General features: G+C 37.8%; 1 protein-coding gene and 1 non-coding gene across 4 annotated transcripts; both read left to right on the forward strand.

The window, feature by feature from the left end:
* Positions 1 to 106,751: 106,751 nt before the first annotated feature.
* On the forward strand, positions 106,752 to 229,678 carry Elovl6 (ELOVL fatty acid elongase 6). Of its 3 annotated transcripts, none has more exons than XM_047566835.1 (5): positions 106,752 to 106,894; positions 107,614 to 107,734; positions 191,608 to 191,739; positions 222,270 to 222,421; positions 228,840 to 229,678. In XM_047566835.1, the coding sequence occupies exons 2-5, from the start codon at positions 107,646 to 107,648 to the stop codon at positions 229,262 to 229,264; spliced, it is 798 nt and encodes a 265-aa protein (XP_047422791.1). In that variant the 5' UTR covers positions 106,752 to 106,894; positions 107,614 to 107,645; the 3' UTR covers positions 229,265 to 229,678. The 3 variants fall into 3 exon arrangements, with proteins under 3 accessions (XP_047422791.1, XP_047422790.1, XP_047422789.1); XM_047566834.1 differs by lacking the exon at positions 106,752 to 106,894 and adding an exon at positions 107,188 to 107,483; XM_047566833.1 differs by lacking the exon at positions 106,752 to 106,894 and adding an exon at positions 107,190 to 107,458.
* Positions 113,915 to 114,016, forward strand: LOC124995211 (U6 spliceosomal RNA). The gene has a single exon (XR_007110679.1). It is a non-coding gene; the product is annotated as a U6 spliceosomal RNA (small nuclear RNA).
* Positions 229,679 to 277,160: the final 47,482 nt, after the last annotated feature.

Here is a 277,160-nt window from a genome sequence, read left to right on the forward strand (position 1 = left end):
GGGGTAGTACAGACATTTTACCAGTATTGATTGTGTCCCATGAACACAAGATGTCTTTACATTTTTTGGTGTACTCTTTATTTGACCAGTGTTTACATTTTGCATTATAGAGATCTGAACCTTTTTGGTTAGATTTATATTTTGGTAGCTACTAAATGAGATGCTTTCTTGAGTTCTTTTTCAGACAATTGACTCTTGGCATACAGATGTTACTGATTTGTATGTTAGTTTTGTATCTTGCAAATTTGCTGAATTCATTTAGTAGTTCTAATAGGTTTTTTTTTTTTTTGGTGGAATGTTTGGGGTTTTCTACATATAAGATCTTGTCTTCTGCAAAAAGTGACAGTTTGACATCCTCCTTTTCAATCAGGAAGCCCTTTAATTCTGTCTCATATCTGACTACTCTGACCAGGACTTCCAATACTATATTGAATGAAAGTGGTGGAAGTGAGAATCCTTAGGTTGTCCAGATTCTAGAGAGAAAGCATTAAGCTTTTCCATATTCACTAGGATGTTAGTTGTAGGCAAGTTATATATGTTCTTTTTTTTTTTTTTTTTACATTTTCATTTTGTTTAATGTAACTTTCAGTTTCAGTATTTGGTTTGGTTTTGTTGCTTGTTTTTCAATTTATTACATTTCCGTGTAAATTTCTCTGTATAAGAATTGTGTTTTCTTAAAACAGCTATTTTAAATTACCTGTTGAAGAGCATATACATATTGATTGCTTTATGGTCATTTTGTGAATTTTGTATATTAGGTAAGATCACGGTTCCCTAAAATTATTGATGCCTGTAGGTTTACAGTGAGTTATGTCTCTGTGATGAAATATTATGTATTTATTCTAGTCTTTATAATCTTGACTTTGTGCATCTTTCCAGAAATTCTGAGGCTGATTATTTTCTCAGTCTGTGATCACTGCCATGATTTCAACACTAGATGGAGCACTAAGTTCACATTTGCTGCAAGTCCACAATTGGTATATTGTCACTGTTTCAGCACCAAGTGACACCCCAAGTCAAGTTTGTCACAAATTCATATCTGGTGAATTGTTCAGGATGAACTGGAGGAGAACCTGAATAGAGTAGTCCACTTCTATAAACATCCATTTGGGGTTGGGGTAAATCCAGATGCCTCATCTTCTGTCATGGAACTGCAGTCAAGTGCCTTGGGATCCTGCACAACACTGGCCTTTACCATGGTACAGGACCTTACCCTGCCCCAGGGTGCTAACCAATGACTTGTGCTTACCTCCTTCTTTCTCAAGCAGACAGTGACTTCATGTTATGCTGTCTGAACTTTGAGGAAGATCATAGGGTGACCCACATTTTAATTCTGGGTTGCACCTGGAGCCCACAGTGCTCTGAGACCAGTACAAGACAAGGGCAAGACCACCATTGTGGCCTGACTGCTGAGGCGGCTGCAACAAGCTGGAGGTAATGTTGGCAAGAGCATAAGTTCATCCCACCCAAGGCTGTGGGTCTCCACCTAGCATCAGAACAGGTCCAGAGGCTCCATCCACTGGCACAGGCCTGGGGGCAGGGGTCACTGGGATTTGCCTGAGGTTGTGTTTTACTGGCTTTGCACTGAGTTCCAAGGCAAAGTACTGTGTTTGCTTCTCTGACCTATTCCTTAGCAGATGGAGACTGTCTCCGCACCATGATGCAACTGGAGATGGGGTTGTAGAAGCAATTTCAGTATCTCAGTCCTTGAATATTGGCCTGAGGAAAGGGAACATGGGATGCTTCCTTGTACTGAGTTTTACCATTGAAGACCTAAGACCAAGCTCCAAGTCTAAGACCTGCACTTAACTCCACCTTCCCTCCAAGCAAGAAGAATCTATACTGTGCTGCTTGGAGTTGAGGGGAAGATGACATAGGCAACTTTTTCCTTACCGCCTTCTTCAATGCAACTTTTTATATTATTAGGCTAATGCCTGGTACTGTGACCCTGGTTTCCTTAGCTCTTGTGAAGGTAGTTTCACACATGAATATCTGTTCAAAAATGCTGTTTCTTTGAGGAAACTATCACTGATGTATCCTACTCTACAGTCATCTTGCTCTAGCTGCTTATCTTAGGTTTTATTCCTCAGTCTATAGATCTTCTTGCTATAAATGACCTCATTAGCTGGTCTTATCCATATTCATACTTCTTATGGGGCAAATGACTTTTAATTGGTATTTATAGTCCTGACCTCACTTTTAAGTTTTAGATTAATAATTTCAGCTTCCAGTTAGATATTTCTACTGTGTCATGCAATATGTGAAATTTAACAAATCCCAAACTGAATTCATCACCTCTACCCTCTCCTGTCACTGCCCTCCTACCTCTTTATCCTGCTTTTAAAATAAGCTCTTATTCCTATCTTATCTCAGTAAATGGCAACTCCATCTGTCCCAAAAGATGGGATCATTTTAAACAGTTCTCTATTCTTTATTAATTGGTATTATAACTATACTATAATCAATTCTCTATGAAAAAAGTAAAATAAGTATAGTGTTCAGGACGTATATTTACATCCTTATTATTTTTACTGTTCTCCCCTTGTTTTGTATGCCTACTACTTTACCTCACTTTAGGGGAGTTTCTCATCTGAACTACCCACCAAACCCATCAGTGGAAGTTAATCCCCACCCCGCCCCCATTAGATTGGTAATATATTATGAGCATCCATCTAATACATTGGAATACTTAAAAGGGAGAAATTGTAAAAATCCATTAGGAACAACTGACTCTTAGTTCATAACGTTGGGTTTAAATCATATTCTCTGCCCATAAATTCCATGGAGGACACTGGTGGTTCCGTGATGGCACCTCTATGTTATTCACTTAGTGGCCTAAAACAACCAGAACTTGTTCTCACAAAAGTCTGAAGGCTAGGAATCTCATGTGAATGTGTAGACAGGGCCATGCTCCCCACACAGACTCTAAAGGGAGAATCCTTCCTGATCTTCATCTGGGTCCTAGTGACTCTTGACTGACACTTCTTGGTTTGTGGCACCACAGCTCCACTTTCTGCCTCTATCTTTACATGCATGGCCTTCTTTCCATCCGTCTCTGTGTCCTTTCCTCTTTTTTAGGAGTACCAGTTGTTGGACAGAGAGCCTACCCTAAATCTTGGCCAATTTCATCTTGAGATAATCTTTCATCTCAAGACATGTATGCAAATCTATTTATAAAAGCAGTTAGAAATTGACAAAGAGAAGATTACATGTATTGGGGGTTCAAAGAAAGGAAGAGTAATTTTCATCAGTATTTACAAAGGCCCTGTTTCCAAATAAAATTTCATGATGAGGTTCTAAGGTGGATATAAACCTAGGGGTGCACTATTCAACCCATTATAGATGAGGAGAAGTTGAAAGAGGTTCCAAGGATGAAGTCTAGAAGGACCAGGGAGAACATCACAGAGGAGCCTACAGAGAGGGAGAATGAGCACATGGGGTAGAATGTTAAGGCTGGTTTCAGGCAGTGGTGTTTTGGGAGCATGAGGGAGGAAGGGGTAAAAAGAAGGCTGAAGGATTGTGGAGCTAAAACCTTACCTTTGTGGAACTTGCACTGTGCATAGCTAGGAGTTTTCTATCATTTATATTCAAGTTCAAATGCTAACCTCTCCCCTGCAATAGCTAGCAAGGGTGTTGCTTAGATTGTCCTTATAATTTTTTTAATTGTAAAAACATTTTTTGTTCTTTTTAAAATTGACTTTGTTTTTAATGGACACACAATAACTGTACATATTTATGGGGAACAATGTGATATTTTGATATATGTATACATTGTGTAATAAAATCAAGGTGTTTAGTGTATAGATCACTGTGTACGAACCACCTTTTCCTTATCCACCAATCTGTCATTCTTTGGAGATATATACACATGAGCATATACCCTATTTTAAAATGAAATAGCTGAGGCTTAGACATTAGGTGACTTACTATAAATAAATGTTGGAGGCAAGATTTAAGCCGAACAACCACACTCTAAAGCCAGCCTTGCTAAACACTGGTATAACACATGCCCTACCCCCACCAGAAAAATCACTCCTCTTTTCTTTGAACCCCCATAGCATGTAGTCTTTTCTTTGTCAATTTCTATTTTATTTTTATAAATAGATTTGAATACATATTATTTTTTCATACTGCAGTATATTTTCTTTTTTTCTATTTGTTCTTTTTAGTTATATATGTCAGTAAAATGTACTTTAACATATCATACATACATGGAGCATAACTTCCCATTCTTGTGGTTGTACGTGATATGGAGTTACACTGGTTATGTATTCATATATGAACATAGGAAAGTTATGTCTGATTCATTCTACTGTCTTTCCCATTCCAATCCCTCTTTTCTTTCCCTCATCCCCCCTGTCAAATCCAGTGAACCTCCACTCCTCCCTCCCCCTGCCTATTGTGAGTCAGCATCCACATATCAGACAGAACATTCAGCTTTTGGTTTTTGGCTTATTTCACTTAGCATGATAGACCCCAGTTCCATCAATTTACTGGCAAATTTCATTCTTTTTTATGACTGAGCAATATTCCATTGTGTATATGTACCACATTTTCTTTATCCATTCGTCTATTGAAGGGCATCTAGGTTGGCTCTATAGCTTAGTTATTGTGAATTGAGCTGCTATGAACATTGATGTGGCCACAGCACTGTAGTATGCTAATTTTAAATCCTCTGGGTATATGTTGAGGAGTGGGATAACTGGATCAAATAGTGGTTCCATTCCAAGTTTTCTGAGCAATCTCCACACCGCTTTCCAGAGTGGTTGCACCAATTTCTAGTTCCAACAGCAATGTATGATTGTACCTTTTTCCCATATCCTTGCCTACATTTATTGTTCTTTGTATTCTATTCTTGATAATTGCCATTTTGACAAGAGTGAGATGAAATCTCAGGGCAGTTTTAATTTGCCTTTCTCTAATTGCTAATGATGTTGAACATAGCAATTCATATATTTGTTGACCATATTTCTCCTTCCGTGAAGTATCTGTTCAGTTCCTTTGTTCATTAATTCATTGGGTTATTTGTATTTATGGTGATAAATTTTTTGAGTTCTTTATATATCCTGGAGATTAATGCTCTAGCTAGAGTGCAGGCGGCAAAGATTTTCTCTCATTCTGTAGGCTTTCACTTCACATTCTTGATTGTTTCCTTTGAGATGAAGAACCTTTTTTGTTTGATATTATCCCATGTATTGATTCTTGATTTGACTTCTTGTGCTTTAGAAGTCTTGTTGAGGAATTTGGTTCCTAAGTCAACAAAATGGAGACTTGGGCCTACTTTTTCTTCCAGTAGGTGTGAGGTTTCTGGTGTAATGCCTAGGTCCTTGATCCACTTTGAGTTCAGTTTTGTGCAAGGTGAGAGATAGGGGTCTAATATCATTTTGCTATATCTGGATTTCCAGTTTTCCCACAACCATTTGTTGAAGAGTCTGTCTTTTCTCCAATGTATGTTTATGGCTCATTTATTTAGTATGATATAACTTTATTTATGTAGGTTGTCTCTGTATCTTCTATTCTGTACCGATGGTCTTCATGTCTGTTTTGCTGCCAAAACCATGCTATTTTTGTTACTATAGTTCTCTAGTATAATTTAAGGTCTGGTGTTGTGATGCCTCCTGCTTCTATTTTCTAAGGATTGCTTTGGCTATTCTGGCCCTCTTATTTTCCAAATGAATTTCATGACTGCCTTTTCTATTTCTAGGAAAAACATGTTCAGAAATTTAACAGAAATTGCTTTAAATCTGTATAATGCTTTGTATAGTATGGCCATTTTGATGTTATTAATTCTGCATATCCAAGAACATGGGAGATATTTCCATTGTCTAAGGCCTTCAAGTTCTTCCTTTAGTGTTCTCCAGTTTTCATTGTAGAAGTCTTTAACCTCTTTTGTTAGATTGATTCCCAAAGGTTTTCTTTTTTTTTTTTTTTTTTTTTTTTTTTTTTGAGGCTAATGAGAAAGGGGTAATTTTCCTAATTTATCTTTCAGTGAATTTATCACTGATATAGGAACACATTTGATTTATGGGTGTTGATTTTATATCCTGCTACTTTGCTAAATTCATTTATTAATTGTAGTTTTCTGCTGGAATTTTTTGGATCTTCTAAATATAGAATCATGTTGTCAGCAAATAGTGATAGTTTGAGTTCATCTTTTCCTATTTATATCCTTTTAATTTCTTTCATCTGTCTAATTGCTCTGGCTAGTTTCCAGGAAAATGTTCAATAGAAGTGGTGAAAGAGGACATCCTTGTCTCATTCCCATTTTTAGAAGGAATGTTTTCAATTTTTCTCCATTTAAAATGATGTTGACCTTGGGTTTAACATACATTGCTTTTACAATGTTGAGGTATGTTCCTACTATCCCAGGTTTCTCTAGTGTTTCAAACCTGAATGGATGCTATATTTTGTCAAATGCTTTTTCTGCATGTTTTGAGATGATCATATAATTCTTGTTTTTAGGTCTATTGGTGTGATGAATTACATTTATTGATTTCTGTATGTTGAACAAAACTTGCATCCCTGGGAGGAACCCCATTTGATCATGGTGTACTATCTATTTAATATATTTTTGTATGCCAGTTGCCAATATTTTATTAGGAAATTTTGCATCTATTTTCATCAGGGATATTGATCTGAAATTTTCTTTCCTTGATGTGTCTTTGTCAATTCACTGACATGTATGAGCCCAGACAAATAATCTCTTTGACTTTTTTCTTTTTGTAATATAAAGTTGAACTAAATGAGTTATAACCTCTCTTTTAACTTTGCCAAGGACTGGAAATGATAGAGAATTCTTCTGTTGCTCAGGTCCACATACTGTTACTATATTTCCCAGAGTGTTGATAAAGATCTCTTCTTGAAAATGATCAAATCAAGACTAGAAGACAATCTTCACTTCGATGCATTTGAGTTAAAAATACCTAAGTTAATGAGCTGGGGCTGGGGCTCAGTAGTAGAGCACTTGCCTTGCACATGTGAGGCACTGGGTTCGATCCTCAGCACCACATAAAAAAATAAAGATATTGTGTCCATCTACAACTAAAAAAAAATTTTTTTAAATACCTAAGTTAACAGATCTTTGGGGCAGGGGAGGGAGTGATTTAATAGACAAAAATATTTAAAAGTTAAAAGAGAGGATATAATTCATTTAGTTCAAATTTATATTACAAAAAGAAAAAAGTTAAAGAGAGATTATTTGGGCTCATACATTAAGGTAGTTATTATTAAATTCTCTGGCTCGATACAAAAATATTTCTCATAATATTTTCTAACATGAGTGGATTAACTCGCTTTTATCTTATCTTAGACTTCAAGCTACATTCACTCTAGGCAAGCACTCTGCCACTGAGCTGCACCTCCAGCTATTGCTTCATTTTTGTTACTCCTAATTTAGAAAAAATAGAAAGAAGGAAAGGGAAGGAAGGAAGGAAGGAAGGAAGGAAGGAAGGAAGGAAGGAAGGAAGGAAGGAAGGGAGTACCTGATCCTTTGAGATCTATTAATTTAGTTTCTGTGTGTTCTATTTGATTGCTCTCTTTTAGCTAAGCCTTATCTTACTTAGTTTTATCCAGAAGAAAGTCAACTGTGCCTGACCTTCTTACATATTCTGCACTTTCACATTGAGATAAAGTTGCAGCAGTTTATCACAACCAAAAAAAGAACACAAACCCATTCCAAAAAACATTGTCAATTAATAGATTTTTTTCTAAATATTTCTTTAATTTCTGCTCTCTGGCTTCCAGCTTTCCCCACAACGTTGTCTTCAGCTCCTTTTTCTCCTTCTTTTAATCCTTATGTAGCACCTCCATGTCAATAATTAAGCTATTATCTCAACTTCAACCCTTGCTTTGTAGTCCTGTGATGCCAGAACTGGGATTCTGCACTTTTCTCCTTTTCCTTCTGGTTTCCTGTTAGATTCTGCTGGTAGGAGAACCTAGAGGGAAACTGGAAGGAAAGGGACAGAATTAGAAATACAGGAAAAGCCACAGAATTCAGTATTTCCTGTTTGCCTTTTAGTATTTCCTGGGTCACTCTGGTAATACATATTGACCCAGGTAGTACAGCTGTTTCTACCTGTTAGAACCAGCCTCGTAACAATGCCCCCAGCCCCAGACACCAGCACCAAACAGCTCTGCGGGGCCCTCCCTAAAGCTCCTAGGCTACTGGGAACTACAATCTTCTCTCTTGGTTCTACAGTACTAGGGATAGAAGCTACTTCCTGCAGTTACTATCTCAGTGTTATCTGAATTCCCTATAGTGCTATTTAACCAATTCCACATATCAAATTTTCTTTGCTAAAATAATTGTTGTGGTATTTCTTTTCCTGATTTATACGAGCTTCATATCCATTTTATTGATTCAGGACTTTCCCTAACCTCTTGTGGCTTCCAAACCCCAATTAACAAGATGTTAAAGTAAGCACATCCACCCATAATTCTTCAAGCCTGTCCCTGTGAACTTGGGTTCACTGTGTTCCATTCCTTTTGTCTTTCAGCATTCACTGATAAATAGAAAAATCTTGCTCTCAGAGAATAGTACATGATAGTCTTGATTCCACAGGAGAAGTTGAAAACCTCCTGTCTTTTGACTGACTGTCAGAAACTCTTCATCAAAGCAGATGTCCTAGAACAATTTTCAATGAATCTCCATCTTAAATCCAAGACCTTAAAAGGCTGACAGACTTGTAAGAAAGTCTTTCATCTAGATAACTCTGAGGATCACAGACTGAACTTCCCCAATAGGGAAAAATGTAATATAAACCTCAAATGTGGCCCAGAATGTGACATAACTTGAGGTCAATTCTGTATGACTTAAAAACTGTGGCCTAGAAATTATATGACCATCTTGTATAGGCTAAATCTTTAGTCCTGAGTGGCCTGAGGAATGATTTGGAAAAGAAGCAGGTGACCTACACACTTAAGGTTCAGGAAATTGCCTAAGGATTTCAAACTCATCCCTTGCCCATCCCCCAAAGAAAGAGTTTTGAAGGGGAGATAAAACAAAGAATTTTTAAATAATTAGAAATCATTTACTCTCAATGTAGAAAATAATTATGATTGATTTAAATGCCCAACTTATCAATTACTATGTTGGCAGCTTTTCAATTATTTTTCTCAGACTCATTTTTTTTAATTGTATTTCTTTTATGTCTGATGACTGAAAATAAATCCTCTGTATGGTTTGAATTTTGGTTGTCCCCCAGAGGCCATGTGCCAAAGGGTTTGGTTACTAAGCTGTGGCACTGTTGGAGGTGATAGAATCGTAGGAGGTGGAACCTAGTGGAAGGAAGTGAGGTCATTGGGGGCATACCTTTGAATAGATATTGGACCATTCTGTCTCTGCTTCCTGGCCACTATGAGGAGAAAAGACCACCTTCGCCACTTATTTCCTACCATGATGTAATGCCTTGCCACAGATCCAAAGGCGAGATGGACTAAAGCCTATGAATCCATAAGCCAAAATATATTCTTCTTCCTTTTAAGTTACCTTGGGTGTTTGTCACAGTGACAGAATGCCAATTAACACAGTCTCTCAGGTGAAATTCAATGCTTTGTGACTCTTGATAAGCTGAACTACTGAATATTTTATCAACATCAACTTCATTTAGTAAAATTAATAATAGAAAAGAACCAATTAGTTAACTGCAGTGGATGCATTTCATTTATATAAGTCAAATAAAGTATTTCGTATGGTTTTTTGAAAAGATACCAAACATCTTGGGCACTTTTACATTTCATAACTGGCCTCTGAAGTGATTCTTTTGGTTTGTAGAAGAAAAGGGTAGAGCAAGTAGAAAAGATATAATTAAAATGTCTGTCCTCTTGAACAACTCTTAGGTTAAATGTGCATTTGTTAAGTTATACCTACACTTACACTGAAAAAAAATGTGAGGCCACTGAAAACAGCATGTGAAACTATACAGCATGAAGCAAATAAAAGGATCAATGTGAAGAGAAATTTGGGGAGAAGAGAAAAAGAGCCATGGTTAAGTTTAGTGTACACAAATGTTTACCAGAAAGTCCTTTATGCCTGCCAAGGGTAAGGAGCAAATTTGGCTCCAAGTTTCCTAGCAATCAAAGCAAAGAAGGGAACTGACAAAATTGATGAATGGAGAAGCTTTTCCTGGCATTTTGGCAATTTCTCCCATAGTACCTTATGAAGAGTTGCTACTGGAGTATTTGGTGGATGATGTTCTCTACATTATCCCTACAGTAAATACAATAGAGAATTTTCCTTGTCTATTATCAAGTCTTACTGAATAAAAGTGCAAGCTTTGCATTGAAGCTGTATTTCAGTAAAAAAAAAGCCAGGGATGCAGAGGATATTCAAAGCATAAAACTTTCTGGTGATCTGGCTTTATTCAGAAGTAAAATTAAGAATACATAGGAGGATGACAAAATAGCATATCTTTCTGACATGGTTATTGATTCTCATAAGGGATTTTGCTGGCAGTTAGCAACCTCTTAGAGTCAAAAGAACATCAGGAATGTGAACAACCACCTGATCAGAGAGTTTAATTAACATTCTCTTATTGAAAACAATTAGACTAACCAGAGGCCAACCTGGGACCTTGTAAAGATGAGCCAAGGGAGTATTTTCAGATGGGACTTGTATTTCCCTCAGAAATGGTTATAAGATTGATTGTACAACCAAGAACAGGTGGACTAATGAGGAATCCAAGTTCCTTGTGATTATGTGAGTCTAGAAAACTTCCATGCCATGTTTTTTCAGTAGCCCACAAGTCACAAAAAAAATAAGACCTAAATCCTCCATGAAAGAACCAGAGAAGGGTTTCCACACAGACTCCTTGACCTTCTTTAGTGGGAAGAAAGTTTGGTAGGATTTCAATCAAAAAAGTGTTTGATGATATCTGCCCAAAATGCAATCTGTGGAATTAAGTTAGTCATGTTAACAGTAATTAGTTAATATTCATTTATTCAACAACTATTATTGCTAATCTCCTAGATACCAACAACTGTTCTAGGCTTTGAGACAGAATGCCTCTGCCTTTATGGGACTTAAATTGTTACGATGGAATACCACAATAAGCCATAAATAAAAAAAGGAAATGTAAGTGCCATAAAAAAATATTACAAAGCCCAGCACAGTAGCACATACCTGTAATCCCAGTTACTCTGGAGTCTGAGGCAGGAGGATCAAAAGTTTTAGGCCAGCCTGAGAAACATAGTAAGGCCCTTTCTCAAATTTTTAAACAATAAAAAGAAATTTTTAAAAAATTTAAAAATAATATTGAAGCAGCAAAGAGGGATGGAAAGTACCAGGACTGAAAGTGGACTTATACTGTTAAAAAAGAATGTTCCAAGAACATTCCTGATACTGAATGCTAGCTCCCTAAAATATTACTAAGAAAACCCATTGATAAGACAAAACTGAGTTTACACTGATCTTGGTAAAAGAGAACTCCATCTCACTCCAGTCAGAATGGCAATTATCAAGAATGCCAGTAACAATAAATGTTGGTGAGGATGTGGGGGACAGGGTACACTCATACATTTTTGGTGGGACTGTAAATTAGTGCAACCACTCTGAAGAGCAGTATGGAGATTCCTCAAAAAACTAGAAACAGAACCACCATTTGACCCAGTTATCCCACTCCTCGATATATATTCAAAGGATTTAAAATCAGCATAGTACAGTGATGCAGCCACATCAATGTTTAGAGTAGCACAATTCACAATAGCTAAACTATGAAACCAAACTAGGTGTCCTTCAACAGATGAATGGATAAAGAAATTGTTGTATATATACACAATGGAGTATTACTCTGCCGTAAAGAAGAATGACTGTATGACATTCGCCACTAGATGGATGGAGACTATCATGCTAAGTGAAACAAGCCAATCCCCAAAATCCAAAGGCCAAATGTTCTCTCTGATATGTGGAAGCTTACCCACAACAAGGAGGGGAGGAAATAAAAGATCAGTGGATTAGACAAAAGGGAATGAAAGGAAGGGAGGATAGGAAAAGGAAAAACAGTGATATGAATCTGACATAACTTTCCTATGTACATATATGAATCTGGGGTCCTAATTAGAGTAAGATCTATTCCATTCTTGTATAACTAAATCAAAATGGATTATACTCTCATGAATAACTAAAAAGAACTAATTTTTTTTAAAAGAGAGAGAAAAACACTTCCATCTACACAGACCCCTAGTTGCATCTTAGAAAGAGGAGGGGAAAGTCAGGATATTTATTGGAACTCCAGGCTTATTTTTGGCAGGTCTTTACCAATGCTAGTGCTTGGTTAAGATTATGTAAAAATCATGATTTAGTTTTCCTTTTGTGGTCACAGCAAAGTGAAGTAGTGAAAGCAAGGTCTTCAAAGTGACTTGGGTTCAAGGAGTCTTGGAGCTTCAACTGTATTTTCATGTTTTCCAGGACATGTTTTCATGTTTCTGATAACGTTTTGAGAAATTCGTGGAATGAACAGGTATTTACAACTTTTATGTTCCTCAGCAAGAATTTCCTAGACTAGTGAAGCTATATTGATAAAATCTAGAAATAATAAAGACCTGTTAATACCCAGAGTAACTATGTGGGTGTATATAGTTTCAGTTCTCAGAGAAGGCAATTTGAGCCCATACCCACAGGAGTGAAGCCAACATTTGACAGTGGATGGTCCAAAACCAGGTCCAAGATCAACATATTCAGTGGCTTAGGGCAAGAATGTAAATGCAGGTCCACATATCATATTTCTAAATATTTATGAACTACAAATCAAGTTAATAAAATGTTTTAGTTTCCTACCTTGATAAATATAACTTCATAATGTCAAAGTTTAAGAATATGCAAAACTATGGCATGTACATGCGTGAAAAACATCTAAGATAACCAATATATTCATATTTGGGTATATCTGGGTATTCTGTTGATGTTTGGAAGAATGATTAAATAAGGACATATATACCTATAAATCATAAAGTTTCATCTCTTTCATTCATGAATCGGGTTGTTATAGTAAATATTTTCACATATTTTATTTTTCTATTGATCACAATCATCTAAAGATGGGCTGTCCTATACAGCTGCCAGTAGTGATTGTGGTCACTGAGCACTTGAAATGGGGCCTGTCCAAATTGAGATGTGGCTTCACCTAGTGCTCCTGAGGGACAAGCTGTAGTGAGCCTTCCTGGTGTCCGTGTGGTATTCATTCTGCAGGTCTGTTGACTGTGAGAGTCACGTGTACTCTGTTCCATCCCATGAGAACATCTACATGGGCTGTCATCAGCAAAACTGTGGGGACAGAGCTGCAAGAGACAGGGGGCACAACCAGTGTGATTCCAGCCAGACGTGTAGTCAGGGAACAGCATCCTAAAGCTTTGAGATTTAACATTGTCTTGATGGGATTTGGATTTACTTGGAGCCTGTTACTCCTTTCATTTTGCTTATGTCTCCCTTCTGGAATTCCATGTGTTTTCGAAATAAATGAATTTTATGATTCCACAGGCTCAAGGCTGGGATTAATTTGCCTCAGGTATGCTTTCAGTCTCATGCATATCTGATTCAGACGTGATTCTGGACTTGGAAATTTTGACCTGATGCTGGAATTAGGGCTTTGGTGCTATTGGGATGGAAAGAATGTATTGTTCATGTGAGAAGGACATGAATTTAGGAGGGCAGGAGTGAATACTATGGTTTGAATGCATCTTCCAAATATTATGTGTTGAAAACGTTATCCCCAAATTCATTTGTTAATGGGATGTGGAGGTAGAACCTCTGGGACATAACTGGGTCATGAGCTCTACTCATGAATGGGTTAGTCTGTCCATGGATTAATGGATTAATTGGTAATTGCTTTCTGTCTCACCACATGGTACTCCCTGCCATGTTATTACACATCAAAAAGACCCTTGTCAGGCACTGTGCCATTACTGGTACCATGCTCTTGGACCTCTCAACCACCATAACTGTAAGCCAAGTAAATTTAAATTTCTACTTATAGTCAACATGACATACATCTAATTTCCTGAACTTATTACTATTGTAACTGAAAGTTTGTACCTTTTGATGAGCTTCTCCCCATTTCCATCCCTCTGCCCAGCTGCTGGCAATAACTGTCCTATTCTCTGCTTCCATGAGATCGACTTTTTATAGATTCCATCTATAAATGATGTAATACGGTTTTTGCCTTCATTTGGCTTATTTCATTTACCATAACATCCTCCAGGCTCATTCACATTTTTGAAAATGACAGAATTTCCTTCTTTTTTAAGTTTGATTAACATGCCATTTTTTGTATGTATGTGTATTTGTGCATGTGTGTGCTTGTGTACATACATTTTTTATGTCCATGTCAATGGACACTTAAGTTGTTTCCATATCTTGGCTACTGTGAATTATGCTGAAATAAAAAAGGGAGTACAGATACAGCTGTGTCTATCTATCATCTGTCTATATCCAGGAATTTTGAAGTTCATAAGGCAGGCATTTGGGAATGGAAGATGAAACTAGATGGGGAAGATTAAGGAAAAGAACAAGGTGCCACCAACAAGTATGGACTAGAACCCATGAAAGCAGAACAAAACCATGTTAAATCTGAGCAGAAATTAGGGCCCCTTGTCGTGGAGCAAAACACACACCCAGACCCAGAAGTCATGCTATCTTAAGAGGAACCAGCAGAGGAAAGCAACCATTGAGATTTTTTTGCCTTCTTTTTTCATATTATCTTTGAAATCAATGCTTATTTTATATTCATAGCATAATAAATTTGGCCTATTCATATTTTAATTGCTCAATGACTGTATATGCCAAGTAGCTACTATTTTCAGCAACATACGTGAAAAGTCACCTCAAATTTGTTAGCTTTAGGGAAGGTTAAGTAAACACTTACCACTCACTCCTGTATCCCCTTGTTAAAATTTTCCCTACAGGAATTAATTCCCTGTGTTCCAGGTTGCATATGTATGGTGGCCAGCAGGTTCCTAAGGGCATCTCTCATTGCAACATTAGAGCAGCTCCAGAGTAGGTAAGGCAAGTTGTTCCCACAAGGATGGGATACAGCAAAAGCAGTTCTAAGGGGGAAGTTTATAGCAAATTAAAAAAAAAAAAAAAAAAAAAAAAAGTCTACATTTTAAAAAATCTTCAACAACCCAACATTCTAATCTCAAGGAATTTTTTAAAAGGTCCAAAATCAATGTAAGTAAGGAAATAATAGATTATTAGTTTATATTTGGGTTGAACTGTGTCCCTTAAAACTTCACAAGTTGAAGACTTAACTCCTGATTTCTTAGCATGTGACCGTATTTGGAAATTGTATCATTACAGATATGATTACTTAATGTAAAATGAGATCATATTGGACTAGGATGAGTCCCTAACCTGAGTTGTCTTTATAAAACTGGAGAATTTGAACACAGACTGCACATAGGGAAAATGTCGTGTGAAGGTGAAGGCTGAAATCAGGGTAATGACACTGAGGGGAGACCAAAATAAACTCTCTGGCATCATTTACTTTTAGTTGACTTTAAAAAAAATCACTCATTTTGGAGGTTACATAGCTGAGCAATATATTATTAGCGTCCCACTAGCTTTGCTGTGATACCGCCGACCTGCAGGTTATGCTGATAACAGTTGCCTAGGTTACAGTTCACAGTCTTGCAGACTGCTTTTGTCAAAACCACTTGGGTCCACATGAGTATCAGAGTCAAGAAACCAAAAACTCCATCCACAGAGCACGCTAATGCCACCATCTTCCGAACATGAGCCCCATGCAGAGCCATGAAGTTTGATTATGCTTCTCAAACCACTGATCACTTCACCTTTACCCATTCCTTAAGTCATCCTTCCTCTTCATCCCATAAATAAATAGTCCCCAAATCTATCTTTGAATTTGAACCTTGGGTCTCCTCCTCTGTGCTTAGTTGCTTTATAAATGAAATTTATCTTTTGCAAAATTCAGTGTCTCAGTGATTGGCATGCTATGGAGCAGGTGAAACAGGTCTGGTTTATGTGACAGCGGTGAAGCAAAACCCAAACAACACCAAAGATTGACAATAAATGCTAGAAGCCAGAAAAGAGACATGGAACACATTCTTCCTTACTGCTCTCAGAAAGAAGCAACTCTACCAACACCTTAATCTCAGACTTCCAGCTTCCAAACTGCAAGACAATAATTTTCATTGTGTGAAACTTGGGCTTAGTTTTGGTAGCCCCAGCAAATCAACACAGTTTCCATTTGGAAGAAAAATCCAGAATTTTTACATTGTTGTGGAATAAGCAGAAGTGTAACATATTTCTCAATTGTATATTTTGTACTGTTGAGACAGGAAACAAGGGTTTGATGCTCCACCACAAAGTACTTTTTAATTTTTTTCTTTCTTCCGTCTTTGACAGTCTAGCTTCCTCAAACATTGTTTGACTGGCCACAGCTACATCAGATGCCCCACAACAGCTCAGAGACTTTTGCTTTTGCTGCAGGCAAGCTTAGGTTACAGGTCCATTCCAAAAGGTTCCACCCTGCAGTCTCCCTGGATTACTCCAGCCCTCTGTAACCAGATATCCCCAATCTGGTCCAAAAAGAGCCCCTAAGCACAAAGTTTGGTTAGCCATCAGGACACTGCCGTACATGAATGAACCCAGGATTTTTTTATGTAAGCAGTGTACTGCTTCCCCTTATGATTCAACATAAGTCCTCACAAAACTTCTTTTTGGACAGTTGTATCTTGCCTCTTCTTGATTTCTATCTTGAGTAGAGCAAACTGAGCTGGTTGCGCCAAAAGTTGGTAACACTAAAGGCTCCTGGCACTGAAAGTGGCCATCAGCCAAGGCTGATAACACTGAGAGCAGCTAGCAGCCAAAGAACAGCAGGGAGAAATGCAGAGCTTCTAGGAGTCATTAGCTCTGGCTGCTAGACGAGTTCCAGAGAGCTCCTAGTAACTGCTAGCTACACCAGGAGGGAAGTGAGGAGTGTCCCTAACACTAAGAGCTGAGAGTTACTGACATTCAAAGTTCAGATGTGCTAATAGTAAGGAAGCTGCACTTTGTCCATCCAGGATTTCTGTCCAAGTGAGCAAAAGAACCCTCAGTCAATTGATAACACTGTCAAGTTTTGTTTTCATAGTCTATCTTGTTTGGTATAATTACAAAACTTCCTTTCCAGGGCAGAGGGTATTAGGATGGAATTTTTCAAGACTTGGTGACTTCTATTTTCCCCTTCACCCCAGAGCCCTGCTTTTGACTTTTTCTGAACCTGAGCACCTCTTGTGACACAAGTATTCCTTAGGTACAGAGATGTAAGTCAACCGATCAGGTGAGGCTGGCACCACTGCTACTGTCCTCTAACAAAAATAGTGCAACATCACGTAGCACTCCTCTCTCCTCACATTGTACTACAGAGACAGCCCATCCTGAGAGACTCATCAATGTGATATTCAAAATGTTATATTCTGACTGCATTTATAGCCAGTCACACCATTTAGAATTTTTTCTCCTGGGTGATATGGCATCTGTCTCTCAGTGGAAGTTTCAAGGGCTTTTATGATCTCTGTGTTATGGTCAATTGTATATGTCAACTTATCTGGGCCATGGGGTGCCCAGACATTTGGTCAAATATTATTCTCACTGTGTCTGTGATCATGTTTCTGGATAAGGTTGATATTTGAGCCAGGAAGTTGAAAAAAGAAGATTGCCTTATATAATGTAAGTGGACCTCATTCAAACAACTGAAGACCTGAACACAACAAAAAGAGTATGTTAAGAGGGAACTCCTCTGCCTGATTGTATTCACCTGTTGTGTTGACCCTTTCCTGCCTCCATGTTGTCAGAGAGAGATGCCATTAACACCAGACCAACCATGTTTGTGTCTTTTCACAATGTCAGAATTTATTGAATAACAATAAATTCATAAGCTACGCCATGGTCAGTGATTGCAATGTACTGAATACTTATGGGTCACCAGATTGTCATAAGCCAGGCAATCACATTTTAATTATTAATTATTAACACAATACTCAAGGCACACATAATTCACACAATGATATCTATATTATATATAATGATATGTATGATCATATATATATATTTACAGAATATCACAGAAAGACTAGGACAGGATTAAGGTGGACACAGGGTTATAGTATACTGTGCCAAGAGAACAGGCAGAATGCTCTATGAAGACCATATAAAGGCAAAGAGTCACTGTAGGTGGTCAGATCCAGGTTTTAAGAACAAATGCCACAGAATTATTAAAGCAGAGGGTCCAGATAGAGAGATGGCAGTTTCAGAATGTTAGTTTGATACGTCAGCTCGAGATGTTAACTTAAAATATCAACTTGGAATAGGTCATGCATTGTCATCACATTATAATCAGAGGTGGCAATTTTCCTGGGCAAAGTTCATGATGAAAAGCCAGGTGATGGGGTCAGGGTACAGCCAGGTCCAATCTTTTGGGGCTCCTCCCTTTATGGGTTTTAGGTGAGGTGGTTATGTCTGGTGAGGTGTTGACAAACTCCTGTGTCTCATGTTTCTGATCTGATTTGGGATGCCAGTTTGTCCAAGTGTTTCTGATTTAGTTTGGTAAGTTGGTGTAATAGGTTATTTATTAATTTGTGCCTTATAGTTGTGCTGGGAAGATGTCTGGGGCATTTGTACAAACAAGATGTACAACCATTCTACCTTGGCACTTGGGCTTAAAATGAAGTAACTCACAGAAAAATACTGCTTTACAAAATAAATTAATTCTGGGTTAGGCAGGGTCTGAAAACTACTGTTATATGTATCACGGAGTAATTTGGAGCGGGGCACAGCTTCTCTTCATACTCCATGTCTAAACTAAAACATTGGTTCTTCTTCAGGGTTCAAGGCTACAGTCCTTTGAACAAGAATTACACCATTGGTTCTCCTGGGTCTCCAGTTTGCTTACTGCAATTCTGGAACTTGTTTCCATAATCATGTGAGCCATTTGATTATAATAAATCCATGTGTGTGTGTGTGTGTGTGTGTGTGTGTGTCTCCAAGTATCCCTCCTATTGTTGGATTTCTTAAGGAAACCCTGTCTAATACAACGTCTAACTTGTTAGGCAGGCTGAAATTATAGCACGATCATAATAGCATGGATATTTGGGATTGAGGAAGCCAGAGGTTGAAATGGGAAGATGTGAAGTGTACAAAGAAAACATAAAACAGTACATATTACACGATTATTATAAAATGTCTTGTGCTAAACAAATTAAATTAAAATTTTAAGTTAAAATTAAATAAGAGCTCAAAATTATTAGTATAAGAATCATAATAATACAGGTAGAATACGCCAGAGAGTTACACCACCCACTTCTGTAGTGACCACCAAAGCATTAAAGCCTTCCTTAGTGTACTTGCTACCTCAGCACGTGTATGCAAATATATACACATTTTTAATGACTTGAAGTCCAGAGTTCATGTTAGGGTTCACTCTTGGTGATGTGGATTCTATGGCTTTTAAGAAATGTACATTGACCTTTATGATATTATACAGAATAGTTCCATTTTCCTGAAAATATGTTGACCTCCATCTATTCAGCCCTCCTTTACCCCTCACTCCTAACCATTGATCTTTCTGTCTCCATAGTTTTGACTTTTCCAGAATGTCACATGGTTGGAATCATGCAACATGTAACCTTTTCAGATTGATTCCTTTCACTTAGTAATATGAGTAATGTATTTTTGCTCCCTGTGTTTTCATGGCTTCATAGTTCATTTCTGTGTAGTGTTGAATAAGAGTCCATTATCTGGACATATCAGAGTTTGTTTATCCTTTTACCACCTGAAGGACATTTTGGTTGCTACCAAAGTTCGCTAATTATAAATAAAACTGCTGGTGTTTGTGAAGACGTAGATTTTCAACTAACTCATTTGGATAAATATGTTAGGACTATATTCAGAGTTGTAAGAAGTTGGCAAATGTCTTTCCAGAGTGACTATATTACTTTGCATTCCCACTGACAATGAATGAAAGACCCCGTTTCTTCACATCCTTACTACTGATGTTGTCAGTTGTCTGGATTTATGCCATTCTAGTAGGTGTATGATGGTCCAGCATGTGTTCTAAATAACATTTCTTATTTCCTACCTCTTAAAAGAGCTTTTAAAATGTGGATTAGCCAAATTAGCAACAAAAAGAAAAAAAAATGAGCAATTATGCCCTATCATCTAATTATTTTTAATAATTGAGTATATATCCATCAAATCAGTTTTATGTGCATGTATAAATGTATTTTTCCTTTTCTAAAGATCTATGTGGATCAATTTATCTGGGGGAAAATTCAATATGTCCATTTTAAACATGGGTATGTACTCTATAATTGATAGGCAGGCCTGTGACCATAATGCCAAATATCACCAGATCTTTTTCAAAGAACAAATGTGCTGATGAAAACATCTTAGCAGCTATCAATTTTGATATCTGATGTGTCCTGGGGTTATCTTAACTAATTTTTTCAACTAATTTTCATTAATGGCATCTGTCTTTGATCTAAGGTGTCATTTAACATACTATGTTTAATTTCAATCCTATTTAAGAACTCCCAAAGACTGGTAAACTTGTTGACCTCAAGATTGGCCCTTGATCTGCAACTTGGAATTTGCCACACCTGGACACCTGTGTTAAGAATAACTTCTCTCACTAAGGTTGCTAAAAGGTAAGTAAATCTTATCCTTCTTCAGTAGGTCACAATGAAAGGTTCATTTCGTAAGTAAAGAGGTGAATGTGAGTGTGAATGTAGAAAGTGAGTCTGACTCAGGTCAGTGAAACCATACATTCCGGGTGTCTGAGTCTCAAAGCATCTCAAACTGGCAATTCTGTGTTCCCAGCAAGCTCTCACCCCACATTTCTTCATGACTATTCAAATCTATCCTCTACTTTCTTCTTCTCCTCCATTTTCATTCCCAGTCAATAATATCATTTCCTATTTCAAGAGGAAATATAACCTCAACTTTCTGCCACTAATCTGCACTCTGCTTGGATCACACCCAACTTCATTTATTCAGAAAATATTCTCTTAAGTGTCAACTAACTACATATCAGGCATTAGTTTTGTAGTAGAGGTCCAACAAAGAACATAGTAGGTCATTTTGTGGATATAGAAAATGCCAGGCATCTGTAAGGACTGGGCTAGACGAGAACAGAAAGAACTATCAGAACATTTGTGTTTAAGCTCAAACATTTATAAACAAAGATCTCAATAATGCATTGTGATTCATGTCCATTGCACTGTTAGTTTTATGTAGGTGATGTAGGAAACAATGGAACAAGAATGAACTGAAAAAGACTTTTGTCTATTGCAAACCACTCCCAAGAATATGGATTGCTAGAAGACCTTCCAGCTGTGCTTTTTGTGAATCTGAAGATTCCCAAACTGCAGCTGATGCTGTTGAAGAGCTACATGGAATGACAATAAATGGCTGTTATGCAAGAATAGTCAGATGGTAAAACAAAGTCCAAATTATGACCAACCTCCCTTTGGGGGTCTTTGTCCTTCAAATGATTATACAGAAAAGTCCTCCACTTCATGCAGATCTCCAAAAAGTAGCAACTTCTTTCACAATTGGAGCAGCACTTTTTTCAGAAGATGGAAGAAGAAAGAGATCACTGTTTGTAGAAAGAAATCATTGGCCCTCATGATCCTTCCTAAGGTTAAATGAAAGGAAAGAGATGACAGGAGACAAAGATGGCAAAGTAGAGGAACACTGAACTTTTCAGTTGTTTCACAGCTCAGAATTGAAGCAGCAAGAATACTGTTTCTCAGTAAGGTGGGTGACAGAGGGACTTCACTGAAATTCAGTATTGAGCAGTTAAGAGACTCAGACCCAGAAATTTTTGTATTTTAAACAGAGGGCAAGAAAGAGTACATTGGAGCCAACCTGCTGGCAGCAAGTGTTGCAGACCTGCTGGCAGACCTGGTACCAGGTCACAACAGAAGGAGAGGATTAGCACAAACCTAAAGCAATAGAAGCAGCTGACAGATTTGGCATGAGAACACCTATAGAACTAACAAGCAGTCTGAACTTAGCTGAATCAGATGCTGCACAGCAAACCGGTGTTTGAAAGTATTCCATGTTTCTCAACTCATAAGTGGAGAGCCAAGGCAGGGCTCCAACCTGAGCAGGTCACACTGGAGCTTTCTGCTGTAGGAACCTGGAACATCATGGAAGTTATTGCCAGACCATCCTGACCAGGACTTGCCATGTGGCTTAGCCTGTTCCTGGAAGAATACAATTGAAACAGACAGTGGAGATTGTATCTAGCAGGATTCAAGACAGAGATATGGAGGGGATTACAACTCATTTTCCCTTTGCATCGTGTGACTCCCATGAACCACTAAAGAGGACTGGGTAACTGAACAGGTACCCAGGTTTGCATTCAGCAAATGAGCTTTGGAAGACCATATTCATGGGCAGTGGAGTATGTGAGACCTGCCATGCCTCCTTCACCCAGGGTCACTGGTTGCTCTATGAGTAGAATAATCAGAAAATGCCAAAGATCCCAATGTCCAGCCAAGATCAATATCTCCCAACCCTAAATGTTGTGTTGATTTAATCTCTCCAGAATAGATACAACTGACAAAGTACCAAAATTCTATGGGAGCTACACCCCAGCCACTGGAGCATCCCATTAAGAACTCAGCATGATTCCCACCCTGAGAATACATCCATCTAATATATCCCACAAAACTCTAGTGGATGGCATTTCTCATTATCTACTCTACCTTGTACTGTTGAGCAGGGAATCTAAGAGTCATTTCAACCAGATTCAGTTCCAAGCCACTCCAGTGGGCAGCTTGGTGCTCAACACAAAAGGAGGAAAGGTTTAACATTGACCCTTGCTCTGTCTAGGGATGTATAACCCAAAAAGAAGCAGAAAGAAGGGCAGTCTGACAGTGTGGTTACATGCTTGCCTGCAGTTTCAAATACCCTAGCAGAAAGAAATACATATATACATACATATATATATATCATATATTTAATATATATACCATATATATTATATATATATATATATTAGATATACACCTTGTATTGTGAGAACACAGAAAAATAACTAAATGAACAAAAAAGTCAGTGAAGGACATGAATGAGAAATTCAATAAGGAGATAAAGATACCAAAAAAAATCAAACACATCTTGGAAATGAAAGGCATAATAAATAAAATTTAAAATTCCATTTTAAGTCTCTGCAATAGAGTAGACCATGTTGAAAATAGAATCTCAGAACTGGAAGACCTAGTGACTGACCTTGACTATTCAGACAGCATTAAAGTACAGAAAACAGGTAATCATGATCAGATTATACAAATATTCTAGGATAATATTAATAGGCCAAGTTTAAGAATCAATAGAATCAAAGAGATTTGAGATAGAGACCAATGGTATGGATAAATAATGAGAAATAATGACAAAAATGTTCCAAAACTTGGAAACAGATGGACATTTAAGTATGGGAAGCACTGAAAAGATAAAGAAAAAAGAAACTCTCCAAGATATATTATAATTAATATGCCTAACATAAAACAGGAATAGAATTGTTAAAGCCTTAGGAATTAAGCAAATCAGAATTACTTTAGACTTATAAAATCCAAACTCTCAAAAGAAATAAGTTGTTCAATATTGCAATACTCAATAAAAATATCCTTCAAATTTAAAGAAGAAATAAGAACATTCCAAGATAAGCAGAAACTCAAATATTTCAAGACTACTAAGATCACACTGCAGAAAACACTTGAAGAAATATTGCCCACAGAAGAAATTAAAAATAAACTTCAAAGTTTACAAATAAGTGAATCTCATTGAAAGTGTAGTTAAATTAATGAAAAATTAGATTGAATTAAAAATTAAAAATTATTCAAAATACCAGGAATTAATAAATAGCTCATAATAATAGTGACTTTAAATGATTTCAACTCTCTGATTAAGAGATGTAGACTGGCGGAATGGATTTTTTAAAAATATCCAACTATATCTTGTTCATAAGAGACTCATCTTACACGCAAAGACAGTCATAAGCTGAAATTGAAAGCCAGGAAAACTATGTATCTATATGTAGATGAATGAAATTTAGATCCCTATTTCTCTCCCTGCACAAAAGTCAATTCAAAATGGATCAAAGACCAAGGAATTAGATCAGAAACTTTGAAAGAGCTAGAAGAAAACAGGGTCAGCGATCCAACATTTAGGTACTGTCAACACCTTCCTTGACAGGGCTCCTTAAGCTCAGGAAATAATATCAGGAATTAATAAATGGGATTTCATCAAATTAAATCCTTCTCCATAGCAAAGGGAATGATTTAGAGTGTGAAGAGAGAGCCTACAGAATGGCAGAATATCTTTGTTAGCTACTCTTTTGACAGAGGATTAATATACCGAATATATAAAGAACTCAAAAAACTTAACACCTAAAAAACAAATAACCCAATCAATAAATGGGCAAATGAAATGAACAGGTACTTCTCCCGGCCCCTCAAAAAATATAATGGCCAAAAACTATATGGAAAAATGTTCAGCATCTTTAGTAATCAAGGAAATGCAAATCAAACTACACTGAGAGTTTTTTTCTCACTCCAGTTAGAATGGCAGTCATTAATAATAATAATAATAATAACAAAAATAATAATAATAAATGTCGGTGAGGATGAAGCACAAAAGGAAAACATACACTACTTATGGGACTGTAAATTAGTACAGCCACTACGGAATCTATGGAATCTATGGAATTCAATATGGAGTTTCCTCAAAAGACTAGTCTTGTAACCAACATATGATCCAGCTATTCCTCTCCTTGGTATTTGTCCAAAAGAACTGAAGTCATCATACTATAGTGATTATAGTTCCTGTAAGCAAAATTGAGTTTGCTTTGAACTTTAGTCTTTCATAGGCTCTAAGTCCTGCATAGTCAGTGTTATATGTTAATATTACAGAAATAAGGCTGGCAAAATTTGAATGAAGATTTTCTTTTTTCCTAACTGGGATTTAGTATACTGCAACAGTTGAAACAAGCTGCCTTAAAAACCTGCTATTAACACAAACCAGCAGGTAAAAATAAAAGTTGCACCATTAGACTGGATCAAAAGTTTTTGAAAATCCAATTAGTCTTCACCCCAGGCAGAGATTGCATAGTTGGTAAATAGAATCTGGTAAGTTTTGAGGAAGTTTATCTTTACTTTAGGTGATTCATTTCCCATGTGAATTCTATATGTGAATACACAGTTGATTGTAGCATACTTTTTTTAGAAATTTGAGATTTCAAGATGCCAATGCCAGCAGGTTGCAGTGGTGCGTGTCAGTAATCCCAGTGACTCGGGAGGCTGAGACAGGAGGATCACAAGTTCAAAGCTAGACTCAGATATTTAGTGAGACTCTGTATTAGTCAGGGTTCTCTAGAGGAACAGAATCAACAAGAAGTATGATTCTAAAAAGGGGATTTATTAGATTGGCTTACACGACCAGAAGCTGGATAGTCCGCGATGGCTGTCTGCAGCTAGAAAGCTGGAAGAACCAGCAGTTGCACAGTCCAAGATGCAGAAGCCCCAGAACAAGAAGTATCAATAGTGCTACCCTAGTCTAAGATCAAGGCTTCTGGAAACTACCTGGAGAATCACTGGCAGAGTTTGCTTTGGAAGAGTGAAGAAGCGAGGGTCCGATATCCTCAGACAATTCAAGCACCTGTTCAAGAAAAGTCAAGCTTGCATCTGCATCTGCTTCCTTGTTCTTCCAACTTTTATTCCATCCAAGCCACCATCCTATTAGGTAGTGCTGCCCATGCTTAGGGAGGGTCTCCGCTTCAGTTCACTATCCCACATTCCAGTCATTCCTAGACAGTCTTCACTGACACACCCAGAAGCCTCTTAAATCATAGGCATATCTTAATCCAATCAAGTTGACAATTCAAATTAACCTTTACAGGCTCTAAGCAACTTGGAGAGATCCCACCTCAAAATAAAAACTAAAAAGGGCTGGGGATGTGGCTCAGTAAGCACCCCTGCTTCAATCCCCAGTACCAAATAAATAAATAAACAAAAAGCATAAAAAAACAAAATATCAGTGCCCTGCCAATTTAAGAGTTTATTGTAAAACTCAACTCCAAGAACTACGCTCGATTTGTTTGTTTCATACTATTATTTTTAATATACCTTGTGCAAATCTTTAGGATGGATGTTTTGTTTACAAATTGTTGTTTAATTTGAAAGACTATTTTCCCTTGCAAACTGAAATCTGTGAGTGTGGTACCAAGCCCAGGTATGACATCCGGGTGGGCAACCACATTTTATTTTCTTAAAAAGTGTTGATGAATTAATAAGATATTAACATAACTGTGTAATAGTGAACATTATTATCCCATGAAAGTAGTTGTTACCCAATTCTTCCTTTATAAGCTGTACAACCAACAAGCACTATGGAGTAGTCTTGTGAAGTGAAGGAAATTTGGGGTTGTCACTTAAGTGTTAGTAGTTACCTTTTTTAGTAGAAACCAGTTCACGGTCCATGATACAGAGTCAACATTTTAAGGTATAGCAGCAACCTGGCACATTGTAACCCAATAAAAGGTGGGGTTTTTTTAGCATGAAAACTTTCCATGAAGTTTTTCAAATTGCTTCATTTTATAATTTGAAGTATTAACCCCACCATCATTCCCACCCACAAGAATGGGGTCTTAATTAGAATAAGATATATCCTATGCATGTATAATTTTATCAAAATGAATTCTACTTCATGTATAACTAAGAAAAACCAATAAAATAAAATTTAAAATATATATGTATACACGCACACACACACACACACATATGATTAGTTAGTATATCTGCACAGTTACTGTTGAACCATGATCCTAGTTGAGCCCTTTGCTAACCCAGAAATGGGTAGTCTTTCCCAGTTGGAAAGCTTTTTTTTTTTAAAAAAATGTCAAGAACTGTAATATATTATCATCATGCCATATGATGACATTTTGGTTAAAAGTAGACTTTATACATCATGGTGGTCATATTCAATTATAATGTAGCTGAAAAATCACTATTGCCTAGTGTTGTGCTTTGGATATGAGGTGTCCCCCCAAAACTCCTGTTATTGCAGGAATACTAAGAGGAGAAATGACTACATTATTAGCTAAATCTAATGAGTCCCTCCTAGTTTGAATGGACCGACTGGGTGGTAACTACAGGTACCACCACATAAAACCGTCTTTTATGGGCAACTAGAAACACAGCAGCTTTGTTTACACCAGCATCATTTGTGTATATATATTTTTTTAATTTTAAAATATTTTTAAATTTTATTTATTTTTTTGGTTCTTCTTAGATTTACATGACAGTAGAATCCATTTTGATAAAATTAAACATATATAATTTGAAGCATTTCATGAGAATTTTAAACAGATTCATCATTCATGATATAAAATTCACAATATGGTTCAAAGGTAACTACAGAACTAAACATGGAGTGATGCCTATCCTTCCTCTTAAAAAATCAGGAGTAATTTCAAATTATTCTACAATTGGATTAAACCCATGCAACATTTTAAAAATCATAATATGTAAATCTCACTTCTCATGTGGGACATCTCTTCTACTGATAAACTGTAACCATTTTCCGATTCATAGCACACTACCCAAGGTTATTTGACCTGTCCCCACTCTCCTCTAAAAACTGCTCTCATGACAGTAACTGATGATGTGTCTATTGTAAATCATACAGAAACTTTCAAGTTTTGGGCCTGGATTTGGAGCATCTGACAGGACCTTGGACCCTTCAGATGATGTCCATCTTCTGGTTATAAACCTTTGACAGTTGTATATCCCTTTTTGGATAAAGTTTTTAAATCCCTGCCATCTGGTAAGTCGCTTACTAATGGATCTCCTGCTTTCCTCACCATCTTCAACTCTCACTTTCTTAGCCTTAGTCTTGATTCCAACTGTCCTGATCTCTCTGTAATCCCCTGAAAGTACCAGGTACCACTTCCTTCTTCTTCCCCTGGCTCTTCCCTTATCACCCTGTAGACCACAGCCTTGGCATCCCTTACTCTGGGGGCCTTGGGCTTCTAACTTTGAGTTTGGAGCCCTTACCGTATGTTTCCATGGAGCTTCTAATTACTCCTTTATCACAGTGTGTTATCCCCATTGTTCAGACAGTGTGTTACCTGCCCTAATTCTCCAAGTATGTAAAACACATTAGAGTGAAGACTAATTCTAGTCAAGAGACATTGCTAGCAGAGTGCCTGGCACAGAGTAATTCCTTAATAGCTACTACATGAATTAAGATTATGCTCACTGAAGACCTACTTTAGTCCAGGTGCTATGATACATGCTTTAAAAATAGTCATCTCAACCATCATAAAAATATTTCAAGAGAGTAATTTCTATGGTCAGGAAATTGAACCAACAAAAAGCAAAGTAATCTGCTCCTAGCTGATTAGATCTGGGGTTGCCCAGCAGCCAGTGATGCCAAGAGTAAACACCAGCTGAAATTTAGGACATTATACCTGGTCAGCAGAGGTCCAAGATAAGCTTCTTGGAAACTGTTCAATGGGAACTGATTCAGTCCCAAACCAGTAATGTATTGTATGTACAGTTATGCATCCCTTAACAATGAGAAAATGTTCTGAGAAATGTGTTGTTCAGTGATTTCATCGTTGTGCAGACATCACAGAGTATTTACCTAGATGGCACAGGTCAGTGACAACATGGCCTTTTGATGCAATCAAGAGAAGTGCTCAACAGGAGACCTCTGAGGCTATTGCTGGCATAACCAGGCGTACTGCTTTGCTCTAAACTTTTTTTTTCTAAGTAAGTAGAAAGAGTACACTCTAAAATAATGATAAAAATAGAGTATAGTAAATATATAAACGGTAACAGTTTATTATCATTATCAAATGTGCTCTCTTTTATACTGGCAACACAACAGCTTTGTTTATTCCAGCATCACCACAAATGTGAGTAACATGTTACTCTGTGACATTAGGGTAAATATGAAATAACTAGGTATTTAAGTTATCTTTTTCATCACTATGACCAAAATACCTGACAAGAACAACTTAGAGGAGGAAAAGTTTGTGGATCACCATTTCAGAGGTCTCAGTCTATAAATGGCCAACTCCACTGCTCTGGGCTGAGGTGAGGCACAACATCATGGTGGAAGGAGCCAGTGAAGGAAAGCTGCCCCCCCCCCCAACAACAGCAAGGAAGTGGCGGGGTTGGGTGGCAGTATAGAAAAGCACCCCTCCAAGACATGCCCCCAATGACCCACCTCCTCCAATCACAACCCACCTATCCACAGTTACCGCCCAGTCAGTCCATTCAAACTAGGAGGGACTCATTAGGTTATAGCTTTCATAATCTAGTCATTTCTCCTCTTAATATTCCTGCATTAACAGGAGTTTTTGGGAACACCTCATATCCAAAGCATAACATGAGACAATAGAAATTTTTTAGCTCCATTATAATCATATGGGACCACCATCATATATCAAGTCTGTTTTTAACCAAAATGTCATTATATGAAATGATGGTAATATATTTTTTTGACATTTAAAAAAAAGCTTCCCACCTGGGAAAGACAACTCATTTCTGGGCTCAATCAGGATCATGGTTCAAAGGTAACTGAGCAGATATACTTACTAATCAAGAGCAATATCTCCTCCATGTGGTTCTTACATCCCAGGAATTAGTTTTTCTGTACCTTAATTATCTCAGGGCCAGATACTAGTCAAACTAAGGACCCCCCCAGAACTTAAAACACACAGAAATCATTTAAACCAGCCAATCCTACACTATTTTCCAGGACCTTCCTTGACTTTTCAACAGAAATCCTAGTTTAGACTCTGACCTAAACCTTCTGCTAGCTCCTATCTTCTGCTTCCTGACAACCTAATGTCTTTCTCATGTGGCCCTCAGTGGCATGACTGTCTCTAGGACCTGCGAATATAAAAAACTTTTAAGCACTTTGTTTTTGAGTCCCTCCTGTGTCTCCTTTCATGACCACACTTGACTGACCATCTCATAAAAGATAGAAACCGGGGCGAGGTTGGACATGGACTGAGGTCAAAGGGAAGATTCCAATTATTGGTAAAAAAAGCAAGAGAAGAGCGACCACTGGTTTAAAGGAAAACAATCTGAAACCATGCAGTCAAATCTCATGTTGAAAATTTGACTCTTAAAATTTTTCTCAACCGTTTCACAGTTTTCTCCCCAAAAAGGGTCACAAAGCTAGGAACTGGTAAGAAAGAATATGGTGGGCTTGGTTTTATAGCTAAAAGGATGTTCCCTATTTCTCTAATCTTTAGAATGCTCTAATAAGAATCATATTGGTGGAAAACAGAGTTGCTAGAAAACCCTTCATCAGGAGGCCAGGACAAGGTGAATTCATATCTGTTTCAAAATCCCTTTCTTTCCATAAGAACTTTTCAAACTCTGCTGGCAAGAGTGTTTGACACATCTACATTCCCTACCATAACCTTTCCTGACTAATTTTATGAGGCTATTGAAGTTGGGATGTTAAGACACTGTTGAAATGGGGATAAACTAAAGGACAGTGGTCCTAACACCAGACTCAGAACCTTTTAGTTCCTACCCACAAGCACACATCTTTTTCAGAAGTTCTTTGAATGAAACGTAGGCAGTTCATCTTTTCAGGGGAAGAAGACATTTTGACCTTTAATACCCAAACATCATAGATAGTATTTCTCTCAATATGACATTTTTTTAACCAATAATTATGTAAGAAAAATGTTCCCCTCTACATCTGTCCTCAAAACTCAGTACTACATATTAAACAAAAACAATGCACATTTTAAAATCTTCCACAAGATTGATAGGATATAAAAATCATAAGAAAAGAGCTCCAGTCCAAGCAAGTGGCTGTGCAATTTGTGTGCAGCTGACACTAAAAGATCATATTAACTGCCTACAAAAAGACATTAATATCCAGATCAAATTTTTGGTGATCAAGAAATGAGGTGTTAAACATTTTTACATCCTCACATGACAGTTTATTTATTATATATAGTATGTTTCTGTGTTCTACCACATTTTAGGAAATTGACTCAGAGTTCAGGGTTAATTTGTGGTATGATACCATTTTTATATTCTAAAATAATGTAAAATCTTTTTCCTACTAATAGTCTTTTACCATAAAAATCTGGTTTTCATAAATGAATTACTGGAATTAAGCAGGAAGTGAGTATCTGTGCAGAGAATATCAAATCAGGAATTAGACTAAATTAGCACCATTATTCAGACAAAGGGATTCTCCCTCTTGTGGCCTCCCTGGATTTACCTTTGCACGTGAGGGGGCCCCTTCTGGATCACACTCTGGGTTCCTGGAAACTTGGAACTCCTTTTAAACAGTAAGAAGAACATAAGGCAACAGGGTTTTGTCCCCAAAATTATTCCGTTTCTAATGAATCTTTCCAAGAACAATTCCCATCCAAGTCCTTCTGCTGACAATCCTAGAACTCTACCAGATGTCATCCTAAGTATAAGGGAGGCTGGAAATATACCTGAGAGCATTGCCACAAGCAAACAAATACATAAATAGACGGAGGGGGCTATATTTAAGAAAGAAAAGGAAATTGGGTCTACTTAGGTAAATGGAAGTTTCTGTTAACAGATACAGTTTTTTGGTGAGTAAATTTAATCTTCGCCCAAGCCAGAAGTTGCCGTTTTCGCCTCCTAACCAAATAAGTTCAATACCATGTCCAGTGGTCAATTAGTAGGGGTGGAGAGCAGAAAACTAGTACATTATCTTGACAATAGATTTTTGGGAAATTGCTAGTGCTCCCAGTTATGAACATCTACCTCAGATCAGGATTTTCTGTCTCTCAACACCATGTGAATGTTTCTTCATTCTGAGTCTAAAAGCACCTGACGTAACCAGAAAGGAGCTACTAATTCAATTTTAAAAATCAAACTAGATTAAAAACTCGTCTATATATTCCACTGCCATCCCAAATTATCCTTCATAGCTTTTGACCCAGAGTGGCAGACAATAAAATAGAATGAGTGGGGAGGAGTTGTCAGCAGGTGGGAGTACTTAACACATTTCCAGAAACTGGAAAGAAGACAGACACAGCAGGGATTGCAATGAGGAAGCATGCGGTTTCAGCAACGCAGAATCCCTGAGAGTTTTCAGGCTCTTCATGAACATATTCACAGAGGCCCAGAGCCAAACATAAAAATAAAAAAGGCAAAAGCAAAAGGTGTAAGTATAATTTTGATCATAGAAGAGCTGCCCTAGTCAGTGTTCATTACCTGACCCTTCCATTTTCTCATATCCCTATCTCTATTCATATGACCACCATCATTTTTACCTACGGAGGGTTTTAAAAGCATTCAAACCCTTAGGGATGTTTTTAAAAATAATCATATGAATTTCCTAGAGGGAAAAGGACTTCTAGGAAGAGAGCTGCAAAATAAAGTTCATTCTGGTATTTGAAACTTTCTTGCACCCAGACTAAAGGTTGCTCTGCAAAACAAAGTCTTTCTATGTCTGTGGACAGAGTCCACAGGGAAATCAACCTATATTCAACACAGCAGAGGAAATCCCGGCTTGCCAATTAGAAAAATCAAATGAAGTCAGGTGTGGTGGCACAGGCCTATAATCCCAGCAACTTGGGAGGCTGAGGCAAAAGGATCGTGAGTTCAAGGCCAGCCTCAGCAAAAAGCAAGGCTCTAAGCAACACAGTGAGACCCTGTCTCTAAATAAAAAATAAAAAGGTAAAAAGGGTTGGGGTTGTTGCCCCTGGGTTCATCCCCAGTACAAAAAGAAGAAGGAGGAGGAGGAAGAAGAGAAGGAGGAGAAAGACAAGGAGGAGGAGGAAGAGGAGGAGGAGGAAAGAAAAAAGAAAATAAAAATCAAATGAAGCTGTGCTAAACTGTCCAACAAAACATAACAGAAATCAAAAAACTTAACACCAAAAAAACAAATAACCCAATCAATAGTGGGTTAAGGAACTGAGCAGACACTTCACAGAAGATATACAATCAATCAACAAATATATGAAAAAATGTTCAACATCTCTAACAATTAGAGAAATACAAATCAAAACTACTCTAAGATTTCATCTCACTCCAATCAGAATGGCAATTATCAAGAATACAAGCAACAGTTGAGTTTTGTTCAGGGTGAGAGATAGAGGTTTAATTTCATTTTACTGCATATGGTTTTCCAGTTTTGCCAGCACCATTTGTTGAACAGGCTATCTTTTCTCCATTGTATGTTTTTGGATCCTTTGTCTGGTATGAGGTTGACTGTATTTATGTGGTTTTGTCTCTGTGTCTTCTATACTGTACCATTGGTCTGCCTGTCTATTTTGGTGCCAATACCATGCTGTTTTTGTTACTATTGCTCTGTAGTATAGTTTAATGTCTGGTATTGTGATACCTCCTGTTTCACTTTTTCTACCCAGGATTGTTTTGGCTATTCTTGGTATCTTGTTCTTCCAGATGAAGTTCATGATTGTTTTCTCTATTTCTATGAGGAAGGTCATTGGGATTTTAATTGGAATTGCATTGAATCTGTATAGTGCCTTTGGTAGAATGGCCATTTTGACAATGTTAATTCTGCCTATCCAGGAACATGGGAGATCTTTCCATCTTCAAAGGTTTTCTTCAATTTCTTTGTTTAATGTTCTGTAGTTTTCATTATAAAGGACTTTCACCTCTTTTGTTAGATTAATTCCCCAATTTTTTTTTTCAGGCTACTGTGAAAGGAGTGGTTTTCCTAATTTCTCTTTTAGAGGATTTAACACTTACAAATAGAAATGCATTAGATTTACACATATTGATTTTATATCCTGCTACTTTGCTGAATTCATTTATTAGTTCTAGAAGTTTTCTAGTGGAGTTTTTTGGATCTTCTAAATATAGGATCATGTCATCAGCAAACAATGACAGCTCTAGTTCTTCCTTTCCTATTTGTATACCTTTAATTTCTTTGGTCTAATTGCTCTGGCAAGTATTTCAAGGACAATGTTGAATAGAAGTGGTGAAAGAGGGCATCCCTGCCTTGTTCCAGTTTTTAAGGGGAATGCTTTCAGTTTTTCTCCATTAAGAGTGATGTGGGCCATGGGTTTAGCATAGATAGCCTTTACAAGGTTGAGGTATGTTCCTACTATTCCTATTTTTTCTAGTGTTTTAAGCATGAAGAGATGCTGTATTTTATCAAATGCTTTCTTAGCATCTTTTGAAATAACCATGTGATTCTTTAAGTCTATTGATATTGTGAATTACATTTATTGATTTCTGGATGTTGAACCAACCTTGCATGCCTGGGATAAACCCCACTTGATCATGGTGCACTATCTTTTTAACATATTTTTTATGTGATTTGCCAGTATTTTGTTAAGGATTTTTGCATCCATGTTCATCAGAGATATTGGTCTAAAGTTTTCTTTCCTTGATGTGTCTTTGTCTGGTTTTGGTATCAGAGTGATACTAGCCTCATAGAATGAATTTGGAAGGGTTCCCTCCTTTTCTATTTCCTGAAATACTTTGAGGAGTACTGGTATCAGTTGTTCTTTAAAGGTCTTTGTAGAATTAGACTGAGAATCCATCAGAGACCCTGCACCTAATAGAAAACAAAGTAGGCCCGAATCTTCATCACATTGGCTTAGGATCAGACTTCCTCAACAAGACTCCCAAAGCACAAGAAATCAAAGCAAGAATCAATAAATGGAATGGATTCAAATTAAAAAGCTTTTGCTCAGCAAAGGATACAATCAAGAATGTGAAGAGAGAGCCTACGTAGTGGGAGAAAATCTTTTCTACACGCACTTCTGATAGAGCACTTATCTCCAAAATTTATAAAGAACTTACAAAACTTTAAAACAAAAATACAAAGAACCCAGTCAATAAATGGGCCAAGGAACTACACAGACACTTTACAGAAGAGGACCCACAGGCAATCAATAAATATATGAAAAAGTGTTCAACATCTCTAGTAATTAGAGAAATGCAAATTAAAACAAAGATTCCATCTTATTCCAATTAGAATGACTATTATCAAGAACACAAACAATAACAGATGTTGGCGTGGATGTGGGGAAAAAGGCACACTTTTACATTCTCATGGAGTTACAAATTGGTACAGCCACTCTGGAAAGCAGTGTGGAGAATCCTCAGAAAACTTGGAATGGACCTACCTTTTGACCCAGTTATCCCACTCCTCGGTTTATACCCAAAGGACCTAAAATCAGCAAACTACAGTAACACAGCCACATCAATGTTTATAGCAGCTCAGTTCACAATAGCTAGATTGTGGAACCAACCTAGATGCCCTTCAACAGATGAATGGATAAAGATACTGTGGTATATATACACAATGGAATACTATTCAGCTATGAAGAAGAAGAATATTATGGCATTTGCAAATAAGTGGATGGAATTGGAGAATATCATGCTATGTGAAATATGCCAAGCCCAAAAAACCAAAGGCTGAATGTTTTCCCTGATAAGTGGAGAATGATATATAATGGGGGTGGGAGGGTGGAGAATGAGAGACTAATGGGGGAACTTTAGAATATATAGAAGGAAATGAGAGGGAGGGGGTATGAAAAATGGTGGAATGAGACAGACATCATTACCCTATGTACATGCATGATTATATGAATGGTATGAATCTACATTGTGTACAACCGTAGAAACGAAATTATGTACCCCATTTTTGTACAGTGAATCAAAATGCAGTCTGTAAAAAATTAAAAGCTAAATAAAAAATAAGTTAAAAAAATACAAGCAACAATCAATGTTGGCAAGGATATGGGGAAAAAGGTACACTCAAACATTGCTGGTGCAACTGCAAATTGGTACAACCATTTTGGAAAGCAGTATGGAGATTCCTCAGAAAACTTGCAATGGAACCACCATTTGACCCATTTATCCCACTCCTCCATTTATACTCAAAGGACTTAAAATCAGCATCCTACAGTGATGCAGCCACATCAATGTTTATAGCAGCTCAACTCACAAGAGCTGAACTATGGAACTAACCTAGGTGTCCTTCAACAGATACATAGATAAAGAAAATGTGATATATATATATATATATATATATATACACACACACACACACACACACAATGGAATATTACTCAACTTTAAAGAATGAAATTATGGCATTTACTGGTAAATGGATGGAGTTGGAGAATATCATGCTGAGTGAAATAAGCCAAATCCCAAAACCCAAAGGCTGAATGTTTTCTCTGATATGAGCATGCTAATGCTCAATAAGGCAGGCAGAGGGGCGCACTAGGGAAGAATAGAGTTACTCTAGATTAGGTAGAGGGGAGTGAAGGGAGGGGAAAGGGTATGGGGGTAGGAAGGATAGAGTGAAAAAGACATTATTACCTCATGTACATATATGACTGCATGACTGATGTGGTCCTACAATATATACAATCAGAAAACTAAGACATCATACTATATTTATGTATGATTTATCAAAATGCATAAATGCATTCTATTGTCATATACAACTAATTAGAACAAATTTTTAAAATTTTTTAAAAAACCATACCAGAAATGTTTAAAAACATGGATTATATGAGAACATATCCCAAAAATGCCAATACAGAAAACAGTGAGAAATTTCTGGACTTGGCTTCCACCTTGTAAATTTAAGAAGATGGATCTTTCTGTTCTAGAAACAATTTAAGGGTTGCCTCAATATATTTTTCCTTCCATTTTACCCAAGGAACTTGAGATCCCAAAATAGATTTTTTAAAATGTTTCATTTTTAAACTTTTTATTTTTCTCTGCCCAACCACAGAGGGTTATACTCAGTGCTTGAGTCTTGTTCTTTTTAAAAGCATGTATCACCTTCTCAAGATGTTGCTACAACTTCAACATCTGCTGAGCTAGATTGCTTCAACCAGTGTCTCATGTGTCCCACTTTTACAAATGACCAGAAGACACTGTAAAAGGATGAATCCATCACTCGCTGACTTAGTCTGTTTTCTGTTGCTGTAACTGAATACCTGAGATTGGATAATGTATAAAGAACAGAGGCTTATTTGGCTCACAGTTATGGAAGATGAGAAATCTAAGAGCATGGTTCCAGCATCTACTCAAGACCTGGTGAGGGCTTTCTTACTGGGACATAACATTGTAGAAGCATTCATCCCAGGGCCAAACAGAGCAAACCAGCCAGCCAAAGAGCTGTCAATCAAAGTAGATCACAAAGCCACTCCTATAACAGCCCATGAACGTTCAAAGCCTTCACAATCTGATCACCTCCCAAAGGTCCCACTTTGCAACACTGCTCTTTTGGGGGCCAAGATTTCAACACATGAATTTTGGTGAATATATTGAGATCACACCACCCACCCTGAATTTCAAAAACTGAGTAAATCTGCAGAACAAAATGCTAACACTGCAGTCTTTGAATCTCAGCACCTACACATCCACGACAGCATTCCTCAAGCTAAAGCATGTATTACAACTGTTTTAGTCAGTTTTTTTCACTGCTGCGACTGAAAACCCAGCCAGAACAACTATAGCGGAGGAAAGTTTTATTTAGGGGCTCATAGTTTCAGAGGTTTCTGTCCATAAGAGGCTGTCTCCATTCCTCGGGGCTCTAGGTGAGGCAAGACATTGTGGCAGAAGAGTGTGGCAGAGGGAAGTAGTTCAAGTGGTGATCAGAAAGCGAAGAAAGACAAACTCCATTCATCAGATTCAAATATGTACCCCATAACCACGCCCCCAATGAACCACTTCCTCCCCACCACACCCCACCTGCATCCAGTTACCACTCAGTTAATCCCACCAGGGATTAATTCACTGATTAGGTTAAGGCTGTAACCCAGTCATTTCTCCTCCAAACCATCCTTCATTGTCTCATAGGTGAACTTTTGGGGGATACCACATCTAAACCATAACAACCTAGAGCCAAATCACTTTTGCCAGCCATAGGTTATAGCAGAGACATTGAATAGAAGAATGTAGACTGTGGAAAGCAGAAAATAAAATCCTTGTTATTGATAAATCAGCATGGGCTATTTGGAGAAATCATTTGCCACAGCCTTGGAACAAAAACAGCCCAAATGATCTACTTTTTCCCTAAGTATTTGAATCTCAGACTGTTCTAATCTAGGGGAAAATTGCCCTACATAAATCAACCAGCAATAATAAGTTCATCCAATAGAAAGTTCTGTTCTGACTCTCAGAACAGGAGAACTGGAATTTTCTTCACAACACCCAGACTTGCTCCTTCCTCCTCAGGCCAAGGGAATGTTTTGGGGGGGCAGGGACTGGGGGGGTGTACAACTCCCAAGATCAATTGTCCAAAGAGAAGGAGTCTACAAAATGTCACAGAGATGCTGAGTGTCAAAGTGTTGTTTACCTGAAGGATTTGGCATTGACTAGGAAGAGGTACCAGGAAACATTCCAGAATTTTGGAAATTTCTATTTTGATCTGAGTGATTATATGGGGGTAGACATAGGGAAAAAAATCCACCATACTGTTCTCTTAAGATGCATACATGTATGATTTACACTGCATCAGACCTCAAGAAAGGCAAGAAAGAATGGGGCTGGGTTGCGGCACAGTGGTAGAGTGCTTCCCTAGCATGCATGAGTCACTGGGTTTGATTCTCAGCACCTCATTAAATAAATGAAAAAAATAAAGGTCTTTCAGCATCTTTAAAAATATTTTAAAAAAGAAAGAAAGGCAGGAAAGGAGACTTCATGTGCACACACAAAAAATGTTTCCTCAAAATAAAAACAACTCCAGCCCTTCCTTGATTCTCCAGATTTCTGAAAATTATATATTCTAGAGAATAAAGTGTCAGGCAAAAAGAGGAAGATATGCTGTCAAGTTTGTCTTGCCTCAACCTCCCTGAAACCTCGTGGAAGGAGAAGTAACAAGAATAGAGAGGCAGAGAAATAATCAAGATGCTTCTGAGAGGAAACAGTCCCTACACCCTCACCCCCATGCATCACGACATGGGTCTCCTGTGAGAGCACACATCTAAAAAGTCAATACCCTGTGTACACTGTGATTTTAAGTTCTTTGGTTGGAAAGAGAGAGCATCTGTCTCAGGAGACCCTAGTCTAAAAGGTGTTCCAGTCTTTGAGTAATTTTTCCTGAAAGCAGTTTCACAACCTCAGTTCAATGACCTGTTCCCTAGATGTATTCTCAGGTATGTGCCACATTATTTTCTTTTTAGTAGGGTCCCTGCATTACTCAAATTGGGAAAGTAATGCCTTTGAGGGTGTCATTTAAGACGAATAAAAAAAAAAAAACAATGAAAACTTATTAGATATTTCCAAATACTGAAGCACTGCCATACTGCCAATCCCCCATGTATCTTTCTTCAGCTGTCCCTTTTTCTCCCCACATTTGACCACTACCACCATTCAGACCACTCGTTTGTTCTTTGCTCCTTTACTGAGAAAAAGGGTGTGTCAGCAAAAAATGAAATTTAGAGGAGTTCATTCCTGGATTTGGGATTTTAAAATTTACACCACTCGGAGGTCAAAAGAAGTCATGATACTACAATATAATGAGGAAAACACACAGATGAGAGAGAGATCGCAGCCTCAGCCCTTCCCCTGCCTGTCTTGAGACTCTAGACCAAGAAAGGAGCACTCCCGCTGGGGAAAGACGCCATCTAACGGCAGTGGAACCTAGAAAGGATAACAGAGAGGCTAACAGTTTCCAGAAGGAGAAACCTTATCTCTAGTTCTTGGGCTGAGTTTGAGAAGAAGTCAAAATCCCCTACACAGGGTGGTGGTCTCTGAGAGAGAAGGAACTCTAGCCTCATTGCTCAGGCAGAACCCAGGTAAATGGTAAGTCTTCCAAGGAGAAATGGCTGCCCGGTGTTCCTGCACGAATGGCATAGCTTTCCTGTGCCGTTCCCAGAACAGCATAAAAGTGGAATGATTTCCATGCCTCCTCCAGAGAAGCACAATGCAGCACAGCAAGGAAACTGAAGAGTCTATGCAGAGAACAAGGCACATATAGGCAGCTGCATGGATGGTCAGCTGTGGACCAGGTAGGATAGTGGGTAATCCAATGTCAACAGATGACATGAAGGACAACATTGACCTTCAGTCTGCCCTTCAACAACCTGACCATGGTCACTGGTCCATAATACACTGGTCACCCAGTCCATAATACACTTTCATGCAAATTAGAAAAAGGTATCTGTAAAGCATGTACTGGTTAGAAAGTGGGAGTTCAGATTGGATTTCAGACTCCATGGCTTTCTGCCCCACCTACTCCCAAAGTCATGGCATCTAAAAACAAGACCTCAGATGTTGTGACATTTAAGACTGCTCCATGCTACCTCCAAACCTGGTCAAACAGTTAAGACTAGCTCATTTGGGGGATTTACCTGAAAACCTCAAGTAAAATAAAGCTATACCAAAATGGAATAATGATGTTCAAAAAAACAAAGTTACAATTAAGAAAATACCACAATGTCCATAAGATACACAAAATTTTGTTATATTTAAACATTGGGATGTTCAGTTACAAAATTCTGTCTCACACCATAATTCTTGACAGTTCATCCTAGTTAAGCATACAGAAGAAAGGGGACTTGAGAGGAAATACAATGTAACCAGTAGTGACAGGTGCAGATCCAGGGTCAGAACAACCAGGGAGAAGTCTCATCTAAGTTTTGAGCTTCATAATAAAGAAAACTGACATCAAGAGAAAGTTATGTTTGCATAAGGTTTCAGAGCCTTTAAATCAGTTTCACGTGTCTTTGTTGATTCCTGGAATGTTCCTGTTTCATGGAAATGGAATTATTACCCTCTGCCTATAAGACTGAGAGAAAGAGATGAGGAAAGGGGAAGCATGAAATATGAAAGTATTCTTTTCAAACACAGACACCCATTGATATGGGAACCATGACATGATGGGATTTTGAGTGATCTTTATTCTCTCTTTATATTTGTCTACAGGTATTTAATATGTGGAGATTCCTTTTATGGTAAGGGTAGGGAAGAGACTTAAAATGAGCAAAAATTTAATGACCAATTATGATTAAAATCTAATTACTAATTATCACAACATAAACCACAGCAAAGCAAAAAGCCTTAAAGAAATTGCACTAAAGTAACTTCAAAGGATAAATGTAGTCTTTTTCTTTCTTCTGCTTGTCTGTAGTTTCCAAGATTTCTATAATAAATTATTAATATTTTAATGAGAGAAGAGTTTTATTTTAAAAAGAGAAATGCTGAGGTGAAGATTCCCCAAGTAGGACAATGTACCTTAGCAAAATTGTCAAACCATGCTGGGTGGGGTTTCATGGTTTTACTTTTTGTTTGTTTCTTACAGATACACCAAATACACACACACACACACACAAACACATACACACACACACACACACTTTTTTTTTTTTTAAGAAAATCAAAAGCAAATGACCTAAACCATGCTCTTTTGACTCTAATTGTCAGCATCAAGTGAGAATCTGAGAGTTTGGAGGTAACTTGATTCTAACCAGCCTCTCACTCCATGAAGTCACTTTCCTCTCAGAACCTTAGTTTCTTTATCTATAAAATCTTTCTTGATGAGAAAACTGAAGTTTGGGGAAAATAGGTGACCTCCCCAAGATCACTACAGTAAGTGAACCTCCACAGGAGTAAAGAACTCAGATTGAATCTCATACCCAATCTCACTTGCTAATGTGCCACAGAGCCCCCAGACCTGGAAGAACGGATAGGAAGAACAATCTATGTCTTGTCATCCTCTTAAGCAGCAGATAGTACCTAAAATCAAAATGATAATATCTCTTAGAAATATGGATCTGTGGAGACTATAGGAAAACAATTTTCTTAGGACAAAAAGAAGCATACCCCTGCAAATATAGAACACAGGTATGGAATGCATGGATGCTTTAATAGCAAATGATTGAAAAATAATTATTGAGGGTTTTTCAAGATGGCGGACTAGAGGGTGACTGCATTTCATGTCTCTGCAGGACTCAGGATTCAAGAAGAAGGTATTGAGAGACTCTGGACCAGCTAAGAACCCCAGGTGAGTGTCTCCCATTGGGCAAGGCTCCCTGGATGGGGCAGTAGTCCTGGAATGCAGGGAACTTTGTGGAGTAGAGTTGCCCAGTGAGACCCCCCACTGGAGCTGTGAACTCAGACAACCAGGAGCATTGTAGAGCAGGGGCCGCCAGTGAGATGCTTTGGCTCAGAGCAAAGATCCCCAGCCCAGGAGGTAGTTCCAGACCCCTGCCAGGCAAGGTTTTCCCACCAGGGCAGTAGAACCACAGACACAGGCCCAGACCAGCCATGCCCCAGCCTACAGTCTAGTCCCCCTTTTGGTCAACAAGTGGAGGCACCTCTGCCCACTAGCAGGGAATATACCCAACCTGAAGGCCACCACCCCTAGAGGGGCAGCTTCCTTGTGGAGCACTGCATTATCAAGTTCCTCCAAGACTTCAGGCTACTGAAGGCTAGGTGAGTTATTAGAAATCTACAGGGACACTATAAGTCAATAGGGGAAATCTGCAATATCTCAGAGTTTCACTACTAGAGGGGTAGATACCTGAGGAATATGAGAAAACAAGGGAAGAAAATGTTCCAAACAAACCTAGAAGCTACATCAATAAAATCCAATGACAGCATGGCAGAAGAAATATCAGAAAGGGAGTTCAGAATGTACATAACTAAAATGATCAGAGAAGCAAACGATGAGATGAAAGAGCAAACACAGGCTTCGAATGATCACACCAATCAACAGTTAAAATAGCAAATGTGGAAAGCAAAAGATCATTTCAATAAAGAGTTAGAGATACTGAAAAAAAAACAAACAAACAGAAATCTTTGAAAGAAAGGAAACAATAAACCAAATTAGAAACTCCATAGAAAGCATAACCAATAGGATAGAACACCTGGAAGACAGAACCTCAGACAGTGAAGAAAAAATATTTAATCTTGAAAACAAAGTTGACCAAACAGAGAAGATTGTAAGAAATCATGACCAGAATCTACAAGAATTATGGGATATCATGAAAAGTCCAAATTTAATAATTATTGGGATTGAAGAAGGCACACAGAAACAAACCAAAGGAATGAAAAATCTATTCAATGAAATAATATCAGAAAATTTCCCAAATCTGAAGAATGAAATGGAAAATCAAGTTCAAGAGGCTTATAGGACTCCAAATATACAAAATTACAAAAGACCTACATCAAGGCACATTATAATGAAAATACCTAACATACAAAATCAAGACAGAATTTTAAAGGCTGTGAGAGAAAAGAATCAAATTACTTTCAGGGGGAAACCAATATGGATATCAGCAGATTGTTCACCCAGACCCTAAAAGCTAGAAGGGGCTGGAACAACATTTTTCAAGTCCTGAAAGAAAACGGATGCCAACCAAGAATCTTATACCCAGCAAAACTTATCTTCAGATTTGATGATGAACAAAATCCTTCCATGATGAACAAAAGCTAAAAGAATTTACAAAAAGAAAGCTGGCACTACAGAACATTCTCAGCAAAATATTCCATGAGGAAGAGATGAAAATCAATGATGTAAATCAGCAAAGGGAGGAACTACCCTAAAGGAACAGCCAAATAAAGGAGAAACCAAGTCATGTCAAAAAACAAAAATGAGCCAAATGACTGGGAATACAAATCATACCTCAATAATAACCCTGAATGTTAATTAATGGCCTGAACTCATCGATCTAAAGACATGGACTGGCAGATTGACTTAAAAAGATAGATCCAACAATATGCTGCCTGCAAAATCTCATTAGAAAGAGATACTTTCAACAGCACACAGATCCTTCTCTAAAATAGACCATATATTATGCAACAAAGCTACTATTAGCAAATACAAGAAGATAGAGATACTACCTTGTATTCTATCAGATCATAATGGATTGAAATTAGAAATAAATGACAGAATTAAAAACAGAAACTACTCCAACACCTGGAGATTAAATAATATGCTACTGAATGATGAATGGATAACAGAAGACATCAAGGGGGAAATAAAGAAATTCTTAGAGGTAAATGAGAACAAAAATACATCATGTCAAAATTTCTGGGACACAATGAAAGCAGTTATTAGAGGAAATTTTATTTCATGGCGTGCATTCAATAAAAGAAGAAAAATCAACAAATAAATGACCTAACACTACAGCTCAAACCCCTAGAAAAAGAAGAACAGAGCAACACCAAAAGAAGTAGAAGACAGGAAATAGTTAAAATCAGAGCTGAAATCGATGAAATTGAAACAAAAGAAACAATCGAAAAATTGACAAAATAAAAAGTTGGTTCTTTGAAAAAATAAACAAAACTGATAAACCCTTAGCCACACTAACAAACAGAAGGAGAGAGAAAATCAAATTACTAAGATTCAGAATGAACCAGAAAATATCACAACAGACACGAGTGAAATGCAAAACATAATTAGAAGCTATTTTGAAAATCTATACTCCAAAAATATAAAAAATCTTGAAGACATCAACAGGTTTCTAGAGACACATGAATTATCTAAACTGAACCAGGAGGACATACACAATTTAAATAGATCAATTTCAAGTAATGACATAGAAGAAGTCATCAAAAGCCTACCAACAAAGAAAAGTCCAGGACCAGATGGGTTCTAAGTTAAGTTCTACAAGACCTTTAAAGAAGAGCTCATTCCAATACTCCTCAAAGTATTTCAGGAAATAGAAAAGGAGGGAACCCTTCCAAATTCATTCTATGAGGCTAGTATCACTCTGATACCAAAACCAAGCAAAGACACATCAAGGAAAGAAAACTTTAGACCAATATCCCTGATGAACATAAATGCAAAAATTCTTAACAAAATACTGACAAATTACATAAAAATATATGTTAAAAAGATAGTGCACCATGATCAAGTGGGTTTTATCCCAGGGATGCAAGGTTGGTTCAACATCCAGAAATCAATAAATGTAATTCACCATAACAACGGACTTAAAGTCAAGAATCACATGATTATTTCAATACATGCAGAAAAAGCATTTGATAAAATACAGCACCCCTTCATGCTCAAAACACTAGAAAAAAATAGGGATAGTGAGAACATTTCTTAACATTGTAAAGGCCATCTATGCTAAGCCCATGGTCAACATCATTCTAAATGGAGAAAAACTGAAAGCATTCCCCTTAAAAACTGGAACAAGGCAGGGATGCCTTCTTTCACCACTTCTATTCAACATCATCCTGATGATACTTGCCAAAGCAATTAGACCAAAGTCATTCAAGGGATACAAATAGGAAAGGAACTCAAACTATCTCTATTTGCTGATGACATGATTATATATTTAGAGGAAACAGGAAATTCCACCAGAAAACCTTTAGAACTCATAAGTGAATTCAGTAAAGTAGCAGGAAATAAGATCCATGCTCATAAATCTAAGCATTTTATACATAAGTGATGAATCTTCAGAAAGAGAAGTTAGGAAACTACCCCATTCACAATAGCCTTGAAAAAAAATAAAATACTTGGGAATCAATCTAACTAAAGAGGTGAAAGATCTCTACAATGAGAACTACAGAACACTAAAGAAAGAAATTAAAGAAAACCGTAGAAGATGGAAAGATCTTCCATGTTCTTGGATAGGTAGAACTAATATTGTGAAAATGGCCATACTACCAAAAGTGCTATACAGATTCAATGCAATTCCAATTAAAATTCTAATGACATACCTCACAGAAATTCAGTAAGCAATCATGAAATTCATCTGGAAAAATAAGAAAACCGAGAATAGCCAAAGCAATCCTTAGCAGGAAGAGTGAAGCAGGGGGCATCACAATACCAGAACTTCAACTCTACTACAAAGCAAGAGTAACAAAAACAGCATGGTACTGGCACCAAAATAGACAGGCAGATCAATGGTACAGAATAGAGGACACAGACAAACCCAAATAAATACAATTTTCTCATACTAGACAAAGGTGCCAAAAATATGCAGTGGAGAAAAGATAGCCTGTTCAACAAGTGGTGTTGGGAAAACTGGAAATCCATATGCAGCAGAATGAAACTAAACCCCTATCTCTCACTCTGCACAAAACTCAACTCAAAATGGATCAAGGACCTTGGAATCTGACCAGAGACCCTCCATCTTATAGACGAAAAAGTAGGTCCAAATCTTCAACATGTCTGCTTAGGATCAGACTTCCTTAACAGGACTCCCATAGCACAGGAAATAAAAGCAAGAATCAACAACTGGGATAGATTCAAACTAAAAGCTTTCTCTCAGCAAAGGGAACTATCAGCAATGTGAAGAGAGAGCCTACAGAGTGTGAGAAAATCTTTGCCACTCATACTTCAGATAGAGCACTAATTTCCAGAATATATAAAGAACTCAAAAACTCTACACCAAGAACACAAATAACCCAATCAACAAATGGGCTGAGGAAATGAACAGACACTTCACAGAAGAAGATCTACAAGCAATCAACAGATATATGAAAAATGTTCACATCTCTAGTAATTAAAAAAATGAAAATCAAAACTACCCTAAGATTTCATCTCATCCCAATTAGAATGGCAATTATCAAGAATCAAGCAATAATAGGTGTTGGTGAGGATGTGGGGGAAAAGGTACACTCATACATTGCTGGTGGGGTTGCAAATTAGTGTAGCCACTCTGGAAAGCAGCATGGAGATTCCTCAGAAAGCTTGGAATGGAACCACCATTTGACCCAGCTATCCCACTCCTTGGCCTATACCCAAAGGACTTAAAATTAGCATACTACAGTGATGCAGCCACATCAATATTCATAGCCGCTCAATTCACAGTAGCCAGATTGTGGAACCAATCTAGATGCCTTCAATTGATGAATGGATAAAGAAACTGTGGTATATAGATACAATGGAATATTACTCAGCCATAAAGAATAATAAAATTATGGCATTTGCAGGCAAATGGATGAAATTGGAGAATATCATGCTAAGTGAGATAAGCCAATCTCAAAAAACCAAAGGAAAAATGATCTCACTGATAAGCGGTTGATGATACATAATGGGGGTAGGAGTGAGGCAAGAATGGAGGAAAGAGGGACTGTATAGAGGGAAAAGAGGGGTGGGAGAGGTGGGGGGAAGGAAAAATTAACAGAATGAATCAAACACCATTACCCTATGTAAATGTATGATTACACAAATGGTATGCTTCTACTTCATGTACAAACAGAGAAACAAGATGTCCCCCATTTTTTACAATAAAAATAAATTCAAAAAATGAAAAAAAAATAATCATTATTGGGGATAACATCCCCTTCTTTCTTCATATCAACAATTGATGTCTGCCTTTTATATATGTCTATGAGATCCAACGTGACAGCAACCTTGTACTTAGTCCTCACCCCATAAGAAATTTCCAGAAGTTGCAAGTTTAAAGTGAGCCTCAGCAACTTAGTAACGTCCTAAACAACTTAGCAAGACCCTGCCTCAAAATTAAAAAATAAATTTAAAAAAGGGCTGGAGATGTAACTCAGTGGTTACGCACCCCTGGGTGGAATCCCTAGTACCAGGAAAAAAAAAAAAAAAAAAACAAGAAAGAAAGAGAAAAAAAAAAAAAAGAAACATCCAGAAGTAAACCTTCAAACACAGAAGTTAAGTCACCATACTGATTTACTTGTGTAAAACCAGAAATCCTGGATGTCATTTGTCAAATGTTTATGAAACAGTGGCCCTTTTAATCTTCTCAAGCTAACCTCCAGCTTTTCCTGTGCCAAAGGCTATTTCTTTCAACTGAAATAGCTGAAACTCATTCACTTCCATTGTGAAACTCATTCAACCACATTAGAAAAATGAATTGGTGTTAGCAAAGAACTTTCAAACCTAATGTTAAAAGAAATAAAAAAGGACAGTAAACATGTAAACATTCTGGCATTTATGTTGCTATTCCTCCCCAATCCCCTATTCCATCTTTTAGTTTAAACATAATTATTTAAATTATAAAATAATACCACATTCTAGAGTATTGGGATTCTGGAAAAAAAAGGGGAGAAGTCATGTGACATCAACACCATAATCAAACAATCAAAATGTCTGTGTAATACCAGGCTGTGAAATTTGCAGATTATTAAAATTTTGAGAATGAGCTCTTTAGATGAAAGAACATTCATAGAAATGATGCATTGTGATAAAACTCACCACCTCCTTAAACGAATTAACTTAATTCTAATATGGATAAAAAGATAAAACAGAGGAAAATCTTTTTTTAAAAAATTGGTCTCACTACAAAGAAAGTTCTAGTAGTGAGGTTCTGGGGTAACTAAAGTGGAGGCCCAACATCAAGCTGCCCAGTCTCAGTGGGCTAGATCAGTCCTATTGTAGCTAAGATATTTTATTTTCATCAGAAAATGGGAAAATAGCCTAGTCCAAATAACCTACTCCAAATTTATAAGTCTAAAGATTAATAAACATTACTATTCCAGGTCTCAGAGTATCAACATCTGGAATCCACAGGAGAAAGAAAAGGAGAAATGAATATGCGTGAACAGTTCATGAAATTCATTGTCCAGGCATGTCTTCCATAAAAACAAATAAATACATATTTTTTAAAACCACCAACAGTAGACACAACACAATCTCTAATTTACAGATAAAAAGGAGCACAGTGGAAATGAAATGGGCAAGCTTGGGATTGAACCCAAGTACTCTGTTCTATTTTCTTCTCTTTCTTGAATTTTTCTTCTCACCTTTCACTTCCTCAGCTTTGAACCACTCTGTACCTAAGTTAATGCTGATTGCAACTGGCTAAAAACTTTATTTGTGTTTCACTTGAATTGGGGGATAAAAGGTAACTTTGAACACTTAAATATATAACCTTCTAAATTGTTCATTTTATAAGTCATACCTCCAAATACCTCCATATCTGAAATCTCCAAGATTACCTTAGTCATATACATGGATATATTTGGATAATACTACTTTGTTTCAAGTACCATTGTTTTAGTCAACTTTTTCACTACTGTGACCAATAGACCTGACAAGAACAATTAGAGGAGGAAAAGTTCATTTGGTGCTCACAGTTTCAGAGGTCTCAGTCCATAAATGGCCTGCTCCATTGCTCTGGGCCCAACTGAGACAGAACATCCACGTGGAAGGCTGTGGTAGAGGAAAGCTGCTCAGGACCTGGCAATAAGTAAAGAGAGAGAGCTCTGCTCACCAGGAATGAAATATATCCCCAAAGACACGCCCCCAGTAACCACCTCCTCCAGTCACACTCTGCTGCCTATAGTGACCATCCAGTTTCAAGTGGATTAATGGTTAAGGCTCTTATAACCCAATCAAAACTTACTTGCTTTGTCTAATACATTAACCTTTGGAAGATATCTCATATCTAAACCATACCATAACAAACATAAATGTTTTCATCTGTTGAACAGAGGTTATATTTAATAAAAATCTAAGCATAAATGCCAATTTTGATCATAGAAAAAGTTAAGACATCCAGTGCAGTCAAACAAAACTCAAAATTAACAGCCATGGTAATGCACAATTCTAGAACCTGGGAATTTCCAAAGGGGCTTACTGGCATAAATCTGAGCTCTACACTGCCATAACATTTTCCACCTAAAAGCAGTGTTAGCCTATCTTTGGAGGCTATGCATGCCCACCCACTGCTCCCATTTCAGAAATAAATGTTCAAGACAGTATTTGTTTCACCAAGCTTTAAAAACTCATTTTGTAATATTATGATCTTCCATGACCCACTGGAAAGGACCGCTGTGGTCACCCTATCACTGGCAAGAGCATCAGTACCAATCTTCAAACTTTGCACTTTTGTGACTCTTCATCCTCTCAAACCATTCCCAACTTAGTTTACAACTTTCTTGTTCCACCTCCCTTGTGGTAATGGCATTAATGACCTCAGTTTTTCATCTCCTCCTGTGACCAAACTTTGTGCCACGTGACTTCACAGTTCCTCCTGCTGCTGAGACAAAGTCTATTTCTCCACTCAGCTTTGAAGTCAGCATGTGACTTGCTTCTGCCAATGGAATATTAGTGAATAGATGTGTCCATTCAGATGAAAGTCATATGACTTGCCCTCTTACACCTTGGGAAAGGGCATGCTTGGAATAGCTTGCTGATGCAGGAAGACAATGAAGAAGATACAAGGAAAAATTCCAGTTACTCCAAATACAAAAGCAAGGACCACTTACCTGAACTCAGCCCAGATGAGCTGAATCCCAGCTGACCATAATAAATGCTTATTGCATATCACTGAGATTTTGTAATTGTGCATTACACAGCATTATTGTGACCCTAGTTCACTGACATGTCACCTCACAGCATTGTATAAGTTATTATGGCTATGTAACAAATGATCCACAAAGTTAGTGGTTTAAAATGGCAAACTTTATTATCTTGTCATTTCTGTGGGTCAGGGAATTTTGTAAAGGCTGGGTTTCTGGCTCTGAATCTTTCATGTGGTTGCACCAGGATGTTGGCTGAGGCTAGTCAACACAAGGCTCAACTGGGGTTGGAAGACCTGCATTCAAGATCACTCACTCACAAGGCTATTAGCAGGGGGCCTCAGTTTCTCATACCCAATTGACAGGACACCTCATTCCCTTACCATCTTGACCTTTCCATACCTGCCTGCGTGTCCTTAGAGCATGGTAGTTAACTTTCCTGTGTGAGAAGGAGGACACAGGAAGTCAAAATGCCTTTGTGACCTCATCTCCAGAACTGCATACCATCCATCATTTCTGCTCTATCATATTCATTATAAAAGAGCCCATAAGTCAAGCCCATATTCAAGGAGAGGGAAGTTAGGTATCACTTCTTGAAGGGACAAGCAGTTAAGATTTTATGGACGTATTTTTAAACCACCACAGAATGCCATCTAGCCATATGTTACATACATTCTCCTATAGAAACCATATACTCATTTGTTCCAGGGCTTCCAAAAGTCTCCCCTCTTCATATTATCACCTCAGATTCCTGCAGCTCATCATCTTAATCAGGTCCAGATGCAGAAGAGGCACTTTGGTTTTAGTGTTTGTTTGTTTGTTTGTTTTTTTGGGGGAGGGTACCATACTGGGTATTGAACTAGGAGCACTTAACCACTGAGCCACATACCAAGCCCTTTTTATTTTTTATTTTGAGACAAGGTCTCACTAAGTTGCTTAGGCTGACTTTGAACTTGCAATATTCCTACTTCAGCCTTCTCAACCACTAGGATTACAAGCATGTGCCACTGTGTCTGACTGGCTTTAACATCAAGTACAACTCTTGAGTCCAGTTCTTCTCCTGAAAACCTGTATATTAAAAGGACCTGTTCCCAACCCCCCCCACACACATACAATGGTAAGACAGGACTAGGAGATGCTATAATATTTTTAGGAATTTTTTTATAATGTTCAGTAACAACTTTTATAGTATTTTTCCTCAAAACATCTAGGAGAGATATACTTTTATTGTACAATAGTTTTACAACCTCATATTTAGTAATCAAAATCTCAGTCCTGGTTGAAAGGACAAAATGACCATAAATAAAATGAATAATGGTTGTCACTATAAAAATCTGGATAACGTTATTAATCAATAGTCTTGATGTGAAACCCAGAATGCTTAGCTTATACAAGATTTAATTATCTTATTTTATCACCCACTATTAAAGAGATTTTCTACATGAGCAGTTGTGACCTCTAATATTACCTGCTAGAACAAAGTTTTTATTGTGTAGAATTTCTGCTTGAAATTCTGCTGAATTAAGACTGCTAACAGACCAGTGTGAAAGTATCATGTTTGTAAATTGTTTATCATTGTACATACATTTATAGTACAAAAATGACATTCAGGTAGAAAGAAATTAAAGAAGTATCTTTGAACATGAGATTTTGTTAAATAGTGCTTTATTTACACTGGGAGATAAAAAGCAGAATAGTAAACTTTTGAATGATATCAGTTTCACATGACAAAAATATTTCCAAATTATGCATATAGTTTATGTATTCCGACATGATAAAAGTCTTACCAAACCAAATATGTTTATAGGAATAGAACTTTAATGTGCGCCCCAAACATAAAACAGTCTGATTTCCTTTACTTTCAAGTTTCCTTTCTCCTTATATGGATAGCAAGTTTATTAATTTAATTAAATAACCCAGTGAAAACTAAAATCAGCTTGATGAAACTTAAGATATATAAGTAGGAAAGATTTTTATAGTGTATTGTCAAAAAGAGCGGTTAATACCGAAGATATAAGGATCCCTTTGTAAATAAGAAAAATCATCAGAAGCCTACAGTACAGTTTTCAGTTCAATTTGGTTTCAACTTTACATCTTAACACATATTTATTATAAATATATTTATATTTATAATATAAATATAATAACATGAGCATTCCTTTCCATCCAGCCTTCCAGCCATCCATCCAACAAAGTACCTGTAGAATCCTCATCTGGTCTTCCATATAGTTGAGTATTGTTTTTTCAATCCATTCTGATAATCTCTGCTTTTTCATTGTGGTGTTTAGGCTATTAACATCTAATGTCATCAACATGGTCAAGTGTAGGTAAACCATTTTATTGCTTTCTATTTGTCCTGTTTTTTGTTTTCTGTTTCATGTTTCTTGCCTTCTTCTAGACTGTTTGAATGTTTTTTTGAAATTTCACTTTAGTCTATCTGTGGACTTACAAACTATATCTTTTTTGCATTCATTTTTGGCAATTATAACATATAGTCTTTACTTTTGCATTTCTGCTAGAGTTAATATTTTACCACTTATTGTAAAATGTAAAAACCTCACAACCATATAGAAACATTTACTTCTCCCTTTCTTCAACCTGCATACATATTATATCTGCATGCTTTTAAACCTCATAAGAGGGGCTGGGGAGATAGCTCAGTCGGTAGAGTGCTTGCTTTGTAAGCACAAGGCCCTGGGTTCGATCCCCAGCACCCAAAAAAAAAATAAATAAATAAACCTCACAAGATAATGTTATGTATTTATTACTGCTTTAAAAATATGAATTTGTAATAAATATATGTTTAATATTTGTTAAGATATTTATAATATATTGATCTTCTTAACAAAAGTAATAGAAAGAAAGAGTAGGGGAAAACAGTCCCCGGGTTGGTGCAGTGGCTCAACAAGGACATCAAAGACCAGAGTCCTTTTCTCTTCCTATTCTGCCATCTACATGGCTGGTTCCTTCTCAGGCACATCATGGCTCTCACATGTCAGGAAGCACCACCTGTTGATATGCCAACGTCCAGGTGTTTCATTCAGTATTTTCTAAAAAGTATCCAGAAGGAACCCATGACCATGCCTTTGACTAAGAAGCCAGAAAATCTCTGGCACTGAGTCTTTTCATCCTCTATCCTAGGAGGTAGGTTCTTGAAGTGAGGAGGAAAGAAAGAATGGTTGTTGCGTAGGGATTCAATAGCCCCTGCTGTACCCTCTTACTTCTATCTTTCTATAGAAGCTACCAAGAATCCATATGTAGAATGAAGGGCTCGTTTAGAAGAATTAGAGACTGGAAAAAATGTAATGTCTGCCATGCATTTGAGAAAGAAAGGTTGGATGTTTTTCATCCATTGGCATAAAATGTCTCACATAATTCTGGAATTTATTGCCTTCAACACTGCAGGAAATCCACTGTCTGAATTTAAACCTGAGTTTTAATACATACTATGATGTAAGATGTCACCTAGCTCTAGAACTCTTGTTCTGCATTGATAGCTTTTTACATTCAAGTCTAGATTCAAGCAGATACCGGTTCTGTATCAGTTATTAATTTTGAGCCCTGTCTCACCTACACTGCACTATTACTAGCATCAGAACGTAAGTCTGCATAAAAATTGCCCATCACCACCCCACCCTGCCTCACATTCCAGCATAACACCTAAAGTGCATAGTTTAGCAAGAATTACTTAATTATTTTTTTAAATTCATTTTTATTGTAAACAAATGGGATACATCTTGTTTCTCTGTACATGAAGTAGAGGCAAACTATTTGTGTAATCATACATTTACCTAGGGTAATAGTTGTACTTAATTATTAATGGTGATGCTTTGGTCAATTTTAATGAAGATCATTTGAGGTAGAGGATTCTTCCTAGAGTCTCTCAAAGTATTTGCTTATTCCAAGGCCAGTGCAGACTAAGGCAAGATTTGAAAATCTGCTATAGAATTTTTAAATATATAGCCTACTGCTCTGCTGTATTCCAGAACAAACAGAATATTGCAACATCTTTATGATTAAATTAATATAATTAAAGGCAACAATTGCTATTTCAAGTAATGCTGGACACAACTTTAAAACAATTAATAAACAAACCATCTAAACTTTGATAGACTTAACATTGGCCTAACTTTAACTAATACATAATACCACAGATAATATATAACATTTAGTAAATATTACACGCATTTTTCTCCTTTATAATTTGTATTCTTTAACTATATGACATGGAAAATCAAAGATTTAGATAGAAATTAGAAATCATACATGTTAAGGTAAATTAAAGTTAGAGAGCAAGCCTGAAGAATCCACAAGACAAAATCAGTTGGGCCTCTTGACTGATGCAAACTTGCTTGACAACAAATGTACATAATTAGGGAATTGCAATAGCACAGCCCAACTAAAGCAGCTGAATGATCATAGCCAATCAAATGCTTTCCTTGCTTCTTTGTTCTGCAGAAGCCTCCCACTGACATTCCCTAGGTGGAGCTTCTGAGTCGCTTCTTGTTTAGAGCTGCCTGATTCCTGAATTATTACTTTCTCAAAAAAAAAACTCTTTAAAATTGTATTGTGTCCCAGCTTACCTACATCATATCCTCACATCTTATATTTTAATTGAAGCTTTGTGAGTGACCAGAAAATGGAGGAGATATTATGAAAGAGAATGAAGTGAGTTTCCAGAATGCTGAAAGAGAATTGATTTTTGACCATCTTCATGTCTCTTGACACTGAATCAGTGAGTATTCAGTGTAACACTCACTCAAACTACTGAGACTACTTTGTTTGTTTGCTCTTTTGTCTGTTTTGCAATGCTGGGAATGGAACCCAGGGTATTGCACATGCTAAGCAAGTTCTCTACCATTGAGCTACATCCCCAGTCCCCGCTGTAAGCATTTTAAGCAGAAAGAAATTGAATACAGGAAATTGAGCACTGACAAAAATTTTTGAATAGTTCATACAGAGGGCTCCAAGTTGAGTCTTCAAGAATGATTCCTTGGTTCCTAGAACATTACAGAATGAATCTGCTGGAGGAGTTATTTCTGAGGCTATCACTGAAGTTCAGCACTACATACAGGATGCTGGTGTCAAATCACTGCTACTGGTGGGAATGCTGGTATCAAAACACTACTACTATTTTTGCTGCCTCTAATGCAACTGTATTTTAACATCCAGGAAACAGAAGGATGACAAAAAAATCTAATGCAGAAAAACCTGCTGCTATAAGGGCCAAAAGTGCAGGATGAACTCCTGCGACCTTCTTCCTGCAAAATGCTTCATGACTGTATCTAGTAGACAGAACCTAATTTGCATCCAGGTTCTAGATGCAAAGAAGGGTGGTCAGCACATTTTTCAGCTTTCCAGTCTCACATTTACATCAAGGCAATCTAGAAAGAGACTAGAATGAACTGGACAAGGCTTTTCTCAGTATCTGTCAGACACTGTCAAGATCTTAGTAGATCATATTCCTACATTCCCAAATTACACAGTGCCAGAAAAATGTAATGGAAGTTACCTTCCTTTGGGAAATAAACTATTTAAAGCAAATCTATTCTATTGAAAGCAGAAGAAATGCAAGCAGTGTTACCTGGCAACTTTGAATATCAATGAAATGATTAAGCACACAGTTTCCATTTATTCATGAGATATGGCTATGCAATGCCAAATTTTCAACTGTTTGCTATTATGAGGAAGGAAGAAAAGGAATCTGATATGGGTGGGGGAGGTTCATTTGATCTTAAAGGATGTTATTTCAATACCTGTGTTTCCTGTAAGCTTATTCATTCTCTCTCATGCAAGAAAGACAGAAGAAGAAGAAAAAGTACAAACCAGGAAGAGGTACCCTTTGTTTTGGATCATGTCAAATATGAAAAATCTACAAATATTAAAGTACTGCAGCAGGCTGAATATGGCTGTCCAGAGATCCAGAGATATCAGGTCCTAATTGTTGGTAAATATTACCTTATGTGGCAAAAAAAAAGGTCTTCACAGATATAATTAAGAATCTGGAGATAAAGAAAATATTGTAGTTTATCTGAGTGGGTCATAAATGCAATCACGTGTATCTTTGTAACAGAAGGCAGAGGGAGACTTAGCACAGAAACACTGGGGAGAAGACAGAGCAGAGAGAATTGAAGGTATCAGTGGAAACTGAAGTGATGGGGCCACAAGCCAAGGAGTGCTAGTAGGCACCAGAACCTGGAGAAATCAAGGAACAGATTTTCCCCTACAGCCTCCAAAGAAAGTGTAGCCTGGTGTTAGAGTCAGCTTTTTTGTTGCTGTGACCAAAAGACTTGACAAGAACAACACAAGGGAGGAAACGTTTTTTGGGGTCTCACAGTTTCAGAGATCTCAGTCCATAGATGGTCAACTGCATTGCTCTGAGCCCAAGATGAAGCAGCACATCATGGTAGAAGGACATGGTAGAGGAAAGCAGCTCAGGACATGGCAACAGGAAACAGAGAGGGAACTCCACTGACCAGGGACAAAATGTAAACCCCAACGTCATACCCCCTGCCCATGGTTACCACCTGGTTAATTCATATCAGTGGATTAATGCACTGATTGCCACATCTCTCACAATCTAATCATTTCACCTCTCAAAATAATTGTATTGTCTCACATATGAATTTTGGGGTGACATCTCATATATGAACCGTAACACCTGGCAACATGTCAATTTGGGCCTACTGAAACAAATTTTGGACTTCCAGCACCTTTATCTAGGAGTCCATACATTTCTATTGTTTAAATCACTGAGTTTGTGGTTATTTGATACAGCAGTCATAGGAAATTAATACAAATACTGACATATCAGAGCCTGCTAGTTCAGTGATTTAAGGCAGTTTTATGTAGCCACAGAACACCAGGCGGAATCATTCCCCCATGGTCAGCCCCGCATTTTCACAAGTCAACTAGTAAAATGCAGAATTTTTAGTCAGTTTAAAACCTAGTAAGGGTGATGACCAATTTGAGGATTTGATAACACTGATCCATGTGATCAATAGCCAAATGATCCTATATCTTAAAATAAATTAAACAAACTGTAGTAATTAAGATTAAGGACAGAGAAAGGGTGGTCCTTGAAGCTCAAAAGGAGATTTCCCAGACACCTATTTAATGGGAGGGAGATAAGTAGTTAACAACAGCTCTGGAAACCTCTGAAATTTCTCATACTAGATATTATAGATGGAGGAAAGCCAACAGTAGGGAAAGTGAAATTTCCTTTAAAGATGAGTTAAAACCAGGCATGGTGACACCGCTTATAATTCCAGCTACTCTTGACGCTGGGCAAGGATCACAAATTCAAGGCCATCCTGGGAGATTCAGACAGACCCTGTCTCAAAATAAAAAATAAAAAGTTCTTGGAAAGTAGCTCAGTGATAGAGTATCCCTGGGTTCAGTCCCCAGTACAAAAATGAAAACGATAAAATAAAAACCAAAGTCCCCTCCTGCTCTTTGTCTATAGAAATCAGGTAACCATTTCTTCCCCATACCCACAAAAGACCCATGATGTCCTCTTTGAAAAGTCACTAATTTGTTTTCAACAGTGTACATTATGTTACTAAATCCATCTACTAAGTCTTTTTATTTCATCTTTTGAGTTTTCCACGCCCGGTGTTTCCTATCTTCCTTTGTAACTGATGTTTACTGTTCCTTGTTTCTAATGTTCTCCTTTATCTCTTTGATATTATTATGCTCATTTTAATTTCTCATTCTATTTGGCAAATTAATGCTGTTTTCTAGCATATAAATTATTCAGTTCTCTCTCTCTCTCTCTCTCTCTCTCTCTCTCTCTCTCTCTCTCTCTCTCTCTCTCTGTATTTGAAATCTTCAAGCTTCTCGGTTTTCTTCTATTTCCTCGGGGCTCATTATGGACCTCAATCATAGCCTGTGTCTTTCCAATTAAGTCTTCAATGTACTTAGGGGAGTGACTCAAAGGGAACAGAGAGCTTCTGATGTTATAATCTGGTTCCTTCCAGCCCCTGTGTATAATCTCCACCCAACCAGTACCTCTGCAAACCCTTAGTGTCTCTCTTTCCCAGGTTCTAACTTTTAGTGATTATCTACCATCACTGAAATGGCTTCACCCGTTGGGTTGGGAGACAAGAGCAAGAGATCATCAGGGGACTATACTTTCCCTCCAGCCCTTGTTATATTTTCCCATCTCCTCTGTTTAGCGTATCTATGGCTTCCTCCAATTAGACGGCTGAGGTTTTAAGTTCAAATAAATATGGAACACTATCATGATCACTTATTTCAGGATAATTTCCTCTAAAGTGTCATGACTCTCTTAGTCACTCTAGCATCCCAGGTATGTAGCATCTGATGCAAGTGGAGATGACTGGATCATACAATAAACAATCTCATTTAATCTTTTCAACCCTACCAACTCTGTATGTTAGCCTGGTTGCTCGCAGATGAGAAAAGTATTTGCCAGAGAGAAGGCACATGCTTACAGCAGACAGTGCTACAGCAAGGACAGCAAGGACTCAAACCCGGTCGCTCTGGTTCCCGAGTCGTGCTTCTTCCAGGCTACCACATTGCTCCTCTAAACCCGGTTCTCCCACAGAATCCCTGTCTCAGCCACCAGGGCGTGCTCTGCACTGCACTCCTAAGGTAAAGTCCTGCGTCTTCCTCAATTTCTCCCTCTTCCTCCCTCCACACCTATGCACTCTTTATACCTGAACTATCAGCTACAGATCTTGAATTCATTTCCTCCTCCCATCCCTTGCCTCTGCATGAGTCCACGCCTTTATATCTGTCCCACCCAGTTCATGACGATAGCTTCCTCAACTCTATCCACTTAATTTCAATGGGTTCCCTGTTCTGTATGGTATGAAGTCCAAGATCATGGTGCGGCACGTCTAGCTTAGACAACCTCACCAACTGTATTTCCATACACACCCAGTGCTCTGGTTATGCATTAAATATTTGCTCCTTCTCCCACACACAAGGCCTTCAAAATGCCATGACTTTTGGTCTGCTATTCTTTCTGCATGAAATGAGCTTCCTCTTTTTCAACTTGATAATTACTCTTACTCATTCTTCTTTGTTCATTCTTCTTTGTTCATTAAAGCCTTCCGTGATTCCCCTGGGGTAACCCTATTTGTTTCCAATTATTATGTGCCATCCACAGAATGTATGCCAACTGGAGTGTTATTCCTCAAGAATAGTGAAGAAATAACATGGGCCTTGGGTTAGGATTGTAGCTCAGTGACCACATAAAAAAATGAAATAAAGGTATTGTGTCCACCTACAACTAAATGAAAATATTTTTTAAAAAAAGAAAAGAATATGGGCCTCACATGCCGACTCAAATAATCCCCAGTGTGGGATATGTAATACCTGTTTCCTGTATGTGAAGCAAACATTAAAATTCCAACTTAAAAACTATGCTTTATTTTCATCTTCATTGTTTTTAATTTTTATTTTTATATATTTATAAAGTAAACATATACGCGAGTGGCACAGATACATAATTTTCAAAAAACGAGGTACATATTATTAGCATCAGATCTGCTATTTTGCTGCTGCCATTATTCTGCCTCCCCCACACCACTTTACAACCCAGATTATTAGCCCGTGAACTTCCTAGCCAGTAATTGGTCCAGACTGTTAGCCCGTGAACCTCCTCACCAACCATTGGTCCGTTGTTATTAGCTCATGAATTCCACTACCTAAGAAAAGTTCCTCCACCATTCTCTCTCTCTGTCCTCCTGGCTTTCACTCTCTCTCTTGCTCTCTCTCTCTCTCACCCTGCAGGGAGACACTCTGCCTGTCTGCTTAATAAAATCTCTTGTGTGAGTTCCAGCATCCAGAGTGGTTTCTGGGTGCTTTTACCATATGGTGGGGAGTGCTAACAAAATTTTTATTGATAGCAATGCATGATAAAATGTTAGGCAACCATGGTCTTGATTTATTTAATTATCAACCATCCAGATACAGCAGAAGCTGATTATCTCTGAATAACCATCATCTTGAATAGTTTTCCACACTTAGAAGACAGTCAGTATTGAATGAACGTATAAGTAAAGGAGGAACACAGATTTATGTGCATGTTGTCATGGAAGAAACCCATTTTGATTGTAATAGGTTCATGTTAGAATACTGAATTTCATACTTTATGAAGCTGTGTCTCTGGGTAAATCAATCACTTCTTTTAACATCAATCTCCTCATCTATAAAATAAAGGTAATACAATGAAGTGGTGTGAAAATTAAAAGACGTAGCAAACATAAGCAGCTTAGCATAACGCCCTCTCCCATTAAGCATTCAGCAAATTGCAGCTGTGTGTTGCAGTTCTGCGTGGCAGTTAGCCTATCCTTACTTTTGCCAAAACAATTTTGCAGTACCAGCGTCCAAAGAAGGGACCTATATCCTTAGACACAGATTAATTACATGGATGAAATACAAGGGAAACCTGGCATGGTGGTGCCAACCTGTACCCAGCTACTAGGGAAGCTGAGGCAGGAGGATCGCAAGGTCCAGGGTCAGACTGACAATTCAGCAAGACCCTGTCTCAAATTTAAAAAGAAATAAATATGAGTGATTTTAAGACCAGAGAAATTTAGAAGGCTACAGTCATTCTTGTGCTTCCTCATTCTACCACACTGAGATCGCTAGTGATGGGCAGAATCATTTCTAAACGCCACAGAATAGCGACAAAATGAAGGGACCTTTCTTGTGTCTAGACTTTTGTGCCTCTTTTACTGAGATGGGCTGAGCTCATCTAGCTGAAGGGCACCATTGTTCGTGGGTGACCAAGGAGGAGGGGGCCGCCCTTCTTATCCAGTCATCAGGGGAGGGGAAGGCTCCAGAAAGTGTGAACATAGGTCTTGATGTTCTTCCACCTGTGAGAGTAAGAATAGGTTGAAAGGAACATCGCAGTATCAGAGAGAATAGACCTGGCTAGAAAATGCTTCTAGACTAGTAAGTCCTGAAGGAAGAACAGAGTAACGGGGGATTGTTTAAGTATTACCCTATGAGGTTTCTGTTATGGGTTGATCAGTATGCCCCTAAAATTCCTAAGCCCCATTATATCAGAATGTGATTATATTGGAAAATAGGGCCTATAAAGAGGTATTTAGGGTAAAAAAATGAGATTACATGTTGGACCATACCCCAATCTGAGTGGTGTCCTATAAGAACAGGAGATTGGGATACAAACTTCTTTGGGCCAAGAATGTCATTGTAGTACAGTGGGAGGAGATGGCCACCTGTAAGCCAGTAAGAGAGGCCTCAGAAAATATCAGCTTGATAACATGTTTATCTTAGACTTCTAGTCTCAGAACTGTGAGAAAATTAATTTCTGTTGTTTCTAAGTCACCAGTCTCTGGTACTTTATTACAGCACCTAACAAACTAACACAGTTTCCATAGGATTAAATATTCTCAGGGCCTTGCCAGATTTAACAGAAAGTTGTTCATTATAGTTTGAACCTGCAAAAGTTGAATGCAACTTTCTTAAGATCAGGGTCAGCCTAGAGTCCCAATAGAACAAGAGAGAAAAGGCAGGCAAGACTGAAAAGCAAGAGAATCCAGGACCAAGAGAGGAGGGAATAGAACATGTACTGGGTGAATTCTGGGCCTCCAACTAAATAGTCAACTCTGAGTTTAGGCAGCTCTTCTGCTGTGAAGTCCTTCTAGATTCCCCCAATGCAGAGAACCTTCAGTTCTGAACATTGAGCATCTCCACAGAGGCAGCATCTGGTGTCTGTTCCCCCAAATTGCCTTTTCCAAGGACTGTTTTGGACCCCATACTGGCAATGGTAAAGGCTTTTCAGACTATTTATAAGTGTAACTGTCAAGGCTGGGGATGTGGCTCAGTGGTAGAGCACCTGCCTAGCATGTGCAAGGTCTTGGGTTCTATTCCCAGCACCATAAAAAATAGCAAATAAATGAATAACATGCCTGTCTTGTGTTCTTGATTTAATTAATAGAACAGAAACCTGGGAGTCACCCTCGATTCTTCATTATTGTTTTTTCAAAGATTTACAAGTCGTAAACATTTCACCTCAGATATTTTCTCAAGTTCACCCTCTCTTCTCCATGTTGCCATGATCTTATTCAGTCTTCAACATATTTCTCCTCACTAGAAAAATCCTCTTTCCAAAGGAAACATATAAATGACTCACAGATATATGAAAAAGTGCTCAACATCACTAATCATCAGGGAAATGAAAACCAAAACCACAATGAGATATTACCTCACACCTGTTGCAATGGCTAGTACCAAAGAAACAAGATGTAACAAGAGCTGCTGAGAATGTGGAGAAAAGAGAACCCTTGCCTACCTACCATCAGTGGGACAAAAAGTTTACACAGCCATTATGGAAAACAATATGGAGGTTTCTCAAGAAATTAAGAACAGAATTGTTATATGATTGAGCAATCTCTCTTCTGGATATACATCCATAGGATGTGAAATCATTACCTTGAAAAGGTATCTACACTTCTGTGTTCTTTACAGCATTATTCACAATGACCAAGAAATAAAAACAACCTGAGTATACATTGACAGATTAATAGGTAAAGAAGTTTGTGATGAGTGTGTGTGTGTGTGTGTGTGTGTGTGTGTGTGTGTGTGTGTGTGTTTGTATGAGAGAGCTTGGCTCGCCTTTTTTGGAAAAAGGATTACAGGGAATAGAATACTATTGAGTCTTAAAAAAAGAAAGGAAATCCTGTCATTTGTGACATCTACGAACATGGCGGACATTTTGCTATGAGAACTAAACCAGCACAGATGGAAAAATACCATATAATCTCACTTATGTGTGGAACCTAAAAAAATCAAATTTAAAGATACAGAAAGTGGATTACTAGGGATCAGTGGATAGGGATAGAAAAGCATGTGTGGTGGGGAGATGTTGGCTAAAGATCACAATGTTTCCGTCATACAGGATGAATATGTTCTAGAGTTCTAAAGGGCAACAAGGTGCCTATATAATAATACTATCTTGTATATTTGAAGTTTGCTAAGAGAGTAGATTTTAGGTGTTCTTCCAAAAGAGAAAAAAGAAAGGTAATGATGTAAGAAGATGGATATATTAATTAGTTTGATTGTAATAATAATTTCACCATGTACATGAAAACATCACATTATACATCTTTAATATATACAATTTTGTTAAAAATGAAATATATTAAATTTTGACAATTTTGAACTTGAATAATTGAAGTAAATATTCAGTGGCTACCAGAAGAAAAATTCCCAAATCCAGTCATTTTAACTATAAGTGACTTTCATAAATGCATATCTGATCCTGTGATCCCCCCTCAAGCAGCTGTAGTGACATCCTGTCCCTGCACAAAATGACAAACTGGTGGTCCGTGGGTCAAATCTAGACCACACACAGATTTTGTTTTGTCTTAACAATGATTTATTTAAAAAGAAGTTTAATTCCTGACCAATGTTTAAGATTTCTAGAATATTATATACAATTTCATATTTAAGTTTTTCTTAGGAAGTTAATGATCTAACAACACTAAGTCTGCATTTTTCCAAGGTCACAGCTGACCAGAGCTGTCCTTTTCACATGGGACCTACCTCTTCTGGTCCATAAAATCCCCACTAAGTCCTATTTTCTCTCCACATCCAAGACTGGGTGTCCATTGACATTTATCATTACTTTTGTGGAGTTGTTTTCTTAGAGTCAAAAAGAAATGGTAATATTCTTATACCTATATTTCTATTAAAATTGAGAAAAACTTGAAGTGACAATGTATTTCAGGGAAAAAAATGGAGAAAGTTAATTTAAGAAGTGAAAATCACTTCAACTTGGCCTTTTTCTCCTTATTTTCTATTGGTGCACTATAATTATACATAATGATGGGATTCTTGGTTACATATTCATGCATGTATACAATATAACAATGTAACTTGGCCAATTCCTTCCCCTTCTTCCTCCACCTGATTCCTTTCCTCTGGTCTCCCTTTGATTTTCCTAAGATCACTACACATCTTTCTTTTCCTTTTTCCACTCTAGTTTCCCTATACAAGAGAAAACATGCCTTCTGACCTTCTGAATTTGGCTTATCTCACTTAACATACTGTTCTTAAATTCCATCCATTTTCCTGAAAATGATATAATTTCATTATTCTTTATGACTGAAAAAACTTGTTTCCTTTCTTAAACACTTAGTTACACTATTGTGACTTGTGCTGCTATCCCAGTTATACTATTGTGACTTGTGCCATTATAACATGGGTATGCTTTTATCACTATAGTATGGTGACTTAATTCTTCAGGATAAATACTAAGTGGTATAGCTGGGTCATGTGGTAATCTTTCCAAATTATTTAATATACATACAAGATGTGTCCAGATCAACCTAATCCTAATACCATTGCTTGCTTTGCTCATTTCTTATTTAATCCTGCTGCTAAGGCATTAATATTTGATCCTGACCATAATCCCTTAACATGATTCAAAGGACCCTTCACCTAACCAGTTAATGCTTAGTTTTGCCTTATCTCTACATCATCACCAATTTCCTTCATCCATTCTTACCACACAATTACTGTGTATTACAGTAATAATGGCTACCACTATCTAAAATGGCTCTCTATCTAAAAACTGGTATTGTTTCCCAGGCTGTGTATTTACAGCCTACCAGTGTCTCACCAGCCAGAGGTGAGCCAGAGGTCTAGAGATCTCATCTGAAGCTTAGGGAAAAAAGCTTAATGTACATTTAGAACTTTGTGCCTGACAGGAAACTATCAGCAATGCGAAGAAAGAGCCTACAGAGTGGGAGAAAATCTTTGCCAATCATACTTCAGATAGAGCACTAATCTCCAGCATCTATAAAGAACTCAAAAAACTCTACACCAAGAATGCAAATAATCCAATCAACAAATGGGCTAAGGAAATGAATAGACACTTCACAGAAGAAGATCTACAAGCAATCAACAAACATATGGAAAAATGTTCAATATCTCTAGTAATAAGAGAAATGCAAATCAAAACCACCCTAAGATTCCATCTCACCCCAATTAGAATGGCGATTATCAAGAATACAAGCAACAACAGGTGTTGGCGAGGATGTGGGGAGAAAGGTACACTCATACATTGCTGGTGTGCTGCAAATTAGTGCAGCCACTCTGGAAAGCAGTGTGGAGACTCCTTAGAAACTTGAATGGAACCACCATTTGAACCCAGCTATCCCACTCCTTGGCCTATACCCAAGGACTTAAATCAGCATACTACAGAGATACAGCCACATCAATGTTCATAGCTGCTCAGTTCACAATAGCCAGATTGTGGAACCAACCTAGATGTCCTTCAATTGATGAATGGATAAAGAAAATGTGGTATATATATACAATGGAATATTACTCAGCCATAAAGAATGATAAATTTATGGCATTTGCAGGCAAATGGATGAAATTGGAGAATATCATGCTAAGTGAGATAAGCCAATCTCAAAAAACCAAAGGAAGAATGATCTCGCTAATAAGTGGATGATGACACATAATGGGGGGTGGGAGGGGTTAGTGTTAGGGTTAGAGTTAGGGTTAGGGAGGGGGGCAAGAATGGAGGAAGGAAGGATGCAGAGAGGGAAAAGAGGGGTGGGAGGGGTGGGGGGGAAGGGGAAAAATAACAGAATGAATCAAACAACATTACCCTATGTAAATTATGATTACACAAATGGTATGCCTTTACGCCATGTACAAACAGAGAAACAACATGTATCCCATTTGTTTACAATTAAAAAAAAAAAGGTGATGTCCATCTCATTATACATTTAAAGACACTGAGACCCAGAGGAGTTAAGAATTCCAGAAACCACATCGTTAGGAAGGGTCTCAGCCAGAAGCTGAATGCAGATTTATCTTATGACTTGCCTTTTGTTCCTCTCCCAAATAGCTCCTCAGTCTACAGTGCTCCTCTGCCATTATCTACATGAAACTTACCAATTCTCAGTGACTTAGCTCAAACATACGCTCCTGTATAGTCTTTCCTGATTACCCCTAAAAAAGAAAGAACCCTCCACTTCTTTCTTTTCTCTTTCTCTCTCTCTCTCTCTCTTATTATTATTATTATTATTATTATTATTATTATTATTGGTACTAGGGATTGAACTCAAGTGTCAAGTGATCACTGAACCACACCCCAAGTCCTACTTTTTATTTTATTTAGAGATAGGGTCTCACTGAGTTGCTTAGCACCTCGCTTTGCTGAAGGTGGGTTTGATCTCATGATTCTCCTGCCTGAACCTCCCAAGCCAAATATAACCTTAATTCCACAAATATTTGTTAAGTTTTTGTGTGAGATAAGACATGTAAAGAGCTTAGAGTACAGGAAGTGAAGAGACACTCTGTTACAATCCAGTGGCTTCTATATAATATGTTATAATTATTTGTAATTATTTCAGTTCTGATAGCATTCATGGTCTGGAAGAAATTATGATCAGAGAATGCTGGACCTATTCATAATGTACGACAACAGAAAGTTGTTATTTCATGAACTCTAAGAAAATGAACAAAATCCTTTTTACCAGAGTATTAGAAGACTTCATCTAGAAACACTAAGGTCTGAACAAATATTGAAAATCTATGAATGGAGTGAGTGACACCCTGGAAAAGAAACTGGAGTGAGTATAGAAAGCACCCATTAGAATAGGGACAGAAAAGAACAGTAAATAACCCAAGGGAGAACAAAACAAATAAGTTGTCTTAGGAGGGAGTCAAATGGAAGCACTGTGTTCTGGAAATGTCAAGGGTGAAGTCACAAGAAGCCCCATTTTGTCCGTTTACGAATTAAGCATTGTTAAAAAATCTTATAACATGGGAGACAGTGTTATAGGATTTAATCAAAATGAAATAATCTATATGAAAATACATAACCCCTGCCTCTCACGTGATAGGCCCATTCAAGATGTTAGCTCCCCATTCTTCAACACTTCTCTATGGGATGCTGATATCCAGCCTATCTCTTCCCTTTCATATTAGTTTTGTTAAAATATAATTCACATTGTGTCACAAAATTAAGATTGGGTCTGATGGTGGCACACTATCTTTTTTTGATTTTGCTTTAATAATCCCCCAACCTACCTTTAAGATCATCCTCTCAGCAAGGAGAGAGTATGACCGAATGGCATAGGGATACTCTGTTACCTCTACGTCCTTAGGCATTGCAACAAAAAGTCTGGTAGATGTTATTACCATCAATAGGTGTGCTGGGACTCAGGTAATGCAACTGTCATGAGCAATTACATAGTGTGGCTTTCCTTGAATTGTCTAACCCTGGTAACAATCATTTGACAGGTAAGTGCTGCTGGAAGGCCTTTAAAACCCTTGAGAGAACATAACACCCAGGAGGATAAATGTAATACTCGTAAGGAAAATAATAGTCAGGGTTGAGAAATTCCTCTGGGCAAAGATTTTCTGCAGCAAAGATTCAAGCAACTGAATATATCAGTGGAGGAGATAGTGCTAATATCATGAAAAACCCATATTCTTTAAGGCCTTTTAAATTAAGGTAAAAATTTCTTGTTGGTTAACATAATGATTTTGTTTTACTGTTTTTTTTTTAATATCAAGAACATAAGCTCCTCTTTGTGAAGCTGTTAATAGGTGTCAAGAACTTCTGTGTTAGGGAGCCACTGTGTTGCTTGAAAAAAATTCAGGGTATCCCTCTATGAAAACAAAAGAAAAATGGGTTGATATTTTGTAACAAATTATGATTTTAATATTTCAGTGAAGAAGGCAACTTGTCAAGAAGATTTCTAGATGTAGGTTGGAATCATCTTTAGATGGTACAATGAAGATAGCAGTTGTGATCTGATTGATTTTTCTGGTTTGCAGTTTTGACTGGTTTTGTCATTGGATGTTCTGAAAGTTGTCTGAATGGTTCACCTAGGGCCAAACATGAAGATTGTGCATACATAATCTGTTACAGTGATTTTTCTACTTCAAAGTCATCCAGCTTTAGCTTGCAGATTTGGGATAAAGAAAACTTTTAGGACTAGGGAAGTAGCTCAGTGGTAGAATATTTGCCTAGCATGCTCAAGGCCCTGGGTTCAATCCACAGTGAGACACACACACATACACACACACACACACACAGAGAAAAGAGTTTTAGTATGGGGGGGCAGATATTAGACAAAAATCTGGATTCAATCCAGTTTACAGAGAAATAACAAACTTCAAAAAAAATGAACTGTGCTAGAATTTTGTAATGAGTGTGCTACTGTTTTCTACTGAGATACAATATTTTTATGGTCACTCCCATTTTTACCCAAAACAATCACACTTACCTGTTTTATACAAAATGGGTGTGGCTTCATTAAACTTGACCTGAGTGCAATAAGAAGAGTAAAGATATGGCACTAGCCACTGTACAGACTGGATTCCACTGGCTCACTCATCTCACTCGGCTTCTGCAAAGGTACAAAGAGACTGGATCAAGTTTAAATGACTGCTCTGCTGCGTTCACATCAAAGAATTGAGAGCAACTGAAACGGAGGCCACTTCTGCCTCTCTGATCTGTGTGGATGGCTGGAAAGGAAAAGAATTTACATGTTGGTGAAGGAAGAGCTGGATAGAAGGAGGATAAAACATAGAATAAAATCTAAGTTGGTTCAATGTGTCCTGCAGGATGTAAATTGCTACATAACCAGAGTACCAAATTTTTTGTTGTTCATGATTTTAATTATTGGAATTCAGAATTTTTACTATGCAAACAAAAAAGTTTAAAAACTTGATAAAAAGAGTAGCAATTCTATAAATATTTTAAAATATGATACTTCAGACAGAGCTTTGGTAATATCCAAAGGGCTTTATTGACTTTCTATCAGCCAACTTTAGCATTCAAAAATTAGCTGTTAGTGAGAAATCATAGATTAGACCTTGAAAAACCTCTCTAGGCTAAGAAATCAAGCCAAAGACTTGTCCAATTATGTCTTGTTACAGACAGAATTTATTCTTAGTGAACATACATACTACTCACTTTGAAAATAATAATATTTAGTAAGAGTTTCCAAATTCTAGAATCATTAGGTAGGAAGAAACAGAAATATAGTCCATTTTTGTTTACAAAAGAAAATTACAGACAAATATCCCTGATGAAAATAGATGTAAAATTTCTCAATGAAATATTAGCAAATGAAATCTAAAGTATATGAAAATATTATACACAATAATCAAGTGGTATCTTTGTTGGTCTCCAGGTTTCCTTCCAGTAGTTTCCTGGTCTCAGGTCTTACATTTAAGTTTTTATTTATTCTGAGTTAACTTTATATATTGTGAGAGAGTAGGGTCTAGCTCCTCCCTTTTGCATATTGACATGTCCAGTTTTCTCAGCATTTACTGAAGAAAATTTCCTTTCTTCAGAGTATTTTTTTGCTACTTTTATTGAAGATCAGTTAGGGTTCAACACTGGGGATATATTTCTGGATTCTCTAATTCAGTTTCATTAGTCTGTGTCTGTATTTATGTCACTACCATGCTGTTTTGGTTATGATAGTTTTGTAATATGTTTTGAAATCAGGTATTTTACTGCCTCCAGTTTTATTTCTTTTGCTTAGGATTGTTTTGGCTTTTAAGGTTCAGTTCCAATTCATTCCATTCCATGCAAATTTGAGGATTTTTTTTTTTTTGGTCTATTTTGCAAAGAGTGTGATTGGTATTTTGATAGGAATCCTATTAAATATGTAGATCACTTTGGGTAGTGTGGACATTTTAATAATACTAATTCTTTCAATCCATGACATGAGATGTCTTTTCTTTTGTTTTTGTTTTTTTCTTTTGTTTGTATGAGTGTGTCCTGTTCAATTCCTTCTGCAGTGTTGTGCAATTTTCATTTTAGAGATCATCTACTTCCTTGTTTAAATTTATTCCTAGAGTTTGTTTTTGGTTTTGTATTTTGTAGCCATTGTGAATGGGACTGCTTTCTAGATTTCTTTCTTAGCAATTTTATTACGGGCATATTTAGCTACTGATTTTTGTGTATTGATTTTATATTTCTCAAGCTTACTGGATTTGTATATCAGTTCTGTTTTTGTGAAGTCTTTAGTTTTTACTATATATAAAATTATGTCATCTGCAAACAGAGACAATTTGACCTTCTAGTTCCTATTTGGATGTCCTTTATTTATCTCTCTTTCCTTAATACTGTGGCTAAGACTGCCCCTAGTATATTGAATAACAGTGGTGATGATGTATATCTTTTTTTGTTCCTGATTTTAGGGGAAATTATTGCAGCAATTCCCTATTCAATGTAATGTAAGCTCTGGGTTTGTCACATATAGTCTTTATTGTGTTGAGATATGTTCCTTCTATACCTAATTTTTTAAGGGTATTATTTTTTATTTTTCAGATGGGTTTTCACTGTTACCCAGGTTGGTTTCCAACTTCTGGGCTCAAGGAATTTTTCTGTTTCAGTTTCCTTAATAGCTGAAATAATAGGCATGGTGTATTTTGTTATTGCTGTTGTTTAGGACTTTTATCATGAAACTATACAGAACTTTACCAAATTCATTTTCTGCAGCTTCTGAAATGGCTATAATGTTTTTGCCCTTCATTCTGTTGATGTGGTGCTTGTTATATTTATGAATTTACTTATGTTCAACTATCCTTGCATCTTTGGGATAAATCCCAATTGGTTATATATTAATCTTTTGATATGCTTTGATTTTAATTTGTAAAGATTTTGCTAAGAATTTTTGTATTTATGTTCATTGGAGATATTGGTCTGTAGTTTCTTTCTTTTTCTTTTCTTTTCTTTTTTTTGGGGGGGGGGTCATATCCTTGTCTTGTTTTGTATCAGGGTAATGCTGTTTTCATAGAGTTCAGAAGGGTTCTCTCCCTTTTAATACTTTCAAATAGGTTGAGAAGAAATGGCAGTTTGAAGGTTGCAGTTTGACTATAATATGTATCAGAGAAGATATTTTTGATCTAATTTATTAGGGATCCTTGAGTCTTCTAGACCTGGATGTCTATATCTTTTCCAATATTTGGAAAGACTTTAGTACTCCTTTCATTAAATATATTTTCAATAGCTTTTCCCTTCTTTTCTCCTTGTAAGGAGTTTTGGTAAAATTCAACTTATAAAGCAGTCTGATTCTGGGTTTTCTTTGCTGGAAAACTTTACTACTGATTCTATCTCATTATTTTTACTGTTCTGTTTCAGTTTTCTGTGTTCTCATGGTTGAATTATAATAGGACATATGTGTCCAAAATTTTTTCCTATTTTTCTAGGTTTTCCAATATGTTGGAATATAGTTGTTCACAATTGTCCCCAACAATCCTGTGGCATCAGTTGTAATGTCTCCTTTTTTGTTGCTGATTTTAGTTATTTTGGTCTTCTCTTCTATTTCTTGGTTAGTCTAAAGGTTGGTCAATTTCACTTTTCTTTTCAAAAAAACTATTCTTCATTTCTTTGATGCTTGGTACTTTTTTTTTTTTTAGCATCTATTTTATTTATTGCTTGTCTGATCTTCGTTATTTCTTCCCTTCTACTAATAAGTTTGGTTTGTTATTACTTTCCTACATTCTTGAGTTACATGTTTAGGTTGCTTATTTGAATTTTTTTAAGTAAGCACTTATTGCTATAAATTTTCCTCTTAGGGATTGACTTTGATGTACCTCATAGGTTTCAGCATATTTTGTTTTTACTCTCATTTGTTTCAATTTTTCTTTTAATTTCCATTTTGATTTCTTCACTGACCCAAGCATTGTTCAAGGGAATGTTATTTGATATTCATCTATTTGTACAATTTTTAAGGTTCCTTTTATTATTGATTTCTAGTTTACTCCATTTTAATCAGAGAAGATAGATAATAGGAATTCAATTTTTTTATTATCAGAACCATTATTGTGTTTCTTTAGTTACATTTCTTCACCTACAACATTATAAAAGTCATCATTGAAACAAAATGAAAACCACTAAGTTCCTAAGGAAAACTCTTCTTTCTCATTCAGTTTGAATAATACAAATAGTCAATGCTACATTTTTTAGTTAAACTGGTATTACAGTACCTCTCTTGAAGTCTTTCTTTTGACTACCATCTTTTTTTATTTTATTTTTTATTTAGCTTTTAATTTTTTACAGACTGCATTTTTATTCATTGTACACAAATGGGATACCTCATTTCGTTTCTATGGTTGTACACAATTAGATTCATACCATTCATGTAATCATACATGTACATAGGGTAATGATGGCTGCCTCATTCCACCATTTTTCATACCCCCTCCCTCTCATTTCCTTCTACATATTCTAAAGTTCCCCCATTCTTCTCTCATTCTCTACCCTCCAACCCCCATTATATATCTTTCTCCACTTATCAGGGAAAACATTCAGCCTTTGGTTTTTGGGGCTTGGCTTATTTCACATAGCATGATATTCTCCAGTTCCATCCATTTATTTGCAAATGCCATAATATTCTTCTTCTTCATGGCTGAATAGTATTCCATTGTGTATATATACCACAGTATCTTTATCCATTCATCTGTTGAAGGGCATCTAGGTTGGCTCCACAATCTAGCTATTGTGAACGGAGTTGCTATAAACATTGATGTGGCTGTGTTACTGTAGTTTGCTGATTTTAGGTCCTTTGGGTATAAACTGAGGAGTGGGATAACTGGGTCAAAAGGTAGGTCCATTCCAAATTTTCTGAGGATTCTCCACAATGCTTTCCAGAGTAGCTGCACCAATTTGCAACTCCACCAGCAATGTAAAAGTGTGCTTTTCCCCCACATCCACGCCAACATCTATTATTGTTTGTGCTCTTGATAATAGTCATTCTAATTGGAGTAAGATGGAATCTTTGAGTTGTTTTAATTTCTCTAATTGCTACAGATGTTGAACACTTTATCATATATTTATTGATTGCCTGTGGGTCCTCTTCTGTAAAGTGTCTGTGCAGTTCCTTGGCCCATTTATTGATTGGGTTCTTTGTATTTTTGTTGTTAACGTTTTGTAAGTTCTTTATAAATTTTGGAGATAAGTGCTCTATCAGAACTGCGTGTGGAAAAGATTTTCTCCCACTCTGTAGGCTTTCTCTTCATGTTCTTGATTGTACCCTTTGCTGAGCAAAAGCTTTTTAGTTTGAATCCATCCCATTTATTGATTCTTGCTTTGATTTCTTGTGCTTTGGGAGTCTTGTTGAGGAAGTCTGATCCTAAGCCAACATGATGAAGATTCGGGCCTACTTTGTCTTCTATTAGGTGCAGGGTCTCTGGTCTAATTGCTATGTCTTTGATCCATTTTGAGTTGAGTTTTGTGCAGGATGAGAGATAGAGGTTTAATTTCATTTTACTGCATATGGATTTCCAGTTTTGCCAGCACCATTTGTTGAACAGGCTATGTTTTCTCCATTGTATGTTTTTGGCTCCTTTGTCTAGTATGAGGTGACTGTATTTATGTGGTTTTGTCTCTGTGTCTTCTATTCTGTACCATTGGTCTGCCTGTCTATTTTGGTGCCAATACAATGCTGTTTTTGTTACTATTACTCTGTAGAATAGTTTAATATCTGGTATTGTGATACCTCCTGTTTCACTTTTTCTACCCAGGATTGTTTTGGCTATTCAAGGACTCTTATTCTTCCAGATGAAGTTCATGATTGTTTTCTCTATTTCTATGAGGAATGTCATTGGGATTTTAATTGGAATTGCATTGAATCTGTATAATGTCTTTGGTAAAATGGCCATTTTGACAATGTTAATTCTGCCTATCCAAGAACATGGGAGAGCTTTCCATCTTCAAAGATTTTCTTCAATTTCTTTGTTTAATGTTCTGTAGTGTTCATTATAGAGGACTTTCACCTCTTTTGTTAGATTGTTTCCCAAGTATTTTATATTTTTTGAGGCTATTGTGAATGGGATAGTTTTCCTAATTTCTCTTACAGAGGATTCATCACTGATGTATAGAAATGCATTAGATTTCTGCATGTTGATTTTATATCCTGCTACTTTGCTGAATTCATTTATTAGTTCTAGAAGTTTTCTAGTGGAGTATTTTGGATCTTCTAAATATAGGATCATGTCATCAGCAAATAGCGACAGCCTTAGTTCTTCTTTTCCTATTTGTATCCCTTTAATTTCTTTGGTCTGTCTAATTGCTCTGGCAAGTGTTTCAAGGACAATGTTGAATAGAAGTGGTGAAAAAGGGCATCCCTGTCTTATTCCAGTTTTTAGAGGGAATGCTTTCAGTTTTTCTCCATTAAGAGTGATGTGGGGAGAGCAGCCGTGAGCCTGCCAACACCATGCCTTCCCGCGGCTTCTGTAGCTGAGGTCCTGCTTTCCCAAAACACTGCAAGATTCTGTAGGTCAGGAATTCAGACAATATACAGAGAAGAAGGCATGTCTGCAAAGCTCAGCATCATCTAAGGCAGTTCGAAGGTTGGGAACTGGAATCATTTACGACTTGCTCACTCATACTTCTGATTGATGCTGAATACCTTGATGAAAAAAAGCAAGAGATAAGAAAGAAGTTTGCGGGCGGGACGCCCCTCCCCCCGCTGGAGCGGTAAACACGAACAACTGGGATCATCGTAGAGGAGGCGGCTCAGCACAGCGCTTGGACTCGGAGCAACCACTGGGGCTCCGGGCAGCTGCCTGAGGAGGAACTGCGTGGCGAGCTGTTTGGACTCAGAACCCCCCCCCTTCTGAACACCGGGGGGTTGCCCGGAGGAAGAGGAGAAGCGCGGCGGGTCGCTTGGTCTAGGAGTGACTGCATCAGAGCCACAGGTGGTTGAGAGGAGGAGGTGAGTGGTGAGTTCTTTGGAATCAAAGCAACCGCTCCTGAACACCAGTGGCCTGCCTGGAGGAGAAGCGCGGTGGGTCGCTTGGTCTCCCAGCGACCGCTCCTGAACACCCGGGGGGCTAAACCGAGGAGGAGGAGGAACAGGGCAGGTCATTTAGACTCGGAGTGACTGCCTAGGGTTACAGGTGGTTGGCGGGAGGAGGAGACGCGAAGTGAGTTGCTTGGACTCCTAGGGACAGCTCAATTGGGCTCCTAGTGACTGCGTCGGAAACCGGGCGGCTGTCCGGAGGAAGAGGTTTGAGGCGGGTCTCTGGGTCTCGGAGCTATTGTACGGGGCTCCAGGTGGCGGCTCAGAGGAGGGGCCGCATAGCCAGGCAACTAGGTGCAGAGCAGGGTCCCAAGACTGGCTTTTTGGTGGAAGAGCCGCACAGAGACACGCCTAGGGGCAGAGCGAAGTTTCCAGGACTGCGGGCACATTCTCTGAGGAGAGGCAGCCTAAGGAGACTCGCCTGCGAAGGGTGAGGCTCCCATGCCCAGGAGGTAGGTTCGGGCCCCTGGGAACGTTGCAGAGGAAGGCAGCCCAGCCCAGGTGGTAGATGGAGATTGAGGGGAACCTCTAGGAGGGGAACTGACCAGCGAGACCTCCCCACCGAGTGAGTCTTCCCTGCTGGGTGAGGTTTTCCCACAAGGACGGTAAAACCAGAGACACAGGCTCAAACAGGCCTTGCCTCAGCCTGCAACCTAGTTCCCTTTGGATGACCATTGGTCAACAAGTGGAGGCACCTCTGCCCACTAGAAGGGAATATACGCCACCTGAGGGTCACCACCCCTAGAGAGGCAGCTTCCTTGTGGAGCACCGCATTATCAACTTCCTCCAAGATTGCAGGCTACTGAAGGATAAGAGGGGATATACTAGCAATCTTCAGGGACATTATAAGTCAATAGAGGAAATCTGCAATATCTTAATGACCCACTGATTCCTGAACAATATGAGAAAACAAGGGAAGAAAATGCCTCAAACAAATCTAGATGTTACATCAATAAAATCCAACGACAGCATGGCAGAAGAAATGACAGAAAGGGAGTTCAGAATGTACATAATTAAGTGATCAGGGAAGCAAACGATGAGATGAAATAGCAAATGCAGGCATTGAATGATGAGATGAAAGAGCAAATACAGGCATTGAATGATAGCACCAATCGACAGTTAAAAGAGCAAATTCAGGAAGCAAAAGATCATTTCAATAAAGAGTTAGAGATACTGAAAAAAAAACAAACAGAAATCCTTGAAATGAAGGAAACAATAAACCAAATTAAGAACTCCATAGAAAGCATAATCAATAGGATAGAACACCTGGAAGACAGAACCTCAGATATTGAAGACAAAATATTTAACCTTGAAAACAAAGTTGAACAAACAGAGAAGATGGTAAGAAATCATGAACAGAATCTCCAAGAACTATGGGATATCATGAAAAGGCCAAATTTGAGAATTATTGGGATTGAGGAAGGCTTCGAGAAACAAACCAAAGGAATGAACAATCTATTCAATGAAATAATATCAGAAAATTTCCCAAATCTGAAGAATGAAATGGAAAATCAAGTTCAAGAGGCTTACAGGACTCCAAATACACAAAATTACAACAGACCCACACCAAGGCATATTATAATGAAAATACCTAACATACAAAATAAAGACAGAATCTTAAAGGCTGTGAGAGAAAAGAACCAAATTACATTCAGGAGGAAACCAATACGGATATCAGCAGATTTTTCAATCCAGACCCTAAAAGCTAGAAGGGCCTGGAACAACATTTTTCAAGCTCTGAAAGAAAATAGATGCCAACCAAGAATCTTATACCCAGCAAAACTTACCTTCAAATTTGACGATGAAATAAAATCATTCCATGATAAACAAAAGCTTAAAGAATTTACAAAAAGAATGCCAGCATTACAGAACATTCTCAGCAAAATATTCCATGAGGAAGAGATAAAAAACAAAGAAGCAAATCAGCAAAGGGAGGAATTATCCTAAAGGAAATGTCAAATAAAGGAGGAAACAAGTTGTGTCAAAAAAATAAATAAATAAATAAAATTTTAAAAATGAACCAAATGACTGGGAATACAAATCATATCTCAATAATAACCCTGAATGTTAATGGCCTGAATTCATCAATCAAAAGACATAGACTGGCAGATTCGATTAAAAAGAAAGATCCAACAATATGTTGCCTGCAAGAGACTCACCTCATAGAAAGAGATACCCATAGACTAAAGGTGAAAGGATGGGAAAAAACATACCATGCACATGGACTCAGCAAAAAAGCTGGAGTATCCATCCTCATTTCAGATAATGTGGACTTCAAGCCAAAGTTAGTCAGAAGGGATAAAGAAGGACATTTCATACTGCTTAAGGGAACCATAAATCAGCAAGATATAACAATCATAAACATCTATGCCCCAAACAGTGGCTCATCCATGTATGTCAAACAAATCCTTCTCAATTTTAGAAACTAAATAGACCATAACACAATAATACTAGGTGATTTAACACGCCTCTCTCACCACTGGACAGATCTTCCAAACAAAAATTGAACAAAGAAACCATAGATCTCAATAACACAATCAATAATTTAGACTTAACAGACATTTATAGAATATACCAGCCAACCAAGAGCGAATACACTTTCTTCTCAGCAGCACATGGATCCTTCTCTAAAATAGACCATATATTATGCCACAAAGCTAATGTTAGCAAATACAAGAAGATAGAGACACTACCTTGTATTCTATCAGATCATAATGGATTGAAATTAGAAATAAATGAAAGAGTAAAAAACAGAAACTACTCCAACACCTGGAGATTAAACAATACGCTATTATAGGATGAATGGATAACAAAAGATATTAGGAAGGAAATTAAAAAATTCTTAGAGGTATATGAGAACAAAGAAACATCATATCAAAATCTCTGGGACACTATGAAAGCAGTACTTAGAGGAAAATTTATTTCATGGAGCGCATTTAATAAAAGAAGTAAAACTCAACAAATAAACGACCTAACACTACAGCTCAAAGCCCTAGAAAAAGAAGAACAGACCAACACCAAAAGTAGTAGAAGACAGGAAATAGTTAAACTCAGAGCTGAATTCAATGAAATTGAAACAAAAGAAACAATACAAAAAATTGACAAAATAAATAGTTGGTTCTTTGAAAAAATAAACAAAACTGATAAACCTTTAGCCACACTAACAAAGAGAAGACGAGAGAAAACCCAAATCACTAAAATTAGGAATGAACAAGGAAATATCACAACAGACATGACTGAAATACAAAACATAATTAGAAGCTATTTTGAAAATCTATACTCCAACAAAATAGAAAATTTCGAAGACATCAACAGGTTTCTAGAGACATATGAATTGCCTAAACTGAATGAGGAGGACATACACAATTTAAATAGACCAATTTCAAGTAATGAAAGAGAAGAAGTCATCAAAAGCCTACCAACAAAGAAAAGTCCAGGACCAGATGGGTTCTCAGCCGAGTTCTACAAAACCTTTAAAGAAGACCTCATTCCAATACTTCTCAAAGTATTCCATAAAATAGAAGAGGAGGGAACCCTCCCAAACTCATCCTATGAAGCCAATATTACCCTGATACCTAAACCAGACAGAGACACATTGATGAAAGAAAATTTCAGACCAATATCCTTAATGAACATCGAAGCAAAAATTCTCAACAAAATTTTAGCAAATCGCATACAAAAACATATTAAAAAGATAGTGCACCATGATCAAGTGGGTTTCATCCCAGGGATGCAAGGTTGGTTCAACATCAGGAAATCAATAAATGTAATTCACCATATCAATAGACTTAAAGTCAAGAATCACATGATTATTTCGATAGATGCAGAAAAAGCATTTGATAAAATACAGCACCCCTTCATGCTCAAAACACTAGAAAAAATAGGGATAGTGGGAACATTCCTTAACATTGTAAAGGCCATCTACGCTAAGCCCATGGCTAATATCATTCTAAATGGTGAAAAACTGAAAGCATTCCCTCTAAAAACTGGAACAAGGCAGGGATGCCCTCTTTCACCACTTCTATTCAATATCGTCCTTGAAACTCTAGCCAGAGCAATTAGACAGACCAAAGAAATTAAGGGATACGAATAGGAAAAGAAGAACTCAAACTATCCCTATTTGCTGATGATATGATTTATACTTAGAGGAACCAGGAAATTCCACCAGAAAACTTTTAGAATCTCATAAGTGAATTCAGTAAAGTAGCGGGATATAAGATCAATGCACATAAATCTAAGGCATTTTTATACTAAGTGATGAATCTTCAGAAAGAGAATAGGAAAACTACCCATTCACAATAGCATTCGAAAAAAATAAAATACTTGGGAATCAATCTCACAAAAGAGGTGAAAGACCTCTACAATGAGAACTACAGAACACTAAAGAAAGAAATTAAAGAAAACCTTAGAAGATGAAAGATCTCCCTGTTCTTGGATAGGAAGAATTAATATTGTCAAAATGGCCATACTACCAAAAGTGCTATACAGATTCAATGCAATTCCAATTAAAATCCCAATGATGTACCTTACAGAAATAGAGCAAGCAATTATGAAATTCATCTGGAAGAATAAAAACCCAGAATAGCTAAAGCAATCCTTGGCAGAAAGAGTGAAGCAGGGGTATTCGCAATACCAGATCTTCAACTCTACTACAAAGCAATAGTAACAAAAACAGGCATGGTATTGGTACCAAAATAGAAAGGTGATCAATGGTACAGAATAGAGGACACGGACACAAACCCAAACTAAATACAATTTTCTCATACTAGACAAAGGGGCCAAAACTATGCAATGGAGGAAAAGATAGCCTCTTCAACAAATGGTGCTGGGAGAATTGGAAATCCATATGCACAGAATGAAACTAAACCCATATCTCTCACCATGCACGAAACTAAACTCAAAATGGATTAAGGACCTCGGAATCAGACCAGAGACATTGCATCTTATAGAAGAAAAGTAGGTCCAGAGCTTCAACATGTCGGCTTAGGACCAGACTTCCTCAACAGGACTCCCATAGCACAAGAAATAAAAGCAAGAATTAATAACTGGGATAGATTCAAACTAAAAGCTTTCTCTCAGCAAAGGAAACTATCAGCAATGCTGAAGAAAGAGCCTACAGGAGTGGGAGAAAATCTTTGCCAATCATACTTCAGATAGAGCACTAATCTCCAGAATCTATAAAGAACTCAAAAAACTCTACACCAAGAATGCAAATAATCCAATCAAAAAATGGGCTAAGGAAATGAATAGACACTTCACAGAAGAAGATCTACAAGCAATCAACAAACATATGGAAAAATGTTCAACATCTCTAGTAATAAGAGAAATGCAAATCAAAACCACCCTAAGATTCCATCTCACCCCAATTAGAATGGCGATTATCAAGAATACAAGCAACAACAGGTGTTGGCGAGGATGTGGGGAGAAAGATACACTCATACATTGCTGGTGGGGCTGCAAACTAGTGCAGCCACTCTGGAAAGCAGTGTGGAGACTCCTTAGAAAACTTGGAATGGAACCACCATTTGACCCAGCTATCCCACTCTTTGGTCTATACCCAAAGGACTTAAAATCAGCATATTACAGAGATACAGTCACATCAATGTTCATAGCTGCTCAGTTCACAATAACCAGATTGTGGAACCAACCTAGATGTCCTTCAATTGATGAATGGATAAAGAAACTGTGATATATATATATATATATATATATATATATATATATATATACATACAATGGAATATTACTCAGCCATAAAGAATGATAAAATTATGGCATTTGCAGGCAAATGGACAAAATTGGAGAATATCATGCTAAGTGAGATAAGCCAATCTCAAAAAACCAAAGGACAAATGATATCGCTAATAAGTGGATGATGACACATAATGGGGGGTGGGAGGGGTTAGTGTTAGGAATAGAGTTAGGGTTAGGGAGGGGGGCAAGAATGGAGGAAGGAAGGACTGTATAGAGGGAAAAGAGGGATGGGAGGGATGGGGGGAAGGGAAAAAATAACAGAATGAATCAAACAACATTACCCTAGTAAATTTATGATTACACAAATGGTATGCCTTACGCCATGTACAAACAGAGAAACAACATGTATCCCATTGTTTACAATAATAAAAAAAGAGTGATGTGGGCCATGGGCTTAGCATAGATAGCCTTTACATGTTGAGGTACATTCCTACTATTCCTATTTTTTCTAGTGTTTTAAGCATGAAGGGATTCTGTATTTTATCAAATGCTTTCTCAGGATCTATTGAAATAACCATGTGATTCTTAACTTTAAGTCTATTGATATGGTGAATTACATTTATTGATTTCCAGATGTTGAATCAACCTTGCATCCCTGGGATATACCCTGCTTGATCATGGTGCACTATCTTTTTAACATATTTTTTATGTGATTTGCAGTATTTTGTTAAGGATTTTTGCATTGATGTTCATCAGGGATATTGGTCTAAAATTTTCTTTCCTTCATGTGTCTTTGCCTGGTTTTGGTATCAGAGTGATACTAGCCTCATAGAAAGAATTTGAAAGGGTTCCCTCCTTTTCTATTTCCTGAAATACTTTGAGGAGTTTTGGTACCAGTTCTTCTTTAAAGGTCTTATAGAATTCGGCTGAGAATCTATCTGGTCCTTGGTTGGTAGGCTTTTGATGGCTTCTTCTATTTTGGTGCTTGAAATTGATCTGTTTAAATTGTATACATCTTCCTGATTCAGTTTGGGTGGATCACAAGTCTCTAAAAATTTGTCAATGTCTTCGATATTTTCTATTTTGTTGGAGTATAGATTTTCAAAGTAGCTTCTAATTATGTTATGTATTTCAATGGTGTTTGTCGTGATCTTTCCTTTTTCATCATGAATTCTAGTAATTTGAGTTTTTTCTCTCCTTCTCTAGTGTGGCTAGGGGTTTATCAATTTTGTTTACTTTTTCAAAGAACCAACTTTTTGTTTTGTCAATTTTTTGAATTGTTTCTCTTGTTTCAATTTCATTGATTTCAGCTCTGATTTTAATTACTTCCTGTCTTCTACTATTTTTGGTGTTGATCTGGTCTTCTTTTTCTAGGGCTTTGAGATGTAATGTTAGGTCATTTAGTTGTTGACTTTTTATTTTTTTTAATGTATGAGCTCAATGCAATGAACTTTCCTCTTAGTACTGCTTTCATAGTGTCCCAGAGATTTTTTTCTATGTTGTGTCATTGTTCTCATTTACCTCTACGAATTTTCTTATTTCTTTCTTGATGTCTTCTGTTATCATTTCATCCTTCAATAACATATTATTTAGTTTCTAGGTGTATGAGTAGTTTTTGTTTGTTATTTCATTGTTCATTTCTAATAGCATTCCATTATGGTCTGATAGGATACAGGGTAGGATTTCTTTTTTTTTTTTTATTTACTAATGGCTTTTTGTGGCATAGCATATTGTCTATTTTGGAGAAGGATCCATGAGCTGCTGAGAAGAAAGTATGTTCGCTTGATGATGGATGAAATACTCTGTAAATATCCATTAAGTCTATTCATTGATTGTATTATTTAGTTCTATAGTTTCTTTGTTCAGTTTTTGTTTGGAGGATCTATCCAGTGGTGAGAGTGGGGTGTTAAATTCCCCCACTACTAATGTGTTTTGGTCTATTTGATTCTTAAAATTGAGAAGAGTTTGTTTGATATACATAGATGCTCCATTATTTGGAGCATAAATATTTAAAATTGTCATATCTTGCTATTTTATGCTTCCCTTAAGCATTATGAAATGTCCTTCTTTATCCCTTCTGACTAATTGAGGTTTGAAGTTCACTTTATCTGATGTGAGGATAGAGACCCCTGCTATTTTACTGGGTCCATGTTCATGATATGTTTTTCCCCATCCTTTCACCTTTAGTCTGTGGATGTCTTTTTCTATGAGATGTGTCTCTTGAAGGCAGCATATTGTTGAGTCTTTTTTTTTAATCTGATCTGTTAGTCTATATCTTTTGATTATTGAATTTAGGTCATTGACATTCAGGGTTATTATTGAGATATGATTTGTATTCCTGGTCATTATGGCTTATTTTTGGTTTTTTTACTTGTCCTTAATTGGCTTTTCCTTTAGGGTAGTTCCTCCCTTTGCTGACTTGTGTTGTTGCTTTTCACTTCCTCCTCATGAAATATTTTGCTGAGAATGTTGTGTAGGGCAAGCTTTCTATTTCTAAACTCTTTTAACTTTTGTTTATCATAGAAATGTTTTATTTCATTGTCAAATCTGAAGATTAGTTTTGCTGGGTATAGGATTCTTGATTGGCATCCGTGTTCTTTCAGAGCTTGAAATATATTGTTCCAGGCCCTTCTTGCTTTTAGAGTCTGGCCTGAGAAATCTACTGATATCTGTATTGGTTTCCCCTTATATGTAATCTGATGCTTTTCTCTCACAACCTTTAAAATCCTCTCTTTAGTTAGTCTGTGAGGTATTTTCATTATAATGTGTCTTTGTGTGGCTCTGTTGTAGTTATGTGCACCTGGTGTTCTGTAAGCCTGTTGTATTTGATTTTCCATTTCATTTTTCAAGTTTGGGAAATTTTCATTGAACAGGTTGTTCATGCCTTTGGTTTGTATCTCTGTGCCTTCCCTAATCCCAATAATTCTTAAATTCAGTCTTTTCATGATATCCCATAATTTTTGGAGATTTTGGTCATGACTTCTTAACATCTTCTCAGTTTGTTCAACTTTATTTTCAAGATTAAATATTTTGTCTTCATTGTCTGAGATTCTGCCTTCCACAGGGTCTATTCTGTTGGTGATGCTTTCTATTGAGTTTTTAATTTGGTTTATCATTTCTTTCATTTCAAGTATTTCTGTTTGGTTTTTTTTGTTGTTGTTGTTTTGTTTTCAGAATCTCTATCTCTTTATTGATGTACTTTTTTGCTTCTTGCATTTGCTCTTTTAACTGTCTATTGGAATGATCATGCATTACCTGCATTTGCTCTCTTATCTCATCTTTTACTTCACAGATCATTTTAATCATGCAGATTCTAAACTCTTTTTTCTGTCATTTCTACTGCCATGCCATCATTGGATTCTATCACAATAGCATCTTGGTTTGTTAGGGACAATTTCTTCCCCTGTTTTTTTCATATTGTTTCTGTATATTCCCCTCTAACAGTGAAGATCAGAGATACCGAAGTTCCCCCCTGCAGGCTTATTATGACCCTGCAGTTTTCCACTACCTCTCCTTTGAAGGGGAGATCAATACCAATAGTACCCAATACAGAGAAAATGCAGCCCTGAACCAGATAGCCCTTATAAAGACTTTAACATTATTATAATGAACAGGATCGGTTTGATTACTATTTACAGTATTTCTAGTTGTGAACAAAAGGATGGGGAAGGATGTAGGATGTGAGTAAATAGAGGTACCTGTCAAAGGGCCTCCAGTTTCCTGTAGGCGTCTCAGGAAGGGAGCCACCCTTCCAATGATGATTACCATGCCCTCAGGAGTAACTCAGAATGCCTGCACCAGACTCCAAAGAAGCTGGGGAGCCCCAGCGAGGGTGTGCTGAGTCAGCACCGAGGCAGGTGCAGTGTCCCTCAGCAGTAGGGGGGCAGGCAGGCAGGGTCAGCTACCAACCTCCGACCTCGGTGTGGCGGGGCAGGCTCAGCAATGGCATAGGACTTCGGTCTGAATTCAATTTTTTAAATTTGTTGAGACTTGTTTAGTGGCCTAACATATGTTCTATCCTTGAGAAAGTTTCATGTGTTGATGAAACAATGGGTATTTGCAACTTGGATAAAATGTTCAGTTAAATTTCTGTTGGGTGCATTTTGTCTATATACTTTAACTCCAATGTTTCTTTGTTTCTTTTTGCCTGTTTTATCTATTGGTGACAGTGAAGTGTTAAGTTCCCAAACATTATTGTAATACAAAACTTTGTTTCTCCTTTCAGATCTAATAATGCTTATTTTAAATAACTGTGTGCTCCATCATAGGACGCGTATATATTGACAGTTTTTTCTTTGTTGGATTATTTTATCATTATATATTGACTCCTTGTCTCTTTTTACAGCTTGTGACTTCAAGTCTATTTTATCTGATACAAATATAGCTACTCCTGCTCCCTTTTGGTTTCTGTTGCATGGTATATCTTTTCTGTCCCTTCACTTTCAGTTTCTATGTGTCTTTTCTGGTAAAGTTACTTTCTTGTAGACAGTATATCATTGGATCTTCTTTTATCCACCAAACTAGTCTGTATCTTTTAACTGGATAATTTAATCCCTTTATATTCAATGTGACTATTGATAAGTAAAGACATACTCTTGTCATTTTTTTTCTGTTTTATATAAATTTATTCCTTCCTTTCTCTCTTGCTCATCTTTGTGGGTTTGGTGGCTTTCAGTATTGATAGGGTTTAACTGTCTTCTCTTTCTTTTTGTACCCATAGTTTGTTTTGCACTTTCACATGTTCTTACTATGACAGTTATTATTATTGTGCTTCTAGTGCAGGACTTCTTTGAACCTCTCTTGCAAGGCCAGTCTGGTATTGATGAATTATCTCAGTTTTTCTTATCTTGGAAGATTTTATTTCATCTTCATTTCTGAAGAATTACTTTGCTGCATATAATTTTTTAAATTATGAGCACTGTTTTACCCTTTATTTTATTTTATTTTTTTTTATGTGGCACTGAGGATCAAACCTAGCACCTCACACTTACTAGACAAGCACTCTACCACTGAGCTACAACCCCAGCCTGTACTGGGTATAATTTTTTGGGAGGGTACTGGGGATTGAACCCAGGGCCTTGTGCTTGCAAGGCAAGCACTCTACCAACTGAGCTATCTCCCCAGCCCCTGGATATAATTCTTAATTGGCATTTTTTTATTCCAGACTTCAAATACTTCATCAAATTTTATACTGGCCTGTAAGGTTTCTGCTCCGAAATCTTCTGTTAGTCTAATGGGCATTCCTTTATAATATGTGACTTTACACATATATCTTGCTGTTTTTAAAATTCTCTCTGTCTTGTACTTTTGCTAGTTTGGCTATCTGCATCAGAGAAGATATCTTTTGATCAAATCTATTGAGAATTCTTTGATTTTCCTACATCTTTATTGTCATATCTTTCCCAATATTTGAAAAGTTTTTAACAATTATTTCACTGAATATGTTTTCTGTGCATTTCCCCTCATCTTTTGCTTCCAAAGCAATATAATGCAAACACTTGTTTTCTTATTGATGACCCATAACTATCAAAGCCTTTCTTTGTTTGTTTGTTTGCATTTATTTATTTAGTTAGTTAGTTAGTTAGTTAGTTATGGCAAGACTAGATTATTTCAAAAGGCCTATGTTCAAGAACAGAAATTCTGGCAGAGGATCAAAGATGGAAAAGCAGAGAAAGATTTCAATTTCCAGTTGCTCCATGGATCAGAAAGGAAACAGCAAGAACGTAACTTCTCAGTGAGGTGGGTGATTGAGGGAATTCACTGAAATTCAAGGTTGGGCAGTAAGAAACTCAGAGAAGCCCCTTAATTCAGGTGTTTTGAACAGAAGATAAGGACGTGTTTATTGGAGCTAGACCAGTGGTAGCAGAGGCACCATGTCACAGCAGAGGGGAGAGATAACACAAACAGAAAGAGAGACAAATACAGTGGACAAATCTGGCACAGGAATACCAGTGTAACAGAAAAAAAGAGTCTGAACTTTGATAGGTAAAGGGCTACACAGCAATTTGGTTTGAAAAGTGTTTCATGTTTCTAAATTTTAAGTGGAGACCTAAAGCAGAGAGTCATTTTGAGGAAGTCATGATGGAACTTACTGCTATGGGAACCTGTAAGATAACAAAAAATATTGCAACTCCCCCGAAGCCTGCACCTGTTGTGCAGTCTAAGGTACACCTGACAGAACATGGCTCAAAAAGGCACAGAAAAGATTATACTCAAGGGGGTTCAGGGCAAAAATAGAGGGCAGTACTACTTACTTTCCCTTCCAGTCTGATGAATCCTGTGAATAGTTGAAGAGGGTCAGGAAACCAAGCAGTAAGTTATGATTACATTCAAGGACTGAACATGAGAAAGCCATATTTGTGAGAAGTGGAGGACAAGAGACCTGCCATGCCACCTTTACTCAGGCAGCTAGTTATCCCACCATAGGAATAAAATTCTTGGGATGTCCCAGAAATCCAGCTGTCTAGCAGACATAAGGATCTGCCAAGCCCCAAGGGTGTGTTGATCTAATTTCTAAAGTAGATATTACTTAATGAAGTTTCAAAGTTTTGATCAGAGCTAGACCTCAGCTGCCAGAACTTCTAATTCAGAACTTGGCATCAGCCCTGCCCTAAGAATGCACAGATCTAGTATCTGAGCAAAACACAAATAGATGGTATATCACATTCCATTCTGCTTTCTAATGGTGATCAGAGAAGCTGAAAGTCATTTCAATCAACTTTGGTTCTAGGTGATTCCAACCAGCAGCTTGGTGAGCAACACAAAAGGGGGAAGAGTTTAATAGCTACCTATTCTTGTGCACTCTCTCTCTCTCTCTCTCTCTCTCTCTCTCTCTCTCTCTCTCTCTCTCTCTCAGGAGTGCACAGTTTAAGAAAATATGGAAAGAAGGGCAATATGGCATAGACAGTGAATATACATCCTTGTCCACAGTTTCAACCATCTGGGTAGAGACAATTCTTTCATTTAGAAATTTTTTGTTTGGTTTTCTTATTGTATTTGGTGACTGGTTCATTTATATACATACATAAACATATTTGTTTTTTCTTTATCCTTTTGTTATTATGCTTTGTTTTGTTTTTTGAGGATTAGTGGATTTTTGTCCTGTTCTTCTTTCTGTTTCTCTTGTTATTCTTTATCTCCTTTCTTTCTCTTTTAACCTTTAATATTCTAAACATTCTTTTGTTTTCCTACTCCACTTTCTTTGTTTCTATTTAATGAACTGTATTTCTACCATCTTTTAGAAGTATAGTTTATATAATTTCTTCCCCACCTTTCATGTTATTGAGATTATTTGTACTGAAGATGATGTATATGTCACCTTGTGTTTAATGCTATATCGAGTTCATGGTTGTTTGTTGTTGCTGTTGTTAATTGATGACCACACTTTTCCTGGTTACTTGTTATAAGTGTTGTAGATGTCACAATAGACACCTGGCATTTACTTTAATGCTGCATATCACTTGCTTCTATTGTTGCTGTTGTTTATCTCCCTCTTTACTGTGAGGTTCTGGGATCCCAGTGTAACACTATAAGTTCACAGGGTAGATAACCTTCTATTGAGTTATACACCCAACCCCACTAAGACACAGTGCACTTGGCTCCACACACCAATGAGCCCCATTTGATCTTCAGCAACATATTAACATCAAGAATAATGGAAGCAAAACCTCAAACCAACAATGAGGTCCCAAATAGAAAAGACAAGTGGGGACCTAGGATTCTGCTCAGGGCTGTCTCTTATAGCAACAACAAATAACACAAAGACTGTAGACACCACACCTATAAAGGTTCTCAAATTAGATAGTTTCTATACCTTTACAGAACATACAGAGTTTCAAGTCTAGAAGATGAATCACAGAGTGTATTCCATATACCTTGTTAAATACAACACAAATGTCTGACCTGTTAGAATGAACTCACTCTTGTGAGATCTACGGAGGAAGTGGGATCCTCAGTCTTCAACAAAATACACAGTTGAGCAGTATACCCTAAACATTACCAAAGAATTACCAGGAAAACTATTCTCCAAAACCCAAATGGAAATATATTCAACAATTCAGAACAACCTGATATCCTGGAAATCTTTACCAAGAGAATGCTGCATCCTAAAAGAACCCTCACATAAAAGTGGAAGAGAAATTTATCCCCAAAGATACACAAATCTCAACAAAAGAATATAAGAAATATGATCAAAACAAGGTAACATTATACAACCAATGTACACAATTCATGAACTGATTCCAAAGAAATCAAAATGGATGAACTACCAGATAAAGGCTTCAAAAGAATGATTCACAGAAAAGATTTATGAATTCCAACAGAACATAGAAAAATAATAGAATGAATTAAGGAAGCTGGTAAAGGCTATGAATGATAAATTCAATGAAGTGATAGAGATATTGAAAAAGAACCAAACAGATTTTCTTTTTTTTTTTTTTTTTTTTTTTGATAGTGCTAGGAATCAACCCCAGCATCTCATGCTCTACCACTGACCTACATTCCCAGCCACAAACAAATTTTGGGAATGAAAGACACAATAAATCAAATGAAAAATTTAGTTGAAATTCTCTCCAACAAAGTAGATCAAGCAAAGACCAAAACCCAGCTTTGGAAGACCAAGATTCTGGCCTTGAATATTCAGATAATATTAAAGAAAAAAAAAAAAAAAAAAAAAAAAAACAAGTAACCATGAATTATCTGAATATACAAGAATTTGGGGTTATTAAGAGAACAAAATTAAGATTCCTTGGAATTGAAGAGGGATCTGAGATGGAAGCTAATGGTATGGATAAACTTCTCAGGGAAATAATTACAGAAATATTTTCAAACCTTGGGAAAGAGATAGACATCTAGATATAAAAAGTATTCAGAAGCCCAAATAAAAGAGATTTTATAAGAGGCTCCCCATGAGGGCTCGAGATGTGACTCAGTGTTGGAGTTCTTGCCTGGCATGTTTGAGGCCCTGGGTTCAGTCCCCATCACTGCAAAAAAGAAAATAAAGAAGGATGCTCCATAATACATTTTAGTTAAAATGCCTAACATACTGAACAATGATAGAATTTTAAAATTCTTAAGAGAAAAATAGCACATTACATTTAGAGGTAATCTCATCAGAATTACTTAAGATTTCATAGCACAAATTCTAACACAGAGCTTAATAACTGTTGACCAAGATGGCTATATTCAGCAGTTATCCTTTAGAGTTTAAGAGAAAACAAAAACCTTACAAGATAAGCAGAAAATTCCTGCCTACTAAGCTGGCACTACAGAAAATACTTGAAATAACATATAGAGGAACTTATAAACAAACTCCATGCCTCCTGAATGGAAAGTAGCTAAGCAAATCAGAAATAGGACCATATAGAACATTAGAAATAAAGAAAAATAATGGGAATTAATAAACATCTTTCTACAATAACACTGTATGTAAATGGTCTTTCTTCTCCAATTAAAACATTATTAGCAGTAGAGATTTTGAAAAGAAGATCCACCTATATGTTGTTTTGAAAGACTCGTTATACTGGCAAAGACAGCCAAAGGCCTAAAGCAAGATGAAAACTTATATTCCATGGTGTATTAGTTAGGATTCACCACTATGTTCAAAATGCCTGAAGAGAATAACTTAGAGATAGGAAAAATTTATTCGAGCTCCTGGTTCAGAGGTTTAGCCCCTGGTCAGCCAAACACCATCACTTTGGGCCAAGGTGAGGCAAAAACATCATAGCAGAAGGGCATAGTGAAGGAAAGTTGCTCACTTGATGGTAGTCAGGAAGCCAAAAGAGAGAAACACAGAGAGAGAGAGAGGAGCCAGGGGTAAAGATATAATCTCCAAAGGCATATCCCAAGTAACCTGCCCTCTCCCGGCACACCCTACCTTTCTACAGATATCACCTAGTAACAGTAGTCCTTCAAATTACTAATCTATCAAATAGACTAATCAACCAATTAGGTGATGACTCTCTTAAGTCTATAATTTCTCATCCGGCATTAACACAGGATATTTTGTGGGATGTCTTATATCCAAATCATATCACATGTAACTGGAGCCCCAAAACTAACAGGAGTAGCTATTCTCATATTCACCAAAGCAATGGGAAGTTAAAATATATTCAGAAGAGTAAATGCCATGCATTTCATATTTATAAAGGGAGCAATTCAACAAGAACACCTAACAATAGTAAATATTTATGCCCCAAACACTGGTGCACCTCATCACATAAACAAACACTACACAACTAAAAACTCAGATAGACCCCAGTACAAGAAACTAGGTGATTTCAATACACCTCTCTTACCAATAGATCCAAACACCTCCAACACAAGGAAGACTCTTGCGACCTAAACATATATAAATCAAATGGATAGCAGATGTCTATGGACTATTTTATCCAACAACAACAGGATATACTTTCTTCACAGCTGCTCCTGAAATCTTCTTCAAAATAGAAGACATCTTGGTCACAAAACAAGTCTAAACAAATTTTAAAAATTGATGTAACTCCTAACACTTTATCAGATCATAATAGAGTGAAATTAAATATAAATAACTAGAAAAACAGAAACAATATAAACACATGGAGCTAGAACAATACACTTGCAAACAATAAATGAGTCATAGAAAAAAATCAGAGAAGAAATATAAAAATTCTTAGAGTCAAATGAGAATAGAGATACAGCATCTCAATCTCTGTGACACCATTAAGATGATTGTAAGAGAAAACTTTACAGCTATCAGTGCTTACATTAAAAAACCAGAAAAATCCCAAATAAATAATCTACTGATGTATCTCAAAGCTCTAGAGAAACAAAAATAAACCAATTCCAAAATCAGTAGAAGGAAAGAAATAATATCGGAGCCCAAATTAATGATAGGAATAAAATACAAAGTATCAATGCAAATCGAAGAGTAAAATTTTTGAAAAGGTATTAAGGTTGATGAATCCTTTAGCCAAACTACCAAGAGAAAGAAGAAAACTCAAATTAAGAAAAATTAGACATGACAAGGAGATATCACACAAAACATTACAGAAAATTCCAAAAGCTTCTTTAGCAAATATTTTGAAATTTATTCTCCAGTACATTGGAAATCTGGAAGAAATGGATACCTTCCTAGACACACAGACACACCCAAAACTGAACCAACATGATAAAGGAACATGAACAGGTCAATAACAAACAAGATCCTGTTTCAAAATAAAAAATAAACGGACCAGCTATGTTCTAACAATAGAAGGGAAGCCAGCAAGTAGAGCAAGTGAATCGTGGGAGAAAGGTGAAAGGAAAAGTGACAAGCACTGGGGAATGAGATTGACAATTATATTATGTTCATGTAAAATATGACATGATGAATCCTACTATGTATAATTATAATGCATCAATTTAAAACTACAAAAAGAAAACTGGCTGGGATGAAGCTTAGTGGTAAAATGCTCCTGGAATCAATCCCTTTTATCATCAAAACAAAACAAAAAGAAATCCTTGAGAAAATATTACCAAATCATAATTCAAAAACACATTCAAATTTCATGCATCATAACCAAGTTGGGTTCATTCCAGAGATGCAAGAGTGGTTCCACATAATCAAATCAATAAATGTAATCCGCCCCATAAACAGAATAAGGACAAGAATTAATAAGCATCTCAATAGACACAGAGAAAGACTTAGACAAAATTCAGCACCCATTCATATAAAACACTGAAACTTATCTCAACAATTTAAAGGTTCTGTATGACAAACTCACAGTTAGCATCATAGTGAATGGGGAAACAATGAAAGCATTTCCTAAAAGAATGTCTGCTCTCACCAATCCTATTACTTGAAATTTATTGGGAGCAATTAAGCAAGGCAAGGAAATAAAAGGGATACAAATAGAAAATGAACAAATTCAATTATCACTATTTGCTGATGATAGATCCTATGCTTAGAAGATACCAAAACTCCACAAGACTTTGAGAACTAATGAATTAATTCAGTTAAAGTAACAGGATAACAAAATCAACATAAAAATCAATAGCTTACCTATACACCAATAATTACTCTGCTAAAAAAGAAAAGAAATCAGTGAAAAATTCCATACACACACACACACATATACAAACACACACACACACACGCACACACACACACACACACACAGAGCCTAGGAATAAATCTAACTAAGGAGGTAAAAGAACTCTACAATGAAAATTAGAGAACACTGTCAAAAGAAACTGAAGAAGACACTAGTAGGTGTCTCTTGTTCATGAATAGGCAGAATTAATATTGTTAAAATGGTCATACTACCAAAAGTGATCTACAGATTCAGTGCAATCCCCTCAAAACACCAATGATATCATTCACACAATTAGAAAAAACCAGCCCTAAAATTCCATGGATGAGTAAAAGATCCAGAATAACCAAAGCAATTCAGGACAGTAAGAGCAATGCTGCAGGTGTCATAGCACCCAATTTTAAATTATAATATAGAGCTACAGTAACGAATACAGCATGGTACTTGCAAAAAAAAAAAAAAAAAAAAACAGACACAAAGATCAATGGAATAGAATAGAAGAGACAAACCCACAACCCTCTACTTCTTAACAAAGTATCAAAAACACGTTAGAGAAAAAATAGACTTTTTAACAATGGTGCTAGGAAAACTGGGTATCCATATGTAGAAGAATGAGACTGGATTTCTATCACCTTGCATATAAGTCAACTCAAAGTGGATCAAATATCAAATACATAGGAATTAGATCAGAAACTTTGCAAGTGCTAGACTTCAGGTCAGCAATCCAACACACAGGTGCAGGCAATGGCTTCCTCAAAAGGACCCCTAAAGTTCAGGAAATAATACCAAGAATTAACAAATGAGATGGCATCAAATTAAAAATCCTCTCTACAGCCAAGGAAATGACTTAGAGCATGAAGTAAGAGCCTACAGATTGGGGGGAAAAATCTGTCAGCTACTCTTTTGACAGATGATTAATATCCAGAATATATAAAGACCTCAAATAACTTACCACCAAAAACCAATAGCCCCATCAATAAATGGACAAATGAACTAAAGGACTTTTCAAAAAAGAAATACAAATGGTCAAAAATATTCAACAGCTTTTAGAAACCAGAGAAATGCAAATCAAAACCACACTGAGATTTTATCTCATTTTGGTTAGAATGGCAGTCATCAAGAATATTTATACACTGCTAGTAGGATTGTAAATTAGTACGACCATGATGGAAATCAATATGGAAGTTGCTCAAAAAAAAAAAAAACAGAAATGGAAGCACCATGTGACCCAGGTATACCATTCCTTGCTGTTTATCCAAAAGAATTAAAATCAGCACAATAGAGCAATATACACATACCCATTTTTAAAGCAGTACAATTCACAAAAACCAAATTGTGGAACCAGCCTACGTGCCCAGGAACAGATGAATGGATAAAGAAGTTGTGGGTATATATACACAATGGATTTTTATTTGGCCATAAAGAAGAATGAAATTATGTCATATGCAGGAAATGGATGGAATTGGAGAGAATTATGTCAAGCAAAATAAGCCAGTCTCAGAAAAATCAAGGGTCATATTTTCTCTCACATGTGGAAGCTATGGGAAGAAAAGGTGAGGGTATCTCATAAAATTAGAATGGATATCAATAAAAGAGAGGTAGTGGACCACCAGGAATGAGAAGAGTAAAAAAGGAGGTACAGGGGAATGAAATTGACCAAATGGTGTTATATGCATGTATGAATATGTCACAATGAATCCCACTAATGTGTATAATTATAATGCACAATAAAAATTAATTTAAAAAACAACGACATGGGCCCTAGTGGGTCATCCTTTCCCACCATGATCCGACCTTCACTTCTCAGAGGCATCACAGCAGATCAGTAAATATACCAGGGCCTTCAGATGAGCAGTAAGGTAACTATCACATAAGGTTTAGGAAGGCTTTTTAACACCTGGTGGTGAGGTCTTACAACAGTGACTACTAATTAACTCCTAAAGACTATTTTTTTCAGACCATTCTAGACCAGATAACCCAAAAAGAAAAAAAGTCCTCAAATATCTTTATTATGTGAAACCTCTGAAGAATACTTCATTCTGGTTTATGTTTTGTTTTGCAATTGTAAGTAATTGATCTATTGTAAAGAACATTGTGTATCACTTCTTTACTGTTAGAACACTCGGAGACCAATTTTTGATCTGTCCTTATATCTAGGGTTTAGCTTTATACAAATACACATTTAACCTCGTCATTCTTATAATCTTATTTTTGATTTTTCTTCTTCTGTTTTCCATATCTATTTTGTTCCTTCCTTTGTTGAATTTAATGCTTTATATATAACAATAAAGGAAAAGAATGGAAGGAAGGAGGAAGGAAATTAGGGAGAGATACAAAGAGGAAAGGAACAAAGGAAGGATAGAAAAAGGAAAGGAAAGAGGGAGGAAAATAAGGAAAGGGGAAACAGAAGAGGTGGATAGAGGGAGGGAGGGGTTGGGGGAAGGAAGTAGGAAGACCTGGTAAGTTCAAACACATACATTTCAAGATGGCAAAAGAAGTCATTTCAGCTGCTATCAGATGAAAGATTCCTTGAAAGAGAAAAGTTGTGACATAATAGAAAAAGTCCTATACATTGTGTCAGAAGACCTAAGTTCTTCCCTAGTCTTGCCATCAGCTCATCGGATAATCCTGTTATATTAGTTGGAGTTCTCCAGAGAAAGAGAATCCATGCGATATACGAAGAGATCCATTTTAAGGTATTGGCTCCTGTGATTAATGAAGTGGAGTCCCACAGTCTGCAAGCTTCCTGGAAAAGGTAAGTAGTGTAATTTGAAGGATGAGAGCTGAAGGTGAAGATTCCAGTCTGTGTCTGAAGTCTTGAGAAACAAGAGTACCAAGAGTAGGAGAAAATCACTTTCTCAACATTTTTGTTCTATTCAGCACCTCAGTGGATTGGACCCTCCCACAAAAGGGAGGACCACCTGCTTTAAGCAGTTCACCAACTCAAATACTAATCTCTTCCAGAAATACTCTCACAGATTCACCTTAAATACATTTAACAATTTACTGGACATTTCGTAACCCAGCTGATACATAAACTTAACCATCACACTTGAACTAATTCCTTCATCTTTCTGGGTTTCGATTTCCTCATAGGGAAATAAGGATATTGGACAAGGTGGTCAGTAAGGTCTCCTCCAGTTGAATGTTACATGGTTCTTAGCAGATAAAGGAGGAAGGGGGAAGAGGAACTTGGCAAACCAGCCACCCTCAGATGCTGTGGCACCCTTGACCTCATTATTCTACTTCATGTGCTCTGAACATGGTGTCCCACAGGAGCAAGATTCCTCCCTGCCAACTCAACTTCCTCAGTTAGACTATGTGGAGAACTTTTGTACTTATCTTCAGAGCTTTGGAGGAGGGAACTTCTGTTAAGTCTAACAATGTATGTGGTATCATGCACTTGAGGGTACTTACCAACTGAGTTTTCAAATTAGAGTTTGAATCAGGATATGGAGGAAGAAAATCTGGATTACTGAAGATAAAACAGTAGGCTAGAGATTAGACGAATATGACAGATGCCATGCAATTTAAAGAGAGACTTAAAGTGACACTGAAAGAAAAGGTTTCCAAAGCATTTGAGGAGATAAGTAAATCAATGACATAAAGGATTTAGTTTGCAGTATTACTTGGAAAAAAATGGAAAAACATGACCTTTATTTATTTTTCACTTATCAAAATGGACATTTAGTAGATTTGCTTCCCCTTTCCTAGTAACTGTTTCCCACTGATCCCTTTCGAGAAATTTGGGGAATTCCTTTATTGTCTGTGGACCCTGTCAATCACAGAGCAGCCTTCTCTCTCTCTCCCAGGCTCCCCAACCATCAGGATGAAGTGGGTGTTTGACCCAAACTGGGGCAATTTTAGTACCCCAATCCCTGGGTGAGTTATTGTTTTGTGGATGGACATATGACACAAGAGAGATAATTTTCCATTTTTTTAAACCAGATTCATTGGATTTTCCATTTTCAAGACTTTTCTTTAGAGAGAAGCACAAGATGACCTGACCTTTCTGATCTGTACATGATGGACAGTTCCTTTTAGTTCAGACAGACAGCCATTTACTTGGTATTGATATCCAAATCACCTGTATAGATCTCTGAAGTATTACAATCTAAGTTAATGATTCCTCCATTTTCAAGTCAGGATAAAGGCATTCCAACATGTCTCTCAGGAATCACTCAGCGTTTCCTAGACTTGGTAAAATTTTGGCAACAGGAGAGAGGTAAGGTGTAATTCTTTTCTAGAGAAAAAAAAATGAAGGTCAAAGAATTTTCTGTGAGACACAGGAGAAGAGTAGTGTTGTAAAAGCAGATGAACTTCTTTATAATACTGATCAAACTAGGCATAGACCCAGTTGCTCAAAAGGCTGAGGAAGGAGGATCCCTTGAGCCCAAGAGTTTGAGGCCAGCCTGGACAACATAGCAAGTATGAAATGACAAATGTAATTATATTACATAAATTTCTCTAGAATTATTATTTTCTTTTTAAAATGTTTAGTCTGAGGAGAAAATGTGACCTCATTTCTTAAATGAAGCTTCACCATCTGTATTTATAGTTATCCATAGCTGCTAAGTTTAGGAGCTCCATGGTTCTCCTTTGGATAATTGCCCCTTCACAAACTGCAAAGGTTCAGAAGGCAGAATGCATGAAGATTAAAAGTCTTTTTATGCTATTAGAAAACTGGTCTTAAACTGGATGAATAGATGATTCTTCATTATTTTTCCCATTAATGCTACCACTTCATTCCTTTATTCATATCCAATTCATGCATACATTTATATCAGACTCAAGTAAAGTGCTAAAGACAATCTTGAAGACCTATAATCCAGTGGGACAAATGAACACTGTCTTGGTTTTATGCTGCTGTAACCGAATACCACAGACTGGGTAATTTATAAAGAACAAATTTACTTCTTACATTTCTGGAGGCTGGCAAGTTCAACTTAAGTGGGGAGAAGAGAAAGAAGCCAAACTCATCCTCTTACAGGAACGTCCCACCATAATCAACCCACCCCTCCATAATGGCGTTACTCCATGCATGCAGGCAGAGCCCTCATGACCTAATGACCTCTTAAAGTTTCTGCTTCTCAATATTGTTACATGAGGGATAAAGTTTTCAACACATAAAATTGAGGGACACATTCAAAACATAGCAATCCAGTTATTAAAATAGTGAGGCAAGGGCTTTGAGAGGTGGAATCTGGAGGTAACTGGAGGGTTGAGAAGGGGTGCACAACAAACTTGAGTTTTTGGTAAGGCAAGTTGCATGAGTTGAAATTTGATGGACCTTTGGGGCCTCTAATGCTGATATCCCTTGTCAGGAGGTACATGGAAAAAAATGAGATTTTTGGCTTCAGACTTTATTCTGGTAGCTCCCCTTTCCGATAGCATTTTTTAAGACACTCACGAAAACACTAGCTTACTATTTTTCAGAGTTATATTTAGTGCTTTATACACACTGTCTTTTTAAATCTTCAAAATAGCTCTGTGGTCTAGGTTCTGTTAGCATTACTTATAAGGAGCAGGAAGAGGATTTGATACTTCCCCATGCTTACAGATTTAGTAAAGGGAGGATTTGAGTCAGGGAACACAGTCTGCTTCAAGAAATGATGCTCTTAAGCAATGTGCAGTTCTATCTCTTTCCTTCTCTGAAAATGAGATTAAGTGGAATCCAGGTTAAATGATTAGCATAGGGCCTGGGCACATGGTTAATATGACCTTTCTCTCAGTTCTCTAGAATGGAAAAAGGCTACAGCGTAATCCAGGCCAGCCACCTCCATCTAGAAATGAGGAATTACTGAGGCCCGAAGAGGTTAAGTGGCTTTTGTGAGGGGATTTGTTCCAGGAGTTTGATCATTTAGAAAGATGCAAAGTCTTACACTGGAGATTGCTGATGCTGGTGACTCAGAGACATTTCAACCTAAAATTTTCAGTGAGAGAACAACAAGGCAAGCTTTGGCTATTGTTCTGGAGAGCAACTGCTACCATGTCAACCTCCATGACCTTGTAGGCTATTTGGGGTAATCAGACCCATTAGCTCCACAAACATGATGTTCCTGAAAAATCAAATAAAGCATAAATCCCACTGTTTTGTTGTCAAGCGATATAACATTATTAAAGAAAATATTTTCAAGAAAAAGAAAACAAAAAGAGGTGGGAAAGGATACTTCTCATAAAGTCATTGGGCATCTTCCACTGACCAGCTGGTAATTCAGATGAAACTCTTCTTTCTCTGGGCCTCAATGTTCTGATCTATAAAAATAATAACAGCACTTACCTCATAGTTTGGTAATAACAATTAAATAAGCTATTATTTATGAATTGCTTAGATTATCACCAGAAACACACTAAGCATAAGTTGGGTATTTTTTTTTTCCTAATACCAATTCTGATGTAGAGTAGGTAACAGTTGAACTGAGATATAAAGGAATTCTATCTGAAAGACAGGTGGGAAAGTGAACTTCTAATTAGCAAAAAAACGGCACCTGTGAAGACAAGAAAGCATACTAACAGCAATAACAGCCATCTATTGAATAAAGACAATGTGCCAGACCCCTTACCATGTGCTCCATAATGATGTTTCCATCAACAATGGACCGTGTAAACAATGGTGGTCCCATAAGGTTAAAATGGAGCTTATGTTTGTCAGTTTTTCATCACTATAACAAATAACTGAGATAATCAATTTATGCTGAGAGATGGTTTATTTTGGCTGATGGGTTTCTTTTGAAGGTTATAGCTCATGATTGATCGGCCCCATTGCTTTGGGCCTGTAGTAAGGCAACTGGAGCACCAGGTAGAGCAAAAGTTGTTCACCTCATCACAGGAAAGTAAGACAGAGTCAGGAAGGGGACAGCATTCCACACTCCCCTATAAGGGCAGTGCCCCGATAACTTGAAGACCTTCCACTAGGTGCTACCTCTTAAGGGTTCCACCACCTCCCAATATTACCTCTCTTGGAACCAAACTTTCTTTGGGTATAATCAATATGTAAACTATAGCATAACTGCAAAATTTATATCACTTAGTGACATTCTAATCATTCTAACATTATAACAATGCATTACTCATGTGTTTGTGTTAATACTGGTATAAACAAACCAACTACACTGCCCGTCATTTAAAAGTAGAGCACACACAATTAAGTACAGTACATGATACTTGATAATGAGAGTAGACAATGATGTTACTGGTTTATGTATTTACTATATTTTTATTGCTACTTCTATTTATAATGAAAGTGTACTGTCTGTCAGTATGCAATGTTAGGCCTACAGCAGCCTCAAACACCTTCCCTTCATTATGTATCTCAATTGCATAATTTTCTTTTGGGCTTGATTTAGTCTCATGTTGTTTTGTTCATCATGGCCTTAGGAGCAATAACCTGTATCTGTTACAGTTTGGGTATGAGGTGCTCTAATCAGTAACTTGTTTTTGGCTTTTACATTAGCTTATGGATAAGAGTCTGCCTTGAGTCTCAGAAGAGGCGTTGGACTTGAGCAATGCTAGAACTGTTAAGAATATGGGATTCTTACAGATGAACTAAATATATTTTGCACTGTGAGATGGACATGAGCTTTTGGAGGCCAGGGGTAGAACATTATGATTGGATATGAGGGTCCCCCCAAATCTGTTAATGCAAGAATGTTCAGAGGTGAAATGATTAGATTGTGAGAGCTATAATCTAATCAATCCACCCTAGTTTGAATGGACTGATTGGATGGTAATTGTGGGCAGACAGGGCATTGCTGTCACTGGGGAGCATGCGCTGGAAGAGTTCTTCCCTTCAGCCTCTCCCCCACCCTCTGCTTCTTGACCCCACCATGAGCTGAGCAGTTTTCCTTTGCTGGGTCCTTCCTCTATGATGTGCTGCCTCATCTTGGGCCCAAAACAATGGAGTTAGCACTATATGAACTGAGACCTCTGAAACTATGATCCCCAAATAAACTTTTCCTCTAAGTTGTTCTTGACAGGTGTTTGGTCCCAGCAATGAAAGAGCTAAACATAAAACATATAAAACATACATAGTCTAGGTGCATAGTAGACTATACTATGAAGGTTTATATAAGTACTACTTTATGAGAGTAGCATTTCCTTTTCACTTGCCTAGATCTAATATCAGCATGGTTGCACCAAAAAGATACATGAAGAAAGTATGACTTAGATCACTGCATTTTTCACAGAGAAAATACAGGTCTTCTGAATTATTATGCAAGGAAAAGTGGATTCACTGACTTAAATACTGTTTTTTTGGTTTAGAAATCTCAAAAACTTTGGAAATAAAAGTTATGCAACCCTTTGGGGATTGTGGCAGTTCAGGTCAGAGCTTCCAGGTGGAAACTAAGTAGGTGTCTGAATTCTAGTCTCATAAAAATGAGGGATGAATTGTTCTTTGTGTACCTGGATCAGTAGTGCTGTACATACTCTTGGTACTTAAGGCTGAGTCTGTATTAGTTATATTGACCAAGGATTGTTGAATTGAGATCAGGATTTTCCAAACTGATTCATGGACCTAAGGATTCTGAGCTTGTTGCAGAAGGTCCCTAAATCTATGTGCTTGTCAAATACTGAAAGAGTAACATGCATCAGAAATATATGCAATGGTATTTTCTACATGTAAGAAAATGGTGCTATAATAATGAAACTATGGAAGTGCCACCTATTACTAAATTCACAGTGGCTGTTTAACCATATGGTGTTATGAGGTGGAAATCAGCCTTTGGAGTCAACAGACTAGGATTAAAAATATACACTGTTGAGTTAGTAAACTGGAAAACATCCCTAAAATTTTCAACCTCCTTTCCTCTAAAATAGAAATAATAGGGCTTATCTTATGGAGGTGTTATAAGAACAAAATGAAACAATGCATGTAAAGTCTTAACATAATACTTGACCTATAGCAGATTCTCAATAAATGGTACCTATTATTATTTCTGTAAACATGTGTTTTCTTTACCAACAGCTAGTATCATGTCAGAATCTATCTGGAGCATTTTCTCATTCATCTTTGGGATGAAGTTCTTATTAGCAGATGCTTTCCATTTACTTAAGATATCAGTACTCTGTCGTGTATGTTGTAAATATCTTATTCTATAGAAAATTTTTGTAGCCTCTAATAAGCCCACTTCATAACTGTTTCAGAGTTAGAATCAGATGAAGAAATTAGGGTAAAAGAGACACACTCTCTATCCCCATGTAAGTTAATAAAGAAAAGCTCATTAAAAAGTTCCCTGTAGTCAATGTTCCCTGGGAGGAAAAGGAGAGGAAGAAGAAAAAAGGTGGACAATGTTAATTGGATTAATCCTGTTCAATGGTCTGAAGTTAAGAAAATGGTCTCTTTTGATCATTATGTTAAGCAAAATAAGTTAAACTCAGGTTAAAGGGTCCTATATTCTCTCTTATGAGGAAGCTGTTGAGGAAAGGGAAAAAGAAAGATTGGAGCAGATCTCATGAAAAGCAAAGGGAGATCAGTAGAAGAGAGAGTTCAAAGGGTAAGAGATGGGGAGGGAGGGGGCAAGTGCTGGGGAACAGTATTAGCCAAATTATGTTGTTATATTGTATGCATGTATGAATATATAACAACTCCCATTAATGTGTACAACTATAATGCACCAGTAAAAACTGTGGAAATAAGAAAAGAAAGAAAAGGGTCTCTTTGGGGCTTAAAATGGACACTTACTTTCTTGATTGGAGAGAGGAGGAGGAAAGTCAACTATGGTAGTTAAGAAAAAAAGTCCAAAGTATCTGGGTTAAAATTCTAACTTTCCAATTAGAGAGTTGAGAGTTTTGGGGGCAGACTGCTTAATATTGGTGGGCTTCAGCTTTTTGCCTACAATTTGAAATGATAACAGACTATAATGTGAGCAGGTGTCATACATGAGGAAGGCTGCTGGGGAACCATGATTAGTGAAGTGGGGTGACTAGTGGTCCCAGCCCCCAAGGAAAATCATATCCACCTGGAACTTCAGAATGTGACCTTATTTGTAATAAGGGTCTTTGCAAATATAACTAAAGTAAGTATTGAGGTGAGACAATTAGGGCAGGCCTATATCCAGTGAGAATGAAATTATATGAGATAGGGAAAGTAGAACAAAGGGACACAAATAAGGTAGTATGAAGATAGAGACAGTCTGAAATGACATGTCTATGAGCCAAAGAATGTCAAGAGTTGACAGAAATCAAAGAAGCCAGGAGAAAGGAATGGCAAGATTTTTTATTTTTCTTTCTCAGAGCCTCCAGAAGGAACCAACCCTCCTGGCACCTTGATCTGAGAATTCTAGCTTCCAGAATGATAAGACAATAAAATTTTAATCATTTTTGACTGCCAAGTTTTTGTGTGAAAGTTGTTAGAATCAAAATGGAGTTACTTGTGTCAAATCCTAACAAGAATAAATAAGTAAAGCAGTGAAGTCACAAAGGAAGGGATCTCATGTCTGATCACAAGAAGTAGCACAGATTTGCTGGACCAATCTTGCCCCAAGAACATAGCAACCTTACACAAAAAATAAGTCTGTGAGAACATCTGCCCAGCAACAGCCTGCCCAACCTTGGACTAACGCCAGCCTAATTATTGATCCTTGTAACCAAAGGTAGTGGTTTCAAAACACTTTATGCAATCCTCCTCACTTTACTCCTAAAACCTTTGTCTTTGAAAACCTTTGCCTTCTGAATACACCCATAGTTTACTATGGCATGCATAGCATACCTGCCCTACTCATTCTGGATCAAACTATTATTTTTAGAGAAGCTCTCTCTGTTATTATTTAGGGTGATGGTGGTAATTTGTCATGGCAGTTCTAAGAAACAAATAAATCAGTGGCCATTATCTCTGTGCTTAAGGAAATTTATAATCTCCTATAGGGGAGAAGATGAGCTAGGCTGAGACCCTTAAGGACTGAGCTAAGGTCTATCAGAGTCATGAAAACAAAAACTTCAAGTGTGTAGGAGGTAACAGAAAAGTTAGAAAAGTATAGAAGTTCTCCAAAAGTGGACTGAATTTAACAGGCAGAAATGGAAGTTAGGTTGGGAGGGAAGAGTACTCCAAGCAAAGGGTACTACTGAAGGAAAGCACTCAATGGGGCAAAGCTGAACATGTTCAGAGATGTCAAGTGGTTCACCCTGGTTGGAGTTTGACTGTGAAAAGAGGTCTAGAAAAGCAAGTTCGAGTGGAAAGGTCCCAGAAACTATGTGTGTATATTTCAACATATTTACATGCTAGAGATATCCTGAGCTGGTATCAAGATCATCTGGTCAAATATTGCTATTTTATATGTAGAAAAGGAAATTAAATTTACTTTCCCTAAGGTCTCATAGCTCGGTCTGTAATAGGGTCAGGACTAAAATTTGGATCATTTGTTTAGCAGTCATCTCTGCAGTAAATCTTTCTGTTTTATAAAATGCTCCTTCTCCTCTGGCCTACGTTTAATTTTTTTTTAAAACTAAATATAAATTAACTGTTACTTTTCGGGCTCCAGTTATTTATATTCAATATTAGCTACCTATCTGGTTGTGGCTTACAAACACACACAATAAATCTTTTCATAAAAATTTTTAGTGGTGTTGCTGGGCTCTCTCCCAACATTCCCTTCTATCTCTCCTAATCTTAGAGTATGTCTTGTAATTTAAAATCAGCCTAGAAAAATTACCATTTTAAAGTACTTTATTTATAATATTACATTACATGTTATTCTTTTCAATATAAAAAAATTAAATAGAAAAGTAACCAACTATCTTATTGCTAAGGTAACTCCTGTTGACTTTTTAAAAATAAAATATAAGTTCATGGTAAGAAAATTCAAATATTGCAGAAATGCAAATGGTGTGAACGGTTAGTTAGAAATTCCCCTTAATTTGCTCTTTCCTCAAATATATATGTCACCAAAAGACCCTTTTGTCTTTTCAGGAAAAAAAATACGTATGATGTAGAGTTTTTCTTAATGTAGCACCACATGCAATGCCCTGCACCTTGCTTTTAATTTTCCTTAAACGTATTTCAGGAAGCCCTTTCAATGTTGCAACTTAAAGCATCATTTTTAAAAATGATTTCATAATATGCCACGATCAGGGTCTACCACCATTTCTTTAACCTGTTCTCTATTATTTCCAGTGTTTTGATATTACAAACATGCAATGTTTTGTGTCTATTACTGTATCTAGAATGTTCTGTGACTATATCTGTAAATTTTTAGCAGTGAAATTACTGAAAATTATCATACTGTTCCTCATTTTAACACCCTTTAATCTGACACCCCCCACCCCACCCTACACACCACCCATTGCAATTAGAATAAAATCCAAATACCTTATCTCGGTTTACTTGGGGCTAAGACCTGATCCCTGCCAACTTGCCAACCTAATTTTCCACCAATTACTCCTTGATAATCACCCTAACCTTTGTCCTCAATGCTGCAAACTCATTCTTTACCTCAGGCCTTTGTATTTGTTTTTTCTTCTTTGTAATGCACTTCATGAGGTAGCTGGCTCTGTGTCAATGAGGTCTCAACTCAAAGTCACTGTCTCATAAGGCCTGGTTGATATGAACATTCTTAGAGCTTCATGGTATACTAATTTAAATGTTAGCATTTTACTCTTTAAGAATTATTCTTTCTTCCCTTCTGGAATGTGAGCCTCAGGTCAGCAGGAGCCCTATCTGTCTTATTCTTCACTACGTTGCAAGAGTTCAGATAAGTATATGCTCGAGTAATATCTTATAAATTAATGGTGTGGATTAAAATTGTCATATAGCTGTCAAACTGCTTTGCAGATAAAGCACCAGTTTTCACCATCACTGACCATGCCTGTTGTGAAAAACTCTTAGTTCTATCAAGCATTTATCATTTTTTACAATTGTCCTTTGAAAGGTCAAGATAGGGACTTACCTCCCATTTTGGAGTAATTTTTCTTTTTTACATAGGTAAGACCAATGTAGATAATTTAAACATATTCCTAAGTCCATCTTTGGAAAATAAGTAGGCAATAAGAGACATTATTTGAATAAGGACCATAGTAAACAAATGTGAATTTCTCAAATTACATTGAAATTTGTATGACAACTAGTAAGAATAATGAATTTAAAAACTGAATCCTTCTTAGACAAAAGGATGACTCTCCCTGCAACATACAATAAGACCTTTTTTAGTCTTGATTCCTTTTTCATTTCCTTACTTTCTTTCATTTATTTAATTAATCATCCATTCACTTCACAAATATTTATTGACTGCTTGAAGGCCCAGGCACTATACTAAATATCTTTCATCTGAACACACCCACCTTTGAGCCCAATTTTGCCAAGCGTTTGGTCTGGTTCTTAACTTCGAAGTCACTCTGGCTTGTACTGCAGAGTCTCTAGAAGGACAACCCGAACCAGAGATAAAGTCTGTACATGGAATCTTTAGGTGTGTCAACATAAATATTAATTCGCTAATCATCAAGTCTAGCTCTTTTATTTATGTAACATTATATTGAATTTTTTTAAGCCTTTCTCTTTCTTTAATTTTTTCTACGTTCCTCTTATAGAGATATTTATCTCAGTTCCCACTTTTCAGAGATTAGGAGCACCTAAGTTTGAATGAAATACCCACTCTTCAGATTACTTGGTAGGTGGGGTAAATGGACACCAGAGAAAAGAAATTGTTTTCCTGGTCCTAATGTGTACCTAATGTTAAATGCATGGGTTGCTGATTATTACTAATTTTTGTTTACTATTACATACAAATATTAGATTATTAGACACTTTTGTGTCTCATATTTCATTTTCCCTAACTTTTGTAGGGAAATGAGTGAAGGGCCCAATGAAGCAGAAAATATTACTCCCTCTAGGAAAAGAAGAGGGTGTGTATGTGGAAGTTGAGGTTACAATGAGGTTGCTGTGATGCTGGGGGTTCAGCAGTGGTCAACATTACATTCGCCCCTCTCCTCAAGCATTATTCTTCTGTTTTACCTACATGTACAATAAATAAAGCAAAATTAGTCATGCATACAAATAAAGTTTTTGCATTGGACCAGTTGGTCCAGTTTTGTATGCTAAGTTCCTTTCCTTCTTTGCCTCCTTTCGTTAATTATCCCTCTCCGGGTACCCAAACCGTCCACCTATTCCCCTCTGCTCTTCCTTCTACTTCCGGCTCCTGGTCTCCCTTGACTTTCCACCGTCCTCATCCTCAGCATCCCCTGTCTGCACGCGACTGAAGAGCTCTGCGGGCCAGCCGGCCCCTGGAAAACGTGAGTCAAAGCCAGAGCTCCCGGGTGGGGTCGGGGTGGTTCTGGAGGATCCTGCGGGGTCGAGGAGGTGGACCTGTGTTCCCTTCACGTGCGATTTGAGAGCAGCCTGGAGTTCTCTTTCAGGAAAGAGCTGGCAGTTTTTACTATTTCCCAATTGTTTACTCTCCAAGCTCGTGGGTCCACGCGCCTCGGGGCTGAGCTCCGCACGCCGAAACTTCATTTAGAGGGAGGGCAAAAAGGCCCACGAGGTTGGGACGGGGTGTGTGGATAACCTCCAGGGCACTTCCTCCCTTTCCGCGCCCTTCCCCCACTCCTCCAACCACCTTCGCGTAAACAAAACTGTCCCCCTGGGCGGGGAGAGGTCTCGCTCTTTCGCGCCCTCCCTTGCAAGGGGTTAATTTTCCGATCGCATGAGGGGGAGGAGATTTCCCCGTAGACGAGTAAAAAGCGTGATGGACAAACGTGCGGGCACTAAGACCGCAAGGCATTCATTTCCTCCTACGGTGGATGCGGACGCCGGGAGGAGGAGAGCCCCAGAGCGAGGACCCGGGAGCCGTGGCACAGGCAATGCTCAACCCTGGATGTAGCTGTGAGAGGCTGGGAGAGAGATCGACTGCCGGAGACTGAGCTGCCGGGGAAGACCTAGGGGGGTGGGTGGGGGAAGCAGACCGGAGAGCACTCGAAATCAAGCGCTTTACAGATTATTTTATTTTGTGTAGAGAACACGTAGCGACTCCGAAGATCAGCCCCAATGAACATGTCAGTGTTGACTTTACAAGAATATGAATTCGAAAAGCAGTTCAACGAGAATGAAGCGATCCAATGGATGCAGGAAAACTGGTAGGTGATGCTTTCGCGTGATACTGTTCCCAGGAGCCCTGTGCGTCTCCCTGGAGTACATTAATGTCGGTATTTCCCTGTCTGGGCGTGAATGGAGCGGAGAATCGCGGTAGCAGCTAGCCGAACGCGGAGTTCCCAGGTCTAGAAGACACTGGGGCTGCATGAAGCGCCGGGTCGGTGGGTGCCCTCTGTGAGCCGCTACTAAACAGGCATCTTTATATAGATTATATAACATAGAACATATATGTGTGCCAGGAGTGATGTCTGCGCGACAAAGAAGGCGAGAGAGATGCCACAGTCCGGATTCCCCACCTGTGCTACCTCCTGGTTTTTATCGAGATTTGGAGATTTTTTTTTTTTTTTGGCTGGGCCTTTCGCAACCGAAGTGTGCAGGGCAATGGAGGGAGGACCCTGTAGCTGGCTCTCTTTAACCCTCTCCCGCCCGCCGCCCTCGGCTCTGGTCCTTGCTTTCTCCCCATCCCTCGTGTCCTTCCTTTCTCCTTGCAGCTTTCCTACTTCACTGCCCTCCTCTGTCTGCTGCTCCTCAGCCGGATGCCTCCTTTCTAGAACCCCTTTCCGCACGCGGATCTCTTTCCGGTTTCATAAAGAGACCGGGGGTGGAGGGGCGGAGAGGAGGGGACAATGAAAACTGTAATAAAAATGAATGAACCCGAACGAGTAGAGCCACGCCATTATTAAGTTTCTGTTTTACGGAAACGCCTTTTGGACACACTCACTTCTAATTCAGCGCGAAGCTGCTGGTTGGAGTTCTGGCACACAGATTAGAAACCACTCGGTCTGAAGAGTCCTTGGGAGCTCTTACCCACAAAAACTTCTAATCGGAGAAAACATCTTCCCTGTTTACTGTGTTCCCTCCCCGAGTCCTTTTGAAAATCCCCGTGTAGGAGGCGATCCTGTGTCACCTTGCAATATTTAACAGTGGAGGTTGTACTCAGCAGCTCGCTTCTCCTCTTATTCTGAGCTGTGGCAGACTTTCCCCTCCTTCCCCTAATCCCGGGTCTGGCTATCTGTAAAGCAAGCAAAATGTTTCCCGTAGCTGGGCAGTGGCCAGCCGCCTCCTGGAGCTTGATAACGGAGGGTCGTAGCCTAGGGGCTCCCGGGCGCAGGGAGATTCCGCCGCCGCGAGCGCGCGTGCTCAGCGCCCTCGCGACTTGCCTTCCTTCTCTCCGCTCATCAATGAGAAACTGGAGACGCTGGCGCGCTCCGGGCAGGGGCGGGCTGGTGCAGTAGGAGGGGGTGCCGCGGGCGGGTGCCTGGGGCAAGGGGTTTAACTTAATTCTTCCCCAGCTCCCTGGAGTCGCGAATATGCGTCAGGAGGCACGGCTGCTCTCTCGTCTCTCATCGCCGGGCAGGCTTGCACCCTTAGCTTCCAGCCGGTCGGCCCAGGGTCCCCAGGCCATTTGCGGCCGCATCCGGGCGGAGCCTTCCCCCTGCCGGCGCGCGCCTGCGGGGCCGGTCCTGCCCGGGGGCGGGCGCCGCGCGCTCACTTAGGCTGCAGCGGCTGCGGCGTGGCTGGTGGGTGCCCTGGGCCGAAGGCCGGAGGGCTGCGTCCGGCCAGACCCATATTTTACTAAGGGAGCGCGAGCTGCTGAGGAGGACGGGAAGTGCAGCAGGCACGGGGTGCTGGGATAGGTGCCTTCCCGGGTCGAGAAGGCAGAGATACCCAGGGCTGGGTCCCAAGGTGGTTGTATACCGCGAGTCCGGATGTCGTGGGGGATTAGACGTTAGGGGACCTAGGCATTTCGGGAAGACAAGCCCCCTCGGGCCCCACCACCTGGGTGCTTCCCTAGATGCACTTCCTCCTCCCGCGTAGAGGGTGGCGCTGAAGGCTGGGAGGGGGCGGTGACCCATGCCGGCGGACGCCTGGAGCGCGCTACTGGCCTGCTTAGGGCTCAGGTCTTCTCTGCAGCCGTTTGTCATATCTTCTCTTGCTGCACTACTTGTGCCTATCTTCCTCCTCCAGTAGCCCCGTGTGCTCTGCTTTTTCTTATGTTTGCTGTGTCCATCCATGACTTGCTGCCTGCGGGTTGGACCTTCCTTTCCGTAGTTTGCTTCCCCTTACTTTACCGGTTGATTCCATTCACTGACTGTTGGCCCTTCCTTACACCACCGCGGTCGATACTGCCTCTTATTTGTTTGTTGCTTTTCTCTAAGGCCACTTCTTATGCCTGTCCCAGGGCCATTTCCCGCCTCTTCTCTCCATTCGCTCAATAAGTACTCACAGGACTGAAAATGGCAAAAATGCGCCAATCTCTTCGCCTGTTAAGCTCTAACCACTGTTTCATCCTAGCTCTTTATCTGTCTTCTGGCAGTATTTTTTCCTGACACTTATTTATATACCTGGATATTTACGTACACGCCTGGGCCCTCCACCAGGCCATCAGCTCTTTAGGTCACAATCCTTGCTTATTCTGTTCTTCATTCTTCAAAGCACCTAACAGATGCTTGGGAAGACACTTATCCGGTGATTTAAATTAAAATATACCCAAGATTTAACATACTTGGCCTCCCCTTGCATTTTCAATTCATGTTATAGTAAGTTTGTGATTTTTTTCCCTTCCTGCAGCCTTGTTCTTTGTTAACTTTATGTTCTGGGATTGCCTATTACAGTTACACTTTCCTTTTAAGTCTTCTTGACACTAATTGTCTTGCTTTTTTCTTTTACCCCAGTGCATTTCTCCCAGTATCCTGGTGATCCAATTTTAGAACCATCCCTACCCTCCAAAACCTAAACAGCCAAAAAGTCTTCAAACAGGTGTATAAGAAAAATAAGATTTTTTAAAAAAAATTCCTTTGTTAATATAAGGGCTTAGATCCTCTTGGGTAGGGGGAAATTTTAGGAGACTACAGTCTTACCTTTCTCAGACCCATTTCCTTAAAATGGTTTAAAATAACTTCTGGAAGAAAGACACTATGAAGAGAAGCTTCTACCCTGTCTTTTGAGAATTTATTTGTAATTGTCTTTAAAAATCTCTTAGACATAGCCTCAAACAAAACTTGCTAATTTAAGAAATTATAATGTTTCTCTCATAAATGAGCGACGAAAGCTTTTGAAGAATTGTGAGAAGGGCCAGGAATGGTGCTTTGCCAGTAGGCTGGCTGGGTTAACTAGCATCATTTAAGAGGATCTAGAGTAAGAATTTGTTAAACACACCCTGTAATTCGTACCTGCTAACTTAGCAAACATTCAGGGAATGGGGCCCCTTTTTTGGAGTGATGTTTGTGTATACTCTTAAAGGGTTGGACTGAGGCAAGTTTATCAGGTTTATTACTGCTTTAATGTTTTAACTGATACTCATGACCTAGACAGGAAATAAATACTGTAGGTTTTTAAAAATTTTGTATCAGATAGTTTCATATATAATAGATATAGCAAATAATGGGAAGTAATAAGTATATTCCCTGGAGAATCATCCTGAGCCACATCCTAAAACTAAAATATTAAAAATATCTTGAGTAATATTATCTGGTGAGAGTTTCTTACATGAGGTAGAGGAAATTGCCTGCTTTTAGCTCCAACTAGTGTTTTTGAGTTCCAGTTTTACACTGAAAAGCCTTTGTGATTTTACAGCATTGAAAATAGAGACATGTTGTTCTTTTATGAGATGTCTGGCCTTTACCTGTTATTCTCACTAATAGCTGACTTAATTTGTAAGTGCTGCTAGCAAGGGAAAAGATTGGTAAGGGAACATAAAATTCATTGAATGAGAAGGAAAACCGGGCTCTGGTTTCTCCTCTTTCAGCAGCCTGCCAGGTTTGTGCTAACAGTGGATGCTAGTTGCTCCGGTTGTAATTGTCTAGCCAATGATGATTATCTTCTGATGTCGGCTGACACAGTGTTCACCAATAGGAAAGCAGGAGGCCTGTGCTGACTGCTGTAACATTATGTATGTGAGGTGACGTCATCAAAGGGCTTGCCTAGAACCTCATGAAACCCTCCCCCCTCTCCTGGCATCCTTCACACATCCAGCCTTTCAGTGCTTTGTACTTTTTTCTGACTTTCTCTCCTCTCTCTAACCGTGGTGGTGGTCATAAGGAATTTATTGTTTTTATATTCTGTTATAAAGTTATGAGACAGAAATTTCTAGAATTAAATTTTGTCCAGCAGAGGAAACCTTTTTATTCACAAATTTGATTTTACCCAAGGAAAAAAATGGAAAGAACTTAGAAGGAGTTGTTCATCTGTATATTCTTTCTTACATATGCGGTTTAGAAAGTAACAGAATGTACAATTTCAGGGTTCAAGAACTATAAACAGCATAATAAACCTATATTAGTATTTTACTCAGAAGATAGCAACATAAGGTTGTTGGAACTTTTCAAATGAAGTACTAGGTCATTATTTTTCCTGTAATGAGAATTGCTTTGAATTGCTCCATGAAATTTACTTGTGATGTGCTGCATGCATCTTCCAGAAAGATGGCTGGAAAATAGTGCAGTCTATCGCCACAGAACAGAGTAGATCAGAGTTTCATTTAGTCGTTATTAGCATTACAGCAAACTTGGCTTGGGTCAACTGTCTAGGAAAATACTGTGTGCATGTTATGCTTGTTATATTGTTGCCACTTATTTTGGAGACGCACAGCTCATAATGTTTAAAATTGAAAAGTCCTAAGTGTGAGGAACTCTGTGTCATCCAGTAAACTTTAGAAATCTCTAGGATATAGGTGTCATATGTGCTAGGTTAAGAGCAAGAAGCCAGAAAATATATAGAAAGGAAAACGTGATCTATGTTATGAGCCTCAAAAATAATAAAAAGTGTGGGAACTTTGATCTGAGCTTTCATGTATCTTTCAAGAAATGATGTAGCTGGCCTTGTGGCACATGCCTGTAATCCCAGCAGCTCAGGAGGCTGAGGTAGGAGGATTGAAAATTTGACCAACCTCAACAGCTTAGCAAGGCCTTGTCTCAAAATTAAAAAAATTAAAAAACGGGCTGGGGATGTGGCTCAGTGGTTTAGCACCCCTGGGTTCAAGCCTCAGTATAGAAAAAAAGAAAAGAAATGATCCATATTCATGCAATCCTTGGTTCTGATTTCCAAGGATAAAAGCCACCTTAACTTAGATTGTTTTGTAATTATATTATCCATTTATGTGTTTGCATTAGTTACTATATGGTGATAAAATTTTTTACTTAAGACCTCTTGTTAAATTGGCAATTTTATGTCTCTGGAAGATTGCTTCTTGCATTTATTTTGATGCTTCCAAAATAGTTAAACTACATTAGGATCTAATTCTAAAATTGGGCACTGTATATCCAAGAGTTGCTTTGCATACCTTCTTGAAAAGGAGAGTCTTTCAACTCAGACAGTGGAAAAGCTATGAACAAGATGGAGACTTAGCAATACTTAGGAAGGCATAGAATAGCCATCTAAGTTGCTAGCCAAGAAAGTAAAATTGAGTATAGCGCTATTATGGCAATTCAAGAATTCATCTTTGCATCAGTGATCTGGAATATTTTAGGTCCAGGTCTTTTCTGAAATTAATTATCCAAAAATTGCCTTGATGATTTGCTTAATTTTTCTCATATAAGTACAGGTGAGCTGTGCTGCCTTTAATTAACAGGAACCAAACATCAGTCCATAAAATTTGCCTCGGCTTTATCTTTATTAGTCCCTACTTCAAATTCACCTGCTCCCAGTTGCTTTTAATTTATCTTTGTTAGGTGAGCTCAGGCATTTACTTGTAAAAGTTACCTATACCACATACATCATTCCTGTTGATAACCCTGAGAAATCTGAATGAAAACATAGCTTGGCTTTATTGTAATGTTAAGGCTCACAATTTAATTTCTTTTCTATATTTTTGTATACAGGCAGGCACAAAAGTGTAATATTGAAGTAGGTATTCAGAGAACTTTTTGGGGGGGAAGAGGGTACTGGGGATTGAACCCAGGGGTGCTTAACCACTGAGCCACATCCCCAACCCACTGTCATGATTCATTTCTTATTGATCATTCATGATTTTTAGTTTTACATTTCTTTATTCCTGGTATATTGAAATAATAGGGACTTTTAGAAAAATTTTTTATTTAGTCATTTACTCATTTTTGTACTTTATGAAATTTAACTTTTAGCCTGTACTTTGTACAAAAAAGTGCACAAGTGGAAGAGGCTTCCACTTATCTCTGCTGAGATAAACTAGAAAAAATACTACCAATGTGCTCACTTTAACAGCACATAGACTGAAATTGGAACGCTACAGAGAAGATCAGCATGGTCCCAAGGATGACACACAGATTTGTGAAGTATTCCATATTTTTTAAAAAGATGCTAAGAAAAATTAGATATGTGGATTGGAGGCAGTTTTTACTGGATAATCATTCATGGTTTTCTAATAAAGTGTAAAAGAATAAAAATTCTGTTACCTTCAGGGTTTCATATTTTAGTTTTTTTCTTTCTAAAACTTTTCTTGAAGCATTTGTAATTGCAATATCATAGGGAGAATACTGATACAATGTATTTTGTATATGAGGTTTGTGATCACTTAAGTGAAACAAAATTCCATTTTCATAAAGATAAATTTCAGATATTTTAGCTAAATCTTTACTTTTATTAATACCTATCCTTGTAGCAATTTTTTCAGAAATAATCTTTTGAATTTTGAAACTGAATTTCTGAATTGGCTACTTGTTTATTCTTATGGGGCATATAGAGGATCATTCTTTGAAGATTGACAAGATTGGTAAAATGCGTGTTTATTATTGTTCTCTGTTAGGAGAGTCCAGACACACCTAGATGATGAACATATATACACAGATGTGCAGAAGCATATATTAATAGTGACTTGAAAATATTGAAAGAAGCGCCTATGCAAGATCATTTCTTCTCCACTTCTTGCTTCCATAAAAACATCTTGCTGAGCTGAACATGCTTTTCTAAAATTTGTTGCAAAATATGTTCTGTTGTGTCATTTAAAAAAAACTAGTTAAATAATTTATTTTAATTGGTTTTCAAGCTACAGATATTGAATGTTTAGCACTTTAGGTTCACATCAATTATTGCTGAATGAAAAGAACTTCAGTATGATTAATAATTGCTGAAAGCCTCAAGTTTTCCTGTCTTTGGACTCAGTTGCTTAGCTCCGTCCATACACACAGTCACGTTAAATAAAATATAAAAGGTTTCAGCCTGCTAAGCCTACCCTAACTGGGGTAATTCACTTTTTTACAGGTGAAGTGAGTTCAGTGAAATTGAACGCTCAAAGCTAAGAATTTCATGATTCTGTTTTTGGAGGCTTAATGCAATAAATAAATAAATAAATAAATAAGTCTGATGAAAAGATTTGCTTCTGAAACTTTAAGTATTTGAGACTTCTATCAAAGTCTGTGGGTGCCCTTAGCATTTAAGTACTGGACTAGCAATGTTCATCATTATAAGAGGGTAAAAGGTATTTTACAAGAAAAACATGCCCTAAATATCATCATCTGCAGTTTCCTTTCAACTTTATGACTTTTTAGTGTAGACTTTAAAGATCTTTGAACTTAAGGTAGATTTTCTTCATTCTGAAGCATTAGTACTAGTAGTTGATACATACTTAGTGATTGCAAGCATTCTCTTAAAAAGGTTTTCAGTATGTTAAGTCCCCACAGCCAGGCTTCTATGTATTATCTTTTAACATCGCAGACAATTGTCTGGGCTCTGTCTGGGATATGCCTGTAGGGAAAGAAAAGGAGAAATGGGTTCCAGGCCTAAGGCTTGGATGGGGGTGGGAATCACACAGGCCCAAATCATTCCCTCATTTGAATACTAATAAATATTCAATCAGTAAAACAATGCACTTGAAAACTTGGCAGCCTGGAAGCATTCCTGTGGTTTAAGTCCAGACAAGTATATCTTGTCTTATAATTTTCACTAAGTGGATCCTGAATACTTAAGGCCTGGAATAGCTAAAGAAAGCCTGTATTAGCTTTACTGGGTATCACAAGCAGTAAACTGTGTAAATACTTTAATCATTAAGAATTACTGCTTTCTGAATATCACTTGTTTAGTATCTGTCAACACTTTTATAATTACAGAAAGTCATGACACCTTTAATGATGTTCCTACCCCAAAACATTCCAGTCTGATTGAAAACAAACCAGGGCACACAGATTTGGAATATTTCTTACAAAGCTTTAGCCTGTGGAATGCTATCTGCCTGCTTCTCTGTGATATTCACCTCACATACTCAGCATGGTTCTAGACTCTGGGAGTCTGTGTATCCATCTGGCACTGCCAGTAGCCAGGCTTACCTTGGGGCAAGCTTTAGTAGTTTCTGTTAACAGCCACCCCCTGTTGACAGAAAAAATATGTGTAGGCTGGGAATCTCCTTCTTGCAGGTCAGCTCTTACAATGTGAAAACTGAAAGAATTTTTTTTTTTTTAAAGTGCTAGGGATGGAACTCAGCTACATGCCAGCCCTCTTTTCCTGATTCTAAAGTGAAGAATCATTACTACAGGAAAAAACAATAAGGATGTTCAAAAATATAAAGATGTAGGAAAGAAAATTCTTTGCAGTCTTAGAGGCAAGCACTTCTATTTTGCTGTGTCTCCTTCTTTTCAGGGTTTTTATATATTTAGATCATTTGCTACATAACAACATACATGCTGGAGATGACTGTGGGCGCTTGACATTACCTACTATCTCGTTATACTTTTCTATTTTGCTTTTTTCCTCTTTTCACAGTAAATATTTTTTGTATTGTTAAAACCATAAACCTCAGTGGCTACTTAATGTTTTATTATTTGGACTTCTCCAACCTCAATGCTGAACATGTTAAGTTTCTCCTATTTTTTTTTTTAATTAGATACAATTCCCTGAAGAACATCTTGTGTATTAGTATTTCCATCTTTTTGATAAATACGAATGATAACATCTGGGAGAATTCTCTTTTAAAACATGTCTATAGCTAGGTTGACATCTAATTGAAGCTATTCCTTGCTCTGGCAAGGAAGGACAGTATTCATACCCTTCTGCACGTTGAAGATGAACATATTTTTAAAATCTTTGATAAGTTGGTAAGAAAAATGTGAATTCCATTGTTTTAATTTTTTTTTTTTTATTTCTAGGAAGATTCAGAAATTCTCTTTGTTTTTCATGTGCTTTTATACCTTATTGTACTGGTCCTTTCCTACTTGGATATTTGCTTACACTTGTGATATACTAAGGATGCTAGCCTTTTGTCTAGCATGTCTGGTGGAAATCCCTTGTTCTCCAAGATGATTTCTGTGGTCTTTATTGTGCCCACTTTCCATAGTTGAGAGCAGATCTAGCAACTTTAGTGTATGGCATAGACATGTATTTTTCATCAAATTAATAGAAAGAGCTGTTCCCTGAGTGTGTGTGTGTGTGTGTCTATCGCTTTATAAATAACCTATAGGTCAGTAGCCTCAGGAGGAAGTGAGGGAGAAGGAACATCCTCTGTCCATTGGCTTCATCCTACACAGTGTGGCTACAGGGAGATTATCACTTTTCTAGTTTTGGACTAATTTTTTTTTATCAATTGGCTTTAGTTTTTCAGGTTTTTATGGGTGTGGCAATAGGTATTCCTTGTGGGATGGTAGTGAAGTGGTTAAGCCCATGGACTGTGGAGCCAGAGTGGCTGGATCACATCTTTGTTGTGCCATGTAGGAGCTGAGTGATCTTTGGCAGCTTAATTAGACTCTCTGCTTTAGGCCTCCTCTCTAAATTGGAACTGATTACAGTACTGCTATTAGGGATGATGAAGGTAATGATAATGAAGTCTGCCAGTCTGCCTTAGCAAGTTGTGAGGATTAAATAAAATACTGTACGTTAACCCTTTAGAACAGTGCCCTGCACATATTTTTATTTCACCATTATCATCTGCACCGGACACTATAGGATCAAGATAGAAGTGGGAGATTAGATGGAATCATAAGTAAATTCCTGAGGTGATCCAAAATGGCTGTGCATCAATCTGCAAATACGTGATAAAGAGCTCCTCATGGAGAGCCACTATCAAAGTGGGCCCCAAGAGGAATAAAGAAGAGTGACTTGAAGAAATCTACAAACTACTTTGAAAGTTCTCTGCAAGAGAAAACATTGTTAATATAAATGTGGCTTAATAAAAGTGTAGGACTGGTTTTATTAAATACATTTGAAACCTTCTCAGAAGCTATGCTTTCTCTCAAAGCCACATAACAAACAGTATGAAGTACAGGCAGTTCTAGTGACAGACATGGACTACTAATTTATTTTCTACATAACACACAAGATTGTCTCAACTAATAATTTATTAAATAAAAGTGTGCCATCTTTGTATGTGTTACATACCAAAGATAAAAATCACTGTCAATCAGTGAATGATAGTGGCTAAAATTTTGGGGACTATGAGTTTGCAAGTTTATGCTTCAAGTGAGTCCTTGGTCATTGTTTAATAATTCTTAGGTTTCAGTGACAAAGGTCTGGCTGTGTGTTTCTCAGTAAAGTAAAATAAGAGATCATCACACTTTAGTTTTCTCAGAGACAGAGACGGGGGAGGAGGAAGCTTTTTCCATCTGTGCATTCATTTCCCTGCTAACCATTGGTCCATGCCTGGAGTTGGCATTATAGTGGACAGCTTGCACTCTTTGTTTTGGGGACACTTACTATTAGAGTTTTTTAGATTTTTTTTTTTTTTTCTCTTTGGTACTGGGGATTGAATCCAGGGATGGTTAAGCAGTGAGCCACATTCCCAGCCCTTTTAATTTTTTATTTTGAGACAGGGCCTTGTTGAGTTGCTGAGGGACTTGATAAGTTGCTGAGGCTGGCTTTCAACTTTCGATCCTCCTTTTTCAGCCTGCTGAGCTGCTAGGATTACAGATGTGCACCACCATACCTGGCCACTTCTGGAGTTTTATAATCAGTCTCCGGGCTAGTAATTCTTAGGTCATAAGTGGGCTGACCCACTGGGCCCCTGTCAACTGCAGTGACTCCTGTTTCGGATGTCCTGTTGCACACACTTAGGATTTGTAATTTCAATACCCAGTGAAGCAATGCTCAAATTCTGATTTGGTCTTCCAGGTTCAAAGGACTTCTTTGAGAATCCCCTTGCAGCCCATTCCACTTGGGGTGCCTCTGATTGCTTGAAGGTTCTTTTCCCCACTGACCTGAAGGTCATGTCTCTCCATTAAGGATTCTTTTCCATATTGACTGGAAGGTTATCCGTCCTCCCTGAGCCCTAGTTCTGAATCTAACTGCATTTTCCCACTTTCCCACTTTCCCATTTATATACATGAAAATGTCCCTTATGGGCTCTCTAGGCCTTCTTTTTAAAGCCATTTCCCAAATGTCAGTTGTGGTCCACTGGTAATCCACATCGATACTTCTAGAAAATAAAAAAAAATTAGGCTTTTTTGGTTCAAATGATGAAGTGTTATGTAGTAGGAAACCATTAAGAGATTTATTAAAGCTTACTAAAATTTGTCATTTGTGCATTCAAAGGAACAGGTCTATTAGAGATTTGCTCAGGGATGGGGTGGGGTTCTAATTGAGTATACTCCCACACAGTGCTCTGGAACATTCCAAAACTCCTATTTATGACAATATGAAAATTTTAAGGATACTGTTACCAGTATTCCACCAGAGTTGTCTTGAGTTGTGCTTTGTTTTCAGTTTACTGTTCTTGCATTCATATTTTAAAAAAAAAGAAAGTCTTTGAACCTGTATTTTGGGACTGCTGATACTACGTCTGATTGTAGGACTTTGGTACCTGGTTCTTTCTAGTTTCCTGTAATTATTGAAATTCTTTTTCTACTGATAAGAGGGAAATGCAGGGTAAAAAAAGTTTGAGAAAAACGCTCTGTTTGTGGCATTTGGGCCAGATTCTCTGCAGTTTGTTTCCCCAGAATATGCATGTCCAGGCAGCATCCCAGAGATTCAGATTTAGCAGGTCTGTGGAGGGGCCGAGACAGGTGGAGAAGCACTGCTCTACTCTGGTTCTGTCCCACATTCTTTGGGGCTGTCTCTCAAAACCACTGGTCTCCTTTTCCTCAGCTGCCCTGCTCTGTTATGTCCTACACAGAGAGAGGACATAATTCATCTCCCAAGCTCCTTCCTCTCCCTTCTCAAATGCACCACCCAGTCCCCTGTGGTCTGTTACTCGGTTACATTTCCGTCTGTTCGTTCTGCCAGCTGTGGGCCACCTTCTGGCCCCCACAGCTCCCTTGTGCCTCCTCTCTCATTGCCCTGACTCCTCCCCTTCTTCTGTCTGCTGCATTATCTGTCAGTCACAGATCTCGTCCTGTCACTCCAGCGGTGGAAAACCTTCAGTGGTTTCCTATTATCTGTAGGACAAATCCAAGCTATTTCAAAGGTTTGAGAGGCCATTCAATATCTGGCTCCAGATTACCTTTCTAGTGTTACCTGTTGAAGCAGTCTCTATCCTACACCTATTTATTCAGATTTGAATTCCAAAGCCTGTTTCCTTCCCACCCATTTGAAATCCTTCCTTGTGGTTTGCTGCGCTTGGTTCATAAACAGATTACTGTTTTCTCTTCTAGTGTTGAAATCAGTACCTACCACAGAATTCAGCATACAATTGCAGTCAGTGTGTGTTGAGTAAGTGAATACACCTACTGGCTTTTCATTCACTTTCAAGTGTATCTGATTGTATGATCCTGTACATATTTATATTTTCTTAAGTGAATCATGTCCAGTGCTTTAAAAATACTTATTTTATTCTCTTCATTTAGACTTACCTTTTAGAGGAAAAGGTATCAGTTTAGTGTGACTGATTCTTAGTGAACTCTTGCTAATACTGGAATCGAGTAGTACTTTTTTACTTACTCAAGTCACCTACTCCAATCAGAAAGAAGTGACATTAAAAAATAGAGATTTCTTTGAAGTGGGGTAAGGGAGGATGGAATTGCATGCATAGGAAAAAAGAAACTGGAAGAAAATAATGCCAAAATGGCAAAAAATAGTTGTGCAAAGGTGGCAAAATGCTGGTTATTTTTTTCTCCTTCTGTTGCTCCTGTGTTCTGTGATCTATTTATGTTACATTCTGGGACTGTGCGAGTGGGGTGATGTGGGTGTTGTCCTATTTTCATTAGCTGTTTTGTGCTTATGCTTATTATAATCTAAGAGATTTCATTTTACAATTATCTAGTGTCAGGTAACAAAATGTATTGTAAAAACAAATGCATTTTTGAATTACCATTAAAATGAGCAGTACAGTTCAATGTAAAGGCAACCTTTGAGAACATTGAACTGTACATTCTTACTCCAATTGAATACACTTTCTCAGATTAACATAGAAATGAGCCATTCTGTTGATGTTACATTAAACGTCTTTCTCCAAATAATAAATTATACTGGGTGATTTTTTTTTTTTTTTTTAATTTTAAGTAGGAAAGGGCATATTCTTTAAGGGAGAGTGATAAAAGACATTAACATTGCTATTTTTATATATGGCTCAGGAATGTGTCTAATGGGGCAAAGGTTCTCTAGGGACAACAGTCATCTCATCTAATAGAGATAAAAGATTAAACATAAACCTGTCCCTAGAGAGATAAAATGAATCAGATAATTGGTTCAGGGACCTGATGGCACCTGGAAACAGACACTGAACACATACCTGGAATATATCATCAGCAGATCTATCTAGCACTGCAGAATGCAGTGTCAGATTTGGGGGACCTAGTAGGATCTCCTTACATTCTGAAATGAAGGATGTAAGGGGCCAGTGTACCCTCTCCAAAGGCCAGTCTCTGTGGATTGAGAGAGCCTGGTATGTCTGGTCTGGTCAGAAGTCCCAGGAGTCTAGATGGGTACAGTGGCAGGGCTTTTCACAGGATTGCTTTGAGGAGCAGATCTGGTCAGTCCTGGGACTGGACTCTTCCAGACTTTTCTCAGAGAAATGAGAGAGATGGAAGACTGTCAGTGAGTATACAGAAAATAGGGTTATGGTTTTGTTTTACATTTTATGACCCTGTAGTTGACCAAGGTAGCCAGACTCTCAGAAGTTAGACTACATCTCGAATTTGCCCTTCCATACTAGTCTCTTCCTGTCCACTGTCCATGTCAGAAAGCAGGGCACAGGTGAAGGGGAAGGGAGGTTAAAGGAGAAAGTTCAAAATCCTATGAGATACAATATTTTAAAAATCTCTAAATGATTCAATGATGACCTTTTTGTTCAGTTCTCTGTCTCAATTTAGACAAAATTCCATTGTTCAATTATAGACATCTTAATGATTTCTGGATGCAAAATACAGATTATATTAGAGAATAATAAAATGCTATTTTATTATAGATTTATTTTTTATTTAGAGAAAATTAATGCTACAGAAAATTAGTCAGTGTAAATAATATTCTAATAAGTTCCATGCTAGTTGAATTAGTATAATTAATGTTTTAGGTATATTAGACTTGATGTTTCTTGAAGAGCACTAAAATACTATTTCCTTATAAGATAATTTTTCTTAAAGTAAATTTAATCATTTAATGTACTAAATATTTATGACTTCCTTCTGTACTTAGAGAAAAAAATGCACATTTCTCTTTTCACAGGTGTTTTTTTTTTAAGGGAAACATTTTCTTATTATAGAAATTTATTTTAAAAAGTTTCTGAATTCAACTACCCCAAAATAAAGCATAATGTATTTATACATAGTTTCATAGTTTATGGCCACATGTCTATATCTGACATGGAAATTACAATTTACTAAACTTAAACTGTTGTGATTAGAGCAATTACTGTGAATATATAAATGCAGTCCCTTCTAATAGAAAGAAGAAGAAAGGTTATATGGACTTATTCTTTTAAAATATGGCAAATATTCATCCTAACCTTTAGTTTTGCTGTTACAGTAAGAGATCAATGCACTGGCCTTAGATTTGATGTAATTTCATACAGAGTATTCAGGCAAGCCCAAGAATTAATATTTTTTAAATTTGTATCACCTGGATGAAATAACACACAAACTGTGGAAAACTATACCAATCAAACTAAAAGAAAAGACTCTACCATGTTTTTGAGAATTATTCACTGTGTGTTATGGTTTGGATATGAGGTGTCTCCTGAAAAGCTCATGTATTAGTTAATACAAGTATGTCAGAGGTGAGATGATTAGATTATGAGAGCTGTAACCTCATCAGTGGATTAATCGATTTGATGGATGAATAATTTTGAAAGGACTGTTCAGTACTAACTGCAGTTAGGTGGGGAGTGGCTGGAGCAAGTAGGTCATTGGGGGCATGTCCTCAGGAGTTATGTTTGGTCTCTCGTTTGGTGCCCTTTCTGTCTCTGCCTCTTGGCTGTCAAAAGCCGGGCAGCTTTTCTCCACCACAAGCTTCAGCCATGATGTTCTTCCTCACCTCAGGAAGTAGAGTACACTGACCATTGACTGAACCTGTAAAATTGAGCCCCCAATAGACTTTTCCTCCTCCAAATTGTTCTTGTCAGGCATTTTGGTCACAGTAATGAAAAGCAGACACACCATGGATAAAGAATAAAAATTCAGCCTCAGAGGTCTATGAGTTCATCATCTGACTTAACATTTCGTGGGGAATATTTCTTTCCTAGAAGGCATTTGTTGTCTGGAGGCTTCCCTTAGCCCCACCCCACCCGCAGCAGTGCTAGAGTGACGAGGACAAAGATTCTGAAGCTGGGGAAGTTTGTCCTACCTACTAATAAAACATGGGTGCAACTTGATACCTCCTAAAGGATTAAATTTTACTCAGTGGAAAGAATATAGGCTTTTTTATGCTTATGGTTTATTATATCTGAGCTTGCTGTAATAGGTCTGAACTGTTTTCCTTAGGCAGTTACAACATAACAGCTCCATATGTCTTGTTGATATGCAATATCTAGGCATGTGGAATGTTAGTAGTTCTCTAAAGTATCCTATAAATTATGTTTTCATTGATTTTAGGTCAGACTGTCAATAGTTTGCCAGTTGTCTTCAATTGTTAGCTTAAATTGATGGTGTTTTGTTTTGTTATTCATTTGAAAATGAAAAGTATTACTCCTGTTTTCTTGTGAGTTCAGCTGAGTTTAGTGATTTAATATTTTTTACCTGACTTTCTGGAAAAATATTTACACATTGTTTTGGTTCATTAATTAGATTATGTGCATCTGGAGTACTGGAATTATGGAGATAAACAATCTTTTTAAAAAAAGATTTTACTTAGAGTAGCAGTATTCATTTTGATAAAGCAATATGTCTACTGTCTCAGAAATATTTTTTAAAAGGAATAAATTTCTATCAGTTGTAGTTTTCGCTTTCTATGAATAGGCATGGAACAAGAACTTTAATATACTGTAGAAAATTTAGGAGAAAAAAATTAAGCAAAAAGAAGAAAATAAATATTACTCCCAGAGATAACATGTTGGTACAAATCTTTTTGTTTTGTTTGTTTCAGTACTAGGTATTGAGCCCGGGGTACTTAACCACTGCTCCACATATGCAGCCCTTTTTATATTTTATTTTGAGACAGTGTCTTGATAAGTTGCAGACCTCGATAAATTGCTGAGGTTGGGCTCAAAGTTGCAATCCTCCTGCCTCAGCCTCCCAAGTAGCTGGGATTATAGGCATGTGTCATCGAGCCTGTATTTTTTTTTTTTTTTTTTTTCTTTTTTTGATACTGGGGATTGAACTCAGGGGCACTTGACCACTGAGCCACATCTCCAGCCCTATTTTGTATTTTATTTAGAGACAGGATCTCACTGAGTTGCTTAGTGCCTTGCTTTTGGTGCAAATCTTTTTTAAAACCTTTTTTTTAAGTGGATTTTTTATAATAACTTTATTTTATTAAGTTTTGTATGTGGTGCTGAAGGTCAAATCCAGTGCCTTATACCTGCTAGGCAAGTACTGCACCACGGAGCCACAACTCCAGCTCCTTAAAACCTTCTTTCTACTTACTTTTATGTTTCTATGTTTTTCACAGATACTATCAGTATTCACACTATGCTTTCTGTAGCCTTTTTTTTCTTAAAATAGAGAGTTTCTTTTTCCATGTTAAATATTTTGTGCACCAAATGGTGAATAGTGGAATTACATAAATTTAATGCTCTAGCTGACACATGAAAAACTTGAGGAATGTTTATTACTCTTGTATATCAGCATATTATTATCTAACATTCTTTGATAATATTATTATCTAACATTCTTAGAATAATTTTTCTTAAGACAAAAGAAAATTAGTAGCTTTAAAAAATACAAGAACATATTAAAGTGGTTTTAATTTTGACCAGTGGACTACAAAGATGAAATAAATTTCAGATTATTCCTTTTATGGATTATGTCCTATTTTGGTAATATTCATCAGTTTGCTGTGCAGAATTTACTTGCTAATCAAGGGACTCCTGTCGAGATACTTTGACTTGCAAGTAACGGAACTTACTTAACTGAGGCTTAAACATAAAGACATATAATTATTTTACATCAGTCTGGTTGGAAGCTCTGTGGTTATTCAGTGGTTTCACAATGTTGTCAAAGACCTCGGTTCTTTCTTTCGTTTCTGTTCTGCTGTCCTTAGTCCTTTTTCCTTCATGGTCACAAGATGGCTGTCATATCATCAACCCTCCTGCACCAGTTTCCCAAATAGTCAGAAGGAGCAGTGTCAAAGGAAACTTTTTTTAGTTCATTTGCTTATCAAGGAGGAGCCTCCAGCCCAACTTGTACTTATTGTTGGCATAACTTAATCTCTGGCCAGGCCTCACGTTAGCCCATTCAGTGGCAAAGATGATTGGGATTTCTTTTTGCACCCTTAGACTGTTCACTGACAGAGACACTGAGTGCCTTGAGATGATTACACCAGTCTTGCTTTGGCCTTCAGGGCAGACACATGGCCTTCCATGCAGTATTGGGTAAAGTCTTTCTGTTGGTGGAGGAAGGGAACCAGCTGACTGTGAAGTGCACTTCCACCATGCTAGCATAGAAACTTATAGACTTGAGAAGAAAGGTTTAAGACTGATGTAGTCAAATTCATCTTGGTCAGATAATAAAGTAGATTTATTAATGATGATTTATTCCTGGTTATGTTAAGTGTAAATTATTTTTAAAATTACTTTTTAATCTCTAAAGATAGAGCTCTGTGTGCTACCTTACTAATGAAAGTGGAAGAATAATGCCCAAGCAACATACAAATAAGTGATTAAGAATTGTCTTACACATGTCACAGCACGAGATCCTTAAAACTTGACCCAACACTGACAAAGCATCGGGACCGCTGATACCAGAATTTGTCTTTCCACCTTAGTTATATCAGAAAGTCTCTCTTCACCCTTAGTTATTCTGTTTCTTAGGACAGATCTTACATAGCCTTCCAAAGCAGGGTGCTGTTAGAGTATTTGCTCCTAATGTCTGTGCTGATTCATGTAATGCAGGACATTGACATCACACAGAGGGCCATGGGATTATAGACTGTGTGTGACCCCAGGACCAGGCTTCTTGGCTTGTAATCTTTGTTTATCCATTTACTAGGTCTGTGATGTCAGGGAGGTTACATGTCTTCTCTGAACCTTAGTTTCCTCATCTATAAAATGAGAATACAATTGACTCAATAGAGTCGTTGCATTGACTAAATGAATTAATATATGTACAGCATTCACTTACTGTAATAAGGTTTAGTTATGTCATCAACATTGACATTAAAGGGGTCAATATGTAAAGTTTTAAACAGTATATTCATGTTATCTCATGGTTTTTTACTGCAGTGCATTGAAGTAGAAATTTTAATCCTAAATTATGGGTGAACACATGACACTTTAATATACTTTTATATCCTGTGAATGAGCCTGAGGTTCAGTTTGTCTTTTTCTAAATTTAATTTTATTTATCTTTTTGGGGCTGAGGATGGAACCCAGGGCCTTGCACACTCCGGGCAAGCACTCTACTGCTGAGTTATATCCTCAGCCCCTCTGTTTGCCTTTTTAATTTCTAATTATGAATTTTATTTACAGTATAAATGACAATTTAATACTTGTGATATTTATACATTCTTAGATTATATGGTCCATTAAATCACACTGAAGAAGAAATGATTGGTTAATATATGACAAGCCTCCTAGGAGTTCATTGTACTTAAGGAGAATAATTGTTGATTCACTGCATTAAATTCTTGGGTTGGATTTAGATGCATAGATATTCCAGCTTGAGGTAAGAGTAAAACCATAGGTGAGGTTCATGGTATTATTTGTGACAGTTTCCTGGGCTTTAAATTTATCCCATACCTGTGCATTTTACATCTTTCCTCTTGCATTTAAGACCTGAAGGTCTGATGGGTGTAGTGTAGGAAAAGCAGACTCATTTTGGTGAATGTGTGTTGATGCTCTGGGAGTGTTAAACTCAGTGCATCAGGAAGAAACTAAGGCCAACAGAAAACTTCGTACGTATAATCTGATTTATTAGGGCCACAGGCAAAAAGAGATACCATCTACATTTTTTTTTTTTTTTCTTTTTGTTTTTTTGGGGTGTTGGGGATCGAACCCAGGGCCTTGTGCTTACAAGGCAAGCACTCTACAGACTGAGCTATATCCCCAGCCCCCATTGTTTTTTCTTTAATTCATGTTCAAAAGTAATACTTTTTTTAATGAAAATACATATATATGTACACACACACACACACACAGACTGAATGGCTTTACATCCTGATATTTTAAATCTTTGAAAATTTACATTGAAGGCAATGCTGTTTTACATGATTTTTTCCCAAAGTCTCTAGCAAAAGGATTAACCAGTGAATCAAAAAAAATGTTTTTTAATAGTTCAGGAAGTTCTTTTGGCAAAGTACAGATAGGATTGAGTGACATGGACTATTTAATAACAGGGCAAATTATATTACTGATGACCTCCTGTGTGGATCTAGAAATCAGATGAAGAATCCAATGTCATCAGATCTAATAAAGTTTTATATGAGTGTCTGGAGTCTTTTGAAATGCATTAGCTGTGGATTTTCTAGGATAAGAAAAACGGATGTTTGTGGGTGTCATTAGGGGCATTAAGAGGACTTGGAAGAGTTATTGCTCTCCTGGAACAATCTGACCTGCTGGGCCATGTTGGTCTGCTTCCTCTAACTGCCTATTCCTGTGCTTTGCCAGCGGAGTGCCCATGTCTGTGTTGATTCTCACGCTTCACTAAGTCACACCCAGCAACCTGCTCTACCTAGGTGGAGAAGCAGGTCAAAGGTGCTATTTGAATATAAAGATATGCAGATAAAGTCAGTGGGTGAAATAGCATACCATTATGGTGATAAGTAGTATGTAAAACCTTTCTTGCACAAACCTGTATCACTCAGCACTGGGTGTGTTGGAAAGTGTCACTCGACACACACATATGTGAGAAGTCACTGTGGCTTTAAATCTTACTTTTCCTTTTGTACTTAGAATTTGAAGAAAAAGCAGGTTTGAGAGACCTGGGGAATGTTGTTGGTTTTATTTTCCCCAAACTATACAGCATAAGACTCAGATGAAAGCTCCCTATATTCCAGGAGACTTAAGTCTCTTGCCTCCCTAGAACAAAACAAACAAAACCAGCATACATTTTAAGTACTTGAGGCTAATATAAGTATTTATTTTTGCCAGCATTTATTTTTAACTAAGCATGCTCTGATAACATTTCTCAAGAGGAAAGGTAGCCACTCCACTAGCAACCAGTATCCAGTATGGATTATGTTCCAGAATGCTCCTCCTTGCCAGGGTCCAATTCATATGTCTGGAATGGATTAGCACTTCTCACCCATGTACGTACCTTGCCAGATACAGGTGATTCCCATTACTGCAGTCGTGATGTTCTGTAAGTTGCTGGGAACACTAAATTAGCACATACTGAACCATTGCTCCCAAGGGATACTCAGGGTTGGTTTCCTGACGTTTCTGGTCTCATTATGGACAATGGGTCGTTATATAGTCTTATTGTATGTGTTCTGTGAAAGAGGTCTTATTTAACGTATATTATTGATTGATTAACATTGAACTCCTAGTCTACAGGGTTGTAACTCATGCTTAAGTGAAGCTGATTTAACACATGCATGTCTCTGTAAGGTGTATCACGGTCTTCTTGAGCTTAGCACACTGCACAACTTTTTTAGCACTAGAAACCATTTTAAATAGCAAAAATACCAACAGAAAATAGAGAAATGCAAAACTCTTAGGACTAAGGAGACGATAAAAAAGGACACTTGTTTATAGTGTGAGATCCAAAACAAGGCAAAGCATCGTCTTGTTTGACCCCAGCTGGGAATGTGCAGTCATGGATAACCCAAATTTGTAATGGCAGCGTTCCCCTGAAATCTTTCCCACAGGACACTGAGAAGGCAGCTTTCTTGTCATACTGAGAACTTGTCTTTTCAAATTTAAATCACAAAGCATGGCTTTAAAATTGGAGATTAAAAATTTTATTCAAGGAATTAGGTTAAAAAAGTGTTATTGTTTCTGCACACACACACACACACAGCACATCCTTTGCCATCGTTTTGTAAATGTGGAAGGAGATTGGAGTATGTTTGCTGGAAATTATGAGTAATGTTTACCTAGAGGCTTCTATTGGACATTGACTAAGGTTGTTAACTAATTATGAAGAATTTACCATGTGCCTACTAAGGGCCTTATGAACATTAATTCAATCCCCCATTTTAGGAAGTTGGCTTTGTGATTGGGCATGTCCTGCAGATTAGAAATCTCAGGCACAGAGAGGTAAAGTAACTTGTAAAATGTCACACAGCTGGTAATCAGCAGGCAGGCCAGGTCCACACATTTTGCTGTGCTCCCTTTCCTGCTTTGACCCGTGACCTTGTCATCTCTTGGGAAATTACAGGGAACCATTTTCCAAAACAATATTCTGAAAGAGTAGAGTGGGATGCTGGCACAGGGTTCAGTTTGTTAAAGAAGGCTCAGGTCAATGAGAATGTGACTAGTGGGTTTTTTTGTTTGTTTGTTTGTTTGTTTGTTTAGTTGTAAGTGGCCACAATACCTTCATTTTATTTATTTTTATGTGAAGCTCAGGATCGAACCCAGTGCCTCACGCATGCTAGGCAAGCGCTTTACCACACAGCCCCTGTCACAGCCCCTACCTGGAGGTTTTGGGGAAAATTCTGATTGTATCTATTGAATTAGAGTCTTATTCTATTAGTTTAGCAAGATAACACACATACAAACTAAAAAATACAATTAGGAAATGCTGATTCACTCTTGAAGAGTTTTAATTTTTTTTTGAATAGTCTCTTTTATATTCACTTAAATCCTGTTTCTATTCATAAAGTGATATGAAGGCAAAATTCTGCTTAAACTGTAATCTTAACTAATAAACACTCTCTAAGCAGACCTCCCAACTGCAATTAAGCACTAAATCTGAAATTTCATACTAATAATAAAAGAACGAACTTCTTTAAATGGCAGGAATACTTGTCTGCTCCTAAAGTCCTCAGGAAGTTTTATAGTCATTAGAACAGTCTTAAACACAGAGGTAGGAATTCAGTTCTTTTCTCTCTGAAAAAAATAAGAGAACTCTACATATTTTTAAAATGACATATGTGAGCTATTTGTCTGCTCTTGACAAAGATCAATTGTAGTCAGGAATATGCTGATGGAAATTTCCCCTTTCTGCTCCCCCCTGCCAAAAAACAAAAAAACCCTTTAGTAGACCCTTATGTAACCATTATGGTTTTATTATAGAAGAATTTTTTTGACAGAGAATGAACACCATATAATGCTAGGGGAAAAAATCTACTTACCAAATAGCAAGTATACTAACAAGATCAGTTTGTAAAACACACAAATACATGTGCATGTGAATGCAAACAAGTTTTTGTTTTAAGTATTTTTATAGTGTGTACTGAAATTCTAATTGTGTAACCTTTGAAGATAGAATTAATTTTTTACTCCAGGGAACTAAAGCACGTCTTGAAAGACCTAATACTCTTTCTCTTGGAGAGGATTCAGGTGCTTTGGACTTCAGCAGCAGTATGTGTTCAGGCCGTGCCATCTGTTCTTAGGTCAGGTCAGCAGGTGACCACTGAGTGATCAGGGTGAACCTGCCATCAGGTGGGAGACAAGCGAGAAGACAGAAGTGGAAGGCAATGTCCTTCCATGGGCAGTCAGACCCTCTATAAATATTTTAACTTATTTGAATTACAATCCATTCAGAAAGGCAAAAGTATAAAATAGAGTGCGTTAACTTTTTATCATGGTGACAAAATACCTGAGAAAAACAATGTAAAGGAAGAAAGATTTTGGCTCGTGGTTTTAGAGGTTTCAGTTCGTGGTTGGCTGGCTCCATTGCTCTGGGCCTGAGGTGAGGCAGAATAACAGGGCCAGAGGGCACGGTGGAGGACAGCTGCTCAGGTGGTGGACTAGGAAGCAGAAAGAGAGAGGAGAGACGAAAGGGAGAAGGGCCGAGGGCAAGATATACTCTTGGGGGAGGTTCTGAGGGGTTCCTAGACAGGGGACCTCAACTCAGGGCAAGTAGGATCCTTGGCAAATGTGGCAGGAAAGATTTTCAGCATGTGCCATATCCTTAACCTCAGTGGTCTGCATTGTATGATCAGTAGATAATACTGGAAAGTCCCCTAAGTTATAGGTTTCTTAAAATGTATCTCTCTTGCTTAATCTATTTATTAGCAGGCTAATTAACTGTGCATAGAACAATTATTGTAGTGAGTGACTTTTTGGTAACTCCAAGAATTAGAGATTTACCAGAAATTTGGAGGTGACCAGACCTGAGAGAGACGGGTTTGGGGAGTGACAGGCCTGGAAGGGTATGTGGAACCTTACATTATAAGCTTTTTTCCCTCGTCTTCCTTTTTGTTCCCTTTCTATTTTATTTCTCCTATTCTGCCTCATACCTCTCCAGGGCATGCCCCCAGTGACAGGTTTCCTTCAGCTAAGTTGGACAGGTAGTGACATTTTCTGCTATCTCCCAATAATGCCATCAAATTATGAATCCATCAGATTAATCCAATGATGAAATAATAGCTAACCACACTGAGATGAAGAGGCAGCATCGTTCAGTTGCTCTCTGGTAGCCAATGCAAAAGTAGAAACAAGAACTTCAGAGTTCTTATTATCTGAAAGGAAAAGCAATGCCTAATTATTGTTCAAGAGAGTCAGATGCTGCTTCTGGTAGTAAATTAAGGACAAACCAAGGTCCTACACCAAAAACTTCCAGCAGCCTTTGGGGAAAGTCAGACATATAATTAATGTCAAAAAACACTACAGCCAGGGGCTTAAATTGATATGACCTGAGCAAACTTCCAGTGATCTCACTTGATAGCAAGCTCGTACTTACAGTGCCTGGGAAGATAGATAATGCTGACAGTATGTTCCCTGAAGATGAGCTCTCAGCTGGGCTTTTACTAGTAAATGATTTATTCATAAATGATTTATTAGGAAGTGTTAACTGGTGGTCTTGCTTGAGAAGACTAACTATCCCTCCTTCCCAACTTCCCAGAACCTTCCCTAGTGGGCCAAAGGGTATAGGATTGTCCTTGGGACTTATTCTTCTGGATCCTCTTCAGGATATGGGCAAACATTTGGTCATTCAAAGCAGGTGTTAACCTGATGATTTCCACATAATGTTCTTTCATAAATCCTCCTGATAATCCCGACAGGAATGCGTTGTCATTGTTATCATTTTGCTGAGGAGACTAAGCTTCAAAGCAGTGATTAATTTACTCCTGCCTCCCAGGAAGCGTGTGATTGGTTTGACATTGGGCCGAGACCAGATGCCAGGCTTCGCACTGACCACGACAGCACCACGTGTGTTGTGGAGAACACAGCTAAGTGCAGCCTGTTCTCACCTCTGTGAACTGGGCAGGCCTTCTCATTCCTGCCCACTCTGTTTCTTACAGCACCAGCAAAATGCGGGATATTTGATGATAAACATTAGTAGCCGAGAGGAGAATCAGCCAGATCGACTTTTATATGGGGTGCTGGTGGGGAATCAAGTTGGGTGCGTGAGCTCAGGAGCCAGTCTGAGGAATTGGAGTGGGTCTGGTAAACAGGAAGGAACCTCGTGGACTTGGTGGTGGAAATGACTTCCTCTTCCATCAACCCAAATAATATTTAGGATGACCCATACAAAATTGTCATTGTATACTTAACAATCACAATAATTAATAATTAATGACTTAACATTGGCCTATGAAATGGCGTTATGGTATTGTTCCACTAGAATGGGCTCCCTGGTACTGTTTTCATCATACTCCACCCCTGCTGTTATGTGAAGGATAATGGAGAGGACTGCCTTCCTGAGTTGACTACTGCTTGTGGACGTCAAACAGTCTGTTTTGCTTGTCCAGCTAATCAGAAGCAATTCTCTTTTTGCAGAATAAAGGTCAAACAACCAGCCTTGCAAGCTTATGTATTTGCCACAATTTGGGTGACCATTATAAAAATTAAACACACAAAAAGGCCACAAAAGCATTGCATTTAAGAAACCCTTCCATCAGAAAGGAGCTGCTTACTGCCTGCCTGCCTGCCTGCTTGCCATTCATTCTGCTGGCTTTCCTTCTGCAAACCTTCATGGTTTCTGATGGCAGACTTGTGGAGTTTGAGTTATGTGATAGTGGTCACTTGGTGCCTTGTTCATAATTCTCGTGCTGTGCATGCTCTTTTCTGTTTCTGAAATGACCATGGCCCCCTCCTCCTTTACCCTGATCTTTTTTGGGGGGGTGGGTATTTGGGATTGAACCCAAGAGTGATTAACCACTGAGCCTCATCCCCAGTCCTTTTTATTTTTTGAGATAAAGTCTAAGTTGCTTATAGCTTCACTAAACTACTGAGGATGGCTTTGAATTTGTGATCCTCTTGCCTCAGCCTCCTGAGCTGCTGGGATTACAGGTGTATGCTTCCGGAAACTCCTGGCTTCCTTACCCTGATTTTGTCATCAGAGAAACAGAAGATTAAATTAGAGTCTGGGACCTTTGGCTTCAGACTCACAGTTCTACCTTTGCACCTAATAGCTTGGTGAACTTGAGCATGTTCATTAACCTCCCTGGCTCTCCGTTTCTAAGGGTGAAATTGGAATCATTGAGCTGTCATAAGGATTATACTAGTTAAGGTGTGTCATTGACTTACAAAGTGTCTAGCACTTTATAAGCCCTACATAAATGGTAGCTTTTCCTAGTATGAATGTTGGCAACCAATTTAGTATTGCCTTGCTTTCAGCATAGCAATAATTCTAACTCAACAATAATTCTTTTTAATCTTATTAAGAATTTGGAAGTACCACATCACAACCGTGCCTAAAAAGTTTTCATTGCTGCTGAATTGCCTATCATAGTGACTCATATTTCCCAGCTTGATGTGGAAGATTCTCAGTGGTATGACCTTAACTCTCCATTCTGATCTTAAATAATTAGTTCTTGCTTTTCTCTGTGGATAGCTTATGACTCTGGCAGGTTGAACTACTAGATTGTTACCTATCTTTGAAATTTACTCATGAGCCCAACTTAGTACTACCACCTTCATGAAACCTTTTGAGACTTTCTACGTGGCTTTGATCTTTTCCTTTGACCTCTTCAATTTATTCTTTATGTTTGACCCTGGTGAATTTTTTTTTTCATAATAAAGGCAATTGTGACTAGCATTTTAGCATTTTATAGATCATGACTTTTTGTATTGATAAGACTTGTCCATCTTCCAACCTGGCTGCAGTATGTAGTTAGTATTTGCAGAATTTACTTTACTCAATTTGACAAATGTTTACTGAGGTCCCAGTATTTACCAAACACTATGCTAGGCACAAGACCCTGTTCTCATAGACCAAATATACCACTGGGATAGAGACATTAAACAAGGAAACAAGTACATAAACAAAATAATGTTAACTATTGCTCTGCTATATAATGAAAATAAATTAGCAAGGGGGGTCAGAAAAGGTCTGTAAAGGATTGGACTCTGAGATGATAGTGGATAGGAAGACAAGACCAACCCATCCTAGGAATATCTGGGAGAAAAAGGATCCAGAGAAGACACATCAAATGCAAAACCCTCATTAAGTGAAATACAGCTCTGTACCAGAGTAGTAGGCTTCTGCTCTTTTTTTTGTTTCTGAACACCTTTCAGATATTGATTGAACGTTTGAGTCATATCTGATAGCCTGGCGTTCATATATTCTCATTGTGGTTCTATGCTATTTTCACCTGGATGATTTGTTTGTATTCATTGACAGGGAGCCAGTTTTTTCTTGTATGTCTTGAATACAGGACATTTAGTTTGAATCCCAGTTCCTTTGCTTATTGGTGATTGTAAGTAGGTTTCTCATCCTGAATGAGAATCCCAGTAACTGCTTTGTGATGTTATAAGAAACTAAGTATATCAAGTGCCCGCCGGGCATGTAGCAGAGGTTCAGTAAACTGTAGAATTTATTATACTGTGCACTGTATTTGGGTTCCTGTTGTAGTTTTGATCTTAAGTGTCCCTCAGAGGTCCACGTGGTAAAGGGTTGGTCCCCAGCTTTGTGCTATTAAGGAGCAGTGGAAACATGAAGAGAAGGTCTCCATGTCATTGGGAGAGTGCCCTTGGAGGGGATTGTAGGATGCTGCTCCCCTCTTCTTTTCCTTTGTTTTCCATCAAGGAAGTGAGCAGTTTTTTCCTACCACATGCTCCCACCTTGATGCGCTACCAAAACAATAGTGCCAATCAATCTTGGACTGAAATCTCTAAAACTGTGACCCCCAAAATGTTGTACTTTGGATATGAGGTGTCCTCTGAAAAGCTCGTGTGTTAGACAATGAAGAAACGTTCACAGGTGAAACGATTAGATTATGAGAGCTGTTAATGTTTTCACTGGATTAATTCATTTGACAGATGAATTTTTTTTTTTTTTTTTTTTTTTTGGGTGGTTGATACTGGAGATCGACATTCCCATCCCCAGGCTTTTTGATTTTTATTTTGGAATGGAATCTTGGCTAAATTGCTGAAGCTGGCCTTGAATTTGTGATCCTCCTGCCTCAGCCCTCCTCTTGCCCTGCTCAGGGGATGAGTAATTTGAATGGATTATTGGGTGGAGACTGTAGGCAGGTGGGGCTTGCCTGGAGGAAGTAGGTCACTGGGAGCCTGCCCTTAGGGAATTAGATCTTGTCTCTCTCACTCGCTCTCACTCTCTCCTTCTCTGCTGCCATGAGGTGATCAGCTCTCCACCAGCCCTTCCACCTATATGTTCTGCCTCAACTTGGGCCAGAGCAGTGGAGCCAGATGACCATAGACTGAACCTCTGAAGCCATGAGCCCAAAATAAACTTCTCCTTTAAGTTGTTCTTGGGAGGTGTTTTGATCACAGCGATGGGAAGCTGACTAATACACAAAAGTAACCATTTCTCTCTAGAAGTTGATTATCTTAATTACTTGTTATAGTGTCAGAAAGCTAATACCCTAAAATATGTTGGTAATGATGTATTACAAATCTAGCTTCTCAGATTGGACTTCTATTTGATTGCACTTTCTTCTCTTTGTTTGTTTGTTTAATCTTAACAAAGTTGGGGAGTTTTCACCTTAACAAAGCAAATTCTCCCCAGGTAGAAAGTGGCAAGTCTTCAGTGAAGGAGCTGGCCGCTCCGTCCTCTCTCCAGAATCCCAACCTCAGCCCTCTGCAGGGTGCTGCTTTGATGAGGCAAGTATAGTGATAGAAATTATAATGTGTTAAACGAACTGGAGAAACTGCCAGTAGATGTTTTCTTAACTAAACTATAACTCAGTTGGTCTTCAGTGCAGACAGAGGCCTTTCAGGATCTCCCGTTATATTTGCAACAGGAAAATGGCAACTTCAGTTTCTAGGAGAAAAAAATATCTACATTCATCCCAAATGTGTATATTTGGCAAAATGGCTCAGAGCACTTCCTTGAAATAGCCACATGAAAGTTTTTCTGAGTGTGATTAAAATTAAGAGAGAATTTTGGTATTTGGTTGTCTATTGCCTCTATGATTCTTTTGTGAACAGTCTTTCAAAACCATTTCTTTGGTATTCTATCATAAGCATCCTTTTAGTTCATTATTGATTGATTGATTATTTATTTATTTTTGTGGTACTGGGGATTGGACCCAGGGCCACTCCACCACTGAGCTCCATTGCAGCCCTTTTTATTTTTTGTTTTGAGAGAGGGTCTTGTTAAGTTGCCAGGGGTGGCTTTAAACTTGGTGATACTTCTGCCTCAGTTTCCCGAGTAACTGGGATTATAGGCATGCCACCATACCTGGCTCATTTTTTTTCATTTCTTAAAAATGAAAAATAAGCATGGTGTAAAATTTTTAAATGTATGCAAAAGCATGCATTGACAAGTATGTTGAATGGTCTCCCGAACCATACTGTTCCTTTTCTTGTGGATAACAGGTATACCTTTCCAGAGATAATACAATTGTAAACACTGTCAACTCCTTATTTTCTCTCTCTCTCTCTCTCTTTTTTTTATTGTAAGCAAATGGGATACATGTTGTTTCTCTGTTTGTACATGGTGTAAAGGCATACCATTTGTGTAATCATAAATTCACATAGGGTAATGTTGTTTGATTCATACTGTTATTTTTTCCCTTCCCCCCACCCCTCCCACCCCTCTTTTCCCTCTATACAGTCCTTCCTTCCTCCATTCTTGCTCCCCTCCCTAACCCTAACCCTAACCCTAACACTAACCCCTCCCACTCCCCATTATGTGTCATCATCCGCTTATCAGTGAGATCATTCGTCCTTTGGTTTTTTGAGATTGGCTTATCTCACTTAGCATGCTTTTCTCCAATTTCACCCATTTGCCTGCAAATGCCATAGTTTTATCATTCTTTATGGCTGCATAATACTCCATTGTGTGTGTATATAAATATATATATACCACAGTTTCTTTATCCATTCTTCAATTGAAGGGCATCTAGGTTGGTTCCACAATCTGGCTATTGTGAACTGAGCAGCTATGAACATTGATGTGGTATTCCTGATAGTTGTTTGACAAAGTCACCAACACTAAATTCTCAAATACAGAACCATTGCACTTAGGGGTCATTAAGAGGTTTCTGAGAACCTCTGTTCACACCATTTTTGACATTTGATGAATATATAATTTTTTTTTAATTTGTGTTTCTGTTTAAAGACACCTTACTTAATGTATATTATTGACTTATTAACATTGAACTCATAGCCAACAGCACCGTAACTCATGCCTGTGAGGCATGTCATAACTTTCTCGTGCTTAGGAATGCAGATGGCACTTCAGGGCTAAGCTTCAGGCTATTTCTTTGCCAACAAAAAGCACAAAAATGGGAAAGACCTGGCAGTAAGTAACCATGTGAAGGACACTGGTTTACAGTGAGAACAAGTGTTGTTTACAGTATTGCAACAAGAGGCAGAGTGTCTCCTTGTTCTGCCTCAGCTGGGAACATGTTGATCAGGTGACTCCAGTATTTTTGAGACTCTATACATGATTAAGAATGACCATGAGGGCACCATGAGTATTGAATTGAGGGTGACAGATTTTAGTGAGTAGGAGAATTTGCAAATAGAGACTCAGTAAATAATAATGAGGATCCGTTGTGTGTAGTATATTTTTCCTTGTTTAAGAACAAATGGATCTAGGTGCTGTAGCACACGCCTGTAATCCCTACAGCTCCGGAGGCTGAGGCAGGAGGATTGTGAGTTCAAAGCCAGCCTCAGAAACTTAGCAAGGTTCCAAGCAACTCGCCAAGACACTGTGTCTAAGTAAAATACAAAAAGGGTTAGGGCTGTGGCTCAGTGGTTAAGCGCACGTGGGTTTAGTTCCTGGTACCAAAAAAAAAAAAAAATATATATATATATATATAAATAAAATATATATCTGTACATATATGTATATAGTAGCAGGCGATGCATAATATTTTGTGTTTTGATATCTTTAATACATCTTAAGAGATATACAGACTCATAAACTTATTCATTTCAGTAAAGAGGAAGCTTCTGATTTACATTTTGTTCTTAAAAAACTGCATATTCCAGGCTGGGGTTGTAGCTCAGTGTTAGAGTGCTTGCCTAGCATGCGTGAGGCACTGGGTTCAATTCTCAGCACCACATACAATAAAATAAAGGTCCACCGACAACTAAAAAAATTTTAAAAACCCTGCATATTCCATTATATGGGCATTTACCTTGTTTCCAGTCTTGTGTTATTGCAGATAATATATATGTGTATATCTGTCTGCATGTAGATGACATTGCATTGGAAATGTTAATAGATGCTGCCCTCCATGATGGCTGTATATTATACGTTCTCTACCACCATTACAAGAAGGAATAACATTCTTTCCCATAACAACCATTTCTAGTTGTACTGGATAGGAACTTGAATTCTCTGTTCATTGGTATTGATCTACCCTGTTGAAAGAACCAATAAGCACAAGAATTCACTGAACAGAAAAGCAGCAGTTAAAATCTCAAAGGAGTTTGTGAGATATTGGGTGTTCTTCCCTCTCTTAACCTGTTTCCTAACCCTTATCTTCACAGTTGAACATGGTCAGTGCTTCACATGAAGGGTTTTGTCATTTCACTTTCTCATAAGCTTTCTAGAAAATGGGATGCTTCAAAAATCAGTGTACATTGTAACAACATATGGGCAACAGGCGTGTTTTTGGTATTTAAGTGTTAAACTAGCCTAGAGAGAATAACTTGAAAAATTTCAGGTATCTGGAGCATTATTTCTGTGAAGTTTATGTTAGTAGAAGCTTATGAAGTGGCACAGCTATACAAATTGTTTGATGTCATTTTTAATCCTGGACTTTATGAAACTTACATTTTAGTAGCAAGAGGTTGACCATCAACAAGCAAAACATATAGCCTATATATCTGTAGTTTACCGTTTGTCTAGTGGTGATTTATACTAAAGAGAAGAAAAACCCAGGAAGGTGGGGGAGGGCAATTGAAAGGTATGGTTTTGCAGGACTGTTAGGGAAGATAATATATTTGAATAAAAAGTAGAAGACAGTAATGGTTGGATATGTGGATTTTGAAATTGGAGTCTGAGGAAAGGGCCAGTGAGAACCCCCATCTGGAAGAAGCATATTTGATAAGAGAAGCAGGTATCAGGAGTGAGGGGACAAGTAGAAGAATGGCTAAGATAAAGAGTTGAGCTAGTTCATTTAGCACATGGAAATATTTTTAAATTTGGTCAATGTCAGTGTATTGAGAGGATGGGACAATGGGCACTCATGCATTTTTGGTGGGACAGTCAATGGCTGCAGTCTTCTTGGGAAACTTAACAGCAATATCTGTTAAACTGCTTCCCTCTTTACATATTTGTACAGAAAGATGTGGATGTAAGAATGTTTTTTGCAGCATAGTTTGCAATAGTAAATAATCAGAGCCATTTTAAATGCCTCCCTGGAGACAACTGGTATAATAAACTGTGTCACATTCAAACCACGGAATACTATGTAACTATTTTTAAAAAGGAGATCAAGTTCTAGGTGCTCTTATGGAAGGATCCCCAAGATACATTGTTAAAGTGAGATAAGTCAAGGTGCTTTGTGTGTGTATGTGTGAGTGATGCACCCTATATATTGACTTTTTTAGTGGTGCATTATAATTATACATAATAATGGGATGCATTATGTCATATTTGTACATACATACATAATTTGATCAGTCTCATTCCCCAGTACTTTCTCTTTCCCTCCCTGCTTCCTTCCTTGGATCTGCTTACTGCTCTACTGATCTCTCTTTTATTGTTATTGTAATTAGTTTGTTATAATAATATGTATGTACATGGATTGATGGTATATTCCTACATGGACATAGCATAATTTGGTAGACTCATTCCCCAGCATTTCCCCATTCCCTTCTTCCCAAACCAAAACTTGTTCCATTATTTGGCAATCATGAATTACATTGCTGTAAACATTGGTATCACTATGGTATGCTGATTTTAGAACCTTTGGATAAATACCAAGGAGTGGGATAACTGGATCATGTGGTAGTTCCCATACTAGTCTTTTGAGGAATCTCCATACTGCTTTCCAAAGTAGATTGTACTAATTTTCAGTCCATCAACAATGTATAAATATACCTTTTTCCACTGTATTCTTGTATTCTTGCCAGCAATTATTATTCGTATTCTTTTTTTTTTTTTTTTGGGGGGGGTGCTGGGGAATTGAACCCAGGGCCTTGTGCTTGCAAGGCAGGCACTCTACCAACCGAGCTATATCCCCAGCCCTATTATTTGTATTCTTGATGGTTGTTTTCAAAGACATTAAATTTTACTTAAGTGTTTTCCTTTAGGTGCCACAGCCCCTAATGTTAAAAGAGGTGTTAAAAATCCATGAAAAAGATAAATAATTATAAATAATTCAATGATACAGGCATGAATAAAAAATTAACAGCAAAGGGAATGTTTTTTAGCCATTTTTTCCATAGTCATATGTGAAAAGATGTTTAAATATACTCATAACTGAAGAAATAGAAGAAAATAGCAGTGAGATATTACTTTCATCTTTTAGATATTAAGACAGAATTTTTTGAGCAATCTCAGTTATTTGAAGGAAATATGCTATTGGTAGAAGTGTGAATTTCTGTACTTTTTGAAGTCTTTAAGGCAATTTTGCATTCTCTGTTTATGGAATGCCAAAATCTCATGTGTTAATGAAAGATTTCAAAAATTCATCGTTATAAGTAAAAGACATCAAAACTCACAGTTGTATTTAAAATAACATTTTTAAAAAGCATATGCACTTATCAATATACACAAATATATGTAAAAATATGAGACATAGAATTAGAAGTTAGGAAAGACTGAGCTTTTATTTTATACTCCCTTATATAACTTGGTTTTTAAAAAAATATATGCATGTTTTAAAATAAAAATGAAAAACTCACTGATTTAAATTGAAAAACAATTGTTTTTCTACTTCACTTAAGTAACCAAATTATTCTTATTGCTCTCACATATATTATTCATCGACAGTCCCCTGCTTTTAAAAGTTCCATGACAGATTTTATATTTTGTTCCCATGGATATGCCCTGGTAACTAGGCATGTGGCATGCATTCCATAAAAGTTTGTTGACTAAATGCATAAAGGAAAAAGTCTTTTTTAAAAAAAAAATGTCCAATATCCAATACTACTACCATGCTGTCAGGTACATAAGTAGTGTTTCAGTTTTCCAGGCGAAAGAGAGGAAATACTGTGCAAATCACAAAGTAAGCTTACAAGTGATTAAAGTAGTGATTAAAGTAAAACAGCTGTGCCGAGTGAGTTCGGTATTCAAATTGAATGAAGCTAGCATTTTATGAGTCATGACTATTTGTTTAGCTTAGTAGATTATCCAACTTCCTGGCTGCTTGTTGGAGAACGGTGGTTACATTTTTCCTGGTTCTTGACTGATTACTACACCCTGTGATACAGAAAAATGTTAATGAGTATGGAGTTTTTTCCCCGTGAGAGCTGCGTTCCTGGCTTTGTCAACCAAGCACGGTTGGAAGAAACGTGTAGGCTGATCCATAAATGACCCCCCCACCCCAAAAAAATCTTCTACATAGCCCTGTATACCTATTTCACAGGAGAGGGATGAATATGAAAGATGGACCACTTTCATAATATAAAGTGGAATAGAGATGGGTAGTATGATTGAATTTTTGTTAATAATATATATGTCCAATGCACTGAATTATAAATGAGGGCAAGATGATAACAATAGTTTTCTTAAACTGTATGTTAAAACATAACTAATTGGATAAGCAGTAGTTTTCAGTGCATTATACCCATGAACTTGTTTACCTTTGTGTTTAAAGAGTAACTGAATATCTAATTGGCATTTAAATGTATTTGGTTAATCTTTCCTAATCCTAGAAAAGGATTTGTGATGCCAAATATTAAGTGCTTATCTCTAGTCTGTTCTTACCTTCATGAATATGTACTTCCTATTTTCTTTCCTTTAAAAATGTACTTAGTATAATGAAACAAAGCATCATTCAGCCTATTTCAGCATATAATGCCCTTAGGGCAGGTGCTTCTATATCCTCCATTGCAAATAACTACCATTCCTTGAGGTGGTGGTGCTTAGTAAATGTATATTAAATTGCTGCCCGTTTTTTTCTTAAGGAAAGATAAATTTCTTTAAAAAAAAAATTCACGGAGTATCTGTCACTTCTTTCCCCACCCCTCCAAAAACTGTAATATTGTTTGGCATCTGGTCTGCTCAAAGTAGGATATATGTTTTTGCTTCATTTTGCGTACACTAAATTAATTTCCCTTTATGCTTCAGATTCTACTACTTTTAGCAATAAGTTGCAGAGGGAACAAGTGAACTCTGTGGCTACTTGAGCCTGTAGGGGTGATAGGATATTTGAGCTTCGTTCTCATCTCTTGTGTCTTCTAGGCCTTGACCTTGCTGAAGGACACCAAAGGTCAACAAGAAGCCTTGCCTAGGTGGCCTCTTGCTCTGGAACCATCCTCTGCTCCAGATCTGTCAAGCATGATGAATTTGAATGATGATACTCATATCAATGGTTACAAATCAATTTTGGGGCCAAGGGAGGAAAAAAAAAAAAAAAAAAAAACGTTATCAGTCTTGCTATGGCTTCTTTTAATCACAAATGCCCAGCCATGAGCTACCAGTTGAAAGATTCTTTCTTTATTTTTATTTTAGTAATAATTTTGTGCTTTCAGTGTGGGTGCTTTTTAGATTTCATGATACATTTTGTTGCAAGGCAGACCCTGATTGATCATGTTTATTTTGCTAACCGAGGAAGTAGAAAACAGACTGCTTAAAGAAACTAATTCAAACCTCCTGTCCCTTCTTTCCTGAAAGAAAGAAAAAAAAAAAAAAAAAAAAAGCATGCTGTTTTTTGCATATGGAACTTTTTATTTCTGTTAAAGTACATTGTTAAGATCTTAGATGGAGGCCAGTCAAGGGTGGAAATGTCTTGGGAAAGCCCTTACCTTTCACTGTCCACTGTAGCAATCCTTCAGGGAGAATCACATCCAAATTCTAGGTCACTTGTTACCTAGTCCTCTTCCCCACATCCCCCCATTCCAAAAAATATTTAACTTTCAGAATAGTTAGACTTTACCAACCCTGGTTCAGTAACAACTACCAGCTCCTTCCATGTTTAGGATGGCTGTGCTGGAATCTTTTCCAGTACCTTCTGACTGTCTTTGGTCTTCCTTTCTGTCTTTTCCCTTGTCTCTTGAATAGAAAGACAAACAGGCATATTTGGAGGTTTGTCGACCAAGGCACTATTCCTAGGAGAATGTTAGTACCATGTCTTCTTCTTCTTCTTCTTTTTTTTTTTTTTTTTGCAGTCATTATTTGGGATAGAGGTTCTTAGTAGGAGTTGAACTTCTCACCTTGTAAGTCCCTGGGAATTACAGTGTCTTAGAATCACCAGTGTCAGGCCCTTGGCATCTTTGGAAGTGGGGATCCCAGGAGATGTGATGAGAACTGGTGATTTAAGGAGATGTTAGAAATTCGAGTCTATTTGTCTGCCTAGCCTCTCAAGTGATTCTGATTATTTTAAATGTGCCTGGAATGTGTAGCTACTCTATTATATTTTATGGAACTACCTGTATATGTGAATCAGATAACTTGTGTCTTTCTTACTACCTGGAAAGAATAGAATCGTGTCAGAGTTAAAAGAAGTTTCCAATGAAGGTCAATAACATAGTTAAATCCTGATATTTGTGGTATAGATTTTAAACTTCGATTTTGTAAAATAAACAATTTGCAATAGAATCTATTTAAGAATTTTTATAAGATTTAAGAATTCTTTTTGTTATTTCTGCTGTGAACAATGCACACGAATAAACTGATCAAATGTAAGAGCACTTTAAAGCCACTGTCATTGTGATTTCATTCAAAACATCCATAGTTTATAATTTGAAAATTTGTAAGAAGCAAAAGTTTTTATTTGTGTAAACATGGTTAAATGTATTTCAAAATTATGTTTTTATAGAAGTTTAAATAGACATTACCAGTTATGCCCTAAATTTGCTAAAAACATTTGTTGGGGTTAAGTATGTATTAAAATCTTGAACATATACTTAAGATATGTCACTCCTTTAATTCTTATAATGCCCCAAGGAATGTATGATGTTGATTTTACGGATGAGGAAACAGAGGCTTAGTCATAGAATTAATAGTTGTCAAAAGGGTAAGATTTGGACTTGGATCTGTCTTTCTGGAAAGCCCTGGTCCTTTTCTACTTCTGCCACATTTTTGTTTGACTTTACAGCATCCAGCCCAGCATTTCTTCTCCAAGCTATTCACAAGCCAGAGGGAATCCTTGCTTAGGGTGACACAGTGGAGTCTTGTCTCTATCTTGGTCATGGCATCACTGCTTCCCTTTCATGTAGTACTGTCATCTTCTCACCCCAGTGGAGACAAATGGTATAAAAGAGAAGATGGCCGCTACTAAGAAATTCAGACAGTTTGAGTTTAGTGACAGAGATAACAAAAACTAACTCCTCTGGCACAGTGGTGCACGCGTGTAATCCCAGCTACTTGGTAGGCTGAGGTAGGAGGATCCAGGTTTGAGGCTAACCTGGGCAACTTAGTAAAACATTGTCTCAGAATAAAACAATTAATAAAAAGACTGAGAATGTAGCTCAGTGGTAGAGTGCCCTGGGTTCAATTCCCAAGGGGTCAGGGGGAGATCTTTTGAAGGGATTTAAGTCACATGTTAAACTTTATGTTAAGAAATAATATCAATGACAAAAAGCTTTTCAAATGTCTTAAATTTGCAAAGTAAAAGAAAAATTGCTGTTTAATAGGCAAAGCTGTGGCTTGGTATAAAATCCAGGCTAAAAGAACTACTTCTCTTTCCTTGCAAATGAGGTAAAGAATGCTGCTAGGTCAGTGGGGACAGCTAAGCCTTGTAAAGCTGCTTACGTTTGCATTAAGAAATTACAAAGTAAGAAACAGCCCATTATTCCATCTCTAGAGTTATTTCAGGAATGGCACTGGAAAGTTCAGTGGATCTAACTTTAAACAAAGATCAGTTAGCTTTGTTTAAATATGCAAAACCACTGCTAAAATTTTAAAATTATCCTGGTTCACTTCCTTATTTGTATTGGACCATAAAGTTTAAAATTTTTAATTTTTAGGATGCCAGGTAGCCCACTATTTTAAGAGTGGGATATACAGGGAGGATAAAATGTGTCAACAGTTAACGAATATTTTATTTTGGGGGGGGGTGATACTGGGGATTGAACCCACTGGTACTCTATATTCAACTATATCCCCAGCCATTTTTTATTTTGAGACATAGTGTTATGGTTTGGGTATGAAGCGTTCCCAAAGACTCATGTATTGAAGGTTTGGTCCTCAGTGCAGCAATGTGGAACTTTTAGGAAATGATAAGATCATGAGAACTCTGTCTTTATCGGTGAATTAATGTATTGGATGGGTTAATAGTTTGAATGGTTTATTGGGAGCTGATGGAAACTTAGGCAGTGGGGGTCTTTGGGGGCATGCTGTGGAAGTGTATTTCCTGTCCCTGGCTCCTTCCACAAGTGCTTTCCCTCTCTGCTTCTGGGCTGCCTTGAGTTGTGCAACTTTCCTTCACCACACCCTTCCTTCCACCTTGATGTTCTCTCTCACCTCAGGCCCCAAACAGTGGAATCAGCTGACCATGAACTGAGACCTCTGAAACTGTGCACCAAAATAAACCTTTCCTTCTTTAAGTTGTACATGTCATATATTTTGGTCACATCAATGAAAAGCTGATCAACACACAAAGTCTTTCCAAGTTGCTGAGTCTGACCTCAAACTTGGCTATCCTACTGCTTCAGCCTCCTAAGCAGCTGGGATTGCAGGTGTGTGCCACCGCATTCGGCTCAGTTAATACATCTTAAAGGAACATTATTTTCTTTACATGGCACTTTTTAAAAAGCTATTTTAAAAATATTTTTTAGTTGTCAGTGGATCTTTTTTAAAAATTTTATTTATTTATTTTTGTTTGGTGCTGAGGATCGAACCCAGGGCCTCACGCATGCCAGGCGTGTACTCCACCACTGAGCCACAACCCCAGTCCCGCATGGCACTTTTCACCTGACTACTCTTGTGGATTTTTTTTTATCAGTGAGTGAATTTCTCATGCTCTGTAGCTGACAATTTTTAAGCTGTTCCTTTCTCAATTAAATTTTACCCCACAATCTATAACTATCTATTAAATTATGTACCATTAAAGTTTAAAGCATTGAAAAGAGATAGGTAGGTGGTAAACACTGTCATTATATTAAGATAAATAGGTTTGCGTGCCACAGTAGTGTACACTTGTAATCCCAGTAGCTGGGGAGGCCGAGGCAGGAGGATTGCGAGTTCAAAACCAGCCTCAGCCATTTAGCGAGGCCTTAGGCAACTTAGTGACACCCTGTCTCTAAATAAAATATAAAGAGGGCTGCGGATGTGGTTCAGTGGTTTAGCACCCCGGGTTCAATCCCCAGTACCAAAATTAATAAAAATATAAATGGGTTTAGCAAGAGATTAAGTCATTTGTAAGGCCTCCAAAGCAACCCTAGCCACCTGCTTTCTACAGAGTGGAATACTTTCCACAGATTTGCTGTACATATTACATTATTGTTATTATTATCATTAAATTGAAAAACCTTTCCCAAGATACCAGGAAATTTCCCTTCCCTGCATCCTAACTGTAATTGCCTCTTCCTGTCAGTGTTCTGGCTGCCTCCCTACCAGCTTACACTGGCCCTGCTGCCTGCTCTTGACATTGAACTGTGGGTTTCTTCCTTTCATAACATACCCAAAGACACATCCAAGCAAAGTTGTCCCTCAACTACTGCGTCATTCCTGCTGTCTGGGAGACCAGCGTCTTTATTCATGGAGGCGTCTCAGAGGTTTGACCTCCTCATTTTGAAAGGAAAATAGATTGTCTTTGGTAATTTAAAGCAACAAATTTTGAAAGAATCAAATGGTTCATTTTGAAATAAGGTTTCTAGGACAAGTGCAGTAAGGTGCTTTACCTGCATTTTCACTAAATGTTCTGTTTTACTGCCTAAGAGAATTCTCTACTCTTCTTTCTTTTTTTGAAACCAGAGATCCTTAACCAGTGTCAGAGAGGTGATACGTGGACAGGTAAAGGTTTTTATCACCATAACAATGTGACAGTAGCAGCGGTCAATATATGGCCAGGAAGATACTTCTTGAAAATTCCTATGACAGATTTTTTTTCCCCCACCCTAAACAATTGTCTCCCTGATGGTGTGTGTATTCAGTTAATTCTCTGTGAGGTAAGGGCCCAAATAGGGACTTGGATGACATACACTGTGACCTCTTAATGGTTGCTAAGAAAACATTTCATATGGAGCAATCCAGCCAGTATTAAGCTTTAAAACTCTGGGGTGGGGGGGCATGTGGGATGCCAAGAGCCAAATCAATGGGAATCAGCTACTTACAACTGAATCATGAATATTCATCTTACTAACAACTCGTATTAGATAAAAACTCCCTTTTATGTCTAGGAGTTGCACCCAGTGTAGAACTTAAAAATGCTAATATTTTCAGGTAACAACTTCTTATTGTTGATTGGTAGGACTTGTAATAAGATTAGCATTCATCGATTGATTGCAAAATATATCCTGCATGATCTGTTATCTACACTAAATTTCACAATGGACTTAGGTAGAAAGGAGCTCTTATGATCTCCTTTTACAGATGAGGAAACTGGGAAAGCAAGAGAGTAAGTCATTTGCCAAAAAAATTGTACAGTTAGGAAGTAGCCAAGGTGGGTATTAAATGTAGGAACTCTCATTGCAAAGTTCATCCTCTTATTTGTGACACTAGATTGCCTTCTAGATGTCCTGTGCCCAACAGTGCAGTCTCTAATCATGTGAAATACTAATGTTGTTATTGCTCAAATTATGAGAAACATTTTGGTAAATAACTACATGTTTGACACACCTATGCACCTGTCCCCTTGCCCACACCCAAATACTGATCTTACTGGAGACTTATTAATGAAACAGTGGTATTAGAAGACCTCGAACTCTAGTTGTGTGACGTTTATGCAATTCAGAAGTATAGGGTCTTTGGTTAAGAATTTTAGTTAAAGTTTTATTTTAAAGCAATATTTTTATTTTTGAAATACTAATATCACCAAGTAATAAAATGGAAGCATGGAAATGAAAGTCATACAATGCAAGAGGATCTAAAATCATTTAAATAATGACAAGAATAACATTCTAAATAGTGTTCACTTTCAGTTTAAAAAATACAAAATTGAAAAATTTTCGAAAATATCTGACTTAACGTTCCTTAATTGTTAAAGACTATTGTTTTGAAAATTGGCTATTGGTAGACATAATGAATTTGGATTTCCCTTTTGCAATACAAAATCGTATTCACATACAATTCTATGTAAATTACCAGGATTTTTCAGTATTTAGTGTATTGGGAACCATCTCAAACAAATCTAGAAGCAAAGAATCAAAACTTAAGAGAGTTTAATTCTTGCTGCCTGTGGTCCAAGTTTGGCAGTTCAGGCAAGTACAATGTCGTATGAACTTGAATATAGCAGATTTATGGAGGGAGATTTATTTCTTGATTGTCAGGGTGGTTTTGAAATGTATGAAGTATAATGCAAAAATGAAGGAACACTTTCCATTTATATTTCTGTTTTTTGGCCACCCATAAGTGTGCACTCTGGCTTCATGATGTGCTCATTTTAAAGAAAAAAAAAAAAAAAAAAAAAACTTAAGAAATGTGATTAAAAAGGCATTTGTGCTCGCTAAAGTCTATAGGATTTGGTCTTTGAAAAAGAATAAATTCTTTCACTTATTTTTTGGGGGCTGCTTACAACATATATTTTCCTTTGTAGTCTTATTCTAAGTGGAAATTTTTCTCAGGCAGTAAATATCAGTATTAAGAAGAATCAACAAATAGCAGCTACTTCAAAATATTTTAAGAAATCAAGCAAACAGTTTTGATATACTTACTAAACGATTTGTTCTTCATTGTATCTTCAGAACTCAACATTTCTAGGAGCAAGTTATTATCTCCACAGAAGAAAATAAACTAATTCCTCCAAGGTCAAAGGGCCGGAAAGTAGTCAAGACAGATTTCAAGGGCATGTCTGTTTTCTTCCTAAAATTGCATTCTGTCTTTTTTTGTGTCTCATTCTGGTAGATTTTTTTCTTTCTTTCCTTTTTTTTTTTTTTTTTTTTGTGCTGTACATTGAACCTAGGGCCTGTGCATGCTGAACATGGGCTCGGGCTCTACCACTAAACTACATTTCCAGCCTTTGCACTGATTTATAATCACCTATACATGGATAGATAAACTGGTACACTTCTTTTCTGGAATCACATCTGACACTCTTAACTAGGGTAAACTGCTCATTTTGGGACTGGTTGGGGTGAAGTACCTCCTCATCAAGTTTCTGCAGTGGGCTCTGCTGTCCTGCATCCCTTCTGCCTCCATATCCTGTATGTTTGAGTTTCTCACCTCGAGGGTTGGTTGGGAAAGTGAGGCTGGGAAAACATTCTTGCCTTGGCCCCAGGAATCTGGCTGTGCTGGTTGTCCTTCTGAATTCCTGTGGTCCAGTTAGCTAGGGACTGGGGATCTTTCTCCATCCTTGCTGATTCAAATCCCCTTAAACAGGCTTCCTTTCTGGCTTTCCCCTGTGCTTCCTTCTGCCTTGTCTACTCCCCCACATCAGAACATTCCTGCCCGCCTGGAACACCTGTGTCCCTCCTCTAGCTGGCGTGGATGCACTTGCATTGCATCATGCTGAACTCTAGCCTTTTTGGGTTCTGACCACTTTTGAGGGCTTGTACTGAAGGTCAGAGTGCAGATCAGGCCAAAAGGAAAGAGGTGACTGCTTAATGACAAGAGGAAAGGTTTCAATAGGCCAAGGATTGTGGCATCTAAAATTAAATCTTTTGAAATGCTGGAATTTCCATCTTTAACAATGTATTTTTTGGCAGACATCCTCTTTGTAGTGATTACAGTTGTTCCAATTGGAATTAGTTCAGTTCTTCAAAGCAAGGAAAGTCTGTTTAAAGAGTTAGTTATAAGTTATATTTTTATTGGAGATGGTCACTCCTATGTAGCACCCAAGTAGGAGACAGTCACTGCAGCCATCCCGGTTTATTATGTATCAGATCCTATCTCCTGGTTAGATACCAGTGGTATAAAGTTGGAAAAAAGGAGTGTCACACTTGACCACTGATAAAGGACCTTGTGAGTCTTCTGTAGTGATGGGCTTTCAGCTCACTAATGGCTATTCATGTTTTGTTAGGGAAAATTATGTTTATATGAAATGTTTATATTCATCATCAAAAAATTGGGACTGGAGCTAAGCAAATAGGATTTTGATGCCAGTATAGTATTATATAAGCACTCTGTAAGCATCAGGCCAAGTTTATTGATTTATAGAGGAAAATCCTTTTCCGGTCTCTAAAATATTCATGACTACTCTCTGTGTCTCTCTATTTCTTATAAAAGTAGCTACATAAGGATTATTGACTGCAGTGGAGTAAAAAATGCAAGGAACTACCTAATTTTGTGGGCTGTTACACTAAATAATAGAAATAGAAACTGACAGGCACGACTATTGCTAGTGTCTAATGGGAAACGGAGAATGCTCCTGTGTGATAAATTCAGTATTTTGACATTGAAATTGTTATGTCAATCCCTTGGCTTTTATTTTTCTCAAGACCACCTCTCTTGTGTTATGAAAGTGACTTGTTTTATGTTCCTGTTGTTAGTGTTTTCTTGATGGAAAATTAATTCTCTGCTGTAATAATTGCTCAAATTTTGGTGTGCATCTAAATTTCAAGGCTATCCTGAGCACTTCAATGAGATCCTTTGTCAAAATAAAAATAAAGAGGACAGGGGATGTAGCTCAGTGGTAGAGTGCCCCCCAGTTCAATCCCCAGTGCCAGGGGGCAGAGAGAGTGAAAGAAATAACAGGGGAGCCTAATTTGTAGGAAAGTCTCACTTTTGTTTATTTGAGCTGACACTGATGAGATGGGCCATTGACATCTTGCAATGTCAAAGAGGTGTTTGTTTTTTTTTTTCCATGATAGGTTCTTGTCAGATCTTGGAATCAAGAGTTTGATATTTCTCACAAAGTTATAAGAAATTTAACATCAATAGATCCTATATTCTAGCCCACAGTTCCTACATGGTGGAGAGATAGTCTATTAGTTTTTAAATGTTAAATGTAAGGAATTAAGAAATGTGGCAAAGAGATGGGGTCCTGAATGGTAAGGGGAATTGGAAGGGAATGTGTGCAGGGGATATTCAATCAGTCCAAATAATGGTTTTAGAAGACTTAGAGTTGGTATAATTAATGGTGTTTTCAAAAGATAAAACCACAATTAAAAGATGAATTATATTAAAGGATTGGGTTATTGCAGAACTGATGATAACTGGGAAAAAATGGCAACATAGCCAGCAAAGCTGCCAGCCAAGGGATATGAGAAGGAATTAATTAGGAATCAGTAATTAAGTTATTTAGCTTCTCATTATGAGCAAAGAAGTGCCATGATGTACCTAAAGGAGGAAGAACCAATTTGATTTTCACAAGAGCAAGAGTTCATTCTTACTGTTGGAGGTTTGAACTTCCTAGTTGTTAAAAATTTATCTGTGTTGACAAAAATTCCTTAGGTAGACTGAATGAATAGACTGATTACATCAAATGGCAGTGACTGCAGATCAGACAGGCACACGTGGGAATGTAAGCAGGGTTTGTAAATTCTGTTTAGAATGGGAGCAGGAATAACCCTGTTAATTCTGTTGAATAGGCCCCACAAATTTCCTATAACCTTGAAGCATTAACTAAAAGTTACTGAAGGATAGGATGTCCAGGATTAAGTTCCTTGGACTGTGAATAGCACAGAAACAGAGGACATTTGGCAGAGCTGCAGGGGAAGGTGGGCTTGGCAGGCAGACATGAGACCTATGTCTCTCGGGGTAGTCAAGTTCCAGTTCTTGAGAGAAATGGGAGACCAAACACATACTGCCAAATTGGCAGGACAGTTATTTTCTCAGTTGAGAGTTACCAGCAGACTTTTACAAGTTATCTGCATAACAGATGACTTTATGAAAATAATTTTAAGGAAAAACATGTACTTTGTTTTTTACATCGAGTAAAAATTAGAAATGCAGTTAATACTCTTAAAACATAAAAATCAAAACTTTTTTTTTTTTTTTGAAGTTCAATACAGGCTACTAAGCATGGGCCTGGGAAATCGTAAGAAGTGGATAACATTCAGTGACTTGTGCTGTAAGTTCCAGCACCAACGCCCACCACATATAAGTCACATAAATTCCAAGCTCATCTTTTGATCTGGAAAATTAAAACATAGCATCTGTATTACTTACAAGATGATAAAGTGAAAGCACCTTGAGAAGTGATAAATTAAAAAAATACAATATACATGCAAAAAATTTGCTGATCTAAAATCTATAATTCAGACTGCTTGCATACAACTTCATTTTTTTCTCCCTGGGGATGACTCTGCAGTTGTGAGATCGAGTGCCTGGGAGTGAGCTGCTTACTGTAGGTGTGGGTCACCAGCTCTGTTGCACCATTTCCTGACTTGTTGAGAAGTGCTTTCCCTGCTTGCTGGAGCAGAAATACTAACTCTATGAGGATGTGATAACGTTTTTTGTGAAGAAAAAAAATAAATAAATAAAAAAACCTGTATTAAATTGGTAATATCCTTTGAGGGGAATTCAATCAGGAAATATCCCTCTGAATATCAAAAACTATTAGAATAGCTGCTTCTTCTAGAATCAGTAATTTTATTATATCTGAATGAAAAAGGAAACATCCTACCAATAAGGAAATTGGATAGGACGCTAAGCGCTTCTCTAATCTTATCAGTTTCCTTTTTGGTTGTCAGACTTCCAGCTCCACTGGGCTGTTCAGCACTAAGGGCATTGGCATTTGATAAGAGCTCCCAAGAGACCAGTAGTGCCACCAAGAGTAAGAGGATGCACAGGATGGGTGACAATTGTGGCTCATGAGGGCACTTTCCCAGACTACTACAGCTGCTGCTGCTGCTATTTGAGTCACACAAAAAACTGAGCACTTGAGGAGGGTAGGGCTTGTTGCTGCTTGAGCAATTAGCAAACAATCAGAAAAACAGGACTGGCTGGCTTATGGAAAGCTGAAAATGATGGTACTGAAGCAGGGCTAAGCTATCTCCGGGGAAGTCATTCTGTTTCAAGGGTATATTCCCACACTAGCTGAATTTCTCATATTTTAAAATTTTGTCCAAAATTCCTAAGCACCACAAGGTTCTTTTTGATTGATCCGGACTACTATTATGCAGTATCAAATACTTCTGCTTCGGGCACAGGGGTCCTCAAGGGGACCGCCCCACCCCAGGCAGCATTTATCAGTCATCTGTGTTGCTGCCTTGGGTTTTCTACTCCCAGGGCCCCTGGGGTCCTTGATCCAACCCTTTTCTGAGTGTGACCCAGTGAACTGCTATTTCTGTTGTTCCTTCAGGTCCCTGTGGGTGTCTTCAGATGTTTAGGGGCTGAATATTTGAGTTATCTGGGCTGCTTTTTAGACATACCAATGTCTCAAGCCTAATTCCAGATTCCTTAGATTTTATAGGAGGTAGTGGTCAAATATTGTATAGTCACATGTTGCATAAGGATAGGGACATGCTCTGAGAACTTCATAGTCAGGCAAAGTCATGCCGACGTTAGAAAATACTTAACACACACCTAGATGGCTCAGGTCAGTCACTTCGTGTGACCTCTTCAGGCAATCCAAAGATGTGGTAAAGGAGAAGTTTGAGCCTGCTGCTGTCATAACACACACACTGTTTATAGTAAACTGTTTTTTTCCTTCTAAGTAAAGGAGTACATTTTAAAATAATGATAAGCAGTATAGAATAGAGAATACATAAACCAATACTGTCATTAGGTAGGTACTGTTTGTAATTGTATGTGTTATACTTTTCTATGACTGGCAGCACAGTAGGTCCGTTTACACCAGCATCACCACGACATGTGAGTAATGTGTGGCTCTATGACATTACCACAGTGTCTATACTGGGTCACTGGGTGATAGTAGGTTAGCAGCTGAGATGTAGTTACATGGTGTACGACTGTGTTTTACAAACTCCAGGTGATTCTCATGCGCTCCCAGGGCTGCAGACCTTGAAGCTTTGAAGATTGAAAGTGAGACCCATTAGTCATTTATGCCTTTGGGGGTATCAATTCTTATGGACTATGCTTTCCAAAATGACGAGGAATTTTAGTAGTAGTGGTGGGCATGAGAAAATAAATATTTTAACAGTCTGTAAGTTGGAGATAAACAGATTTTGCTTCAGATAAATTATTTGCTCAGACTAAATTATAAGCTTTTCAACTAGGCCACAGAACTCTTGCAGAAAGAGAGCTTGAGGCTTTGCCTTCTTCCCAGAGCCAGGGGAGGAATATCATTGTATATTTTTAAGTTGTTAAATGCCCCTTTACATTTCGTCTATTTTGATCATAATACAAGAGGCTGTCTAAGAAGCATTAGAGTACTAGCTAGTTATTCGGAAGATTCTAGTATGGCCACTAGTATTTTATGGTGCTCAAGAGGTCACCTTTGTGACCTCTGTGCCTCAGAGTCAATGGGTAATAGAAGGATATGAAAAATATTACTCAAATTTTAAGTACTTCTTGAGGACTTCAGTACGTTGGTATATTTTGTTGTTGTTGTTTTTGTTCATTGGTACTAGAATTGAATCTTTGAATCCAGGGATACTTTACCCCTAAGACACATCCCCAGTCCTTTTTTATTTTCCTTAAGTTGCTGAGGCTGACCTTGAATTTGGAGCAATCCACCTATCTCAGTCCCCTTAGAGGCTAGGATTCTAAGCATGTACCACCATGCCGAGCAATATATTCATTTTTTAAAAAATTGCCCTTGGATGCAGTTAATAATTAGTGATTTAAGACACTTGGGCATAAGGATAAACTTAATGTCACTCAGACTACTAAAACTTTTGAGTATTGTTCATAACTTTAAGAATTCATTAAAAAAAATCTCTTTGGTGCAGTTAAGAAGTACTTAGCTTAGAATTGAAGGCAGAAAGCCATTCAAATAATTAAAAAGAACTAGAGCCTCAGCGTCAATGTTCTTTTTTATCATTTTCTTTCAAAGCAAGAGGTAGAGACTGGTACTTGAGTGCACAAAACTTATTAAGTGAGAAGCAGGAAGCAGCCCATCACTGCAGCTGCAGAAATAAAGACAGTGAGTGCAGGCTTCCCCTGGCTTTGTCTTCTTATGGAAAGAAAAGAAAAAAGCTTTCCTACCTTTCCTTGAAATAGAAGGTCTAGTTTGGGGCTTATTGAAAGGTACTAGCCTTGCCTGTCTCCCTAGTGATATGGGAAATAAAGGACTGAGGAGCCAGCAGCAGCCTAAGAAGCACATGAGTCAGCTGCTCATTCACCCAGTGAATGAAATGAGCAAGTGAGTCAGCCTCAGCTAACTGCAGCCAGGAGTGAGGGAAGTGGCAGATCACCGCCCGCTGACAGGAGTGGTCTGATATGCCAAGCCAAGGGCCTGCTTAATGAAAGAGCTTAGAGAGTAGTGCAGGGGCAGGTTGGGGAAGGTTTTCTGCCAGGGAAGGGAAGGCATGGGATAAGGCAAAGCCCCATCAGACACGCAGGGGTTACAGAACGATGGATAGCCAAGTGGGAAAATTGGAGATTCTTTGCTAGGAAGAGTCAGTTATGGTAATGATTATTACAGGAAGCTGCTGAGTGGAAGGGGAAACTGGACTTGGGAAAGGGGGTTGGGGTTAGGTTAAGGTCCTGGAAAAAATCTTAGACAAACAAAGCTCACTTCTGCTTAAAAACCTAAGTCTAAATATTTCTCTGGATTAGGAACAGTAGTGTCTCCTAAATAGCCATTCTCTTCCAAAAAAAGACAGAGTGGACAATTTAGACAGAGGAGGGAGAAAGTCCAAGTCCAACAGAGCAAGGGGAAAATTTTTGATGTTCATGGTTATTCTCTAAAAAGATATTTGTAAGTCTAAAAAAGGAATCACCTTTAATAGACATTAACTACTATGGAAATAAAATAGATTTAAGCAAGGAAGGGAGTATTGTCGTGGTCACCAGGAGTATGTATCTGTATGGGTCTACTTGTCTCCAAAATAAAATATTGACAAACCACAGCCCCAAGTGAATAGAATGCATCCAGTTCTCCCTCAAATAAAAATGTATTGGGCTCCATTCCAGAGAACATTATTGGATTTGATTTTCTTTCTTTTTCTTTTTGACTCCCTAAATTTAAAAAGCCTCAATAATTCTTAAGCCAGACTTATAGAAAATTTTAAAAAAGGGTTTCTTCATCTTCTTGGTTGTTTTCCTAATTTATGAAATACATGAAAATGTAAGTCACTCACAATCTCACCTTTTTTCTTCAAATTTAAAAGTGAAAGTTACCAACCCTGAGAGATAAACTTTTAATATCCTCTTAAAAGTATTTTTTTCCTATGACACTAGAGATATGTATCTCTCTATATCCATTAGTATATCTGTGTCAGTAGCTATAATTATATATAATAATTTAACTTAAGGCAGATCTTTATTTAAAAGACAGACAGGGCTGGGGTTGTGGCTCAGTGGTGAAGTGCTTGCCTGACATGTAGGAGGCACTGGATTTGATTCTTGGCACTGCATATAAATAAATTTTAAAAAGGTCCAATTTTAAAAAAAGATACTCACATTTTAGTTTTATATATATAAAGATAGATATACTCACATTTTAGTTTTATATATATAATCTGTAATAATCTTGGAATTACAACACAGTTATTCAGGTCATGGCTGGTGGGACACATAGGTAGAGAACAGGAGTCTGACGCTTGGGACTCCGTCCAACTGCCTGCCATCCCCCCTAACAGGTCTTCCCCACACAGTAACCATTTCTCATCTATTCCTGTATTCTAGACTCTAGTTTTCAGGTTTTCCAGGATTCCTTCTCCCTGGAATGTTCTTCCTCCCACCCTTCTCAGGATAGCTCTTTCTAATTTTTTTTATGATGTCAATTTATTTGCTATCTCTTTAGCAAGACAGTTCTTATCTTCCAATTAAAAGAGTAACACATCATCCTATCTTCCAATTAAAAGAGTAACACATCATCCCCTGCAAACTTTGTCTCTCCTAGCACTCTGTTTAATTTTCCTTCAAAACACATCTAAGTAGGTTACTTTAGTTTGCTGCATGGTCTCTCTCTCCCCCCTATTCAATAGATCAAGCTCTGTGAGGCTTCTGTTGGCACTCATCTTGTTCAGCACTGCGTATCCAACACCCAGCATAGGGCCTCACAGAGAAGAACTCAGTAGTGTTAGTGGAGTAATGAAGTATATAGAACTTCATTAGCACAGATCCACAAACATATCACTCGTTTGCTTTACAGTCATGAGAGCAGAAGAGGTTGCTGCTTGTGTAGTCTTTCATAGACATGTGTTACCAAATTAATTACACAAGACTCTTTAGTGAAGTAAAATCAGTGATAAATGATAGAACATCTTGTATTGCTGAAATGGGTCACTGCTCTTTAGAAACTTAAGCAATAAGGGGGAAGAATTGCTTGGTGCATTTCTTTAATGACTTCAGCAGAAACTGTGGGGTAGGAGAAAGAACTGAACTCTCTTTGAACTGAGACCTGCATTTATTAGCCATTTATTAGTATGTCTTTGTATGTCTTGGTTTTCGTATCTGTAAAAGGCAGTAAACTGTCTCATAAGAATGATGTAGGTGGTATAGGAGATACAGTTAAGCCTTGCTGTGATCATAGAAATGAACTTACTCAGTCTCAAGATTTTGAAATTCATGAAAATGGGAGCCCAGGAAATTAGGTGACTGGGAATTCAGGGCACCCACAAGGCCATGGACCATTGTATTATTTCCAAAAATTTGTTGCCTTAGAGTGGTTTGTCAGGGAATTTATGTAATGTTAGTAGAAGTGTTTCGTGACTTGCAAAGGGCCATACAGATCTGTGATTGTTATTATTATTATTATTATTATTATTGCTGCATTGAAAAAAATCCATAGATTCTATTTATAAATAAATCTATTAATACCAATTGTTGACTTTTTAAAAAACTTTTTAATTTGAATAGACTTAATGGAAGCATAAACTTAACTGACCTGGAGATAATAAGATCTCTAGGAAGAGTTCATAAAATCTGTTTGAGGCTAGCATGGGCAACTTAGTGAGACCCTGTCTTAAAATTAAAAATATCAAAAGGTTTGGGGAAGTAGCTCAGTGGTAAAGCATTCCTAGGTTCAATACCCAGCACCAAAACAAACAAAAAACCCTGGGGTGATGTTGATGCTTCAACAGGTAGAGGGTGAGTTTGTTCCATCTCTTTTTGATTTTTGACCTTTGGTTTTCAACTTTGCCCCAGAGAAAGTTAGTCAGAATAGTGAACTTCTTAAGAGGAAGCAGCCATAAAGGGAAAGATTACTAAACAAAACCAGAGAGCAATCAGGTTTCTGTTCAACCAAGGTATAGGTGTCCAGACTCAGTCAGAGTGTCACTGATTAAAATGGTAGGGCATGTTATATTGCTAGAATGATCAATGCTCTTCAGATACTTAAGCGATAATGGGGAAGAATTATTCCAGGCATTTCTGTAATGGCTTGAGCAGAAACTGTGGAATAGAAATAGAAAGGGACCAGTAGAAAGGCTGAAAGGAACTAAAGGAACTAAAATTTATACATTGGAACTCATAGTCTAGTTTAAAGTTCTTTCAGTTTCTAGTATTCTAAGGAAAGCAAAGGAATTAGTATTGTTATATTTCTGTTTTAAATTTTTTCTTTGTTCTAGTTATACATGACAGTAGAATGCATTTATGCATTTTGATCAATCATACATAAATGGAGTATAATTTCTCATTTTTCTGATTGTACATATTGTAGGATCACATAGGTCATGCAGTCACGTGTACATGAGGTAATAATGTCTATTTCACTTTACTATTTTTCCTACCCCCTTTCCCCTTCCCCTCCCTTTACTCCCCTCTACCTAATTTAAAGTAACTCTATTCTTCCCTAGCACCTCCCACTTTATTGTGAATTAGCATCCACATATCAGAGAAAACATTTGGTTTTTGGTTTTGGGGGTTTGGCTTATTTTGCTTAGCATGATATTCTTTAACTCCATCCATTTACCAACAACTGCCATAATTTCATTCTTCTTTAAAGCTGAGTAATATTCCATTTTGTGTATGTGTGTGTGTATCACATTTTCTCTATCCTTTCATCTGTTGAAGGACACCTAGGTTGTTTCCATAGTTTGGCTATTGTGAGTGGAGCTGCTGTAAACATTGATGTGGCTGTGTCACTGTAGTATGCTGACTTTAAGTCTTTTGGGTATAAACAGGAGTGGGAGAGCTGGGTCAAATGGTGGTTCCATTCCAGGTTTTCTGAGGAATCTCCATACTGCTTTCCAGAGGGGCTGCACCAATTTGCAGTCCCACCAGCAATGTATGAGTGTACCTTTTTCCCCACATCCTCACCAACATTTATTGTTGCTTGTACTCTTGATAATTGCCATTCTGATTGGAGTGAGATAAAATCTTAGAGTGGTTTTAATTTGCATTTCTCTAATTGATAGAGATATTGAACACTTTTTCATATATTTGTTGATTGATTGTATGTATTCTGTGAAGTGTCTGTCTGTTCAGTTCCTTTACCCATTTCTTGATTGGGTTATTTGTATTTTTGGTGTTGTTTTTCGAGTTCCTTATGTGTCCTGGAGATTAATGCTTTATCTGAGGTACATGTGATAAAGATTTTCTCCTAATCTGTAGGCTCTCTCTTCACATTATTGTTTTCTTTGCTGAGAAGGAGCTTTTTAGTTTTAATCCATCCCATTTATTGATTCTTGACTTAACTTCTTGCGCTTTAGGGTTCTTGTTAAGGAAGTTGGCAAAGACATCCACAGACTGAAGGTGAAAGGATGGGAAAAAACATATCACTGATGGATTACATAAACAAGCAGGAGTTTCCATCCTCATATCAGATAAAGTGGACTTTAAGCCAAAGTTAATCAGAAGGGACAAAAAGGACATTTCCTTCTACTGAAGGGAATTATACAGCAGCAAGACATAATCATTGTAAATATCTATGCCCCGAAACAGTGGAACATCTACGTACATCAAAGAAACCCTTTTCAATTTCAAGAATCAAATAGACCACAACACAATAATACTACGTGACTTTAACACAATTTCTCACCACTGGATAGATCTTTCAAACAAAAACTAAACAAAGAAACTATAGAACTCAATAATATAATCAATGTTTACAATAAAAATGAATTAAAAAATAATACAATCAATAATTTAGACTCAATAGACATATATAGAGTATTTCATCCATCAATGAGCGAATACACTTTTCTCTCAGCAGCACATGGACCATTCTCTAAAACAGACAATATCTTATGCCACAAAGCAACTCTTAGTAAATAAATAAAAATGGAGATGATACCCTGCATTCTATCAGATTATAATTGACTTAAATTAGAAATCAATGATAAAATAAAAAAATAGAAACTACTCTAACACATGGAGACTAAATAATACACTATTGAATGATGAATGGATAGTAGAAGAAATCAAGGATGAAATAAAAAAATACTTAGAGGTAAATGAGAACACCTATACAATATACCAAAATCTCTGGGACACTATGAAGGCAGTGCTAAGAGGAAAGTTTATTGCCTTGAGCTCATTTATTAAATGAATAAAAAGTCAACAAATAAATGACCTAACATTACATCTCAAAGCCCTAGAAACAGAAGAACAAATCAACACCAAAAACAGTAGAGGATAGGAAATAATTAAAATCAGAGCTGAAATCAATGACATTGAAACCAAAGAAACAATTGAAAAAATTGACAAAACAAAAAGTTGGTTCTTTGAAAAAAATCAATAAAATTGATAAACCCCTAGACACACTAACCAAGAAAAAAAGAGAGAAAACCCAAATTACTTAAATATGTGATGAAAAAGGACATATCAAACAGACACAACTGAAATACAGAAGATAATTGGAAACTATTTTGAATATTTATACTCCAATAAGATAGAAAATATTGAAGCCATCAACAGATTTCTAGAGACATGTGACCTACCTAAATTGTTATATTATGCTCCAGACCATAAAACTTCCACAAGTGCCGGTTGCCCTGCCAAGCTTTGATGCAAGGTGCTTAATACCATGATGCCCTTGGCCTAATCAAGAGGAGGAAAGGCAATAGTTCTGCATTCATGTAAGCTTCACAGCTCTTTAGTAGACAATCCCAGAAGACACCTGGTCACTTGTGATGAGGTTTTCTTTTTAGGACCCTATTTCTTCCATATCCACCTTTCTCGCCCTGCTCCACTTCTCTGTACTGTCTATTGGTTACAGATACACACGGTGTGGTTGTCAGCTGCTATTTTTTTTTTGTTAATTTAGTCTCATGCTGCAGTTTCACAAAGCAATTAACATTTGAGGATCTGAAACGTGAAGATGTTCTTGAAACTCAACCAAGGCATTGGCTGACCTTGAATGGGCTATTAAGAGGACATTGTCCAATGTGGTCTTTTGGTGCAGCTGGTATAATTAGCAGTAGCTGGTAGATCCCATAAAATGAGTTATTCTGGTCAAATAAAGACAACTGGTGGGAAGACTACATCTCCAGTCTTTAACTCAGTTTATAAGGAAGTGCTGATTTTTGCTAATTTAGGTGATTGTATCTGAAAGTCAGTTGAATATATAATCAGTTCTTGGTTTGGATAGAGGAAAAATTTTCTTTATTGCTATTTATGCATTTCTAAAGTTTTAAGTAAGGTATTCAATATAGAGTGAACATTTTGTTAAAAGTTCTACACTTGTGGGAATTCTGCACAGAACTCTCAGCATGGTCTTAAACATTTCATGATTTATTGAACTTAAAAATGAAACTCAAATATTTTATTTATGTGCCTATTCCAAATTTAGGGTGATTCCAAACTCCTGAAAAAAATCAGAGACATTCATGATAGGGCAAAAAGTGAAATAGGAATCTGAGAAAACAAAGAATCAAGAAAACAGACTAAAATAACACCTAAAATCAAATATCTAGTATTCTAAGAAATGCCATAACAGAGAAACAAGAATGCATAGAACTACATTTTCCAAAGAGGTATATCCCAGTGTGGCATATTTTGCATACCTATGATCTCAGTGGCTTGTAATCACAAGTTCATAGCTAACCTCAGCAACTTACCAAGGCCCTAAGCAACTTAGGGAGACCCTGCCTCATAATAAAACATAAAAAGGGCTGGGGATGTGGCTCAGTAGTTAAGTGCTGCTAGGTTCAATCTCTGGTAAAAAAAAAAAAAAAAAAAGTATTTCAGTTTATGTGTGGGCAATCTTCATGATTAATGTTTTAAGGATTCCACAGTAGAGGTCTTTCAAATTAACTCAGACTTAATAATTAAGGTCCCAACCACACATCCAAGTTTATTTACTTTTTAAAAAATTTCAGTACCAGAGACTGATCCCAGGGCCTCATGCATGCTAGGTAAGTACTCTACCACTGAGCTACATCCCCAGCCTATATATCCAAGTGGAAGAAAAATTCATTTTTCTACTGGACTCACACAGGTTTGACATCTAGTTGAAGTTTTTCTTGAGATGTTAAAGGTGGAGGTCAACTTTATAAAACTGACATTGAGTTAGGATTGATCTTTTCTCTTCCTGGTTTTTGTGTTTTGACCATTTGTTCATCTTTAGTGTTTTCTCTGTATACCAAGTTGTCAGACCAGTGTGGGGACTAAGAGGACAATTGTAATTGTTGCTCCAGGTAGCCTTGACTGAGGTTGATGGCAAGAAAAGGAGAAAGCAGGGAGAAGGGGAAGAAGCAGGGCCATTTTCATCTCTTCAGTTCCTTGGCGTCTTTCCTTGAGGCCTTCACCTACGCTTGATCTGATCCAATTTTTAATGTTTGGTGCCTGCTTCTCCCCTAGGCCACCCACCTGCTACCCCAGAACTGTCATTATTGAGCTTCATTTCATATATTTCTGACCCATCTCAGAACTGTCTGTTCAGTGATCATTTCTGTCCTCCAAATTGCTGCACATGGCTTTGAGATCATATAGAGGCTGGTTTGAATTCAGAACTCTACTACTTACTAGTTGAGCAAACTTGGGCAAGTTACTTAACCCTGGGTACACTTCACTTCCTCATCTGTAAGTGGGGATGGTGCGCACACCTAGTGGAGTTGGTGTGAAGAGTGAAGGAGAAATCGGCATGGAACTCTTGGCATAGTGCCTCAGAAGTCCCTGGATTCTGGCACTAGTTTAAGAAATCTCCATGGTTAGGCATCTCAGATTATTTTAATGATTTTATGTTAGCCTTAAGATGATTATCTCATCTTCAACTAGTTGTACATTGTTATGGTTTAGATGTGAGTTGACCCCCAAAAGCTCACATGTGAGACAATGCAAGAAGGTTCAGAGGAGAAATGATGGGGTTGTAAGAGTCTTAACCCAATCAGTAAATGAATCCCTGATGGGATTATTTGAAATGATAGGGTGTGGCTAGAGGAGAATGGAATTGGGGCATGGCTATGGGATATATATTTTGTATCTGGAGAGTGGAGTCTCTCTCTGCTTCCTGATGATGCAAGCTGCTTCCCTCTGCCACACTCCTCCGCCATGATGTTCTGCCTCACCTCAAGCCCCAAGGAGTGAACTAAGTCCTCTGAAACTATGAGCCCTCAAATAAACCTTTCCTCCTCTATAATTGTGCTGGTCAGATCCTTTTAGTCACTTTTTAGTAGTGAAAAAGTTGACTAAAACGTACAGGCACATAATAAAGGAATATCTTCGGTACTGTTTTCCAGGTCCATTAGTGATATAAATAAAAGAAAGACCTCATCTTCTTAGCCTGGAATGTAAACCCTTTACTATTCTATTCTAAACTCCTCTTCTGCCCTCCTCAACCCCCATCATCCCTTTCAAATACTGAACTGGTATAATCTTGATTCTCTGGCTAAACATTCTCTAGCCCAGGTTTTTTATTTTTTATTCTGGAAGTTTATATTTCCAAGCCTTTCCTTTTCCAACCCTGCCATGATTCTTGTCCTCGCAGAGGACTTGTTTTCTGACATCCTGGAAATAATCCCACCATCAGCTGATTTAGCATGATTTTTAAAAATGTTTTTATTATGACTGATCCTGTTCTTCCATGTGTCCTAGTTACTGCTGAGAGTGGAAAAGCGCTAAATGCTTTTTCCTCCCAACTGTGTTTTAAAGTGGTGCTTGGTAACCGATTGAACTCAGTGTTGGGATATTGGAGGAAAGATGATGTCTTGTGGATCAGAACCAGATATTGGTTATGATGTCAAATAGATTGTCTTAGCACGTCAAAGACTGGTGTTTAGTTACTTTACTCAGTATAGGAGAGGCCTTCTCTGACCACCACGCCTGATGAACTTACTGTTCCTGGTCTGCTTGCACTGCTTTATTTTTGTACACAAAATTTGACACTCTAACACTATCTTACATCCTCAGGGTTTTTGGTTTATTTCTGTCTCCCACTGGAATGCAGCCTTCATGAACTCAAAGACTTCATCCTTTGAACCCTTATAAGCCTTCACAAAACCTCCAAAAAATACTCATTGAATAAATAAATGAATAAAGGAAATAATCACAGAATGTACAATATTAAAGTGGTATGAATGTTATTCTGTTTTTCTAACAGTATCTAAATCAGCTGTCTAATCATTGTCATGTTGGTTGTTTTGAGGTTATATTTTGAATAATTTTAAGAAATAGACATTTAATCACTTCTTAGCTTGGTGAGTAGGAGATGAGCTGTTTTTATAAATTATATTCAGAGCCTGAAACATGTTGGTTTAATTTGGTGACTCTGATTTTTTCTTTACTATCTTAACTTTCTTCTTTTGACACTAAAGTAGAATGTATTGGGAAATAATTGAAACAGGGAGCTCCTGAACTTCCTCATGCTGAGAATAAAAACTACCCACTGGCCCAGCAGGACACCATGGACTTGTTCTGTGGTAGCACTGCCTAGCTAAATCTACATGTGTGCATCACCTGCCTTTCATCTCCCCAGTTTTTTCTAATTGCATAAAAGTCATTTTTACTTTTTACATCATTTGCTTATTTCTTGTGCAGGCAGTCTGCAGAATCTGGCCAGCTGGGATCTAGGCAGCTTCTCTGACTTCACCGTGGGGAACGTAATGTCTTCCCGTGCTTCCTAAGCAGACCCCGGAGTTAAGTCAAGGTTTAATCAAGATCAGAGAGCCCTGAGGCCAGGCCTTTGCTTTCTTTCCCCCTACCTTCTTAGTTTCCTAGGGTCCCCAAAGCCTCAGCCTCGTGAAGTTTGTCATCCCATCTCTTTCCCTGTTTGCCCAAGTGTGGCACCTCCAGTGCTTTATATGCAAATCCAATTCTCAGGGCTGGTCTGGTTGAAATACAAGGTTAAATAAGCCCCAGTTCACTTACTTGACACCATGCAACATAATGAAATGCAAAATGATTTTGCTATGCTTTCAAAGGAGAATGAGGCTGTCCTAGAGTTTTATCTGCACAGTACCTGGTACCCTTGGGGGCTTTTTAAATATTGTTTGAAGAAATGAGTGAACCATGCCCAGACTGATGAAGCCTATAGGTCACAATGGACCCCTTTTTTTACCAGTACTGACTCCTTTGCTCTGTGACACTTGACCCCTCTCATTTCCTTGACCTTTTCCCATGACATGCTTTGGTTTTCTTCTTACCTCTGGGCTGTATCTTCTTCCTCTTCTTCGCTTCTTTCTTTTCCACTTTCCCCATAAATGGTGTGCTCCTCCTTCCCTGCTGCCTCCCATCAGGCTGTACCTGGACTTCAGAGTACTCTCTGTGAATGCCCTCATTCATGTTCATGACTTCACCTCCACCCAGACATGGATGGCTTCCAAATAGATATCTTTAGCCCTGATATTTGTAAGCCCCACACCCTACAGATGTCTTTCCATTTCAATGAGTAAGTTCTGAGTCCTACAGTCTCTATTAGTAAATACCAAAATGGCCTTTCTTCTTTATTGCCCACCCACCAAACTAATTCCGTCTACCAAGTCACACAAACCAGAAGCCCAAGAATCATCACGTCCCTCTCTTTTGCATTTCTTCCTCACATTAAATCTTCTGCTGTGGTCTCTCTGTGCTACCTCCTCTTGATTTCATTTCAGTTAAGAGAGGAAATGGTGACTATGATGGATTTCCATCTTTGCAAGCCATTCATCTGTCTGCTTCCATCACTACAGTCATCCTGTCTCCATGAGAGCTGCAGTTACCTGGCCTCTGTCTACAATCAGGTGACATTCACATCTTCCATCTCTCCTCCTGGTTGTTGCTGCATAGCAGGATTTCTAAAAATTTTATTTAATGTTGCTCCTCCTCCCTGACTTAAAATGCTTAGTACCTTCAGGATGAAGTTCAAACTGGCCCCATTCAGGCATAAAGTGAGAAAACCTCATCTTAATCCTTTAACCTCATTTGCAACTCCTGTAGCCCATGTCCTGGTCATTCAAACTCTGCCACACCCCACTGAGCACCTGTACTCACTTTTCTTCCAGCCTGAAGCACCTCTTTTCCCCTTCTCTAGCTGTTCTACTCTTCTATTGTACATTTTTGAAGATTGAGATTGCATTATCCATTTTTGTTTACTTGCCTTTCTTAGTAGACTATAAGCACTTTGAAATTTGTGTTCCCAGCATTTAGAACAGTACAGATCAATGTTTCTTCAAGTGGGGCCTCCAGGTCCTCCTGTAGACATCAAAGTCATTTGGCTGTTCTAAATATTTATACTTTCCAAGGCCTCTCTACCCCAAAAGAACCTACAGAATCAGAAGGTCTGTGTTTAAAGAAAAATAAATTACCCAGGTATAATTCTTATGAGTAAACATAAACATTTAGATAGTAAGTATTTTAGAATAAATAAGTAAATCAACTGAAGGCCTGGGTCATATATTTTTTATTCACATACGCTGCATTCATTTAGATTTGTTGTTGATAATTCTAAAAATACTCACCATGGTTATAAAAGAGGCATTTTGGTTTTCTAGAGAAAAGATTGCCCATCTGTCCCAAAGTGAATTAGGTTTTTAGAAATCCCATGCTTAATTTTGATCAATAGTTTAGATTGGAGAAACATCCACACAACTCTAGATTTTAAGCAACTTCTAGTTCTGACAACTCCTCTGCCACTGAGCTTTTTGTCTCACCTCCTTGGAACTCAACTTCTCTCCATGCAAATTAGAATCACAGTGCAAAGCAAGGAGTAGCTTGCAGGGATTGGGACATTGTTGTGGCAGATACTTATAAATGCTTCATTATTTTCAATTCAAATAGTAGACCCTACTATTCAAAAGTGTAGACCCTACACATAAATAAGCATTAGTAAATTAGGAGTCTTTTTTTTTTTTTTCTTAATAAGTGATTCTGTTTTTTTGTTCATTTGGTTGGTGGTTTTGTTCTTTTTTATGGTGCTAGGAATCAAACCCAGAGAGTTGTACATGCTAGACAAGTCCTCCAGCACTGAACTACGTTCCCAACCCTCTGTTATGTGTAAACAACACACACACACAAATGAACTTCTGTGTAGGAGTGGAAGTTAGATCTCTACTGATTTTGATACCTTGTTGAATGTACATACTATCTCCTTGAACAGAAATATGTACTTACCTTTATTTATATGCATGTACTCATGCACAGATATAAATTTGCTGTCTTTGATATCCTGTAATGATTGAGAGTCATGTGCATTAAACTCTTATGAAAATCCTGGAGTCTGCCAGACAGGCTGTGCCTCTGAATAAGTGCTTATAGAGATTGCAGCCTTCAGCCACATGATCCGTTTTTGCTTAAAGTGAACTATCCAGTCCCTGGCTAGAAGAGTGATGCTTGGTTGAATTGTATACTGTTTATTACTGTTACTTTAATTTGCCTACAATTATTTGTAGAACATTGTGTCCCTCTATTTTTATGGGAAGTTACTTTTCCTTTGGCCATTGTGTTGATTCTGCTTTAGTAGAACCAACACAGTCATTTGTAATACTTGACCAATCATGCTTAACTGAGTGAGAACCATTATGGCCAAAATACTCAGGAACTGTGTGGCGGTTTTCGTTTTTCTGCTGTCTTCCAAAGATCAGGCAACTCAATGTCATTAAGAACGGAGGCTGAACAAATGTCACTGTACACAATATTTTGAAGTTAATGGCTTTCTGGTTCTCATCCATGCCATTAAATCACTGTGGAATTCTACATGCTGCCAGTAGTAGTAGAGTATGTCATATTCAAAGAAGTTTCAATAGAGTATCGATTGAGATAGTAAATTATGTAAAAAACAACAAGTAGAACCTTAATTACGTGGGAATTTTCTTATTCATACAACAGAAGCCCAAAGAACACAATCTAGGGCTGATGAAGGAGTTCAATGATGGCATCAGGAAAAAGGCTTATTTCTTCATTTACTTCTTTATTCTCATGAGCTGCCTCATGACTACAAGATGGCAACTGCTCGGCATCAGATCTGTGACTAGGAGGAAAAGAGAAGGCAAAGGACTAAGACTGCAAAGGAGCATATTAGCCAATTCCATAATGTTTTTAAAAGTTGTTTTAAAGGTTTTGGAGGCTTTGAAAGTGCCCACTTGAGAATTTCTAATCCCACCTGGTCACTTCTACTTATACAGTATTTGCTATAACTCCATCCTGTGACTCTTCCCAGACCAGTTTCTAGAAAGGAGCAAGGGAAAAGGTGTTGGATGAGGGTTCAGTCATACCACCATAAACAAGGGAACCAGCCTGGGGAGATGTGGGCTCAATCTGAGAACGTCTCGTGGGTCACGGCATCTGCCCTGGTGTTGTGACATCTCTTGAGAGATTCAGGGGCTTTTTAGGATATGACTCTAGGGAATACCCTGTCTTTTCAGATGACAAGGAGAGACAGCCATCCAGCATAGATGTGCTTCACTTGAGAAAATACATAATGCAATAATAATATTTGATCTTCTCAAGTAATCATTAACTCTTAAGTAGGAAAGTTCCCCCAATGTTTTCAAAAACACAATTTAATTAAAAACAAGCTTTACCTGGAGTAACTGTTGTATAAAGCAAGATAGCCTTGTATTGTTGAAAAGTTTCTTTTACCTTTTTTGTTTATTTATTTTTATGTGGTACTGAGATTTGAACCCAGAGCCTCACATATGCCAGGCAAGTACTCCTCCACTGAGCCACAACCCCAGTCCAGTTTCTTTTACCTTTGAGGCTTGAATATTTGACTGGGTAACCAGTCACACACTTAACTTATGAGTTGATCCTTTCCTGGCTCTTCCAAAACATGTTCCAGGTGAGCTGAGATCTTTCCTTTACAAGTTCTGTCTTATTGGTTGGAAAAATAGATAGCTGGGGTTTTTTGTTTTGTTTTTAAGTTTTGAAACTGATGTTATTGCACAGCGATAATTGACACACAATGGGCCGAGCATAAGTTAATATTCAAGAACATGATAAGCACCAAAATAAATGAAGAAATAGAGAACTTTGCCACATGTCCTAACCTTACAGATAGTGTGGAGTGAAATCATTTTCAGAAGGCAACTGACAAGCCTGGTAACACACACACGTAGAACATTTGACCAACTACTCTGAAGCAACTCCCCAGTCCGGGCGTGTGCAGACTCAGGAACTTTCTGTAATCACACTGTGCAGGACACCTGCCTTCCCCGCAGCTCCAGGCCCTGCTGTTATCTCACGCCTGTGCCTCTCCCATAACACTGACTCAAGCCCCTGCCCATGAGTGATATCACAGATCCAAGTGTGTATGTAGACTTTGTTTATTTAAAACCTTCCATGGTTTCTCATGGCTCTTCGACTTAAGACCTAATATGACCTGTCAGAGCCCTAGGAGCTTGCTTCCCCTCACCTCCGCCATCTCCATCTCATTACTCTCCCGCTCCCTCTTTTGAATGCAAGTCAAGCCCTCTACATTTCTTGTAGTCATTGGAATGGGTTTTCTCTCCCATGCCTCTGGGTCTTTGCCCATTCTGTTCCTTCTCACTTTCTTTGCCAGGCTCATCCTCATCCTATCTGAATATTTCTCTAGAAGGCTTCATCTGACCAAATAAGACTGGCTTGTAATGCCCTCATTAGCCACTCCCCCACTTCTCCATTTATTTATCTACCCCTCCTCTGCAAGACTTCGAAGTCTCCATGGGCAGGGAATGTGTCTATTTTGATAATTGTTCCCAATGCCCAGCACATAGTTAGCCCTCAAATATTTGTTGAATAAGCTGTATGGAAAAAAATGGATGAATCAGAAGTCTTATTACTCTCAGCCCGGGTCCACTACTCTAAGAAATAGTAATTCAGCAAAATTTTGTACCAAAGGCTTTGTAAAATTGTATTAGTTCAGAGTAAATAAACATCATTGATCTCTGTCGTGTAGACTAAACTATCATTCTCAAAGCACTCCCTAGAGAACTACATCTTTGCTTAATGAAGAAATGTAAATGTGTTATTTGTAGGTTTCTGTTTTCTGTTTAAAAAATTCTCTCATAAAGGAGAAGATTCAGGGACTGGGTAACGCCCAGGCTTTCCTTTGTGTGATATGGTTTTATGGCAATGGCTGTCCTGCTCTGACAAATGACAGGTGTCTGTCCTGCTCTGACAATAGAGTGCAAGGAGTAGGTACCACCTTGCCTTGCTTTTGGTGTTTTCTCCTTTAATGGTCTTTGTTCATTTTAATACTCTGATTTTTATTTTGTAAATATATTAGCTAGAAGTGTTTAATTGGATTGTAGTATATAACTGGTTTGGAATTGTGCTATAATTGAGTGATCTTTAAGCTAGGAGAGCAAAGATTTTAGTACTGGGGATTGTGATAGCTAAAGATCTGCAGCTAACTAATCATGATCTTGAAGTAATGGTTCAAGCTTACATCCCCAAATCTCCTAAAGCCTATATATCAGTGCAGATTTTTAAGTTACTCTTCATTCTTCACGAGCACCCCAGGAGGTCCTGAAGCACGCAGTGGTGACAGTGCTTAGTTAGAAGATATGAGCATGCATGTAGATGCTGGAGGACCAGCACTCAAACCCTCTTAACTCAGCAGCATCAGAGAGCAAGTTAGCAGTTAGCATCTGATTTCTCACAACCCTCCAGCAACAGAGGCCTTCTGCTCTTCACCTAAGGACCAAAAATTGAGTTACTTACTAGTTCTCCATTGCAGTAGTCCCCACTTTCCCTAGTTTCAGTGACCTGTGGTTTCAGCGATGATTTGAAAACTTGGTGGAAAATTCCAGAAACAAACAATTTAAAAGTTTTAAATCTCGTTCCCTTCTTCTGAGTAGTGTGATGAACCCCGCCCCCAACACCTGCCCAAAGGGACGAACACGTCCCTTTCTCCATCATGCACTCATGTGCCACCTGCTTGTCAGTCACTTCATGACTGGTTATCTGTCATGGTGTCTCAGTGCTTTTGTTTGATTAACCCTTATGTACATAATAGTGGTCCAAAGCTCCAGAGTGATGATGGCAATTTTATTTCAGTATATTGTTTGTAATTGTTCTATTTTATTATTAGTTATTGTTAATCTCATACTGTGTCTAATTTATAAATTATAAATTACACTTTTTCAAATGTATATATATATATAAGATTTGGTGCTACCTGCCATTTAAGGCACCAGTGGGGGTCTTGAATCTTACCTCTCATGAATAAGGGGGCTACTACTCTCTTTTATTGTCTCTCTACTCAGGCCAGGATCTGATGTTTTTTAAGATCACTGGGGACAAATTCATTTGACTGGGTCTCTAATTCTGACTTCCCATCTCCCCCCTCATTCTGTCACTAATTAAACATATCGTTAATTTTTATTATAATTTGTTTAAAAATTTAATCATAAAATCTTGGTCTTTCATTTGCCAGGAGGTCCCTTTGCATTCTGTAAAGATAGGAAGATATTCTTGTAACATGCAGGGAGGTATAAAAAGACCTTTTTTTTTTTTTAAGAAAAACTAAGTCATTGGGTTTTGAAAGAAACAACTATATCTTATTTTTGAAATGTTTGTCTTCTCGATGGCTTCCTAAAATTTTGATCAAGTTATAAAGTATGTAGTGTTATTACTCAGTTAAAAACTTTATTTCAATTCCCTTAATAGACTCATAGATTTAATTTTTAAAAATGGAAGTAGGTAGTTGCTGGAGTCTATAATTTTTTTTAAAGAATCCTTTCTTCTTTTAGATGAAAAGTCATGTTTTATTCATTTTCATTTGCCTTTTTTGTTTCCAAAATTCTGATTTCTGCAGTACTCTTAGGCTTTGCTTCTTAACATGTACATTCAGAAAAATGTACATTAAAAAGTCACTTGTGTCCTTTACTCCCCTGTTGACTCATGAAGGAAATTAAAAACCTATTTCTTTGCCCTTGTCAGGAATCATTATACTTTCTTGCAACTTGGATCTAAAAACAGATTGCCAGTGAAGCAGAATTAATGTGCTTATAGAAAATCGAACTCTGACTAATTGAGAACTATCCCTGGCAATTTTTTGTACCATCCTTTGCTTTTATATGGTCAGGTTTAGGTTTGCAAAAGAAAATTCTGAAGGAACAGTGTTCACACTCTTTATGAAGAATGATTAAATAGACTCATCTCTAGTGTTAAGCTACTTAAAATTTGTTTTAATTCAAGAGCATAGCATGGTACCTTCTGTAAGTCAACAGACTGACTAACTTAGTTCAAAAGAGGTAGTGTAAGAAGCTCAAGAGTTCTTAAATTTCTTGGCAACCCAGATTTATAATTATCACCTACAAAAGATTTTGGTGGCTTTCCCAAAGACAAAATTCATAGAATCCCCAGTAATTTTAACTTAGAAGAAAGCTCATGCCCAGATTATCTCTCTCTTCCTTACACCTCATCCCCATCCACCCCACTCCCCTGCCACAGTGACTCATTCCATCACTTCCTTCAAGTCTTGCTCAAACTCACCTTCTCAATGTTCACCCTATTTAAACTCATGATCCATTCCTCACTTTCTCTCTTTTCCATAGTATCTATTTATGATCTTCTAATATTTGATTATTTGTTTATTTTTATACTTGTCCATTTTCAGGCTCGTACCTCCATGATGACTTGCTTTTTGTTTTTTTTTTTTGCTCACTGATTACAGAACCTAAAGCAGTGCTTGGTATGCAGTAGGTGCTCAGTTAGTACCTGCTGAATGAATAATTCAAGTCATTTCAAGATTCAAACCCCTAGAGTAATAAAAACTATGAAGGAATCCTACCATTCATTTGTCTTTGAAAATAAAATTTGCATGTTGGGGAGTAGAGAAAGACTGGCATTCAAAAAAAATATAGAAAATTATTTTTCTGTGTGTTCATGTTGAATGTATAACTTTTCTTCCATGGGGCAGGTTTGGAAACTAGACAAAAAACATAGGTTTTCTGTGAATATGTTCTCATTAATTTTAGTGAAGACAGGACAGAAATGATTAGATTTAGTCAATTTGCCCAAGATAATTCATTGATTTATGGAAAAAAGAATCAAGATATTTTGGTGTCAATTATATTTAAACCTCTGCTTTCATTTCACTATTAGACAGTATGGATAAGAAATCTTGGCTATGAAGCTTATGAACAGTAAAGATGCCTTTGCCCATAGTCTTACCCATGACAAATGTTGACAGTGAGTTTTATGTATGAATACACTACAGAATGGACATAGCCCAAGAGTTTCTAACAAGGGAATAGTCTTACTGGCAGTGGTAGAAATTAACTTGTTGGTGTTCTCAGGCTGCTCTTAGAAATTAATTTAAAACTCTGTTGTAGCTCTTACACACACAGAACCACAAGAAGATCTCTGCTTCTTGTCTGTCGGGGTGGGTACAAGAGTTGGCTCTGCTGAATCACTTGATTTAGTTCATGCTCGATTCTCTAAACAACCAAAGTAAGTCAAATGAGGATATCACTGGAAACAGGGACCTTGGGAAACCCTCATACAGTTTCCGCCCCTTTGGACTTGTGGCCTAGACTCCCTTGGAAGCTCCTTTTTCCACGTAAAGGTCTATAGAAGGTCATGGGCGAAGGGTACAAGTTGAAAACTGATTACCTAAGATTATCAGTTCTTGTCAGCCAAAAGTTGGAAGTGTACTTCAGGTCACATAGCTGGTGGGTATTTGCTCAGGATCAGTCAGGTTTGCCCTATGGCCATGAGTGTGGAAATGAGGGCAGATTCTTGACCAGTAGCTCCTTTTAGAATATCTGATGATCATGTCTTGTCTGTATTTTTCAGTTTGATACCCTTTGGACATCACCTGATATCAAAGCAGTGATGCAGTTTTGCAAATCTGAGTTAATCTTAACCATAACCTTGTGACAAGGTTTGCTTTTCACCTATTGCTTCTAAGGTAGAGCAGTGACCTCTTCTCACAGTGCAAGTTACCATTATCGTCACCCGTGTGGCTACATCTCAGTTCATTCTTACTAACTCAGAAACTGATCTGCAATAAACATTTTTGATTGTAAAGCTATTGCACGTTGTGAAAAGAACAGGCAGAATACAACATCAGTGTCATGCTTGCAAATAGCATTCATAATTACTAGCAGGCCTTGGGTCTTTTAACCGTGACATCAGTCAGTCAAGTGGATAAATTTAATTCCTTTTTTTACTGCTACCTAGTAATTAAATGACTATAAAAGGGAACTTTTTCCTCCCACCAGAAATAGGTCAGGAAAAAAAAGAGCTGTCCACCCATAGCATTGTTTTTTCATTTTATTTTGGAAATATCTCACATAGAAAGTTTATGCATAGCAATTTTTTATTGTTACTGTTCCCCAACATACTGCTGTATAGTTCAGAAGTGACCTGTGCATATTATCTCGGAATCTGTGACCTATATCCTGAATTGAGAATTGTTTTAAGAGTAAGGTTTCCAGATTATTATTGCACATTATTACTTTTCTCCATTTTCAAGTGGAGATATCAAAATAGCTTGCTTTCAGGAAAACTCTCGCTTGTTTGGGTTGTGTTGTTTTGTATGTTAATTGCTGTTTAAACTAATGCACTCAAAAAAGGTCAACATCAAATTCATAAGTAGAATTGGTATCACGTACAGCTTTACAACTCCTGAGTTATCATCATGATGCATCTAGCTTCATTTTGCATATGATTCTAATTTTATAATTTTTAAATACTAAGCAGTGGCAGTCACTAACGTGAGGACTTATGATGTGTCATATGCTATCAGGTTCAGTATTTTGATGATTTGCTAAAAGCCTGGGAAGTAGGTGTCTTTTTAGTGAGGAAACTGAGACTGTCAAAATGTAATTTAACTAAGATTGCACAGCTAATATACAGCAGCCAGGATTAAAACCCAGGTCTTTGCGCCAATAGATCTGATTGATGGTGGGTGGCTGCCAGAGTAAAAGTACCTGAAATAAAATTTGCATAATTTTATATTATTGATGTAACCATAATCAAAATGTTTGATATATTGGTCAGCATTTTGTACTTCTAAAATAAAATATTAAAAAAATTTAAGATTATCATATGAAAATTCTTATTTTTGTTTGTTAAACTAGTACAATTTTTTAAAGTGCATAAAAGTAAATCAGAGAAAAGAAGCACATATAATCCTACCACCTAATAATAAATTTGGGGATGGGATGGGTGGGATTTTTTCCTCTAATTTGTAGTCATGTCGTGTCATCCTCTTGTCTCACACCACCCACCCAGTTATAAAAACCATATACATTTACAGTACTGGAATGCCACACTTTATCCCTGACTCTTAGACCAACTTTTCACTTTGTGCCTCAGTGATTATCTTGCTGATAAACTGAATGTAGGGTAGTTTGCTTTGGATGGGTTCCTTCAAGTGCAGTTGCAAGATTGAAAGATAGGGATGTTTTATGTTTCTTGATTAATACTGCCACATTATTTTTCAAAGAGACCCATCATTTTACACTTCCCTTGTGAAAATATAAGACTGCCTGCTTCCCTGTGTCTCACTCGAATGGGGCATTATTACTGCTTTCTCCTTTGCCTATTGCTACACACCAACTGTTATCTTTCTGTGCTCCCGTACTGATCCTGATCAAAGCAAATGTGCTTTATTTCAAACTGAAATATTATGAGACTTATGCATTATTTTGATTTCCAATTACGCTTGACCCTTTGCAGAATCTGTCTGGAATTTTCTCCGTGGATGGCAAAAATGGGGGATATAACTGTCAGGACTAAAGGGATGCTGTCACAGCACCAGGCTCACCTGATGCCTGTCTAGGCTGCCTTTGGCTTACTTTATGCAACCAGTTACTTTGAGGAAGTAATACTTGGTCTCTGGACAGCAAAAAGTGAAGACATTGTGTGGCACTTTTCCAGTGTTACTGAGCATCACCTGAGAGTGTGCCTCTCCAGGAGCAGCTGACTGGCTAAAATATACTCATTTTACCAAAGAGCCTTCAAAACAAATAACATTAGAGTTGAATTTAGATTCATTTGTAGGATTCTTTCAGCTCTTAAAGGGAAAAAAAAAGCTACAATAAATTTTTTTTTTTTTTTTTTTTTTTTTTACTGCATAGATTTAGAGTCAAGTAACCTTGAAGCATAGGTTCATAGATGACTTCAGCATCAGTTATTTTAGTCTCCCAGTAAATTTCTTTTCTTTTTCCATACTGTGTCCACAACAGAAAAGTTTCAAAATATCCAGTATGTCATCATTCATTCCTGTATTGGGGACAAGGAAGGCCAACACTGTGACATAAGGGCCTAAGCATACACAGTTGATTAAGACACAGATATAACCCTTCAGGACTTTGAGGGGGAGATAAATATGGATAAGTGCCATAAGAGGTGTATAAAATTAAATAGAAAGCACAGTGGCGATGAAGGGAGGGGTCATCAACTTGACCTAGAAGCAGTCAGGGAACTTCTTCACAGAGATCAACAAAAATGACAGGGTCAGGCAGGAAGGGCATTCAGAGTACGTAGGAATAGCACGTGCAAAGGAAAATGGGGCAGAGTGGCCCTGTGTCCTGGGAGAATGACAGTAGCATAGGGTGTCCCAGGGGAGGTCATGATGCAATTCCAGAAGAGTAGCCCTGGGAGAAATTACTTGAATCATGAAAAATATTTTGGACATCTTAGAGACAATGTCAAATCTATAAAAATCCTATCATCTTTAGAGCTATAGTTCACCTTAGAACATTGATATTTAAATAAGCAAGACAATTGGCTAACTATGAAGATTATGTATTATATACATAAATATAAGATCTCTTCATATGACTTTCATGTTTATATTTCCTCACATGTAGTCTTAAATGTTGTGTCCTCAAATTTTTTTCTGTATTAGATTTTAGGATCCTAAGACACAGGAATATTCTGTTGTCCTTTTAGACACCTAAAACTATAGAATAAGTCATCTTAAGTAGGAAGACACAGACAGAACAAATGTATAATCTACCAAACATCTTACACTATGTCCTACCGTACAAAAATATAGGCAAACATCAGAGGAGAGAGCAATCAGCTAGCAAGCATGCCATGACTTTGGGGGAAATATTCTCTGAAACCTTCAACCTCGTAAAGCAGGGGCAATCTTTCTTGGTTTTCCTTTTTTACAGTTTTTTCTTTCTATAGTGAAAAGTCAATATCCATACGAATGTGACTTAAAGGATGAAACACTCTTGGAGCAAAAGTGGTTTCCAAGTCTAAGTGGTTTACGTTTCCAAATGTCAGAAATTGTGATGAGGTATGATAGGGAACTAGAAAAAGTGATGAGAAAAACCACTATGACCGAAAGGACCAATAGAGAGCTGTATAATCCTAGGAAAGAATACACATACAATGTGGTGGTTGAGCATAGGTTCTGATATCCTGCTGCTCAGTTTTTTTTTTGTTGTTTTTTTTTTTGTAACTGGATTGAACCCAGGGGCGCTTAACCACTGAGCCACATCCCCAGCCAACCCCCATCGCTACCCCCACATTTTTTAATTTTAATTTTGAGACTGGGTCTCCCTAAGTTGTTTAGGGCCTCACTATATTGTCCAAGCTAGCTTTGAACTCATGATCCTTCTACCTCAGCCTCCTGAGCCACTGGGATTATAAACTTGTGCTAACTCCACCACTGCCTCTTAAAAACTCTAGGTTATCTACAGAGTTACCTAACCCTTTTTCTTAACTATTTGATTTTTGTTTGGTTGGTTTTTTGCAAAATGGGTACAATGATTTTATTTGATTTTATTTTTTGGTACCAGAGATTGAAATCAGGGGCACTTAACCACTGAGTCACATCCCCAGCCCTTTTTTGTGTTTTATTTAGAGACAGAGTCTCATTGAGTTGCTTAGGGCCTTGCTAAATTGCTGGGGCTGGCTTTGAACTCAGGATCCTCCTGCCTCAGCATCCTGAGCCCCTGGAATTACAGGGGTGCACTACCATACGAAGCCACAATGATTTTTTTTTTAAGTATAAATGAGATATCATATGTAGCAAGTGGTTGGAACACTTAGAATCATGCCTGGAATATAGCAATTGCTCAGTTTTAAAAGTTACGACTTTGACCAGATTGAAATATTCTATTTTAATGGCCTGGAGCAATGCCCAGTGAGCATTCTAAGTCAGACCTCCACTTTTTGTCCTAATGAAGCACAAAGTTCCCCTATGAGAACCTGTAAATGTTCGATAAATACTGACCCTATGAGAACCTGTGGATGTTCAATAAATACTTTTTAGCTGTTCTTAAAGAACTTAGGCATCTAGAATCCTCAAATTGTTTAAAAAATGCTTTAGACTTGAGGAAGTAGCTTAAGTCAACACTTGTCAAATCCTTTCTTTGTATCCCCTTTTTCCCCCTTGTGGTAAGAAACCTTTCTCTGTAAGCATAGCCAAGTAAAAAATATTGCTACTCTCAAATCTCAGTCCTTAGTGAATCTGTCTTGACACATAAGCAGGATAGAGAAGACACTAATGCAAACTAAGACTCTGGGTTTACTATAAGAGCGATTGCTATCTTGCCACAGCGCCTGCATACCAGCAAGAGTAATCTAAAGGACACACTCCCTCGTAGTGCACATTCCTAAGGGGAATGCATTGGGAATGTGAGAAGACACATTAACTTTCCAACTAAGGAATGATGAATCAAATATACACTCCTTGTCCTTAAGCATTATTCCTTGCTTCTGAAATTGATTGAAAATTCCAGACATTGTGATTTTGAGAATCTGACCTTGAACCCACACTTGATAAATCTCAGCGATACCTTAGTCACATCCCAGCAATCACCTGACATGCAAATGAAGTGCTTTTGCTTCACAACTTAGTAGTAAAAACAAACTTTTAAAGATAAAACAAAGCCCCCCACACACACACACACCCACCTTTCACTTTCTGGAGAAATGAGAACTGTGCTCTTCATTTCCTGATGTTCTGAGAGATCTTGAGATTTCCCATTCAGAATTTCCCCCCAAGAGGTATTTCTATCATTTTTCTTGACTTTGAACCTGTCAGTAAAGGGTGCGAAAGGGGAGAGTAAAGCAAAAGTCTTCATGTAAAATGATGTAAATAGATGGAAAGATAAAAGTCTTCTGAACCATAAAGATAAAAGGCTCCTAAACCGGCTGGGACACTGCCTGGCAGGTTTTGCTCTGATTCCTTCTGTAGAAGCTGATGACAGGCACAAACAGAGCAGCTTCCTGTTGGACTTGTTTAGCTCTATGTGTCACTGTCAAAGGAGAACTAGTGCCTCCCAACATGGCAGGAATGAGGGGAGCAAAGACCCACAAGGAGCTCATCAACGATGAGGAATTTGTTTCGAGATTTAGAAAAGAATGCAATCAAACTGCTGATTACCCATAGCATACTTGATCATGCGACAGCACCCATTTTCTTTATCATTCCAGTACTTACCAAAAATAGAGCCGTTCACACTCTTTCTTTTAAAAAGTTTGTCATAAAAAACCTTCTTTGTTATAAGATTATCATACTTTGAATCTGAGATCATTCCCCTGTTCACTGTAGTGGTATTCAGTTGCCAAGAAATAGGTTCAACTTAAAAGCCAATGAATGGATGGACAAAACTATGGTGTGCTTATATAGTGGAATATTATTTCAGACTTTAAAAGGATGGAGAATCCAACATTCACAACAGCACAATGAAGCTGGAAGACATTATGCTAAGTGAATAAACCAGGCACAGGAAAATGCTCATATGAGCAATCTAAAAATGTTGACTACTGAGAAACAGGGAGTAGAATGGTAATAACATTGCTCCATCCTGGGTTGAGATTGACTCATGGGGTTATCTTGTTTTATAGGACTGGTTAATAAAGAGGTGACTGAAATAACTGGAATTCTACTTCAAAAACAATTTGAACTCTGTGGGTGGGTTGAGGGGGAACGTGTCTTGGCAATGACTGTGGAGTCTGGTTCTGTTCTTTTCAGATTGTCCCATTCTCTCTTGTCCAGAATATGTTTCAAAATGCAGTTCCAGATGACCTTAATGGCAAGAGAGGCATTGCAGCCAACCGACATTTGTAAGAATTGAATCCACCAACCTTTATGGGGCAGCTAGTCTATGGTTCCGTGCTAGACAGAAGTAAAACTAAGTTTCCAATAGGGAAGGGAGTAATATCTGGACCCATTTTGGTTGTTTTCTCTTGTTTTCAGTTTTAAATTGAATTTCTGAGTGGAAAGGAGAAGCTTGCTTTGTTTACTCTGTGCTTAGAATTAGCTCAAAGCAAATCTGCCTGAGAGAATCTGAGACCTGGGTGATAACATCCCAATTGGTGAACATATTTTTTCAGTTGTTTCACATTTCAATGCACATGCTCTTGAATTTTCTTTTTTTCTTAATTATTTTCTCTGTTTTTCTTTAGCTCAGGGTTTCTCCACCTTGACACTATTGACAATTATGCTGAATAATTTTTTGTTGTGGAAGACTGTCATGTGCCACCCCCATGGCCTCTGCACACTAGGTGCCATCAGCCAACTCATTTGCAGCTGTGAAGACCAAAAATGTCTCCAGGCATTTTCAAATATCTTCGGAGGAGCAAAATAATCACCCCTGGTGAGGACTACTGGTGCAGGTGACAAGAGAAGAGGGCCATAGATTGAGCTCTGGAGTTCTGTCAAAATTTACTGAACAGAATTTTTTTTTTCTTAATTTAAAAGAGAAATTTTATTTGTTCTTTTTAGAAATAAATGACAGTAGAGTGTATTTTAGCATACATACATGGAGTATAACTTATTCTAATTAGGAGCTAATGCTTTTGGGTGTACATGATGTGGAGTTTCACTGGTCTAGTAGAAATTCTAAACTTTGGTGCCTAGTTCGTTGTAAGGTATATGATGTCATGTCACTGATGAGCACTTGGTTGCTGATACTTGAATTATATTTATGAGTCACTTTAAGGTAATCTCCATAATGGTATGACTATCAACTCCTTGCCATCTAAAATGCCTATTAGAATAAAAGGGAAGAGACTTGCTCTGGGTCTCTCAAACCAGGAACAGACATGAAAGGTTAGCATCTTAGGAAACTCCTCTGCATTGCAGAAGAAAAAATGACTTTAGATCTTAAATTCAGGTTAATCCAGGTGGTTAACTGAATAGTAGTTCCCCCCAAACGTTCACATCTTAATCCTAGGGACTTCTGAATATGTTACTTTACATAACAGAAGAGACTTCACAGATGTGATTAGATTAAGAGATTTGAGAATGGGGTATATTCTGGAATTGGTGGGCCAAGTCTAATCTCCTGGATTCTTAAAATTTGAGACTCATTCTAGGCAGTGGACCTGGATTATCTTGTGGAGCTCTTGTAATCACAGAGTCCTTAGAAGGGTGGGGTGACCACACAAAACAGATCGGAGCAGAGAATTTTGAAGATGGAGATGGGCTATGAGCCAGGGATTGCCAAGTGGCCTCCAACTGCTAGAAAAGGCCAGGAGTGAATTCTGCCCAAAGCCTGCAGAGGGAATGCAGCTCTGGTAACACTGATTTTAGCCTCACAGACTTCTTTGACTTCTGAACTCCAGAAATGTAGGGAAATAAATTTGCGTAATTCTAAGTCATTCATTTCGTGGAATTTGTTATAGCAGCCCTAGGAAACTAATACGGTTCAGTTATGTCACTGAAGGAGCATTCAGATTTTTAAGGAGCAACGTGAACACCCCAAAGTCAGAATTTTGCCATATTCTTACTTTCAAGAGCAAAACGAAGCAGTCCTTTTATGGGTAATTAGGTGATACTCTCATGGACGAAAATGAAGTCATTTTCTCTGTGTTACTAATGACGTGTTTCTTCTTGTCACTTTCAGTTTTAACTCAAGCTTAATTTCTTACGTAAAATTTGGTTTTGCTGACAAAAATACCAGTCTGAGCTACATACCATGAGATAATTGTCCTCTCCTCAGAGCAGTTTTCTCTCTGATCCAGAAATAACATTCAGGGTATATTTTTTTCATGATTTCCCCAGTTTTCATTCGAATTTTATATTGAGGGACAGGTTAGTGATGAGTTTATTTAGTCATCTAATAAAGAACATGAAAACATGTCATCTTTCCCCCTTGACTTTGTTTTTTAGCTTCTTTATTGTTGTCTGTGAGGCACAAAGTAAAGAGGAAAACTATATAAATATTAGGTCATAAGGGCTGGAGATATAGCTCAGTTGGTAGAGTACTTGCCTTGTAAGCACAAGGCCCTGGGTTCAATCCCAACACCACAAAAAAAAAAAAATTAGGTCATAGTAAACTGCAACAGAAATGGATCATTGTTCAAATTAAATGTTCAGTCCTTGAGTATAAAGAACTCAGAGACTTGGATATGTTTACGTTTGTTTATATAGGTGCCTGGCCTGCTTTTATTTTTCTTGATTTTGATTTAAATCTAGGAAATTTTTGTGTTGCAAAGGGACTTAATCTTATAAACTTGAAATCCAGGTTGTCTTCCATTGTGAATAATCATATCCTTTTTATAGTGTTCACTTCTGGTTCTGGTGCCCAGCTTGCAGATAAATCCATATCTATCTATAAAACATTCCAGGCTCCTTCGGCATGAAAACAAGCCGGTTTTTATATTTGGCTCTTAAAGTGGGACCTGTCTGTGTGAAGGACTGTTGTTAATCCACAGGGGAGGACAAGTGGCATCAGAATTTGGATCTTTTTTGAAGAAGCCTAGATTCACTGTGTGACCATGAACTAATGAATGCCAAATTTCATCTACGAATGAGATTTCTACATTCAACAGAAACTGATTGGTTATTAGCCAGACATTTTTATAACAAGGAATTCTTAAGTTGAGAAGTTTGGAATACAATATCTTTAAGGTTCATTCCCAGTCCTGTGGTTTTGTATTTCTGCGGTCAGTGGGCCACCAGAGTGAATGAGAAAAATTTTTTGAAAAAAACTTGCAACTTTGACTTTGACACAAGTCCATAATTATAATTTGTACAACTGCAGACCCAAGAAAATTTCAAATTCGGGAAAATAAAACACAGTTGCCTCATTTATATTATGTAACAGATTTTAAGACCCGAAGAGCTAAAGTTTAGCCTGGTGACAAGAGGGTTGCTCAATTGATCATATTTAAAAGGCATTTCAAAATTATAGTATACTTTCTGTATTATCATCATTATAATTCTGTTTTAAAATGATCATAACAGGTGAGCTTTGCCTCATTGGAAATACAGATGATAACTTTTCATTTCTTAGAACAGAGGCCATTTCTTTAAGGCAGTTAGTGAATGGAATTGAACTGCTGCTGGAACCACTTTCTGGATTTAATTTCTGCAGTGCTACTAGTCATATTCAGAACTTACTGTTTTAAATAGTCACTAGTGTTTAATGTTTTATTGTACCTTGTATCTACATTTGATGTATTATATCAGAGTTATTAGGAAATTCTAACCTGAAGTTACAAGCCACACCTGAGAATCAAGATGAGAATATTGAGAGCAATATTCTCCAAAAGACAGAAACCATGTTTTTCTCTGTACAGAGCTCATAGTTAGTTTACTTTCAGAATGGGCAATTTATCTTATTGAGACGACTTACATTTTTTGCCAAATTTTTGTTCTGGAGTGGTAGCAAACTTCATTCTTTCTAAGGCAATAAGAAACTGTCAGCTTCATGCAAGAAAAGAATGGACTGTAATTCTTTCTTTGATTTAGTAACCTCTGCAGTCTTTGGTTCTAACTGGAATTGATTCTTCCTGCTTGGTTTTATTACACCATATCTACTAAAACAGAGAAGAAATGTTCTTGCACCTCTCTAAGATGCAGCACGTTAGGGATGAATTTCTTTATGTGACAAGGCAATTTGGGACACGGACCCAGTCATCTTCTGGCAGAATGCCATGCCTAGCCTAGCAGTTTGCTGGACTAGTCTCAGAAAAGGAGAATGTTCATTGTTCCCATCTGATAATTTTTGTGAAGGGTAGCAGTTCATTGAAGAACTCCTTCAGCTCACACCCGCCTCCTCTGGTAGCTCCCAGAGCAGCAATTGCTGGTGACGTGAGCTCTGGGGAACAGGTCAGGCTGCATTTGATGACTCAGAGATCTGGAATGCAACTTCTGCCACATCTGCCCTCTAGAATAGCAATCATGCACACCAAGTTTCTCTGTGGACATGTGTTTTTTTATTCTCCTCCCCAGTTCACTCAAAGGCCTTCATTGCTTTCCATGACTTAAACCAGCAATTCTCCAGCTATTCTTCTGAGGACACTAGCAGTAATTCTTCCCCACTCTCATCCCAGGGACGTGATAGTGTACATATGAGTTAATCTGGTCTTATTTATTGAAGAGGAAGAAAGAGAAGGAGAACATTTGTTTCAGTACTATACTGTAATTATTACCTCTAATAAATTACTGTCTGTGTACCTAACAACTTACTGCAACATTGGGGTGGAGATACAGTCCTAACTCTGCTGCATTAGCGTGTATCTCCAAACAGATTTTCTACCACACCCAACTGAAAGCTTCTGGTGTGATACCTCCCAGTTTAGCTCATTCCTAATTCCACTACTTAATGCTATTTGCTTCTGTCTATCCATCCACAGTCCTGCTCCAAGCCCACCTTTCCACAGAGCATTTTTCTCATGACAACATTACCTTTTTCCTCAGAAATGTTATAAAATATTACTGTTCATAACACACAGGTGCCATTGACTCTACCTCTACAACATGTTATCATGTAAATGTTTCTGTCTTTCTAGCTATTTTAACAGAGGCAGAATTTTCAGGTCAGTTAACAGTGTAAATGCATATTATAAAAGTTCACTACATTTCGAATGGATGGATGCGTGGTTGGATGATTGGATGTCAGCCTTTTGAATCAGTAACTGAAAAACAGATATTTAAGGAAACAAAGGGATCCTGTCAATTTCAGTATTACAGATGGCATTTTTAATATGTGAGTTTTTTTTTTTTTTATATTTGGATAGCATTTTCTCCCTCAATATCCTATTTTTAGTTGTAACAAGCAAACAGAACTCACCAAGATTTTTTAAAAGGTAGCAGGGTAAAAAAAAAAAAAAAAAAAGATGTTTTCATTGACGTAGACAAGCCATTTTCTTCACCAGGTTTGTTTCTGAGAGGAATATACTTTAATGGAAAGGGATAGGTAGCCAGGTTTGTGAACCAGTGTTACTGAATGTTAACTCTGCTTTAATAGTGGCCTAACTGAAGGATAGAAAAATGGAATTATAAAAGAATGATAAAAAAGAGATAAGAAGAAACTGTGGTCTCTTAATTAGCATCTGAGAGAGAAGTGAGAAAGAGGTGTTTACAACTCAAAGAAGCTCGAAAATCACATTTTTAGGTTCCTGGTTCAAACATAAAAGATTCGAACAACATCCTTTTCTTTAGTTATGGCTTGTCTTGCAATTTTAAAGCCACTATTAATTTGTATTAATTTGGACATATTTCTATAATTATTCACAAAATTATTCTTTGTCAGAATTTCTGGGCATGTAGGTTAATTTCTAGGTATAATTAACTTGTGAATAAAACCTGCTGAAATATTCTCATTATCCTTATTATTTTAAAATACTTGTTTTGACATCTTGGGAAATTCTCAAGAATATGACAGAATCCAGCCTTGGCTGGAACTCCTAAGAGTATAACCTCAGGATCCCTTTCAACAAAACCTTCTTTTATATTTTTATCAAATTAAAACCATTATAAACATGTCATGTTGGCAAAACTCATGTATTTCCTTCAGTTTTGGGTCCCCAGCTTATTTGTGCCCTTAGAATCATTTTCAGAACCATGAATCACTTTCTGACTTGAATCAACAACTGAACTAGAGGAGAGTTGGCCCCAACCAGTTAGTACTCTATCTCAGCTTCAGACTCTTTGATTTAGAACATGAAATTTTCTGCACCCTAGTTAACTATTAGCCCAAGTAGGAGATACTTCCAGGTCTCCTTTGCTTTTCTTCCTGGTGGCTTGCTGCTCACTTTTACAACTCCTTGCACCTGGCACATGTATGGTAGCCTTATAAACAAGGCCCTTGAGACACAACATGAAAGAGTCAGGAAGGAACCCAAGGTGTTCATTAGCAATTACCCTATGTTGAAATACTACCCTACATAAAAGTTTCTTCATTGGCAAATGGACTTGCTGGATTCTTGAAGGAGTTCAAGATAGCTGTCAGAGATCTTGATGTTGAGTGTCAAGGACATTCAACTAAGTACTGGCTTCAGGGGAAATCACACAAGTTGGAAAAAGAAAGCATTTGAATTTATACATGATCTTTCAGAAGTGTCCCTGGTTGGCAGTAAATACAACCGTGAGCACACTTGGTAAGAATTAAAAAAAGCACCTCTAGGAATGTTTTGGAACATTTATCTCTAAGGATAAAGCCACTATTTGTTTTTAGTCATCGTGGACTAATTCCTAGTATTATTCAGGTTTATCATTATTGATGACAAAAATGGAGGGAGAAGAAGTTAACCCAACAATATCAAAATGCATCAGTATTTCATTTGCATTATCTTTATTTGGTTACCTAGTAACCAACTTCAGAATCACTAACCTGAAAGTACTCATTAAGTATCTTATAGTTATAGGTTGTGCCATATGATATACATTTAAAATATATTAAGCAAGACAAGTCCGTGCCATCTAAAAGTTACTGATTATTTGGTAATGAAGTATTTTATTATCACCATTGTTCCCAAATATGGATGCCTGCCAGAATAGCAAGTATTATTGGATTACCATGGAAGTGTTAGGGAAATAATCTGTCCACATTAAACCCTAAGTAGGCTAACAGCAAGTCATTATTCATCTTGACTATAATTGAACTTTACCAGAGAGATGCCAGAAAGAAAAAGCAATTTTAGTTTACTTAAATTGCCTAGTTTGCTGAAGAAAGTCTTATCTTCGAAACAAAATGGAAAAATAATACATTCTGCCATAAAGGATATTTTCATTACTCGCTTGAAGTAAGAGTTAATATTTCCTTAGATGATTTCCTCTTTTTGTAAAAGCCTAAGTTTAATTCTAAACTAACCCAAAGCATTACTTGGATTTCACCCCAGTGGAAGATTTACATAGTGTACAGTAGCAGCTTATTTTAATAATAACTCTTCGACAAATATATTTCCCATTATTGACTGCGTGGGACCCAGATATAGTCTATACAGTTAATTTCTGTTCACCTGCTTAATCACAATCATGACAATTTGGGACACTCTTGACCTTTGTACAGTATGCACCTATGTGACTATGAGCCCCAGATGTCATGGGGTACCCTTTCTCTCTTTTGTAGAATGAGGAGCTTGGACTCTGTTTCTAAAATCTCTTGTTATTCTCAAATTCTGTGTTGCTGTTTGGCCGCCCTAGATGTTGAGTTGATGACTTTTCAAGAGAGTTTTTAAAACATGTAGAAAAGGGAATGGGACTTTTGGAGAATTTAACAGTGCATTAGGACTAATTCTCTTTCTGAAGTGAGGAAATCAGAGAAAAATTAGAGTGTGGATTTTTGTTCTCGTCTTGGTTCTCAGGGCACATTTCCCCCTCATCAGCTAGGATGATAGAAGTATATAAAGGCATTCATTTAACTTTATTGGTATGTAATTGCTAGTATTACAATGAGTATGTACAACCATGACCCAAATCTGAATTATATTGAATGAGTCAGGGAAATAATGATAAGTAATTCTAAGGAAATGTTTTCAGTATACTCAAGGAGTTAAAGAGAGTTTGGATAAAAAGGTTCCAGGCCCAGAAAATATGACAGCTGGAACATGAAGATGAGGGATTCTTCATCTTTTCACTGTTGAACCATATTTACTCAGATGCACCGTTATCATGTAATTCAGCAGAAGTGCTGAAAGAATACTTATGTACTTACAAGATAACACACCAAGTATGCCCCATTTTCTCCTGCAAGTTTACCACAGGAGAGTAGGGAAATCTGGGGTTACTTGCCCTCTAAGCCTATTTCTTTATAAAATGAAGATAAGACCTTCCCTACATGGTGAAGTGATTACAAGGATTAAGTGACAAAGCTTTTTAGCACGTCTACCTGTACAAATTAATAAATCAGAACCTTGCTATTACAGTCATTTATTACCTTTATAATTTAGGGAAAAGAATTATACTCTTTTATTTTTAGTGAGTCTTTGTTTATGTGTGAGCTTTAAATGTGTATTATTTTTACATACATATTGCATTTTATGAATGTAATAGAAACAGTGATTCTAACTCTTAAGTAATTTAATGCCCTTCTCTTGCAAATTTCAGAAGAGAAATAGAGTGATATATATACATTTAATGCCAAAATTATTTTCTTCCTGAAATATTCAGTTGTTAAAGTTTCCATAAAATTGTCTTACCTTTCCATTTCTCATTGAAGTAAAGAAATAGTCTGTTTCTTTCTAGAGCAAGAAAATGTATCATAATGTTTTTCTGAATGTTTCATTGTTCACTTTTTGTTAATGTATTACTGGGCAAGTACAACTTTTAATGTCCACCAACTATTCATTCATTTGGTGTTTGCTGAGCTCCTACAGATGCAAAATTGCCCTCCCCATCAGAAAATTTGATAGCACAGGACCATATTCATTCATCAGGTATTTATTAAGCACCTACTGTGTGCCACATCTTGTGTGTCCAAGGGTTTGTCTGCCTCTGTGGACGTGATTTGTTCAGTGTTTATTTATGGGTTGATTCCTGGAATCATTGCTTTATTTCATGGTGTTTACCAAGTAGGTCACTTGCATATGTTTAAGTAGGAATGTTGCTTGTTTAATAATAAGATGCCTTATGAGTCAGCACTATATGCCAGCAGTTAGGGAAATAGCATATGAAGCATTTTACAAATTAAACTCTTTAGGTTAACACATTTTGCTTTTGGTATTGAGTCTTGAGTTTCATTTTTCAATGCTTTTCCTGTTGATCTAATTGAAGAGAGAATACCCATTTTAAGAGAAACACCACTGCCTCAGGAAGTATGTTCAAATGTTTAATTATTTACAAGGCCTCTATTGCTTTCTGTCGAATCATACTTCTATAGAAGATAGTTGATTTTTTTTTTTCTTGGCATTATTAGTACTGTTGTTCACTTTTACTTAGAAAAAGTACAGAAATAAATCAGCAGGCTTAGAGGGATCTGGAGAATTCTACTTTATCTTGCTTATATATTTCCAACTAACAGTCTCATCAAAAGTCTGTGGGTCAAAACAGCAATTCCAACATGAACATGTGCCCTATTAGATGCCCTATTAGATGCTTCGGATAATTAATTACTTATGCAGATATTTTCTTCCACAATGAATCATCCTTTAAAAAAATTTCATGGAATATTTTAACTGTTAGTATGTGTATATATGTACCACACATGTGAGAAGAGAAAGAATAATCAACCCCATGCTTTATCCCCTTTTCTCAATCTTCATACATTTTTATAGTTTTGTTGGTTTCCTGGGGTACTTTAAACCAAATCTAAGACATGTAATTATATTGACAAATGTTTCAGTGTTATCAATAGCTGATAAGTACTTTAAAAATTATGCCTAACATTTGATTTTATTGCAAACAATGGTTTAAAAAGTTCTACATATTGTATTTGTTTATTATGTCTCTCAAATTGCTTTTAATCTAGAACAGCCTCATTTTTATTCTGTACTAGAAATTGACAAAATGTATTCAATTATCCTACAGAATGTTGCACAATTTAGATTTAGCCCTTATTATATAAACAGGTACTTAGATCAGAGATTTGGCTAAATTCAAGTTAAAATTTTGAGGCAAGTGTATTATAGATGGTTCTGTGTTCTTTCAGTTGTGTTGTGTATCCGACCATTATGCATTTATTAATGATATATTAGAACTTAATACCTGCCTTCTTTGATGCAGAGGGTTTCAAGAATCCATGTTGGGGTAGCATAAGTCATGTAAGTTGGATTTTAGTGTTTCAAATCATCAGTCATTTTGAAATCAACAGTGATTACTCCAAGGTTTTTTTTAATACCATTATTCTAATAGGAAAAAGCAGTTTTAAATGACTTTCTTGTCCCAATATACAGCTCTAGTTATCAAATGTTTTCAATAAAAACAATTCTTTTAAAAATTAATCTAAACTGGCTCAACAAACTCTAAAGTATAAAGCTAATTATTTCATTGAAAAGGTTGCTTTTTATCCCTCAAAGCTGTTAGTTGAAACTTTTAATCACAGAGTTGACCAGAAAAGAAAATATCACCATTTTGACACAATACTTACTACCTTGGTCAGTCTTTTGGATGGCAGTTGGTCCAGGGAAGTCCAGCAGAACACCAGGTCTCCAAGTAGACTGAGGTCCTTTTTTAGGGAAGGGGGAACCTCCCTAAGAATACATTCTTAGATCTTACCTGGGAGAGAAACTGGTACAAAAACTGGTATTTCCTGAGGGCTAAAAATAAATTGCTTGAGGCTTTTTCGTTCATGAGGTCTTGCTTATTTGTTTGTTTATAGGAAGAAATCTTTCCTGTTTTCTGCTCTGTATGCTGCCTTTATATTTGGTGGTCGGCACCTAATGAACAAACGGGCGAAGTTTGAACTGAGGAAGCCATTAGTGCTCTGGTCTCTGACCCTTGCAGTCTTCAGGTAGGATTTTTTTTTTTTTTTTTTTTGGGGGGGGTGTCTAATAACATCCACCCATGTCATCAGACTTGCTGAAAGAAAGCAAATAATTGAGCATTTCATTTCATATTTGATATTTTTTAGTGTTGAATGTATTGTGGACACAAAGCCATGTTCAGAGAGAAAGCTTTCATTGCAACCACATTTGCCATAATATACTCCATCTCTTACTTTGAGAGTTCTCAGGCCATCTCCTTCCCTGTCCAAAATTATCATGCAGTAGTACAGTTCATCTGTTATGACTCGAAACAGTGAATCGATTCCATTACTTTCGTTGCTTAAATATAAATGAAGGGCCAAATGGAAAGCCACACAAGTAAAAGTGTGGAAGTCTATTGGAGAGCAGGTTTCAACTGTCATGGCTGTATTGCTACTACACTAGTCCTTGATCAAAAGATGGCACTCAGTCAGGTGTGGTGGCCAAGCCTGTAATCCCAGTGATTGGGAAGGCTGAGGCAGGAGATTGTGAGTTCAAATCCAACCTCAGCAACTTAGTGAGTTCCTAGCAACTCAGCGAGACCCTGTCTCTGAATAAATATAAAAAGTGCTGGGGATGTGGCTCAGTGGCGCTCAGAGATACTGCCAGACACTCTTATCTGTCTGGGTCAGCATCATTACATGAGTGAATTTCTTGCTCTGCATCCCCAAAAGCACCATTCACCCTCATTCCCTGAATTGACTCACAGGCAAATGTTTTGTGAAGCCAGTTCTTACTTTGCATCTGGCAGAACTCACCATAAGAGACTGTTAGGAAAAGGGCTGTTCTCTCCAGGGGCATCTGTCAGCCAACATGCAGACACATTGCTCTGGAAGCTTTGAAGGAGCATTTCCAATCTTGAAATATTTGGTGATGTAGGCCATCACAAGACTAATTAGCACACAGCTGGTGTCCGAGCAGGTGCCAGAATTTACCTACAGCACTAACAAAAGCACCTATTCTATTTGTGATTTGCTTGTCAAAACCAGCAAGTTTATGATTAAGCTTGGGAGGGGTTGAGTGAGGGACTGAGCAAATGTAGGTACACTGCAAAAAACAAAACTATCCATTTTAATATTTATGAGTATTCATTTGTATCTTTTCGTATTGTATATTGACATTACAAGCAAAAATAAATGGTATCATTAAAAGCCTCATTAGTCTCTTGAAGCTTATTAAATATGATTAAGCAGGAGGAGTGTTTTTCCATGAAACTCGTAGCATCTGTACATTACCATTAGGTTGGATCCCTGCATCTAAAACCCTCATTTGCTCACTGTTGCCAAGCTTACTTTTTATTTCATAAGGCCTGATGTTTGATGGACTCATGACTTGGATCAATCACTAAAGACTTCTTCCATTTATTTGTTTGTTGGTTTTTTGGTTTTTTTGTTTGTTGGTTGGTTTTTGTTTGTTTGTTTGTTTGTTTTGGGGGGGGTACCAGGGATTGAACTCAGGGGCATTCTACCACTGAGCCACATGCCCAGCCCTATTTTGTATTTTATTTAGAGACAGGGTCTCACTGAGTTGCTTCGCACCTTGCTTTTGCTAAGGCTGGCTTTGACCTCAGCCTCCCAAGCTGCTGGGATTCCAGGAGTGCACCATGGTGCCTGGCAGACGCCTTCCATTTCAATCTATATAAATTTATACTTCTCTATAATATAAAGCAGCATTTTCTTTCTTTCTCTTTTTTTTTTTTTTGGTAACAGGGATTGAACCCAGGGATGCTTAATCACTGAGCCACATTCCCAGCTTTTTTTTTCTTTTTTTCTTTTTTTTTTTTTTTTTTTTTTTTTTTTTTAGTTTTTACTTTGAGACGAGGTCTCACTAAATTGCTCAGGGCCTTGCTAAATTGCTGAGATGGGCTTTGAACTTGCAATCCTCCTGCTTCAGCCTCCCAAGCTGCTGGGATTATAGACATATAACACTTGCCCAGCTTCATGTTTATTTATATTCAAGAAAAATTATTTCTATTCTAATGAGGCTTTTCAACATGCTAACAGTTTTTCAATATTCCCTGAGCCTTTATCATTTGTTATTTTAAACATTAACTCATATAAAAGAAAAAAGAATACGGTAGCTCCCAGGCACTGGTGACCCAGTTTAAAAGATTATTGGTGCTTGGCTAATCTTGTTTTATCCGCATACCTAACTTCCTCCTTATCCCCAAATAATTTGGAAATAATGTAGACTGGAGTGATTCTAACTGAAATGATACCATGGCTAAAAGATAAGTATTCTTTTTAAAACATGATATTATTAGGAGCTGTGACTCAGTGGTGGAGTGCTTGCCTAGCTCGTGCAAGGCACTGGGTTCAATCCTTAGCACTGCATACAAAAATAAGCAAACAAAATAAAGGCATGCTGTCCATCGGCAACTGTAATTAAAAAATACCATTAACTCAGCTAAATTAATAATAATGCTGTTGTGTTACATGTCCAAATTCTTTCCTCTGTCTCAAATGGTTTCCTTTTTACAGTTTATTTTTTAAAATCTGGATCAAAATAAGATCTGTAGTTTCCATTGGTTCATTGGTTCACCATGGAGGTTTGTTCCCTCTGCACCCCCTGCCTCTACCCGCTACTTCCCACCCCTCCCCACACCCCTTTTCCCTTCTTATAATCCCTCCTTTGACAACCAGATCATTTACCCCATAGAGTTCCTCCCTGGACTAGATTTTTGCTTGATTGTGTTCTTCTGTACCTTGTGTTTTCTACAAGTTGGTAGTTAGATCCAGAAGTATAATTTTACTCTGGTTTAATATTTGACAAGACTTTCTAAGAAGAAACTTCATTACCTGAAGTGTATACTTTTAGTTATCTTGAAGTACAAATAGTTATAGCAAAGGCAAGATAAATGCTTGATTCTTTGCCAATATATCATTGTTTTCAAGATCGAGTCCTGCATGTGATCAACAAGAGTTTTTTTTTAAATATTATGAACTCGTCGATTTATGTATTTTTTATGTGTTAGTGTTTTTGAGGCATATTCTACTTTGATATTTGGATCCATTGCTGTTTCTTTCTTTTCTTTTTTTCTGGTGTTGTGGGGGCAGGTACCAGAGATTGAATCCAGGGGTGCTTAACCACTGAGCAACATTCCCTGCCCTTTTAATTTTTTATTTTGAGACAGAGCCTCTCTCAGTTGCTGAGGCTGGTCTTGAACTTGCAATACCCCTGGCTTAGCTTCCCAAGCTGCTGGAATTGCAGGTGTGTGCCACCACGCCAAGCTCATTGTTGTTTGTTGTGATGTGGATGGCTTAATTGTTTTTCCATATGACATGTTGCAGGCCAGGCTTGTTGTGTAGTCCTTGTCCAGATATGGATCAGCCGTTTCTCCAAAGAGCCCTAACTCTTTGGAGTGGGGAGATATTTAGAAACCATTTTCTGAGTACTAGAGGTAGTTGTTTCCAGGCCTTTTCAGAAGCCAGAAATGGAAATTTATGTATTTATTTTTTAAAGAATAATATTCAGCATGGGTACTGATACTTCTATTCCAGATTTAGAACTAGAGAGATTTTTGCTTGACTAAATTTTTAATTTTTCCTTCCTTTCATGCCAAAAAACTCAAGTTCCTAGTGTTGGCCAGTAATTACTCATTTCCTTTATCCTACAAGGCATCTGCAACAGTCATTAGCAATACATCATCTTTTTAAGCCTGATGAGGTCTCATTTCCTCTCCTCTTTCCTTTCTGTTACCCTATATATGCAGTAACATAACTTCAAAACAAATTGTAGCTACAAGATAAAGAAAACTCTTTCCCTCCTTAGCATATGAGTGTATTGCAAGTGTGCGTGCAAGCAACATACACATGTACTTTGCATTTTTCCACTCCCCAGGCATATATGCTATCCCCTATCTTTGAAGGCAACTCAAGTAAAAAATGATACTTCATCTGGGACCTTACATCAGAAGTTTCAGTGCCAACCCAGAGTAGCTCTGATCTCAACTCAACATAAAAGTGCCACGTTTCCTTAGCACTAGGGGCATCCACCCAGGCAATAAGGATGTGTTCCATGACATAGGCCACTTTGTCCTCTCTTTGTTCTTTAGATGTCAAAACTGGATCCTTGGCCCAGACTGGATCCAAATCACAATGAAGTGACACTAATTGAATCACTTGACTTCTTTTGAAAAATCAAGACTAATAATAAGAAATGGTAGAGCTAAAGTAGAGCTTATAAACTAGGATCTGTATATCCTGCTCTGCTCTGGACAGTGTCAGTTTTATGCCCTGGGTCCCAACATAATTATTCTTATTTCCCTATTCCCTCCCCAAAAGTCACACTTTAAATGATAAAATGGCATTCTATTTATAACCCACTGAGAAATTTTGTTGACGCAATTAAAAAAAAAAAAAAGGAAGAATACCAAGGTCTTCTGCCAATTTCTTGCTAACTGATCTTTGTTTTTAGTGTTGACCTCTTGTCTGAAAATTGTTCTCCTGTCTACAACATTTCCAAATATTGGAAATCACTCATCACTCAGATTTAAAGCATGCAAACCAGATGCCTTTTTGATATCCTTTTGTTTATAAAACTTATGACCTCTTAATGAACATCTTTTAAGTCATTCCTAATGTACAAGTCACCTTTCCAACCAATCACCAAGCTGTATGACATCTTCTTCAGTATTTTACATCACTGTCGACACTTCTCCATCTCCAGGCCTTCCATTCATGGACTCCATCACTTCCCCTCTTGGGTATTCCAACCACTAATTAATTGCTGCCCCATCCAAGGCACTCTACATACCACATCATTTCCCTATTTAAACAGTAGCTGAGACTCCTTTGTCATTAGGTCAAAAACCTCACTCTAGCCATAAAAACTTACCAACTTTTTTAAAATCCACTTTTCACCCTTGCCCTATGCAGATGTTTCCATCCAAACCAATATGGTATGTCTGGTCATTGCCCACAAAACTTTGCCAATTCCTTATTTCACATCTTGGAACACACTGAGACTTCTTCTCTTTCTCCATACTTCCCGACTTTATTCTCAGAGTGTTAGCCATCACTTAGAATTTCTTCTCTGTAAAGCCTTCTCTGATCATTTCAGTCCATACCTCAGCTTCCATGGAACTGGTCGCTCTCTGACCGTGAAGTGGACTTAGACTGCCTTACTGTCATACCTCCCAGGAGACTGTGAGTTCCCTGAGGCAGGAATTTGCTGATGGGTTCTGCACACAGTTCTTGGATTTGTGAATACAAGTCTCACACTCTCACACTCATCAGTTAACTGTCCAGTCACATGTAGTTGACAGTTTCAGTCATTTCACTTTTTCGCTCCTTATATATTTCGTCTTAGTGGCCTCAGCCATACCCCACTCCAGTTTTCATTCGTCACTGTCAGCCTTTATCTGTGAACATAAAGACAGGCCTCAAGAAAGTAGGACTTAATGTCTTAGAAGGTCAGGAGGCTCCCAAAGGCCTAGAAGACCCTACACAGTCTGGCCTTTGTTACCACAGACCTCTCCTCTCCTCCCCTGTGTTAGTCCTCCCCACCATTCCTTAAACATGCCAACAAGGCTTCTTCTCAGGGCCCTCGTGCTTGTTCTTCCTTCACCTGGACCACTCTTTGCCCAGGTATTCTAATGACTGTTCCCCCTTCCCCTTAGATCCTCACTCAAATTCGACCTTGGTGAGGCCTTCCCTGACCTTCCTACCTACCTTACAATCCACCCTTCTTGTGGTCCTTTCCTGTCTTATTTGTCCCCTAGCACTTAACACCTTACAGCTCACTCTGTCACTTCCTTTGTTCCTTATTGGGCTCCTCCCCGCTGGACTCCAAACCCCATGAGGACAAGGGATTATTATGTCTGATTTTCTAGTGTGACTCTAGAACCCAAGTAGACATTTAGTAAATATTTCTTTTTAAGAAATTAATATAGGTAAATAAAGAGAAGAGACTTACTAACAACTATTTACATTTTCTTTCTAAAGGGAAAAATAGGGAAAAATTTTCTGCCTTCAAATTCAGGAACTGACTACCTGGAATTTCAAGTATTTCCAAGAAAGCAATAATCAAATCAATTGAGTAAATATATGATATTTTGTTTTTGTTTTTAAATAAACATGTTTTTAAATAAAAGGAGGGAGAATTCTAAGCCGCTGTGAAAGGGACTTACTATTGAGAAGTCAGGAGAATGTCACCCTACTTTCCGGATGGCCCCATGGGTGCTGCCCAGTGTGGGCACACTGGCTTCTCCTTACTTTAGCTGAGGTTCTTGCTGATGGACCCTGACCTGCAGGTCACTCTGCTGCTCCAGACGTGCTCCTGTCAGCATCGGTATGTTGCCCTCAAACATGACAAAGAACTGTGAGGTTGTATGTGCACAAAGATGGTTCTTGTGATGGCCTTTCGTGCTCCCAGGAGTTACAGTCAACTTGACAACTTTTCCTTATTTACCACTGAAAAAGATATCCAATAGTTTGTTTGTTTTTTTAATTAAAAAATTTCCAGTTATAAAAGTGAGGATTCTCTGTATGAAAATAACAACAACAACAACAACAAAAACACACAAACACACACAAAGTGTTTAATCTCATTATCCACAGATATTTACTGTTAAAGTTTTAGAGTATGTCTTTCCAGTAATTTAATGTTAAACTTAAGGTTCTTTACCATAATATTAATTCTCTGTAATACAGTTAATACATTTGAGTTTGGACAAAGATATGACTTCCGTAATTATCTTTGTATTACAGGTGCTAAACCAACTTGAAACTGCTGACATGTAAGATGCTTTAAATCATTTCCCAAGATTTAGTATTTAAATAGCCAAATACTGTAGACCTTCTAAAGCTTGTTTGAATAATACCATGAGCATTCTAAAAGCAACTGGATGGTGATTTAGGACGTACATATAACACAGCATTTGTTAAGGATTGTTTTGGAGGGTTGGTTTCGTTTGTTTGTTTGTTATTTCCACAATCCCAGAGGGCTGGGGACTCGAACCTGGGCCTCCAGCATGAGAGGCAGGCACTCTACGAGATGGGCTATGTGGCCTGCTAAGGATTGTTTTGAATTAAGATTGAGTGAAGATTACAGTGTTGATAAACTTTCTGTGTTACCTTACGGATGCTTAAAGGATCCTCCATGTTTGGCGTGGTGTGTGTGTGTGTAACAACAAGATTTTGGATCCTTAAGAAATCCATTAGACCAAAGGAATGAACTTTTTTTGAAATTGCCTAATTGATAATCTGGAATATATCAAATGATACTGATGTCCATTATTAAGCTAAAGTAAACACAGTTGTAGATTGGCTAAAGAAAACATTCCAGTGAATAATATGGAAGAGTACTAGAAGTCTCTATCCCAGAGATTTCCATTAGAGAGCAGAAAATTGACTGACCCAATGAGAGGAGAACTTTCCTTGCCCTGAGAGTCCACATGTCCTCAAGGTGTGGATGTGAGTGGAGCGCTATAGAAATTGGTCAGGCTTGATATAGAAACATTGTCCACCCACATTATGTTTATCTGCTTCTGTTTTGTCAACAAAATTCTTCCTTCTAACTGTAATACCTTCCCCATGTGAAACAACTCTTACAGGCCTCTTCTAACCCCAGCTATGAAAATATTGGCAACTCTTTCCTGAAAGCTTTCAATGTTTATTCTCTATAGTTCAAACAAAAGCTCCGAATAGTAATTGCTGATCTATTCTTGATGATGCTGTGGTATAATCAGGTGACCTAGATTTTGCATATGACATAGCTTGTATCCAACAATTCTTTTAGCCTGTAATACCAGTAAATGAATTTCTTTAATTGGTAGCTAACTTTTCTTGAAAGTAATTTCCTATCATTTGTTCAAAAAAAAAAAAAAGAAAAAAGAAAAAATATTACAAACAAGAATTGATGCAGGCTATTTGATCCTTAGTTATTGTCACAACCAGATTGTTCCTGCTGGGGGCTGTAATACCCAGACAATCCTCACTATGTTCATTGTTATCAGAGATAGTTTTTAGAATTTTCAGAATCCTGGGTCTTAGAATCAAATTATGTACTTAAAAATGATTGATTGGAGCATAAGACTTCATTACTTATGCACTGCTGTTGCTAACAATGTAATAAAGCAATGATTTTCTTTTACTATTTTCATTTCATTTCTAATGCACAGTGGTGAAGTGGCTTATGTGATTTTTGTTTGTTTATTTCCTTTTGTTTTTGTTGTTTCGGGGTTAGGGTTTTGGTGTTTGGTTTTGTTCTGAGATATGGGCATTGTCAACTTAATAGTGGATTTGTAGGGTGACTGAAGGAGCTAGGAAAGCATATTCAGTAGTTCCAATTATTTGTATTTAGTCCAGAGCTAAAGGAGAAATTTTTAAGGCAGCTCAGTAGAATTGTTGATAATGGGAAGACATTAGGAATCATTAGATATTCAGCGTTCTCTTAGGCAAGAGGCAGAGATTTGAGTTCTGAAAGGATTTAGCTTTAAATTAGGCTCTAGCTTGAATCAACAAACTGCAGGACAAGACTACAGAACTCAAGAGAGAAGAAATGGGAAGAAAATCTCATTTCTGTCTTTAAAAGTATAGTTGAAACTTTAGAACTTTTTAAATCTTGACTGGGACAGCATGGCTCAGGAAATTTCACCTTAACTTCTTAAACTGTTTTTTGCCAACTTACATATTTTTGCTGAGACCAACCCATTTTTCATCACACCTAGGAGTGAGGGAATCACACTTGAGTGTTCTCTGATCTGCTGATTGGCACCTCTCAGATATATATGTAATTTTTATTCTCCTTAAAGACATACATCCTTAAGTTCATCGGACAAAACTGGGTTACAGTTTGAAGTTACTGAAAGTCAAGACAAATGCATGTTTTTCTGCTTTGGTATATCTCATACTTAAATTGGCTACGTCTGTTTCCTTCCATCTTTGCCTAACCTGTGAATGAATATTTTACTGGTCCTCTTTCTAGCTTCCCTTTGTAGTACATTCAATATTTCTTCCTTGACTTCGACACACACGGTGAGATTGCAAGTGAAGTTAGATCTAATGCATGAAAGTCAATTTTTCTTTAGCGTTTCCAGAGAGACTACTTTCTGTGGCCCTTTGTAGAGGAATTCTGTCACTCTCCCTCTGCAGCTCCAACTCCAGCATCAGGTGTGGTTCTCAATAATGTCACAATTCCATATATGACTGAAGGGTAACACATCTTACAAGCAGTATGTGTTGTCCTAATGGTGTTAGGCACAGATTGTAGCTGAGTTATGGTTGACAAAAGTGCAAATAGAAGATTCTCCTATTTCTTTTTTTTCCCTTCTCTTTCTACTGTGAAGGTTTCCGTGTAGCTGATAAATGGTAAACGATTAATGATAAATCTTGCTGCTCAAAAGGGACCCAGAAAGAAAATGTCACCCTGTTCCATACAGGCTCTAAACCCCTACCTCAACACACAAGATATGGCAGTGTTATGTGAAATCAGGGTGTCAAAGGTTTGAAAGAATGTTTGTCTTTGAACACATAATGCTGACACAAACAATAGGTATTATCCATTGGGTGCCTAGCACTATATTAAACTCTTTTTATATACATGTCTTATTTAACTTTCAAGACTGTCTTAACGTATGTACTTTATTCTCATTTTACAAATGAAAACTTCTGCTCAGAGAGGTTGGGGAAACTTCTTCACAGTAAAATCCAGACAATAAATCCTACAACCTGTTCTATCGCACAAAGACAGTAGCTTCAACACAGTTATCTACTGCAGTTATCTATGTGCCCTCTGAATACCCAAGTACTTCTCTTCCTCCAACATCACTATGTCTGTGCTCAACATGCAGCCTGGAGGACTTGGAATAGGAACATTATTACCTCTGTGACATTTCATGACTTGCTGTCTTCATATGACAGTGATACTTTTAGAATGGTGAGCTGCTTAGACAAGAAAAAAAGTTCAACTACTTTTTTTACAAGAAAAAAAGTTCAACTACTCAAAGGTTCTCATTGGGCATGGATCTCACGTAATCCACAATGTTGCAGCTAGTCTTCTGATTTTTTGCTTGCATCTCCATAAAAGACCTGGGATCTCTTAGAAGTAATTTCATATAGGAAATCTAGAAGGTTGGCATTGACCTACATTTCTGAAACTGCGTGGAAAGCAGTTTAAGGCTTATAAGTAGTCTGTATAGTTATTTTGGGCTGAGTGAGTGTTTTTATACACTACTGCCTCCATACATTTTCACAAAGAGAAGGCTGAACTTCTATTTCACTGTTAATGTTGCTTGTTTAAGCATGTTATACTAAATAAAACATATGATCATTACCCAATCTATTTATCAAAGTAAAATTTGCTGGATGTGGTAATTCAAATAATAAAGACAGGAGCAGATCTTCTTTCTAGAAGAAAAGGAAATCTATTGTAAAAGTTTTGACTTACACTGTAGTACCTATGTTAAAACACTGATATATCCAAGCAATTCCTCATGTTTCACTTGCTGTTGCTATACCCAGTGCTCTGATAAAATTAGCATTATTCTTTTTGATTCCCATAAAGTGGCAAGCTAGAATACCCTAATGAATACCCTTTGCCTGACTTTAGTAAAAGCAAAGTCTTCACACTGTTCCACTGGAAACTTTGAGTGAAAATGCTAGAAGGCCCTCAAAATTTCCACCCTGCTGATCATCATCTCCCCAGTCTGGCCATCCATTATCTCTTGTTTCTTTGAACAGGAAAACCCTGTGAGATAGTCTATGAATCCTAAATAGGTTTATAATTTACAACTCTCAAAAATTTAATAAAATTATATATTTGTAACCTTTCAACCAAAAGACAGACATCTGAAAAAAGAAAGCACAACCAAATTGATCTAATTATTAAGAATAAAATAAGCTATCTTTTATCCAAGCACAGCTACCAGAAGTCCCTTTGATTAGAAGTGTTGTATACTGAACACCAACTAGAAAATAAGAGCTGTTTTGTTTTTTTCAAAAAAATTATCTCCTTCTTCATCCAATCAGAAACCTTAAATTATTGTTTCTTTGTTTAAAAATATAAATGTGGTTTAAGTACCTCTATGAACAAGGTAAGGCGAAGCCTCTCTGGTGTAACATTAATGACAGGTGCACATGAAGAAACTCATTCAAGTATTTTTGCAGAATGGGAAGTAGAGTCAGAGACAGCTGGGCCTGGAAATCTTCCAGAATGCTTTTATTGTTTTCCATATTGAATCAATTCCAAAAGTGAGAATAATTATCTTTTAGAGCAGCCAGGTTTTCAGCCCATTCAGATGACTGGTGTTGTAGTCAGGAGGAAAAATAAAAACCCCAAGTCAAGGTGCAAGAATAGTGACTGGATTTAATCCTTATTTGTAAAGGAGTCATGTCCTCAGAAACAGTCTGTGGCTTGGACTAAGGGGATGCAAAGGAGAGAAACATCTGCTCAAAATCAGTCTGGTCCAAACTACAGAACAGAAAAGAAAAGAAAATCAGACCCATCTACTGTCAGGCTACCGTAGTCACACAGGAGCTGAGGATCTCTGTCAGGCTACCCTGTGACTTTTAGGTAATTCTTCAAGACCACTGGAATAGGAACAGATAGGAAGAAGCCTCAGTACTGAATGAGAAGTGTTTGCTGTTCTGAAAACTTTTCATCTTCCAAATAATTTTAAGAATACCTGGATTCAAAGCAACCAGTCTCCTCAATTGAGAATAGAGAAGTAGAAATTTTTCTCTAAATTTCAAAACCTAAGAGCCAGTGTAAATGATATATGCCAGATTCCTTACCTCTAGTATCTTTCTTATTCATCCTTATGATACATCTACAAAGAAAAAATGGTTATAGGATTTTCACATCTTCATATTTGGATATGTCTCTTCAATATTTCAAAATAATCAAATATTTCAGAATTTTCATATTTCAATATAAATTTCCCCATAGAAATAAATGTTAAGTAAGAATGTGTGTTCAGAACCTATGTCTATAGCCTTGTAATTTTGTGTTTTAAAAACATAACTTTAAGCACAAGAAATAAACACAAACTAAGAGTGACTTTTTGTCATGTCTAACTTGGTTTCTTCACTCGAAAGTGCTTGGTGTTGACAATTGTTTTTCTCTTCTGCCACCAGCACTACAATTTAATGAGTACTTGGATAGCATTGTTGTAATTCACCAACAGTGATCATCAAGCTAACAGCACAACACTTGCCCAAATCACACTGAGAACTTATGAGGCACCTAAACAACAGAATGGTTCAGAAGATAATGGCCAAAATTGATGGGTGTTTCTGTTTCCCAGTACCGTGTTGCTGTCATGTGGCAGTATAGTATGTGTAGTTCAGACCTATTAAGACACTAGCTTTGGAATGATGTGACTCTTGAATATAGTTTAGATGTAAGGGATTCATATTTCTTCAGATGTTACACATAAGGACTGTCCTTATTGTATATAGGGATATTTCAAAATGTCATGATGCAGTTTCATGGAATATGCAACCTTGTCCCTATTTTGAGTATGAAAGTGATAGTGCTTAGAGTGAAAAGGACCATACATAGCTGGTGACAGGATCAGGACTAGTTAGGCTGGCTGGAAGGTTCATGATCTTTGCTCAGTGCCATGCTGCTTTACACTGCTGGAATGCCCACTGTTAAAGGGGGCTAAATCCAGAAAGACTTTGTGAATGCCTTTCATTAGACAGGAATATGATTTTTTTTTTCTTTTGCTTGTTTTGTTTTGAACCTGGAAGGGAAGGAAAACCTGGTTGTGGTTTTGTCAAATTGTGACCTATGAGCCATTTGCATTAAACATCTGGAGTATTTATTCACTTGGAGCCTCTGGTGGTGAAATTTGGATTTATGCATTTATAACAACCTCAGTTGTTTACTGTAATTAAAAGTGTTGTATAACTTTAGGGGCCTGCATGACCCTTTCTTCTCACCTGAGTCCAAAGGCCTTACACAGCTAAGGCTGTTGGGAGACGTCAGGGCATGAGAAGTCCATGCATGGTGTGCTGCTGTGGAGAGCAATCAGACTGTGACACTCTGGCCCACTTGGCATACGTGCTCCTTACTCATGTATTTCTTCTTATGCTTCTGACCTTTCTACAGACATTTGTCCAGCACCGTGGACTATTAACTGGATGCTTGCACCTGCGATAACATCAGTGTTCTGGTAACCTTTCACTTGAGGAAGTTGCTGTATCAGTCAGCTTCCTGGTCGGCCTCATGCCATCTCCACAGAATCCTGAGAGGGAAGGCAGCCCCAGCACAGCATCTCATTCCTCTCACGACTTCCTATAAAGGAAATGCCTCCGTGATTCTGGCTTCTCCCACCCAGATCCCTCCAAACACATGCACATGTGATTTGCCAAATCTCTTGAGTCCCTGCTTCCTATCCATGTGCGTTGTCTTTCTTAGGTGGCCCATCTTACTTCAGACTCAATATGATCTGAAATTCTAAAAATGTTTTTGCCAAGCCTACCAACTCCCTACTACAACTTAATTAATCAATATAAAATAAGTTAATAATTAAGCCCTTTCCTCTTTATCTCAGTACGAAGCCTCATTAACCACCCTGTTGCTCAAGCCCATAACCTTTATTATACTTTTCTTCCTGGCTGTCTCACACCACCCATAACAGTGGTGCAGTGGCGGTCAGTGACACTGCTATGTGTCTGCTTCTTTTATGTCCATTGTTCCCATGTGCCAGCTACCAACATCTTTAGATATCAGAGATGCGGTACTCTTCCAAATGTTCTCTTTGATTGACTTCTTATGTCAAAGCAAGAATGAATGTTCTTTACTAATATTTGTAATAACATGCTAATTATTGGTATTATATTCATTATTATATCTGATATTATAGTCCATTCTCCATATGGCAGCCAGTGTTATCACTAAAACTATAAATCATGTCATGTCACTCTCCTACTTAACCCCCCCCCCCAATATGTGTATGGTGCAGTTAGGATAAAATTAATTTTATTATTTTGGCTGTTAACGTTACTATTTGGGGACTCTGTGAGATCCTCAAAGGCCCTTCAAGCTCTGTTCCATGTTATATCTCATCATGGCTCTGGCACAGGGAGCCTCCCTGGCATGCTATGTCAGGCATACCCAGCTGTGTGTGCTTTGAAGTCTCTCTCTCTTTTACTTTCTTCTCTGGCTTCTTTTCATTTGTCAATTATCAAGTCATGGGTCACTTCTTCTGAGATGCCTTCTCTCGTCTCAGCAGACCTCCCTGCCCCCCATCCCTGGTCACTGTCACTTCACCCAGCTTTATTATCAACCTGAAACTATTAAGCTATTTGTATGTATTTGACAGTGTTCCCCATTAAAATATAGGTTTGGTAAAAACTGATTTCTTAGTTTCTTTCCTTAACCTTTGTGTTATGGTTTGGATGTGAGGTAGCCCCCAAAAACCCACATGTGAGACAGTGCAAGACTGGGTTATGACCTTAATCTAATCAGTGAATTAATTCCTGATGGGATTAACTGAGTGGTAACTGGAGGCAGGTGGGGTGTGGCTGGAGGAAGTGGTTCATGGGGGTGTGGCTATGGGGTATATTTTGTATCTGGGGAGTAGAGTCTGTCCCTCTGCTTTCTGATAATGGCATGAGTTGCTTCCCTCCACCACACTCTCCTGCCATGATGTTCTGCCTCACTTTGAGCCCGAGGGAATAGAGCCAGCCTTCTGTGGACTAAGACTGAAACACTGAGCCTGCAAATAAACTTTTCCTCCTTTACAATTGTTCTGGTTGGTCTTTTAGTCACAGCAGTGAAAAAGCTGATTAAAACACCTTGATATTAAATAGAACCTAGTATGGGATAGACATAGGATAAGTTTTTCTAAGAGAATAAACCCAGATAGAAACAATCTAATCGAATCAAATCTTTCTAGAAGAATATCTGTGCCCTTTGATTTTGCTCATAATTAGGTACTAGAGGCCCGTCTCAGTTGTCAGGTGAGATCAATCAGTCCTGATAGTTACGTGTATCAGTACCTGACATGGTTCCTTAATCTGAGATTTCTGTGGAGATTCAAAGAATTTTGGGTCTTGACTGAATCCATATTCTATGATGAAAACTTGATGCAGCTTTTCATGTAGTTATATACAGAGAAGGGTTCTGGTCTCATCCTCATCTGCTCTTGAACTTCATAGCATTTTCTTCCAAGACATTTACAGTCTTTTTATTAGCACTCATCCCAATTCTTTGTTTTTATTCATAAACAGATTCAGTTTATAGATTGAGTGCTGAGTCATTATCTGACGATTTCTTCGAAGATGTCCAGCAGGGTGCAGGCTGTGCCTGTGTGGTCCTGGTGCTCCGTTTTTCTCATCTGCTTGCTGTGTGTTTCCATCTCCGAGGTCTAATGCTTCTGTGCAGCCCCACTGTGCCTGGCGAAGTTTCCATCAAGTGATGTTTCTGGCTTTTCATCTCTTCATTGTCAGAACCTTTGATTTACTTCAGAGTCATTATAGTGTTTTTATCAAAGGTACATATCTCCTCCATTTGGCCTCTCTGATTTGTATTTTTTATTTTTATTTTTTTGCCCACTAATATTTTAAAGTCATCTGCTTGACTGGCATTGTGGAAGTGATTCCTCAGAGTATTGGAGTTTAGGCTTGGCGATATCTAAAGCCCTCTTCCAATGTTCTTTATTTTGATGGTGGGGGAAAAAAAAAAGACGTAACCTAAAATTTACTATCTCAGTCAATTTTACATGTGTGTTCAGTAGTGTTAAGTATATTCACATTGTTGTACAAGTATGGAACTTCTTCATCTTAAACTTTGTGTCCATTAAAATACAACTCCCCATTTCCTTTTGCCCACAGCCACTGAAATCCATCTACTTTATGTATCTATGAACTTTATTTTAGATAACCCATAGGCTGAATCATAGAGCATTTTCTTTTTGTGACTATTTCACTGAATATAATATCCTCAGGGTTTATCCATGTTGTAGCATGTGTCCAATTTTTCTTCCCCCTTAAGGCTAAATAATATTCTGTTGTATGACACATCACATTTTGTTTATTCATTCATTTACCAATGGACATGTGAGTTGCTTCCCTCTTGGCTGTTGTGAATATTGCTACAAGTACATACACATACAGATAATTCTTCAAGAGCCTGTTTTCAGTTCTACCCAGAGGTAGAATTGTGAATCATATGATGATTCTAGTTTAAATGTTTTAAGTTTTTATTTTAATGAAAGCATACAAACTGCCATACTGTTTTCCATAGCTGTTGCATAGCTGTTTTATAGTCCAACAGGGCATAAAAGTTCCATTTTCTCCACATCCTAGCCAACACTGTTTGTTTGTTTAGTGACCCTCTTATTCGCATCACCCTGATGATGAGTGAGGGAGCATCATTTCATATGCTTGTCGATCATTTATTTATCATGCCTGGACAAATATGTATTCAAGTTCATTATTCATTCTGTAATTGAGTTATCTGTTCACTATATTGAGTTGTAGGCATTCTTTATATGGTCTAGCTACTAACCCTTGATCAGATAGATGATTTGCAAATTTTTTCCCATTTTGTACTTGGCCCTCCCTCTCTGTGGACTGTGTCCTTTGATACATGTAACTCCTAGATACAAAGTTTTAAATGACATAAGAGACCCAGGTCTCCTACTGGGTCAACTCCAACTCCATTTGCAGGAGACAAAAGCACAGGGCTCTGTTTGACCTAGGGATCCAGGCCAGTCTTGGGAGGAGAGCAACCATAGAGCTTACCCCCTCACTTCCTTTAGGTTTCTGCTCAAACATCACCATATTATTGAATTATCTATCTATCTAAACATAAATATATTAATTATAGAACTAAACATCATGCTGCACCCCACTCAACACTCCCTATCTTCCTTATCATCATGGGGCCTACTGTTTATTTCCTGACATACTATCTGTCTCTCTCCCTTAAATTCCTAGAAATGTGATTCCCATCTGTTAACTGCTGCCTCCCAAGGACCTAATATCTTATCTACATTCTTTCTAAACTTCCCCAGGTTCCCAAACTACAAGTCTTTCCTTTTTCATGCAAAATAGTGTCTGGCATGCATAGAGCGTTCAGAAAGTATTGATTGAATTAATGAATAATTCATGATTTTTGTCTGAAATTATTTAGAACTTAGACTGTAGTTTTAAAGATTGAAATGTTACCTATAATCCCCAGGAAGAATAAGGGAGTTTCTGTCAGTCCTTCTTCCAGTTGAATTTGTCTAATTTTAACATCTAATTGAGAAATAATAGGAATTTTCTGCAGAGATCAAGAAGGATCTGTATTTTGTAACCTGAAGTTTGGAAGGGTTGTGGGATTTTGAGAAAAGAATGGAGCAAGGAAGGGAACAGGCCAGAAAGTGAACTACGCAAACCAACTGTCTGCCAGTGATGCATTAGGCTTTATCTTTTCTTTTTCCCTCTCAAACATCAATGGAAACTTGCTTCTCTGGAAGAGGAGGAGCCCTGAAGCATCAAGCCCATCCTTTTTACTAGGTGTCTGGGAAGTCAAGGGCAGAGGTAGAGGGAATTCCCTTTTCTCTCTATGCTTATGTTCAATAATAAAGGTTAAGACATTCTCCCATAAGAAAATTTATAAAAGCCTTGAAGTTCAGCTGTGCATGGAAATCTGGGGAACAAGAAAAGGCAAGATCCCCAAACTTTTGGAAACCTTTGTGTTACCTAACCTTACTAATAGTCATAAATGTCATAGCTCACAAGTGCCCATTGAGTCTTTATTCACCAGTGCCTAAGAGCCCTGGGTAATACCAAAGGCACAACTCACTTGAAAACTTTTTCCCTCAAAGACATTTAAGATAATTTGTGAAAGCACACTCAATGTCTTTTTAACCTCGAGAGTTAAAACTAAATGACTTTGTGCAAAGAAAGACAGTTCTGGGGTAGGGTGGTAGAATGCTCGGCCAGGGCTGCCATCCAAAGTGCACCAACCATCAGCTACAGATATGGTTTCTTACTAAGAAATGAGGTAGAAAGAGATCACCTTGAAAGTTTCCAGAATTGTGGCATTAAAATCTTACAGATTGACCTTAAAAAATAAAATGCATGAGGAGGAAAGAAAAGCACAGAAATAGCTGAATTACATGGGAAAATCTAAGTATGTTCCTAACTCTTAAAAATGAATAGACCAGAGTAGATTTTTCTATACATTTATCATTTTCAAAATAGATTCTGTGATTAAATTCAGGCCATGAGTTCTTACTGTATTTTGTTTTTTGTTTTGGTTTTTGTTCATTTTGGTACCAGGGATTGAACTCAAGGCACTTGATCACTGAGCCACACCCCCAGCCCTATTTTGTATTTTATTTAGAGACAGGGTCTCACTGAGTTGCTTAGTGCCTTGTTTTTGCTGAGCCTGGCTTTGAACTCACAATCCTCTGCTTCAGCCTCCTGAATCTGTGATCATGGATGTGCTCCACTGTACCTGGCTTATTTAGTTTTTTTTCTTTTAAGAAGTTTTTTTTTTATAACATAGCATAAAGCCCACTCAGGCACCTCACAGGGATGACACTATGTGTCACCTAGCAGTATGATGTCCTCTGCTCTGGGGATGTTCAGGAGACAAGGCCATTTCAGCACACTTGCTACTTTCATGAATCTTGGCACACAGCTGACCCTTGTAAGAGTAGCTGAAACTCCCTTTATGAAAGAAACCCCTGGTAATTGGTTCCAAGTGAATACAGGTATAAGAAAGGGGGAAGGATCCCCCACACCCTGAGTATCGTCTCTGAATAGAAACCTTCAGTCAGTCTGTCATCTGACCCCGTGACTGTATTGGGTCCATGCCACCAGCCTGCGCCTGCTGTCCATCTTGTGGAGTACTGCTGGAATAAATTGCTTGAGCAACAGACTGTGCCTGAGACTCATCTTTTTTCAAGAATCAACAAAAGATGTAGTTTAGAAAGGAATATCATTTTCCCGCCAACTCTTTTCAGAGAGGTATTTGTCTGGTTTCTTAAACTAAACTCTGTGCTACCAGGTTCTGGAGTGTTGCTTGGATGACATGCGTCCTTCTCAAAAGGCACTGTGTCCTGATTAATTTTCTGAGAGAGTACAGTGGAAAAAACTGTGGAGGGAAAGCTAGGAGCAAAGGGCTAAGCAGCCATAGGGAGAAACCTCACCTGATGATCCTGAGGATGAAGCTTTTCCTGTCAGAAAAGAAGGTAATTTGTCCCCATTATAGAGATACATTATGATGAGACCTCAAGAGTGGTCTATGTTTAAAAAGAAAGGGGGAAAGTCACCATTCATGCTTCCAAATGAAGTAAGGTACAGAACATGCACACATGTACCCCCCCAAAAATAACTAAATGTGAAAGAATAGAGCAAAACCAAACTCTTTTCAGTGAGGAGTAAGACTTAGCACAGACCCTATCACCAATTGGCCATTTATCCTTAGTAAATATCTATAGGTAACTGTCCATTAAATTGACCTTCTTTGGTGTGCCATACGATAGTATTTCAATTACTGTGAACAACAATGAAATTTTCAGAAAAAATAATGAACATGCTGCTTTCAAAGGTGGTGAAGATCGAATGGGTCTTCAGATGGATAAGGAGGAAACTGTATTTCTGAAAAAGCAGAAACGTAATGATGCATTTTTCCACCCTTTCTTTTAGTCATAACTTAAGCTCACAGAATGTTAGAGCTGGGTTTGTAAAGGACATTTTCAATCCCCTCATCTTAAGGGTGTGGCAAACTGAGGATCAGAAGGACATTTCCTCCCTCCCTCCCTTCCTTCCTTTCATCTTTCCCTATTGTCTTTTGCTTGGTTCATTAAATTAGGCTAAGGGAGAGACTATACAAATAATGTTATATGTCATGATTCAAGTATTCTCCCAATGAAATTGTCATCAGTCATCCCTCAGGGGGGAAAGAAGTTTGATTTCTTCATGCAGTTTTTAAACCTAGTTAAGCCTGTGAGATGGAAAGCCATTTACCTTGGCATTGGAATTGTTACTGTCCTCATAATCTGGTATTGGTCCAAGAGTGATGGAGAGTTTCCCCAAAGGAACCAGGTTTTCTGTAGAAACAAGACAACTAACCGCATTTGTGATCCTAGTGAATTATTTGGCTTTGACATTAATTTTTACTGTGTCCACATTTATTTCAGGTTCTTTTTTCCATTTCAATTTTTTGCCATACTTAGAGTCACTAATGGTTTAGTACTTTATATATTTGTTCTCGTTATAAAAATCCAGAAGCTAGCATATGGTCCTTTTCATATGAAGTTGAAAGTCAGAATTCCTCAGGCATGGGCAGCCTCCTCGGGAAAGCATTAGACAGTATCTTGGTAGAGGTTGAGTGGAGAAGATAAGATGAAGGAAGAAAGCACACCCACTGGAAGACATTAACTTTGCAAAATTTAGCAGAACTCAAAGGCTTAAAATTCAGGGAGGGTTTTCATCTAGGATGGCAATGATACTTAGGTAGGCAGATTTCTTCACTTGTTACCTGAGGAACTTCTTCCTCCACAAGTTCATGGTGGGGGCCTCAGGGCAGTGGGCAGGAAGGCAACTCTTGCAGGGTGAGGTCTCCAAGAGGTTTATAACCTATAATGAGGACCCATCAGTGTTCCCAAAGCCAAGGTTGGGCCCAGATGGTATGAGATAGGTTCTGGACTTTGCAATTGTCTCAGTGCTTTGTGGTGATTGTCATGTCCTGCCAGGCTGAGAACCATGCCCCTAGATGATAGCCTGCTGAGAAGCTTTCAAGGAGTAGCTCTCAAGTCAAGGCAAGCACTCAGTTGTAGACAGAGAATTCTGCTGCATAGAAACAGTGAATCCTTGGGCCAGTTCCCCACCCTCGCTTTGCCTATTTCTTCGTCTATAAAACAGAGATAAAGGTGCACCATGAAGTTGTGGCAAGAAACAAATTTAATCATCTTTTAACTCAATGATGTTTAAATGTGAAAACGCCACAATCATCTGGAACACCCAGATGTCAAATACTCATCAGCCAGAATTGAAGCTGGCAGGCTCAGGTGAGTGTGAGAGTGAAGTAGGCAGTACTCCTCCTACTTCTGGACTTGATGGGGCCAAAGCAGTCAGTGATGTTAAGGAGAGGAAATTCCACTTGTTTTATAAAACAGTGTACAATCTTAATCAGGATCTCAAACTAACACATTATCAATTCTATAGCCAGTATGCCATTTCTTCTGCTAATGGTCTTCCATCATGGTAGCAATTGGCCTCCTTAATCTGTCCATGCCTCCTCACTCCCCACTCCACCAGGGAGATGTTTATCACGTTGGTCTTTCAAAATTGGCCCCAGTGTTTCTTTGACTTGCCAGGAACCTGGAGCACGTGGGTTATTTCCAAGTTGTACGCTCTAGACACAAGGACCATGCTCAGCAGTGTCTGACCTGTCAGATTGCTGAAAAGCCACGGAGTGATTATCTAAGTAATACTTAAACCATTAAGGCGTTTTTATCTTATTGAAAAACATTGTTAGGTTTATAAGTTGTTATGGTTAGATATGAGATGTCCTTCAAAAAGCTTATGTGTTAATGAGGAATGCTCAGAGGTGAAATGATTAGATTACAAGAGCTCTAACTTCATCACTGGATCAATCCACTGAAGGATTGATAATTTGAATGGATTACTGGTGGTAACTGTAGGCAGGTGGGGTATGGTTAGAAGAAGTAGGTCTTTGGGGGCTTGCCCTGGGGTCTTATATCTTGTTATGTCCCTGGCCTCTTGCATGTGCACATTTTCTCTGTTTTATTAACTGAGCAGCTTTCCTCGGCCATGCCCTTTCTCTGTGATGTTCTTCCTCACCTCAGGCCCAGAGCAGTGGAGTCAGTGGACCATGAACTGAACCTCTGAAACCATGGACCCCAAATGAGCTTTTCCTCCTCTTAAGCTGTTCTTGTCAGGTATTTTGATGGCAGCAATGCAAAGCTGACTTACAGGGCATAAAACTGATAAAGTGGATCAAAGTCAACCCATCTTCTCAAACCTTTAATCATTTGTTTAATATGGAAGTTTTCTGATTTATCAGGGGGATTGATGGTGAGTGGAGACAGCTGTCAAGAGTGTGCCCACCTGCCTTCCACTCATCTGTCAGGAGAACTGACACAAAGATAGCTTCTCTGTGCTTCAAGATTTTCCTCACTTCCTGCTTCTTCCGAGAAGCCTTCAGTACCAGGAAACACTGCACTGCAACGTGTAGCATCTGATTAGTCTGGGAGCTCATGAACTTCATCATATACTAGATGACAGTCATTTTTAGGTGTCATTACAAAAAATGCAGTGGTAGCTACTTCATGACTCAGAGCTTACATGTTATTTCTCCAAAAAAGCCTTTTCTATACTTACCCAATTCCAAACTAGGTTGAACTTTTATACCCCATACTTTATTTTCTTATCATCCATCTCAGTTTTTAGTTATTTATTTCCATTCTTTTTCATGTTTGTTGACTGTCTTAATTCCCTTCTAACAAGATCTTTAACAAGAGAAGAGTTTATGTTTAAGTGACATTCAGGCTTTTAAGGTATCATTTTTTCATGACTGAAAAAAAAGAATCTCTGGGGCTGGGGATATAGCTCAGTTGGTAGAGTGCTTGCCTCGCATGCACAGGGCCCTGGATTCAATCCCCAGCACCAAAAAAAAAAAGGATCTGAAGGATATAGTTTGATATCAACTATCAACTTAATATATGAGCATCATTATAAATATTAGAAGTAAAAATTTTAAATTTGTATTCTAATAGCTTCTGGAACAAAGTAATGCATTGACATGGTACAACAGTACCTTCTAGTAATCAATGCCAAAAGCTTGAAGGGGTTTCCTCCATAAATATTTTTATTATGATTACAGTACATATATACATAACTCTTTATGGAATGTACACAAGTTGAGTTATATCATCTGGACTGTACGCTCCATGTGTTTTTCACTTAATCATATGCCTTGGCATGTTTTATGTCTGCATTCCATCTACCAGGAATATCTTATAGCTCTGTTGTGTTTATTATTATTCATTTGACTATTCTCATGTCAATGAACATTTAGATCATGTTCTATTATGTTTAGATTAGGTTTTGATATTATAATACACACTTAGGATACTTTTGCAAGTTTTCCAAAAGGGTTATATTCCACCAATGAGATTCCTAGATCCAAATATGTCCATATTTTCAATTATGATCTATGCATAATATGCCATTTTAGCTTCATGTTTCTTGACCTACAAGATATTTGGGTGATTTTAAGTTTTCTGATTAAAGAACTAAAGCAAGATAAATAAGTCAAACCTAGAAGAAATATTACTCAGTAGTAAAAGGTAAATGAAATTATATACTCTATATAATTAGTGGAGGGGTAAAGGAAGTAAATTATCAGAAAAACTATTACATATATCCCATTTAACTGTTGAATTTTGAGGTTAAAAAATTCATACTTTGATGGCTTATTATGTTATTATTGAAAAATGCGTTTTTAGCAAAGCCTAAACATTAAACCAAACTAAAGCAGACATTTTCTACTGAGGGATGCTGTCATGAGAGGTGAAAAGGCTTTAGAATTTGTGTTGCATATTGTCAGTAGACACATGCTATTGACGTGGAGATACTACAATTCTGTATCGTAGGCACTGTGGCACTGTATCATCTCCTACATCTAAAGTCTTTACATTGAATGTTAGGTTTATTAATTTGTTTTGACCTGTTCTGGGATCATTGAATAGGCTCTGAAAACTGTTGAGTCTAAGACCAATGGCAGTTCAAATTTTGACATCAGAATCATCAGTGGCCTCTCCTCGTCCTAATTTATAAAGAATTGCTACCGTTGGATCAGCAATTGCCACGTTTTGACAGCCAACAAAGAGCTCACACTCTTCTTTTTTTTTTTCTGATTGTAAGATATAAGTTGTAATACAATATTTTCATTGCCCAATCCTGGAAGTAATTGCACCTTTGACTAAGTTAATAGGGTGGAAGGATGGGGGTGGTTGGCACTTCAGGATAAAAGGTTCTTAGGAACCGTGTTTGGATTCCAAAATATCCCATATTTTAGGTCAAGGACCAATAAGGAATTGATATAAAAGTGGTTTTATCAACCGTTGGTGGAAATATTTTAAAGTATTGATGATTTATACCTAAGGCTTTTTCTTCTTAGAGCAGAATTCCAGAATTCTTAGAGTTATTATTGACATATTCCATTCTGGCTTCCAAACAGAAGTAAAATTGGGAGGCTACAATAAAGAATTATTTAGTCTTTTCTCAAGTAGATAAATAACAAAACCTTATAATTGAGCTTGAGTTTAAGGAAGATTAGTGATATTTCTTACACTCCTTTAAAAAGGACCCCAATATTACAACTGTAAAAGAAAATAACTAATACAAGCTGAGGATGAGAACTTACTTTTAATCTTTTATTGCACATTTCCCAACATATTTATGTGTATACCAAAGAAGAATTTCAGTTACATGCACATACACACTCTAAAATTGTTCCTATTGTTTTATTTTAGTTGTTTTCATTTTTATTTACACACATGCACATACATACATTTTTCTTGTCTCCTGCAATAGGCTGTAGAGATTCTCTGCCCTGCCAGTGAGTTCAATGATATCTGATACCTAATCAGTGTTGATTAGGTAGGTATAATTTCAACAAATGATTCAGTGTTTTCCCTACCAGTCCTAATACCAGTTTGTTATCTGAGGACTGCTGGATTAGTGTTATATCTCAGTTTCACACTAAAAAGTTCCCTAGTAAAGCCTTGTACCTAGTACCATTGTGATTGTTTATTCAGTGTATCAGTTGTGACCAGGCACCTATTTAAATAGGTTTTTTAAAAATTTTGCTAATCTAATACTTGTTAATTTAAAATAAACAATGCAGAAAATAAATTCCCTCCCCAACATGGATCTCTCCCTCCCCAGGTAGGTATCCCAGTGGGTTTGCCTGGTACCCACACATGGCACATGACTGATGAGGAAACTGGGCTTCTTCTGCATGAGGAGTGAGTCCAGAGCAGTGGCACCTCAGAGAATTGGGACTGTGATCTCCCCTTATTTCCTTGTGGCATGGGACCTAATGTTGCTGAAAGGGAGCAGAGACATCCACTGCTCCCCTCACCGAGCCCTCTGCTACTCCTTTATTGTTATCCAAACTAGACTTTGACAAGAGAAATAATGTCTTCAAAAATTTGAATCCATAAGTGTGAATTTGACCTGAAAGCTAAGAAAAGGCATGTGTTACAGTAGTCGTCTGCCCTTGTTAAGCACAGTGACCTAAGGTTCAGCTTGTCTAAAACTCTAGGTTTAGATTGATCTTTGTTACCCCAACAGCCTCTCCTTTGAGACATACTATAGAAAATGTTCATTTCATATCCTACTGCAAACTTACTAGCTGTAACTTACATTGTGCAAAATTGGTGAATGACGAGCTTTTGTGGAGATAGGAGCTATGATCAAGATAGGAGACCTGGGGCAGAGCCAGCCAGGTGTGGAGCCACCTGCACACCCCTGGGCCGACGGGCTCTCTGACCTGTGCTCTTGCAGGTTCCTGATGTACACTGTGTGGGGAGCATGCTGCATGGGCATCAGGTAGCTTCCCAGAGGGGCTGGGGAGAAAGCTGGCTGCCAGCTGCTCCTCTGGTGTCTCAGGACCCAGACCCTGAACTCAGACCATGAGTGTGAATGGAAAGTTTCTTTGTAAAAAAAGACCAGTGATACGTCTGTCAATGAGTGGAAGGCAACTGCCAGGCCAGGCGGGAAGTAGGAAACCAAGTAGATGTGAGTGACCACATGTAGCATTGACCCCGTCAACCCACCAGGAGTAAACCAGCACTGTTGGGGGTGGGAGGAATGGTGTGTGTGTGTGTGTGTGAGAGAGAGAGAGAGAGAGAGAGAGAGAGAGAGAGAGAATTCTCATAGCAATAGGGACAATACGGACAGTCATGGGGCAAATCAAATTCTCTAAATCCGTTTTCTTGACTTTGAGTTAGCAATAATAAGCCTTACCCTCTTTTTGTTCCCCATTTTTTTTGACTGATGCATTATAGTTGTACACAATGGTGGGATCTGTTGTTACATATTCATACATGCACACAATATAGCAATATAATTTGATCAATATCATTTCCTAGTATTTCCCCTTTGCCTTCCTACCTCCCACCCCCTGGTCCCTTTCCTTTACCGATCTCCTTTTGGTTTTCATGAGATCCTCCTCCCCATCTTTCTCTTCCTTTTTCCTTTCTAACTTCTTATATATGAGGGAAAACATGATCTTGACCTTCTAAGTCTTAGCCTTACCCTCTTAACCTGACAAAATGAGATGAGTGAGGTAAAGGCAATATTTAACATTGAAGGATGGATAAAAGTGCAATAATAACAACAGACAGTAATGGAGAGTAAGAATAATAATAAGAGTAAAAACTTTCATTGAGCACCTATATATCAAAGGCTTGACACTAAATACTTTTCTTATGTTGCATTATAAAATTCATAAAACTAATTTTCAAGTTAGACATTGTTTTCCTCATTTCAGATGGGAAAAAAAAAAAAGACTTAACTTGCCCAGTCATGAATCCATAAATTAACAAGTTGTGATTGGAGCTTAGTGTGCACAAAGGCTTGGCTTTGTGATTCTGATCAGTAGTGATTTAGTGTGGTTGAGAACTTTAGTGCACCCCCAGATGTAGTCAGAAAGAGAGTGGAGGTTGATTAGCAATGTCCGCCTTGAGTATAAGGAAGAACTGGGTGGTGGGGCCGTCACAGAACTGAGCTGCATATTTTCCCATTGTGTCACACTGTCTTTCAAGGTAATATAACTTAAGGAGAAAAGTGTCTCCTCACCTTAAAGTATATTTTGGTGATGTGTCACACAGTGTGATGCTGTTATAAAAGCCACCTGGTTTCAAAGTCTGCAGTGGCTGAGATGTGCCAGGGGCAGAGCTAGTGGCTTCCCACAAATAACAATCATCCCATTGGCCAAGCAGCTCCCCCCTGCTCCCCAGCAGTAGCATTGTCACATCACAACAATGCGCCTTTGCCCACAGACACATGGGCCCAATGGCTGGCACTGACGGTTTCCCTGAAAAGTGCCACTGTCCTCTGTTCTGAGTCAACCTTATTGTTCAGAGCTTTGGGAATGAGGCTTATGTCCAGATATGGGACAATAATATGTGCTATACCCTTGTTGTCAGCATTATTGTGGGTCACCATGATATGAAAGCCTCCAGTGCTACAATGCTCTGAAGTGACTTCCCTGTATTAACCTCAAATTTGTGAATGCCTATTTGACCCTCATTCAAATACCACTTCCTCTAAATCTTCCGTGAGCACCATCATGAGCCAGAGTTAGCTATCTAAAACCCTGGCAATAAATATTTAACAACCAAAAGGATAATTTGTGTTAATACTCTGGGTATTAGGAATAAACTACAATGACTTTGAGACCAGGAAGATGAAGGAAAGTATTCCAGACGTTCTTCTTTGGCTCTTCTCCGATAACTTGCAAAACACTCAGACTAGCAGGAAATACAATGGGGGAATGGTTCTGGCTGTGTGGTTTATGAGTATGGGGGGCTGGAATTAGTGGGGAAGCGGGTGTTCATAATATTTGCTTGATGGCTAGGCATGGTGGTGCATACCTGTAATCCCAGCAGTTTGGAAGCTGAGGCAGGATGATCACCAGTTCAAAGCCAGCCTCAGCAACTTAACAAGGCCCCAAGCAACTTAGAGAGACCCTGTTTCAAAATAAAACATAAAAAGGGATGGGGATGTGACTCGGTAGTTAAGCACCCCTGGCACACCCCCCAAAATTATATATATTATGTGTGTATATATATGCATATATATATGTCTTTGTGCCTGATGATTCAGAAAAATCATGGATCTTGGGCTAATGAGCAAAGATCAATACATTTATTTTCTTGCTTTTGGCTTGCCTGAAAATCATTGACATCTCCTCTACTGGTATATGAAAAGCAGATAACTGATGCAGTAATTAGTTCAGCAGTATCTATGATTAGATGCATTTTAAAGCCACAGAGGGGATTTCTGCACAAATAGTTCGTGTTCAAAAGTGTACTGAAAATCAGATGTTGCATGTCTGTGTCTTGTCCACCAGGATGCGTGGACTGCAAGTAGTAGAAAGCAAAACTTCAAACAGTTTAAGGAAGATAAGATTTTTATCTCAAAAGTGGTGCACGCCTGTAATCCCAGCAACTCAGGAAGCTGAAACAGGAGGATCACAAGTTCAAAGTCAGCCTCAGCAACTTAGCGAGGCCCTAAGCCACTCAGTGAGATACTGTCTGTTAATGATATACACAAATGGGCTGAGGATGTGGCTCAGTGGTTTAGCACCCCTGGGTTCAATCCCTGGTACCAAAAAAATTAAAAATTAAAAAAAAAAAAAATGTCTTTAAGTGAGCAGTCTTGAAATAGCATCGCTCTAAGACTGGTTAGTTCACCAGCCCTCTCGTACCTTGAGTTCTACTGCCTTTTGAGTGGCTTTACCCTCAGGATAGTTCTCTCATGGTTGCAAGATGGCTGCTGCATTTATGAGCAATATACTTCAAGGAAAGAAAACTTTCCCAACCCCCAGCAGCCCTTTCTCATCACATGGGCTAGAATTGGTTCACATGTCCACTCTGACAAATCACTGGTAAAGAAAATGGGATCATTAAAACTGACTTAGATACTTCGGATTAAATTAGAGATAAGGTAATTTTCCTTGGGGAAATGAGAAGTTGGAAGAACCTGAGCTGAAGTTAGAATTCTTTGAATTAGGGAAGGAGGAAGGTTCTCGCTGTTGAATAGGCAGCCAGCAGTATCTGCTTTCCATGCTCAGTGGAAATGCCACATCCATGTTTCCATATTACCTTTCATGGCAGCAAATCAAAGTGTCCAAGTGAAATGCTTTAGTTTGGTGATGATGGAAACTTTTCATATTAAAATTTAGCCATGATCTAATAAGATAAAGACAAAACAATTTAGATGAGAGCAAAAATCTCCATTATCCAACTTTACCAATGGAGTCCCAACTCCTTGTCCCCAAGTTAGGACATTTTGTTGACTAAAGTCATTCCACAGATTAGTCAGCTTTCTATCATTGTATTAATATCTGAGAGAAATCAACTAATAAGGAGAAAAGACTTGTTTTGGCCCAAAATTTCAAAGGTTTCGGTCCATGGTCACTTAACCCCATTGCTTTGGACCAGTGATGGAACACTTCATGTCATGGCAGATGTGCAGGCAGAAGGGCTTTGTTCACTTGATGGCAGCTAGGAGGCAAAACATGGGAAAAGGGGGCCAACGTCCCATATCCCTGTTAAGGGTGTACCCCCAATGACCTAACTTCCTCCTTCCAGATCCCAGCTTCTAAAGGTTCCACTGCCTCCCAGAAGTGCCACAGTTTGATAACCAAGCTGTCAACACATGACCTTTGGGGAACATTCAGGATCCAAACTACTGCTTTCCACTAGAAAACAATGCTTAAGAAAATGAGAAGGAGCCAGACTTGGAGTGAACCCGAGAAAAGCTCCCCTGCCACAGGAGAAAGCATTTCAAAGATCCTGTGGCAGAAAACAGAAAGTGCTGGAAGGGTTGACTCATAATGAGCAAGAAGAGAATGGCAGAGGTGAGGGTGGAGAAGGGTATAGGAAGTCCTTCAGAGCCTCTTAAGTCCTGGTATGGAAGCAGGGGTTTCCTCCTTAAGTGTATAGGGAAGCCACTGAAACAAGGTTAAACAAGATTGACAACTGTAAAATGACAATATAATTTTTTGTGTTGAAAAGAATAACATCATTTAAGGTAGACTTTATGCCTTTAGAGAAGCTACTTCCCAATTTAGTGAGGCAGCCACTTAATTCCACAATCATTCATTCATCTCCCAACTGATTTCTAGAAGGGAGTGCTGCTTTCTGGGGTAGAAGTAGGATAAGCAGGCACAGCTTCCTCCGGAGCTGGCTGGCTCTCCTTTGAGCACTGGGTGTACTGGTTCTGGGGAGCTCAGAGGTGAATCCTCATTTGTGCCTGAGGCGGGCTTCCTGGAGGAAGTGGAGCTAAGACTTGAAGGAGGCTCCTTCCAACTTTCATGAGAAAGAGGCTCAGAGAGTGGTTTAAAGAAGCCAGTCTAGACATAGAAGAAGAGTTGGCTTAAAGAGATTAACAGATTTTTAGGAAGGAGAGTCATTGGAACTTGAAGAATGGAAACAGGACAGAACTGAATAATTCTGATTTTGCAGCTACTCCCTCCTGCTCCCCCAAGGAATAGTTCGCAAACTGAAACCCACAGGTCACCAACATTCCTTATGAGACCCTGCTCTGAACCTATCACCTTTTCTGTCACCTCGCTGAATAGTGATGAAGGGTGGTATCCTGTGCATGGTCTTCAGAATAAAGCCCTGAGAATTGTGTAGATCTGGTTTAGAGAACATTTAAAGATGCTTCTAGGTAAATGCAAATCATGATTCTTCTATGCCTTTTTCCTGCCAGTAGCCAACCAGTCTCCCAGGGATGGTTAACGTCAGAGGTGAAGTTGTTTTCCTGACTCTTGTTTCTTTTCTCTTTTCGTTATGAAGTATATTCGGTGCTCTTCGAACTGGTGCTTACATGGTGTACATTTTGATGACCAAAGGCCTGAAGCAGTCAGTTTGTGACCAGAGCTTTTACAATGGACCCGTCAGCAAATTCTGGGCTTATGCATTTGTGCTAAGCAAAGCACCCGAACTAGGTGAGTGTCTTCCCTCCTTCCATTTCCTCCCCCATCTTTGTAGCTACATGTCCATGTATTTAAAAAAAAAAAATGAACAAAGAAACAAACAGCTTGAAAGTCTTGTTTTGTTGGTTGCAGGGAAATTATAATGAATGAATTTGAGGTCTTGGCTGATCTGTACTTTCTCTTTGTTTCCTCCAGTCTTTTAAATAATTGTACCTCAAGTATATTAACAGCAAAATGGTTTATGTAGAACATGAAGATTTCCAAGCACTCTAAAAATATATTTCCGGGGGCTTATAAAATATACACAGTCCCCTCTCTAAGGTCCATTAACAGTTGAGCTAATATTAGAAAAAAAGAGCAGCTCAGCTATTTCCAAGTCCCTTATCTAAGCACACTTTATCTCAAGTTAGGACTCAGATTAGGAAATTAAGCTTTTCATTTGGGTGTCCTCCTGTTCTCATTAACTAGTGGTAATTGTTGGTTGCTGGTGCTGTTTAATTTTAATCATCAGTGAGACTGGCTCCAGAGAAGGGAGAAGTAGTTTCCCTTCTAGAAATTAATAGAAAATACAGGCTATATTTTTACATTTCTAGGGTTTTTAACCTTCAAATCTTTAATGGTCTTAAAGGGAAGGGTGGTGCTTTTTGGCATAAACACTGAAAGATGAAGGGGTGAGGATCAGACAAGGGCACACTTCTCCAGGAAATGTGATTGTTGCCTGAGAAAGGAACCTGCTGGTGACAATAAGCTCTGAGTTTGTTTATTTCTTTGTTTGTTTGTTTTTTCCCAACCTGCAATTAAGAATTGAATGTAATAGTTCAGATTCTAATTCTGGCATTAAAAACTGCATTTAATTGGAAAGATATTTATTGTTTCCTCTCCTATTTCCCTTACAAAAGGGGACTAGAGGCATTTTCATTGCAAGACTCCTACAGTGTCAGGAACCAGCAGCCTTTTGTAAGGTGCCTCTGCCTCACACCCCCGTGTCCGCCCAGGATATGAATTCTCTCTGATGTTTGGGTCAGCATTTGCCACTGTGTGCTAAAAACTTGCTGTCTGCAAGTAGCTGGCAGTTGGTTTGACAATTCCAGGTCAGGATAAGCAGCAGCAGGAAACTCTTACTAAAACCTTTTCTAAGAGGAACAGCAGTGCAAAGACAGGTCTTCCACATGGTCCCAGATAACTAGAAAACCGTGGTGTGCATCTATACACAGAACCTATGAAAAGAGAGTCTTAGAGAAAAATGCATTAAGTGGATTCATTTATTTAATAAGTTTATACTAAGCACCTCCCATGCACCAGGCATTTAACAAGGGCTAGACTAGAATGGGTACTTTGTCTAAAAAGAATTTTACCATATGATTTTTATGGATCAGACCCCAGGAAGCTATTTTTCATACTTGTATTGAGGCCACTAGGTACAAAATCTTAGGCTAGAGAAATGGTTTTCAAACATGGATCTACAGATAATGCCTAGAATCTTCTTTTAGGATTTTTTAGATTGTGAGAATATCTTAATTTTGTGTTTTCATTTATGGATAAAATAAAAAATTGTGTTGTCAGATATATTTCTTTCATAGTGATTCTTTTTTTATTTAGGTTCATAAGATTTCTGAATCAGAGCACTTATTTTCAAACTGGGGTTGGTCTGAGACTGGAAGCAGGTATTCTTTACTCTTGGAGCATGACTTTTTTTTTTTCCTTTAAAATAAATTTCTCCATGATTAAAGTTTGAGAATTATTCAACTTGAGAAATATCGTATTCCCCTGACTTTTCCTTTATGCTTTATAATAAGTATCCTTATAAATAAGGATAAATAAATAAAAACTACCCCCATCATTAAATCAGAAGTGGTATCTTATTACTAACCCTTAACCCATTTTGTGCCATCATTCCAGATATGGAACACCCAGAAAAAATTAAATTGAGCAACAAATTTTAACCTTTTTTAGTATAACTCTGTCATCGAAATATTCACAGAATTGGAAACTTGGAACTTAATGGGTTAAGTTGCAGATTGCAAAGAAGCAACCTCAGTCTTTTGTTCTAGAAAAGCCTTTTTCCTGCAAGGATTCCTTGTCTCTCCTTCTATCCAATGATACTTGAGGAGCTTGAGAATGAAAGTAGTCCCTTCTGCTTTTTGAAGGAATGCTTTATTGAAGAGCCACCTCAGTCTGTTTATATTGGTTAGTTTCCTTTGAACACATGATTAGACCTCTGCTCTGTGTCCTCCTGACTCTATTCCAGATTGAAGTCAAAGTTCTAGAACAGTGAATGGAGTTGGAATTCCTGGTAGAGAGCTCTTAGTGCAGCATTCAGATGGCCATGCTGTATGTTACATTTATCCTGATGATGCTAATTCGTCACCCCATCTGAGTTTGGTGTAGACCCAAATGTTCCACTCCCCTCTACCCCATAGCAGCCTTCCTCTTGAGCCCAGATGGAGGCAGACTGAAGTCCATGGCTTGACAGGCTTGGAGTAGTGTGCCGCTGGCATGCAACGCCTTCCCTAGAGAGGCTTGTTCACCAGTCATTTGTGGTAATAGTTTGTAGATTACCCAATAAGCCAGCCCTTCACAGTTAAAATATGGGACTCAAGTGTTGACATTGGGAAATAGTAATCTTCGCATAGTCTCTTTAATGAAGCTAAGTAGCAACCTATAGTCTTAGGACACTTGCAGATTTTTATAGTGATATTTTCATGTTCTGAGGACCTTTTTCAGGTTAAAAATATGAAATATTATCTTTCAAGTATTCTAGAGCTTGTTTGACATTGGCCTTGCGGAGGTGAACCACTGAGTCAAATCACCGCCAGTGCTACAGGACAGTCAGCCACTGGCCCTTACTGAGTGCACGTTTGCCTGGGAGACTTTTTATGCACTATGGGGTTTGAATTCCTTCCCAGTTTTTTGCAATTAGGAAACTTCTTTGCTACCATTTGATTAAGAAAGATTTATCCTTTTGGATTTTATTTATTTAATAACATTGCTTATTTTTTTAGTCCCAATTTCTACCTTTCAGTATTCTAGGTTTCTGGCCTCCTGTATGAATATCGGAAGAAAAGAACAGTTCTCCCAATACAATGATGAAACTGTGTTTCTTCCCCAAAACCGCATGCCTATAGTTTGCACTAAACTTTTTTATAATTGCAGTAAAATGTACATAATATTCACATTGTTGTACAACCATCACATTATCCATCTCCAATGCTTTTGCATCTCCCCATTTAACACTGACTGCCCCTTTTTCCTTTCACTAAACTTTTAGTAATAGCAAGGACTCTGTTCAGCATAAAATAGTAAGCTTGTTTCAATGATTTTTGAGGGTTACACTCTACTAGAACAAGTGAGAGGAAGAGAGCACCACCCGGCTTTGTATGCCAAATCTTTAGCACCTACTGTTTGAATTATATTAGAACCTGCTGAGATTTGCTTTTGTTAAAACTTGGAAACATCTGCTCTGAGTCTAGGCCCTTGCTCAGTTGAGCTTGTCATTGTTTTTGAAACTCTGACTCAGCAGCACTCCAGCTAACTCTGCGAAGAGAAACTCAGCCATCTGTGACAAGCCACATGCAGGGTATGGTCTCGGATTCCCTTGGTGGCTGTGTATATTCTGGGGGTTTCTAAATGATAAAGGACTTCTCCATAGATTCATATAGATCTGCACTTAGCAGGTGCACAGGCAGAATGTATAGTTCAGAAGGGATATTTAGGTACAAAAAGCATCAGGCTATGCCTGCAGGTAATCTCTTGACTGAAAATAGCTGGACCAAAGTTTAGAGAGATCATGATTAAGAGGACATAAACCAGGAGGTAACTAAAATAGGTGACATGACTGAAACCTTCAAGAGTCCAAAGTCTCATTGCTTTTACTTGACCAGAATGCATTCCATAATGCCAACTGGACATGTGGCTAAGAAAGATCAGTTGGCCAACATCAAATATACAGTCCCTAGGACAGTTTACATTTCTGGGTCCCTCTGTAGCTCTGGCAAGCATGTAAATGCCACAATTTGGCATGCCTCTGCCTCATGACAAATTAAATATTACATTATGTGGTTTCTCTGGAGGAAATATATTTTGTACCTGCCAGAGTACTTGGTTGATACATCTAAGTGGCAGTGTCAATGACCTTGAAAAGTCTGGGTTGGCCCTGTTGGAACCCCCCCACCAGTTTTCCTCTACATAAGTGAAACTGTGGTTCTGTGCATCTGTGATCTTGGGAAGTAACCCTGATTTGGCCTTGGAATTATACTGCTGAGCAGTTCCAGAGCCGTCATTGAGAGATAGTCATCTTTATTACTCCATCTATCATCCTGCACATTTGTTCTGGAAGAAATTCTTAAGTGAATTCAAATTCATTTTGTCTTCAAGATTTCATGACATCCTTGACTCCAATCCCCTCTTCCAAAGTACCTAGAAACATCTAGTATATCTCAGACCAAGCCTGGGACAACCCCAACCCCAACCCCACCCCTAGTCAGGAAGAACTAAGCCTCAACCCTAGAATTACAGTTTCCAGTTTGCATTTTGCATTAGTTCATTCTTTGGTCATAAAGAATTAGGATGAAATACATGTTATTTTATGGCATATACTTTTATTACAGTGTGTTTAGGGATCACGTTGAATGTATATTTTAGTTAATGCTAAGAGACTTGGGGAAAGACATCTCAATATGAATGACCAAAATTTATTTTTAACATACAGTTCCTTGGACTTCTGCCTTCTTTCTACTGTGAAGAAAGGTTGGCTGGAATTATTGTGTCTACGTTGTAGTCTACAGAGGGAAGAGAGGCACAGAGCAATAATTACACAGAAGTAGTGAGTCCTCGACAGGCATGCCAGAATAGCACAGTTTAACACTAGGAAGTGGACCCCAGGTCTCCTGACACCAGTTTCAGCCCTTAAATATACACATGAGAGTGACCATCACCATCTGTCATTATCAGTCGCCTGACATTTATAGACATGATAAAATTCAGGCATCTCATGAGAGAAGAGGATTTCAGTGGAAATTTTAAACAGGTTCAGAAATGTAGCAATCGAAGACTTAGCTTTTCTTTTCTAAACAAATAAAAGTAATAACAAATAATAATTCAGTAGAGAAATACACTTATAGCCCCTGATGCGTGGAATAGGGTACCACCTGTATTCCAAACAGAACCTTAAAAGTCTTCCCACGCCCCCTGTTATTTGACCTTGCCTAATGCCAAGCATTCTAGGCCATCGTAAAGTATGTGAAGGATAAATATGAGTCCCCTTTGTGCTTAATGACATTGCAGACTAAGAGTAAGGACCTTCTAATTCTTGTTATACAAAGAGAAGTCATTCTGGGTTCACCAGATACCCTGAAGGAAACTGGTTTTCCCCATGTCTGATAACAACAGAGATGAGAAAGAAACATTTACCTGCATACAGCTGCTTCTATCTCACATACCAGTGTCTCATACCTTTTTATCTTACTTGTTAATGGAATTGGGTGAATTGTTACTGGGCTTGCCTTTCATCCATTTTCACATAAATGTTCTACATTTTCTATTTTTCAGAATCATGGAAAGAGAAACACTTCAGATAGAGAGCATCTACCCACCTGAGCATAATTCTAGCATAATTTCTTACCTCAGAAACAGTGGTCTGTTTCTTTATAGTGACGTTATAAGGAAAATTTTTGATGGATCCTGGAGAGCTTTTTTTATAGTTAATTCCATAAAATGAACTCTTATTTTTAGTTATTCCTCACTTGATTCATTGGTGTCAAATATTCCCTTTGCCCTCATCAGCACCTGTGTATAGAGGATGACTTTCATTGCCCTTTTCTTCCATCTTTGCCTTTTATTTAAATTTTGCTTTTCTTACATATTGCAAGGGTTGCACATTATACAGAGAGCTCACAAAGATAGGTGTTTAAGGAGTACCCTTTTCATGAATCAAAGAAAAAGTATGGTTTTACAGCTCTGGAGAGTCCGAAGAATATATTGCTGAGCACTTACATTGCATTCTCTTGATTGGTAACTCACCAGCACCCTTCGGGTCGTATTTCCTAAAATGTGTGGTTCACTTGAGAATCAGGCAGCTGATAATGTCCATTCTAGATAAAAATTAGTAGGACTTTGTGTAAAATGCCTTGAAAGTTAGCATTTGTTGCTTACTTGCTGTGTACGAAGAGGGTATGTTGACTATCTTGTTTAATTCTTGGATCATTCCAAGCTGCAGTTACTACTTATCCTAATTTGTAGATGAGGACACTAGAAATAATGAAAATAAGTAACTTGCCCAAGGTCAGAGAGCTAGCAAATACCAGTTCATGGTTATAATCCAGTCCATCTAATTCTTCAGTCCTAGCTCAAGATGTCTACCCTCTTACAAACTCTGGCTTATCATTATGTGTAGTCAGGGGCTCATGTATGTTTTACCTTCTTTATCTTCCAGGAGACACAATATTCATCATTCTGAGGAAGCAGAAGCTGATCTTCCTGCACTGGTACCACCACATCACTGTGCTCCTGTACTCTTGGTACTCCTACAAAGACATGATTGCCGGGGGTGGTTGGTTCATGACTATGAACTATGGCGTGCACGCCGTGATGTACTCTTACTATGCCTTGCGGGCCGCGGGTTTCCGAGTCTCCCGGAAGTTTGCCATGTTCATCACCTTGTCCCAGATCACTCAGATGCTGATGGGCTGTGTCATTAACTACCTGGTCTTCTACTGGATGCAGCAAGACCAGTGTCACTCTCACTTTCAGAACATCTTCTGGTCCTCACTCATGTACCTCAGCTACCTTGTGCTCTTCTGCCATTTCTTCTTTGAGGCCTACATTGGCAAAGTGAAGAAAACAATGAAGGCTGAATAGTGTTGGAACTGAGGAGGAAGCCATAGCTCAGGGTCATCAAGAAAAATAACAGACAAAAGAAAATGGCACAAGGAATCACATATGGTGCAGCTAAAACATACGAGCAGACACAAAACCCGAGGCAGCTTAGGGATAATTAGGTTGACTTAACCCAGTAAGTTTATGATCCTTTTTGGGTGAGGACTCACTGAGTGCACCTCCATCTCAAAGCATTGCTGCTGGAAGACCCCAATCCCTCTTATCTGTCAACTCTAGGACAAATGAGAACAACAGTGAGCCAGAGGCAGAGAGACTAATAGAAAGCAAGCAAAGGTTATTAACACTAAATGAGAAAAAAAAAAAAGTATTTACTAAGTGTTATCTTTCTCTAAGGATGAAACGAATTTTACTTTAAAAACTGTGCGAGCACATATACACACACACAATTCTTTCTAATCTTTCTTGACATGAAACTGGAGCCAGTAGAAAAGATGAAAATGGAAGAGACACAGGGTTTATATCTAGGACAATAAAGCTTTCGCAGAAATTCAAGCCTTTTTAAGAAAGGTTAGCTGATGTAGCCCCCATGAAGAAAGATGTCTTAATCATTTTTTAGTTCAACTCAAAAAAAAAAAAATAGATTTGATATTTTTCCCTTCACTGCCTAGCCTCAGGCTAGTGAGTTTGCCAAAAACAAACAGGGCGCACAGTACTTTTCCAAGGTTCTTTCTGGGCGAATGGAAGTAATGCAACCCAGGTCCCAAAGGGGCAGAAATACCAGAGTATTTCTAATAGTCGAATTATAATTTCTACTCTTAGATGAGATGTGAAGCATTTGTTCAGTTGCCCCAGACTTTTGAACAAAACAGTAAATGCAGACTCAAAAAATAAAAAATAAACACTCAACCAGATGGCTTGAAAGTGGATACTGTAACTGTATGTGGAAAGGCTGAGCCCCGTATCAGTGGAGCTGGAAAAGGAGAAAAGACATAAGCTAAAGACCCATTCAGTAGCCAGGCAGTAGGATACCCCCTCCCTGTTTGACTGTACACATGCTCCTCACTTTCCCAATGAAGCCCTCTGGGACAGTCCATGTTTTCTACGTTTTTGTGAATTTACAAAGAAATCTGCAGGGTCTCTGCATGATTCGGGGTGAGCACTGTGTTTCCACCTGGTCCCCAAGTCATGCAGAGGTGTTCTAAGTGCCCTCTGCTGGCCAAATGGAGATAATTAGCAAACACACCATGACAAGTTTGGCTGGAAATAGTTGATAGCAAAAGGCCCCCCCTAGAAGAATCCTTTAAATTTTAAATGATCAAGCAACTCATCGTATGTTTGGCCAAATCAGAAGACGTTCTTCCTGCTTCAAGTCAGCTTCAGAAATTTTTTAAAAGGGACTTTTGCTCTGGAACTCAGAAAATCATTTTATTAAGAGCCATATTCTTTTAAGAAAAAAAGAGCTAGATAATGTTATCTGTAATATTTCAGTCCTCTACAAGCCAAATAAATGTGTCAATGTTCCTAGTATTTCAAATAAGCAATTATGTAAAGTTGTTCAATGTGATATAATAGTATTTTAATTGGTTCAGTAGCTTAATGATTAGGCAAACTAGATGAAAAGATTAGGGGCTTCTACACTACATAGATTTCACACACATAAACCACATATATGCACACAAATGTGGGGTACACTGAACTTCAAAGCCCAAATGAGTAGTAACACATTTTCTGACTAGCAGAAACTGTTGTTTATCTTTCTTGCTTTATTTGAGAGTGTACAGTAAAAGGGATTTTTCAAATTATTTTTATATTATTTTAGCTTTAATTGTGCTGTCATTCATGAAACAGAGCGGCTCTGCTTTTCTGTCAGAGATGGCAAGGGCTTTTTCAGCAACTTGTTTATGTGTGGAATTTAAAAAGAATAAAGTTTTATTCCATTCTGTGTGAATGGCTTGAACAGTGAACACAGAGTCCATAACAAACCAAGTCATGACTGAAAGACTGGGTGAGGGGGCTGTGCAGGGGAAAGAAGCTGTTACGTCCGTGTTAAATTATTGTGAACAGTCTGTGGTGTCCTGATGTTGGTTCATAGATGAGACATGATTGATGGAAGGATGTATTGTTATTAGGGCAGAAATTGACATGAGCTGAAAAGACAGGTCCTGCTACAACAACTATGATAGATTCTTAGGGTGCAAATGTTCTTTTGAGCTTGGCAAAGACATGGCACTGTGCAATAAGCCTTTTTTCCCTCTCTTAGAACAGAAAGTGAGTAGAATATTTAAGACAAGATAAAAAGCCACATATCAATTAAATTTGGTTGAAGGACTGGTCAGAGGCTCATCTGGTAGGTTTAATTTAATTATTTAATTCAGTGATTTAGCATAGATTCTTTAACGCAGGTTAGAATAAGGAAATGAGCATAAACCTTAAAAAAGACTCTAAATGATGCTTCCAAAGCACGTTTGTCTTGATATTAGGTTCATGCTTCTGTTCACTTGTAAAATAACTTAAATTTTTTGTTTACAGGTTGAATATGTAATAAATAGTTTTTAAACTAGCTAAATATATCTAAAGCATTTCCAATGTTTATCATGGGAGGAAAAAAGCCACACACTTTTTTTAAAAAACAAATTTCTGGTATTATAGGTTCAGCGCACTGTTTTTAATATATCTCATCTTAGCTGCTTTAATTATATCAATATATGAGGCTGGATCACTGGCCCATGACAAATCTGAAACCTACCAGAGAATTGACTGCCACATAGATAATCCTGCTGTCAGTTAACATTCCAGGAAAATGGGCAGGCAATTTTTATAGCTGCCCCACTGTGCTATATTAGAATATCTTTCTATTAAAGAGTTTCCACTGCATTCCAATCCCAGTATGGTGAAATTATCATTCCTGGATTAAATAAAAACAAATCCTTGATATCATATATGTATGTATGAAATAATTATATATATATATATACATATATATGTATGTATATGTATATATATAGTTTCACACATTAGGTCTGAACATCAACCCAAATGCATGAATTTGCAATAAAATTCTAGTGAGAAATGCTCCGCTCATTCAGCAGGGGATTTTTTTTCTGAACCTTCTAGTATTGCTTATGAGAAAAGAACAACTATTATTATTTATTTATTGTATTTATATCCAGTGCTAGGCCAAAGTATGAAGTTTAAATCATGGATTAAGGTTATCACAGGTAATTCATTCTCACTTTTCTAATCACACTGCACTACAATAACTAGTGGGGGAGGGGAATACTTACCTATGTATCAGTTGAGCAGATGAGGGGGTTGGTTACATCCCTTTGCATCACTTCTCCAGCTGTCTATTCTTACATAGAGACTGGCTAGTCCAGTCACTAACTTCCAGTCCAAAATTTTATTTGAGTGCGTAGAATTGAATGGAAAAAGCAGTCGGAACCTGGGAGAACACTTTTAGCCAACAGACCCAAAGAGAAATTTTTTAAAATCTGATGTAGTATCTTTAGGATAAGATAAACCCTGTTACTTCAGAGTAACAAAGCAGCTCTGGAGTCAGTTACAGAAGTCTGGCTATATTCCTAAATAGCTGAATTACCTGGGTGAGGAGCATGCGAGGATCATCTTTTCCTTGGTCTGACAGAACCAGCCCTGCTCACAGGCTATGAGTCACATGGTGAGCCAACAATGGCACACTGAGGGCTTCTTTTCCGGTTTGGATAATGATCCTTTGGCAGAGTTGTTGGGCTGGCCAATGTTTATTCTAGGGAACTGCTAGGAGAATGGAGAAAACCAAATAGACTTTGCCTCCCAGACTTCAGAATGTGGTCCATGTCCGTATCTCTTAGACACTTATTTTCCAGAAAAAAGTTTCTATCCTGAAAAGTATTACTGTGTGAGAATACCATGATGAAAGCCCAGAATTTTTCAGCAGTATAATGTATCTTTTCACAATCTTTGTTTTTCAATAATAAATATTTTGCTATCAACTTGGGATGATGGTAGAGCCTATGTTCATGGTATGAGTCATTTTCTCCCAGAGCTCTTTAAAGTTGTTCCTCTGCCCAGTTCTTTGTGCCATCAAGAAGGAATTTCACTAAGACCAGACCACAGCATTTAACCTGTCAAATGTGTACATTAAAATCATAAAAGCGATGCCCTATCTTGTTCTGACAATCAGTATGAAGTGATAGGTAGCAGTGTGCCAATGAGCCAGCCGCCTCTATATACTGTACCTGACAGTGATACAAAACAGGTGACAGTACAATTACAGCATTTTCTTGAATGCTGGTTGTGACAGGCTATTATAAACATCTGTGAGCCAAATGGCAGAATCTATAGCACCCACACACTGCATCAAAGACTATCATAAGCCTGTTGAATCATCAAGTGACTTTCCTCATCCTCAGATAATTTGAAAATTCAGTTTTCATGGAAGGGGGGACAGGATCCTCAAACTTCCCCCTCTCCTGCATTCCACTTCTTAAAGTGACAAGTTGTTCTTGCAGCCCATGTGGACAGCAGGAGTACATCCATGAGCGGGTTTGGAGAGGTCTCAGTAATGGCACTTTGATTTTAGGTCAGGCAGGCAACAGTCTCATGATCAGATAGATGTCCCTGGAAGTCCATACCCACAACTGCATTGTAGGAAACTCCTGATGTAACTGTTTAAAGAAACTGGTTCCATAAATCAGTCAAGCCACCTTTGCAACCAGCTAAGACACAACTGAAAGTTCCTGTCTTGTGCTGATACATAAGATCTGTTATTACCCCAGTGTTTGGTGGAACGTGTGACTTTTTCTCCCAGTGGACAAAAGTCAAGGTTACAGAGGCAGTCCGACAGTGCTTTCTGGTCATGTTCATTTCAGACAAGTCTGCTGGTCTGGAGATGTTCAGGCAGGAGGTTGCTTGCTACTACCTTGAAAACCACCTGAAAATTCAGCTTCTTAGGGGCCTCAGGGCCTGTGTTCAGAGACAAATCCACCCATCAAAGCCTCACAGAGCAAATCACAGCAATGTTAAAATTGTTATTTTCAAGTGCTTATTTCACTACATTAAAAGAAATATTTTTTTTGGTGTATTAAGATTAAAAATAAAATCATAACTTTTGATTTAAAATCAAACTATGTTTCTGGTTTCTTTTATCACTTGTTTTGGCAGTTTAAAGGATACATCCAGAGCATTACAGATTTGTCAAAATTCTCAAATCATTTCCACACTCAACACCCATGTGTTCATAGGAGATGAGTGACTAAATCTCCCTCTGGGTTCCCTGACTGCCCAGCAATGATGTAGTACTCAAATACACTGACTAAAGACCCACAATGTGTTTAGCTCTTCAGTTAAGCCTCTTATGGGTGTGACATTTTACGAATTACATGTCTTCCACATCTGTTAGCTCCGCGGAGCAGTCTTAAGAGCGCAGACAGTCTAAATCAGATCCAGAGTTACAGATAGAGAAAAAGAGCTCTTTAGATCCAGAGTGGCAGAGGTAGAAGGAACGAGATTTGAACATAATCTCCTTAGCTTCAATTTCATTGCCATTGTTTAATCTTTTTGAAAAGTAGAGTATATAAATGAATAAAAATTCCAATTTTCTGCACTGAACCTTGCCATACCATTGGGCAAAGTAATTCAACACAAAATATATTGGGAAAAAATTTAGAAACCACACGACCTCCTTAGCACTGGCTCAAGATGTCAGAAAACCGTGCACCTGCTATTAGGGGCAATCCAGGTCATCCATTCCCTGACCCTGAAATAATGGGGCCTCCAAATTCCAGTGTTTGGTACATTGTTTTGCACACTCTATTAGTTAGTTTTCTTTGCTGTGACCAAAATACCTGACAAGAACAATTTAAGGGAAGAAAAGTTTATTTTGGCTCCCAGTTTCAGAGGTTCTTTCTGTGGTCAACCGACTTCATTTGCTCCAGGTCCAAGGTGAGGCAGGGCATCATGGCAGAAGGGTATAGAATAGGAGCCCACCCCCATTCATGGCAGCCAGGAAGCAGAGAGGAAGGGGCCACAGGGAAGACGCACACTTCCAGGACCATCCCCAGTGACCTACCTCCTCCAGCCACACCCCACCTGCCCACAGTTACCACCCAATCAGTTCATTCAAACTAGGATGGACCGATTAGGCTGCAGCTCTCACAATCCATTCATTTCACCTCGGAAGCTTCCTGCACTAACAGGAGCTTTTGGAGGATCCCTTATATTCCAACCATAACACGTACTTAGGAGGTTCAATGGTTTATATCATTCTTCGTGGCTATTTTTAGAACATCCACACAATGTACAACACATTCATTATCTCATTTATACTTAAAACCCAAGCACCTGATGCAATGAGTATTTTCCACAGCCAAATGGTACCCCTTCTCATATCATCTCTGATACTTACAATTTTTTATTCTTAACTCAGTAAAATGGAGAGGGGAGTCCATACGGCACCCAAAATATTTTTGCTAACTACAAAAGAAGGGGGAGGGTCACAAACCTCAGGGAGTTTTCTGATTTGAGTGAAATCCCAGAAACCTAATACAAATGACTGCCATCACAAAACCTCTGGTACCTGTCTCAAGAAACAGAAGTTTCAGAAATGAACAATGTATTAGAGCATACGAGCATTTAGTTCTTCATCTAGCTAGCAAAAGTATTGTTCCTATGCATCTCTAAGAACAAGAAGTATATAGCAAGTTTCCTGTGAAAGATAACATCAGAATGTCAGTATTTCAGTAACATGATCATTCAGCCATGTACCTAAAATCTGCCATCTCAAATCCTGTTTCCTAATACTATAACAAATACCCCAGATGACCAATTTGTAAACACAAAAGATTTATTTTGGCTCAGTTTTGGAGGTTCTTGTCCATGATTAATTGCCCCCATTGTTTTGGGCCTGTGGGTTTTTTGTTTTTAGAATGAAAAACTAATTGGGTGTCTTAAACCAATCATCGCAGTCTCCCTAAGACCAAATTGGGAGGTCCAGATAAGCACAGGGCTTCCACAGTGTGCTTCCACATTGTGTGTGTGTGTGTGTGTGTGTGTGTGTGTGTGTGTGTGTCCCAACCACACAAAACTGGACACAATACACAGAATTAATGCTAATGCTCTCCTAGTGCCTTCCTAGTCCATATGTCCTCTAATACATCACTAAGCAAAGAACTTCAGGCAAGACAGGAAGGCAGTGGGTCAGAAAAAGTTTGAATCCTTCCAATTTAAAAGAAACTGTTATCTAATGAATCAGTCTAATTTCATGCCTTGCTAGAGTTTGGATTTTGAATGCACCAGAAAGGCCCATTGTGATAAATGCTTGGTTCCCAGATTGGCACTATTAGAAAGTCATGGAAACTTGGAGAAGTGGAGACTGATAGGGATAATCTGGCACTTATATCCTTAGGTCATTGGATATGAAGGAGATTGGGGAACCTGGCCCCTTTCTCTTTTGATTCATGGATATAAGTTGAATGGTTTTGCTTTACCACAAGCTCCTACCATCTCACCACAGGCCCAAAGCAAAGGAGCCAACTGATCATGGACAGGAACCTCCAAAACTGAGCCAAAATAAATCTTTTGTCTTTACAAATTGATCATCTCAGGTATTTGTTATAGTAATAGAAAACAGAATTCGAGATGGTAGATTCTAGGTGCACAGTACTCACCCACTTCTCCATGAGACAGAATCATAACAACTGGAGAGCAACTGTATTTCAAGGTGGGTGACTGTGTGAGAATGCTAAAGTTCACATGGATGCTAAAGTTCAGTGATGGACAGACTGAGACTTAGAGAAACCCAGAAACTTTGGACAGTGGAACAGGACTTTGGAAGTGGTGTTCCACACTGATCTCAGGACAGCATGGCAGGGAGAATGGGCAGAGGTGAAAGGCAGAGTCCCAGTGAGCGCCACTAGCACAAGAATCACACCTGGTAGAAGCACAGTCTAAAGGGACAATAGATCAGAGCTCTTCGTGGTACACTGGCTCTGGAAAAGTTCCTACACTTCCCAGCATATTCTCTGGATGTTCTAACACAGAGCTATCTTGAAAAGGTCCTATCTGAGCGTATGCTCTGGAAGTCAAAGGCCCCTGGATTTTCCTGACTCTGGGCCCCTACAATATATAACTAACCTGACTTACCAGGGGGCTACATTAAGTCAGTTTGAACCCAGGACAGAGCCTCTGACACAAACCCACTAAGAATTCTGTGTGGTGGGAAACTAGACTGCCATATGAAATGAAATGGGGGACATTTCCCTTTAAAACTGGCAGTTTGGAAAGCCACCTGCAAAGGTCTGGGAACTGAGATGTCACACAAGAGCTAAGTCTTGGAACACCAACTCGCAAGTGGTGGACCACCTACTCCCCAGTACAGATAGGGGAGACTGCATAGCAGCTCCCTGCCTTTGAGTAAAGCACTGGATAGAAGCTGTGCCAGACAATCACTGTGGTGGTGACATGCTGCAGTGTCAGGGTCTTCCCAGCTGTTGGCATGTGCAGGCCAAATAACTCAAGTACCTCTGAGCCTGGGGAGTTGATTTCCACCCTAGCTCAGGCCACAAACTACTCCAACTGGTCACCATGCGAGCACCACAGGGGAACAAAGAAGTGGTGAAGAACCCCAGGCTTTGCTCTCTCTCTCTCCAAGGGGTGCATAGCCTAGGAAGACAGAAAGAAGGCCCCGTCAGTGCAGGGTGCCAACATCCACTCCAACCAGCACAATTGAACACCTTGGCAGAGAGCATATTTTTAATTCTTTTTAATGCTTTCTGTTGTTGCTACTATTTTGTATTTGTGTATTTTATTTTTCTTCTCCTCTTTCTCCTCCTCCTCTTCTTCCTCCTCCTTGTCCTTTTAATATTTAACTTTTTTCTGTTTTTCCTTTTTCCATTTTTTCACTTTTTATCTTTCTCCTGCTTTCTTTACTTCTTTTCTCTTTTAAACTTTTTAATGTCTCTTCCTTATTTTTTCATTTACAACTTTGTTCCTTTTTTACTTTTTACTTTTTGATTTTTACAATAATTTTTTTAACTCTGTAGGTTATTTTATACTATTTTTGCCCCCTTTAGGTTGTAACTTAGGTTTCTTATTTTTTTAATCTGGTTTGTGTTGTTGTTGTTGTTTGTTTTTTTGTGGTGCTGAGAATCTAGCCTGGCGCTTCAAGCACATTGGGTGAGTACTCTGCCATTAAGCAACACTTTCAGCCCAGCTCAGAGAAATCTCACCCTATTCCAGCCACAATGGAGCCCCACTTGAACCTTGGTGGATTCTTCAAACTAAATAGAGGACATAAAAGTCCCCAGACATCCACTGGACCAAATAGGCATGGCTGTGGTGGAAGGGCAGAAATCCTGCTTCTGGGCATTCACTCCCATAGCAAAAGCAAAGAGAAGTAAAACAACAGATGTGTTGTCACATCTACAAGAAACTTCAGCATATGTTGTTTCCATAACACATCAGGCCCCACAGTGCCAATAAGACTGGAGTAGCAAACACAGAGGGTTTACTACTGTGCTTTCTACACCCCACCTGCCTGAACCACCAAAGGGACCCCACTCTTGATAGACCTATACATCAAGTGGATCCCTAAGGCTCAGGCTCAGTACACTAATTATAGCCAAAGAAACCACAGGGAAACTACAACTGGAATGAAACTCAACACCATACAATAAACTGGTATCCTGGGATGCATCATTAAGAGAGGGTTATTTACTAAGAGGCCCTCACATAAAATTGGAGGAGATATGTATCCCAACCAATGCACAAATTCCAACATAGAAAACAAAAAATGTGAAAAAACAAAGAAACACGACATTTCCTCAAGTTCATAACTCACAAGTAACTGATTCCAAAGATCCATAAGTGAATGAAATGCCAGACCAAAAAAAAATTTCAAAGAACAATTTTAAAAGCTTATTTAGAGTTCCAAGAACCAAACAGAAATCTTGAAAGTGAGAAGTCAAATAAGTCAGATTAAAAACTCAGTTGAAAGGCTTACCAATAATCAAGTTTGACTAAAAGAAAGAATATTGAAGGTTGAGGAATATCACATTCAGACTGTAATAAAGAAAAACAAGAAGAATGAATATAAAATACACACGATGACTGGAATACTACTGAAAGACACAAACACACATATGTTAAGAAAAGAGAAGAGCGACAGACCAAATGCATAGAAAGCCTATTCAGTGAAATAATAGTAGAAAATTTCCCAGTTTTTTGTAAAGACATTGACATGCAGGTACAGGATACATTTAGAACCCTAAATAGAAACAACAGAGAAGAACTTCTCCATGACATTTTATAGTTGAACTGTCAAAAGTACAAAACAAAGAAAATATCACAAGCTGCAGGAGAAATGTGCCAAATCACATTTAAAGGCAAATTCTATAGAATAATAGCATATTCCTCAGCAGTAATTCTAAAGACCAGGAGGACATGGAATGATGCATTTCAAGTCATGAAGTAAAATAACTTGTCAGCCTAGATTACTACACACAGCAAAGGTATCCTTCAAAGCTTAAGAAGAAAGAAACACCTTCTGTGATAAGCAAAAAACTAAGAAAATTCAAGATCACTGAACAGCACTACAGAGGATACTTTGGGGAATCTTACCCTCAGAGGAAGAAGAAAGATAAACACAATCATGGGAGCACGGGAAAGAAGAACTCTCACTAGAAGAGTAGATAAGAAAATGAGAATTAGGAAAGAAATAAAATATATTAACACATAAGATCATTAAATCTCTAAGCCAAGTGAGAGGAAAAAGAAATGAACATGGAACATTCAGAACAAACAGAAGAAAACAACAAAATGACAGGACCAAGTACATATCTTTCAATAATAACCCTTAATGTAAATATTCTTACTTTTCCAACTAAAAGATGCAAACTGGCTGAATGGATTAAAAAGCAAGACCCAACAGTATGCTGCCTGCAAGAAACTTATCTCACCAGCAAAGACACACAGACCGAAAGTGAAAGAATAGAAAATGATAGTCCAAGGAAATGGAATCCAAAAGCAAGCAGGAATACTCATATATGACAAAACAGACTTTAAACCAAAATCAGAAGAGACAAAGAAAGTCACTACATGTTTATCAATGAAATAATTCAAGAAGATATAGTGTTTATAAATGTATTTAGACACCAAATGTTGCAACACCCAATTTCAGTAAAACAAACACTACTGGACATAAAAGGAGAGCGAGGCCCCAAAACAATGATACCATGTGACTTCAATACCCCACTCTCATCAATAGCTGAAACAGAAGTCAACAAAGAAATATCAGAGTTGAATTACACTGTAGATCAGTTGGACTTAGCAGACAACCACAGAATATTACACTCAACAGCCACAGACTATACATTCTTTTCATGAAAGCACAGAACTTTTTCCAAAATAGATCATAAATATTGGGTCATAAAACAAGTCTTAACAAATTTTTTAAATATTAAATTATTTCTCACATTTTATCAGATCATAATGGTATAAAACTAAAAATCAATAGCAAGAGAAACTACAGAAATTAAGCAAACTCATGAAGATTGAACAATACACTTTTGAACAAACAGTGGATCGCTGAAGAATCAAATGAAAATGAAAACAACATACCAAAATCTGTGGAATACAATGAAAGCAGTACTAAGAGGGAAGTATATATCTATATATAAGTACCTATGTTAAAAACACAGAGAGATCGCAAATAAATAACCTAATAATGCATCTCAAGGTCTTAAAAAACCCTGAACAAACTGAACCCAAAATTAGTAGAAGGAAAGTAACAATAAAGATAAGGGAAGAAACAAATGAAATAGAAACTAAAAGAAAAATAAAATAATGCAATGGAACAATGAAACAAAGATTCAGTTCTTTAAAAATAAACAAAAACAAAATTAGAAACCCTTAGCTAAACTAAGCAAAAGAGAGAGAAAAAGATCCAACTAAATAAAATTAAAGATAAAAAAGAATATTGCAATGAATTCTATTGAAATTCATGTGATTATTAGGAAATATTTGAAAAACCATATACCAATAAATTGGAAAATCTAGAAGAAATGGACAAATTTCTAGACATATATGACCTAGCAAAACTACACTAAGAAGACATTTAAAGACCTAAACTGATCAATAACAAGCAATGAGATTAAAGCAATAAGAAGAAGTCTCCCAGCAAAGAAAAGCCCAGGAACAGATAGATTCATGCTGAATTGTGCTAAAATTTTAATGAAGAACTAACACCAATGCTCCTCAAACTATTACATAAAATAGAGAGGAAGAAGCCCTTCCAAACTCATTATACAAAGCCAGTATTAACCTATTACAAAACCTGACAAAGATACCCAAAAAAGACCAATATCCTTGATGAATATAGATGCAAAAATCTTCACTAAAATTTTTGCACAATAAATTCAACAGTAATTAAACCAGAACCTCAATAGCTCAGGAATCAAAAGCAAGAATTTACAAATGGGTTCACATCAAATTAAAAAGCTTCCATATAACAAAGAAAACCACCAACAGAGTGAAGAGACAGTCTACAGAATGGGAAAAAATCTCTGCCAGCTATTCATCTGGCAGAGGATTAATATCCAGAATATATAAAGAACTCAAAAATCTTACCAATTAAAAAATGGGTAAATGATCTGAACAGACACATCTCAAAAGAAAAAGTACAAATGGTCAATAAATATTTGAAAAGAATTCTCAATATCCTCAACCGTCAAGGAAATGTAAATCAAAACTACACTGTGATTCCATCTAACCCTAGTCAGAATGACTATTTCTAAAAAACCAAAAAATAACAAACACTGGCAAAGACATGAGGAAAAAGGGACACTTAAACACTGTGGGTGGGAATGCACATTAGTACAGCCACTATGGGAAATAGTATAGTGACTCTTCAAAAAACTAAAAAGAGAACTATCATGTGATCCAGCTAATACCAGTCCTGGGTACTTATGTAAAGGAAATGAAGTCAGCATACAAAAGAGGTATATGCATACCCATGTTTATAGTGACCGTGTTAACATAGTCAACATATGGAATCAGCCTGGGTACTCATTAGCAGATGAATGAATGAATAAAGAAATTGAATCTGTATGTCCAATGGACTACTACTCAGCCAAAAGGAAGGATAAAATCATATCATTTGCAGGAATTTGAACAGAACTGAGGACATCATATTAAGTGAAATGAGCCAGACACAGAAAGACAAGTATTGCATGTTTTCTCTCATATGTAGTAACTGAAAAAAACAGAAAAAAGAATAAGAAAAATGATGACCTTGAAATACAGTTGGGACTATTAAGGAAGGGGAAGAGGATTGGGGAGAAAAAGAAGGGAGGGGAGAGCAAAGGAGGGTAGAAGAGGGGGTGGGCATAATCAAAGCACAATATGTGCACGTATAAAAATGTCACAGTGAAGCCCATAAATTTGTACAATTAATTTAGGCTAATAATTATAATAAAATAATAATTTAAATTTAAAATGAAAAAAAAATGAATAGAAAACCTAATTCTAGAGATGGAACTGACTGTGATACATCAACAATGAAAATTTCAGCTTAAATTCAAATCATTTGTACTGGCATTCCCTCCAGCTGATAAAATTTCAGGATCTTTTAATAAATTTAAGCTACACTTGCTATGAAGTTATTGAATAGTTCAAAAATAATCATGCACACAGAAGGATAAAATACTCATGCAACAATATTGCTTTTTTTGAGCACCAGAAATGTTTTCACCAAATTTGCAGTCTGTAGATGAAGCTTCTGCAGGGATTTTCCACATACCCAAAGCTGGCACAGAAGATGGGAACATTTAGTAGGGCAGGCTCATGTCACTGTACATCAAATCACAGAAGCATTTCAAATACAGCAGTGCCACACAGAAAACAGATGTGAACATATTCTTCAAGGAAAAAAGGAGCTATCTATTTTGCAAGATTTCAAAATATATCTAATGATTGTGAAAATCTGACAGTTTTAAGAAAATACCTCCAAGCAATTATCCATAATCTATTTCTGCAATACCTGTTCTATATCGTTTTCTTTTGTGATTTTTTCTTTAAATCTTTAAATTAAAAAATCTTGTTCAGATTATTAGCATGTTTTTTTTTATAATTTGCCATTATGTATTTCATCCTGGCATAATTTCCAATATTGGAGGATATAAATTATGTAAAGACTTTCTACAGAATTTTAGTCTGTTTTGCTGTTTTTGGCAAATTTGACTCCGCAATAGTGCATCATCATATCATTGATTTTGTGGGTAAGCATTCTGCATGGATGTAAAAATAGTGAAACTTCTTCAGTAAATGAAGGGATGTCCCTTTCGTACATCAACATGTCCTTTTGTATCTTTGTGAGAGAGAAAATTTCTCCAGCTCTTTGGGTTACTGCACTTTAGAGTGATGATCCATCGTGGTTTTTTATTTATCTCATGAAAAGATTTAGGTTGTCCATCAAAGTAGATCACATAACTGCAGTAATACAGCTGGGCACACACAATTAATTACCAGCCACAAGAACATGAGTTTACACATTTCACTTTTTGACCTTTTTCTTTATAAAACTATTAAACTAAACTGTTCACTATTTAAACTAGTCCAACAGTTGTTAGTATACCTGAGTGCTTATGCTTGCAAAAATATATTTGTTGTCATTGACTAGTTTGGGGGTAACATATCCTATGAAGTATTCTGGCATGTTTTTATGTTTCTCAAATAAATTTCTTTTTTAAATGTAAAAAAAAAAAAAAAGGAAAACAAGTAAAAAATCCTTTTGTATGTTTTACTTTTCATTGTTTTTCATCTAATCATTGAAGGAAGGCACCTTGGGACTTGGCCTTATTTACTTGTGCATTACAAAGGATGCATTTATGTAGAAAAGATCCGACACACACTATGGAAACACCATAGTAGCTAAGGGTTAAACACATGTGACAGCCCCCTCCTGACACACTTCTGTCCTCTCCCTACTGGATTCTGTAATCTTTGGTATTTTCAGCCCCCCAGGGTGAAAACCCTGCACTACACTCTGGGGTTTCACACACAGCTTCCTTTTCTATTGACTACACTAATTCCTTTCATACTAGAGAGAAAATCTGTCCCCCTGGGTGTTTCTCTGCTATGTTTTATTTATGAAAACTCCAGTAGATGTTTCTTAGCCAATGTCTATGAAGAGAAGGAAAACAGTGTTCACTCTTTCTGCATCCTCCACTGCTCATAGTTATACATGAGTCACTGTAACATACCAGAGCATTTTTGCAAAACAAACACTTAATCTCTGAATTAAAATGAGTTCTAGTTTCAACTGAGTTTTAGAATAATAAAACCAATGAAACATAAATAAACCCACTGAACTTCCAAATGACTTAGGCAGTCATGCCGACTCATTTGTTCATTTACATGCAACCCAAATTTCCCTAGGATCCACCACAACATAGAGGCAATTTTTTTGCTGGCTTGTAGCTCCCACAGATACATGATATCTGACCTCCTGCCAAGTCCCTTGCATCTAATTCTAAAAATTGCCAGGAGGGAGGGCAAGCTGTCTCATAGTCTCCATTAGAAATTTCTGTTAGTGGTCACCTCTAACACATCCCCATCAGGCCTGGCTATTGTTCTCTCCACTGGACCCTGAAATCCCTCCTTCTTCTACAGGGGCAGGTTCAGAAGTTTCCAGAAGACATCCCCTACCTCTTGGACAGGTACATCTACCTTTGCTCTGCAGTTGCAAGATACTTCTTCCTCCTTGGTTACATGCTCTGTAAGAGAAAGCTGCCTACCCCACTCTTTACTCAGGAACCAGACATGCATTTGAAGTGCCAGGGGATCCCTCCTCTGCATTGGTAAAAACAGTTCACTGGGTTGAGCTCCTAGGGCCTAGTTTCTTCTTTCACGTGGATTAGTGTCCTCCCTGGAGTGTCCTTAGCCCTCTGGTAAATTGTCCCTGGTGGCCAACTTGCCCCGACATTATCTGAGATGAACAGAGGGGAGTTTCTTTCTAGAAGCCCCAGTTGTCCTGCAAACTCCCCATTATTCCCCATTATCTACCCTATCATAGGAGCAGACATTTCCAAGACTCACTTAAATTTGTTGCAGCCTGCCTGCTACATGTGTCAAGAAGTAACAGAGTGCAAATATATTAAATCAATACGAGTTCATGCTTTTTCAGCAAAAAATGACTTTTTAAATTAAAAGAGAAATCTGCAGGAAGTCACAGTAATTACTTAGATGGTCTGTATTTACTCCTGACTCATGGGTTTCACGTGGGCCCATTTCCCGTGCAGGTGAGGGTGCCCCTGATGTTTTTCACAGAACTGTGCTTTTCTACTTCATGGGACTTATTTCTGCAGTAAATAAATAATTGGTTATTTGTATACCATCTAACTAATGTCTGCCTTCTCCCATGGATTACAAAATACACAGGACAGGAATCAACTTTGCATGTTCTTCCCCAAAACTCCAGGGTGTGAGAGAGAGATAAATACTTATGAAAGAATAAATGTAATGTGTGCCATCATAGATCTCTCTCTCTTCCTTCTTATCTGTGTAGTGTGTGTGCACACACACGTGAATCCTGGTGCTTTCTTCATAGTGTGCTTTTGAACAGGCAATACTGTTTTGAGCCATTACATTATGAGTGTTTCCTTGTTCTACTGGAAGTTTTACAATTTCCTGTAGTACAGTGGCTGTGATTAACGAAGTTCTTATTTAAGTCTTCAGAACATAGACTCTGGAGTTCAACTGCCGTCTTTTTTGAAGCTAGTTATTTAACCACCCAGTGCCTCATTTTCCTCATGTGTGTAAAGGAGATAATAAAGATACTTATTGTGTACAATTTTTGTAAGGAATAAACTAGATAGGACTTGTGAATCCCTTAGCATAGTCCTCAGCACTTGGTACATAGTAATTGCTCAATAAATATTAACTATTACTACTACTGTTATTCCTCCTTTCTAGGTGGTCTACACATGAGCCTCCATTTATTCTTCATCATCTATTCTAGACATTTATCTACAGAACTTCTCACTTCGTTCTTTTTTTTTTTTTTTTTAGTGGTGCCAGGGATTGAACCCAGGGCCTTATGCTTGCAAGGCAAGCACTCTACCAACTGAGCTATATCCCCAGCCCTCGTTCTTTGTTTTTAACACAAACTATAAACAAAACATCTTTTCCATATTGTTCAAGAATAAGATGCAGGTGAAATTAAGTAAGCAGCAACAACAACTGAAAACCCCATTATTTCAATCAAAGCAAGGGAAAGTTCAGTCTGGCATATTTGTTGTAGGTTGTCTTTGCTGCTTTTGGTATTTATTCATGATGGATTAGTCAAGAACTTAAGGAAAAACTCTGCCCCCTGAGTGTCTACTACCTCTGCTCAGATAGTATTCTAACCTGTCCTTAGAGATCATTTTTTTAATTATTATTATTATTTTATTTATAACATGAATAGAATATAGTGAAAAAATAATAATTCTTAAGACAATAGAGGTGAATTTCTGCATCTTGTAGCTTAAATATCAATATTTCTGCATAACATAATTTGAGATAGCCAGGACTGTTAATATAAATACCTGAATTGAAAATGGAATGGCCTCCCTATGTCACTCATGGCTCTAATGGGCATGTCTGTTAAGAACATGTATGTCTCATGATGAGAGTTTCTACAAAAAAAGGTGATTCTAGAAATATAGCCAACTCCTAAATGTTAATTATATTCAAAATGCCCTATAACTCAAGGTTCTCATGTTAAATTCTAAGCTACCTACAGCACTTTTCATTCAAAATTAGTGAATGCATATTACTGGCAGTAACATTACATGTAGACTGTTCACAGGTCTTTAAACCCAAAAATGATCCCTTAATTTTAAAATGTCTGTAAGGATCTCGTGGGAAGAAAACTACAAGAATTGTCATAAGCTATACCTGGATTGAGGAAGCATATTGACTTGTTTTTACATTCAGACAAGATTAACTGTATTTGAAGTTTCTTGGTTCTGCATTTTGCTTTAACTGAGGGAATCGTGTGAACCTCATTTCATTTAGGCATAATGCTTCTGAAAAGGGCTCTGAGGTCTAGGATTCTAGTTGACTTCACTCTTCTGTATTAATTTGCAATTACATTGCAATGACTGTATTTTAACTATAACAGCATCTTTCTCACAAAATTGCTGTTCTACGCAATGGATTTCATCCAGAGTCCAGTTCTGGAAGACTATAGTGTTCAGGACAAGTAAAATATTATGGTCTGTTTACCCCTCCTTTTTCTTTCATTACATAGAGGTTGGTTACTAAGAAAAACCCATATTACATCCTAAAAGCTATTTTAGTATTTAGTGAAATGTCTCATATTTTGATATACATGTGAATTTTAAAAACATTTGAAGTTTTTTCTGTTTTAAACTGCTCCTGAAAGTTGAATTCATACGTAACTTTATTGTTCCCAACTACTGATTAATTTGTATTATGAAAACTTTAAAACATGCATAAAAGTAGAGAGAGTAGTGTAATGAGCCCTTGTATTTCCAGTACCTAGATTTAACACTTACTAACATCTTGCCATATATGTTTACAAACAAATTTCAGGTATTATGACACTTCACTCTTAAATATTACCAAAAGCATTGCTAAAAATGAAGACATTTTCTTTTCTTAAATAATTATAACACTGATATTATGAAGTATCAAAATTGACAATAATTTCTATTGAATATCCTCACCATTTTTTTTAATTTGCATGATCATCTCTAAAACCTATCTTTTACAGAGTGATTCCCTCCTTTTTTTCTATGCAAGAGGTTTATTAAAGAAACAGAGTCAATGGTCCTATGATAAGTCCTACATCCTGGATTTTCCTGTTTGTTAGTTCATGCTATCATTTAACTAATTCCTCTGTCCCTGTATTGCCTATCAATGAGAATTTAGATTCTTTGTTCCATTTTGTTTGTGTTTCTGAGGAAAAAATCCAGGGGTGCTCTAACACTGAGCTACATTCTCAGGCATTTTTATTTTTTAGACAGGGTCTTATTAAATTGTTGAAGCTGGCCTGGAACATGCAATCCTCCTGCCTCAGCCTCCTGAGTCACTAGGATAACAGGCATTTGCCCCTATGCCCTACTGAGAATTTGGATCTTAAAACTTCATGAGGATTCAGGCATAATATTTTCCCAGGAGACACATGGTGTCCCTATCCTGTGCCACTCTCAGACAGGCTAGGACCCATCAGCTGGTGCAGACAATAATGCTCCCATTATAAGGTTGACTCCCTCCTCATACTGTGGCTGAGTAACTTGACACCTTTCAAGTATCAGTGCCTGTAAGCCTTTTTCCTAATTTCTTGGCATCTATTTTGATAATAGTTGCCTCATCACTGATTTCCTTGGGAGATGAAAAACAGCAGAATCAGTCTGCCTTTTATTCCACACGTATTAACTAAAATTCTTTTCCTAAAAAAAAAAAGAATTCTTCATCAACTAAAGCAATCTGGGCATCCTGAAATACCATTTTCATGGGCAGGATAGACAAATCCATAGTCTTTGGCTTAAATAATCAATTTTCAGGGTATTAATTTGATACCTCAGCCACCTCTAATGCAACAAGCAAATCTTGAGGGTTTTTTCTTTCCTTCTTTTTTTTTCATTATGTATGAACTTATAGGTTTTTCTATAATCAATATATAATTATAGTCCATAGTTTATTTATATATTATTTTCTATAATCAGTATATCCTCTGGGAGCAGCCAAAGAATCTTTGGATTCTCCCATCTCTGGGCTGTGGAGCCCTCTAGAAAGGTTCCCACATTCTCAGTAGTCTGGAACAGTGTCCTTTCTTTTTGGCACAACAGAATGTCCCAGGGGTACCTTGTATTTTCCAGACCCAGATCCAGAATCCACCATTTCTCCAAGGAATCATAGTTTTTTGTTTTTGTTTAAAGTGGGGAAGATAATCATTCTTTAACTCTAAAATATTTGTGTTTCAACATGCGTCTGATTTAAACTACACTGTGAAGTTAGAAAATCTACATCTGGGCGGCTTGCTAAAGACATTTCAATTAATGTAATTACCAGGCACACACAAGTAAGATTATCAAAGAGCTTTGGGCATTTCCTCATTGGTTCTGCAATATTCCCACTAAGTTCCTACAAGACTGTTTAATCCTCATAAAACAAGGTGAGCTGAATAGAAAAGCAGAAATTTAATTGGACAGAATATTAGATGCATGTAAACCTGTAGGTACCTATCACGCTCTCTCACTATTACAAAAGCTAGTCGAGGCTTCAAAGTAATTGTACGAAGCAGTCCACAAAGTATTCCACAAGTGATAATAAAAGTAATTTAATTAACTTGCAGTTAAATAATTAGAAATGTTTTGATCATAATTTTAATATTTTATTTCCCATAAAAATAAGTATGGATTGACCTGTGATGTAATACCTTGGCAAGGGCAAAAATTCATTTATTTATTCAGTTAATAAATATTTATGTGCCTGGAAATCTGAGACATGAATATGTAGTTCTTATAGCTGTGAGATTTTTAAATTAATTTATAAAATAGGAAACTTTGTGGGGGGACATAAATCAATCATAATCAAGTTATTTTCACATTGTCAAAGGAAGGACACAGTATCATGATAGATTCAAAAGACCTAGACATATGAAGAAAAAATTGGCCCAATTTCCCCAGATATCAAATCCCCTGAGGCCCTCAGTTATTTGCAATTGGTCTTTACTGCGGTTTGGGTTAGATTTTCAAGCTATAAATCTGCTTTATTCTCTGTTCAGTTGCCAGCCTGTCCCTGTCGCCCTTCCATCAGCCCCTACCACCTCATTGTCTGACATCTTTTGTAGCAGAGTGAACTTATGTTCTCCCCCAGGGGACTCTCCATGACTGAAGGACCCAAGACACTTCCAGAAGGGACATTTTTCCATCTGATTTTGCCTCTTTGTCAGTAAACACCTTGTCACCAGAGCTGTTGCTTTTCAAGTGTTCCCTGATCACTTGCTTCTTCGATTTAAAAGGGTGCAGTGTAGCTCTTTCCAGCAATCACACATTCTAGGCTCCCTATAGACTCCTTTCTGTGTGATGTTGGCCACATCACTGGCCTTCAGTGAGCCTCAGTTTCCCTGCTACCAGATGATATCGGAGGATCATGATGACCCCAACCGTTTTTCCCAACTAAAGTTACATATGTCTATCTAGAATCCTCCCATAAATCCACACTGGCCAGAGAGGCAGAATCAAAGTCAGATCCAGGCTACTTTCTTCATTTGAATCACCATATTTTAATTCTTTTTACTTGGTACAGACTCAAATAAAATTAAGTAGAGAATTTACAAAAGTTTAGTGAAGAAAGACATTTAGAACTCAGAAACTACCACACCAGCTTGACTTTTTCAGAGTAGATGCAGTGTGGAACAGAATTAACTGAATTAATCAGTTACCTTTTTCAGGATTCTGCCTTGCTTCAAAGTAACTTGAGCAATATAAGCCTACAAGTTCTTTCTCCTGGTTTTGGTTTCTTCCCTCAGAAATTGTAGCAAAATGACTAAGAGCGTGTGCTTTGGAATCCAGCTATTAAGTTCTGAATCTTGCTTTATCATTAATCAGATATGTGACTACGGGCAAGTCACTTAACCTCTGTTTGCCTCAATTTTCTGATCTATCAAACGTAAATGAGAATAGCACCTTGGTCATAAATAAATAAAATTCTTAGCCAGCATCTGGTAGATGCTTAGTCTTCAACGAATAGCAGCTAGAAGGCATCACACCACGCCATTAGTCCTGACTGAAAAAGAGAAAATTTGATTTGTTTCCACACATCACCATCACCCTTCATCACTCACCTCCAGAAACTCAGGAGTCACTATATTTTTTTACTGATCGTACAGCACCTGGAGGGACAGTTAGACTTTCAAGGCAGTCTAAAAGAGAAATCATAACTTTCAAATATTTCTCAAACACTTTCTTCGAGTTAATACCTATGCAGTTGCAAATCAATCAAACCCATACTGGATCATTACTGCTCTCCTGAGAACTGCTCGAAAATACTGTCTCCTGGCAAAAGGAGCAAGCCACCTCTTCTGCATTTTTTTCCTGAAAGGTCATCTACTTGTGGTCTTAGAAATGTACATGAGAGCTAAAATGTGTCAGTTCTCCCTTTTAACACAGAACCGCGGCCCACTAGCCCTAGACCTCAGACCTCCGTAGCTTTCACTTCTACTATTCATAACCAGTGGCTTGAATGAAGATCAAGTATTTCCTGTCCCATAAGTACGGTAATGGTCATAATACTTTCATAAGAAACTTTATAAATGGGTCTCACTAAATGCAGAATTTCTCCAAATTCCTTCACGTATGCTGAATGTGGGAAGAAAACCAGAGTTACCTTCAGAAAGCACTTTCTTCCCCCTTTTCTTCTGAGGACAGAGAAGTCTAAAACTATGAAAACATGCCTGAGGCTTATTTGCTTGTAAATTATAATTAGATTCACATTTATAGTTCAATAGAACACCCTGGAAGTTTCCCAGAAACTTTCAGAAAAATAATTTCTCAGGTGCTTACATGAAATGATTGAGGAAAATGGATTTTTCTACACCAACCATTAATTAATTCTGGTCCATACATTAAAGCATGTATTTTTTTGTGTTTATATAATATGATACTGTATCCTTAACTATTTGTAAGCAGGACACAGTGGATTAATTCATTTATTTGGAAACCCTTGCCCAGATTACTGCTGACAAAAAAAATAAAAAACTAAATAAAAATAAAAGGTGTTTGTACCTTAAAGGCCAACAGATGTACTTAAGAGAACAGTGTATGGGGGTATGTGTAAGGGGCCTTTTGGAGACTGAGAGGAGAACATTGGTACAATAAGCCTTTTTATGAAAACTCTACTTAATAAATTTGCTTGCATTCACCTGCAAATTATCAGGCTTTTCCACTTAGACACCGTTTAATTGTAAGGAAAACCTAACCTTCTCCCACCTCTTTGGAACCAGGGATTGAACCCAGGGTTGCTTAACCACTGAGCCACATCCCAGCCCTTTTTATGTTTTATTTTGAGACAGCATCTCACTAAGTTGCTGGGCTGACTTTTAACTTGTGAGCCTCCTGCCTCAGCCTTCAAAGCAGCCACCCACCCAGCAAGCATAACTTTTTGTAGAAGAAAAAGCAGCATCAATTTCACAACCACCTTTAAAAAGAAATTTTCATCAGACACAGTGGTGCATGCCTGAGATCCCAGCTTCTCAGGAGGCTGACACATGAGGATTGCAAATTTAAAGCCAGCCTTAACAACTTAACAAGACCCCATCTCAAAATAAAAAATAAGGGCTGGGGTGTGGCTCAGGGTTCATTGGTTCAATATCTGGCACCAAAAAATAAATAAATAAATAAGAAAGAAAAAAGAAATTTTCTCCAGTTGCAAACATACACATTCTCTTTGATAATATTAGCAATCAGACAATAATAAAGATGACTGTAGTGGATGCTGTTGGAACCCCACTGTCTTTATTCCCGGATCATCTGTCCCCCAGCTGCTGTGTGCATTGGCTAATAATAGCTCAATAGAGAACTGCCCACTCTTTGAGAGTATGTGTGGTAAGGAGGCAGGTGGAAGCAGACAGTGCAAGCCACAGTCAATTATTGACTGATATTGGTATCAGAGACAGGCCTCCTTACCCAGGGGCCACTGATTCTGTAGTACAATTCCTGATCCAGATCTTTCATTAGGGGAAGCGAGTCTCTAGGGCAACCACACCCTTGTTTAGATTTTTTCCCTGCCCCTGCCCCTGCTTCTCTCATCCCTCTTCTCCAGAAATGTCTGTCCCAACAATAACTTGAACAAACCAACAAAAAAACTCACATCAGGTTCTGCTTCCAGGGAATCCAACCTGAGGGTTGATATTGATAAGGTATATGGTCCTAGGAAGCAATGCTAAGGATGGGAACTCTGGTTGGATCACTCACCCACTAGATACAAGGGTGTGTACCCTCCCATGGGGGCTGAAGTGCTATGAGCACATGGCCTGCTGACTCCTGAGATCTTCACCTGTAGTGATGGGAATGTGATACAGGTGGAAAGATGCATCCAGACAAATGTTTGGAAGGTATGGGGGAAATCGAAACTACAAGGGCTGGGGAACTGGTTTACTAAAGAGAAGAAATAACCGAGAGATCCCTGATCAACCATGTAAAGCAAAGAAGAAAACTGTAATTTGTGCAGTAAGTCTCATCTCTCACAGCTTGGAGGTTAACGGTAAGAAAGGCAGAACTTGAGAGAAGTGGGTTTCCAAGATCAGTCCCCCAGGTCAACAAAGGACCTTGATGGGGAAGAAGTGAGACTCAAGAATAGGGACAGGAACATCTGGGTGGAAACTTAAGAACTCTGATGCCCCCAGATTCCCTTGAATACACTCCCTGCTCTGCTCTGGGTGGAGGCCATTCCATGTTGGAGGATGAGCCTTGCACACCTCCCTGCTGAATGCCCTTACTTGAAGAAGCTGCAGAACTGTGCTTGCTTGCCCTTAGCATGACCAGCCCCATATCTCCTCCTGCCCACCAGACCCTCAATTAGGGTCAAATCCCAGTCCAATCAACAGAGGAAGTGCAGGGTATGGCCAAGGATAGAACAGGCTGTCTTCCCCAGGAGCCACAGGACCTGGCTAACACGATGAACAGGAGCCAGGGCGATGACTGGGAGCAGATCAGGACAGAAGAGAACCACAGGACGTGACATGCTCCAGAAAGCCTTAGTTCAGGATTCCCATTGCTACTTTCTGTTATTTTTAGATATTTGTCACTTAATTCTTGGGTTTGTAAACTGTTTGTTCAACCTGATTTTTTACATACATAGATAATTTGAGTTTGAATGCTTTTATGCAGATCCCAACCCACTCTGTTATACATGGTGACTTTACATATTTGTGTCACCCCTGGCCCTTAAAGATCTGTTAGCTGTCCTGCTCCTTTTTCTGCCATTTGCTTTGAAATATCAATTTTTAAAAACTGTATTGCATTTTGAAGCTTATGAAATGATTCCCTGTCTTTTCTCCTTAATATTTCCATTCATGTACCCATTTAAAGTGGGCTGTTTGTCTTTTTGCATATAACTTTGAACTTTAATTTCTTATTTATTCATTCTTATCCAAACTTCATATTCTTCAGATTGCTTTCCAAACTTTTTTTGTATTGGTTACTGTTTATGTGTGAATGTAGCAATCAGGTATTTGTCACACAGTTATATAAAATAGCATAAGAGACGATAAACATGGAATTTTCCATGATATATTTTAAAAGCAAAAGATAATTTTCTACTAATATTTTGTGTATTATTAGTGATTTATTGTGTACTATTTTATTTACCAGTCACCTTGCTTAAATGCAAGATCCTTGCTTATTTTAAGATCCTCATGATGACTCTTATGAAGCAGTTAATATTGTCTCTGTTTTGCAGATGAGAATTTTTTTTTTAAAAGGTCAAACAACATAGTCAATGTCATACATCTGGTGACTGACAAGGCTGGATATGAACTTATTGACCTGAATCCACAGCTCATGCTATTAGCTACCATGAAGTTCTAATATTCCAGTTATTGCCTTATAAATATTGGCTTATTCTAAAATGGACTCTTAAATCTTACAGTTAAAGCCTTGCAATTTTAATGAAGTATGGAAAGAAAACTACTTCACAAAATGTGCACAGAGTTTGATTGCTATTTTCCAAAACATGAATTGAAGAGAATGGGGGACATGCTTCTAAAACAATATAATGGAACAAAGAAAATACCCACTCCCTTTCTTTTAAGTTCTCTGCCCTTGTTTACCTATTTATTAATTTTTTTAACTAAATAATTTCCTCCACCTTTTTTCATGGTGATTAAAATTACAAAATAAAGTGAAATTAATCTCATGTGTATCTGAAACTACCAAGGTGCCAACCATAAAAATTTCTCATCAAATCTGTCAGTGTTTTGGCACTAAGAAATTTTAGTTTAGAATCTCAGGTGAGATTCTTAGCCTCCTCCCCAGGGTCAAGAATCTCACCTGACCCAGACTCACCCCACATCTCCAGCTGCATTCACAGCATCCTCATTCCTCCAACCACTCTAAAACGAAAAATTCTTTAGTTCTTCCAAGGAGCCAGCTGCCTTCACCTCACGGCCTTCACACTTTCTACTGCTTCCTTCCTCCTGACTTAACTCCTCCTTCAAGTCTCAGTTTCAAAGTCAGGACTTCAAGAAAGCCCGTCCTGTAATCCTAGACCTCAGGAGGCTGAGATAGGAGGATCGCAGTTTTGAAGCCAGCCTCAGCAACTTAGTAAGAACCGGTCTCGAAATAAATATTAAAAGGACTGGAGGTGTTGCTCAGTGGTTACACCCCCCGCCCCCCCCCCCCCCGGGTTCAATCCCCAGGACTGAAAAAACCAAAAAAGCCCATCCTGACTCATGTGGAGACGGGTGGGTTCCAACATCTCACACTATAACTTGGCTGTCATTATCATCACCAATTGTGGGTTAGCATTTGTCTCCCCAAATGGAAGGACAGGAAGCCTTGGGAAGGCAGCCTCATTTTGTATTCAGCACTTCATAGAGTCTCTGCAACTTAAAGGACATCTCAATATTTTTTTAATGAAATAAGCCAATTCCAAAACAACAAAAGTCAAATGTTCTCTCTCTCTCTCTGATATGTAGATGTTAACCCACAATGGGGTGTGGAGAATAGAAGTTCAGTGGATTAGACAAAGGGGAATGAAGGGAAGGAAGGGGAGATAGAAATAGGAAAGACTGTGGAATGAATTGGACACAACTTTCCTATGTACACATATGAATGCACCAACCACAGTGACTCTCACCATCATGTATATCCACAAGACTGGGATCCTAATTTGAATAAGATATATTCCATGCTTGGATAAATATACCCAAACAGATTCTACTGTCAGGTATAACTGAAAAGAACCAATAAAAATTTTAAAAAATATTCTGAATGAGTGAATGAGTCGAGTATAAAAATTAATGGATAAATCAAGTGAAGAGAAAATAAACCACAGCCAGAGATTTTTGGTTTTACTGACTCTGAGCCACATACACACAGCCCTACACTCCCTCGCTCCACCTTAGCGGTTAGGTTTCCATCATTTACGCCAGTGCGGAGCTGGAGTGATTGCAACCATGGAAGTACATGCAGGTTCTCCCTTAGCCATGCAAAAGCAGGCAGCTTTAGCCCTCAGTGATTAACCCCTGTGCCACCTCTCAAGCACTCTCCATTCATCATTCAATAACATGCACAATCGTTTGAACCTAAACTTTCTCATTATCTGTAATTACTCTTTGAGGCACATGAGATGCTAACAAGAATAAGTGCAATTATCCAGCTTTGCAATGGGAAGCCATATTTATTGATACTGTGATTAGAAGTCACTAAATATAGATGTGGTAATCTTAGGCTTAGTTCCAGTACAACCAGATGATTGAAAGGCACCTTTTCCAGATGGCTGGGCCAATTGAAATACATGATTACATCATGCTTATAGGAGTCTTAGTCCCAGGGTAAAAGGTAGGATTATTATCAGAGGTGTTATCAAAAATTGACACCTGCAGGTGAGTTTCTAAAAATCTCAGTGGCAACAATTGAGAAAGGCAGACTGAAAGAGAAGGAAAGGAAAGCAACCTATTTTTATCTCCATTTGCAGTGCCAGGGCAGCATCTACAAGACTGTACTGTGCTAGCCCACTCCCCCAAGCCACTCAGACCATGAAATTCAGATGACCCTAATAATCCATAATCCTCTTCCTCAGCAACCACGAGTCTTTCACAATAAACTGATTGGCATCATTTCTCTCCAAACCTGTCTCTTACTCTGACTATTTCATAAACCTGGTTCTGCCAGAGTCTCTATGTAATGGAAACTAACCACCTATAGAAGTTTCAGAGAACATTTACACAAACACAGAAAAACCCCTGTAACTTAAAGAAATTATCTTTAAAAAAAAAAAAAAAAGTTCTTATCAGGATTCTCAGTTACAAATGACAGAAACTAAACTCAAACTGGTTTAGGCAAAAAAGGTAATATTTGAGTAATATTTAGCCAGAAAGCTCAGATCAATACAGCAGGAACCAGTGAGCAAATGATATCAGTAGACATCTTTCTCTTCCTGCCTCTCTTACTGTCTTCAGCTCTGTATTTTCCTCTGTGGGAATCAGTCTCAGGCAGACTCTCCCCAGAGAATGCAAAATGGCTCCCAGTAGCAGCACCATTATGTCTTATCAGCTTAGCAACTCCAGCAGAAAGAAAGGGCGGTAGTCTTTCTCAATAGCTTCAGCAGAATTCCCATGATTATGATTATTCTGAGATCAAGTGTTTATCTTTGGACCAATATGAATGGGATGGGAAATGCTGATTGGTCAGACCTAGATTGCATGGCCAAGAAATAGGATCAGCCTCACACTGAGACCTGAGAAGGGCTGTTGATGTCCAAAGGAAAAGCAAGTTGCTACATTAGAAGAAAGGGAAATGAGATCTACCCATTCCAGAAGCCACAAGTCCTTCTGCTTTTTGGAGGTATTGATTCCCTGCTTTTTGGAGGTATTGATTCCCAAGTCTAATTCCTTGGTTGGATATGTTGGCACTGATCAGTTACCCCATAACAATAAAAGTGGTAGCTCATCCCTGAATTCAGTGCTGACTTCTGTGCGCTGTTGATACGTTTTTACCCATGCTCCTCATGACTTAGGAGATGGATACTGTCATTACCCACATTTTGAAGATGAGGAAACCAAAGTATAGAGTGTAATTTGCCAAGGCCACTGACTAGTAAGTGGTGGAGCCAAGAATCAAGCCCAGCAGGCTGATTCCAAAATATGTACAGATTTCCACCTTGCTAGTCCGCCTTCATGAAATCATATTGTTTTCATTTTATACAACACTGCTTGAAGCCTGGTCTCAACAGCGGGGGCGATAACTGAAATCTTTTTCTCCTTGGGCTTGCATATGTTAAATGTGTAGGAGGCCATTGTGTTGGATTAGGTTCCTACACTGGCCTAACAGACTAAACTAATACAGTTTAATCACAGTGGCACAGCTTTAGTTAACTGTGAGAGGTCCTGTAACCAATTAATCAAGTAAGCTGTAACCAGTTAAGCTGTCTCTATACTTCAATTCTGCTTCCTATAAATGTTATCGGATCATGTTTCTCAGAAGTTATTCTGGCTATGAAGGCTGTCTGAGTCACAAATCCTTTTTATTTTGTTTTGCTTTGTTTTCCTGAAGTCAAATACACACTCTACTTGACAGCGTTGGTCTAAGGAATTTTCCCTTTTAACACATAGCATTCTAATCTCAGATCAATGACTCTAGTGAGTGATGATAGTAAGAATTTTAAAATATTTGCACACTAATTTTTTTCATTTGATCAAAAACCAAAACTGTCCTCATGGAAATAGAGGAAGTTTGAGAAGTTGCCTCCTCTGTAAAACATTTCTCAAACTTCACATATTTACAGACCACTTCTACAAATTTTGTGACGTCCATAAGTCACCTGCATTATTTACCTGGCATTTTAATTTAACTATATTAAATTGACTAATTTTTTACTTGGCCCTGCAATCATAGACTTGCTGGTCTAATGGTATTTTTTCTAAATGATATTAAAAATAAAACACCTGGGATATGCAAATTAGCCATAATGAAAAATTCACATCAACAGAATATAAAAAATTAAAGACTGTGCAGGACAACTGAATCTCTCTGCATTATTGGTGGGAATATAAAAATGATATAGCTATTTTAGAAATAATTCTGTATTTTTCTCATGAAATTAAAAAATACAAGTATCCTAAGTATCCTACAGATGGGCAAAGAAGAAGTCAAATTATCTCTGTTTGCTGATGACATGATCATGTATCTAGAAGACCCAAAGAATTCCACCAGAAGACTATTAGAGAAAAAAATCAGGAATATCACCTCTTTTATAACAACCTCATGGGAAAACACATCCTGAGAATTAATATAATCAAGAAAGTGAAAGATCGCTAAAATGAAAACTATGAAACACTGAAGAAAGAAATTAAAGAAGATCTCAGAAGACAGAAAGATTTCCCATGTTCTTAGATAGGTGGAATTAATATTGTCAAAATGGCCATACTACCAAAAGCATTATACAGATTCAATGCAATCCACATTAAAATACCAATGATATTCTTCACATAACTAGTCCTTAAAATCATTTAACAGAATAAGAAATCCAGAATAGCCAAAGCAATTCTGAGCAAAAAAAGTGATGTACAATACCTGATCTCAAATCATGTTACAGAGTTATAGTAACAAAAACAGCATGATATTGGCATCAAAATAGACATGACAAATGGAATAGAATAGGAGACCCAAAGACAAACATTTACTTACAGCCATCTCATACTTGACAAAGGTGCCAAAAATATATGTTGGAGACCCATTTATGCATGATGTGTCAAAATGCATTCTGCTGTCATGTATAACTAATTAGAACAATAGAACAATTAGAACAATAATATATATATATAGGGAAAATATATATATTGGAGAAAAGACAACCTTTTTAAGAAACAGTGCTGGGAAAGCTGGATACCTACATGTTAAAAAATGAAATTAGATCCCTGTCTCTCACCCTGCACAAAATTCAAATCAAAATGTATCAAAGACTTGGAATTAGACCAGAAAACTTGCAACTGCTAGAAAAACACAGAAGGTCAACACTCTGTCATATAGATGCAGGCACCAACTTCCTCAATAAGACTCCTAAAGTTCAAGAAATAAAACCAACAATCAATATGTGAGATGCTATCAAGTTTAAAAGTTTATGCACAGCAAAGGAAATGATTAAGAGTGTGAAGACAAAGCCTACAGAATCTTTATCAACTACTCCTCCAACAGGGGAATAATATATAAAGAACTCAAAAAGTCAATGCCAAGAAGAAAAAAAAAAAAAAAAAAACAAAACTAAAACAAAATAAACAAAAAACTCAAATGACCCAGTCAATAAATGGGTTAAAGAACTAAGGAAATTTCTCAAAGAAGAAAAACAAATGGCCAACAAATATATGAAAAAATGTTCAACATCTCTAGCAATCAGGAAAATGCAAATCAAAACTATACCAAGATTTCATCTCACTCCATCAAAATGGCAATTATCAAGAACACAATAATAGGGGCTGGGGTTGTGGCTCTGTGGTGGATCACTTGCCTAGCATGTGTGAGGCACTGGGTTTGATTCTCAGCACCACATATAAATAAATAAAATTAAGGTCCATTGACAACTAAAAAAATTTTTTTTTAAAGAACACAATAATAAATGCTGGCAAGGATGTAGGGGGAAAGTTACACTCTTAAATTGTTGATGGGACTGCAAAATAGTATAACCACTCTAGAAGGCAGTATGGAGATTCCTCAAAACACTAGGAATGGAACCACCCTATGACCCAGTTAGACCACTCCCTGGTATTTATCCAAAAGAACTAAATCAACATACTATAGCAACAGACACCTCAACCTCTATTGCAACACAATTCACAGTAGCCAAACTATGAAATCAGCCCAGATGCCTGGCAATATGAATGGATCAATAAAATACACACACACACACACACACACACACACACCAACCACAATGGAGTTTTAGTCAACTATATAGAAGAATGAAATAATGGCATTTGCCAGTAAATGGATGGAAATGGAGAATATCATGCTAAGTGAAATAAGCCAGACTGAGAAACTCAAGGATGTAATGTTTTCTCTCATATGTGGAAGCTAGAGTGAAATAACTGAAAGAAGATCATGCAGGAGATCCCTCCATGCAGGAGATACCATAAATATACAGGAAATATCAGTGAAATAGATGAAGGAGAGGGAGGGAGAGAGGAAGGGAAAGGGGAGGAAAAATGGAATGAATTTAACAAAATCATGATATATATACATACATATCTCCCAAAGGGAATTTCACACTTATGTATATATAGAAAGAACAAATCAAAAATAAATAAACAAGGAAGATCAGTAGAGGTAGGAGAATGGGGAAGAGAAAAGGGGAGGAAAGGGTGGGATGGTGATTGAAATCAAATTCTTTGCATGTATGATTTCGCCAAAATGAACCCAACTAATATATATAATTTTAATGCTCTAATGAAAATAATACTACATGTAGATTTTTTAGCTAAAAATGTACACCTATCCTATTACCCTACAATTACAATTCTACCTAAAGAATGAAAATATATTTACACAAAAAGACTTCTCTGAAAATGTTCACAGCAGCTCTATTAATGACAGTTTAAAACTAGAAACATACCAGAGAATGAAACAAACTATGACATATTTACATAATGGAATATTATTTAGCAATAAAAAGGAATGCCTTCTGGTGTGTAGAACAACAGGAATGAAGAAAGAAATTAGATTAGGTGAAAAAAGACACAACAAGGTGTAGGTATCCATTTTGTCAAAATCAGTAAATTTTACTCTGAAATAAAAATTATAAACAAATATTGAGCTCTTCATTAATGATCTGAATGCTGAAGTATTTTGGAGGAATATTACTGTCATGTGCAATTTACCATGAAATGCATTAAAACTAAATCAGATTGACAGCTTGATCAAGGGACAGATAGAAGATATGACATAATAAAATGTTAAAGGTAGAATCTAAATGGTTTTATGGGTGTTCACCATAAAATTCTTTCCACTTGGCTGTAATTTAAAACTTTTTGCAATGAAACATTGGGTGAAAAATAAACACAACCTTTAAAATGAACAGTTCATATGGGCACCACTTAAAAGCTCCACCTACCATCTGTAGTAGTATATACTCACAGCCTGCAGACATGGCTGTAGCAGACACTTGCTTCCCTTGATGTCTAAAGTTGCAAAACAACATCATCCCAGCTCTATGTAAGCTCATAAAGCTGGATGAAAAAATTATACTTGAAGTTCCTATCCATCTCTCAGCTTTTCATGTCAAAAATTATATACTTCCTCCAATTTGTCTCAATTCCAAGCTTTTCTGAAACAAACAACTGACTAGAATTTGTAAATGAGCTCTATTCTTCATCACGAAGGTCATTCTTTAGGAAAAAAGAGGGATTTGGCTTCTGGTGTCTTGGTCACTGCACAAATATGTCTCCAATTTAAGGGTACGGTGGCAAAAAGAAGCTGACAATTACAGAACTTTGTAAGTTTCTCAAGTGCTGCCACTTAAACCATTGCCTAAGACACTAAGTCCAGTAGAAAAGATCCAGTTGTTTGCAGTTACCATATATTTAAATCTAGTGACAACTCAAATCAATAGTGATTTGGACCAAAATATTTTTTTCTGACAAATTAATGACTGCTAGTCACAAGATTTAAGCAGTCCTTAATGAGAACAAATTGAGAAATCTAGGAACAACAGAGCAAGCAATATAAAACAAATTAGAATAGGAGATTTGGAGTACAAACTGAATAAACAAAATGAAAAAAAAAATTAGCAACAGCAATTACTATCTTGACCAAGGGGGTGGGAAAAAAGTCCTTAAGACAAATATTCAGCAGTCTGGAAAAGTTGAATAGCTATTTATGATAGATTAAATCTGGAAGAAAAGAAAAATGGCATATGAGTTTTCTATCTGCTATGTTATCCAAAAATTCAGCGCCTATAAAATGCAGAAATCATTCTAATTGGGCAAATATAATGCCTGTTTAATGGAACTCTAATTCAAATGCAAGCTTCCATTCTACAAGCTATATCATTAAAATTAATAAATTGCTGTTTAAAACAAAATCCTGCAATGTTGTTTGCATATCTGGTACTATGTGTAAGCTAAAAGGAGTAGAAATCAGATCTTTGGTTGTTTTTTGTTTTCTGGTTTTTGTTTGTTTTGTTGTTGCTTTCTTATAACATCTACATCAGAGTTTTATTTATTAACTACCCTGGTGGGATCTACTTTCAACAGACAAGAGATAACATTTGAATTTAAAAAAAAAAAAAAGGAGAGTAGTGCAAAAAGAAAAATTATCAAGCAAATATTAAGACTAGAGAAAATTTTTAAGCCTTCATAACTACACCTTAAGGGAATAGGCCTAACCCCTGTGGTTATAGAAAACAAAGATAAATTACAGATAGTTTAAGAAAGAAGAAGAAAAGTGCAGAGAAGCTCCTGCCAAGAAAACCAGAGTGAGTAAGCATGTATTTTATCTTGATATCTACCATTTGGCAAAAATGGAAAATCCTTGTTGAACAGTGGGATGAATAGACGCACCACAAACATGGTGAGGGTCATGCATAATGCAGAATACAGACGCTAACAGACTCACACAAGGACACTTCCATTTATTTTTCATGGGCCTTGGAAATTGATCTCTAAAGTGGTCCCATGTGAATGTCTCCTTGGCCCAGCAAATCTCTGAGAGCACTTTGATTTTCTTTGCATCCAGAATGAATCTATCCATTGTGGCTATACCTCTTAATTGACAAAATGAAGAGAAGAAAAAGAAGCCAAGTTTCTGATTAAATGAATGTGCCAGAACTCTGAATTATGGAAGCCCTCTTGCAAACCCCAAATGGATCTTATGATTTTTCTAGGACTAGTTTAAAAAAAAAAATGAAAGAAATGCCCAATGGGACCAAGCCCAAAAATCCAGTACTGAAATGAATTGCAACAGGATTTCTTCCTAAGCTCTCCAAGCAGAATCACTTTACCTTCCCCAGACACAAGCCAGAGAACTTTCTCATTATCCTGTGTCATTCATCCCTGTCATGTCCTCTGCATTGCACTCCCCTTCGAGTACTTCATTCCTTAGAAACTACCTATGTACTTGGAATTACATAACTTTGGAGCCAACTGGAGTCAGGAAGGGAGAATATCTAGGTCAGTGAGTAAAGTAAAATGTTGCCCTTGCGCTAAATAAAATGAGGAAGTCAATATCCTACATGGCTGGCAGGAGTGGCTGGGGTGGTGGAAGGTGGAGGTTTTAGTTCTGAACATTTCCAATGTCTCCTCGTGTGAGGTTCACAACTTGGAAATCACTCCCACTGACTACACACAGGGTCATACTGGCCCACCAGAAGCTCTTGAAAAGAGATATTTGACCACTATAATTGCAAATTTCATATAAGTGAAGATTGGCTAGCCCTGAGTTTAGTTCTGGCACAGAGATAAAAAAAAAAAAAAAAAAAAAAAGCAATATAAATACTTCTTCTTTAGAACAGTTGAGAGCAAGCCTTTCCTTTATTCCAAAATCTCATTGGAATGACAGAAAAACAAAATTTAAGATATGAGTATGTGTGCTGGTACTGTGGCAATGCCTGTGATCCCAGCAAGCCTGTGCCCTCCTGAGGCAGGAGGATAGCAAGTTCCAGGTCATCCTCAGCAACTTTGCAAGAACCTGTCTCAAAATTAATAAATTAAAAGGACTAAGGATGTAGGCCAGTGGCAAAGTGCTCCTGGATTCAATCTCCAGCACTAAAAATAAATAAAAACAAAATATGAAAACCTGCTTTAAGAGGATAATTCATACTGTTTTCTGGAATATTTTAATTTGACAGGCACAGGCAGGGCTCACACAAACATCAGAAACAGGTTTAACTTCACAGGGTAAACAGGGGTCAAAGGAAATCAGAACCATGCCAATTATATTTTGGCATTTCCTATCAGAAAAATTACACAAATGCAAGATGCATAAAATTTAGTTTTATGAGCCATTTACATAAAAGTAATCAGGGAGTTTTAGTGACTCCTGCTGTAGTGATATTTTAGATTTTCAACTACTCGATCTACCCACAGTTCTTGCCAAAAGGGCCCATCAAGGTGCCCATGTTTACATCGTTTATCTTTGTTCCTCTGCCAATGACTAACTGGACCAGGAAAACCACCTGATCTAGGGTGAGCAAATCCAACAGCTGGACCCAGAGAATAAAATTGCCTTTTCCCAGGAAGTTGGAATTGGGAAACTGGGAAACTGAATCAGCTGTAGCCTGATTCATTCACTCTTCAGTGTGACCTGTGGACAGGCAGCATCCATGTTGACTGGGAACTTGTTAAAAATGTTGACTCCCCCTGCAGACCTACTGAGTCATGATTTGAATTTTAACAGAATCCCCCCAGGTAACTTCGTGGATGTTAAAGATGGAGAGACACTAAGCAGGATTGCGATGGGGTTGTATGGAGTTTGCAGTAGGTTGGCTTCATGGCACAATGGAACACGGGCAAACAAAAGGTATAAAAAAAATCATAAATTTCATGCAAAGGCACTTTGCCAAGAAAAGAAGAGCAGAACAGACCTGCAGAGAGGTGCAGAGACAAGAGGCCTGGGGTGAAGGAATGAGGGAGCAGCCCCAACTTCCTAGGCTCCTCCCCATCCCCTTAGGACTCAGGGATATTTCATTTAACATTGGATTGATGTCTGGTAAACTGTGGTAATGTTACAAGCAACATCCTTAGGGCAGTTAACTCCAGTGGGGGGTTAATGCTAATCCCTAATTGTTTCCATATATAGACCCTTCTGTGTCATATAATTTCTATCAAAACTTGAAGGAGAAGGAGAAGGGGAAGCAGTTCAGTGTAAAAGAAGAAATAAACTGCTTGGTACTCTCCAGGATTTGGGCCATAGCTGGAATCCAGTACTCAGTTTGGGCAACTTGCTTTAGAAAGGATGCTGCTATATTGGAACCAGGCCTCCAAAGGAGCACTGGCCTAGTTTGACACTATATCTACAAAGTCTGAAAACATAATGGAGGAATGGGCAACAGAAGCAGTAATAGTTGACATTCAGAAGAGAAAACTTTCTGGAGACATGTCTTGAAATAAGGACATGCTATTTTAAATATTTAAAGAATTGGTCTCCTTGAAGTCAGAGTTAGCCCAATGAACGGCTATGATAACTCACCATAGGAAGAAATTCCTCCCAATTCCAACAGCATCATGGTTGTCCTGTGATGTACCAAGTCCCTTGTTCCTACAAGGGTTAAATCACAAACTGAAGCCAGAGGACTCTCTTCAGAGAGGTGGAAGAGGAAACTCTATCCAGCATTACTAGGTGGCCTTTGGTACATGTCATCTCTCAGATTCTCCAATTGCAGGGCCAGGATCATAAAGGCTCTTCTCTCTTGTATGGTGCAGTCCCTGAGGTCCAGATTTTTCATTCCTCTTATTCTCTGAGTACTTTGCTAAGTTTTACAACAGTGTTTGAACAAGAAGATGGTAACAATTATGTAGGAATAAAAGTCATTTGGAATCCAAGAAACAAATTGAAAGAAAACTATGATTTTTGAAATGATAAAGGAGCAAAGCTGGTTCTGAGAGTTATAATATGGTAGAGAACTGAAAAGTTGTTAGAGTCAGAGAACTTTAAAGCCAGATTGTGAAAGCTTCTGCTTCCTGCCATTTGTTATCTTGATTTTTCTATTTTAATTCCTTAAAAGTTATCCTTATCCATTATCTCATGAATACAAGAAGTACAGACAGTTTCATTATAATTTCCAGCTCAGGAAAAACATATGCACTGCTGTATGAACCTGCTTAATAATTTAGCAAACACAAAAGAGCATGCACACAGATTTGAAAAGCAGCATTTAAAACTGAAAGTGGAAACCCCAAACAATAGATTGTTGAAGGTCAGCTTAAACTAACAGAAGAAGAAAATCAGAAGATCAGAGCAAAACAAAGTAACAGAATCTGAATGCTCCTTTGCATCATAATTATGCACATCATTTTCTGTCATCCCCAACCAAATAATTTCCTATGAAATTCCAATGCCAATTTTTAAATTTTTCTATATTCTCTCTTGGGCTGACACAGTCCTTCTTTCCTCAGATCTTCAATTATCTCATTCTTTTTTATCCCTCTATTTGTCAAAAGTATTCAAGGGGTGCGGCAAGTAGCATTTTCTGCCCTCCTTTCGGCTCTTCTAATGGTGGGGGGAAATTCCCAGCTCAGAAGCATTTTAATCCAGCATGTGCTCCCTGGCTTCAGGGATCCAGAGTTCAGCAAACCCAGCCCCAGTGAATGTAAGGAATGTGAATAATTCTGCTTTGGAATCCATGAAATGCCCAGTAGAATGCGAGGACAATTTCTTTTGTGTTCTTTCTGCTCTTCTGTTTAAATGTATCATACAAAAGAAGTAAAAATAAATGTAGATGGACACTCCACAGAGAAATAATAACACCCACATGCCCACCACTAAGACTTAGAACACGACCAACCTCCAAAGTGCTGGAGTACCCATGACAGAACTCCTCCTCTCCTAGCACCAAAGACAACTACCCTGCTGAATGTTTTGCCAATGATTCACTTGCTTTGCATTGTAATTTTTACCACTCAAACCTGCATCCATATACAACATATTAATTTTTACTGCCTATGAGCTTTATATAAATGAATTTGGTTTGTAAAACTTGCTTATTTTTTCTGATTAGCCAAGATTAAACACTGTTTTTCAAATTAATCCATTTTCATGTGCACAACTCACTTATTTTAACTGCTATGCAGTATTCCATATTAAAAGCACATATTAAAAATTTATTTTACCATTGAAGACTTTGTGTGGTTTCCATTTTTTTTTTCTTTTGATATCACAAACTCTAATTTGTGCCTTGAGATATGCATGTGTACAAGTTTCTCCAGGGTATCTATCTCAGATTAGAAGTAGTAGCTTGTAGGATCTGAACACGTTAACCTGTGGTGGATAATGCCAGAGTGCATCAACTAACACTCCCACCATCCTGTAGGAAGATGGAGGGTCCACTTTCTTGCTGAAACTTGGGCTTGTCTGACTTTAAAATGGCTTGCCAATGGCTGGATGTGAAATGGTGTCTCCTTGTTTCACTTTGCATTGTCCTGGTTACTGTGATTGATCATCTTTTCCTGTGGCACTTGTGTTCCCTCTTTTTTTTTTTTTCTCCTCTACGTTTTTTCTTCATTTTTATTGGTGCATCAGAGTTGTACACATGTAGCAATGTAATTTGGACCAATATCATTCCCCAGCACTTCCCTGTGTTCCCTCTTAGGACCATTTTTCTATTTTTTCTAATTGACTATTGCAAGTGTTTACTAATTATAGATTTACAAGCTCCTTGTCAGTTATATCTATTGAAAATTTCTTTTCGAAGTTTAAGACTTATACTTTTTACCCTCTTTATGGTTCACTTTTAGGTACAGAAGTTCTTAATTTTAACAATAACTTATGTTTTCCTTTTCTGGGTCTAATGAACTATTACTAATAGTCCATTTTTATGGACTGGTGCATTGCCCACTCAGTCATCTTTTGAGTCTTTATTTCATCTGTGTGAGTCTTTATTTCATTTATCTAGTTGACTGTCCTGCAACAGTGCCACATTTCTTAATTATCATTACATTATAATAATTTCTGATGTCTGATGAATTGAGTTCTCCTATTTAATTCTTCTTTACCAGTAACTTCCAATTTTTCACACAGGGTCTATATCCATTTACATTTGCCTAAATACTGACCCTTTCAATGTTCATTTTTTTCATAATTCTATTTGATATCATTTTACTTCTGCCTGAAAACTTCCATTCAAAATATGTATCGGTGCAGGTGGTTTGGTGTCTTTTTGTTCTCTAAAGTTTTGGTTTTGCCTTCACTTTTGAACAATTTTGAAGAATGTAGAATTCTAGGTCTTTAAATATCTTAAACATATTCTATTTCCCTGTACCTTTCCTCATTTCTATTGATTGGTCATCTGTTTTACTGTTCATTTGAAAGTAATATTTCTTATTTCTTACTGCTTTTAAATTTTCCCTAATTTCTTTGTTTTGTTTGTATTTGTTCTGTTTGGTTTTACAGTATTTCTTTAATCTTGCTTATTCTTCATTTTAATTTATTATTTTCCATTTTAGAGTTTTCATAATTCTCTTCAAATATTACTTTACCTCCATTCTTTCTCTTCTCTCATTGTTTTGTCTTTCTGTATGATTGTTTTTTTCTGAAGAACTAGAGATTGAACACAGGGGCCCACTACCACTGAGCAACATCCCTGGTTCATTTTTTAAAATGTGATACAGGGTGTTGCTAAATTGCTGAGGTTGGCCTCAAACTTGCGAACCTCTTGCCTTAGACTCCAAAGTCACTGGCATAAGCCAGTGTGCCTGGATGCAGTTTATTACTTTTGCCGATTCAAATTCTTCCTGAAATTGTTTTTCTTACCCTGTGCATTCTCCAATATGTAAACTTCAGTTATTTTAAGACCCATGTCTGATAAATTAAATAATTGGATCTCCCAAAAGTCTGCTTATTTATTTGACTTGGTTTTCCATTTTCTTGTTGTTGTTTTCCTTCCCTTTTGGTTTTTAGCTAATTGTTTTATTCCTCTCACTTATCTAGTATTATTATTATTATTATTATTATTACTGAGGGCAATGTTGTGCACAAAAAATTTAAAGAAATAATCAGAGATTCTGAAAGTCATTATGTTCCTCCAGAGAGAGTTCACTCTTGCTGGCAGCAAAATTAAAGATGGGGTCAATCACCTTAACTCCATTTTGGAATAAGCTAATTTAAATTTATATCTCTGTGGGGATGGAATTGCTTTTTATTCTTAGAATGTAGCTCTTGAAAAATCTTACATGAAAATTTTGATTAGTTATAAGGGCCACTCTTCTGTAGATGCTAAATTCTGAATTTTGTTTTCTAGTCCCATAAGACAATTATAAGCTTTGTTCCATTTTTATAATTCTTTGCATATCCTTTCAACCTATTTACACATTAGCAAATGCTTAAAGAGGAAAAGTGAAACTGTCAGATTCACCTCTGCAGTTTTCATTCTGTCTCTCCAAGAGCTTAGTTCCTCAAATCTTCATTGCCTTAGTAATTGCCTAATGCGTTTGAATGGACTACTGTTTGCATTTTATCCAGTTTTTCTTTTTATATATTCTTTCTTCTTCTTCACAGCATTCATTTTATTTTCCTAACAGTTTTTCTAGTTATCCTTAGCAGGAGGTTCCTGATAAATCTAAATTTACATGATCAGATCTTTCCATATGCATTTCAGAAGCAGTTTTTCAAGTTTGATGAAAAAAAAGTGATGTTTTTATTAAAGTGTTATTGAGTCTGTATCTTTGAGAAGTGACAACTTTATAATATTAAAACTCTATCCATGAACATGGTATATCTTCTTTTAGGTCATCTTTAAAGTTTTTTCATTTTTAATTTTCTCTGTAATGGACTTGGACACCTAATAGATTTATTCATGGTTACTTCACATTTATATTACTATCATAACCAATATATTTTAACTACATTTTCTAGTTAGTATTATTGAAGTCTGTTGAATTTATGTTACAACTGGTAATTTAACTATAGATTATTTTGCATTTTCTGTGGGCATCTATATCATCTGAAAATAATCAGAATGTAATTTCCTTATTTTCATCTTTACATATTTTAAACATCTAATCTTACTGTCTTAGTAACATTTGGTTACATTTACCTGCTTTATCACTCAGGATTCAAACAAGGAAGCAAATAACTGGCTATTAAGTAATAGGTTATTTATTGTAAAAATTAAACCTTACAAAAGGATCTAGGAAAGTAAGGCCTATAAGGGATTTGGAATATCAGAGTATAATGACTGATCAGGAATCATGATACAAAAGAACATATGGACAAGTTGGAGTTGGAAGGGAGAGCTATGAAGTCAGGCACTTCCAGTTTCCCAAGTGGGAGTATGTAGAGAATCTGAGATAAGTCTATGGAATGTTGATGCATCTGTGTCTAGTGGTGAGCCTGGGATCACGGGGGTGCATTGGGGTCAACAGAAAGGATAAAGAGATAAATACCAAGCAAGGAACAACGAGGAAAATCTGCAGCCTGACAGCAATCTCCATGAGAAAAGTGAGCTTCATGGCAACTGTGCCTCTTTCACTGCATCTAACCACAATGATCAATTATATCACAAAAATACACAGAAATGAACTTCTGGGAAACAATTACAACTTACCTACTTGACACATGAGGCTACCAATGTATAAAGCCTGGTGTTTCCCTTGTTTGCTAGCCTATAGTCTCTAATTATAGAGACCCTGTCAAGTTCTCAGTGAGAGAGTGTTTTCTTCAAGCAGGCCTAGAGCTGAGAGTGCAGATCAAACAATGCAGAGAGGGGTTTCTCATGTAAGACTTAAAAGAAGAAAGAAAAAGAAAAAGAAACACAGCAAAATCTTGCCTGTCACAGCTGCTTAAATTGACTAGTTTTTATTTCTCCCAGCCTTATGTGTGTTTATTTAAGGATTTATTACAATCACATTTTCAATTGTATAATAATCATTTATTGGCATGGAAAGGGCATTAGTTGGAAATCGAAGTTAGTAGGTAAAACCAGAAACCATATGGATTCAAAAGAACACAGTGTCTTAAGTTCTTATTTGGGGCTTCAAAAGAGGGCAGAATGTTCATTTCTTATGTAGTAGGTGACATTTAGTCAAATGGAATCTCAATCAGATATTATGTACAATGGACCATCAGAGTTAGGAAATGAAAATATTCCATCTAGAAAAATGCAAATCAAATATTTTAGGTAAAAAATATTCATTTTAAAACTTAGGTTATAAATAAAGGAGAACATTTCTAGTAGAAACATGAAGATACAAGAAAGGAAGACAAGACATCTCTTCAGGGTGACTTACCAACTAAAGTGCACAAAGTACATTTTTTTTTTTTTCTTTAAACTGATCCGGTTGCGAGTAGGACAGCCTGGCAGAAAACTTAAAATGGTTCCAGTTTCTAAAGTATCAAGCTGAAGGTAAACAGGGATTTTCTGATTCAAAGATAATGGAATGTTATATGTTATTGTGGTTTCATGTCATTTCTTTGGTTATCACCGAAATCCTGAATGAACTACAAAAAGATAATCCAAACCCTTAAGGCTTCAAAAATGCTAACTTTTGGAGAAAAAACAAAAGAAGAACATTCAAACTTGGGGAAAATTGTAATTCTTTTTCTGAGGTCAATTTACTCATCAGAAATAAAAAATATGGACAGGAGGTTTTCAAGATGGCGGACTAGAGGGCGGCTGCATTTCACGTTGCTCCAGGACGCAGGATTCAAAAGAGGAGATAGCGAGAGACTTGGGACCAACTCAAAGCTGCTGGGTGAGTCTCTCCCATTGGGGAGGCGTCCCAGATGGGGCGGTAGCCCCGGAACACAGGGAACTTTGTGAAGTAGAATTGCTCGGCGAGACGCCCCTCCCCCCATAGGAGCGGTAAACACGGACAACTGGGATCATCGTAGAGGAGGCGGCTGCATGGCGAGCTGTTTGAACTCAGAGCGAGCGCTCCTGAACACCAAGAGGTTGCCCGAAGGAAGAGGAAGAGCGCGGCGGGTCGCTTGGTCTAGGAGTGACTGCATCAGAGCCACAGGCAGTTGCCAGAGGAGGAGCTGCGTGGCGAGCTGGTTGAACTCAGAACGACTGCTCCAGAACACCGGTGGCCTGCCTGGAGGAGGAGCGCGGTGGGTCACTTGGTCTCAGAGCCACCGATCCTGAACACCCGGGGGGCTACCCTGAGGAGGAGGAGGAGGAACAGGGTGGGTCACTTGGACTTGGAGTGACTGCCTAGGGCTACGGGCGGTTGGTGGGAGGAGGAGTCGCGAAGTGAATTGCTTGGGCTCCTAGTGACTGTGTCGGAAACCGGACTGCTGTCCGGTGGAGGAGGTGTGTGGCGGGTCTCTGGGTATCGGAGCTATTGTTCAGGCTCCAGGTGGCAGCTCAGAGGAGGGGCCGAATAGCCAGGCGATTAGGTGCAGAGCAGGGTCCCAGGAGCTAGGTGGCTTCTTGCTGGAAGAGCCGCACAGAGACATGCCTAGGGGCGGAGCGAAGTTTCCAGGACTGCGGGCAGATTCTCTGGGAGAGGCAGCCTAAGGAGACTCGCCTGCGAAGGGTGAGACTCCCAGGCCCAGGACGTAGGTCCGGGCCCCTGGGATCATTGTAGAGGAAGACAGCCCAGCCCAGGCAGTAGTTGTAGATTGAGAGGAACCTCTAGGAGGGCAACTGACCAGCGAGACGTCCCCACCGAGTGAGTCTTCCCTGCCGGGGGAGGTTTTCCCACAGGGACGGTAAAACCAGAGACACAGGCACAAACAGGCCTTGCCTCAGCCTGCAGTCTAGTTCCCCATTGGATGACCATTGGTCAACAAGTGGAGGCAACTCTGCCCACTATCAGGGAATATACGCCACCTGAGGGTCACCACCCCTAGAGAGGCAGCTTCTTTGTGGAGCTCTGCATTATCAACTTCCTCCAAGACTTCAGGCTACTGAAGGATAAGAGGGGATATACTAGCAATCTTCAGGGACATTATAAGTCGATAGAGGAAATCTGCAATATCTTAATGACCTACTGATTCCTGAACAATATGAGAAAACAAGGGAAGAAAATGCCCCAAACTAATCTAGATGTTACATCAATAAAATCCAACGACAGCATGGCAGAAGAAATGACAGAAACGGAGTTCAGAATGTACATAATTAAAATGATTAGGGAAGCAAACGATGAGATGAAAGAGCAAATGCAGGCATTGAATGATCGCAGCAATCGACAGTTAACAGAGCAAATTCAGGAAGCAAAAGATCATTTCAATAAAGAGTTAGAGATATTGAAAAAAAAACAAACAGAAATCCTTGAAATGAAGGAAACAATAAACCAAATTAAGAACTCCATAGAAAGCATAACCAATAGGATAGAACACCTGGAAGACAGAACCTCAGATATTGAAGACAAAATATTTAACCTCGAAAACAAAGTTGAACAAACAGAGAAGATGGTAAGAAATCATGAACAGAATCTGCAAGAACTATGGGATATCATGAAAAGGCCAAATTTGAGAATTATTGGGATTGAGGAAGGCTTAGAGAAACAAACCAAAGGAATGAACAATCTATTCAATGAAATAATATCAGAAAATTTCCCAAATCTGGAGAATGAAATGGAAAATCAAGTCCAAGAGGCTTATAGGACTCCAAATACACAAAATTACAACAGACCCACACCAAGGCACATTATAATGAAAATACCTAACATACAAAATAAAGACAGAATTTTAAAGGCTGTGAGAGAAAAGAACCAAATTACATTCAGGGGGAAACCAATATGGATATCAGCAGATTTTTCAATCCAGACCCTAAAAGCTAGAAGGGCCTGGAACAACATTTTTCAAGCTCTGAAAGAAAATGGATGCCAACCAAGAATCTTATACCCAGCAAAACTTACCTTCAAATTTGACGATGAAATAAAATCATTCCATGATAAACAAAAGCTAAAAGAATTTACAAAAAGAAAGCCAGCATTACAGAACATTCTCAGCAAAATATTTCATGAGGAAGAGATAAAAAACAAAGAAGCATATCAGCAAAGGGAGGAATTATCCTAAAGGAACTGTCAAATAAAGGAGGAACCAAGATGTGTCAAAAATTTTAAATATGAACCAAATGACCGGGAATACAAATCATATCTCAATAATAACCGTGCATGTTAATGGCATGAATTCATCAATCAAAAGACATAGACTGGCAGATTGGATTAAAAAGAAAGATCCAACAATATGTTGCCTGCAAGAGACTCACCTCATAGAAAGAGATACCCATAGACTAAAGGTGAAAGGATGGGGAAAAACATACCATGCACATGGACTCAGCAAAAAAGTTGGAGTATCCATTCTCATTTCAGATAATGTGGACTTCAAGCCAATGTTAGTCAGAAGGGATAAAGAAGGACATTTCATACTGCTTAAGGGAACCATAAATCAGCAAGATATAACAATCATAAACATCTATGCCCCAAACAGTGGCTCATCCATGTATGTTAAACAAATCCTTCTCAATTTTAGAAACCAAATAGACCATAACACAATAATACTAGGTGATTTTAACACGCCTCTCTCACCACTGGACAGATCTTCCAAACAAAAATTGAACAAAGAAACCATAGATCTCAATAACACAATCAATAATTTAGACTTAACAGACATTTATAGAATATACCATCCAACCAAGAGTGAATACACTTTCTTCTCAGCAGCACATGGATCCTTCTCTAAAATAGACCATATATTATGCCACAAAGCTAATGTCAGCAAATACAAGAAGATAGAGACACTACCTTGTATTCTATCAGATCATAATGGATTGAAGTTAGAAATAAATGAAAGAGTAAAAAACAGAAACTACTCCAACACCTGGAGATTAAACAATATGCTATTATAGGATGAATGGATAACAGAAGATATTAGGAAGGAAATTTAAAAATTCTTAGAGGTAAACGCGAACAAAGAAACATCATATCAAAATCTCTGGGACACTATGAAAGCAGTGCTTAGAGGAAGATTTATTTCATGGAGCGCATTTAATAAAAGAAGTAAAACTCAAAAAATAAACGACCTAACACTATAGCTCAAAGCCCTAGAAAAAGAAGAACAGACCAACACCAAAAGTAGTAGAAGACAGGAAATAGTCAAACTCAGAGCTGAAATCAACGAAATTTAAACAAAAGAAACAATACAAAAAATTGACAAAATAAATAGTTGGTTCTTCGAAAAAATAAACAAAATTGATAAACCTTTAGCCACACTAACAAAGAGAAGATGAGAGAAAACCCAAATCACTAAAATTCGGAATGAACAAGGAAATATCACAACAGACACGACTGAAATACAAAACATAATTAGAAGCTATTTTGAAAACCTATACTCCAACAAAATAGAAAATTTCGAAGACATCAACAGGTTTCTAGAGACATATGAATTGCCTAAACTGAACGAGGAGGACATACACAATTTAAATAGACCAATTTCAAGTAATGAAATAGAAGAAGTCATCAAAAGCCTACCAACAAAGAAAAGTCCAGGACCAGATGGGTTCTCAGCCGAGTTCTACAAAAACTTTAAAGAAGACCTCATTCCAATACTTCTCAAAGTATTCCAGAAAATAGAAGAGGAGGGATCCCTCCCAAACTCATTCTATGAAGCCAATATTACCCTGATTCCTAAACCAGACAGAGACACATCAAGGAAAGAAAATTTCAGACCAATATCCTTAATGAACATCGACGCAAAAATTCTAAACAAAATTTTAGCAAATCGCATACAAAAACATATTAAAAAGATAGTGCACCATGATCAAGTGGGTTTCATCCCAGGGATGCAAGGTTGGTTCAACATCAGGAAATCAATAAATGTAATTCACCATATCAATAGACTTAAAGTCAAGAATCACATGATTATTTCAATAGATGCAGAAAAAGCATTTGATAAAATACAGCACCCCTTCATGCTCAAAACACTAGAAAAAATAGGGATAGTGGGAACATTCCTTAACATTGAAAAGGCCATCTACGCTAAGCCCATGGCTAATATCATTCGAAATGGTGAAAAACTGAAAGCATTCCCTCTAAAAACTGGAACAAGACAGGGATGCCCTCTTTCACCACTTCTATTCAATATCATCCTTGAAACTCTAGCCAGAGCAATTAGACAAACCAAAGAAATTAAAGGGATATGAATAGGAAAAGAAGAACTCAAACTATCCCTATTTGCTGATGATATGATTGTATACTTAGAGGAACCAGGAAATTCCACCAGAAAACTTTTAGAAGAAAAGTGAATTCAGTAAAGTAGCGGGATATAAGATCAATGCACATAAATCTAAGGCATTTTTATACATAAGCGATGAATCTTCAGAAAGAGAAATTAGGAAAACTACCCCATTCACAATAGCTTCGAAAAAAATAAAATATTTGGGAATCAATCTCACAAAAGAGGTGAAAGACCTCTACAATGAGAACTACAGAACACTAAAGAAAGAAATTAAAGAACACCTTAGAAGATGGAAAGATCTCCCATGTTCCTGGATAGGCAGAATTAATATTGTCAAAATGGCCATACTACCTAAAGTGCTATAC

The sequence above is a fragment of the Sciurus carolinensis genome, chromosome 10, assembly GCF_902686445.1.
Source record: "Sciurus carolinensis chromosome 10, mSciCar1.2, whole genome shotgun sequence".
NCBI lineage: Eukaryota > Metazoa > Chordata > Mammalia > Rodentia > Sciuridae > Sciurus > Sciurus carolinensis.

Coding starts and splice junctions, on each gene's coding strand:
- Elovl6 (XM_047566835.1), top strand. CDS start 107,646: ATGAACATGTCAGTGTTGACTTTACAAGAATATGAATTCGAAAAGCAG. Junction 107,735..191,607: donor CAATGGATGCAGGAAAACTG/GTAGGTGATGCT, acceptor GTTTGTTTATAG/GAAGAAATCTTTCCTGTTTT. Junction 222,422..228,839: donor AAGCAAAGCACCCGAACTAG/GTGAGTGTCTTC, acceptor TTTATCTTCCAG/GAGACACAATATTCATCATT.